This window comes from Stigmatopora nigra, chromosome 10, assembly GCF_051989575.1.
Source record: "Stigmatopora nigra isolate UIUO_SnigA chromosome 10, RoL_Snig_1.1, whole genome shotgun sequence".
NCBI lineage: Eukaryota > Metazoa > Chordata > Actinopteri > Syngnathiformes > Syngnathidae > Stigmatopora > Stigmatopora nigra.
This window is the reverse complement of record NC_135517.1, coordinates 9,082,667-9,345,000: the sequence shown is the minus strand read 5'-3', so window position 1 is coordinate 9,345,000 and position 262,334 is coordinate 9,082,667. Positions and strand designations below refer to the sequence as shown.

General features: G+C 38.9%; 19 protein-coding genes and 2 long non-coding RNA genes across 40 annotated transcripts in view; 7 read left to right on the top strand and 14 right to left on the bottom strand.

The window, feature by feature from the left end:
* Nucleotides 1-1,531, bottom strand: part of cd8b (cd8 beta) — a 2,380-nt gene extending 849 nt beyond the window's left edge. Inside the window, exons 1-2 of the mRNA XM_077726955.1 lie at nt 1,345-1,531; nt 587-940 (exon numbers count right to left, since the gene is read on the bottom strand). Of these exons, the coding sequence (XP_077583081.1) occupies nt 587-940; nt 1,345-1,417 (427 nt within the window). The 5' untranslated portion in view covers nt 1,418-1,531. The remainder of the gene's footprint in view (nt 1-586; nt 941-1,344) is intronic.
* A 1,559-nt stretch (nt 1,532-3,090) lies between these two features.
* Nucleotides 3,091-7,239, bottom strand: zmat1 (zinc finger matrin-type 1). The gene is made up of 7 exons (XM_077726953.1): nt 7,081-7,239; nt 5,363-5,469; nt 5,201-5,284; nt 4,939-5,074; nt 4,562-4,816; nt 4,347-4,437; nt 3,091-4,099 (listed from the first exon to the last, which is right to left on the bottom strand). The coding sequence occupies exons 1-7, from the start codon at nt 7,217-7,219 to the stop codon at nt 3,196-3,198; spliced, it is 1,716 nt and encodes a 571-aa protein (XP_077583079.1). The 5' UTR covers nt 7,220-7,239; the 3' UTR covers nt 3,091-3,195.
* A 726-nt stretch (nt 7,240-7,965) lies between these two features.
* gnrh2 (gonadotropin-releasing hormone 2) lies at nt 7,966-9,044 on the bottom strand. 3 transcript variants are annotated; one of them, XM_077726230.1, is made up of 4 exons: nt 8,785-9,044; nt 8,410-8,558; nt 8,224-8,307; nt 7,966-8,106 (listed from the first exon to the last, which is right to left on the bottom strand). In XM_077726230.1, exons 2-4 carry the CDS (start codon nt 8,542-8,544, stop codon nt 8,068-8,070), a joined length of 258 nt encoding a protein of 85 aa, XP_077582356.1. In that variant the 5' UTR covers nt 8,545-8,558; nt 8,785-9,044; the 3' UTR covers nt 7,966-8,067. The 3 variants fall into 3 exon arrangements, with proteins under 3 accessions (XP_077582356.1, XP_077582358.1, XP_077582357.1); XM_077726232.1 differs by lacking the exon at nt 8,785-9,044 and adding an exon at nt 8,677-8,759; XM_077726231.1 differs by lacking the exon at nt 8,785-9,044 and adding an exon at nt 8,670-8,750.
* A 4,042-nt stretch (nt 9,045-13,086) lies between these two features.
* Nucleotides 13,087-27,216, bottom strand: ptpra (protein tyrosine phosphatase receptor type A). Its single transcript, XM_077726128.1, has 23 exons — nt 27,042-27,216; nt 26,771-26,912; nt 22,652-22,698; nt 22,356-22,437; nt 21,700-22,083; nt 18,283-18,382; nt 18,116-18,189; nt 17,561-17,697; nt 17,016-17,106; nt 16,845-16,921; nt 16,700-16,736; nt 16,520-16,617; nt 16,128-16,247; nt 15,858-16,024; nt 15,646-15,781; nt 15,335-15,484; nt 15,129-15,222; nt 14,976-15,052; nt 14,747-14,881; nt 14,533-14,658; nt 14,132-14,283; nt 13,797-13,932; nt 13,087-13,358 (listed from the first exon to the last, which is right to left on the bottom strand). The coding sequence occupies exons 4-23, from the start codon at nt 22,429-22,431 to the stop codon at nt 13,284-13,286; spliced, it is 2,442 nt and encodes an 813-aa protein (XP_077582254.1). The 5' UTR covers nt 22,432-22,437; nt 22,652-22,698; nt 26,771-26,912; nt 27,042-27,216; the 3' UTR covers nt 13,087-13,283.
* A 355-nt stretch (nt 27,217-27,571) lies between these two features.
* Nucleotides 27,572-33,179, bottom strand: idh3b (isocitrate dehydrogenase (NAD(+)) 3 non-catalytic subunit beta). 2 transcript variants are annotated; one of them, XM_077727022.1, is made up of 11 exons: nt 33,095-33,179; nt 32,355-32,528; nt 31,902-32,022; nt 31,416-31,476; nt 31,196-31,328; nt 30,811-30,944; nt 30,624-30,726; nt 30,257-30,403; nt 30,016-30,110; nt 29,851-29,911; nt 27,572-27,959 (listed from the first exon to the last, which is right to left on the bottom strand). In XM_077727022.1, exons 1-11 carry the CDS (start codon nt 33,134-33,136, stop codon nt 27,882-27,884), a joined length of 1,149 nt encoding a protein of 382 aa, XP_077583148.1. In that variant the 5' UTR covers nt 33,137-33,179; the 3' UTR covers nt 27,572-27,881. The 2 variants fall into 2 exon arrangements, with proteins under 2 accessions (XP_077583148.1, XP_077583147.1); XM_077727021.1 differs by lacking the exon at nt 27,572-27,959 and adding an exon at nt 28,463-29,002.
* Nucleotides 33,180-34,618: 1,439 nt separating this feature from the next.
* Nucleotides 34,619-41,530, top strand: wdr1 (WD repeat domain 1). Of its 2 annotated transcripts, none has more exons than XM_077727034.1 (15): nt 34,619-34,756; nt 35,654-35,775; nt 36,153-36,243; nt 36,332-36,479; nt 36,586-36,766; nt 37,009-37,086; nt 37,205-37,285; nt 37,754-37,987; nt 38,397-38,486; nt 38,765-38,919; nt 39,135-39,219; nt 39,320-39,430; nt 39,855-40,028; nt 40,151-40,295; nt 40,777-41,530. In XM_077727034.1, the coding sequence occupies exons 1-15, from the start codon at nt 34,741-34,743 to the stop codon at nt 40,881-40,883; spliced, it is 1,818 nt and encodes a 605-aa protein (XP_077583160.1). In that variant the 5' UTR covers nt 34,619-34,740; the 3' UTR covers nt 40,884-41,530. The 2 variants fall into 2 exon arrangements, with proteins under 2 accessions (XP_077583160.1, XP_077583161.1); XM_077727035.1 differs by having other exon boundaries at nt 38,397-38,489; nt 38,768-38,919.
* A 290-nt stretch (nt 41,531-41,820) lies between these two features.
* slc2a9l2 (solute carrier family 2 member 9, like 2) lies at nt 41,821-76,427 on the top strand. Of its 4 annotated transcripts, XM_077726269.1 has the most exons (14): nt 41,821-41,941; nt 42,342-42,447; nt 45,533-45,615; nt 46,706-46,807; nt 48,283-48,443; nt 49,501-49,625; nt 51,081-51,226; nt 58,071-58,203; nt 58,983-59,170; nt 59,442-59,552; nt 62,082-62,183; nt 62,408-62,483; nt 67,798-67,925; nt 76,009-76,427. In XM_077726269.1, the coding sequence occupies exons 3-14, from the start codon at nt 45,553-45,555 to the stop codon at nt 76,246-76,248; spliced, it is 1,575 nt and encodes a 524-aa protein (XP_077582395.1). In that variant the 5' UTR covers nt 41,821-41,941; nt 42,342-42,447; nt 45,533-45,552; the 3' UTR covers nt 76,249-76,427. The 4 variants fall into 4 exon arrangements, with proteins under 4 accessions (XP_077582395.1, XP_077582396.1, XP_077582397.1 ...); XM_077726270.1 differs by lacking the exon at nt 41,821-41,941 and having other exon boundaries at nt 42,219-42,447; XM_077726271.1 differs by lacking the exons at nt 41,821-41,941; nt 42,342-42,447 and adding an exon at nt 44,038-44,062.
* Nucleotides 76,428-95,586: 19,159 nt separating this feature from the next.
* drd5a (dopamine receptor D5a) lies at nt 95,587-98,726 on the bottom strand. Its single transcript, XM_077727135.1, has one exon. It carries the CDS (start codon nt 98,275-98,277, stop codon nt 96,901-96,903), a length of 1,377 nt encoding a protein of 458 aa, XP_077583261.1. The 5' UTR covers nt 98,278-98,726; the 3' UTR covers nt 95,587-96,900.
* A 3,309-nt stretch (nt 98,727-102,035) lies between these two features.
* Nucleotides 102,036-106,310, bottom strand: otop1 (otopetrin 1). Its single transcript, XM_077726919.1, has 6 exons — nt 105,926-106,310; nt 105,506-105,642; nt 105,219-105,277; nt 104,966-105,096; nt 103,138-104,048; nt 102,036-102,206 (listed from the first exon to the last, which is right to left on the bottom strand). The coding sequence occupies exons 1-6, from the start codon at nt 106,308-106,310 to the stop codon at nt 102,036-102,038; spliced, it is 1,794 nt and encodes a 597-aa protein (XP_077583045.1).
* A 1,925-nt stretch (nt 106,311-108,235) lies between these two features.
* On the bottom strand, nt 108,236-110,746 carry tmem128 (transmembrane protein 128). Its single transcript, XM_077726703.1, has 5 exons — nt 110,578-110,746; nt 109,295-109,427; nt 109,012-109,173; nt 108,756-108,863; nt 108,236-108,678 (listed from the first exon to the last, which is right to left on the bottom strand). Exons 1-4 carry the CDS (start codon nt 110,675-110,677, stop codon nt 108,764-108,766), a joined length of 495 nt encoding a protein of 164 aa, XP_077582829.1. The 5' UTR covers nt 110,678-110,746; the 3' UTR covers nt 108,236-108,678; nt 108,756-108,763.
* Nucleotides 110,747-111,500: 754 nt separating this feature from the next.
* Nucleotides 111,501-114,768, bottom strand: lyar (Ly1 antibody reactive homolog (mouse)). 2 transcript variants are annotated; one of them, XM_077726951.1, is made up of 10 exons: nt 114,306-114,768; nt 114,114-114,228; nt 113,930-114,037; nt 113,717-113,800; nt 113,356-113,635; nt 112,935-113,213; nt 112,517-112,795; nt 112,313-112,372; nt 111,864-111,949; nt 111,501-111,757 (listed from the first exon to the last, which is right to left on the bottom strand). In XM_077726951.1, exons 1-10 carry the CDS (start codon nt 114,428-114,430, stop codon nt 111,620-111,622), a joined length of 1,554 nt encoding a protein of 517 aa, XP_077583077.1. In that variant the 5' UTR covers nt 114,431-114,768; the 3' UTR covers nt 111,501-111,619. The 2 variants fall into 2 exon arrangements, with proteins under 2 accessions (XP_077583077.1, XP_077583078.1); XM_077726952.1 differs by lacking the exon at nt 112,935-113,213.
* Nucleotides 114,629-118,750, top strand: zbtb49 (zinc finger and BTB domain containing 49). 3 transcript variants are annotated; one of them, XM_077726949.1, is made up of 8 exons: nt 114,629-114,986; nt 115,268-115,453; nt 115,767-116,866; nt 116,943-116,989; nt 117,076-117,149; nt 117,226-117,308; nt 117,424-117,585; nt 117,976-118,750. In XM_077726949.1, the coding sequence occupies exons 2-8, from the start codon at nt 115,302-115,304 to the stop codon at nt 118,707-118,709; spliced, it is 2,352 nt and encodes a 783-aa protein (XP_077583075.1). In that variant the 5' UTR covers nt 114,629-114,986; nt 115,268-115,301; the 3' UTR covers nt 118,710-118,750. The 3 variants fall into 3 exon arrangements, with proteins under 3 accessions (XP_077583075.1, XP_077583073.1, XP_077583076.1); XM_077726947.1 differs by having other exon boundaries at nt 114,631-114,947; XM_077726950.1 differs by having other exon boundaries at nt 114,636-114,947; nt 117,994-118,750.
* Nucleotides 118,751-119,233: 483 nt separating this feature from the next.
* Nucleotides 119,234-133,664, top strand: synpra (synaptoporin a). Of its 6 annotated transcripts, XM_077725551.1 has the most exons (10): nt 119,234-119,403; nt 128,659-128,715; nt 128,785-128,841; nt 128,923-128,963; nt 129,313-129,448; nt 129,557-129,622; nt 131,434-131,558; nt 132,046-132,244; nt 132,414-132,605; nt 132,685-133,664. In XM_077725551.1, the coding sequence occupies exons 5-10, from the start codon at nt 129,431-129,433 to the stop codon at nt 132,934-132,936; spliced, it is 852 nt and encodes a 283-aa protein (XP_077581677.1). In that variant the 5' UTR covers nt 119,234-119,403; nt 128,659-128,715; nt 128,785-128,841; nt 128,923-128,963; nt 129,313-129,430; the 3' UTR covers nt 132,937-133,664. The 6 variants fall into 6 exon arrangements, with proteins under 6 accessions (XP_077581677.1, XP_077581676.1, XP_077581675.1 ...); XM_077725550.1 differs by having other exon boundaries at nt 128,659-128,676; nt 128,785-128,963; XM_077725549.1 differs by lacking the exons at nt 128,659-128,715; nt 128,785-128,841; nt 128,923-128,963 and adding an exon at nt 119,754-119,942.
* Nucleotides 133,665-133,848: 184 nt separating this feature from the next.
* thoc7 (THO complex 7) lies at nt 133,849-135,556 on the bottom strand. The gene is made up of 8 exons (XM_077725554.1): nt 135,454-135,556; nt 135,134-135,254; nt 134,784-134,911; nt 134,636-134,722; nt 134,495-134,552; nt 134,305-134,371; nt 134,157-134,226; nt 133,849-134,002 (listed from the first exon to the last, which is right to left on the bottom strand). Exons 1-8 carry the CDS (start codon nt 135,473-135,475, stop codon nt 133,941-133,943), a joined length of 615 nt encoding a protein of 204 aa, XP_077581680.1. The 5' UTR covers nt 135,476-135,556; the 3' UTR covers nt 133,849-133,940.
* Nucleotides 135,557-136,229: 673 nt separating this feature from the next.
* On the top strand, nt 136,230-153,977 carry atxn7 (ataxin 7). Its single transcript, XM_077725546.1, has 13 exons — nt 136,230-136,395; nt 137,216-137,315; nt 140,184-140,438; nt 140,594-140,662; nt 144,299-144,403; nt 146,259-146,550; nt 146,882-147,225; nt 147,382-147,464; nt 147,922-148,196; nt 148,373-148,562; nt 148,649-148,770; nt 149,042-150,161; nt 150,431-153,977. Exons 3-13 carry the CDS (start codon nt 140,192-140,194, stop codon nt 150,446-150,448), a joined length of 2,865 nt encoding a protein of 954 aa, XP_077581672.1. The 5' UTR covers nt 136,230-136,395; nt 137,216-137,315; nt 140,184-140,191; the 3' UTR covers nt 150,449-153,977.
* A 44-nt stretch (nt 153,978-154,021) lies between these two features.
* Nucleotides 154,022-156,743, bottom strand: psmd6 (proteasome 26S subunit, non-ATPase 6). Its single transcript, XM_077725547.1, has 8 exons — nt 156,468-156,743; nt 155,733-155,938; nt 155,458-155,603; nt 155,151-155,370; nt 154,943-155,051; nt 154,621-154,789; nt 154,340-154,417; nt 154,022-154,248 (listed from the first exon to the last, which is right to left on the bottom strand). Exons 1-8 carry the CDS (start codon nt 156,610-156,612, stop codon nt 154,152-154,154), a joined length of 1,170 nt encoding a protein of 389 aa, XP_077581673.1. The 5' UTR covers nt 156,613-156,743; the 3' UTR covers nt 154,022-154,151.
* Nucleotides 156,744-157,307: 564 nt separating this feature from the next.
* Nucleotides 157,308-161,771, top strand: slc2a9l1 (solute carrier family 2 member 9, like 1). Its single transcript, XM_077726668.1, has 12 exons — nt 157,308-157,473; nt 158,182-158,277; nt 158,358-158,518; nt 158,600-158,724; nt 158,855-158,984; nt 159,681-159,829; nt 159,983-160,170; nt 160,260-160,370; nt 160,629-160,730; nt 160,841-160,916; nt 161,005-161,132; nt 161,245-161,771. The coding sequence occupies exons 1-12, from the start codon at nt 157,450-157,452 to the stop codon at nt 161,428-161,430; spliced, it is 1,476 nt and encodes a 491-aa protein (XP_077582794.1). The 5' UTR covers nt 157,308-157,449; the 3' UTR covers nt 161,431-161,771.
* A 1,617-nt stretch (nt 161,772-163,388) lies between these two features.
* LOC144203232 (uncharacterized) lies at nt 163,389-166,285 on the top strand. Of its 2 annotated transcripts, XR_013327633.1 has the most exons (7): nt 163,389-163,581; nt 163,761-163,849; nt 165,238-165,281; nt 165,582-165,668; nt 165,732-165,819; nt 165,896-166,041; nt 166,118-166,285. It is a non-coding gene; the product is annotated as an uncharacterized LOC144203232 (long non-coding RNA). The 2 variants fall into 2 exon arrangements; XR_013327632.1 differs by lacking the exon at nt 165,732-165,819 and having other exon boundaries at nt 163,391-163,581.
* Nucleotides 166,286-167,350: 1,065 nt separating this feature from the next.
* LOC144203320 (uncharacterized) lies at nt 167,351-168,805 on the bottom strand. The gene is made up of 3 exons (XR_013327664.1): nt 168,691-168,805; nt 167,568-167,645; nt 167,351-167,478 (listed from the first exon to the last, which is right to left on the bottom strand). It is a non-coding gene; the product is annotated as an uncharacterized LOC144203320 (long non-coding RNA).
* Nucleotides 168,806-173,538: 4,733 nt separating this feature from the next.
* Nucleotides 173,539-232,095, bottom strand: prickle2b (prickle homolog 2b). Of its 4 annotated transcripts, XM_077725870.1 has the most exons (11): nt 231,856-231,933; nt 229,910-229,949; nt 226,434-226,563; nt 225,993-226,078; nt 183,026-183,209; nt 179,943-180,056; nt 179,420-179,557; nt 177,334-177,537; nt 176,483-176,669; nt 175,113-175,988; nt 173,539-175,036 (listed from the first exon to the last, which is right to left on the bottom strand). In XM_077725870.1, exons 2-11 carry the CDS (start codon nt 229,924-229,926, stop codon nt 174,093-174,095), a joined length of 2,880 nt encoding a protein of 959 aa, XP_077581996.1. In that variant the 5' UTR covers nt 229,927-229,949; nt 231,856-231,933; the 3' UTR covers nt 173,539-174,092. The 4 variants fall into 4 exon arrangements, with proteins under 4 accessions (XP_077581996.1, XP_077581995.1, XP_077581998.1 ...); XM_077725869.1 differs by lacking the exon at nt 229,910-229,949 and having other exon boundaries at nt 231,856-232,095; XM_077725872.1 differs by lacking the exons at nt 225,993-226,078; nt 226,434-226,563; nt 229,910-229,949; nt 231,856-231,933 and adding an exon at nt 209,835-210,033.
* On the bottom strand, nt 229,301-261,264 carry adamts9 (ADAM metallopeptidase with thrombospondin type 1 motif, 9). Its single transcript, XM_077725873.1, has 39 exons — nt 260,886-261,264; nt 260,308-260,693; nt 258,195-258,357; nt 255,395-255,729; nt 254,715-254,798; nt 254,505-254,629; nt 254,367-254,407; nt 254,159-254,264; nt 253,403-253,549; nt 252,750-252,891; nt 252,177-252,281; nt 251,798-251,943; nt 251,145-251,326; nt 250,915-251,051; nt 250,280-250,397; nt 250,035-250,130; nt 248,652-248,818; nt 248,288-248,417; nt 247,571-247,697; nt 247,252-247,462; nt 247,007-247,171; nt 246,659-246,820; nt 246,396-246,515; nt 244,665-244,772; nt 244,415-244,582; nt 242,914-243,162; nt 242,188-242,349; nt 241,771-241,947; nt 237,310-237,480; nt 236,210-236,386; nt 235,033-235,203; nt 234,692-234,886; nt 234,304-234,433; nt 233,921-234,015; nt 233,398-233,492; nt 233,160-233,293; nt 232,604-232,695; nt 231,856-231,960; nt 229,301-229,949 (listed from the first exon to the last, which is right to left on the bottom strand). Exons 1-39 carry the CDS (start codon nt 260,980-260,982, stop codon nt 229,860-229,862), a joined length of 5,811 nt encoding a protein of 1,936 aa, XP_077581999.1. The 5' UTR covers nt 260,983-261,264; the 3' UTR covers nt 229,301-229,859.
* Between the last annotated feature and the right edge of the window lie 1,070 nt (nt 261,265-262,334).

Here is a 262,334-nt window from a genome sequence, read left to right as displayed (position 1 = left end):
ATTGGTATATGTATATATGTATGTGTATATGTGTGTGTATGTATATATATATATATATATATATATATATATATATATATATATATATATATATATATATATATATATATATATATATATATATATATATATATATATATATATATATATATATATATATATATATATATATATATATATATATATATATATATATATATATATATATATATATATATATATATATATATATATATATATATATATATATATATATATATATATATATATATATATATATATATATATATATATATATATATATATATATATATATATATATATATATATATATATATATATATATATATATATATATATATATATATATATATATATATATATATATATATATATATATATATATATATATAATACATCAACAGAAAATACCATAAAATAGAAAAATTTAGATGAAAGTCTTAAATAATTTCTACAATAAAAACAGTCCTGGCCATCAGAAGTTTGAATATGTTCTCAGGATGAAATCACATTTCCGCACATGTAAAACATTTTAACATCAAGGATAATTTTTCACAATACAAACCTCCAGGTACAAGAACAACACCAGCCAGCCACACTTGTTCCTCTTTCGTGTCCATCAGAAGACAAGAATAAGTTCCAATGTCCTCTTTTGTCACATTCATGATTTGTAGTGTGAACGTGTCCATTTTTGTTCTGCTGAACATGAAGTGAGTGGCATCCACATCGTTGCTGTAAATCGTACGGTTGGCAATGTTCCACCTGCCCAAATATTGAACTTTATTATGGCTGGGGAGCGTGCGGAACCAGAAGACCGTCTGGCAGAAGATGCTCTTCGGGCATGTGCACTCGATAAACTCAGTAGTGAGGAGCTGGGTGTAGACGACGCTTGCATTTTGTTCCATTGTCTGGCCCAAACCTATAGTGAGAGGGGAAAAATGACTTGTGCGTTAACCAGGCTAGATTTTGCACAAAATTTACACTGACGCACAATTTTTTAGGCCTTTTGGTAACCCAATCAAACACAAGACAGGCTCCTTGTTTGAGACTCATGCCAGATTTACAAAATCTGCTATTAAAGGACGAATTTTGGACTTTCTCAGCTCAATTTTTAAAATATACAACCTGCAAATAAAATGAAAACAACATGAAATAACCTTGAATCTCCACTATTCTTATTCTGACTGATGGTTGCAATTATACAATTGATGATAAGGAATCATAGTACACAGATAAAATGAGATTATCTTCGTCAAAAAAGGTTTCCGAATGGGATTGTATGTAAACAAAGGTAAGCATGCATAACCAGTGACATAAACTCACCCAACGACCAAAGGAATGGTGTGAGCAGAGTCCACAAAAGTGGGCTTGCGTTAAGAGCAGGGGTTTGTAGCATCGTTGATCTCGTCGTGTGGGGACTGCTAGGGAGTGCTGATCATTTCATTTTATGACAATAGGCGGGTTCAATGTAAATCATCATGGTAACGCCAATGCCGAATGTGACACACATTTCATACTGTACTATGCTGTATAAAACACACTAGCCCATGTACTTCGCTCACTAACCATATAGTCAGTGATTTTCTAAATGTATTTGCTCAATAAGAGGGACAGTTATTTGTTCATTGGAATACTGCACAAGTACCATTGCAAACAAATATTATTATTAAAAAGTCAATATTAATAATGCATCAGCCTTTTATCAATGTACATCTTGTGGTTATTTGTGCAATATGATTGTTTTTGTTAAATCCTTTTAAAGTCAGCTTTTAGTAAATCTCATGAGCGTATTCCACACATTACATTGCATATTATGTCGAATACTTGTTTATTTATGAAGTATTGATGATTTATTTTTATTATTTATTGTTTATTTTTATTGTTGCACACCCCTACGTATGTGTTGTCGACTATTTATTTATGTATTACCTATTTATTTGCTTGTTTGTTATTTATGGACTTTGTAGTGGAGCTTTAAATCTTATTATACTTGTAGAATGACAATAAAAAAGCATTCAATTCCGATAGGCAGAAGATTCAAAAACGTTGATGAAAAAGAACTACGCTAAGAGTGGGATATCAAAACAAAAAAAGAAAAATAACAACAATGTCATGTTTCGATAAAGCAACTGTGAGCGACGAGACATTCAAGTTGAATTTCAACAAAGCAAGTGTTTGCACTTCTATGGTCACAGGTGCATAACCTCGAGCTCAACGGAGGCCAGCCTATAAACCCAATTTAAAATAATGACCTAAAATATCCAAACAGGCTAAGACATCTGGATGACAAACTTTTTTTTTTGGTCTTCCTTCACACAAAAGAGCTGTGGAATAAATGCTGCTACCAAAGCAAATGCATGTTGTTGATTTTTTTTTTCTTTCTAAAACAGCATTTCTAAGTAGCTTGCAATCATGATTTTATTCCAATTAATCTATTAGAGATTTGTTTTGAATCCATTTAAAGAAGCCAATATCAATGTACAAGAGTGTGTGCATGTGTCGGTGGTCTCTGAAGCGAGAAAATGTGGACCTCCTAAAAAGGATTCTATGAAAAAAATGCTCTTGATGCTTTGGTTAGCGGGTTATTTTCACATCACTCCACTATTAAGTGTTTGTCAGATTTGGAATCTGCCATTAAACTACATTTTACAACAAAATTAGGTGATGTTTAGCTTTTTCCTGATGGTATAATGCATCAAAAGGTTTGGCTGTAATCTTTTTTTTTTTTTAATTAAAATGGCATCAATATTAATTCAGGCAATTATAATATAAAAAGAACAAAATGCATGATAAACAAACTGACAACATAACATTCGTGGAAACAAGTTTTGTAGCTCGTAGCTGGTAAAAAGCAACAACAAAAAGTGGCCACTCATGCTGCTCAAGGAGTATAAAGCCCAATATTCAATTATAATCTGTCATATTCTTTTCAATAATATTTTAATTGTACGAGGGAACATTCACACCATCATCAAATAAAAGTGAAAATTGATTAAACGCTATCAAATATTATATTGGGTGTGAAACACTTTGAAACATAAGGCAATAAATCAAGTGGACTCATTGATGTCTTAATTCACTCAATCTTTACATTTGAAAATATATGAGTAGCAATGCTCTTGACCGATCCTAAAACGGTTTAATAAATAAATATTTTCAATCCACTTTCTGGATTTAAAAGCCAAGAATGGAATCATCCCACAACTTTTCCTCTTCCGTCCTATTATCTAATATTTTTGCTTTCTTCTTATCTTTCCTGCTTTTAAAATGGTCTTGCTCTGCCTGCCTTTCATCCGGCTGCACAACATTTTCTTCTGTCTCTTGTCTGCTTTCCAGCAAGTCTACTGGCTTAGCATCATCACCCTCAAATTCTCTCTTTTCTTGCGGTCTCTGCCTGCTGTGATATTTTCGCTTTTTTTCCCTCTCTCCCCCCATTTCCTCGTTATCATCTTTCCTACTCGCCTCCGGGCGATCATCTCTCGCCCTGTTTTGTTGCCTGTGTCTCGTCTTGTCCGAGTTTGTCGTTCTTGATCGTCTGCCTCTTTCCCTGCGGTATTTTTTGCTCCTCCTCTTCTCTCTCTGCTTGCGTTTCGCCTCATCGCCATCACTCGTCTCGCTGCTAGTGTAAGAAGAAAAGGACGAGGTGGAACGCGAGGAGGAGCTCGAGCACTTTCTACGTCTCTTCGTCGATCGAGCAGTCGACTGCGCAGATGGCTTCGAGTACGGGGAATAAGTTTGGTAGCGTTCCCAATAGTCTGAAAACCAGGGATTGCCCATATACGGAGGTTGGAAAGTCTCTAAACTAAACTGAGGGGCATGATGGGGCAGGTCAGGTTCGTGCGTTAGGGAAAAGTTGTCCATATTCTGGGGATGTTGGTGTGTAATTTGCTCTTCCTCCAGATTGGATATTGTTTCTACTTGGTCACCTTCATACTGCGTTTCATCCTTGCATGGAATCGAGCCGATCTTAGGGTCGATGCCACGAGCTTTTTGGACTTCGATGTAATTTGCAAGTTGATCAGCAAACGTGTTAAATGATTTCTTTTTGGATTTGCACACTTCAAAGACTTTCTTTTCCCTGGTGAACAAACAAAACATCGTTTTTGTTGTTGCCTTTTTTTATCATTTATTTTAAAATAGCTTGATATTATCATGAACGAATGAAATCCTTGCAGCTAAAAAAAATACCAGGTATGATATCTGTGTTCGGCTGCAGTATCTACCAATGACCGAGTCGCCAATTATTATTGTTTTGATATTAAGGTATAATATGAATTAACCAAAAGACGATATGGTGCATGTTATGAATTGTACAGCAAGCTTACCTTAAGTAATGCTTGTTCCCTTGCATGTGGGATGTGTACCTCTCCACAGAGTTGAAGTGCAGATTACATATGGCGCACGACAGAGGGTCTCCTGCCCAAAACAAATCAGGCGGTATTGAAATCTATAGCACACATTGCTTCCAACCATCTTAGATATTCCATGATTTGGTTGATTTTTGCAGTGTATGGCATTATCTTTCTTTATCCGTGGTTACCTTTGTGAAGTTCTTTAAGCTTTTCCATCATCTGCTTTCTGGCTTTGTTCCTTTGGTGCTTGCGGCTATTATAGTGTTGCGCTGGGGTTTGGCCATTATTGAAGGACACCACACACAAGGCACAGAACTTTTTGGGGTCCAAGATAACTGGATTTGAATTCGTGGCCAAGTCTGTACAGTCCCCCGATCCTGACAACGAATCTTCAGCGGCACGGTCACCCGATGGCTTGGGTGTAGTAGTGACCTCTGTTGAATCTAAGGGAAATCAATTGAAAATGATTGCCAATTGGCATCATTACTTCTGCATTGGTGTTAAATTGACAATTGGCATCGCTAATGCATTACTAATGCCTTTGCTCTAAGTAAGGTAGGCTTACCCATTTTAGAAAGACTTTGTTTTCGGAGATTTTTGTGGTGGACTTTGCCCTCGTAATGTGACTTTGCCACCACAGTGGAGCTGAAGACCATGCTGCAGAGTTCGCAGAAACGATTCTTGTCATTTGGCATGCAGTGCTGGAAAAAAATGGGCGACAATTTTTGTTCTGTACTGTAAATAAAAAAGTTTTAAAAAAGGAAAATCCGCTTCTATCAATCAAAGCAATACGGTCCCCCTATACGAAATGCATAAAATGTGCTTACCACTAATCCAGAAGGCTTTTCGTTCTTCATTTCATCCCTCTTGCTTTGCAGGTATATTCTCAACTTCTGGGCATGTTTTTTCCCCTGAAAAGGAAATGGGTGAGAGGTATTATCATGAGGATTCACAAGGTTATTAATCTTCCAAAAAATTATGAGCCAAACCTCATAATGTGACAGCCGCTGAGACTCAAACAATAGCTTAGCATTACACACATGGCACAGTTGGTCAGTCAGGAGACCTTTAAGGAGTTCTTCATCACTCACATTTTCTGAATGGCAAAACATAGTGGTTCAAGAAGAGCATCGTGGGGAGATTGCAAGAAAATAAAGCAGCATAACACCCACGCTGTCAATGGTTTTGAGATATTCAACTGAATAAACTAAATGTCTCGAAACATTTGACTGTGGATGTAGATTCATGAACAGACCCTTGAAAACCATTATTCATACTATAACACTACATTTCATTCAGTTTTTGTCCAGTTACTCAATCTAGTACAAGTAAAACACTATATATATAGTACTTGAAATAATCATTGAATGTTGTATAGTTGTGACTTTACAGTTAAGTACTGCAGTACAGGTAAATTGGATTTGACATCAGGCCAATACATTTGCAGGCAATTACTTAGAATTTTTCATTTTTAGGTGAAGTAGAATTAGAATTGCATATTATTATGGAGGCTTGCAATTTTGTGAAAAATACCTTTTTTGTATAAAACATCTGCCATATTTAATGAATATTTGGGTCAGCCAACTGTGCTACTTTTGTTTTTCAGCTTGGAGATTTTTGGACAAACAAAAACATTATTTGCTTTAAAAAAATAAACTTAATGTGCAAAGTTAAGAGTCTAAGACACTGGTTGAAACTTGAAACAGAAAATACAATTTTAATATGAACTATACAATTACACACTATTGTACTAAAATAAAACAACACTATTTGCTTATAAATAAATCATTTAGTACTACTCAAACAGAATTACATATTTTAAATTTGAAGAATAAGTGACTGTACAAATCAGTCTTAGTATCTTTTACTGTCTGAGGTGCATGGAAGAACAAATTGCTGACTTTTCAAAAATGAAAATTGATTAAATAAGTCTGCTAGAACACTGATCATTATTTTAGGATTTGGACATCTGTTTTTTTAAGGTAGGCACTTGATGTAAAAATAATTACATGAAAAAAGGAATTATTTAATATGACGAGTGTCTATACGTATAGACAATAAGGACCACGCCCCCCCCCCCATCCCCGCGTACTGTTATGACAGTAGCATCAACATTTAAATACCAGCAAACTATAACATCACGCAAAAAAATCTTAGCCTATTCACGTACAAACACTTAATCGTATTAAAATGTATTTGTTTGCACACTGAAAATGCAGGATCCTCTTTATTAAAAAACAAACAAACCCTAAATGTTAGTTTTGCATTAAATGGTAACCCGATATGATCCTTACGCTAACTAATTGCAAGTGATAAGACAGTGAAAACAGGAACAAAAACTGCCTGCTAATATTAAATCAAAAACCTTGAAATAACTGTTAAGATCGACATATTTGAATCATGCTAGCCAGGTAAACGGCCAACTGCTGTTAGTTGGGGAGATGGCCTGCTCTCCTGTAACATAACTCTTTAAAAAAACACGATCCATCCCAACCTAAATCTTTTTAACTATACGCAATGATAGGAGTTGCCTTCAAGCTTAGTCTTGTTCGGTGATTGCACTTTTATTTCCCCGTTTCGGTCAGAAAAATGACATTAGCACTTCGGGTTAAGATGCTATGGATAGCCACATAGCAAGAAAGCTACCGTCCTGCGTCGGTTGGAACGACAGGCGACTTGTAATTCCCCCGTTTTAGACAAAACTCACCTCCGATCTGGCTACTATCACTTTTAATGTTTACTACTTTATCGGGTGTAGTGGCAGAAGTTGCAAAAGGGGCGTTTGTAATGTTTTTTGGAACGCCAGACTCCACACGGTGTGGAGTTCTGCCGTTCAGCAGATCCATTTTTAGCCCCACCTGATGCGCACGCGTGTTGTTGGTATTAAAGCCCTGCTGGCTTTTCCATACATCACAAGGTTCGCGGGGGGTGCTGGAGCCTATCCCAGCTAACTATGGGCACTTGGCAGCAAAAATCTGTAATCAGACAATGAAGGCAGGAATTCAGTGAAATCACAAAAGTATTTATTACAAATAAAATGATAAAGTTTGCATGCAGCAGTTAATAAATCCTCAATTCACTAAGTTAAAAAAATGGGCACAGTGCTACAGAGTTAACAAAAATAGATGTTAGAAGCAAATATAAACTGAGTACTAGGTATAAATGAAGATTTTATTTGTTACCATAAGGACAATGGATTTGAGTATTACAATTTCACCGGATTTAAAAAAAAAGTAAAAAGAGGAGAAACTAAACCACATCATATGAAAACTAAAATAATCTTCATTTTTGTTGAGAAATGAAATAAAGTTTATTGCACACTTAATCGATTTTTAATTCACAAGTTGACATATTTTTTCGGGCCTACACTATACATTTTACCTGTGTTTAATCAGAGAGTGGAAACTTGCAATTTTTTATGAGTTATAGATAATTATCGTTTTGTTTATTGATGAAATGTGAAATTGAGTAATTGTCATTTCAAAGGGTTAACGTGTTTTCTTAGTTGGAAATTAATCAATCATTTGCCATGATGCTGAAGAAATATCCTAGATAAGAATAGGAGAAAAAACAAAAACAAAATATTTTGAACAAGTTAAATGAACACTCAATGCCACAAATCCTCAATGGAATCATATTTTAACTGAAAATGAACACACTGAATCAAACTGGAATAAACTAACTAGAAAAGTTGCTACTTTCTCTTCTCAAGTTCTCTGGTTAAGATGTCCAACTGTAAAAGGAGACATATATTCAACCACAACACACTATACTATTAATTAAAAGCATCATATTTCATAATTCCTTTCCTCAAAATAAAAACTATTTCATGTTTGATATTTGCACTTACAAGAATTTCCTTTAGAACACTCCTCCGCTGTGGTCTAGAGTAGGTGCATTCACCTCTTCCACATTGGGCGATCTCCTCTGACATCTGAAAAATACATACACATAAGCTATACAGTATCAGTAAAGGCTACGTTTAAAAAAAAAAAAAGGGGGTATGGAAAAAGAATGATAATAGAAAGCGTCTAACCTCTGATGTATCAAAAGAGTCTAGGTCCCGCTTGCCTCCAGGATACCAACCATGAGACCAGTGCTGGCCATTGGACAGCTCAGCTCCGATACAAAGCAGCAGTCCAACCAGTAAAGCCAGCCGTGATACATTCATGATTGTTATTTTATCTAGAAGAAAAAAATTGAACACAAATCAAATATGTTTCTCCCTTTATGTAGTGAAAAAATCTCATCAATTCATATTTAAAAATGTGAAAAGAGATACAAATCATGGAATACCACAAATTTCTCACTCCCGATTTGGTACTTTATGGAATACATTTGTTTTATAAATTTGCAAAGTCAAATGGATAAATGACAAAAACACAGTAAAAAGATAAAAGGCGCTTCTTACCTTAGGCTTCCAATATCTTTGACTTGATTTCGTCCAAAGGGCCTCAAAGTGTTTTGGGTTGTCTTTGACTTGTCACTTAGTACTTTTCAAAGCTTTACTGAGGAAAAATGTGTCGAGTGCTACTGTATATATGTAGCCTGTATTCCAATGCCCCCACCCTCAGTTTGGCTCTCCATATATATCCAAATATGACCCCATTTCCTTTTCACTCAAATTGAAGAAATGATCATTTTTTGGGGGCCACAAGGTGACAATGACATGACTAATTCCATTATCTTTTGCAAACAGTAGTGACACCCACAAAGCAAGATTACTACACATAAATTGTTGGTTCATTCTAATTAATAAAAATGACATGAAACAAAAAACAATCTGAATGTGCACTTTGTTTTTAAAGACAGTTCAGCTAAAAGTTTTTTTTTTTTTTTTTAATATCATTTATAACTTAGCATCCAGTTTTAATATATCATCATCCGCGTGTAGGTCAGGGCTTTAGATGAAGACTAATTTCAGCTGATCAAACATGGTATCATCCTACCCTGGGCACATACAATTTTCTTTTTTTGTTTAAATTTCCTGTTCAAATTTGTAAATGTGAAGATGGCACCAGGAATCATATTCTTAGGTCACCCACTCCACTAATTATAGGATTTTTCAGGCTGTAGTTTTACATGATAAACGCAGTATGATTCTAACTTTTGTTGTTGTTGTTCCAGGATTAGAAAAAGGAACGCCTTTAAGTCCTCTATGCTGTAAATTTTTACACCCTTTTCATACCTTCTTAGAATCTGGCATCCACATTTGTGGACATCACATTTTTGGTCATTAAAGACTACACATTTTGGACTATAAGGGCGTGGCGTCCATTTATGATGTGGATATTATTTTTCTCAGAAACTACATCCTGTAAAAAGATAATTCTTTAATTTTACACTCATCAAGTCCCAATTAGCCTAAATATCGAAGATAAAATAAAAATGCATGCCTTGTTTTATAATTATAGTGTCTGAGATTCCTGTTATGGGGCTTTCATGTTTAGATTTGAGTGGGAAAGCATTTTTTATCAACAAATACTTGGTGATTAAAGGTCTACAGGCCCTTTAAGACTATAAAGTATATTGTATATATAACTACTATAGGTCTGATCAACATTTGCACCGCCATTCTTTATTCAGATATGAACTTAATGAGCATCAGGTGACATGATAGACAAAAGAAAAATCTCAAGCACTTTATTAGTTTCAAACAGTATTTTGCTTAGAAAGGCCTTCTGGCATTATATAATTATATATAATTTTATATACACATATATTCAAATATTGAATAACAAAAACACTAAAAACCAACATAGGCAAATAAAAAGTTGGGTTATCTTAAGACAATTATACCAAATTAGAAATGGCAGACAAGACATTTCAAAAATGGTCCCATTCACTATACATTTTTTTTCTTATAAAAGAGAAAAATTAGGTGGGCAGGGTAATAAAATAAAAGCAAAGCAGCACACAGGAATTCATATAAATAACCTTACATTATGTACAAAAGTAGGGGGGCTAATTCTAATTGGAGCAACGGGAAGATGATAAAAGATGAGTGAGGAAAAAAAGGCATAAGCGAGTGCATTTGAACACCAAGACATTAAAGAGGAGCTAAGAGGAAAATAAGACTCCCATCCATGAATTGGTTTCCCTTGGTACTGTTATGCATGACACCGATAACTTCCTTTGCTATTTTTGGTTTATTTCCAAAAATATTGGAAGTACTTTGCACCTAAAAAGTGGTAACTTTTTCTCTAAGCAACTTGCCGATTGAACTTTTCTGAAAACTAGAAAAGGAAAAACTAAGATGACCCGAGTCCACGGAATTTTCCCAGAAGCATTGTTCACAACGTGCTTACACAAATAGAAAATATGCTATTTTAGATCTGAACATACCATTGGAGAATTGGTCATTTTTTTTCTTCTTAAATTGCTATTAGGTGAGGCACTTAAAAAATGTGGTTTCTCCGTTTGGCACGGTGTCATATTGAAATGCAGTGAGAATGTGTTTTAAACACAGTAACAAGGACATTGAATTAGAGACTGACAAGACACAATAATCAAACAGATACGTGTCCAATTCTTGGACTGATGACCCTTCCTTACCCCCCCAAAAAATCTCAAAAAGAAGGTAAATTACTTAATGGGTCATTTTACTACACAAATACAATGTCAGTGGCTGGTCATTTGTTTGCTACTTTAAATCAATAATACATGAATTAAACGCCTTTGGAGTTGAAAAGGAATTTGAACCTCCCCAGTTTGAAATATTAAATTCTCCATTAAGGTTTATTTCTTTGACTGGTGCAAATAAAACTAATTCATTCTATCAACATCTCAAACTTGTCCTGGCACCCTAAGAAATATGCTACAAGTATAACTGTGATTGTTTTATACACTTAAAGCGTAACATCATTGTGATGCAAATAATGTTCAAGTGTGGATCTGTTCTCTCACTTTTTTTTTTTTTTTTGAGATGGGTCACGTTGAAAAACATTTTGATCACTAAAGAAACTCCCTTGAGGATTTTTACCCCATTGAAAGGTTTTGTAGTAAGTGGTTTCTGAAATATAAAAAGGGGAATGTATGGGAAAAAAAATCTTATTCGTAATTTAACTCAAATGCTCAATTAAACACTTTCGGAATCCTTATCTATTCACACAAGATCATTTTAGTACCAATTCAAAGCTTTGTTTGCTTTAAAAAAAAAATCTGTTGAATTTTAGGGTTCTTGTTCAGTCTCAGCACATATCAAAGTGTCGAAATTCTTCGGTGTTGAGAATAAGCATAGTAATGCTGAACATAGTAAATCTCTCTGTGAACTGACATCATTCATTTATCATTACATTCATCAGGAGGGGAAAGCCTCAAGTGTTATGTTAGTGGTAGTTCAAGAGCGTGTCTCATTAAACTGCCAATTTTGAAGGAAAAAAACTAAAACATGGCACAGAGAGTAAAAGAAAGAAAATAAATAGCATTTCTTGCGAATGACAGCATGTGAATTCAATTGACATTCCTTAACAAACATGTTTCTGGTGGGACTGAATGGACATTCTTTTCAATAAAGACAGACAACACAGCATTGTGATGTCTCGCTGATATAAAAAATGGCTCAAAGAAAAAGAAAGGCTCATTTCGTACTTGTGGACTAAAGTACTAGAACAGCAGGCTGTGGCACCTACAGAGATTAAAAAACTGAATAATATACAGCCTAAGATTGGGGCTATTTTTTTTAGCATTTTTTCCACTCTTCTGCAAAGGCTTTTGAAAGAGTGTGGACATTTCTGCAAAAGTCTGCCTTCCTGGAGTACTAATTTCTCCAACTGTGTGTTGTTGGGTTTAGGCTAGAGTTCTGTAGCAAACATGTTCTTCCAGAATTTGCTGGAATAGCACAAAAATAAATAGTATTCTGCAGAAGCTAAGGGGCCAATTTTTGCAAATGTTGAGCCTGAATATGTTTGTCTATACTATAGTGATCTCCAGAGGATTAAAAAAAACAACTATGACAAATAAATACCTCTAATTCAGTTCAGCAAAGTTAACCCCAAGTGCCTAAATGATTGTACCCCCTGGCTGAAAAAAAAAAACCCAAATGACAGGTAACATGTGTCTGTTTACACATGCATGACATTCTACCAGCATGGATTATGAACAGAAACACTATGATAAATCCACCAGACTGTTTGTGATTTGTATTAGATGATTCATAGATGAAAGGCGCAAAGTAGTGTGAGATTTATATTATCAGTTAATTCTGATTGAGAGCACATTGAACAGTGTGTAGCTTTTTGCCAAAATCTTAATAGCTTGAACCTTTGCCACCATGGCACTATAATGGACCTTTAGCAAAACCAAAAGTTGTTACATTTCTTCAGTCCTTAAAACAGTATAAAAATGTAATATTTTACATAACCTTCCAAAGCATTAGTATATATAAAGTAGGAGAGAGAGAGAGCAATAAAATACTTTACAGGTGCCACCCAAAAATGCATCTGAACTCAAAACTGTGCCCAAAGTAACATGACTTGAACAATGCAACAGTTAGTGTATGGAAGCAAATGGGGTGCCGTATCAACAAGACCAATGTTACAAAATACTCAGGAAGGTATCTCCTTTCTCTCTGTGCAACTGCCTTTCTCTTACATCCAGACTATGTAATCTTGGATCCCTTTTCCTGCAGGCAGTTCTTACCATTTGCAGAGGAATACTGGGTGTGTGTGTGTGTGTGTGTGTGTGTGTGTGTGTGTGTGTGTGTGTGTGTGTGTGTGTGTGTGTGTGTGTGTGTGTGTGTGTGTGTGTGTGTGTGTGTGACATGTCATCTAGAAAAAGGAAAACAAACCCGTAGATGGAAGTATGCAGCATTTCTGCATGGTCATGTTCGTGTGTGTTCTGGTGCATGCACGTGATGTTAGTATTATGTGCAGCCATCCATCCATCCATCACTCTATCAATGGTGGGCCTTCATTTGAAATTGGCGTAGTCAGAAAAGGCATCGATATACTCCTGGACAACTTTGTAGCAGAACTCGTACTGCTCCTGCAAAGTAAGTTGGTGAACATCACATACCATCAGTATCACAGTTGATGTCTATGTTAAAAATCTGAAATTCACAGCCTCCCTAAAAAGGTTCACAAGTGCTTCTCGATGCCACAAGATGGCAGCCAAGCACTACTTTTGTGCTTGGAATTGCTGAAATATTTTGTGATATTTGTAATAAGGGATGTTTATGTAAAATTCCAATTTCCATTTAAACAGAAATAAGAAGTGAATCTGACCTACTTTTTCCAATTATGTGAAGTCTATTATTCGGAGTCTAGTGTTTTGTTCAATCCTCACTAAATAAAATCAAGTTAAAAGCAATGTAAAATTATAACATATACAAAACCAAGGAATTTTCCATCGAAAATACAATAGTGTACTTTCTATTTTGTGGAAAAACTAAATAAGAAGAAAAAAAATTGTAATCCCTCTTACCAGTGTCTGCACCATGTGGGGTCTCTGCAATCTGAGGCTCTTGACGGTCTGGAAAACATCCAGAATACCTTCGGCCTTCACCCTCTCTAAGACTGTACTCAATGCACAAAATGTTCCTGTCCGGCCTGCACCGGCACTGCAGACAAGGAAAAGGAAGTATGTAAGAAGGCCTGTAAGCTATGTCTCCGGCATTATGCATTCCACCACATTCTAATTATCAACTGACTTTTGTATCTGCAGGAGATGCACATTATTATTATTATTATTTTTTTTTTGTGGGGCGAGGCAATAAAAAAAAACTGCTCATCCATATTTTTGTGTCTTGTTCTTCTTACCTGCAGTGGACAGTGATAGGGTGGTTGCCCGACTGCTGTTGCTGTTTCTGCACTGCAGCTATTATATTGATCATACCCTTTCCATCAGTGGGGATGCCCACTTCTGGCCATCCATGGAAATGAAAGAGTCGCACTGCTCGAGCTTTGTTCTCCTGGGAGAAGGGATATGTAGATATGATTATTGGAGTGGTAGATGAAGTACTGTGTATTGTTGACAGTTGGTAAAATAGCTAATACTACAAAATAGGTGATGTTTCTTTAGTTTCATGTCAAATTTCAGGATAAACCAGCTAAAAGGTGAAATTCATTTGCCTCTTAAAGTTTCAAATGCACTTTTTGTCTTTTTGTGATTACGGTAAAATCTGTGTTCAGATCATCTGTCATTGGCCAGTTGTATTTACCCTGTTGTTGGTAACCAGGAGTTCACGCACTGTATAGCTTTCACTTTCTTCCTCCCTTTTGATTTCAATGGAGATGTCCCCGTAAGTCACCACTCCATCGCTGGGCCAATATTGAGCACACTTTTCCTGCACCGATAAAAACATGCATACATACTTTCAGAATGACCCTTCATCATTACAATCATGAATACTCCACAAGGATAGTTCCACCCACCTGCCCCCTTTCCTCCAGCTCAGTGAGCATGACTATTGAACAGCTTCTCCATTCCCAGATCATCCTCCAGAAGTCCTCAATGGTATGTTGCAAGGGGCCTTGGCTCGCCATGTACGAATCTTTCTGACGATAGCCCTGAAAAGAATGAGTGAATGAGAAAGTAAACGTGTGAAGGACATTTTCAACCAGACCAGAACGCTGCATGGAAGAAGACACTATTTGTACTCACATCAATGAAAGAGGCATTGACATAGTCAGTGTTCTCCTCCCCTCGTTTGACTGGGATGATGACTCTGTTGAACTCGTCTTTGAAAAGAAGAGCACATAACTATGTTTGTAATCATCATCGGCTATGAGGCATTCTACTAACTGCTTGACTCACATGGAATGATCTGTAGTACTCTGTTCTTCTTCATGTTGGCAGGCAGATTGCCAGTTCTCATTTTGTCATTCTGGATTTTAATGGATGTGAGTTTCTAGAAGGTAAAATTCATTGTTGATCAAAAAAAACATACAATTTGAATGTAGCTTGCTGCCTCAAGAGGGTAAAAAAACATGAGCTTTAGATGAAAACAAATATAAACCGACCTTGAATTCGGCTTCCAAACCACTGCAGCCTGCTCCTGGTGAAGGCGCATAGAGTTTGGCCAGGTGAGATTCCAGAGAGGTCACCTCCAGCTCAGTGTCACCATACAAATAGTGCTCTAACAAAGCTTGGAAGATGAAAACGTATTGCATCTGTAAGAGTTAAAAAAACCAAATTTAAGTTCAAGGTGGAATAAAAATGCAGCTAAAAACACAATTGACAACAAGTGTGCGCATAATGAAGATGCAATTAAAAGCCTGTTAAAAAGTCTATATACCTTGTTGGAATTATTTTGATCGTGATTGAGACTTACATCAGTTTGGACCATCTGACATCGCTGGGCTCTAATTCTGGTGACAAAGCCAAACAGGTCTACCTTCCTCTCAGTGTTCATCATGTCCAACATGGCATCTATCACAATGAATGTACCCGTTCTTCCTACTCCCGCACTACAACAAAGTGAAAACAACCGAAATTGTAGAGCATGGTGACAAACTCAGACAGCTTTATTAGCAAGACACTTACCTGCAGTGGACCAAAATCGGGCCAGCATATTGAGGATTGTACGTTTTGACTTTCTTGAGGAACTTCAGCATTCCAATGGGGGTGAAGGGAACACCAAAATCTGGCCAGCTGGTAAAGTGGAACTGAGTGACAAGCCTTTGAGGTTTTTTTCCAGATACATCTCCAACCTGAGACACAACACAGATTCAGTCAATTTTACAAAATCACTACAGAATCAGCATGACTTCTGGATTCCTCAGACTCTAAAATTCTTATTCTGAAGTTCCTTACTTGTTGAATGCAAAACTTGCGGATGGTGTAATCTACAAGAACCATCGTGTCTTCCACAGAAACACGAATGTTCCCATATGTCCAACAGCCCTGGTCCGGCCAGTACTGGGCACATTTACACTGAAACACAGATGCAAAATTACTACAAGCATACGGCAAGAGTTCGTGCATTTAAAAATAAAAAGGGGCGGGGGGTAACAAACTAAAGTGCACATTAACAAAAAGGAATGGGCCAGACTAATGAAGATTTTTGTTAACAAGTTGAGCCACATGTTAAAGAATTGGACTTGACACTATACTGTATTGCAGTATATTGTAGTGCAAATCAAGTACTGTCTTTACAAAAAAGGAAACATATCAGTTGTGAACTAAAAACCAAACTGCTCTGCTACCTCTTTCCTCTCCTTCAGATTGGTCACCATCACAATGGTAGCCGTGTTTTGCTCCCAGATCATCCGCCAATAGTCGTTTACCGTTTCCTCCTTTGGTCCTGGGAGATATGAAGGAAAGACCAAGGAGTTAAAATTACATTTGCGTGTTCTCAAAATAGTAGTAGTAGTTACAATTGTTACCTTGAGCTGCTACAAACTTATTTTTCTCCTGGTAACCCTAAAAATAAAGAGAGAAGGAATGAAATACCAAACACTATATATTATTACTCTATGTATCATTATAATATAAACAAATGTGAGAAATGTATGCAATTGTTGCACTAACATTTATGAAGGATGCATTGATGAAGTCCGAGTCTGGTACTCCTTCCAGAGATGAGAGATGCACCCTGGAGTGATCATCTAAGCGAAAAAGAGAAAAGGTTTTAACGATTTATTTCTACAAAAGGTAGCAAGGTCAAACAGTCGATGTAGCCAAGTTCATTGGTTTACTTACACGGCAGGATGTTGACATATCGGTTCTTTTCTTTATTCTCATCCTTGGATGCTGCGTCACACGTTGCCTGAATGGGGCAAACTGGCAAAGCCTGAACACAAAAGAAAAAAAAATAAACAATAGCAAGTTAGATAAAAGAAGACAGGCAAGATTAAATTGATGATTACATTTTTTTTCTAGTCTTTAAATTTAGCCGGATAATTTATGCACATACTAAACCTATGTATGTACCTGCATGTATATTTTTGTATGCCGATTTAAGCACTGTCTATATGAAAAGTATATGTCTGTCTGTATGTGATCATGTTGCATCAATCCGGGAAAAAACTGAAATTATGAATTTCAAATTAAAAGATTAAGGACTGGGAATTATGCATTGTAGTGGTTTTGGATGGTAAAACATGTCACAAATATCTTCAATCATACTACTACTCCATACTTCATCCTCAGTTAGAATGATAGGATTTAGAACTAAACTAGTAATCCTGTTGTAATTCGGTATAAGATTTCAGGGTAAAGGAATCGGAAGGGATAATTAGTCGTACATTAAATTCTTCTCTGAATAGCTTGTTGTCATCAGCCATACGACGATTCATTTCTTCCTCAAGCTTGTCGACAGGAAGGGGTGGGTATTTCCTGTTTGTGCTGGGTGAACGGGCCAATAGTGGCACACTCTGGAGTTCTGCATCGGCAGGGAGGAAGCAAACGAGACAGGAGTGAGGAGAAGTGGGAAGGAAAGGGAGGATTGACACAGGTTTGCGAGGGATACGGACAGGGTGAGAACAGAATCAAGATGTCTTAAAATCCAGAAACCCAAAGTGCTGTATTACTTCATGTCTAACATCACCACCAGAGGGCAATGCGACTTAACAGTGGTAAAATGATCAAATCACAGACAACAGAGGGCCTCTGCCATGAGTCGATAAAATGTTATCAGTCCAGAGTGCAAGATCAATCGAGTGTTATCCAAAGCAAAGCAGGCTATCAAGTTGGATAAATCCATGATACATATCAACTGATATGCCTCTCAAAAAAATGTACTGTCTGTCTGGTGATATATCAGACGTAAAGATTTTACAGATTACAAAAGCAATTTTTACCTGTATCATCTGATCTTCCATTTGTCAACCGGAAGGAGTTGGAGTGGCTTCCTGCTTGCTTGTATTTCTTAAATCTGTCAATTAGGAATAAAATGGAAATGCATTTGGTCTTTGATAAATCTGATTGTTTACTTTTACTTTCTGATTGTCTATTGCATTTCACAAACCTGAGCATGTAGAGGATGATAATGATAAAGATGATGACCAACAAAGAAGATAGGGCCACCATCACCGCTATGATTGGCATGTCATCAGAAGGGTTGTTGTCTTGGTAAGGGACAAAAAGAGGAGAATGTTTAAGACCATTAGTATATACAGTAATACCTTGACATACAACGTATTAAGTTCGTATCTCCTAGTATTAGTACTGTAGTATGACGATAATGTGTGAATACTAATGCTTTATACTAATAACATAGCTGAAGTTTTAGTATAAGTTTTAGACAAAAGTCCAATGAGAACAAAACTACTTGATTGAATTGAATCAGTGCAGTACTTTGTAGAATAGTTTGCACAGCAGAAAATGTATAATTTATTATTGTTCATTATTTGACCATTGAGTAACCTGTCAATGATTTTCACAATTTATGAAAATTGAGTAATGTAACCAACTAGTAGGTAAAAATACATTTCATTAATATAGGTTACTGCAAATGACCTTTTATAATCAGTCTCTTTCACTTAAGCCAGCCCATTATGTCACTATATCTGTTAACTGATTTCCAGTTTTGAATAAACAAATTCAAACAACTCCTAAAAACAAGCTTCTGGCTGACCTTTTTAACCAAGTTTGAGATGAAGTTGTTTTATTTCAATACAACTTCAAATTATAGCTTTTAATTCGATTAGTATACATATTTCCTACGTCAAAATGACACAGATTTATAGCGGAAATAAAACAAACAGAGGCAAGCAAGTGATTTCTAGACTGTTCCTTTCCATAATGGTTATCTGTGTTAATATTTAATTAGCTTTCTAAAGAAAAAAAACTCAAGTGGAACAGTGGTGTCTCCTAGAGTAGATAAATTGCACTTTAACAAAGGGTCAACTCCTTGCCTTGGTGACTAGTCACAAGCAAAGTGATGGCAGACAGAGGATGACTGTCTAATGTAATAAAACATTTAGGACGTTTGCTGTGAATTCTGCATGAATTATTCAGAGCGTAAATGTTAAATGATCTCTGCATGTCAGAAGTATAGGAAGCATTTCCCTGAGTAGAGATTTGTCCAGTGAGAGGGGGACTGATTATAAAGATAACTCATATACAATTCAACACCAACAATACACTTTACTTCGACTTATTTTTTTCTACTACTAAAAATTCTTGTATATTTCCATTGGATGAACAAGTAACCTCACCATCATTATGTCCGATACAACCTTTTTACTGGCCAACACCACCAACAAGGAGTTTGTGTAAAAGAAATTATTGGCTGCTTTTTTGCATAGTGGCCGCCGAATAAGACAAACTAAGCCACAAAGAATTCTCTAGGAGAATTCTCCAGGCAAATGTATGGTACTGCTGACAATGCGCAGACCAAATTGTCAACTCAATATTCAAGAAAGGTCTACGGACCCGACGCGGGACAGATAATGCAACCATTTGACCCAGCTATGTAGCATTTTAACGCACAATTCCCGTCTCTTTTCAATGTCATTCAATGACAATGTGCATAGTGAGGAAAAGAAAAGCACAGCAGGCATCATGTGGACCTGACACAGCCTTTAGGCATTTAATAGGCTCTGCAAATATTCCACAATAGGCTCTCAGACAGCTAGAGAGTGACAATGGAGAAGCTATAGAACACCTATCAACCCAAAGTCATCGCGCAGTTGACATGCCATTTAGTGCATGCTGAAAATCAACATGGATGAAAGTGGAAAGTATTTTTTTCACTGCTATACAGATGTTAAGAGACGCATCAAAGCGTCATCGGGAGAAATTCTCGTGTGTGGAAAGAACCAACTCTTCAAAAACAGTTTGGTTATTGAGATGGAACATGTTCAGATTCTTGTGGATGATTGGTTAAATGGAAGCCTGGTCGGCAGGATATTTCTGGAACTTCTCCAATGCCTTTAAGTGCAAGATCTAAAATATTAACGGTCGACTCTTGACCAGAATGCTTAGTTGGCTTTTCTTTTGCCGCTTCTTTCACCGCCTTCCCTAAAGTTCTAAGGAAAGATGGAGGTACGAGTGTTGCAGATAAATGACCCACCAAATGGGCATAACATATCGAAAGAAGACTCAGCAGCAATTTTGCTAGTATCCGAGTATTAAGATAAAAAGAAATGCTAGCCAGACAGCAAGTACTTTTGGAAATTAGTACATAAATAGTAGCCATAATGAGGAAGGAACAATGTACTTGATAGAAATACACATCATGTCTGTATCACTTGGAACAATGGCAGTGACTATGACTATTGTCCTTATTTTCTTTTCATCCATTAATATCACGTTAGGAGGACATAGCCTACAACGCGGTAAAGTGCTTTTCCACTGGATAAAAATGAGTCACTTCCTCTTAAGTCACATGAGAACATATCCTATTATCTTGCGTCTTCATGGAACTCTGGTCTATTGAGGCATACTCTCATGGGATATTAGTGTCTTGATCTATAGAACTTGTGAATGACCAATGTATCAACTTTGTCAACTCCTTCACAGTTATGAGTGAGCTGAAGCCTATTTTAAGATCACTTTGTTACAAGGAGCGGAATACACGGTCGACTGCGAATCAACTGACCATGGGTACAACGAGCAACTACTACTACTTTTAGATTTATCTATCATGACTCTTATTGGCTGCATAGGAAGCCAAAGTAGTCTACGTTCCTGACAAAAATATTTTATTGAGTCCAAGTGTAAGAGACTGCAGTGATGAGAATGTTGAGCTTTGCTTTCGCTTGGATGTAAAAAAACATTTTAAAATGCATGGCAAATATCTGAGGCTTAATGTTGTTTAGACTTTATGAAATATTGTTAAGAACATTATTACATTTTATTAAGAAATGTATTAGCATTAGGTAAAATAATAAAACAAAATATAATTACTGCAATTTTTAATAACCAACATTACATTCCGATGTGAAGAAATATTGGATAAAATACTTGTGACATCTTCACAATGATAGTTTTTCGCTAACTCCAATAGCTCCAGTATTGGGGAAAAATAAAACCGTGATCAGTAGAACACAGTTATATTTATAACATAAGGATTGATAGTATTTTTATATTTGAGTGCCATGCATGTTGATGATTGAACCTTAAGTTTGTCCCTTCAACGTAGTTGTAGCTGTTGCACATAAATCTAAACTGATGTGATGTACTTTCTAAAGGGCAGACAATGCAGACATACAATTGCTTCCCGTCTCCTCATTATTATCATACAAGAACAGACAACTCTCTGAGCAGCTTACGGCGTATTGTTTTCAGATTCAACAACCATAACGTGTCTGCTAGTTTCTATTATTATGTTCAACTGGCTGCTTCTGAAATACTTTAGTTCGTTCACTTCAAATGAATATCACCAATATCACAGACCGCTTGGCGTTTATACGAAAACAAATAATCTATTAGTACTCACCTTTGGGGCTGGCTTCTGAGGTGAAATCCATTTCCACTTCAGTGGTAGTCTCCATCTCCATTGTAAAGTCATCATCTTCAATATATGTTTCGGGAGTGGGGGTGTCTGGAATAGATGTTGTAGTCTCATTTCCATTGCCCAGCGAGGAGGCAGGAGAGGGAGTCTCTGGCCTTTGCGTTGGCAGAGGGCCATCAGTTGGAACTTGAGGCGGGAGAGGAGGAATTGTAGTTGTTGTCGCTGCTGCTGGAGTTGGCGATGTTGTCGGGGTGACCCGAAGTGATGATGTTGTGGGTGGGACTGTGGGGGACAGTGTGGGTGCGACTGTGAAGTTGAAGACAGGTGCGGTGTGGGGTGATGATGATTTTGCTGTAATATTTGGTGCATCTAAAAAAAAAAAAAGCGTGAGTAAAATGCAATGCAGCCTATCCCAACAATTAAAACATTTTTATTATGACGGCAAAACCAGTTTAGAGTTGTGTTGATTTTAATGATCAAATTGTATGGCTTCAAAAGGTTGTTGAAAGGTTTGACGTGTCAAAAAGTGTGAAACAAAACAGAGTAAATGAGAAAGCCTGGACGGATTTGTAAAAGCATAATATAACCCGTGTGTTTGTATTTTCCTGTAAATTAAATGGAATGTGTATAAATGCACTTACCTGTAACCAGGGCATGATCCTGGGTTGAGACGCCAACAGCTAGACTTAGTAGTAGGAGCAAGGGACACACACCCATTCTGCCCTATGGCAAAAAGAGAAAAGAAGTGAATTCATCATTTTGATTCTCTGATTTTTTTTTTTTAGTTCTTTTATTTCTAATTCCAGAGACATTTGCACTTTCAATACTAAGCATGTTGTACGTAGCTGCACATACTGAAATAGTTGAATAATTCTAATGTTTCAAAATGTTTTTGTTGGTAAAACTAAATCCAAGTAAAACATTTGCCAGTGTTTACCTGAAGAAGCGAAGTTGAGATCAGTCACTCATTCGTACAGCAGTTTTCTACAATACAAAGAGGAAGAGTGTTATGCAGAGAATATATTGTACTTTTACAAATACTTGTTCTCCAAAAGGAAACTGGAAAATGACATTCAGCAAGTCTTGTTTCCATATATAACCATCATCATAAATGGAAAAAAATCTGCCTATTAGTCACAGACAAACATAAATGCCACAAGGGATGGAGAATCTCTTAGATCTCCACAAATATCATTAACAGCACTTACTTAGGACTCAAGTCTCTTATTTAGTGCAACCAATTGAATCCCTGAAACTTAAGTGTCACTCTAAAGTTGCTTCACATTTATCAAAAATAAATAATTGCTCATGGCGGCTTCTCTAGTTCTAGGCATGTTGTGTCTTGACAAATTGTTGTTCAAATATTTGTATTGATGATCTCAAACCAACAAAGGAATATATAGGCTATTTTTTGACCTAAATACAAGGAAGATAGCGTTGTTGTCACATTAATATTGTATTAGTGAAACTGTGCCTGAACTAGTATTTAGGTGTTTATGCAGCCGAAATGGGTGATAACAACAAGGATTTGGAGAAAGCATGGCTCCTGCTGGTTGGTAGGGCATGCAATGTGTAATCCTGAATCCTAACGGAGACTGTGGTCTCTCTGACAGAGCTGTGATAATCACTGGTTCTAATCTCATGATTTTGATCCTGGAATAATCCAGTCCATCTGCTTGTTTACAGATACTTGAGTATAGAGTGAGCCAAAGACTGCACAGCATCCTGCACAAATCTGATGCTTTAAATTGAGTATTATTGTCTTTGTGGGTAGAGAACATATTAATGGTTCAAAATAAATGCTACTACTTTACTATTGCACAGTGAACGCGTGTGTCCAGTGCAGACTAAATTTCCCCCGTTCTTAAAATTCCTATTCAGTTACAAACTGTGTGACAATAGGTTAACTCAGATGAGAAAGCCTTGCAGAAACTAAGTGCACAACATCGGTTGGAATGAATCCAACACTGTCAATAATTACTTCCAAACATCATCCACCCACATTTATCATTTCTAATAGGTTCTGCAGCCATTTGAAGACCCAAAAGCTACAGTCTTCTGGTCAGGAGTTAATAAGCTCCATAGTGTAAAATCACTCCCCTGGACTTTTTGCAAGGCATTCCACTCAACTAGTAGTTGCAGTATAAGAAAATGGTGGTCTGTCTCTGTCCATTCATTGAATATTAATACAGTTTCTATGTCTTGAGCATTGGCGGGCGGCGTGTCTGGGCGAGCAGCAGTACTGTGAATGGCTCTCTTCACAGGAGGCAGCAGTGAGCCTAACTCAGGGATGCTCAGACTCTTTCTTTGAAACAGACCACAGATTATATGTCCCCGGTGCCACATACAACAGCCGCAATCCTCTGGACTTCCCTGGCTGAGGAAGACAACTTCATGCTGGTCTGGTTTGTGTTCTTATTGGCTTCATTCATCATCTAGTGGCTTGTTGGGCAGTCGGGGATAAGCACAAAGCGGCTATTTGGGCTAATTTTAACACCATGGGTGGCCTTTCTTGTTCGTTTTGAAGTCCAAATAGATCATTTGCTCAAATCAGATTCCAAGGGATTGCTCTACTTCATTGTTGAGTTTCTTAAGGCACACGCCAGGAGCATTTAAAAGCTTTCCCACATTGAACACAGAGAGGAAGTGGAAGTGGAAGGCTTGGCCGCAAAAGCCACGATGACCCTTAATGTTGTGTGGGACAAAATGACTATATGAAGGTCAATGACAGGTTTTAGTCTAGTTTGGTGATGATCAATTGTAATGGGTATTTGCGTTCTGGTGTGACCAACCTTATATGATAAACATTTACACAGTGAACTGGCATGTATTCTTGGAATCCAGGACGGTTGATTGTTTTTTTTCTAATTGGAAGCGTGCTTATTAAAACAAAATCCTTGTAATATATATCGCCCAAAGTCCACTGGGATAGGCTCCGGCCAACCCTTACAAGGATGCGCGGTACGGATGCTGAATGAATGAAAATGAAAATCATCGACTATCAGATTGTATGTGGTTTATGAGTGCCTAATAAAACTGAATTTGAAGTTCGCACTTTCAAGATATGTTCACGGCAGCACTTCATGTGGCATAATTTATTTGTATGTTTTCATTAAAGACATCATGCAATTGCAAAGCTTGCAGCCATGGAAGCATGTAAGAGTCAAGTGATTGATTATATGTGAGTGCTTATAAAAAAGATATATTATTTCATCCACCATGAGTGCTTGAACGAACCATGTTATTTCTGGTTTCCAAATGTAGTGAAAGTTGCAATCAATATGCCATATCTGGTTGGGCAAATTCCCATGACACACAAAACCCAAATAACTCCTAAAAATATATACCAAGTGTTTTGCCGTGTTCTTTGGCTTAAATAGAAATATGGTACTAAACGATGAAAAGGTTTCCCATAAAACATACGCTATGCAATTAAATTACCTTTATATCAGGTATAACTAAAATGTAATAAACATCTAAACATGGTCCGTTCTGACAAATGGCTCTTGATTTCCTGTATTGCACAATCAAGCCTACAAAATATCGGAGCCAGTTAAAATGAAGTTCCACAGAGCTTCAGAATTATCTGGATGGAGCTGTATTTGTCTTTTCTGGGGTAACAGCACAGTGGCCTTTCATGGAAAAGTCTGTACACGTAGAGGTGGAAACAAAAATACAGCTGTTGTCCCACCCAAAATGTCCAACTCTTGACATTGTGCCAAAATATACTGCTGGTTCCTTTTTTTTTTTTTTTTAAAAAGCTTCCAATACTCAAGGTATTTATTAATTATCTATTATGCATGTACTAAGACAAATGTGAAAAGAATGGTGAGATGGTCACATGAGATGCAGTAGAGATAAATAAAACCTTTTCTATAAATAGCTTGAAAAAGGTATGGACAGCAGAAGGGATATTAAGCGGGCACATTTAGGCACGAATACAACAAAGCACAATAACACATACACACAGATGGTTCTACATATGGCATTGACGGTGAACATGTCCAAGCCTCACAATTGGGATGTAGGGTACATTGCCAGGAGGAATAAAACAAAACACCTTTGGGTTTTGCACGAGAAATGATTCAGGACAGGTCCATCACACCCATCTAAAATATCATTCTAAACCTTGCAACATCCAATGGTACAAATTGGGGCTTTGCCTGTGTCATTCATGGGAAATAATGATGAAAATCAAACCATGAGGAAATGAAATTATAATTTGAAAGTCAAAAGAAGGCATGCTGATGTGGATGTGGTGCTTCTCAGAGAAAGCATCCACATGCAATGAATCAAACAGTAAAAATGCCATAGGGGTTTTGTCAGTTTTTAGAGTCCACGTTCCTCCATGCATCTTCAGTCCTCATCACACATCTCTTTAAACAACACATGGAAGCACTCAAAAGACATAGTCAATACCTTACATGCAGGAGCAACATTTACAATTTGGAAGAAAGTAACAGTGCTATTAAATATAAGAATCCTTATCCATAAAAAGAGGAAGCCACTGAAAAAAACTTTGGGAGCGGTTCTAGAGCGGAATTCAGGTCCCACAGGGGACTCTTGTGATTTGACAGAATTCATATGCCAATGTTGGTTGGGGTGACTTTATTCCTGTTGCGCATGGCTATTTTTTGGGTACCTAAACATGTTGATAAACACGTTGGGGATCAAGAAAGTGGACATTTGGTGAAACACAACACCCGATCTCGAAACGGTTTTGTTGTGGTTCCAGGTCGACAAATCACTTGTGGTTCTAAAAGATCATCTGTAGATCTTTCATTCCGATCCCCCCACCCTTTACTAATATTTCCCTCCCTGCCTCCGAGCTACTCGTCTAGCATTAACAAAGAGGTTGATCAACTTCGGCTCTAAGCAAAAATACAGCAAGTCTTCCCAGGGGTACATTTGCAAAGTATGGTACCTGTGAGACGGGGACAAAGTCGGTAAAATAAAATAAAAAAGCTAGGTGAAAAGAGCAACAACAATAAGGAAAAAGCAAGAAGAAAATCCGACAGAGGAACGTGTGTGATCGGGCTTGGAAAACAAAACTCACCAAGTCTCCAGTAACGCCCAGAGGAAACTCGGAAAAGGGCGAAGGAGAGGAGGAATGTGGGCCCGCTCTGTCGTCCACGCTGTCGGCCCCGGCCCGAGTCTCCACACCCCTGGAGCCGAGAGTGAGATCGGGGTGGGGAGACCTGGTGATATTAGAGGAGGGAGGCTCGATTTGAGACACGCCGCCGACACTTCGCTGTCAATTTGCCTGCTAAATCTCCCCACCCCCCAAAGGAGTCGCAATCCAAAATTTAAAAAAATCGTCAACCCGCCTTGTCTTATCGGATCTCCAAAGAGTATCTTCAGGGCATATTTGGGGCTTGAATTCCACGGTTGGTCCGCTCAATACGGGCGCGTCAGCCGAAAATTCTAGACCGCCATGTTGTGTGTCTGTGTACGAGGAAGAATGGGAACCAGCGGCGTTCTCCCAAGCCAGGCCCCCGTCTATTCTCCACCTCATGTTCTGCAAACCACAGCGACATCCAGCGACGTTTAACGGCTTTTCAGCACATCTGCCGCATCCAATTGCACCGAGGTCATCTAAGTCAACCAAACTGTAGCACAGGCGGTCCTTTCTAACCCTATGCCCAGAGCAGACCTCCCCCATAGGTCTAAACTTAATATTTTGTTATTTATGTTTATAATTTATGTGGTTAGCACATCGGTCTCACAGCTCTGGGGTCCTGGGTTCAAATCCAGGTCGATCCACCTGTGGGGAGTCTGCCCTGGCCTGTGTGGGTTTTCTCAGGGTACTCTGGTTTCCTCTACAAACTGAAATACACAAGGATTCTGACACCAGGGGTCTTATTTCATCTACTTTTATTTTTCACTTCACAATAAATAGGTTATATAACCTACTATCCGATGGAATAAATAATTCAAAATGTTTAAAGACATTTAGTAATGTTGTCCAGAGATTTAGGACATTCAAGCAGGAATGACAGCAAGAAAGCCTCAAATAAAAATCTGTCTTGTTGGATAGTAGCCCATTAAAGTTGTGCATTTGAGTCCCTTATCTATGACAGTAGTATGAGCCTGTGCAGTGGAGAGTTGAGGCCCATTTAAAAAAGCACGTGTCTTTGTAGCTGACAGATTAGTCAATGAGCAAATGATTAGGCAGCCAAGTTACCGATGACAGCTCTGGTGAACTCGTCGCTTGTGGCGTAACCCCCCAGGTCTCCGGTACGCACCTGTTGCAAAAACAAAGAGAGTGTGTTACAATATGCACAGCTGCAGAAGCACATGTCAATGTGCGGCAGTCAGGCCAACAGCCTTTTAAACAACAGAGCACAGTAAAAGCTGTTTATGAGGATTTCCTTTCTGTTTAGTGACTGTTATAAATAGCTAGACATTTTCCAAAACAAGAAGAGTATTTTTTTTTAGCAATGTACGTTTATCAATAACATGGTAAATGTTATTTAATTTTCTGTGAGTATATGCACAATACAATTACATGCATATTACAAAATCAACATCACAAGATTTGAATTATTTTTAAATATACATTTGAAACTGTATTTCAATTTTAAATAATCTAAATGAAATTTGCATATTAACTCCACTGGAAAATAAAATGTCATGCCTTTTATCAAACTGTTGTCACTAGACAAAAAACAATGCAGCTCAAACATAATCACTTGAAGTAATAAATGTGCTTTAAAACACAGTAAAATAAGAGCTGACCAACTCAAAATGCTGTCTTTTGTCTTTATTTATTTTTAATTAATTCCAGTAATAAAACTAAAAGATTCTCAGGCTGTGCCTTGTCACAAACTAAAACAAATACCTAAGCAGAATATATTAGAACAGCAACAGGAGGTAAAATTGTGGCTGATTGACAAACTGTGAATCACTGAACAGGGGCCAGAGTTACTGTGGGCGTGATACTAATAGCTGTAAATATGTGTGAGGTGAAAAGCAGCAAATGTCTTCCATGGAGCGGCAGTGTAGTTTTTAATTCCTTAAAAAAGGAGTCTGATCAATGTGTAGTTAACCAACAGTCCCACAAACGTGCTGTTTGAGGGACACATGTACAGGATTAAAAAAAACTTTCCGACTGTCATGTTATATGTGAAACAAGAAAAATATTCTTTCATATCAGTCAAATGTCCATTAAAAGAATAAAAAATCAGGGATGAGTGCATATCTAAATAGGTCGGTAGCTGAGGTTTTCCAGAACAGCACGCACAAAGTCGCCCGTGGTACTGTAACCGCCAAGGTCTCGTGTCCGTACCTGAGACATGCAAACACACATGGAGTGGATAACAATGTTAAAGAGAGGGTGTGTGTAAAAGAGAAGAAGAAAACCATGTTGTGCTGGGCTTTTCTCAGTTACCAGCTCTGATTAGCTCTGTGAGGCTCGACTGAACTCAGGTATCAACAACTGATTTTCCACTTCAAAAATAGTCCAGCAGGAAATTATGAAAACCTGCAGCATTATGCAACAGGTCTTAAAAATAAAGAGTCACCTATATTTTTGCCATGAAGCTATTAACCATGTTCAAGAGATTTTTTCAGTAGGGTATTAGCCTCGGTCAATGAAATCCCACCAAAAAAGCCTAAGCCATAGATATTGATGGGCACACTGAGCCAGATAAAAGTAAGAGTAGTTGCAAGCTACTTTCACAAAAGGAATGTTGCCATTAGTATGCACACCCAAGTGGATTCCATTGGAGTTGAAAAGGAGCATTAGAAAACAAGATAGTCTGACCTCTTCCAAGATGCCATCTGGCACAAGCTGAACCATGAGAAAATGTTAGAGATGTGCAACAGTGCAGTCTGAACCATTTCAAGAGGGGAAAGAGACTAGAAAGTACAGAGGACGAACTAAAGAAGTGTGCTCCAATATTTTCCCAATCAACCAAAGTTTTTGGGTCAGTACACACAAACGCTGACAGCCGCAAGGTCTGATGTTATGCCCGATAATCATGTAGCATTGGTATTATATTGTTTTTCACCTCCATGCTGCTTTTGTTAATGGAATTAGTGGCGTGTTTTCGGTCATGCACAGTTTATCGACACCCTCAATGCTGCAAGGAGCAGGGGGTAACCCCAGGAAGAAATTAGCTCATGCATACTCACCTTCCCCTGTTTGATGACCCTTTTGACAGCATCAGACACCATTTGGGAGTGATAATCTAGGCTGTAATAAAGAGAGGCGGCGTGAGCATATGCATGTAAGGATACGCTTCCAAATGCATACTACAATGGGGAAAATCCTAATTATAAATTCAGCTGATAGCTTACTTGAGGTGTCGGAGCATGTTGGCAGAACTTAGCAGCATGGCTGTGGGGTTTGCAATGTTTCTTCCTACTGCTTGAGCAAAGGGATGGCGTGCACCCTAAAAGAGAACCCCCCCCAAAAAAATAATACAATAATTTCCTTAAAAAAAAAAGCATCAGACGGGGATAAATGGTTAACACATTTAACAAAGAACTAGCAAGTTATTGTTCATCTATTTCATTTGAAACAAACAGAAGAAGATACCGTCTCAAATACAGCATATTCTGCACTGTAGCTTTCACCAGGGACAACACCTGCCCCTCCGACCAGTCCCGCTGCCAGGTTGTCAATGATGTTGCCGTACAGGTTTGGCATTACCAGTACATCAAATTGGTATGGGTTCTGGACCAACTGCAGCAGGGAAAAAGAAAACAAAACATAACTTCAGATGAATCACTAATCAGCAGATTTGAATGTTTCAAGGATTCCAAACAAAGAAATATGATGCGATCCATAAAATATTGTTTCACAACATAAAGGGGCAAATTAAAACACAAATACTACTTTAGAAACCTTGACACACGAGATAAAGCTTCATGCACTTTCATAAAAATGTTGGGTTTGCATTTACCTGCATGCAACAGTTATCGATGATTATGTTCTCATATTTTATTTTTGGGTATAGCTCGGCAACTTCTGCACAGCTCTGCAGAAAAAGGCCATCAGCTAACTTCCTGTATTTGGACAAAGTGATTAGGACAAGTGTTGCTATGATATGAAAATATATTCAAAGGAAGGCATACAATAGGTATCCTCACATGATATTGGCCTTGTGAACAGCAGTGACCTTGCTTCGTCCTTTCTTGGTAGCATAATCAAAGGCAAATTTGGCAATGCGCCTTGACTTTACTCTGGTTATGATTTTCAGACATTCCACCACACCGGTCACACTCTGCAAGGCAAAAAAAAACATTGAAAATTAGCATCATTATCATTGTCTATAACTACTGGTAAGCAACATTAAGATACTCAAAGAGCAATTTTGGAGGCACAGGTCTTACACCACTTTAATGTTTTAATTCTTAATGCAGTCTATGAAAAAAGAATCAAATCTGCTAGTGACAAGCGAACCCATAATATTATTTTTTCAACTGTAGTGGACCATTTTGGGTTAGCCGCCTTAATGACAGCAGTCATGTTTACCTCATGCTCCAAGGAGCTGTACTCCCCCTCTGTCTGTTCTCGGATGATAACCAGGTCCAAATTGTTGTGGCGCGTGCTATAGCCTGGAAGGCTATTCACATGAACCACATTGGCAAATAGGTCAAGTTTACGCCTGAAAAACAATGAGGTGCAGAATTTGTAAATAAAAATAATTGAAGAGGAATTAACAACAAAGATGTTGATTTTGTGTAACTTGTACCTCAGTCTCATTTCATATGAAGCCAACTCCCCTTTGAATTCCATGGGTGTGTGGATCTTTCCTGAATCATTAAAAAGACACAAAGTTGTAATTGCTGCAAGCATCCCTTGACAAAAAGCAAAGTTTAAAGGAGAACATTCTTATTTCAAATAAAAATCAATATTATCAGAACTCCTTATGGCTGCTTCGCCTGACATAAACAAGCTGTGACAACTTCTCATAAAATGATACAATGATTTTTGACACTTCAAACCTGTCCCTCAATTATATGCCAGTGTGTTAATGTGCACACACACACACACACACACACACACACACACACACACACACACACACACTTTCTATTAATTTTGCAAATTCAACTGATAAATAAAAGTGTGACTTTCCAGGGAAAACATAATATTTTCTGGGTATTCAACCCAAAACTTTTGAATGGTAGTTAGTCTAGTAGTCTGGAAAACTAAACAATGGGTAATGGGCAACTACCTTTAATTGCTACTTTGTTGGTCTTCATAGAACCCAATACTTGATCCAGCTTGTCCTCACTGGCCATGTTCTGGACTTCGCTCAAATGGAACTCTTCAAATTCCACAGGTACATCTCCTGCCTTTGGTGGGGAAACATGAGAACAGTATAAGTGCAAGAGGCAGTAGAGGAAAATCTTTTTTAAGGACCATTATGGATTAAGTTGAATAAAATATAAATCCATACTTTTAGAAATATAATTTGAAATGAAAATTATGTTTAAAAGCCCGGTTTGTGCAGAGCCGAGAGCAACTACACGACATAAAGCAAACAAGAGATATGGAGAACTGTAAGTAAACTTATTTTGACCAATATATTTTGTTTATTATGGATTTTGGACCTTCATTTAATGGAAACAAGAATTTCATGATCTACAGAATCTGATAGATTTGTGATAATAAGGAAAGTAAGTACTTTGAACACATCCTTCACAGCAGACATCAACTCAGGTCCAACACCATCTCCTGGAACCATCGTGACCTTAAAGGTTGCATCGGCACGTGCAGGTGGCACTTCCGAATTAAAGCGAACAGCAGATATGCTCAATGGACGAGAAGCAAACTGCTGCCAATGAGCGCCACTCACACCCTGGAGACAGACAAAAAAAATACCATAATAGGATCGGATGATATAAAGTCATGCTAAACATTATCTTGGATGTAGCACACAGCATGTGAAGAGCAGTTCCCCATTACCATTCCCCGGGCCTGTGTGGGTTTCATCGGGGTACTCCAGCTTCCTTCCACATTCCAAAAAATATGCATGGTAGGCTGATCGGACACTCTAAATTTCCCCTAGCTATGGGTGTGTGTGTGTGTGTGTGTGTGTGTGTGTGTGTGTGTGTGTGTGTGTGTGTGTGTGTGTGTGTGTGTGTGTGTGTGTGGTTGTCTGTCTCCTTGTGCCATGCGATTCAGGGTGTCCCCTGCCTCTGGCCCGGAGACAGCTGGGATGGGCTCCAGCACCCCCCGCGACACTAATGAGGGTAAACCGGTTCAGAAAATGAGATGAAATGGCGTTAGAATTACACCGAATTGGAGCTATGACAATAAGCTTGGCTTGGATAATAATAAGTATAGATACATTTAGCTTCATTAGTGGCGTCGTACACTTAGAGTTCTCTGAGTTCTTTAAAATATACATATATATGCACTCACCTTGATCAATGTTACCAATCCGCTCCTCATGACAGCCGCCATAGTGATTTCGGAAACAAATTTCTTCTTCGTGTTTTGAAGATGATTACACTGCACTAGCGCCATCAAGTGGATATGGGAAGTCCTTCAATGTTTTGCTTATGTTGTTCAACGTTAAAAAGATGAAAAAAGGTCTCCACTGGCACTTTATTTTAATTATTAAGCCTAGTGCTAATGGAAACATTGTATTATGCCACAAATACAATACTAAAACAGCTACTTAGAGGGTTAATTCAAACGGAACATTCAAAATTAAGACAGATCACATATTTGCTTGATACATAACACAGTTTATCAGGTATAGCTTTTTAAAATAATGATATCTGCAAGATCACGGTCGCAATGTTTGGTCATAGAAGAATAGTGACTGTTTGCATCCCTTTTTATCAATGTCTGGATGAATATTTATTTATTTTTGCAAAATGATATTGCATTTGCATAGCACTATGCCATTGCATGACATAGACCCACTTTAAATAGGTCAGGGGATTCCCAGTCCTATTTCAGGCCAATGACAGTGTCTGTTGGCAAACAAGATAATTCCTTTGGCACAATGCGGAGTGCCATAGTGTTTTATGCGATGCTGGTCTTGGGGGCACTGGTGGTTCAATTTGTGAATGTGAAGACTTTGAGCTTAGGGTCAAAGGTCACACTCCCTTAGCTACCAAACACTATGAATGATTGAAATTGTATTTGAAATGCTGTCTGCAACATCTTAGATATTTTTTTCACATTAGGCTGCAGCCTGCATGATATCATCCAATCTTAACTCATTTTCTTTTGTTGTTGAGGTTCAAGTGGCCTCGGCATATTTGTTGAGGCATGCAAATTTGCTTCTCACTGAATTATTTTCAATGTGGTGATCATTAGAGTCACTTTCCTACCTAACTTCTATTTTATCCACTCATATTCTGAACCAACACCACCCATTCACTCACACTCATAGCTGAGGGAAATTTAAAGTCTGCAAACAGCCTACCCTACATGTTTTGGGATGTGGGAGGAAACTGGAGTACCTGGAGAAAACCCGAACAAGCCCAGAGACAACATGCAAATTCCACACAGTGAGAACCCACCTGCGATCTAACCCTTGACCTCAGACCTGCGAGGCCGACATCATTTTTCATTGTATGTACATTTTTGTCTACTTATTTATGTGTGCACTTTATGGTGAATCTTTAAATCTCACGTGCTCATATAATGACAATAAAGGCATTCAAATCAATTCAGTCCCATCAATTAATCAATCAATCAATCAAATCAGTAGAAATCGGCTTCTGAAAACATTATTGTTAAAGTGATATAAAACGTGGCGCGGCACAAAACCTTATTAGACAGTGAGGTGAATGATAATTGTGCCTTATGACAATCATTTGGAGTTATGAGAGCAATTTAGGAAGCAAATCGCTTGGCGTCTCCTCGCTGGATGACAATGGCAGCGTGGTATGGAGTTTACCATATATGGGCAAAGCCAAGCGACGTGAGGGCGCTACCTGTTTCCGGGTTTGCGTGACCAGGGAGCGCTCAACCCAGCCGCGACTTTGCTGTCTCCACCAATTCATTGATTTGTGTCAAGTGCAACGTGAAACCGGCGATCGAGAGCAACGATGTCGTACGAATTGAGTGAGTATATTCGCGAAGGAGTCCGGCAGAAAATGCAATCAAAGTCTTTGTGTGTTTTTCCTGTCTGACGCCTGTCAGCTGGTTAGCACAAAGCTAGCTCGCCTCGCCCACAGCTGAATGGATGATTTTGACACATCGTTTCTTGTGATCCAGATACCTTCTGATCATTATTTTATTGCTTAGAAAATCCTTTTGGAAATTATTGGTATCATTGAGGTTCCGTTAACGAGCTTGTTGTTTTGTGAGCTAGCGTGTGTTAATGTACTGTCGGATTGTTATGACATGCCTAGACAGGCGAGATCTTACTTCTTCCTCAACCAAGTCCGGGAAACTTCCCATGACGTGTTTACCTGCAACGCCTTCCTTATCAGCTCTTTTTTTGTAAACACCAAGCAAAAAACAACTATCAAATTATTATTTTGGATTTTAAATGACCAGATTGCAATGGAAGAGCTACACATTAGGGTTGCAAAATGTATCCAAGTATCGATCTTTAAGTGTCTAGATACGATATTTGATGGGAAGGGTTAATTCGCAGCCTTAATGAAATGTGATTTTTTTTTTTCATTCATCTAACATTTGATTCTGTTTCACAACTACTAAATATTTATTTAAATGGTACTGTTTGTTTTGTTCATTTACTACTTATTTTTAAACAATATATTTGGGGTAAGTACAGTGCTGAATATTTAAGAATTAATTCTATTGGCAGTGTATTGTTTTTGTTATATTATTACTAATTCTCCACATTGCAGTGATAAATTGCATAGTTCAATGTATTTTATTCTTTCTATTGTGTCCGACTTAAAAATTCTTGGCTTTCCAAGTGCCACCATAATGATGTGCTTACCCTAAATTAAAACAATAATAACAAAACAAAATCATATCTACTTTCAGGACATGTTTTTGCCAGTCTCCCACAGATGGAAAGAGGAGTTACCAAAGTGATAAGTGGTGATCCCAAAGGCAACAACTTTCTCTATACCAACGGGAAGTGTGTCATCATCCGGAATATTCATGTAAATCTTTAACTACAATTATCAACTGACAATAAGAGAAATACTATTTAGTCACAAATCTAAAATCCAGCAAGTGAAAATGTGGTGCACAGATGCTTTGCATGTGTAACTTGATGACACCTGCGTGTATCATGTCAGCAAAACTAGAAGTTTGGTATGGATTAACTTCCACTAAGATCTCGAAATAGGTTATTTATAAAGCACCAAGTGCTGTAATAGGCTAAAAGCAGTAACGAATAGCGGACATGCCCACATGTGTCATTAATCAACCCTTTTATAATTGTTTATTTTATATTTTAAATCGATACACAAAGGAGATGCAATTTCACCAATGAAAATCTACTGATATCATGTTTCTTCCCTTTTTCCTTTTGCAGAACCCATCCATTGCAGACATATACACCGAACATGCTCACACAGTTACAGTTGCTAAGTACGCACCCAGTGGATACTACATTGCATCTGGAGGTAAGAATCCATGAAGAAAAATGTAATTTTGTCAAGGTTGTAATGTCTTTACTACCATAAAATCACTTGGGATTGCTATACTTTTTAGATGCTTCGGGAAAGCTGCGAATTTGGGACACTACGCAAAAGGAGCATCTGCTCAAATACGAGTATCACCCAATATCGGGCAAAGTTAAGGACATTGCCTGGACAGAGGATAGCAAAAGGCTTGCTGTTGTTGGGGACGGAAGAGAGAAGTGAGCACGTGGCTTAGTTTATAAATGTAGAAATTAAGATCAGCACTTTTTTTCATCATTTCAGAGCTTTTAATGTAATAAAACTTGTTTGCGTTTCACTCTGAAGGTTTGGGTCTGTGTTCCTGTGGGACACTGGCTCCTCAGTAGGAAGTGTTTCTGGCCACTCCAAATTAATCAACAGCGTAGACCTTCGCCATCAACGTCCCTACCGGATGATCACTGGCGGTGATGACTGTACTGGTTGTTTCTCTGAGGGCCCTCCCTTCAAGTTCAAGTTTACCATTCGTGTGAGTAAAGATCTTTCTGTTTTTGCTAGGTAATGTCGTCTTTGGAAATTAGATTGAGGTTGTCATAAATGGGTGGTGATGGAGAAGAAATCAACTACATTTTAGATCACTTTTCAGTCTTGTGCTTTACATAAGTATGCAAAATGCTCATTTTTTGGAGTGTTTGATCATTTTGGTGTTAAACTGCACTGAGTGAAATGTTGAAAAATCTGATTTAGTTTTAACTTGCGTTCTTTTAACAGAATCACAGTCGGTTTGTCAACTACGTTCGGTTTTCTCCTGATGGAAGTCACTTTGCCACTGCTGGTGCTGATGGAAAGGTAAGCACTGATGTCAAAGATTCCTATGAATTGAAGAAAATCACAAGACTATTAAAATGAACTGCTTATTGCAAATCATTTATTTGAAAATTGTGTATAATTAATTTCTTTTCCTCAGATTTTCATTCATGAGGGAGTTAATGGCGAGCTTGTCACCTCCCTGGGAGGAGATGTTGCTCACAAAGGGGGAATATATGCTGTAAGTCTGAATTTTTTTTCTACTTTAAGAAGCAATATTTTCACCGTTTTCAAATTAGGGCTCTGGCAAAGTATTATTTTGATTCTCCGTTAATCACCAATCGTTTTGGTGATCAGACATTTAAACAAATTATATATAGGTTGCATTTATTGCATTATTCCGGATAGTGATGCAGACTCTTTCGGTCTGGTTAAAAAGCAGCGAATTGGTGACAATTAAAGGAGGAATTTTATCACAAATGTGGCTTTACAAATGCCCAACTTTCATAACTGTCCTATTCCTATTCTCATCAACATGTTAAATATAGAGGGTACATTTTGGATTGGTGGGGGAGAATCACATCTTCTGATGTGGGGGCAGCAAAAAGGTTTCCCTTGCTTCAAGTCCTTGAAACCTGCTGAATGTGACACATTGTATGGTGGATTACTCATGCTAAAAAGACCACCCCCACTTTTTTATGTTCCCTAGCTAAGCTGGAGCCCAGACAGCTCCCAGTTGATTTCTGCTTCAGGGGACAAGACCGTCAAGCTCTGGGATGTTGGTACCCGTACTGCAGTCACAACTTTCAACATGGGCACCGAAGTCGCGGATCAGCAGCTGGGCTGTCTGTGGCAGAATGATCACCTTCTCAGCATCTCCTTGTCAGGCTACATCAACTACTTGGACAAGAACAATCCAGACCGGCCCATACGCACAGTCAAGGTCAGCCTAACAGAAGTTTTATTTTTTCCTCCTCTTTACTATTTCAAGTGTTGCTACTATTGTGTGAATGCACCCTTAAAATTACAGTTTCGAGGCCTGTACGCTTATGTCAGTAACTCAATTTAAATGTGTCTTTAATGATCAGACTGATCATTATCTCAAGGCAATATTGTTTCACATGACACTGGGTTATTGAATTGTCTTTTTTTTAAAACTGGTCTCAAAATAAAGTGGATGACTAAGGAGTGTTAAGTTTTTGGTCATCAGAATTTCTTATCAAATGAAACTAAATGGCGAAAAAAGAAGTATTGTGATGTTAATATTGTTTTCCTCTTGGGTGGTGGCTTTATTTATATGGCTGAAATTGGATTAAAACACATAAGCTTTTATTTTTAATTTTTTTATACAGGGCCACAGCAAATCCATCCAGTGTGTGACAGTGCACAGAAGTGATGGACGACCCTACATCTACACGGCAAGTCATGATGGACACATTAATATCCTTCTTAACAAATTATAATCAGTTTCTTCATAAGTCTTTTCTGTTTACTCTTAATCAATTTATCAATCAACAAATGCCAAGATTAACATTACTGCGGCTTTACTTGTCCTTTTCTTAAAACACCTGTCGTTAATTGGAGAATACGGTGTGGGGGTTAAATATTATTGCAACAAAATATGGCATAATGTTTTAACTTTCCTTATTAGTTTTGTGTTTTGCTCGCCAAGGCAACATTACATTTCTGTCATCAGTTTGACTTAACATCCATTTCACATTACTGGGATGCAGAAACTGGGGAGAATGATTGTTTCTCAGGTAAGGGCCACAGCAACCAGGTGAGCAAAATGGTGGTCAATGAGGCCAACGAGGTGGTGACGTGCAGCATGGATGACACGGCGCGTTACACCAATATCAACAAGCACGAATACAGGTAAAGTCCACGTTTACACATCTTTATGTTAATGTATTCATTATGTCACTATATAATGGGATCATCTTTGTTTAGCTAACTTTTGCATTTGTTTGTTGGTTGGGTGGTAAAACGTCAAAAAGATGATGGCAGGTTGTGAAGATGCGAGGAACAGTGACAATCTGTTTTTATTCTTTTGATAATATAATAATTATTCTGTGATTTTTGATTTTCAGTGCCTCCGATGTGGTCAAAATGGATTACCAGCCAAAAAGCATCTCGACTGCAGAGGGGCTGACACTGGTTGTTTGCATTGGGCAGGTAATCTATTTCTTTTCTAATCAATTCTGAAGTCATATTGAGTTTTAATTTAAGTGTTACTCATGCTCATCTCATTGGAATATTTTCTTTCTTTTTCAAGGTTGTGTTACTAAAAGACAAAATGAAAGTCTTTGCACTAGAAAACCTTGACTATGAACCTGAAGTTGGAGTTCTCAACCCTGCAGGAAATACTGCTGCTGTTGGGGGAAGTGTAAGTGCTCATCTAATAGCAGATATGATTTTGCCCCTTGAGCAGCAACAAAAAAAAGATTTTTAAATACTAGAAATAGGAAAAATTATTAAGAAAGAAGACTAACACGTTTAGCTAAGAAGAATTGTGTACAACAAAAGTGTTATGCACCATGAGCTAATTCACTAGTGCTATATATAGGCATCATTCTTCAGCCTTAATTGAATATATGACAACTGCTTGTAGTGTAGATAATGCTTGGTGCTAAAATGTTCCACCTTTTCATGCTTGGTTGCACCACTGGCCTTAAAAGTACATTCGCATGGAGTGAAAATACTCTTATACAGCCTTTCAATTTTAAAACAAATTCCTTCCAGCGCACAAAGCAGAAATAGAAATGATGAATGACTCTTATTCCGCACAACCTGTTTCTTCTCTTCTACAGGATGGGACAATCCGTCTTTACTCGGTCCAAGGCGATACTCTGAAAGATGAGGGAAAAGCCATAGAAGTTAAAGGGGCCATCACAGACATGGCTTATTCTAATGATGGCGCCTATTTGGCTGTCATAGATGACAAGAAAGTGGCCACCGCCTTTAGTGTCATAGACGGCTACTCGGTAAGAATTTTGCTGTCTAGCTGGCTATAATATTGTCTCAATCATTAAATGCCTACATGTTTCAAAGTTTAATTAAATCCCCCCCCCCATACCTGTTTTTTATTTATTTATTTTTACCCTAGGTCAAAAATGAATACTATGGACACCATGCAAGACCTGTTACCTTAGCCTGGTCACCTGATAATGAGCACTTTGCAACTGGTGGAATGGATATGATGGTTTATATCTGGACTATTGGCGATCCTGATAAAAGGATTAAGTTGCCAGGTGAGCAAAAAAGCGACGTTTATATAAACTCATTTCATTTATGCCTGAGAATTACCTTGATTCTAGACTCTTGACTGGGAATAAATTGAAAACACTAGCGTGGCCACTAGTATTAATGCTGACGTTAGGTATCTGGATAAAATATTTGATTGCAAAAGTATTGATACACAGCCCAACTGATTGCTGTTTTGCCTCCCCCTTTCACGGACCCTGTTTTATTATTCTGATTTTTACACTATCGCAGGTCAGAAGAAATTGTGATTTTTATAGGGAGAAATGTGCACTACACTTGATAATAATGAAGGATATTTTTGTGTTTTCCTCCTTAATAACAAATAATCCATTTAATTTGTTTTTTTATGTGGTATTGAAAATGCTAAGAAGTTTTTTTTTTTAAATTATCTATATCATTGAAAAGTTTAGTATATCAGAAAGGAAGCTGAAATTGTAATAATACCATTTTATTTTTTATGGTTTTCAGACTGCCATAAATTGCACCATGTTAGCGGCTTGTCCTGGATTGATGCAAATAATCTTGTTACCACTTCCCATGATGCTAGCATCAAGCAGTGGACAATTGCATATTGAGACACAGGCTGACAAATCCCCACGTCCCCAAGGACAAGGACTACTGTAGAGTTCACCCCCCCCCCCCTCCATGCAATCTCAATGGTGTATTTTGCTGTCTGAATTGAAAATGGGAACGATATAAAGAAAACAAAGCTCCAAATTAAAATGATCAAAATATATCTCCTTGTGCAAATATGTACAACCTTCAGCATGTACTTTATCTCATTTGGTGTATGGGCAATGCTCAACATTCCACAAATAATTGGGCTAAGTGTGCCCTTCCTTGATGGATAAACCAAAAGTTTTGTTGCAACACTAATGTGTTCAAGAGACATTTTCATCTTTTGGTTACATTCCGGAATTAACAAAAAACCCTCACTACAGTTGCATTTCAACTTGAGCTTTTAAAAAGGGTGGGAGAACAATTGGTGGGTGCAGCTTTTTTCTTTCTAGTGCCAGTTTTTGCGATTCATAGCTGCACTTTCTTGGGTTTGGAGAAATTATAGCCACAGAAAATAAGTATCCAATCAGAATTTAGTTCCTTCATTCTAGGAAGTTTCAAAGCATTTGTTGGGGTCCCGCTATTTTTTTCCCCGCTATCACCATTTTCATTGTCTTGTCTATGCATTTGTTAATATTGCTGAAAATAAAAATTTTGCATTTTCTCCCTGATTCACTGTGTGAGATACAACATTATCTTTTAATGCATATTGCATTTTTCTCAGTCATTTGAAGGAAAGTCCAAAGTTGACATTACGTATTCCTTTAAACATTTGTCATCTTAATTTACTGTGATTTACTTTTGGACCTTGTCACCTTGATGTTTTATTTGCATTATAGCTGCATGGACACTTTGCACGTGTGTACGCCAAAGCAAGCTAAGGACAGACTTTTGATGAGAATTTTATTTGCCCAATCTTTTACAGCGTGGTTTACGGGAGTCTAGAGTCGTGAGGTCAGTACCAGAGGTCGAGGCGAAAGTAAAGAGGGACCAGTCAAAGGCGGGATCCTGGCAAGGGCAGGTGTCCGATCATTAAAAGCAGTCGCAAGAACTCCATGCGAGAAAACTTTAAGAGGTAAACTGTAAAGACGATACGGCAAGATGGTGGATACCCAGCTGTCTTAAATAGGTCAATAATCTTTATGGCCGACAGTTGTCGATGATCCACTAGTCTGGCCTGTAATTGGAATGAGGACAATCCACCCCCACACCCAGTTTGGGGCCTGCCGTTAGCTTTTGTTCATCTCATATAAGCGTTTATTATCTTAATGCTGTGAATGCATTTTTGGCCATGAGCAACTGCCCTTAAAAAGGCTTCTGAATGTGGCCTAACATCATTTTTGTGCTAAATCTCTTTTTAGTCTTTAGTCCAAAAATCAGACATTCTTGCATATCCAATTGTACTTGCAGAGAAGACAACCACTTGAATTTTGTCTTTTGCCTAAATTTGTAACCCCCCTCCTCAATTTTGTCAGGAAATTGAATTAGTCGACTTGTTCTCATGTGATGGAGTTGGGATCGTTTTCCCTGTGGCTTGCCAACAGCTAGTCCAGTTGAGACATCTTCACGATAAGGAGTCTGGTGAGTTTTTTTTCTTCTCAATTATACATAATCATAGAGATCACAAATGTATTTACTATATTACTGGCTCTCCAATGTGGTCAGATTCACCATAAAGTACCTTTGCAGAAAATTATGATTACTCTGCATTGCAGCTAATGTAGTAATTCTGTAGAATTATCTTATACTTCTTGTCTCCAAACATTTGCTACAACATTACATCCAATAATAATTTAACCACATTAATGCAGGTTATAGTTTTTTTTTATATAAAAAAAAATAAATGTAATGGACTTTAAATGGATCCTGCAAAAGAAAGCATTGCCTTCAAACTGCAAAAATACTCCCACTGTGGCAAAAGTCTACTTATGAAATATAATATGGAAGCTATGGAACTGTTTTACCACTCCTTTTCCACACAGGGGGAAATCTAATACTTGAGTTTCTATCATGCATGGCTTCAGAATGGAGGCCTCTTAAGTTTGATGACGGTTACATTATTTGATCATAATTAGTATCATCTTACAGAACTCACATTTATGTAAAAAAACATCGTTAAATAGCACACCTCATACATATATACCTCAACCCTGTGATGATCTAAAAAGATATAATTCATGCATTCTTGTCATAGTATTGGGTAGACATGGGTGAACTTAAATGCAATAAAGCAGTCATTGATGAGAGGAAAAACAGCCGCAGGAGGGATCTTTTTATGGTGGTGAAGACTGTTTTTCGGTGTTCGTAATAGGTACACTAATAACAGAAACTCTTCCCGTTGAACTTGAATCTCTCACCAGGAATGGTTGCTATTGCTTACTTGGAAACTCTTCAACATCTCATGTAAAGTTTTGTTATTAGAAATCCCTGTACACAGATTGATTGATCAACTGATAGGCAATCCTTTTATTTCCCCCTGAAGACTTTAAAAAAAATGTTTGAAAGAGGTAATTGTGTCGCTTGCATATATAAAGCTCTTAGAATTGCAAAAAAGTGGAACATGGATTGCCTGGAGCGAATCATCTGCTGTTTTGTGGCAGGAACAGTTGCAACTTGTATATGAAAAACATTTTTCCAGGTTACAATTGGAATAATATTAGTCATGTAGTAGTTATTTTAAATGAGCTTGTCTTAGAAAAAGAGAATTAACTGAACGTTTTTTGAAGATGAAATTGCTTAAATTGGTCACGTTTCACGTTTCCCTCACATCTGTTATCCATACGGACATCTTTTACAGCTGTGTTTCACTCCTCCCTTCTCAGATGAGCTATATCACGTGCACTCAACATGTGTATTACTAGATCCGTTGCAAAAGTGAACTTTGCAAATATTCTGATGAGATTAAACAATGTTTTTCAAATATGGGGATATCATTTGGACAACAAATGACAATATCCTTATGTTTCTCAATTTTAAAGTTGACAAAATATGGGATTAGCAAACTATTTGCGCTTTATATCGGTGATTCCAAACTGTTATTGATACAATAAAAAAGTGTTCCAAAGCTACAGGAAATAAGCATTCATTGGCCCCAGCCAAACTCATGAAAGTTAATAATTGCTGGGACGTTGTAGCTGGTAGCTACTGACAATGAGTGAGTCAGTAGAAAATCTGCAAGGCTTGGAGATACACGTGCGTGAGTAGGCATGCATCGTAGGCCAACAATGGCTATAGATATAGAATTAGAAGTAAATCTTTATTCATCTTTATTCCACAGTCATAAGTTTGCTATATGATGTAATTTGAAATTTTGAATCGTATGACCATAACTGTTAAGATAAGAGCCATCTGCACGTAAGGGTTTGTGAAACCATTTTCTTTGGTTGTGCTGTGTGATTTTTGTTATTCGATATTTTAAGGGGGTGGACTGGTGCCCAAAGTTTGCTGGGATAGGCTCCAGCACCCCCCATTGTGAGGATAAGCAATTCAGAAAGTGAATGATATTTTATGAGTTTGGATGGAAACAGATATTGTTATTTTTTTGCTTGTGTTGTTTTTTTGCACCGCTCTCTTGATACAGCTGGAGAAGAACTAACTATACACATGAAAAAGGTTTTCTGAACTTAATGATATGAGGGGCATTTCGTCCTTTTTGTCCAGGATCTCAATTCATTTGACATTTTTTATGAACTGTTTATTCCCATCTTCATATTGAAAGTGGTAATTGTGTTTATACATTCCGACCACGAGGTGGCAGAATCAGTATTTGGTTTCATATTGCTCTACAGTAAACAAAAATCTGGGGACCCCCACACCCCCCTAATGGAAAATAGAACCAATGGCTTGATCAGGCAGGCAACTAAAATCTGATATTTCTTACTCCTCTAGCTAATTGAGCCATCCTGACTTAGGCTGCCCTATGTGACATTTGTGCTTCTGTGGGCTTTAAGTGGGTACAATTAATTTCTCCCTCATTTCCAAAACATAGCAGTTGAAGACTCAACATTTCCCTTTTGGATAAATTAGATTGCAAAAATGAATGAGTTTCACCTGTGCCCCATCGGTTTCATTCAAATTCTGAACCGGGTTGTGGGAGTTGCTGGAGCCTATCTCAGCTGACTTTGGGCACCAGGCAGGGGACACCCTGAATCGGTGGCCAGCCAATCGCAGGATACAAGAAGACAAACAACCAATACCTCATAGCTAGGGGCGATTTAGAGTGTTCAACTAGTCTACCCTGCACGTTTTTGGGGCGTGGGAGGAAACCGGAGTACCCGGAGAAAACCCACGCAAGCCCAGGGAGCACATGCAAACTCTAAACAGTAAGGACTGACCTAGAATTGGACCCTCGGCCCCATAACTGTGAGGCCGACGCCCTACCACTTGGTGGACGGGCTGCATCTTTTGAAAATTTTAATATGAAAGATATGATAATGGTAATTTAAAAAAGGCTGCATTCATTTATCCAAGGATATTCACTCAAGACTGTAGAGTATTGTAATTTATGATCGTTTGTCTCTGTTTTATGAGTAAAGCTGTTGACCTACAATTTTCCAACTTCCTCATCCTGGTTGTGAAATATAACTTTTTCTTCTTTGTGTATAATGTATAAGCAGGATGTGTCCAATGCCCATATATGAACTTATAGTCTATGTCTTTCATACAGAGGGTTCTTGAACTACAAAAATGGACAAGTCACAGAAGACTGTGCCATCTGAAAATAGCAACTCTGTCAAAAACCCTGCAAAGGTTAGTGTATGGCTTTACAACTTCAGCTATGTTTAGCTACAGTCATTCAGCCAGTCATGTTTAGATAGAAAAAGGTACAAAGGTTATTGTAGAGATTGCTTCTACAAGTTTTTCGATTTAAAGCCAGTATTTTATTAACAGTGCACTTCCACTTTTTCTGCCTGGAACTGCGCTGGATTTAAAACTGTGTGCTCTGACTGCACACAGTGCAATATTTTGATAACTTAAAAAAAGCAGAGTTCAGTCACCAAACTAAATCCTGTATTATTTGAGTAGAAATCTGTACATCAAACTGTCTTACTCCCACAAAGTATTTTATTATCTCAGTTTACATTCAGGTATTCTTAATCTGAATTTGTATGCTTCTCACTGATTATCAATCCAAAATTGTAAAAATTTTAAAAGCTGGAATGCTACACAAATCAGGTACTCTAAATGAAAGTGAAATAAATTACCCACTTATGTTAGTTTTCAATTTTTTATTCGCTTTCACGCTATTTCTTTTGTTGTAAAAATAAGACACATATCGGCAACTTTACCATCAACCTATGCCAAGTGTTTTTTTTGTCCTTTCATATGCCACCTTCTGAGAGTGTTTTATAGATATCGATTTTAATACCTTGTGCTGCTATCTTACTACTATTTACTGTTTTACGGTTAGTGCTGTGAAGCCAAAGGAGTGTTATAAGAATAACACGTGATGACTGTTGCAACAGTAAACTTATAAAGGAGCCAGTATAGAAAAAAACCCTGAAAAACTTTAAATTCACAACATGTTAATAAGCCTTTGAATGTAATCTCATTCTGCTGTCAAAATGCAGTAGAGAAAGAAAAACACTCAAATGTCCCAAAACAAAATACTGTATTGTTTTTCAACAAGTATATTGTATTCTTTGTTTATTCTCGTGTGTTTTGATTAAACCAGTTTCTGGCCTGAAGGATACTTTATTAGAATTTGTACTATGCAATGTATTGATGTTTATTGTACTTCTCATGCAATCTTACAAACTCGAGTATTAATCACCCCACTTTCATAACTGCATTTTTTCTTTAATGGACACTGACAGGCAGTTTTGTGTGCTCTTAACAGCAACGTGTTACACCCTGCCTCCTGGCCGCTGCTTTCTTTGGTTCCTTGGGGTCATCTTTCCTTTACGGCTACAACCTTTCCGTCGTCAATTCTCCAGCACCGGTAAGCCAAACAACCCCTAAATAGGCAAATGAGCAATCTGCTTGTATTTCACTCACTATTTTCCGAACCCTGCCAATTACTAAAGATAACTACATTATTTATTGGACTCTGAGTCACACTTTTTTCATAGTTTGGACAAAGCCAGGGTTTAATATTCAAGTGCGATTCAATTTTTTTCAAGTTTGTAAAATAAATATACCAAGACGCAAAATCATAATATCCTTGCGGTGAGGCTACATGTGGAGTATCATAGAATCATACCCTAAAAGAAAAAAAAGTGTATTTCATAATCCCTACTGAAGATAAGATTAGACTATTAGACATGTCCACTTCGGCTGATAAATGAAATTTGGGCCTCGATTATTCTCACATCCTCTCATTGAAAACAAGTACATATATTAAAGTCTGTTATGAGTCTCATTGTCTGTCCAACTGAACGTGCTTTGATTATATCCTACTCTGGAGACAGAGAGGGATTGTCATGCAGTGACAGGAGGTGTAGGAAGTCATAAATGAGTTAAATGTTTTATGACTGTCAAAGCCAAGTGATTGTGACGTATGCCAGCGGGGGGGGGGGGATCTATTAACAAAAGAAGAAAAAAAACGGAGGAGTGCACTGGACACTCCTGTTTTTGTAATTACGCATATCCTCAGGTAGTCTGTGAAGTTTGGGGGACATTCTTTGGTTAATGTCTTGAGGACGGGGAGAGTCACAGGTCCAAACCCTGCCTTCAATTGAAAATATGTAAATTAGGATTACTGGCTTAAGGGGCTAGTTCCATCATGAGCGTTGTCAAGGTCTCTCTCACCGCCCGGCACCCCAAGACTATTCACTCAGGCATGATTATACTATTATAATGGCATTAAGGGGGGAAAATGAGAGTCTCTCATGGGAAAATAGCCATATGCTGCGTCTTTGACTTTGCTATTTTCCATGCTCTGTCAGGAAAATATAATGTCAAGCATTAAATAATGGTCCAATCATTTACAATAAAAACCAACAACTTGATCATGTGGACCACTTATTTCCACATGTTACAACATTCCAATTATAAATAGTGTTTTTAAAATTGAATATCTTATAACTCAACCATGCTCATATATTTTTTATCCTGACATACCCTGTCTATATTAAAAATATTTTTTTTTTGGTTTGGCTTAATGTGACTATGTTCCCTCCTCAATGTAAAATATGTTCTTTGCATCAAAAATGGTTGTGAGTCACCAGTACCGGTGCTTAATAGATGGCGATAAGTTAAGATAAAACACATTGAGAGGATGACAAATGAGAATTTGCAATGTCAAAATGTGTGTCTACTTTCTGTTTTTTTTGTAGCTGAGGAGGATAATTTATAAAAAGATAATGAGGTGGAAAACTGGTTAGCTCTAATGTCTTGAATTGGTACTAAAACAGCCACCAGGCGGTAATCTCTAACACTATTCCAAAAGTTTTTTCCCCCATGTGTTTGTTGCAGTACATCAAAGCATTTTACAATCAGACATGGTTGGAGAGATACAATGAACCTGTCAGCGCAGAGACAGTCACGTTCCTTTGGTCTATCACTGTCTCCATATTTGCCATTGGGGGCCTTTTTGGAACACTCGGTGTCTCTTGGCTTATAAAAGCATTGGGAAGGTGAGATTTGAATTTGGTGTGTTGATGATGCGCTTTACCATCTATGTTGTTCAATCAAAAGCCTCCATTAGGCCTACTTGACCTAAAGAACAAACAGCGTGGGAACTTGTGCATTTCACACCCATGGCTAGATGGATACAAATTAAATGTAAATATAAATAAATAAAATGTCATGATTCTTAAGTTTCTTGGACAAGATCATTTCATGGCCCGGAAATAATTTATATATTAAAAATACTATTATCAAGAGGTGAAAAGTGTTTCATTTGGATAGTACGAGAAGACCTTATGTAAAGTTTTATTTCAAGTTATTTTAGGGTAAGATCATTTACCCTTAAATACCACAAATTAAATCCTGTGATCCATACCGCTCACATGAAAACTTTAAAATGTATTATTCATCTTCCATTTCCTTTTTCTTAGACAGAAACCAGAGAATGCAAATCCACTATTTTCCCCCCTTTAAAAAATGTCTCAAAAAGGTTCAAAGCTATTGGATCAGGAAAGTGAGATGAATGTATAATAATCAATGAAAACTAAGTAAATCAATCAGTGAATAACTCTTTTTTTTTTTTAAAAGAGGAACTGGTCATTCCTTTTCATATGTTCCTGAATTACCTTGCGGCCATTAGGAGAATAAGTGCTTCAGAAAATGAATTATTATTCCTGAATTATTAAAACAATTAAAAACATATACACTTCTCTAGAAAGGCATAATACACCCTTAACTGGTCGCCGGTCCGTCACAGGGAACCCAGCAATCCTACAGCATTTATTTTATTTTGCAGCTTGAAAGATAGCATAAATATCACATGAATGGTGTTGCATGTACAGCATAAAAAGAAGCAGCTGGCTCGGCATAGCGAAGAAATACTTTATGGTGCCATTCAACCATTAGTCAAGGCGGGTTATTTTTTCCAAATTCTTAGCATGATTCACTAAATCATTGCATTCAGACACATGTGAATTTCATTTTGTTTTTGTTACTAATAATCTACATTCATGCTGTAGTTAGAGTACTGAAAGCTCTCCCTAACCAAGATCTATTTTAAAACAGAAAAGGAACCTTGTTACTAAATAACATCTTTGCTGTGGCTGCTGCATTACTGCTCACCTTTGGAGAGAAAGCACGGTCCTTTGAGATGCTCATCATTGGCCGCTTCGTTATGGGAGTGGACTCTGGTAAGTGGGGCGGTCGCTCGATGGCTCGGGTTCAAACTCGCGTATTAAGAATACATCTCCGAGTACAGTCATTTAGATAAAGAAAACAATTTTATTTTTAATGGTCTTCTTGTAGCACCCTCAAATTGTGGTTTAGCTTGAGAGTGTGAACATATTTTGTAATGTAATTATGGTCCTGTCAAACATCTTGTGAGATGAAAAGAGCCAAGGGACATATGCAATAGTTGTTGTGTTGATTTAGTACCGAGAGGTGGCCTCGTCAACCTCTAGATTTGAAATTACCTGTGTGTGTGTGTATTTGATGGGTGTGCAATGCCTGTGAAATTAGAGCTTCCTTCCAAGCATCACGTCTTGTGCTGTAATGAGAAAAACTGCTACCTTCATTAAGTGTTTGAAAGAGGTGATTAAAAATAAGCTCAAGGAAAGCAGAGTAGGGAATTAGGGTTACTTTTACATACAACTCTCAGAAACGTTAGTCAGATACATATGTAGTACACAAATACATGACTTTGGAAGTGTGCGCTATTATAATAACTGATTTTTTGTTTTGTTTCTGATTTGTCAACACATAAATAAAGACAAAAATAGCAAACTGAGTTCAATCTACAGTATACTGTACAAAAAACATGTTAGCCAAACTTTACTTTTCCAGTTAATTGATTTCACTTTTATTTTTAGTTTTCCATCAAAATGTTCAAAAGAGAGTTAATGCTAATAAAATTGTGAGTAAGCAAAAGTTTTATTTTATAACTAAAATCCAATATATGTATGGAGACTACAGTTTTTTTTAATGTTTACAATGATAAATTATGCAGTGTGATAAGTAAATGGCTACAGTAATAGAGAATCAGCCCTTAGTTTTCCCAAGTTAATGTAAGATATGAAATGTTATGCCACCTGATGATATGGAGCAGGGCTCGGGAACCTTTTTGAGGAAGAGAGCCATAAACAATTCATATTTTCAAACACTATTCCTTGAGAGCCATACTCAGAATTTTAAAGTGAAAATACATGAAAATGTGAGCATTTATTATTCATTTCACCACTTTGAAAGTAAAAAAAAAAGTCTGAATTCTTTTGAGAACATTATTTCACTGTTGCTAATCAATGAGTATCAATGAGAGAATGCATGCAGAATAGTCTAATGAAGAAAAATTATTATTTAAAAAGGCAGAGAGCTATATACACCCATCAAAAGAGCCACATATGGCTCCCGAGCCATATGTTCCCTACCCCTGATATAGAGGTTCACTTCCCTGACTTTGGTGCAGATGGGTCTCTCCGTCTGCACTACGGCTAACTGGCGACCTCTAGGGTGTAATTTGCCTTACGCGCAAAGTCGGCCGAGATAGGCTCCAGTGACCCCTGCAACCTTTACGAGGATGCGCGGTATGGTTGATGAATAAGTGATAGATAATGTTGAGTGATTTATTCACAATATCCTTTTTCTCATAGGTATAGCGCTCAGTGCGCTGCCAATGTATCTTGGAGAGATTTCCCCGAGAAGAATCCGAGGTTCCATCGGTCAGTTCAACTCTATTCTTATCTGTCTTGGAGTGTTTGTTGGTCAGGTGCTGGGCCTACCTGAGCTGCTGGGTCAAGTAAGTTACAGCTTTTTCATCACTCTATCACCTTTACACATTGTCTAAGATTTTGGAGGAGAGCAAAAAGAAGAATATTTAAATCCTTGAGTTTATTATTAATGTTTAATACATTTCAAAACGCTTGAGACAATTTTAGCCTGTTATAAATACGCCACACACGACCGGAAACAGCCCTATTTTATGTGTAAAATTAGCTAGACTTCCTTAGGTGGTGCTTTGAATTGAATTTAAATTGCGTGGTGTTTAACGTTCTTATTAATATATTTGACAACAGGAGCCCATTTTAAAATCAGACAAAAGGCATAAATATTGATTAAAAATAAAACCATTACTACAAAGGTTTGTTCCCCAAATGATGTACAAAGGTGCTCAAACGTGTTGCCACTTCCCTGTTAATTAGAGAGTCTTGCTGAGGGGAAGCAGTTGATCAATACCTTATCTTGCACCTCAATATTTTGTAAAACAAGCTTCTGATAAGGGCAGGCAGGTGGATAAATGATTGAGGGGATCTCGGTTCATACCCAGCCCGGTCCACCTGTATGGGGTTTGCATGTTCTCCTCAGGCCTGTGTGGGTTGTCTCTGGGTACTCCAGTTTTCTCCCACATTCCAAAAAACATGCATGGTAGGCTGATTGGACACTCTAAATTGCCCCTAGGAATGAGTGTGAGCGTGAGTGATTGTTTGTTTGTCTTCTTTTGATTCAGGGTGTCCCCAACCCCTGGCCCAAAGTCAGCTGGGATAGGCGCCAGCACCCCCACGACCTCAGTGAGGATAAAATGGTTCAAAAAATGAGAGAATAGAAGCTTCTGATAAAAACAAATCACTTTCAATGAACCTTCTTTATGTGTTAGAGGGTATTTTGCTCAACTTTTCTGAAGCCAAATACTTTTGTTGTTTAAGGTCTGCTCTCTTCAAACAGCATGCTTTAGCTCCTTTCACAGATATTCAATAGGGCATATGGATCAGAGCACACAAGTATACTGCAGGATACTCAAAGGTTTCACTTTTAGCTGATAGGGGTGTTTTTAGATGTGTATTTTCACACAGTTAAGAAGTTGCTGATTACTGGAGCGGTGACTTTGGTAATTAAATGGATGGAAGGGAGGAAATCTTTGTTGGTTTATTCCATAACCTAATCTTGGTATTTCATTTCATTTTTCTTATTAGCTTATCTGAAAGGGAAGGCATTATTCCAAAAGTAGTTCGCAATAATCAAGTTAAATTAATATTATGGTACTTGGATTACATTACACACTGTTTTAAAGGCTCAGGTTTTCTCGATTGCATCAAGTTTTATGAAAAGAATAACATAGTCTTCTTTATGTTGATTGCATATATGTTGCATATATGATTGTTCCATTATTATTCAAATATCCATTGTATGTCAATATAATGCATATGAAAGTACCTGCCATGACTGCAATTGTTAATGTTTTTACAAAATATATAAGCAGTTAAAAAGAAAACAAGTATCATTCCTTTCCTATTGGTATTTGTATAGTAATATTGATTGAGCATCAAAATTATATTAGCCTTTTCATGAGGGTAACTAATTGACGAGACAATTTAGATAAAAAATTATACACAATGTATTTTGACATTGAATACAAGTCGATAGTTTCATTTTCCTTATTTAGAGCAATCTGACCTGCTTTACCTGTTGATTTAATGTAAGCAATTCTGTTTTGCTCATAAAGGTTTAACAAATCGTGACTCATTGTTTAATAATGTGTCAACGAAACATAAATTTCTGGAGTGAATGTTTGTGCTTCTGATAACCCTCGCATGATCTGCAAAGTTGGAAGTTGGGGATTGGATTTATATGGAGAGTAAATAATGAATGGATGGTTAATCTTGAGTGTTATGGCTTCACTTTTGCGGTAGCTGCAGGTTGTTTGCTTTCAGCTTGACATTCAAGCTTGAGATCACCTCAGTGGGGGGTAGAGAAAAATCCTTTGCTTGTAAATATATATAGCCATCCCCATTTTCTAAAAGAGTATGAATTATTAAAGCCTACATTTATTTGACAAGCCTATTATTATTATTATTACTTGTGTTTACAGTGAGCATGGCATTTATTTCGTTTATTTTGAGTGTGCCTGATATGGGCAGGAATTCTTATCTATCGATTGTCTGGCTGAGTCATGAATTGCCAGAAGTAGGTGCAGTAATTCTTCAATCTTTTCCTCTAAGGGAAAGATGGACCCTTTTAGGGGTGACTTTTTTGCTAGAGCCATAAGAAACCCCCCCAAAAAAGTGAGGATCCATGTTTATGATGATGTATGAAAAGAGGGCCACTATGACACATTTGTTTTCCAGCTAAGATTGTTTTCTACCATATGACCTTGTCATTTGACAAACATATTTATGAGATGCAATGATCAGATTAAGTGAAAAGTGCAGGTTCCCCTGATAAAATCTTGCAAAAACTGATTTGCGTTGCAGTTTGAATTCTCCTGCATTGATTTGGAAAAAGCTCCTAAGCTTTCATAGCTCGATTGTCTCACGATGGCCTCTGCTGCTGATGAGTGCCAATGTTTAGGATAAAGATATTGACAAGAGATTATATATTCTTTGTAAAATGAGTTGGGTAACAATTAATAAAAAAGTTTACTCTTGTTTGTTAGTTTAATGAAGCAAATAGACATGATTCTGGGTCAGCATCTGGACTCATAAACTCAATTATTCCCTGAGCATATTGGATGGACTATTTGGAATCCTTTTGAACGATTGTGTGTCTCTCTTTTTAACACCATAATCTGTCTTCTATTAAACAATCAAACATTATGTAGTATTTCCTTTTGAGTATCTTCCTCTTATAATGGCAGGACGCCTCTAAATGTGATCAGCTATTTTGACCTCACAGTTTTCATCCACCATAACTTAAAATGATTCAATTTTTTTTTAAATAATCCCCTTTCCCACCTGAAAATATCAATGTTAGAGGGAAAAAAACATTTTTTTGCTTGTTTAAATGGAATAGGGGTTATTTAATTAATGAGGAGACAGTCATTTATTCATCTTAGAGTTGGATTGACAGTTATCTGATACTGGGTTCTTCTGTATCAATATTTGGCAGAGGCCTGAACCCTTTGAACATGTTTATATCGCACTGACATTTAATCATGAGCACGACACGAGCTCATTTGCAATTCATAAATGCAGTATTGCTCTGTATCATTTCCAATTTTGACCACAATGTTGACTTAAGCCGCAAATGTATTCATCTGACCTATTTGGTACCCTTTAGGTGTGTCTGTTTTCCGGTTATATGGCAGGAGCATGGAGAATGAATAATGAGTGATACATTAAGATATTGCCATCACAGCATTTAACAAGCTTTGGTTATGAGACTTAAAACATTATTGTTTATCGTGGAGGATAGCAATTGTGAAGTTGTCAGTTCTGAAGGGTGTGAAAAGTAATGAGATTGGCCAATGCCATACTACTCTGCACATTGTCTCATGTTTATTCCAACATTGCACTAGTGATAGGCCTTCAAAACAATCTGTCACTGAGCTGTGCTGTATTGAGCGCACCAACATTTGTAATTTCCGCAAGTGGGTTCAAGTCATATATATGCCTTCATAGACAATGACTCTATTGTCTTTTATAGTGCCTTCCAAAATCTACCATAACGATCTTTAATGGGTTGTTCGGCGCTTCTAGGAATCCAATTGTGCTTGTACCGATTGTCTGTTAAGCATAAATCAATACCAAGTAGTGTGGCTTTCATACTAAATTTGACATCTGTGCTCAGACACTTCAAAATGACATTTTTCTTTTGTTTTCAGATAACCTCAATGTTTATTTTGTATTTTTTTTTATTGCTGCTGAAGAGTACTTGGTTTGAGTTGGAGTTCTGTTTGTGCAAAGTTGTGGTTAGATTACATATATTAAGCTAGAATTGAACACTGTCAATGTGTCCTTTAGCAAGGCACCGAAGCTCACAATTCTTGTTTCATCGCTCCATGTAACTGATCAGGTTTTTTCTTTTTTTTCAATTTTTAGGAGTGCAATTTATAGAGCAAATTTTAAACAAAATTTCCTCAAGGATGGCCCTTATGAGGAATTATATTTAAAAATAATAATAGCAAAATTGCATTAAAATAGATTACATTTGGAGATGAGCGATGTATCTTGTCAGTGGTCTGATGTGTTGACTCAGTTGTCCGTGTTTTATCGACAGTTGCTGTCTGAATTGATATATATTATTGTTTACTGTCAGTTGAGGTATGTTTTTCTGTGTGTGGATGTAATTGCAATGGTGGCTTCCATCACATCACAGCAACTGTTGTAATAATTTACTGCTGTGTTTGCACACACTTTTTAGTGTCAGTTAAGACGGCACATCTTCCATCAGTGCCAGTAAAAAAAAAGGTTTTTAGAGGAGGTGACCTTCATGGTCACCACTTCCAGGTAAAAGGATGATGGGCTTTTCTGCTGTTTTTTTTAAACAGGCACAGTTAAATTTCAGACCACAAAAATGTCTGCATTGGAGCTATTAAAAAGAGGAACTTAAGTTGTCAATTTCCTTCCTTTATCATTACTTTATTTTGGATTTGACTTGAAACTGAAGTTATTTGTTTTTGAGTCTTAATAGTTTTTCAATATTTCTTTTTCCCGATAGCGCATAAGCAATTTACTGTGTGTTTTACACCAACGCACACATGGGCAGTCTATGAAAATCATCTGAGGACACTATTATTGAGTAAATAGCATCATGTTGAGCAAATTACCAAAAGGATAATCTAAAAAAAAGTGCTACTGACGAATAGAAAAAAAAGAGTGATATAAAAAGTAAAGAAGAAAAGATTCATGGCACAATTATAGAGACAACAAAAGCCAAGGAACGTGTATTACTCATTAGGTATGTCAGTTAAATCTATTGTTTCAATAATCTACAAAGCAGAAATTACATGAGAACTACTAAAAGAGTGAGCCAGTTTGGGAAAAGAAAATCAAAGTAGGACATTAGATTTTCATAATTACTAAATTTTAATTCACACTGTAATCCATTATGCATTAGCCTGCAATTTGCTGCACAGCAGGCGAGTGACTGAAAATTAAAAGATTATCAATCAATAGGAACAAATGAAACAATTCGTTTAAAGGTATTCTTTTCTTGCCTCAGTATTTTTTTTTCGTTATGTAAGACTGACTTGTCTCAGGTAGACTAAATGCAAAGCACAACGTTTTCCTCTTTAAAATTTCTCAAGAGGTTACCAACTACACAGTCTTTTGGATTTACTTTTAGAATATGCCATTAAAAAAAGCTTCCTCTACCGCTTTATTTCTTACTTTGTGACCAAGGCCAAATAAGCGAAAGTAAAGCATAAGCCTCCTAGTCTCTCAGGTCTATTATCGAAAGCTGATTAAAACGTGGCGCGCAGTCACATATCATTGAAGATTTCTCTTTTTCAGCATTTACTTTAAAAGATGCCATTATCACTTAAGCTTTGATACTGCCAACTGAGGCGAAAAGACAGTTTTTTTCATTAACATTTTTCCGTATCTGCAAATTCTGAGAGAATTTAAATGTTTTAGTATTTGATTTTACAACTCATACATGTTTGAATATAAATTGTGTCGAGATTGATCATCAGTACAACAGTCAATAATGCAATACTTTGGAAAAAGACAGTACTTGCTCAATACCGGGGTCTCCAAATCAGTCGTAAAAGGTTTTTGTTCCGACCGATGTGGCTCATACAGATTAACCACGGAGGTTTCAGCTAAAACAACTGATTACACAAGTAAGATATATATATTAAAAAATGTGTCACCTTGTTTGGTTGGAATGCAATCCTACACCCCAGGCTAAAACTGTCATTAATTAGACCGTAAGGAGAGAAGAACATGTGCCAACCTTGTAAAATGCAGAGGAGGGACAGAGAGAGAAAAATAATTACTACTGATAATGAGCTCCTATTCCCTTGTGCTATTATTACTGACTGACCAGTGTCAATATCAAGGCATGGGGGCTTTATGTAAACACTGGGGTTCCATTGTGATACCTCAAATACACACACTAACACCCAGCATTAGAAATCCCATTGATTTTCTCCAGGTATTCTGATTTCTTGACTCATTCCAACATAATTGGAGACGTCCGTGTCCGTGGGTATGACTGTCTATTACTGCTTGATAGTCTGTACCTGCCTGTATGTGTCTATTGCAATACACAAGGATGTACCCAGTGTGATGTTGAAAATATATTATCTGGGTTGGCTCAAAGGTTGTTTATTTCTCTATGGTTCCTTACAAAGGAAATGTTTCATCTCCATGCTCATGCAATGTACCTACCAGGCTGTATAGTAGTGTATAGTAGTAGTACTCTATATACATCCTTATAGCCTTATAAGCCTTATTAAGAATGGAGCTGTATTTCATTGTTAGCCTTTTAAACCAGGTGTCCACTTCCTGGTTGTGTGACATTGTGGTATCTGGAATAAGGATCCGATTTGGTCCAGTATTTACGAAGTAATAAGTGCAATTGAAATACTTTGGGAAGGCTTCATTTTCCTTCACAAGCCGAGTTGCCTCGATCTTATCGACATTTATTTCAACATCACAGGCAGATATATGATGTATATTGTTTCAAATCCTATGATGAATTTTGATTAATGATCTTAATCAATATGCATTGATTGGATCTATCCATCTCGCCACTGCGTCTTCTTCTTCTGGGGGGGAGACATATAATATGAGTGTGTGTTCATATTGTAGATAAACAATAATGTTTTAGAAGAATTTGCTCATGAGAACTGTTGCTGTTAATACACAGAAACATGTGATTTCATTTCATTGAAACCATTGTTGGCCTGTTTTTGACTGCAGGAATCTAGATGGAACTACTTATTTTCCTTCCTGGCATTACCTGCAGTCCTGCAGCTCTGCGTTATGCCTTTCCTCCCAGAGAGCCCTCGATACCTACTGATTGAGAGGAGGGATGAGGCTGCAGCAGAGAAAGGTAATGAACACACAACACAACACTCTGCTTTCATCAATCTGGAGACTAGAATTTATTCTTTTCTAATTTTATTTTTGTTTAGTTTTTTTAATATTAAGCATATTGCTGGGTTTTATCAGCCTTACCTTTCATGTCCCTATGCTGCACTCTGTGTGCTTGACACTGAAGTAGACCCAGAACTCAGGAAGATCAAAGATCTATAGCTACAAGTTGACTCGCAACTAAGCAGACCATTAATTAGGCAATCTTGATGTCTGGAATGTTTATGAATAGGATTTTTTTTTTTTTTTAAAGACGCAGATTCAATAAGGTTTGTATAGATTTGTAGTTTTGTGCTGTTTTCTTTTTTTTACCATCTGCTTTGAGTCTCATTTTGTTTGAATAAATTCACAATGGTTTTTATGCCCTTGGGTTACATGCCTTGAGCTCCGTCATCAAGGAGTTTTTAAGATCATGAATACTAAAATGAAGAAAATATTGCAGTGGTGCCTCCAAATTAATTCAAAGTTCGAAGAAAAAAGCTTATATTCCAGCATACTAAAAAGCGAAACTAACAATGCTTTTAAACAGTTGAAGTTTTAAGAACATTAACATTCTTTTTAATTATCAGCAGAATCTATTATATCTTTGTAATCATTATTATTTCTTTTTCTTCTTGTTAAAAACTACAATAGATATGATTTCTTTGCCTGTCAATAAAGAGTTGATTGTGCATATTGGACAATAATCGAAACAGTATGAGAAATTAACTTATGTGTTGATTTGTGCATTTATCCCAGCATTTCAGAGATTCCTTGGAAAAAAGGATGTTTCTGTTGAGCTGGAAGAGGTCCATGCAGAGGGACGAGCTCAGGAAACACTCCGTACAGTCTCCATTTTACAGTTACTGAAAAGTAAGGCAGTTCGCTGGCAGCTCATCACCGTCATTGTCACTATGGCCAGCTATCAGCTCTGTGGACTCAACGCTGTAAGCTTCATTTTCTTGCCGATTTCTAACGATTGAACAATCACTGCCAGCCTCCCAGACAAATTGGGTTATTTAATGGAAAGAGGGTAGATATTTTTTTTCCTACCTGATTCCAATCATTTATTCAAACAACAAAAGAGAGATGATTTTATGCTGGCCTTTGCATCCTTTGATTATTATTATTTATTAATTGGCCCTTGGTGAAAAGAGTTTGGATACCACTGTCTAAAGATATGACATGATTGACTAGGTCTTAATGTTCTTTTTACAGATTTGGTACTATACTAATGGGATCCTACTGGAAGCAGGTTTTCCTGAGAATATTATCCCGTACATTACCCTAAGCACAGGAGGCATCGAGACTTTTTCTGCCATCATCTCTGTGAGTATTTCCACTTGAAATTTCCCAAACACACCTAGATGTTGTGTTTATTGTTCGTCCTCCTGTTTTAAATGACTTTGACATCATTTAATAATGTCTGTCATACTATGAGAGTAAATTGTATCGATTGTGTACATCACCAAGGGTCTGCAAACTATTACAAAATGGGCTGCAATGGATGTAAGTTTTCATTCCAACTGAACAAGAAGAAAACTCTTCAAGGCTAGCGAGCTAAAAAAAAAATCTGACAAAAGATCTAGTGAAGGAAGGCTTGAAGGCCTTAGTTTCTATTGTCTGATGTGGATGCAGAAAGAGTGCTTTTAGGTCCATTCAGTGATGTTGTGGCTTGGAAAGTTTAGTTTATTATGTCTTAAAGGCTATTTGAATGTGATTTGGTCCCATTTTTTTTTCTTAATAAGAATAGAATGCTGTTACCAGCAGCTCCTCCATCTATCCCGTTGAGTACTGTCCAAGCACATAGGGCTATGATGCCAATTAAGGCACAACAACAGCAAGTGCCCCACAGCTCTGAAACGCCAAGAGCGATGACACTACCTTCACGGTGCTGTTACAAGCTTGGGTTGCCGACATACGTGGTATGCTCAGGCGCCGGTGTTTTCTGACAAAGAATGTCACAGCTGGAACAGCAAAAACAATCCACAATTGGTCAACATGAGTGACAACATGGTATTCTGTCTGCCCCATAAAAACATTGGAAGAAAAATGATCAAAATGAGTGCATCAAAAATGTGCAAATCTTTTGTTTGGGACATTGCATTCAATTGAGATGTTCAGCTATCTATCACGTTGTACTCTCTACATAGCACATAACATTTTTTACTTTTCTGCGCCTGGTATAGCCTTGCAACATTTCCATAAGGAAGCACAGTGAATTTTTTTTAGCTCCAGTAACTTCCAAATGCATTGTATTGATTTTTCTGCTGACAATAGAACAGAGTTCGCCACGGTTGGATTTCATTTTATTATTATTGTCTTGTTTCTTAAAATTATTTTCGCTCATATACAATCTCTGCCCTGCCCTGCAGTTTCTTTTTTCCTTTGTTTCTCATCTCTGTTCTTTTACTGTTCCATCCCATGGGTATGTTCTCAACTATCAATACATCTTTCTAACTATACTTTTGCTGATTTCTTTTATTAAAGTGGATGTTCTGACAGATGGGAGCTGACGGTTTGAACTTTATTTTCTGATGGACTTTCGCTGAAGGGAAGAACATTTAAAAAAAGCCCTGATTGTTATTTATATATATACATTCATTTAATTCTCTCCATACTCCATCCTGTGTCCAAGCCCCAACGTGTCCTTTCATTTTGTTTATGGTTAATTGTCGCCTGCGTGACCGCAAAGGCAAACAAAGCACATTTTCGCACTCTACACCTCTCCTTAGGGTTTATCTGTGGATGGTGCCAAAAACCGCAGTGCATGAAGGGCCAGTGGTGCCTCAAGCTGTGGCTACTTGTCTTTAATGGCTTGTCTACTTCTTGATGTGATGAATAATGACGAGACATTTTAGTCCTGTCAACCATGAATCCTACAGTCACAGCTTTGACCTCTGTGGCTTCTGCCAAAGAAGTGCACATTAGTTGTGCTGTGAAAGATGGCTTATTTTATTCAGTGTTATCGGCATAACCTCATAAACTTTAGAATTCAGTACAAAGATACCAGTCTAGTAATTGGACATTGTGGAATGCGTCCGTTTTTTAAAAATATATCTTGTCTTTAAGGTTTACATACTATGATGTGGAACCCAGGACTGAATGCTATTCAATCGCAGTGCACATTAATATAAACTAACCTTTTCATACACTTTCTGTCCTATGGAAAACTAGAGGTACAATTATCCTAATATTCATGATTTAGGAATGTGGAAGAAATTAGAAGTTAGAGTTACAACATACACACACACGCACAAGCTCAAGGAAAATACAAAACTGTGACCTATGAGGCAATGCTTTCAACTTTTGTTCATCTTTAATAGGCAGGATGTATTACCAAGTAGCACGTTGGTTGAATATATACAAATAATAACCTCATATATATGCTTAGAATCAGTATTTTTTTTTCATGTCACACGCAGGTGTGTTTTTGTGAATGGTTGCAGACATGTCTGGGAGAGATATTCTGTGTCATGCCCACAGAATCAATTCTAATGTTTATGATTGCCCTAAAAGTCGCACACTAACACGCTTCCCATTCTCTTTCCCCACGTCTCTGATCAGCTGGTGGCTTTACACGCAATAACGTACAAACAGCAATTGCCCTTTTCTCAGCCTCACTGAATTGGTGAGGTCACACCTGCAAGCATCTCAAATAACTTGATTCCCACACCACTTGCCTACAAGGCAACCTTAACAATAAGTAATGCATGGAACCAAGGTCTCCTCTTTTTCTCGTCAATGACGGAATGTGGCGTCTTTTGTTTTTTTTCCTCAAGACTTTTTGGCATACCAGACAAATCATTTACATACAAAAGAACTTTGGCTTAGAAATGCTCTTTGTATTCTCTCCAGGGTTTAGTGATTGAAAGAATTGGTCGGAAACCTCTGCTTATTTTTGGATTCATTGCCATGGCTCTGTTCTTCAGTCTACTGACCATATTCCTCCATTTTCAAGTAAGATCATTTATTAAAACCGCCTTCTTTCTGCAGTAGTGCTCTTATGATACTTTTTTTTGTGATTCAGTAAAATTGTTAGTACATATTTGAACATCTGTTGTGCTGGTTTCAAGAAATACAGTTGAAGAAAAGATGTGCATGCTGCACAGGCTGTACTTTTTAGGCATTGTGTTTTGCAGAAGGATTTTGAGTTTTCACTCTCTCTCTCTCTTTCTTCCTAGAGTGTAGTGTCATGGATGCCTTACCTCAGTTATGTCTGCATACTGGGAGTGATTGCTTCCTTCTGCTCCGGACCAGGTAATACTTTAGTTTTATTACCTCTTCTTTCTTAAAAGGGGTTCAAGTGTACAGATTTTCTGACAAAAGTCCGATTAAACCTCAGAGGAACTGGAACAAGTGAGCAGCCACACACACTAATATGCACAGCTCAACTTGGCATTGTAAGATCTTCATGCCTTGGATTGGTGTAATTCACTAAAGCAGAGACAGCTTGTGTCTCATATTTATATCAGAGATTCAAAGCACGGAAGGAATTAGGCCCTCTACTCCTTTTGATCATAATTTTCACGCAGGGGACGATCCAATTAATGCTTTGAGCTTTGAAAAGCCACATTAAGCCTCAATTGCCTCATTCTATAGTGGAAAGACTGGCAGAAATATTATCGTAATCACACCAAGATACGAACAGAATGAAATGTGTTATTAACCATTATTCATATATACACACATGCAGGCATACATGGATACATGCATACATGGATACATGCATACATGCATACATGCATACATATACACACATAAATGTTGATAAAGGTGTCAGAATTTTGTCAGAATGTTTGGAACGTGAAGACCTTATTAGAAGACGGAATGTACTGGCGTCCATGGTAGTCCATATTCCTCCTTTAAGTACCTGGACCCAGCAGGGAAAATATTCGAAATGAGAGGACATTTATATTGCGGCACAGGCGCTGCCTTATCATATTGCAGTAACGTTTTCTTTGTCTTTTGAGTGCCATTTTACCCGCAAGAGTCAAAGAAAAGGCTGATTTATTGGAATATTTTAATATTGCCCTATTAAACAACCAGATGAACTATAGGAATTTGTCTTTGTCAAATTAGAAAGCCCCCTCAGACCAGAAGGATTGTGGCGTTTATTGTCTGCTTGTGATAATGGCTAGGCCCCACTCGCCTAAAGATAGTATTATTTCTTAGAACGTGCAAGTGGCTACTGGCAAGCGCTTTTGGCAGCAGGCAAATGAACAATCTGTCTGTATGCGACGCCTCGTAGCAAAAACAGCAAAGAGACATTTTGCCTCTGAGCAACAATTTTGGATAAACATGCCCTCGGAGACTGAGAATCTACACAAACAACTTAAATAGAGCATATACTTTTTTGTAGTTAATTTCATGGTTGGTGAGTCTTGAAAGCTCTTAGACAATATGGTGAATATTATTTGGACGGTGGACCATCGAGTTATGACATTAATCCGTTCTGGAGTTGGGATTGCAAGGCGGAATTGTCGTAAGGTGGCCAATATAAATTATTATTCTAGTTATAGATTTACAGTTTGCAATATGGACAAGAGATTCTGAACTGAGCTATTGAAGACTGAAAAATATATATAATAATGCTAGTTTTGGGAGGGCTATTGCTCCCTAATTGGTTTTACATTTGTAACATTATATTTGATCAGATTTGAGAAGCACAATCTTTGGTTTGAGTCCAAATGTATAACATTTTAAGTCTTTGACTTTGGCGATTGAGCTGTAAATGCTATGAATTTTTAAAATTCCTTGTAAAAGTGTAACGGAACGCAGCAAGGAAATGAAGGTCAGGAAATATGTTTTATAATAAGCAGTGCATTTATTCCTAGCAATTTAATGGAGTGTGCCACATACAGATGTTAGTGTTCCCTCGGTGACAGTGTTTTAGTGTGGTGCAGCTTGAAAAAGGTTAGTTAATTGGGTCCTCTCGTTGCTGGGGGCTGCAGTTGGACCTTATTATATAGGTCCTCAGTGCCAGTCATTTGTTTCTATAGTGAGGGCTGAAAAAGGTTTGGAGGTCAAACCTTGGGACATTAAGTTCTTGTGTCACCATAATGTAATTTATACATCCGTACTTTCTGGTTTAATACTAAACGCTAGCACACTAATTCAATGACGGGGATAGATGTAAGTGACTGTGAGTTGAAATGTATTGTACGTCTATTGCAGTCATTGGCATTAAAACGATTATTTATGAAAATTTTGGGCTGTTTCTCCGTCACCTGGCTCCCATTTGATTTTTTCCGAAGGCTTGTTGGCGGCCACAGCAGGTCCATAACAGAGACAAAGTCTTTCCTTTCCGTAAATTTTCTTTCTTTTGTGTCACTTGTCACAAATAGAGATTGTGAAGAGAAGAAAGTTGTTGTTTTTTTTGAATAATTTTTTTAGTCTTTTCATTTGAGGGAATGACCTTTCAGCAAATGACATTTTCTTCCTTTTTTGTCACCAAAGGCTGAGAGTCTAGAAGTTCGGCATTCTTTCTCTAACGTTTGTGAAGTATTGACTCATCTGAAAGCAGAGAATGTCATCATCTGCAACTCTTCAGAGCTCCATGTATTTAATATAGAAATACCTCAATTCTGCAAGTTGGCAAATAATGTACATCATTGGGATAAAGAAAAAAAACTATACAAAGAGAAGAGCAGAGAACTAAAATGGAAAACCATTTCACGTCTGAAACATTGAATTTGTTCTATTTGCTCTTAACATGCCCATGAAGCTTGGGATTTTCCACATTTGATCAGATTTACACAGCAGTCAGGAGCAATATTACATATTCTCCGTATTCTTGGTATGCTCTTTGAGATCATACCACAATATCAAATTATTTAACGTCAGGACTGACTGGACCACACCAAAAGGCGCATTTATGTAATACTTAGTAAATAAGCAATTAAGAAAAGGCTGTCCAAAACTGAAATGTTGCCATTATATTTGAAATCATTTTAATAGAATCGCCGTTTATCAGCTTCGTGAGGCAAATCGATCACATATTTTATGTGGAATAGGCTATTTGGTGACCATGAATAGAAACCAAGTTACTCTTGCATCAGTGACAGTTTTCAAAGGGATTGAGATAAAGTAGTCACAAGACATAATCCCACATGCCATTAATGATTCTTCAAGTGGGAGGTGGAAGCAGCAGGAAGATAAAGAGATAAAATAAAAGCACTTTCCAGCTAAAAAAAAAAAAAAAATCACAGAGAGAATAATTTGGTTTTGAAAACGTATTAACCATTTGTAGCCATTGTGAGACTAATTATAAATGAATGTCTAATATTGTCTTTCATGGCTGGAAAATCAAAATGACTCAAGGTAAGCCGCTGATTCTTGCGGTTTTATTGAATGAGACACTAGATTCTCGAGGGTTCTCAAACCCATGTGATGATATCCTATAGACGTTGATGTCGGTTTTTGATGCAGTGTTGCCTGAGGGATCGATGGCCTCGGTCATTCAATGTTTGTTTTCACCCTTGCCGCTTATATGCAGTGATTTCCCCAGATTCTCAAAAACTTGAAATCCCTGAATTCCTTGCAATTATATATGTTCTGTTTTAGGAAATGTTCCATTATTTTCCCAAGTGATTTTTCACAAAGAGGTGAAGCTCGTCCTTTATCTGCCAATGAATGACTGAGCAATTCAAGAAAGCTCCTTTAAAACCTACCCACTCATGAAAGCTATCTGTTCCCAATTAGACTCTTTGCCTATGGGATGTTTGTTCCAAAAAGCTATTTCATAATCATTCCTTAACTTTCTCTGTGTTCAATACTTGTTCGAGTTGTTTTGGAATGTGTTACAGCCATCATTTCTGAGTTAATGATTTCTAAAAGTGTATCTGTTTGAACACAAAATTCCTAGTCTTTGGAATTTATTCAATTAAATCTTTCTTGAACACTGATTTGCAAATCATTGTATTGTCCAGATTTGATAGAAAACACCCACATTTCAGGGTTGCAGTATTTAGCTTGACTGGAGAACTCATACTTGAACACCAATCATAACTTCAGCATAAAAGATATTGCAATTTCTGTTTGAAATGTTTTGTATAGTTCTTTCATTTTTATGTTCAAATATTTCATCTGATGAAGCTCAACAAGAGACTTTTTTGGACTGATTTTGCCTTTTTCCCAGGCTGCTTCACCCTGAAAATTTACAGCCATTTATAGTCAAGGTCACCTCTGAGATGTCCTTTTTAATTCCAATTTCATTGGTACTTCGGTCTCAGTGTGCTCTTCAGAAAATACTCACCGACACATCATAAGGCTTATTTTCACAAAGTTTGAAGAAAGATCATTGACCCTATTGAACGGCACAGCCGTCACCGTCAGTGTAACATGGTGCTTCAAGCCTGATATTTTTATTCAATAGTCCATTAAAAGGTTAACCGATGGCACTTCACCTTCCCATGTACGTATTGCAATCTAATATTTCTTTATACTATTCATGATGTGTTGTTAAGGCTCTAACCAGTTAAGTGTCTTCTGGGGTTATAGGTCCATTTTCATTCCTTTTGACTGACTGAATAAATGGTAAACATCACACTTGACACTTACCCGCATTGCTGTTTACCACAAATTTCTGGTTTAAATGGCTGTGCTGGTGCTGTTGGCTGTCACAGCTAGCCAATCTTTATTGACCGTTGCCAGGCAACACAGACACACCTGGAACATTTCCCATAGAAAAAATATCAGGAAATGTGTTCCATTAAACGAGCATTAATAAATGTGTGGGTAAAATGGATTGTGTTCTTTTGAATGGATAGCTCTTATACATTTTTTGCAGAGATGAACAAAACGTTTAGCTGACAGTTTATTTGTCCAAATACTGGTCAGTGTTGAAAAAAGTTAAATAAATGACCGTGATTCTAATGGTAATATTACTTTATGTTTCATACCCAATTATGTGGAGTTGGTTTTCTGCATTTTTTTTAATGATTCACAGCTTTATAAATAAACCCAGGAGTCGATTTTCAGTCAGTTTACTGTAAAAATGTGCCCATGTTTATGGAAGTATGGTGAATCTCCTTGCTCTAAGGCATTAGGAAATATGGCTCTTAACCTCTGATGGGTCAGGCAACCCAAATATCTGCAACATTATGATCAATATCATACTCAAGGCAGTAAACAGACCCGACTCATCGCTACTTTTTGCACATTTGAGCTCTCCAAAACAAACTATAGTGCTTTTGTAGATCATATTTAAAAGGGTTTGTAAGGATGGACGGGGGGTATGGAATCTCTAATGCTTTTTTTACTGCCCTCCTTGGACCTGAACATGCTTGCTTAGTGAGATCCAGTAGATTTTTTTCAAAGGAGAAATTGATTTGAACTCTTTCAGAGCGTCTTACTTGAGTTTTTTTTTTTAACTCGATAACTGCTTTCTCATCATGTAAGCTCGAGGGTCTAACATACAATATCCAATTCGATCGCTGAGTCAAACAGAGTTTGAGATGATAAATACATACATTTCAATCATATTCCTTTCCCCTGCACATGGCTTCATAGAATCTTAACTGTAGGTTTGTAGATAACAGGTGTCAATCTCTCTTTCTTATTTTTTTTTTAGGAGGCATCCCGTTTATCCTGACTGGTGAACTTTTTGAACAGTCCTATAGGTCTTCTGCATTCATGATTGCAGGCATTGTGAACTGGTTATCCAACTTTGCAGTGGGGCTCCTATTTCCATTTATACAGGTAAATCACTTCTTTTCTATATTCAATGATCATATTTAATCTGGTTTAAAAAGATTAATTATTGTTGTTTTTTTCTGTTGTGGTCAAACAAATCCTCAATCTTGATGGATTCCATAGACCAGTTCATAAAATGACACGAATAAAATTGTTTGATGATATATTTCTATCATAAAAATGCTTGGAACATGTTTTGCGTACATGATCTTTCACATTAGACATGTGGAATTTTGGTATGAATCCATCGCCATCGTGTATCACGTACAATAACACTCCTCATTAGTCTATCTTTATATATCTGGGTCATTTAACTCACAATTGGTGCATTTTCCCTAAATTATCAGGATGAAAGCTTTCTTTGTTTTACACAGAAATCCACAGATGCTATTTAATAGGGCCAAAAATACAATTTAACACATGCATAAACAGCATCTTTATTGGATGTAAATCCAATGGTAATACATTGCATTTTATGTGACTCTCATTACATAAGCTGTATTGCAACTTTATGGAACCTTTATATCACTCAAGTATGTAAATTCTGACACTTCAAAGCTGAACTGTTTCAGTTATGGTGAAGTCTTTTGAGAGAAAGGCTGAATTTCAAATGGGATCGAATATAATAGATTTCAATTGTCATGGAGGCCTCGAAGAGTGGAAAGCATGTATAATTGAATGTTCTTATTGTGGGAATCAAGTGTTCGGACTTGCAATTTCTGGCAACTGCAAACTGCAAGGTCAGTGTCATTCATGTACGTGCCTATTGTCCTTCACGCCAACTTGTTAGCCTATTCTTACTTAGTCCCCAGGCAATTGATGCCTGTTTGCATTGTACTGATGTATGTGGCGGAAACTGAAAGAGGACAAGTCACAGCTATATATTTCATATATACATAGGTATGATATGATAGCATCAACAGTCTAAAGCAGTGTTTTTTTTTACCTTGTTGGAGCTACAGAATCCCACGTTTCATATGCGCATTCACCGAACCCTACTTACATTTGTAAAATAAAATGGGATTTTTTTGAAGACATGTAGTTAATACATGAGAATCCATATCGTAGATATTCGTCCAACCCATTTGTTATTTTACTTGACATAGTATAGGTTCAAATAAATCATCTCATCTCATTTTTGGAACCGCTTTAGCCTCACTGCGGGGGGTGCTGGAGCCTATCCCAGCTGACTCTGGGCTAGAAGCAGGGGACACCCTGAATTGGTGGCCAGCCAATCGCAGGGCACAAGGAGACAAACAACCATTCATGATCACAATCATACCTAGGGGCAATTTAGAGTGTTCAATCAGCGTACCATGCATGTCTTTTTAATGTAGGAGGAAACCAAAGTACCCAGAGATAACCCATCCAAAAACTCCAGGATCTAACGATCAATTCAATTGCTACTTTGAATTGTAATATCATAAGTAGTTTTACAAAATCTGAGTTCAATTCCCATCAGACTTGAATCAAGAAAGTACCGTATTGGTCCACTCAGTCAAGAAAGTTGGAGAAGTCTTAACCCAAGTTTGAATCTACTGAAAATACTTAGGAGTTAATAAAGTGCTCTCTTACTCTTTACCACTTGTGTTGGTTGCTAGGCGACAAGATGTGTGTTTCATGAAACAAGGCATGTGTTGCCAGACGTAGATTTAACCTATTTGATTCCCTCTTCAACACTTAGATTGCTCACTTCAGATAAACAATGGCTAAGATGAAAGGGACTGAATGGACACACAGGAACTTAAGCAAGAGAAGTTATCCCTAACAAAAAGTATATCTGCAAAATAATTATAAAAAGGCACTTAATGATGCCTTAGAATTTATATTTTTTTCATTAAAGGAGAAAGCAGCAGGAGCTTGAGTGGTTAGCACGTCGGGCTCACAGCTCTGGGGTCCTGGGTACAAATCCAGGTCGGTACACCTGTGTGGAGTTTGCATGATCGCCCCAGGCATGTGTGGAAAAGTTGAGGTGTATTGTGTTTTTATAAATCTGCCCTGTTTGCTCTGCGCAACAGAGGCAACATTTCTCATCAAAGAGCCATTTCCTTTTAACCGGCCAACATCTAAAACGTCCGGGAATCCCGTTGGGGTGCAGATCCCCGGTAAATGTTTCTCCCACCCCAGCATATAGAACTTTGAACTTTTAATTCTTCTTCTCAACTGACTGATTCCCACGAACAAAGAGATGTAATATTTTTATATTGTTGTGGAAACTGCACTAAATTATGCTATATAAATTACACCTCCTTATTCATTTTAATTAAAAATCGCAGCTACTCATATAGATCTTATCTTTTCTTTTTAGTGAAGTGATTCATTGAAATGTAAATGCTTTCTCTTATCGCATATTAGGCTGAACAAGCTGATCAGGAGGGCCAGCTCTGTTCTGGGCTGTCTTTTGGACTCTGTGGAGGAAGTGGGAGAGCGGAGGATGCTGCCCAGGATGAGGTCCATCATGGACAGCACCTCCCACCCCCTGCACGAGTCGGTGGAGTCCCTTCAAAGCTCTTTTAGCAATAGACTGCGGTTCCCTCACTGCAGGAAGGAGCACTTCCGCAGATCCTTCCTCCCATCAGCTGTCAGGCTCTTTAACCAAAAAATGGCTGTAGGTTAGGACCTACTGAATTCTCATATAGTATACATGTGCTTCTATATATATATATATACATGTATGTATATATATTTCAGCAACACGGTTACTTATTTATATATTTATTCATGTATTTATTTATTAACATACTATTAACTACCTATTTGTGTAAAATGCCTTTCCTATTTCTGCATCCTCACCCTCTTGCTACAGCAACAATGAAATTTCCCGAATACGGGATGAATAAAGTTATCCAATCCAATATTATATTAGATCAGTAATTAAATGTAGTACATAATGTAAAATCTTCTGCGTCTCTTGATTCAAATAGAAAATGATTGTCAGCAAGGGTTTTATGTTTGATTGTTTACTACTACATGGTTCTTGTTGGATTTCCTATAAATATTAGGTTATCTGTTGGCGGAAAGATCTAATTTGTTTGTTTGATCTACTTGGTTTCATTCTTGGCTGTTGCCGTGTCAAGTTTTGCGTTTTGGTTTGGTATCATTCTGGTTTGTTCCCCGGTGTTTCTTATTCTTGTGCTAACTAATTCAGGTCACCTGTCGACGCCTGTTGCTACTGTGTTTGTGAACAAACACACCCCTTGGTCTCTTCTGTCTTTCATGCTTAGCTGAGTGTATCTCATCTTGTTACCTGTCTATTTAAACTCCCAGTTTTTGTTTCACTCTGCCTGGTCCATTATCAATGTTACATCTATCTTTGTTTCCTGTGACCCCATCCTGCCATATTCTTGTTTTCTGATCTTTACATCTGCCTGCAAATTGATATGAAATGTACTTTATGCCTGCTGACTTCTTAGTTTAAAAGATTAACTGTAAGCAAAGCAACTATGATAGAGTACTCAAAAATGGCAACAATGTGGACATATTAATATTGAGCAAAACACTGAGGGAAGTATTGCTTTTCTGGATGCTGCACTATCAGTATATAAATTGGGGGTAGCAATTTCAAAGAGCTTTGACTGCCTTCAATGTGGAAAAGCACTATGCAGTCCATTCACAATTTTACCGTTAACTGAGTGTGTCAGCTTTAAATCAACAATCATCCAGTCAAGGCTCCATCATATCTTGATATGATTTAAGGCCTGTACGAGCGGGCACAAGTGTTTTGATGTAGTATACCTTACTGATAAATGACAGGCCTCAGTCTATGTTGAACAACATATGTTTCTAATGTATAGCAGTGTGTGTCTTAGGAGCAGAAGATAGTAAAGAGATGACACTCCTGCAGGGGTTGTGAAGGTGTAGACAGATGGATTATGTTCTGTTCCTTCAGGCAGGTGTTTTTCTCCATTTTCTTTTTTTTTTAAATTGGCGGTAGAGCTGCATATTTCCTTTATTGTTGAGCTTACCTTTTTTTAAAGGCACTACTTGGCCCACAGTCACAACATCCCCACTTTACCTCCTGTAGACCATGCTGATACTTAAGTAGTTAAGTTTTTCTACTCGCTCAAGTGCATATCTTACTTTATTTCTGAATATGTGTTGAAGGTCGGTAAAGGCTTTAGGCTTTATTTGCGATTTTATCCTTTTATTAAAGCTGTCACAAACTGTAAATGCATGCCTTCAAGGACGCTAGGGTGCACTATATTTACGTCAAAAGTAATTAATAATAATAACTCAAAGCTGTCAGAGAACGTAAGGCTGCTTAAAAGAAAATTGCATGGATAAAAACAAAAGGACAAAACACGTTAATTTTAATATTCTGAATGGAAAATAATAATGTATGTATATTCACACCAATATTAAACCATTGCAGGAATATGCCTTGCTCAAAGTTTTGTTTTGATAGTAATCTTACATTCCCAAAAGTCAGAAATCTGCAAAACCAACAAACTTCAGCTTCAAGTAATGGGAAAATAAGTCTTTATGGTCAAAAAGGTGAAATTGTGTTACGCATTGCCAGGCCACCAATTGCCCTTCTATGTACGCGTGATTACATTCACTTTATATGATAGCCCAATTGACGAAAAGAAGAAATTGCGTCTGGAACATAAAGCTTGAAGGATGAATGCCAAGAGCCCCCCCTCCCAAAATATAGAGAAAAAAAACCCTCTTAAAATCCCCATTGTAAGTCAGTCACACCATGAAATTTATGGGGCGTTAAGTTGACTTGTATTATTGTATGCTTTGCTATGCATTTTAAGTTAGAAGCCTGTAAAGTTAAAGTGTTATAAATGAAAAATTTGTTTGGAAAAATTAGATGGACATTTTTGAAGAACTAAAGTATAAGTCTACCGCTTTGTCTTCCGGAAAATATTCAAATTGACCCATTAAGTTGTTTATTTACAGTTTATCTGTTTCTTGCTGAATAATTCCTGGCCCAATTTTGCGGCGTTTGACTCCATTTGAACCAATAATATGGCTCGTTACCTTTCAGGGTGCATCTTGGATGTTCTATCAGCAGTCCACAAGAGACACTGTTGGCAGACAGACTTGCGTATGGTGGTCGTGATGTAGCTGTGATCACACCGTTGTTGACGGGCCATGTGTTGCACCTTCCACCACCAGGTTGCATCTAACACACTTTCATGTCTATTTTTGTCAGTGATAGGTGGAAAACTGACATAATTACTGTAATGCGCCAATAACTACGATGGATTCTTTACTCTGACGGATATTTACGGAAATGTTGACATCATTGTGCATTGAGACAGATAATTCAACCGTTTGAGATGTAGTAGGGCCTTACACGATGGCATTGGGGGACAAGCGGGAGGGAAAATATGAAGAATGTTTGGCAGAAGTGCTTTAGGTGTGAGGGAGTGGTTCAAGGTTATTTTAGGCCAAGCAGTTTGTCAAAGTTGGCAATGTCAGAGACACAGATCATATCTGAAACCGCAGCTGACCTCTGATGTGACACCTGAATCAGCATTTGTTTCACCCCACAAGTTCAGTGCTGAACTCTATGCAGAAACCGATCAAGCAATTTATTAATATAATTGTCTTTTATTCTCTTTGAATCCCTCGATCACTTCCTACTCATGTAAGTATCATAATCGAAATGCCCAAATATCAACACAGATGAACAATGATAAACCCTCGTAAATCCATATTTCTACACAATTTGGAGCATTGGCGCTAGAAATAATCTCCCTGACAGTTTCACTTTTCAAAATAATTTTTCAAAAAGACGTTGATTATTTCAAACTAAGTTGATGTTTTCAATTTATCAGACAGTGTAATCTGAAAAAAAACAGCAAACAATATCGCATTGAATACAGTAAATGTACTTCTCCATTTACTATTTTGACCCTTAGTATTTCAAAGTTGCTGCAGAGGCCATTAAGACAATGTATTTCCCTATCCTCATGCTACAAAACAGCACATCCCAATTGGGACCAGTAGGATACGCTAGCATCACTATCATCACACAGCTGCCAGATGTGAAAGCAAACAGCTTGCCGGGCACAAACAACTAAAAGAATCCCCTCCCAAACACAAACACTAAGTGTGATGAGACCAATCTTAACATGGAAGACAGGTTTGGTTTTCCATATGTTGCATCCCTCCAAGCTCACTAAGATTTATTGTTGTATTCACATTAAGGGCTTGGGAGTATTTCTTAAAAATTTATAAAAGAACATTAGCAATATATTGTTAAAGACAGACCTATTAAACGTTTGTGTTTTCTAATGATCTGAAATGTGAATACATAATATTTCAACATCTTTAATGTGGACATAGCAATATTTTCTTATATAAAAAAAGATAAACAGAGCTAATACAAAATATTTGAATAATTAAATTTGAACAAACACCTATTTTCATTTTTCAAACAGATAAACAATACAAGTTTAATTAGCAGTTCATACAATGAAGGCAACTTCATTACTTGAGCATTTTATAGCCTCATTACAGACACAATTACATTGTGGCTGTATAAACAAATATCCTTGTTATTTTGTATTACGGTAGAATAATTCACTGTCATACTTATCTTAGACAATATAGTACAATATTTGAAAAAAAATCCTAATGCTTGCCATGTAATATATGGCCTCCGATACATACATAACGGTGATTCTTAGTGACTGCATCCCCCCATTACCAACCTCTAAGGATGTGACAGAAAGGAAATAATTGATAAAACTCCTAAAGAGCCCAGTGTGTATATTTTCAGTGATTCGCTTGTCATTTTTTTTTGCAGTTCAGCCTTTAAGGCACCAAAGCGCCATCATTCAGTAGTCCTCCGCCGGGATGCTGCAAATCCATAAAAACCCCTCGCACATGCATATAATCCCCCACAGTGACAGCGTACATCTCAATCACAGATTATAACTAAGTGCTGCCCCTGAAAGCAAATAGTTTAACTGCCCACAATAGGCATTTATAAGAGCAGAATGTGTTTGTATCTGCCCTGTCTTTTCTAAGAACCTCCCTTGTGTCCTATGCTGAGCCAGCAGGGCTTTACCATTCTATCCTGTCAGGTTTCTTCATGTCGTTCCGTCTCGTCCTTTACATGCTGTCCTCGACCGTTGGGTTCTACACTCACCTCTGCTTTGCAATTCTATACCCTGCTCTTTGTGTGTGTTGCTCTTCACACAGTAATGGCTACATACCTCCAACTTCATCTACCCCAACCCAGTTAACCCAATACAGTAGTCAATTCTCACTATACGTGGCTGGTGAAATCCCTTCATTGCTTTACTGGTGACACGATGACACACAAAGAGGAGATAAGGTTTTCATACTTGGAAATGAATGACTCATCGCTTACAACAGCTAGAAGAGAGAGGCAGTGTTTTTTGTTTTTTTTGTCTAAATTTGCAGATGATGATTACGTCATAGAATCCAAATGAAAAAGTGGGTCAGGCCCTTTGCACGATGTTGTTTATCGGGCTTTTATGAAATTCGCCTACCATACGGAGACTGTGTCAGAGGCTAACAGCCAGTGTGACATAACAGCCCAAGCACTAAGTAGTTCTTCATGGCGGTCATGGCTATTTGGACTGGCCATTACTTCTAGTGGGTGCTAGGTGCGTGCATGGTTCTGTGGTTATGATGGGCCCTGCAAGCTGACTAACAAACAAAGAGCACTTTTTAATCATTGGAAAAATACTGCCCTTAAATAAGCACTCAGGGCACAGTTTTTATGTTTACTATATGCCAAATTCATCTCACTTAAAAAGCTTAGCTTCAATTTTTGAATTGAATTTCACACAAGCCTCGGTGCTCGAGCGGTTTGTTGTGTAAATGTCAAGGTTTGATAATTCATGAGCTGAAGCCAGATGTCCAAAGTTTTTGCATCCAAACTCATATCATCTCTGGAAAAATTAAATTATGCAAGGGCCAACTTGACATTCTTACACTTTAACTTTTAAACAGAGGACTAGAATCATGTTGGGGAAAAAATGTATTTTGATAAACGGCCCCCAAGTTTGGACAGTGATGGGCTGTGATATATATTTCTTTTTGCTTTCATTTCACTCCATTCAGTATTTTTTTTAACTTCTTTTTTTCTCAATTTTTGTAGGAGTCTCTGGATTCATTTGCATTTATGGTATTTGTGGGCTTCTGTGTGGTGGCATCAATCTACCTCTTTTTCATCCTTCCTGAAACCAAAGGCAAAACATTCATGGAAATAAGTCAAACTTTTGCCAAGATGAATAAAGTCCCCATCCCCTCTGTGAGCCATGAAATGAAACATGTTCTGTGTTCTGATGGGGAGAACACAAAGGAGGAACATGCCTTTAAAATGGAGAGTACCTTTTAAATCAGTTTGTGTTGTTGTGGCCACTTGTGCAACAGGGTACCCGAACAACACAATTATTTGTACATATATATAAATATATATTTATCTTTGATAATTTGTTGTGCTAAATTAAATTTTTAATATTGTTTTTTATAGATTCGTAGCTTTCTATCCTGTACATTGCAAATATGTGTGATGCATTAACTCTGACAAAAATAAATAACATTTGTGAAATTGTTTTTTGTGAGTAAATTGGACAGTGTTATTTCCTCAAAGTAATTGTTTTGCTTTTTGCCCTAAATCTGTGTTTTCACTATTTCCTAGTATTTTTCCATAAGTTTATTTGGGGAAATTGAAAATTTTCTCTCATCTCATTTTACGAACTGCTTTATTCTCAATAGGCAAGCGGGTGGTGCTGGAGCCTTACCCAGCTGACATCGGGCCAAAATCCCTGCAAAGACCATTACTAACTTTAACTATAAGGCAAATGCTTCTACCGTATCCTTGGGTTATAATTGTATTACTTTATAGTGTGTGCATACAACAGGTTGCTGCAAGTTTATGATCCATTTTCAGGTTTTTGGCATCACTCAATAAACTTCACAGAACATTTGTGGCTGCCAACAGAAGCTCTTAAACACTCTTACAGTAATTTTCCTTCTTGTGTTTAACAGTGTTTCCCAGAGTGTTCAAGACATAAAGTGGAAAGAGGAGGACGTGCTTCAATGCATTTTCCCTTTGATTCATTTCTTGCATTATATTCTATGACAAGCCTTCAAACAGCACAGATTTATAGGCGGATGGTCAACAATATAACCTGTCTTCTTCCACCATACCATTAAATGGACTATCTTGGATGTTCACATAAAGAATGCAGCCCTGCCATGTAGTGAACATCCATGTTTCAATGAGCAGTCCTATTCTTCTTCTTCTTCTTCTTCTTCTTCTTCTTCTTCAGAGAGCGCCATCTCAAGGTTTGAAAAGCCTCATTGTTGCATGACATCTTGCCACGGCATAAGTAGGGCTTTTCATACTAATGAGCAACTCAACCTAGTGGGCATGCTCTCGGGGAAATTAAATACTATAAGAGTCAAGCCACATCGCAGTAATCATATCATCCAAACTTAACTCGGAAACACTTTCCTCTGTCAACCTAAAAACTAGTGATCATTTCCACACAGTCACCAGAGTGCAAATTTACACTTTGTATCATAAAATAATTTTTGGGGAATATTGGCAGAATCAATTCTGTGTCACTTTTTTTTAATACACTTTAAATTTTAGATATAATTATTAATATAATTCCTAACCTATGTGGCATACACTGGACTGCATTTGATAAATATTTGTGGACACTACCTATTTTGCAGTTATTAAATGTATATCGTTAGAAACACATTGGTCATTCTATTAAATATGACCTATACTTAACACAATAACCGTCATCACACGGACAGTTTAAAAATGGATAAAACAAGAATATTGTAACTACGGCCATAGAACTTTATTGAAATGATCAAGTTACCCCAAAATAGGTTATCAGTGACTTCTATAAATTAACAAATATTAGTATAAAGCATTTGATTTCTACTGGTATGCTAATTTTAGAGAAAATCGAGTTTAATCTGAAAATATTTCATTCGTTTTTTGTTTTTTTTGCTGTCCAAACAAGCAAAAACAGGAGTTAAAAGTGAAATACCCAGCTTATTGTCACTTGCAATCATTGATGTTGCAAAAAAATCCGTCCTATAGAATATTTAAAGGAGGGAGCTGCCATAATCATCATTATCGCTCTATGAGATGAAGAGCAGCTGTGAGCATCTCAGGCAAGTGCAGTAGTAATGTGATGTGTGACTCACTTAGTATGCAACACACAGAACCCCGCATTCTAATTTCTGCCTGGCAAGGTTTTGGGGTTGGAATACATTGAGCTGAGCACCTCAAATAAGGAAGGGTTAGTTTGAGTGGCACATCGTTGCATATCAGTATCTGCTTGTTTGCCCATATGAGTGGAATGGCATTTTTATAAATGCAACCCTATGGGAGCCACAAGCCAATGCAAACTTTGAGCCAGTCCCATACGTGTATATAAGGTTTGCATCATGAAGGAGGTTAAGACTTTTTTTTTACAAATTACAAAATATCCTTTGTTACGAGGCAAACTCTCATTGGAACAATTAGAAGTCCTTAGACTTACTTGACATGTCGTCTCCCTTTACATTCTCGATGAAGAGACTGGTAGACTTTTGTCCAGGGACCGAAATACGGTTTTAGCTCAAGGGAATCACCTTTTCCACCTCCAAATGCCTCCCTTCTCCTTCCTCTGTCCTCAGACACTTGGCGGCTCTCCAACTCGCATAACAAGCTGCAAAAATTTTGAAAGCCTGCATCTTAGAGAAGACTTTCACTTCACTTCCCGGTTTAAAACCCTAAGTGGCCCATCTTTGAATGTCGTAGGAAATCCCCCTGACATGAATATTTGACTTGCTGTCAATTTAAATAGGAGACTTTTACTGGCATTGACTGTATGGATCAGTTGACATTGAAGTCAGATTGGCACATTACAGATACAAGATGAGGGTATTTATATGTCTCAATCATCTTATCATGATGTCAAATGGCCAAAATAACAATTAATGCTCCTTAAGAAAGAAAAGCGTGTGATGAGAATTCAAAACAACAAACAAATCCACTAATGTAAAAGGGAAAGAAAAAAGGGCACTCAGTGTGTTTTTCTATTTTTGAACCAACCATCTCCTCATTCCTCAGGGGACACACACTAACACACACACACACACACACACACACACACACACACACACAAGCACACAAACACTGCAGACTTTCTCAGTAATCATAAAACACAATTAAACAAATGAAGGTATTAAGAAACCAAAATAAGGATAGTAATATTCATTCCCATTCAACATCGTTTGTCCCTTGTCAGGGTCGAGGAGTGCTGGAGCTTATCCCACCGCACCGTAGACCGGTCACAAATCCTACAGAGACAAACAACTTTTCACAATGACACCGCCCCCGAGAGGATATCGATCTCATGCTGCTTTTTGGCGAAGTCAGTCAGTCAGTAAACATTCCAATAAAAACCAAGAGTGATGGAAGAAAACTAGTGCATTCATTCTAATTAAAACCTGCAGACATGCCATTTAATGAACAATTTTATCATTAAAAAATAATGACATCCTTTAAATGACGGCCTCCTGTACAGATGCTTTCTTGAAATCTGCAGTTAAGATTACTCATTAGCTACTGCAGCATCTCATTTGGGATTTTACCATTACCTGCTCATGCTCTCTTCCTCACTGTGCTGTTGTCACTTGCTCATATTTGCAACTATACGCTTAGAAATGTCCATGAAAACAACATTCATATACTCCAAATAAAATTTCATGATGTATAGCATTATTCATCAAATTTAAAGTAAGACCTTTTATGAAAAAGAGCTGTACTTGCTTGTGGTGTTCCAAAGACAATGACACATGATTGGGGGCACTCTAGACATCCAAAGACTCTCCACATTATAATACAAGCAATTAAAATGATAAATGTCCATAATGTGGCTCTTTTGTGATCAATGATAAACATATGTCTGATTCAAGAGTTTTTTTTATCCAAGCATTTTCCTCACATGACACATTTGCTGACAATGACCAGCGATATTGACTCACGATTGCCACTCCAACCTTTTCCTCATTCTTTAATAGATCAAGACGTCAGTTATGACCTTTATCCCAGGTCGATATATATCCTACCAGCCTCTACGTTAATAATTTACAATGATGTATTGTATGTATTGAGAGCCTTTATTGTTTTTTAACAATTAATTCATCACCATAACAACAAACTATTCTCTGTATATCTCTCTTCTCCTTACTTGGGCCGTGTATTTCCTGGATGCTATCTTACCTAATGCTGGCTGACATGCCAGGGAAATGCAGGTGGCCAGCAAATCGGAAGGCAAACAGACAAGGAACAGTTGTGAGTCTTTTTTTTTTTTTTTTTGGTCAATCTTTTGAAACAGCAGTCAGTCTCGACAAAATCGGTACTAAATTTCTTTATGTCAACAGTCAACAGTCACATTGACATTCAGCTCTATTTTGTATTCAAAGCAACGAGCTAAGAGATATGTACTCAACATGTTTATTCAATATAAGGCTTTATTTTCTATTTTATTTGGGATGTGACTCATTTTTTTGTAAAGGTTTTAAAGCAGCAGTCAGTCTCGACACGATCGGTTCTACATTACTCTAAGTCAACAGTCAATGGTGAGTCACATCATTTAAATTGAAAGCTGGGTGTCGTATCTCTGAGGCACGGATACCTTCCAGGAAGAATCTAGTATTTCAGCCACTTGTTCACATGAAATGTTCCCTTGCCTTCTTCACAAACTGAATGACTTCATCATGTATTATAGTCAATTCAATTAAATTGCATATACTACTTAGTTGTTGTTCATATAAGTTGTTATCTCTGTTTTTAGACGAGTTTCTCACCCAAAATATTACTGCATGTTTTAACTGAGAAATATTTTCTTCTCTTAGCTAATCTGGGTCCTCTCAATGCAACACAGGGGTGCCGTGGTTTTACTCTCAGCCCATCTCAGGCGTACAACGTACACAATCTCTAAAGGTTATAGACAGAAATGTAGACAAAAAGCAGCTTTGGTAGGGTTTAACCCTCAATGCTGCAATTGTGACATTTTAAAATGTGAATCACTGTTCTAACAACCCCCTGTGGGATTTTAAATCTCATTTAATGATTCCCAACCAGGGCGCTATAGCGCATCAAGCATGGTATGGATAGCTGCGCACTTTCACTTGATTTGTCTTAAAATTGGTCTTATATAATGTATGCATGTATGTATATACATAAATACATACAATGATAGGAAAATAATTCAATATCATCATTCTATTCCTTTAGATGAAAGAAACAGGAATAAACTCATTGACATTCCTACAAATGAATAAATCATGGCTTCTAATGGGTATGTTATTTTTAGGGATTAATCAAACACTGCCAAATTTCACATTCAGTGAGTAAATCTTTTGGTAAATTGTCCAAGGATTTTTATTTTAGTTTTCATATCTTCTGGCATTTTTTGTTTTGTAGCGTGCCATGAGAAATTTCTAATATTAAATAAGGTCCTTCCTTGATGAATAATAAATAAACAGGAACGTACATAAGATAGATCAGGTAGAGAAATGTATTATTTTTATTATTCTGACAGTAAACACAAAATAATTCCAGTAGGGAATGAAAAAGTATTTTATCTTTCTGGTGCTAAAGAAGAGTTTAGGAATGACTCACCAAATATGACAAATATACAATAAAGTAAACGTCTCTCATTCCATTTTCTAGCTCCCACTGTTCTACCCTCTTGATCAAAAGTTAATAAATGAGTCCATTAAGCTTCACCTTGCTCTCTCAAGGTTCTGTGGAATTACAATAATATTTATCATTATTATTATTCCGCTGCAATTTTCTCATCACTAGGCAAATATCCTTTTTTTTCTACAATCACAATAGAAAATCTTTTGAATTATACTTTCAGTGAGCTACCAGTCCCGAGTTTTAGGTTACATGGTCATACATTTTTTTGTATTACTGCATCAAATACATATTTGAAATACTGTCAGGAAAAATATTTAAAAAAAATCCACCTGTCTTGAGAATAAAATGGAATGTTTGGGATAATTTCCAAGCCTGTCAACATTATGTATACCATAATCCTATAGGCACCCTGGAGAATATGCTCCTTACAAGCCATTCATATTATAATCCTAAACTTATATGTCCCATGTTGCAAGGACTTGGTGTGTAGATGGGGGTTGATCCCGTGTAATTACTGAGAGAGCCCCTAGTCAGATGGTGTGCACCAAGCCAATAATGTTAATGAGATATAAATAGAGTTTTTGAAAACCGTGCTTGCCGATTTAGCTTTCATCCACAAATTTGAAGCTTCCTTAATATGTTGGGTATATTCTTAAATATAGTCTATTGAAACACACAGTGAACTCGCACACAATTTCATCCGCAGTGGAGACAGAGTCAAAGGCTTAGCAAATGAGCATCTATTTGTGGAATGGTTAGGAATATAATGTTGCCCACTTGCACACTAACCTTCTGTTTTGTAGCTTGGGATAATAAGCAGCTGTACAGATGGTGCACTAGGCATACTGTCATCTGAAACTTTTTCAAGAGAAGAGACAAAAACAACAAAAGAGAGCTGTGACCTACATGCACTTGTCTCATTTAAAATTAACAGATGCTCTAGGTATAAGCTTCAATTTAGCAGCAGGACCAAAAATATAATAACATTTTTCTCTTTTCCCCCCCAGACAATTTTGGATAACTATTACTCCCAAAGCAAAAAAAAGAACCCCAACAGACATAGCTGAATGATTTCTCCAAATACATAAAACTGTTGGCTGAATATAAAAAAAAGTCAGTTTTCTTCCTATTTCCTCTTTAAATTAGATTACAGTACTGTACTTTGCATACTTCAGAACAGTACTGCTACCCATTCCGGCTCATATGACAAGGCCAATACCTTTGAGTAGTAAACTGCACACTTGGTTGATTGGAAATACATCAGTGGTTATTTGCCACGGCCTTGTGCAAAATTCTCAATTTCCGAACTCCTGCAAGTTCCACACCGCATGTCAAGATGTTACAAGATTCATTTACAACCTCATAATGTGTTGGGAGTATTGCGGAGGAGCAAGAATGCAATCCAGCACTCATTAACCCCACCTGCACCTTTAGGGAATGGCATGAACACATGCTCTATTAAATGTTGTCTGTGTCTTGTGCAGGGAAAGGTATAATGGAAAGTGGTTTTCACCACACTGGGACACACGTTGCCGATATGAGGTCATTTTCAGAGGAAATTGTGACCTTGTGATACCTGGAACACTTTCATTACAAAAAAAGATGAATGCCATTCAACCTTTTTGGTTCAGGCTGTTGCAGCAAACAATTGTGTTTCTCATAGCATTTTGGTCATGTGGACATTTTGCATGGTAAAAAGTCAAGATTAAATGTGGGAGGAAAATCAGAGTACCAGGTGGACATGGCCTGGATTTGAACTCAGGACCCCAGAGCAGTGAGGCCGGCGCATTAACCACAAACGCCAGCAAGCTCTGTTATGCATTTCTTTGTTGTCATGATTGGTACTCTCGTGTGGAAGCAAATGATACAAATGAAATAATTAAAACAGCATTTTTATTCAAATTGCTGCTCAAACTGCCACTGAGGGTGCTGTTGTTCTGACTTCCATGTGGGTTCAATTCCCACTCTTAGGCAGAGTGAGTGCGAATGACTATGATCGCCCAAAGTCAGCTGGGATAGGCTCTAGCACCCCATGACCCAGATGAGGATGAGCAATGTTGAAAATGAATGATTGAAAGGATGCTCATGCTTTTAAGGAAATGTCTCAAATAAACAACTTTTGCCTTAATGATTCTATGACCTTAAGTTGATTTTTTTTAAACATTTTATAAAAAATTATAATCAGTTGCTGAACAATAAATCTGTTAAGGGAAATGAGTTGATGACCGAGCCATTTGGGCCCTACTTTGAAACACATACACAGGCTGAGAGGATACCCCCCCCCCCAACCTTCCACCCCAATACACCCACACAAACAAACACACACCAAGAAGTGCTACTCGATACGTGGCAAGGTTGCTGCTCTTGTCACAAGCAGAGCCATTTTCCGACAAGATGACAGCAGCTTACAAAAACAGCACTTTACAATGGTTAAAACTGTTGAATATTGGCCCTGCTACATAAAAGCACTTTTGGCAAAGGGTATCCTAAAAATATGGGATTATGAGAACACTCATTTCAAATGCACATCAATAACATCATGATATTTACTTATTTGTGAGTAAAAGGTGTTGGTGTGAATGGAACTGCCTTTGCTCCCATTTCTAGTCACTGACTAGTGACAATTCAAGGGTGTACACCAAAATGTATTCAGCTGAAATTCAGTTCAGCCAAAAGTCAGTCAGATAGTTTGGGCAATTTTCTGTGCAGGCACCAGTGGATGCCATAAAAAACAGAGGCTGCCTTTTGCAGCAATAAACAGGCTTCCTCACATATCCTTGTAGAGCTAATACATATCTATGTCGGAATGGAAATTGTTCGTTACTCGAGGATTACATGTTGAACGATCGGATGTTTGTGAGGAGAATGATGACAGAAAAAATAATGTTAAAACAAAAAAATGGCAGATTCCTGGAGGCTGACATTTTGGCACAAATTTGATTTCAAATACTACTGCCTCTGCGCCAAATTTAATTTACAGACTGTCAGCCGAGATGTCAGTACAGCAGAGTTACCTGCGGCTTATAAATGTTGTGCTCCAAGGCAATTAAAAATGGTATTGGATGCCAGAGCGGAAGTTTGAATTTGACAGTTTTAGCCAAGACGCCGATTGGCTTTGCCATGTTAATCATTTAATCATACTGATATTGCACACGGTTATAATATAACCTGCTCACATTGTGTACAAAAATCTCCATATAGCTTGCTTATATATAATATAAGTATTATGCATGTGAAACTTTTCATTTGGGAAATGTTGACATCTCTCTCTTGGGTGCAATGCCCAAGTGACCAAATAGCTGGAACAAGTCGTTAAGGGAAAAAATAGAAAAAATCTGCCCTTGCCTGACAGCAAATAAAGACACGAAAATGCCTGAAGCATTCTGAGGATCTGTCGGATTGATGTACTATAAAGAGGGAGGGAAAAAAATATGATCCAAACTGATAATTGTCTGGCCACTGCACTTTCCAGCATGTATACATACAACAAACAGACCTATTTTTTCCCCTACACCATCTAAGATAGGTACTATTCTTTAGAGGGAATATTGCTTTAGACCTAGAAGCTTCATGTGTGTGTGTGTGTGTGTGTGTGTGTGTGTGTGTGTGTGTGTGTGTGTGTGTGTGTGTGTGTGTGTGTGTGTGTGTGTGTGTGTGTGTGTGTGTGTGTGTGTGTGTGTGTGTGTGTGTGTGTGTGTGTGTGTGTGTGTGTGTGTGTGTGCATGACAGATTATGAATCGGGGATTTAGGCCACTGATTTCTGTGTTATAACCTAAAACCACCTGTCTGCATGAAACACAGTCTGATGATTTTAAGTAACAACACAAAAATAAGTCTTATGCAACTGGATTTGAAAATTGCTCTTTTTCTAATACCCAAGAGGCAAAACAGCTTCAAATAATCAACACAGGGGTTTAACTCTGAGACTCGTTTTTTTTAAGTAGTCTTATTCTGGTAATTTTGGAATAATAGCCTTGGGTTACTTTTTTTAAAAATAAATATTTAGATGCTCTGCAACATAGATAGGAAATAATCCTTCTTTAAAGTGTGCCAGACTTTTCAGGAAAAGGAAAGAAAGCTCATTACAAGCATGCAAAAGGACTTCCACAGTGGGTCAATAAAATATTAGCACTTTTTAATGAAAATGATCATTCATTTGATCCCTTCACAGTCAAAATGGAGACCCTTACTACTTTCTGTGGCAATACCTGAAGGAGAGTCTAACATGAACTGGATTTCCTTCACGGGTACTTCAGTGGATAATCCCACGGTGAACGAATAACCCATTGCCTGCCCCCTTCTCCTGATCTTTCTCCTGCAGACTACCTCCTCCGGGGGTACCTGACAGCAACAACCGGTAGCCGACCATTGAGGCTTTGAAGACCAACATCCGTCAGGAAGTTCTTAGAATCTCTCATGAGTGGCAATGTCATCACAAACTTTAATGTTTGTGTCGCAGATGTAATCCTTACAGCAATCACATTTTATTGAGAGTAATAAAAATGCATGATATCTAGTTGTCTCTAAAGGCAGTTACTCCAAGTCTATTTCTTTTCTTTTGGTTTTTTTTTATCATTGTTTGGCAGCAAAATGTCTGAATTTTCAATACTGAGTCACTGAGTGACTAGTGGATTAATTTTCTTTAATCTAAGATTCAGGTTCTAAGACATCCGAAAATGATCATCATTTTTATGGCTACAACAAACAGCAAATAGCATGATTTACCCTTGAAACAACATGTCGTGAAGAATCCCTTGAGGGCAATTGGGACATCCCTATCAATGATGAGCCCATATCCAAGAAACGACTGAAAATTGCCTTGGATTTAAGCAGCTTGGTCACAATGCCAGTGTGACAGGGTGAAGTGATTGATGTTAGACATGAGTGCAGGAGTTAAGTTAAAAAGGGACTCATGCCGCTAGTGTGACAGGGTTAATTAGTTGATGTTATATATGAGTGCAGGTGTTAAGTTGAAAGGGGACTCATGCCGCTAGCATGCGAAAAACAAGGGGCGATGACGTAATGACTAACCAATGGTCATAGACCTTGGTAGGGTATAATAACGGGCTATTCAGACAGTTATCCAAGTTGGTTTTGGAAAGACAACAAAGAGCCTGTCTGATTATTTCACCCGTCTGTTAAAGGTATGTTGCTTTGTTTTGTATAACGACTGAGTGTGAGATGTGCAAGAGGCAATAGTAACATGTCAGAGAGAACGTAATGCTTAAGTGATGCTTGTTTACTTTTATGTGTGTGCGCGAATGTGCGCGTCTCGGGTGCATTGTTTACAGCAAGCTACCTTCGGCCGCTGATTGTTTACTTCTTTATGTGTGCGCGTAAATGTGCGAGGCTCGGGTATTGTTTACAGCAAGCTACCTTCGGCCGCTGATTATTTACTTTTTCATGTGTGCGAGTAAATGTGCGAGTCTCGGGTATTGTTTAAAGCGAGCTACCTTCGACCGTGGGTTGTTGACTTTTTTTTTATGTGTGTGCGCGAATGTGCGCGTCTCGGGCGCATTGTCTACAGCAGGCTACTTTCGGCCGCCGTTATAACAGTAGCATAATAGTATGCAGTAAATGACGGCCGGAACAAAAAGTAACAAGTTACAATACTCATAAGTTATAATCGTTTATGCAGCAAGTACATTGCTTTGGATTATAACGGGTTGTTAATATGTTACTATGTATATATTTGAGTGTTATTGTATATTATGTTTTGTGTGAATTGCTTAAATAACTAAAGTTGGTTTTGGAAAGACAACAAAGAGCCTGTCTGATTATTTCACCCGTCTGTTAAAGGCGAAACAATACCACCTTCTACCCGTGAAAGAAAATCACGGGTACAACATTTTTGGAGGCACCGCTGGGATTTGCTGCTTTGATGTCCAGTATTCACAACCTGAGTACTGAATGCTGAGCCCGCAAAACCTAAACCACAACCAGGATCAAGACAGTGAGAAGAGGTGTTGCTGTTAAAAGGAACGTGAAGTTGGCAGAGTACTCGTCATCTGAGGCCAGTAGAGATCATCAGAGAGACGGTAAAAACGTGCCAGTTCAGTGTTCACTTTTCATCATAAACCAAACTCCTACCGTGTTGAGAAAATGGAAATGGAACGGGAGCAAGTACGCATAGAGGTAGAAGAAATGTTGTACAAGCTAACAGTTAATGACCTGTTAGAAATATGTGATTTCCTTAACATAGGGAAAACGAAACGCATATCAGTATGCCAATTGTTGTGTCACATCGATAACCACCTGGAAAGGAACGAACTCAAAGACGAGGACAAAGGTATGTCTGAGTTGTTAAAATTAAAAGAGGGGATAAGGATGTTGTATGAAGACAGAAGACTGGGGTGGCAGAGACTTTTTGGGGCAAAGCAGGCAATAAATAGTGAACACTTGGCCTCTCTTGAGCGCGAAAAAATTCTCAAGAGGGACCTTGAAGCCATGAAACAAGAACAAGCTAGGCATAATGAAGAGAGCGATAAGCAAAGAAGAGATTTGTTGGAGCAGCTCTCTGCGAGAAATGAAGCTATAGAAATTTACAAAGCTGAGAGAGAAAAGCTGCGGTGCGAAAATGTAGAGTTGAAGAACCAGCTTGACAAAACAGTTGGCTGTTTAGCAAAGGCAGCAGCAGATGTGGAAGCAAAAGAATTGAAGCTTTCATCTTATGAAGAGGAAATAGCCCGACAGAAAAAACTCTTGGCGCTAGAAAACTTGCATACTGATGAAATCGTTCAATCTAAAGATCACATCATCCAAAAACTGGAAGAGGACATATTGCAACAGAGAGAAGCCTTTCAGAAAAAGATTGACCATCTTGAACTTCAGTTTGAACAAGCTGAGCAGCAGAAAACTGATGAGATTAGCGTACTGCAAGAAGAGAAAATGGCTCTGGAGAAACAGGTGGACATGTTTGTTGTGGAGAAGGAGAAACTTTTCCAGACCAAGCAAGCAACAGAAAGAGAGATTATGGCATCTCTCCAGAGGGAGGGAGAACTGAAAGAGGAGGTTGAATTACTGAAGCTGGAAAAAGTTACATTCTTGAAAGTAAGGGAACAAGAACAGGCGAATGAGAGAATAAAGATAGAATCAACTAGAGCTTTGACCCAATATGGTAGAGATACTGACAAGTCTCCCCTTGAATGTCAAAAATCTAGTGAATCAATTCCTACTCAACAGACAAAGACGAGTAGATTCCCAAAGGTTAAACCAAAACCAGACAACCTGACACCAAGAGGAGGACCTGGGAAACTCCGTGACTTCTGGGAAGATGCAGTTCACACAGTGGTGAAGCAAATGGGATCTGGCCTACTAATTTATGAAGTTAGGCCAGGAAGAGGTAAAGATCGTTCCAGAATTCTGTACAGAAATCTACTAATGTCTTGTGAACATTTGCCCGTTGAGATAACACCAGAAGAAGGGAAAATCGGCACGAGGACGCCGAGAAAGAAACAGCAGCCGGCATCTCATCAGGAGTCAGACGAAGAAAGCGATGACGAAGATGACTCCCACTATGAGCTACGCCAGCTAAATGAGAGAGGTGCCCAGGAGATGGAGCCGGAGCGCGGGCCACTGCCTGTGGACCAAACACACGAAGTGAGGGGCCCTGCTTCCGGACCAGTACAAGTGGAAGAGGACCATCAGCTGGAGGACCTGCCTGGTGAGGGAGCAAACCCTCCTCTTGAAGGTCTTAGTGATGAGCAGTTCTCAGAGACTTCCCCGCCAACCGCCGTGACGGAACCTGGGGCGCTGACTGATGAACGGCCGAGAAGGGAGAGACACCCACCACGACGTACGACCTATGACCATCTTGGAATCCCCTCCTGTTATAGTACACAGTCACCGCAGGAGCGGCTAACTGTTTAGCCTGCACCAGGAGTGGCCCCATGGTTAGTACACCTGCATCCATATTACCTGCAGCCACCTTTTTTGTTTGGACTCCAACAAGCTTGGACTGTCATGGACTGTTATGGACTGTCATGGACTGTTATGGACTGTTATGGACTGTTATGGACTGTGATTACTGTGCCATCCAGTAAAACGTGGACCGTACGAGTTGTGGATTATATTTGAACTATGGCCGTGTCGCCTGGACTGTAATGAGCATCGGCTCACCAAAGTGGAAATGTTTGGGAGCATATTAATGTCGGGACGACATTTGTTTTTGTGGGGGAGAGTGTGACAGGGTGAAGTGATTGATGTTAGACATGAGTGCAGGAGTTAAGTTAAAAAGGGACTCATGCCGCTAGTGTGACAGGGTTAATTAGTTGATGTTATATATGAGTGCAGGTGTTAAGTTGAAAGGGGACTCATGCCGCTAGCATGCGAAAAACAAGGGGCGATGACGTAATGACTAACCAATGGTCATAGACCTTGGTAGGGTATAATAACGGGCTATTCAGACAGTTATCCAAGTTGGTTTTGGAAAGACAACAAAGAGCCTGTCTGATTATTTCACCCGTCTGTTAAAGGTATGTTGCTTTGTTTTGTATAACGACTGAGTGTGAGATGTGCAAGAGGCAATAGTAACATGTCAGAGAGAACGTAATGCTTAAGTGATGCTTGTTTACTTTTATGTGTGTGCGCGAATGTGCGCGTCTCGGGTGCATTGTTTACAGCGAGCTACCTTCGGCCGCTGATTGTTTACTTCTTTATGTGTGCGCGTAAATGTGCGAGGCTCGGGTATTGTTTACAGCAAGCTACCTTCGGCCGCTGATTATTTACTTTTTCATGTGTGCGAGTAAATGTGCGAGTCTCGGGTATTGTTTAAAGCGAGCTACCTTCGACCGTGGGTTGTTGACTTTTTTTTTATGTGTGTGCGCGAATGTGCGCGTCTCGGGCGCATTGTCTACAGCAGGCTACTTTCGGCCGCCGTTATAACAGTAGCATAATAGTATGCAGTAAATGACGGCCGGAACAAAAAGTAACAAGTTACAATACTCATAAGTTATAATCGTTTATGCAGCAAGTACATTGCTTTGGATTATAACGGGTTGTTAATATGTTACTATGTATATATTTGAGTGTTATTGTATATTATGTTTTGTGTGAATTGCTTAAATAACTAAAGTTGGTTTTGGAAAGACAACAAAGAGCCTGTCTGATTATTTCACCCGTCTGTTAAAGGCGAAACAATACCACCTTCTACCCGTGAAAGAAAATCACGGGTACAACACCAGAAATAGTCAGCCAGTGATATATCTACTCCAGATGCTACCTCCAAGTGTGAAAGCCACCTGGCGACTTGTCGAGACATAAGGAAACAACCGCTTTCACAAGCAAAGGTGATGAAAATAAATATGTCAGTTGATTTGTAGCGTTTGCCACGTCTGCTTTACATTAAAATGGACACAAATGGGATAGGATTCAGCTTACTTGCCACCATAATGAGGACAAGTGCAATAGGGAGCATATAAAAGGAAAGAAATATAATGACTGTATATACCAGGGATGGCTAAGTCCAGTCTGTTTTCCATTGCTCCTTCCTCTACTACACATGAATCCAATGATCAACTCATTAGCAAGCTGGCCAAAAGCTTCATACTTATCCCGCTTACTGGATTCAGGTGTGTTGGTGGAAGGAAACATGGAAAACAGACTGGATTGGGGATCTCGAGGACTGGAGTTGGCCACCCCTAGTATATACGTTTATGCAATTACAACAAAGGGAAAACTGAAGCAGACCAACCGTGAACAAACTAGTTCTAAAAATCTGTTGATCAGTAGCAGTACTGAGGATAAAAGTTCCCCAGAGAGGATGGCATTTTGCATATGGATATCCGACAACTGTAAAATGATAATGCTGCTCGTATTAAGTAGGCAGTATATCACATATTTCAGTTTTGGTGATGTTTTTTTTTACAAGAGTTCACACTGTAATTGTGTTCATTCATTTGGATACCCTGCTATTATTCTTGCTTTTCATATCTTGTTAACGGGAAGCAATATTCCAAAACAGCCGTGTGTTTTTTTGCAATTCTTATTGCAGGTTACCAACACTTTTTTTCAGACACTTTATATTTTTACTTCAAGAAAGTTTTCTTACAGATACATATTAAATCTGAATCGTTTTTGACACAAATCTGATTCCGTAAAAACAGATTATATACAAATCACCATCTAATGGCATAGGAATGAAGGAAACTTATCAAACACATCTCAAAGATGGCTGTAAACCACAAAAAAAAACAAATAAGCCTTTGAAAATACCAGCGTATTAAGCTACTATGTCTGGCTCCAGATGAGAGATTTAATGTTATGATTGAAAGATTCATTCAGGCATGCTAATTCCAAATGATCCTGTCAACTACCGACACCATGCGAAATTGGTGTGTCATGTTCACAGACAATAAAGATTGGATTGGACTTTATCAACCCAGTGTAAATGATAAAAAGACAATCAGAGTGGCAATTACACAAATTGGTATGCATGAACGAATCTTGATATAATGATCTGAGCACTTGACATCTTAAACTGTATCAGTGATGCAATTAAATAGTATGGTTACATTTGCCATGCATCTCATTTGTTAAACTCCAACTCACTTGGTTATGACTCAAAATTCCCAATTTGTGGGGGATTTTTCCCATTGCCAATCCTAGAAATCTTGGATATTAAATACAAATGTTTATATACATATTTCCTCTTTGACAAATTTACATGGCCTTTGTGCATTTTTTTTAGGCTATGTTAGATTGCAATTATTATGACATTTTTCATGTAAGCTTTTTTCTTATAGGGACGAGAAGATTGGTTATATTGGTATTGTTCAGTTGCCAGTTATAATACTAATAACTAAATGGCATCACAAAATCTGGTATTCTAGTGGGATATAGTATTTTGACAAATGATGCCTCTTATTAAAAAAAGGTTTTCAATTGTGAGAACATTCATTTAAACTCATCCCCCCCCAAAGGCTTTTCTGTATCAGTGCTTATATGCCAGATTTGTCTCAAGTTTTAGTTGTTAATCTCTTTTAAATGAAAACTCAAAACATTTTATTAAATTCAAATAAAAAACAATAAAAAATGTGCAACACTTTACATTCTGAACAGAGACCTCCCTGCCGGCCTTGTTGGCTTCAAAGCCACTGCAGTTGTACAAGTGGACTGTGATGCTTCAGGCATTCAACTGCACCAGTTCACGCCTGGCTGCGACGATGTTTTGGCAGACTTATTCTCTCTTCCATTTTCAGGTTCGGTCTGTATCCACTGGTCCAGCAGACCACATGAACTAAGCTTGTTCTTGACAGCTCCAATGCGGGTCAACGCCCAACCAGGATTAACCACCTTCCGCCTAGCCGAGAGCTGAGGCTGACATGCCTGCAAATTCAAGGAGAGTGAAATTACTGCTCGCCTTGAACATGGGGGGCTGGCATTGACGTGAATCCCTTGGACAATGACTGAATGTCAGTTTTTTTCTTTTTTTACTGTATGCTATGGACTTGTGTGGGAAAAAAATAACCCAGGGGGCTGAATGTGTTTAACGTTGTTTGGAAAATTCTAAAGAATTTTGTCAGTCAGCCTACTTAACTTTTTCCTTATTAGTACTACGAGTAATCCATTTTATTCCTGTTGTTAACATATATTCATTTACGTCACCGATTTGTTAAACCAGACAGAGGTCAACTCTTATTCACAAAGGTCTTCCATGATTAATGTCTATATTGATAATGGTTCATTCAACCTACTGGCACTCATGCCATAATTATTGTCATCTTTCATAAACCATTCTCATCACCTTTCTGACAGGTGTTATTTATGTCACAAAAAAGGAAATCTACTGTGTATGATTGCTGCAGTTATTACTAAATATCAGCTTCCAATATATGAATAATATTAACTTGTAAAAGCTATAGAGATAGCCTATAATAATTCAGTCTAAGTGGAACAAATGTCCTTAACTCCCTGCTTAGCCACAATTAGTCATCACAGCCAGATTGTCAATCAACAACTCATTTAAAAAGTATCATTTCTATCAAGGTTATGGATTTTTTTTCTGCTGCAAGTGTATAGGTGGTCACATGCTTATTAGCAGTGACCTAGACCTCTTTATTTGCAGAGTTCTCATACTCAGCAAGACTAGAGAATATTTCAACCATCTGTCAGTAGCAAGGGTATGGTTAGGGAGGGGGAAGGGCATTTTGTGGGAATCTTAGAGAATGGCCTTTATACAACTTTTGATGGTCCATTTTCTATTTCTGTCGTAAGCCTTGGATAGAATAGGACCGGACAGAATAGGATAGAAACACATTTTCATTATTTCATTCCTTTTTTTTGGCTTTGTCAGACTGAATACAGCACACCACCAAAAATATATACAATTTCCATTTATTCTCTACCATTTGAGAATAAATGGTGAACTATTTTTGGTGGTGTGCTGTGCGGGCTGACAGGTTGTGTTAAGTGTAATACAAATGCTATTTCCTTTCAGTCTTAATAAGTTTGGGCAACACTCACATCGCCAAGTGCACGAACCCTGTGATCGTGATGTGAATTAAATTAACTGTTAACAAGCACAAATAGAGAAGAATTTTCCTGTGTATCGTGTCATAACGCAGGCTAGTCAGGATTATACTATAATCAGAATTTATGAGTACCATGTCTTAAGAAACAAGGGTTTTACAACGTAAGGAATTGTACTCGCCACAGAAGCTTTCATCCCGTATTCCCATACCATTCCATCTATAAATATAAAAGAAGACAAATACAAGACATAAGGTCTTCCCAAGTCAGTCATGAAAGTCAAAGTTTTCACTCAATAAGCCCCCATGCAGGACCAGAAATGCTCAAAGAGATGTCAATCACCATTGGTACCCAACTCCTTGGAGATTTCAAGGGGTAAAGGAAGGCAAAATCTGAGGTGATAGAAAACATTAGATAGGGCATGCCAGGAATGGCCAAGCATACATTGAAAGCAGCTCTCTCAGAGCTTTTCGGCAAAAGAATGTGTTTTAAATGCATTTGTACAGAGGTGTGTGTGTGTGTGTGTGTGTGTGTGTCGTGCAAGTATTGTTTGTGCAGAGTTGTTTTTGATGAATGCGACCTGACATGTGGTGTAACCCCCAAAGCCAACCTCTATTCCTCCCCAGCCCTCCTGTCATGACTGAATAACGATGTCAAGACACCCTTATATTTTTACTACAAGGACACAGACAATATATATTGTATGTACGTATGTATATTTATACAGTATATATGAGAAGAGTGCCCTGCGATTGGCTGGCCCCCAAATTCAAGGTGTCCCCCCCGCCCATAGTTAGCTGGGATAGGATTCAGCACCTCCCGCCCCCCATGAGCCTCATGGCAGGTAGAGTAAAGAATGTTTACTTCAACTAAATGTCATTGTTAAGTAATGGCATTTCTATTGCCGTTAACATCGCAAGTGTAAATACATACCTTACATTACTAAACAGTAATCAGAATCCCATGATTTATAGCCAGATTAACACTTAGTACTTTTCAAATGTGTTAAACGCGACTTAATATCAAAATTGTTTCTCAAGGGATCAGCAACATGGCGGAGGTGGAAAACGGTACATCCCCTCAGTGGCTCCAATTAAACCAAACAAGCTCCTAACGTGACTATTTAATCAATTTTTCATTGCAGCAACTTGGTTCTCTGATTAGAGGAAATATAATTGTGTGAATTTCCTTGAAATATTATAGTCAAAAATATTAATGTGAAAGCAGTGGCATCAAGGCTCACGGCCCATATTCCTCCTTCTGTGTAAAACATTTAAACTCTGAGTTCCAAAATAACATTCATATTGCAATTAAAGTATCACATGAAATAGAAACAAGAGTCTTAATTATTCTGACCAATGTCAATTTGGCAGAAAATTATTGCTTGGCAAATATAGCTTGTCTGTGCCAAATGATTTAGTCGTACTTACAGTATGTAGACAGTAATGTCAATATACACCAGACGGTAATGCATTTCATTGTGTTGTTAAACATACACATGGACGGCACCTCTCTGTTCAGCATTTTATTAGGCAAATAATGACACCATTCACTGTTTAAAGGACAGTAAGTAATATAATACATTCAGGTCACCTATGTAATACACTGAAGGAGAAGTGTACTCATCTATTCCGGCATTTTTGACAAATGATGCACTAGCGCTGGGGACTCCCTCGTTTTCCATCTGTTTGATTAATTTATTAGCGCTTTGAAATCTTTGGTTATTTAGGACAGTCTGTTCAAATGGACATCCAAATGTAACACTTGTTTTGACAGTGTCCTAAAAATACAAAATTTATTCGCTGAAGTGACAGCTACCACTGATTTAGCTGCTACGTTGTTTTATTTTTTTGTACACTATTATATATTGTCAAGCTTTTTGTGCAATTGGATAATACAATTAACTATCAACGGTTGCCACCAAACTGCATAAAAATCCCCGTAGGAGTCACTTGGAGAGGGTAGAGGTAAACACTTTAATACTGCATTTTGACATCATGTAAAACCATATACAACAACAATTCATTCTTTGAATGAGCTATAAGGCGCTGAAATGACTGCATTTGGGTTAAACTGTCTGGTTTGCACTTTCTGTAAGGCCATTTTCACACTCATAGTAAAGACAAGTCAGAGCTACAAAATAGAATTAAGCAGCGGAGGAGGGTACGTACTAGGATAGGGATGTCAAATACGATTCTTATATTTCAATGAATACAGATTGTCAGAAAAGTCAGAAAAACTAATCAATCGCCCAATTTATTCTGAATCAATTTTATCAATTTTCATGTTCTTGTTTCGAAGAGTAGTTCTAATCTGATGGGTGAAATGAATGAGACAAAAGTTGTAGAAATCACCACTTCCAACAACATTGAACCTCTGAACAAATTAACACAAACATTACTTTTTTAATGGAAATAAACACTAATTTTCTTGTCCTTTTTTCCCCCAGAACAACAAAATCCCAGCAAACTTGGTAGCAGGGTGGCTGGTTGGTGGCAGACACAGGTATTGCCTCAAGTTCCCGTGAGTAGGTCACACAGAAGTACACACACACACACACATTACACTCAAGGGGTGGGGAGTAGTATATCACTGTAGCTTTAGGACTACAGTGACTTGTCGTTGGAATGAAGTATACTCTTGACAGCTTTGGAAAACATCTTAAAAGCTTGGAAAGGGAACCAGAATGAAAAAAAAACCAGCCCCATGAGAATTTTAGGGACAGAAAAGGATAGTATTGTTGACAGCGTGGACCTGACCTGCGAGGAGGAGAACAGACCAACAAAGTGGTTACTAGTACATCCAATTACGGACAGCGGGTTCTGTTGGTGGGTGTTATCGTGGCGGCTGGGGTTAATGTAATCCATTGGGCATGAATGGGGACATCCTGTCGAGACTGATAACAGCCTCACAGTCCTCCAAATCGCACACCGAGTTGGTGGCGTTGTCATTGTTAACAGTAAGCTGCGAGAGCCTGTCAAAAGTCTCCTCGCATTCCACTACATTGGGTATCATGTTGACATAGGCGCTGGCCATCTCCTTGTGGAACATAGTATCCTGGTTATAGGACACTAACTCATTGCTGATGTTGACAGTTTCCACGGGGGTGTTGGAGCAAAAGTAGCGGCAGCCCAACAAGCTGGCAAAGGCTTTCCTAAACTCGGCGTTGAAGGCGTAAATGATGGGGTTCAAGGATGAGTTGGTCCAGCCGAACCACACAAACACATCGAAGGTGGTCTCGCTGACGCAGGGCAGACCCGCATGCTGGTCAGTGGGCGGCTTGTCGCAGAAAGGAACCATGCAGTTGAGGACAAAGAAGGGCAGCCAGCAGCACACAAAGACCCCCATAATCACAGAGAGTGTCTTGAAGACTTTGGTTTCCCGCTTGATAGACGTCTTTAAAGTGTTGTGGTGTTGGCACTCTATTCTGTTTGACCTGCAACTTTGCGCGTGTTCCGCAGCTCTCTCCAGAGAAGCTATTCTCCTAATTTGGATTTGAGCAATCCGGTATATTCGGGTGTATGTCACAATCATAATTGCTACGGGGATGTAGAAACTAATTAACGAGGAGGAGATGGCGTATTCCCTGCTCAGACTGGAGTCACAGTTTTCCTCAATCCAGCGACCTGTGGAGGAATTGCTAGCCCCAGCCGAGACACCCCCGCTGGCTTTGTGCCAGTTGAGCTGGACCGGTATGAATGAAATGAGCACTGACAACGTCCAAGTGACGCTAATCATGACAAACGCCACTCTCGGAGTCATTTTCCTCTCGTAGCGAAAGGGACTGGAGATGGCCCAGTATCTGTCCACACTGATGATGCAAAGGTTGAGGATGGAGGCGGTGGAGCACATGATATCAAACGCCACCCAGATGTTACAGAAAGTGCCAAATGGCCAGTATCCCGCTACCTCAGCCACAGCCTTCCAGGGCATCACTAGCACGGCCACAAACAGATCCGACAGAGCCAAGGACACGATGAAGACGTTGGTCACTTTTGTCCGCAGGTGGTGGGAGCGCAGCACCGCGGCGCACACCAGGATGTTCCCCATGAGCGTCCACAGGATCAGGAGGAAGAGCAAACACCCGGTCAGGGCGCGCAAAACCACGCCGTCTCTCTCGCCGTCGCCGGTCACCTGTGACTCGGTGCCGTTCCACATGGTCTCCCCGCGCGGTGGAGGCGCGGGGTCGGTCCCCTGCACCGACGACAGGTACTTCTCAGGCTTCTCCATGCGCCCGTTCAAGAGGCGCCGCCGCGCGCAGCCTTCGCGGAAGGACGGCCGCGCTCATTAAAACCGCATCGTGGACATGGTGGATGGTCGACGCGCGGTGGGGGTGATGGGGACGCGCCTCCGAAGTGAGTTGCTGGAACTCGGCACGCATCGGCGAGCTCATGCTGCAGCCCCGGTCCTCTCACCCACTCACACAGCGTGAGAGTGAACGGAGGGATTCCCATGCACAATCAGTGCAACTACTGTCAGGTGCATCACGCCTCCTTTAGGCGTAGAGTTACGCACTGCGTTAGAAAGAAAAGGGGGGTGTGGAAAAAGCAACTTTGCCAGGAGATGTGTCCTACCCCGACAAAGGCCGGGAAATGTTCCCCCTGCGCAGAAACCACCAAAAAGGCGGTGGGGAACTGTCCATGGTGCTGAATTCGATATTGGACATGTTACGATTCAAAAGTTTAATTAGGCTGCGCATATTAGATGTCTGGACGATGGCTCTTTGTTCTTGGTGATTTCTCGCGAGGAAATAGCCTTCTAACAATGTTTATTCAATCCTTTTCAACATTGCTTATCCTTGTCAGAGTCGTGGGGTGCTGGAACCTATCCCAACAGACGTTGGGGGGAAAGGCCGACTACATATAGACTACACCCCAGAGTGGTCGTCAGGCGTAGGGCACACAGAGGGACAGACAAAAAAATCGTACAAACAATCTCAACGCCACCGAGTGGGAATTGATCCCACGATTGCCCACACCGAAGTCAGGCAAAAGAACCACTGCACCGCCGAGCGACATTCTCACAATGTGAAGTAGAGAATTAATAATTAATAAGAACAATGGGAACAAGGATTGAGCCCGAGTGAGCCCTACAGCTGGGCAGTCTAATGAAAATCAAAATAGTGGCCTGCAGCCATGTCTTGAGAACCACAGTACAAAATATGATTTATTGCATGGAGATCTCACACAGGAAGACAATCTCCAAATGATTTTGTACAAAATTCAAAAGTTTGCTTTTGCTCATGGAAAGATTTTCTACATCTTTGAGGTAAAAGTCCTCTCTAAACCATATAAAATAAAACAATCCTTTAGCTTCTGGACAATACCTGACAGAAATGCAGAGCTGGGTGCTCATGGTTTGTCTTTCTGTGCCCAGATTTGGAAAACTTTAAAATATAAGTGGCAACTACAAGGATTCTGACAGTCAGTCCAGCCGACTCACCTCCTTTACGCACTGCATTAGAGCTGGGATGTGAGTAAGCCACAATATTCCTGACAGGCTGAACAATGTTTTGTTCTTTCACTGCAGCGGAAGCATTTCGGAACTACTTGGATTTTTTCGTATCTTGGATTGTTTCCCCCCTTAGGCTTTTTGTAATCTGATTTTTTCTTATGTAGAAGCATTCATAAGTAGAGAGGTACCACATGGTGTTGAACTTGATTATGAATTTACCCCCAATCATCAATAAAACACCATAATGGTTCAAAAGGATTTCTTTTTTACTGGCCAGAGTTTAAACAAGCCAAGGCCAGCATGGTTTGTTTATCTTTGTTTGCATGGGGTGCCTGCAGGTGAGTCACATTCACACCAATGGTGAACGCTGAGAGAGGACACGCGATGAATGAACCTCTGCGTCAAATACTACGTGCGTCTGCGCCAAGGCAGAGACCAAGTTACGGCTTGGCCCGCATCACGGTTATTTTTAGACGCGTCTGTGTGCCTGTCAAATCGGTCTGACACTACGTCAAAATAATCCCCCGGTCACCCAGTGCCAAATTCTCTAGAGTAACCTAATCTCGGATGCAATGTCAAGAGGCAGCACACACACGCACGCCATGAGGCTAACCACTGAAATTGTGAATGATAGAGGTGGGGAATGGGTCACTGAAATAAATTACATACGTCTGAAATGTTACATTGGATCAGAAAGCTCCAGCCTTTGTAGGGGAATGCAGCAATTCAAATTGTCCTGGTTTTCTTTCAATTATAATAATATAATAAAATACTTTTTAAGATATATTTAAAGATGGCCCAGTGGGTGAGTGGTTAGCGTGTCAACCTCATAGTTCTTGGGTCCTGGGTTAAAATCCAGGTCTGTTCAACGGTGTGGAGTTTGCATGATTTCCATCTTCAGCACCCCCAATCACCCTAATGAGGATAAAGTCGTTCCTAAAATGAACAAATGAATGATTGTGTACATAGTTCGATATAACATAAAAATACATATATGGACACAAAATAATACCTTCCATTTGGTAATAAAATGACATTTTTAGTAGAAAATATATACCTACATTGTATATAGACTGGGCTGTTGCATTGCAAAGAAATTATCATGTTTGTATAATGTATTTGGTTGTGGCTTTATAGAACGTTTTGACCAAAATCCCAATGATACATGTCAAAAGCCAAACACATAATGACAACTATTTTATCACGGTGTTCTGATTTCATGTACTCAATTTTATTAGTGTACAGCCCTAGTTTTGAGTGAATTCAACGTCAACTATAGTAGTTGCATTGCGAATACATGGTGACACCATGTGGCCGAATTACGACAGTGCAAGACGAGTTGGTAACTGATACAACACATTGGAAAGCCAGTATGGCATAATGAATTTAAAAAAAGATCGTTTATTTTGTCACTACTGTACACAAAATTTCATTTGAGCACCAGTTCATGTGATTTTCACAAAAAAATCATGTCCCAGTCAATGACAGAATGATGATACTGATCCTAAATATATACAAAGATGTTATACATGGTATATTTTCACTGGAAAAGACACAAATGTATGTTTATGTTGGCACATGATGAGATGGTGGTATGTTGCACCACATTGAGAACTTTCACTGTACATCAAATTATTGCAAAGGCATTTTAGCCTATCAGACCATCATTGTTTACATTGACTAATATTTGAGGATACAATATGAATGAATGCAGCATGTTCAAATTTCACCCTTAAAATAAAACATAATGACACCTTTGTTCCGCCAGCATGTTGAATATGAATTCTAAACCTAAACACGTTGAGGAAGTTTAAAAAAAACAAAAAAAAACTGCAGTTGTATTTCAACAGATTTTTTTTGGATAAAATATAAATTTAGCATTGGAATGCAAATTTGGGGCAGCCAAATGGTGAGTGGTTAGCACGTCAGGCTCACAGTGGGGGACCTGGGTTCAAATCTAGGTGGGTCCAACTGTGTAAAGTTTGCATGTTCTCCCTTGGCCTGCGTAGGTTTTCTCCGGGTACTCTGGTTTCCTCCCACATTCCAAAGGCATGCATGCAAGGCTGATTGGACACTAAATTGCCCCTAGGTATGAGTGTGAGCGTGATTGGTTGTTTGTCTCCTTGTGCCCTGCGATTGGCTGGCCACCAATTCAGGGTGTCCCCCGCCTGGTGCCTGAAGGCAGCTGGGATAGGCTCCAACACCCCCCGTGACCCTAGTGAAGATAAATCGGTGCAGAAAATGAGATGAGATGAGAATGGTAATCTAGCTCTCCATTGAAACCAAATGTAAAAACTGATGCACGATTTTGAGAACTCTTCTTCCAAGACAAAAATATTTTGTGGGCCATTTGCACATGAATGTATAAAATGCAGTGCTATTTTGAGATTTCTTGTGGGAATCAAGAATTAATGTTGAAGACGGAATGTTGTCTTGGGCACCATGGCTTACTTTCAAGTTTGGTGAGTGTTTGAGCCGTGAAACTCTTGAGTAGTCAGAATTGGCCAGTCTTATTTTATATTGTTGCGCTTTTGTCAGACGCGACGGAAGACCTCGAATAGAGAAGCAACTGAGTGCATGCGATAAAAAAGGTTTAAAGGAACCGCAAAGTTGAGTGTGGTAGTCCATATGCTGAAACCGAATGCCTCCTGCTCCAAACCGTTTTCATACTGAGGTCGACAACCAAAAGCAGGGAGGATCCAAAGCTGGGAAGAACATAGATTGTTAGTATCAGGGCCTCATTACTGAATATTCATAAGGATTAAGACATAAAGTTTCTTTATCCTCTATAATGTCCCCAACCACAATTGGAACAAATAAGACTGCTTAGCCTTGTGTAATACGATTCAAAATATGTACTCTTTCCTGGAAGTAAAAGAACACTGTATGCTGTAGCATTTTTTTAAGAACAGTAAGGCGCATCTATAGTTTGCCAATGAGCTGGAAAACAAAGAAACCCTTTCATTGAGATAGAGCTCAACATAAGAAAACTGATATCTTGCCTCAGTTAGATAGCATCAAAATTCACCATAAGCATGTTTACTCATCTATTCTTCCAGAACATGATTCCCCTTGCTGTGTCAAAATGTCAGTTCATGGATAAAATTGGTTTTAGGGCTGGTGGGAAAAGTCAGTAAGTCTACACTTTCTTCTTTTAAAAACTATTTATCAATCGCAAAAACTTCAGGTGTGAACATCACGTAAAGATTAACATTGCCTTTTTATGTTTTTACTGGGAAAATGCACTCCACCAATTTTGTTATACGCAGCTGTGTAATGGCAATTAAGGCTTTTGATTTGACATGGCAGAACCACCTTGTTCTAGCACTTTTTTTTCCATCTGTTTGGCCTTGGTAAATTCACCCTTTATCTTTTTAAAAATTGCTTTTACTCCATTATCTGCCAAAAATTGCCAACTATTTGTGTTGATGTGCTAAGGAAAAAGAAATAGTATGACTATTACTATGCTGACTAGTGAAATTTTGTGGTACCATGTTGACAAGAAATTATTTTGATGCAATTTGTGGCATAAAGGTGATCATATTCGATTGGTGCTGGAAATTGTGGGGTTTCATGGTTCATATATTTTGCCATATTTAAATGAAAGATCATCGTAAAATGACATTGATTGCTTACCGAGATGTTGCACATAATCAGGAAGACAGAAATGTTCTTCAGGATTTGCCTCTTGAAGTTTGGAGTGTCGGCCACTTGGTTTCCAAAGGGCGTTGGCACCTCAGATGATGGTTCCCTCGGACATTTGTACACCTTTCCACTCTCTTCCTGCTCATTTTCCATGGCGACACAAGCCCTGTCGGGTGTGTCATAAGCTCGGTTGAAGATGCCATTGTAAGATGGGGCCAGAGAGGAAGTCACTGAGAAGATTTCAGGCGAAGCTACTAATTCGGGGTCACCCCGCCCGGCGTTTTCCTGCCGGCGGTACAGAGATTCTATGATAAAGAGATTCTGGATGCACTTCTCCAATACAACGAGCAGAGAATAGATTAAATTGGTCCATCGGTAAGGGGGGCTGCTGGTGGCTCCCAGCACGGCCACGATGCTGCACCAGGACATGAACCATGAGCCGATAGATGATCCAAAAAGCAGCTCTGTATCCAGCTGCCTGGAGGGGTTCTTTGAAACATCTGGTGCTATGTGATCTGCCCGATATATAAGCAAACCTGAAGCACAGGCAGAACACATAAACACCAGCATGACGATCCCGTAAATGTAGAACATGGAAATTGCTGAGCGCCGTGTTTGAACTGAACCCTCCACGTGGGTTATGTAAACCACCAGAATGCCAATGGTGCTGGCAAGGGCAACTAGGCCCAGAATGGGGCCTAGGGTCAAACCTTGGGTTTTGGTAGCCAAGCGTTTCTGGTTAGAAGAAAAGTCCATTGTCCTCCCAATGTTCTTCCACATGACAAAGAGCATAGCCGAGACAAAGATGTGGTACTCGATGTTGAAGGGATAGAGATAGTAGAGGCTGCTGGAGAACATGGAGCAAGTGCTAGTGGTGCAGTTACACTGAGGCTCATTGTGAACTGCAAATACAAAGAAAATGGTTGGTTTTAGGATGACTAAACTGTCAACTACCACTAATAATAATAATTTATAATGAGCACAGATGAGTGCTTGTGACAGGTGGCAATTGGTGTCATAACCCAAACATTGAAATCAATGTCCACTTTGCATCAAAAGTGACATTGATTTACTTTTACATCATTTCATAGTCCTTCATATTGATAACAGATGTCATGTCAAGATTATGAGCTGTCCTATGACATTGTGGCAAGACCCATTCAAACAACGTGTATTTCTTTCTATATGTATCAAAGTTCCCCTGCCATCAAGTTTGTTTAATTTTATATTTCTAAATTTATAATCAGGCTTTACCTTGATCAAGTTAACAAGACCATTTTAGGCTGAAAGTCCCTCAAAAGATCACCTTCACAAACTTAGCCATGTAGCCTCAACCGCCCCATACCCTCACCCCCCTCCCAAGGGTCACCACGACAGAGCTGCCCTCTTTAATTAAAAAGGGAACAACAGTCAGGGGTGCAGCCAGCCTCACAGTCGGCCGGATATGAGGAGGAGTACCTGAAGCCCACAACCCTCAGCTTAGATGTATCAGTTACTGTAATTGCAGCACCCTTGAGAGTAAGCAGCCTGGGATAAAGCCGTGTGAGGTCAAGAAGGGGGTTGCCAAGCAGGGTGGCAATGGCTCAAGTGTGTAGTAAAGGCAGGGGAGGAAACCTCAGTACGACACAGTGCATGGCCTGAAACCTAATCGAGAAATGTTTGACACGAATAAGACCTGCCGGGCCGGCGAGTTCACCTGGCTTCCTCTAGTAAACCCTTCTCATCTTGTTTTTTTCTTAGAACCAATGAAATGTGCTCTCAATTCAACTATTGTACTTAATTTCCATGTACCGTCCAACAATCGATCCTTGGTCCTTACCTATAGTGAGGTTTTCATATCCCAGAGCAGAGAGCCTTCTCTTATGGTTGTTCAAGAAGTGCTCGGCTTCTGACATCACGCCACTGGACCAGAGGAGAAGGTTGGTAAAGACTGCGTGGATTACACCAAACCTGAGATGGCAAAGTATTTAAAAGCAAGGTTTGTGAAAAGTGCATGAATTTTATTAATGAGAATTTAAAAGACGATTCCACAGTCACGTGACAGCCAATTCAGTAAAAAAAAAAAAACATACCTCTCTAATGTTTCAAAGCTTTTAATGACATCCTTGATGTGAAACCAAAGAAAGTGCACCTGTAAAGAAAAACGTAATTCACTTCAGCTGAAAAGAAGCCCGATGAATACCAGAACAATCATAGGAATACATAACTAATATTTAATTCAATTGCACAACATGAACAAACCTCTGAAGATATTGACACACAAGCTCACATGGCCTTCACTTAAAAAAGGCACATTATGGTACCACCTAAACTAGATGATTGCGTGCCACTTATCACTTTAATTATCTTTTAAACTTACCTGTGAGATAGTGTGACTTGCATGGATGACGGGGTAAACCCCAAGAATAGCCGACACACAGCCTTGATATCCAACATAATATCCAATTCGGAACACGTCCATAATCATGGAGAGGAGTGCAAGAAGAGTCAAACCTCCTGATGAGAAGATCAAAATGAAATCATGCTTCATGCAATATTCAATTGTTTGGTGTTATCCTCCCTGGATGTTGAAATACGTGGCAAGTATATGTCACTTGACACAATACAAACGTGACATTTTTTCAGAGGTAGCCAGCCATAAAATAAGAAAATGATCAGTAAAATTGTTCAGAATGCCAGAAAAAAGGCCGCATTCTGACTGTAAGTCCAAAATTTAGTATTGTGAGCAGTTTCATTCATGCAAGTATTGAGCATTGCAACATCCTAAGGTGGAACTCACCTCTGATCCAGCATGTGGTGGCATGGACGTCCTTCTCTGTGCGTGTGTTCTTATGCCTGCGTCTCACTATCATGTACCACAACATCCAGACAAGCTGGAGTATCATGAGGCAGGTGAGAAATGACAAAAGGTGATCTTCCTTGACAGATGGGTTGTGGTGGGCCAGGGCGAGCATAAGTGCCGCTCCAATCAGCAACACGTTGGTCCCGTATTGTCCGCTCAGAATCTCGGCGTTCTTTCTCGGGTAATCCTCTGCCAAATTCAGCTTCAGCTTTGTCCAAATAGTTTTTTCGTTCTCGGAGCTGGACGACGACGACGAGCTGTTGCAGTATTTATTCAGGCACATAACATCCAAGCTGTTGTGCTCGACCATTGTGGGAGACATGACTCTATTTTGTGTGGGGGAGTCAGGAGAATAAGAGCTGGCTATCAGGTGTAGCCTTGTGTTGTAAGAGTGTACAAATACTTGATTGTACTGAAGTACAATTTTCACATATGCGTACTTCACTTCCACTCCACTACATTTTACAAGTAAAATGTGTACTTTTTCCTATCCATCATCTTCTCTCATGACTACAGAAAATCACTAGAGAAAACTGCTGCTGGTACCAAGCGAGCGATGCACCACACAATAATAAAATTGAAGATAGAAACACCTAATGCTGACTATGCTGCTCGTACAACATCTCAGCAGAAGATGCTGAACAAGATGAGCACATTTATCAGAACGTTGTTTAGGCATATGGGGAAGGTGCTGCAAGCCAGGCTAATGTGTGCAAACTACCATCCGTCCACATGCTGATAAAGTAAAGGAAATAAATTAAAAAAAATGTAAGTACATCTGAAGATGGGGTTTTCTATTTCAGTAGACTACAACGTTGTGTCTTATACTTCATAAACATGCATTCTAAATAACACCCCACAAGTTAACTTTAACTCCGACCCAAGTAGTGCTTTTACTAGTATATTGATTTTAAGCAGGCTACATTATTTAAAAAAATACATTAAAAAATAAATATAAAAGCGCTCCTCTTTATGCGTCGGTGCGCACTTGAGTTGCCAAACAAGAAACAAAAACAAAACAAAAAATACAAAAACTAAACTAAAAAAAGACAAAAACAAAACAAAGATACAAAAACAAAACAAAAATACAAAAACAAAAAAAAGGCACCTTGCATGAAAAAGGCACATTTAGTAGAAATCAAAAAATATCAACTGTAGATTTTCCATCTCACAATTCGTTCTCATAAACATGGATTTATCCCCCGTCGAATTCAATTAAGTATGTCCCTGCTATTGTGCGACATTCTTCCCATGTGGCGTTCAGGTGTTTCACGCCGTACTTTGAAAGCAGTGAAGTCCGAGTAAAAGTTCCACAAAAGGCATCTAAATGGCTGCAAGTCGTGCAGCTCCGGTTGCACGCGAGTTTGTGATGCTCGTGATGGCAGATCGCAAAGCTTTCAAAGTTGGGGGGGAGGTTGGGTGGGGGATCAGATGGACAAAAGTATACGTGTGAGAGGATATCCGAGGGGATAAGCTATTTGACCTGAAGGGCGGTGTGTTAAACTTTGATTAAAGAGGGATGAATTTATTTGTGAGCAGTAGAGGGGTGCTCCTTTTTAATCAGTCTTGTATTTTTACTGTCTAAAATAGGAGAGCATGCATCATTAATTAATTATGCATAGATCCAGCTCCTGTAAATTGTGTAGTCCCATTTCTGTCACCTATATTAGTAGTTGTAAATGGATTATACACAAATGGTAAAGTTAGACAAAAAGGTGTTAGTGTTTTTGCTAATGTTTGCCGCATTCTCGTCTTAAATCTCTCTGCATAGAATAAAAAGGGAAAAAATATCAACGACAACACGTGGTTTTGTTTTTTGATTGATTGATTATCTAATCATTGTCAATTGTCGCTTTCAACAGGGAAAACATGACGACATCCACCATTGTCCCCAATATGTTGATTACATTTTAAATTGATTAGATTATCTTTTATTTGCAAACTGTCAAGTTCGATTTCACACATAACAAAGCGGATGCATAACAATAGACAGGAAAACTATAAATTACTCATTGATGACTGTATGTTTACTTGTGTAGAACTATTAATAATTGTGGTACCCAGTTCAGTACCATCAAGTTGTTCCCAGAGGAAGTATCATCATTCATTTAGTGCCGTTGAGTTTACGAGAATCTTGAGCCTTGTATATCCAATCGTATTGCGAGAACTGCAGAGGTTTCGACCCCTAATTAGAACAGGAACTGTAACTAGTTTTATAGCTCAGGCTAATAAAGAAGAATCAATGGATTTTTTTCCAAGTATAAAAATTTATTCATCTTTATTAAAGAAACAAAAGACTTCCTTAGAGCATCGACATTCTCCAAAAATAAACTGTATGTTGTTAAAAATGTGGTCTTGTTCAACAGTATCTTGAAACTTCATGCATCTTTGTATTCAGTAAAGTATGTTCAGTATTTAAAAAAACAAAAACAAAGCAAAAACAGTTAGCAAAATAATAATCATCAAGAATGCAATGTAACAATAAGCCTATTTCACAAAATGACGGGAATTAAATTACTTCCAGCATAATTTAATTCAAACCAAAGTAAACGCTTTAACAGGAGTATTATCAATAAGAGGGTGTCACTTTACTCAGCAGATGCATTAAACCAGGTGAAATAGTGAAATAGGCCTATTGCTGGATGCTGCCATCAAGTAGGATGAATGTTGGAGTGGTTCTTCATCATCACCTAGGTGCATAATGTGAGATTTAAAAAGAAGAAGAAAAAAAAGCTAATAACTAAGTTGGAACATAAGTAATTCTTACTTTAAAACTCATCCAAGAAGAGAAATCAGCATGACCACACCCATGAACTGCGTGAAGAGGATGAGCGGAGTGAAGAAGGACCAGACAGGCCAAAGAGCAATGTTGAAACTGGAAAGAAATGATATGTAATATGTATTACAAGTTAAAACCTAAACTACAACGTGTCTGGTAGAAATGAGTGATCACTCAACCAAGCACAGAGAATTGTAATTCTATGCAATTTTACATTTTATTCGACTATTGTTGACAGATGTACCTGCATGATGCAGCAATAAAAGCAGCAGTGGTAATGGGAGGGATTGTAGGGTACTCTTGGTCATAGTGCACAATTCCTTTAAACCACTCCAGGTAGCCAATACAAAATGTGGCGAGACACAGGCAAATTCCAAGGAGCAGCAGGCCCACATTAAACCACCAACTGAAATCACATTTTCAACATTAACAAAAATAAAACTTTAAAATATACTAAAATCATGAATAGAGCAGGGAATTATTTTTTTCTTATGCAGGGATTATTTAATTATTCAGCACTAATTCACCTTTTTATAGCATCATTTCCAATGATGTGGCGAAAAAAGTCTGCATAATGGGTAACAGCAATAGCTGCCAAAATCCAGAAAACAGAATGCTTATTAATTCGAGGGAGCGGCTTGATATCTTTTCCTTCTGGACCTGAAACACAAATATGTAAAAGTCAACCTCTCTCCTCGATTAAATTATTCTTACAATATAACCCCAAAAATATATGCTATTTCCAAGGAGCCCAATTTGTAATGTAGAAAATGTGAAATCTTATTATTTTACTGCAATGGAAAGGCCGGCTCTTTTCGGACACTGGCTAATTGGGTTAAACATATCATATGCCACTTCTGGCAGGTGAAGACATAAGCATGCTGGTCCACTTGTTCACAATGAACTCAGTGGCCTGCAATGTAAGTTGGTGTCAATGACCCTTTTCAGTCACTTCCACCGGTAGAATGTAAGACATACTGATACTATTATACCAGGGTTTAAGAAAAAAAATCCCTTAAAACATGCATACGTACACACTGTACAGACATGCTGAAGACAGCGAACTGATCAGTTATAGTGCTTCTATGGCGACGAAAGCGTTTACAACTAATGTACTAACAGTACTATTCAGAAAACTTCCTTGATTTGGAATAGTTTAATAGTGGCAACTGGCAAGATCATGAGTCTACTGTGTGTAGAGGTCAGCTTTTGAAAGTGTGTTCTTGTTTTAATTCTTAGTACACCGTGATACTGTTATGACTTGGCCCCCAACAGTCCTTAAGAATTGTCACTTGTCTCACTTGGTTGCTTTGCTTTTTGGACACCCCTGGTTTATACACTTATAGTAAGAATGACCACTGCATCGAAAAGGGATCCTTCGGGCGTGGTTTCAGTGAATGTTTTCTCAGTCAAAACAATCAAGAATTGCTGGATTTCAGCCAGGGAAGCTCTCAAAGACAACATTGTTCACTCGTAGCCTTAGAAAAGCTCATGTAACCCAAGCAAAACAACAATCAACTTTTGCAATGTTGTAAAACTTTGCTGGCTAAATTCTGACAGCCATGTCTTACAGCTGATGGGCTACATTGGAAAAAAAGACAAACAAACAAAATAAAAAACCCAAAACAAACAAATACGCATTTAAAAGGTGCGCGAAGATCACGATTGTGATGAAATAATGACCCGATCGCACCATTTAACCCAGAATACACCTGAAATGTAGTTAGTTGTACTAGTCAGTATACACCTAGGAAATACGAAACAGTAAAAATAAGGAGGATCTCAACTCAAATTAAATGTGAACACTTACACTTATCTTGTTCAGCCAACGAGGCTTCAGCTTGCATTAATAGCTCTGCATCTTTTTTGAAACGGTTTCTCAGTGTTGCGAATTCACTTTCATTCAACATAATGAAAAGCTAATAAAAACGAACCACAGCATTAAAACGCACTTCCTCTAGTTGTAGTCGCATTTTATGACGTCACACAAGCGACTGGTGTAGTTTTTTGGTGATAGCACTGAACTGCCCCGGAAATGTGTGAACAGTATTGCAAATAGATGAAATTGGATATATAGTTTCGACATCACAGGGTCCAAAATAAGTATAAGGGAATACACCTCCAGAAAGTTTATGGTCACACTATTAATCCAAGAATCCGATTTTGATAATCCAAACAAAAATTGGTTTAAACATTTAAAATCAATACTATACAATGTCCCATTTCAGGACACTACACTACCAAAGTACAGGCAGACTTGGTAACAGTTTCACTAATACCCAAAGTATGCAATCTACAATTGCAGTTTAGGAGCAGAGCAAAGAAAGTGCATCTGTGTTAAACCTGGGATTAGAAATGCTTCATAAAGCCTATTTCCTACTTTTGCTACCTGTGTGTATCCTGCACATTCTAGCAATGAAAAATCAGGCCGCATCAAAAATTCACCTTAGGCTACCATCATCTTCTATGGCGCTTCTGTTTGGCTAGCCTGATGAACTTCATAGCAGATGCTGAGGAATGTGCATTAACTTTGTCCTGTGTAAGAGTCAAATTTACCTCAGGTGCGCCTCTCTAATTCCCCTTCCCCCACAAAATCCAATCCTACAGGTAAAGTACCATTTCCCTGCCTTGGAATGTTGAAAAACGCCACCAACTCTCAGATTTGTCATTTTCTGCATGAATGAAATACTGGCAATGTGTTGACGACAGCTTCAGTAAGGACTACAAGACTACTAAAATAACAAACAGTTTAATACTGAAGATCCAGTATCTTTGTAAAGAAAAATGAATAAATCACATCCTGTAATAATTTTGAACATTAAAATGACATGCCATAGAGACTATGTGCTAGTTCATATTACAAGACTAACTGTGTCCTCCGAAACTTTAAATTTGGGATTGTTATTGATTTTCTTGTTGAAAAGTTCAAGGGCCTCCTCCTTTGTCTTGCAATTCCCATCGTCAGCGGAAGAGAAATAGGCTGCAATAACCTGAAAAATGAATTCAAATTTTGCATTATACACAAAACATTATCAGAGCAAATTATGGTCAGAGGGCAATCAATGGTAAATACTTTACACCTAGATCAATATTCACCTTTTTCTTGAGTTTCTTCACTCCCAATTCTTGTTTTGGTGAACTTCTCAATACTGCCTTGATAGTTTCTTTCCATTTGAAGATACCTATGAAGTATTCGAATACACTTATTAGCACTGGTGATGCAAGGATTCTGTACGACAATGACAATACTACTCAATTTTCTGAGGTCCACAATTAATACGCGTTATAGCTTGCTGTTGTTAAAAGATAAATTGTGTCACGAAAATACTAGCACCGTCTAATCATGCATAAAGGTAACCCCACCTTCTAATGTACCTTATATATGGAAAAAGTTTTAAAATGTCATTCATTGAAGGTGCACCTTATAATACGGTGTACATTGTAGTACAGAAAATAAGGTACAATATAACTGTCACAAAAAGTCCTCCTTGTCATATATATACACATACACACACACGACGTCTTGTGTCAAATAAAGAACATACCTTTGGAAGCTGCTAAAGGATCACTCTGCTCAGATAAAGTGGCCTCCTCTGTTTGGGCAGCTGGGGGGGAAAAATCAAGCAAGAAAGAACTCAATTGATTGATACAAAGTTGCTAATATAAAGAAACTGTACATATTGGTAGTTTCCTCCACATATAACACCATGTGTACATTGAATTTATGTATTCCAGTATGTATGACTTACTTTTTACTTTCTTGCTGGGCACTTGCTCATGGTTCTCATTTACAGTTTCTTCACATTCACGTAATCTCTTTTTTTCCTTCTTTTTCTTTTTGGCCACTGGTTCTTCCTCAACTATAGGCATTTCTGTCTTTTTTGACTCTGAATGAACTTCCCCATTTACCTGTTGATGGGCTTCTTGTTTTTTTGACTTCTTTTGCTTCTTGTTTGAATGCCCATTCTGCTTTTCGTTATCACTATCAATTTCACTTGGAATACTTGGAACTTTGTTTTTCTGCTCAGCTGGGGAAAAAAATAAAGCAAGAACTCAATTGATTGATACAAAGTGGCTAATGTAAAGCAACAGTACATATTAGTAGTTTCCTACACATATAACACTATGTGTACATTGAATTGATGTAGCCCATTATGCATGACTTACTTTTTATTTTCTTGCTGGGCATTTGCTCATGGTTCTCGTTTTCAGTTTCTTCACGATCACGTGATTTCTTTTTTTCCTTCTTTTTCTTTTTGGCCACTGGTTCTTCCTCAACTATAGGCATTTCTGTCTTTTTTGATTCTGAATGAACTTCCCCATTTACCTGTTGATGGGCTTCTTGTTTTTTTGACTTCTTTTGCTTCTTGTTTGAATGCCCATTCTGCTTTTCATTATCACTATTCATTTCACTTGGAATACTTGGAACTTTGTTTTTCCGCTCAGCTGTGGAAAAATAATCAAGCAAAAACTCAATTGATTGAAAAAAAGTTGCTAATATAAAGCAACAGTATATGTTAGTAGTTTCCTACACATATAACACTGCATTTGTACATTGAATTTATGTAGCCCCTTATGCGTGACTTACTTTTTATTTTGTTGCTGGGCATTTGCTCATGGTTCTCGTTTTCAGTTTCTTCACGATCACGTGATTTCTTTTTTTCCTTCTTTTTCTTTTTGGCCACTGGTTCTTCCTCAACTATTGGCCTTTCTGTCTTTTTTGATTCTGAATGAACTTCCCCATTTACCTGTTGATGGGCTTCTTGTTTTCTTAACTTTTTTTGCTTCTTGTCTGAATGCTCCTTCTGCTTTTTATTATCGCTATTAATTTCATTTGGAGTACTTGGAGCTTCGGGTGCAGAAGCGGGCTATGAAATTATAAAGTAATTAGTATTGAGAGAAAATATCTTCAAGAAAACTTGCAAACTATGGCATTTACCGTCACTTACAATCTCAGACGTTGAGGTGAGGATGGTCCATATTTCTTCTTGTAGACTTGAGTCGTTAACCCGTAGACTATGATCAAGCCATTTCTGATGGAACATTTCACAGCAATTAGATCCCACTGGCAAAGTCCTGATACTCAGGACAACTATTCACACAAAGGTATTCAAATGAAGCATCCCATCTTTTGACATATAAATTCCAATAATTGTACCCACCTGAAATTTTGACTTTGTTCTTGGAACATTGTCAAAGACAATGACATCCCTAAGCACATTTTTCACCTTCCGATTGACTCCTGGGTCGTTGAAGGCTTCTTTGATTTTCTGAAACAACAGATGATCCTTGAGTGAATATATCTATTACCAAACAATAACATTCAGCGCAGAGGTTGACTTTCACCTGGATCCATTTATCCTGTTTCCCACATGTTTTCTTTTCTTTTGCCTCATAGCCTTTTCCTCCATACTTCTGGTCTTCGCTGATGCATTGGAAATGCAATTTATACTCCTCACCGCTTTAAAACACCACAGCAAGAACATTAACGAGTATTTCGCAATGAAAAGCCAAGTGTAAATAAACACTAATGTTTACCGGAACTCTTTTCCACAGTCAATGCAAGACAGAAAAACCTGGCGGCTCCGGCACTTGAACACGTGGTTTTCCACATGGGCTTTCTTCAAGGACTCGCCACAAGAATTGCATGTAAAAAACACCATCCTAAACGACTCCCTTGTCTGCGTACACGTAGATTAAATTTCGAGTACTACAATATACTCTCTTCCTAGTTAATGGCTGGTAACGTCGATTGTATATGCACTGATGGGAACAAGTCTTAGCCAAAAAGGTATATCACGTTACTTACAACAAAACGTTGTAATCAACTACATTCAAAACGCATGAAATAACCCGCGGCGGATTATAAAAGTAAAAAGTGTTACCATAGTCCGCCAAATCTAACTGTATACCTTTACATACTCTTAAACATGCTGCAATCTAGAATTGCGAACATTTCAAACGTCCGTAAGTGTACACGTAATACGAAAATAGGTTCCGACCTTTCGGACCCCGGGATTTCTCAATTTGAACCGGCGGTGTCATCAACAATCGCCATAACCATCACTGGGTGCATTATATGTTTAATTCTAATGTAAAACGAAAAAAGACAGACGTTTTATTTATAAAGAAGCAAGAATTACGAACCTAAGGATGAACCGAGGAAACGTTGGTTGAGTGGTGAGTTAAATATCATAAAAGAGGAAAACTCCCTCAAATGTATGTTGATTTTTAATCCAAAAATAGCGAAAAAATATTGAGTTAGCTTTTCAGTCTTGTCAGATATAATTAAATTTGTGGTGTATTGCATATCAAATTAAATTGGTGGCTAAGATCTGTAGTTAGCATGCTAGCTTTTTCTATCTATGTGTGTAGAAGAATACAAGCTGTTATTACAGTCATGTCTGATGCCAATGCAATAGGGGTTTAATATATGTATTATACATTAGAGTAATACAAGTCCTTGACTTAACAATGTATGTTTTCTTTACTTCCGCTAGTTTTATGAGCAAGTGGTTCTACAGATGAGTGAGCATGGACACACAATCCAGCCACAGCTCCTACTTGCTCCAGCAGCTCCAAGAGCAGAGGATTCAGGGAATGCTGTGCGATTGCATGTTGGTGGTCAAAGGGGTCTGCTTCAAAGCCCACAAAAATGTGCTGGCAGCCTTCAGCTCCTATTTCAGGTATGTCGCGTTCATTGCTTTAGTGCTATATGCATCAGAAAGTTAGTTGTGCAAGGAAATTATATGGCAGTCGTGCCAAATATTTGCAAGATATTTAACAAAAAAATAGTAGTAGGAGGAGAAGTAACTATACTATACAGCAGTTTTGTTGTTGTTAAAAAAAAACGTTTGCCTCTTCTATAAGTGCCTGTACTTTCTTATGTAGTATACGTGATTATTTTTGTCCATGTGCAATACTTAACAACACAGGCCTACTTAAGATATGAGTAAAGTGCAGATTGCTTGTAATAATTTTCCTTCTTTATTTCTTCAGATCTTTATTCCAGAATTCCCCCAGTCAGAAAAATGAAGTCTTCAATTTGGTTATCCAGGATGTGAGTGGCATTGGCCAAATATTAGACTACATGTACACCTCCCATCTTGACATCAATCAAGATAATGTACAGGCACTCCTTGACATCGCTCAGTGTTTGCAAGTTCCAAACGTCTTAACCATGTGTAACACATTCCTCAAGCCTTGCCCCCCACCAGTGGAAATCCCATCATTTTCTCTACCAGCCATGTTGACATCGGATCATGACTGCCTCCTCGGAAGCAGCCTGCCTAATGATGTGGACCTCCAATGCCCCACTGAAGTACCAAGACCTAGTTTCATGGAGCAAACAAAACGAATGCCTCTACCTGTGACTAACAGCACCCCAAGTGACTCTGGTAGCAGCTCCCTGCCACCAATAGAAAAACAGTTAATACACGCTTACAAGCTTCGCAATTTCAACAGTAAGCAGTACTTCAAACAAAGTGCAATTCAGGCCTCAAATCGAGGACCAGGCCCTTCAGTTGTTGTGGAGGAGTCACAGTGTGAGCTCGGACTCAATCAGCCTGGCAACAACTCGCATTTATCCTCAGGAACTGCAGTTCAGGCCACCCCCCCTTCCACATCCTTGGCAGCTGACAAAAGCCACGTTTCTGCACTGACACCCTCAGATAGTTTAAACACCCCCAGCTCTGAGCACGCAGACACCATGCTCAATGTCCCAATGCGCCCAAAGAAAACAGTGTATCTAAAGAAATACAACTACCTACGTTCGCAAAAGGCTTTAGAAGAAATGTTTGCAGAATCAGTCAGCGAGCCCCTCCTCATCTGCCCCAAAAGCACTCATCAAGAAGATTCTGCCGTCCATATTTCCACTCAAGAATCTCCTGTTGAAAACCTCATTACTGTCAGGGAAGACCCACCTAAAACACTACCAGATGCTGAAATTCTCAGGCCGCCACCCACAAACCAAGAGGAGCAAAGACTGCAGACTGTACCCGAAGCACTACTGCCAACGGGCCATAAATATTCCTGCAATGTGTGTGGGAAAATCTTCAAACACCCAAGCAACCTGGAGATGCACAAACGCTCACATACCGGTAATGCAATGCCTCTAAGCAACTTAATACAGTGTTATAATTCTAACAGTATTTTATTGTTATAACCATTCTGCAGGTGAGAAACCCTTTGAATGTAACATTTGCGGGAAGAATTTTTCACAGGTATTTTAAAATCCTCAAATTGCAAATTGCAGTTAGCCCTCTTCATTTACTTGTTTTAATAAATTTCCTTTTTTTTATGCTCCGAGGCTGGAAATTTACAGACACACCTGCGGCGGCATTCTGGAGAGAAACCCTACATCTGTGAATTGTGTGGCAAATGGTAAATAGCGTCATACAAACACTTTTTTCACATCATTTATTACATGTATGATGTGAAATTGCCTACCTCTACCTAGCTTCACTGCATCTGGGGATGTCCACCGTCACAAGGTGGTGCACACGGGAGAAAAGCCACATCTATGTGACATATGCGGTCGAGGTAGGTCATACCTCTGAACTTCTCCAATTGGCATCATTTCCACAGGAGCAGATTGAATGGGAATACTTTGTACTTAGTTATATGGTGTAATTTATTCTTCTTTAATGTTTGTAAGGATTCAACAACTTGAGCAATCTCAAAGAACACAAAAGGACACACGCCACAGACAAGACTTTTACTTGTGACCTGTGTGGAAAATCGTTCAACACACACAGGAAACTCTTGAAGCACAAAGCCTGCCACGGTGGGGAGAAACCACACAGTTGTGCCACCTGTGGTAAGTGGATATATTTTTTGAATCAATATTTGCAGACAGGTGTGCATGCGCAGAATACACACAAAAATTTGTTCCGCTTTGGCATAATTAAACCAGCAAACTACAGTGCAAAAAGAGGGACACGTCCAAGTATTAGGTACAAAATGAAAACAATAGTAGTGACCCTTTTACAAAAGATATCAAATCAATGCTCAATTAGATTTAAGTTATTTTGTTAATGCTTCAAAATTATTGGTCTCCAGTTTAATGTCCATGTAATAGTCCACCCATTCATTACTTCTGCTTGGGTGCTAGACAAGGCAGGATTAGTGAGGGATTCATGAACGTAAAGATTGATCTCAAATAAATGCTCAAACAGAATTCTCTGCTGTCTTGTGACTGTGTCATAAGTCTTCTCCACCCGTGCAGGGAAATGTTTCGTCGGCTCAGGAGACTTGCAGCGTCATGTCCGCTCTCACACTGGAGAAAAACCCTACCGTTGCAGCACCTGTGGAAAAAGCTTCACTCGTTCAGCCATGTTGCGGAAACACAGTAGCATGCACTGCAAGGGTGCAACAGCTGATGGCGCCATAACGGACAGTTCTGAGCAGCCACTGAGCTCAGAGGCAGGCCTCTCGCTGAGCAAAGCTGTGTGCCAGACTGATGTCATAAATGAACAGACTTATTCTGCTCTGATGCCTCACGGGGCACCCGAGAAGCCATCACCACATCTTGTTTCACCCCCAGCACCCCATGTTGAAAGTCCACCTCTAGGTATACAACTTAGTCCAGCATCTACCCCAACCTCCCTTCCTGAGCTACGATCCCTCGTACCGCACCATCTCCTTGCTTCGTCCCATCAGGAGAGGAGCACTGCACTACCTGGCTCGGATCAAATGAAGCTACCCAAAGCACATGTTTCACCAGAGGTTGAATACGGACCCTATGACGAGAATGGACCAATGGGAAGTGAGATGGGAAGAGGTTTGTTAGGTAAACCTTATCTGCCTGTTCAAGAGAACTACTGTCCTAGTCGGTCTAATAGTGGCTTGCATAGGTCCAGTGAAGGCAATTTCATATCAAGTGTAACCTTGTGGGGCATTGCAATGAAAACCTTGCAAAATGATAATGAAATGGATCAATAACAGTTTACAAATAAATGACAATCATTTTAGGTGATCACAAATATATGTTGGCTTTATTTTATTTACTAATAGTACTTCTAAAACATGCCTAACATTCAACCAATCTAGGCAGTTTATAAAGACTCAAACAACATAGTAGTCACTTGTTAGTCAATAAAGCCAGTATTATTGCAGTGCTTAAGTACTAGCTACAATGTACATTACATCCATCACTGGTGCAGGTGAGGGGCAATTCAAGCTGTTCTGTACCCAGTTCTTTTTACAGTAATTGTGTACCATTGTAATAGGTTTCATGAAAGTCAAATATTTACATATTACCTGGCACTACAAAAATATTTTGAGGATTTTTGTTTTGTTTTATGACTAGTATTGTAGGGACAGAAAACCAGCATGTGCATTTCATGACAGAAATTATAACACTGTACTATATGGGGTATTGTACTTTATACCAAAGACCACGCCCATTTTATACACAGACATGCAGTGAAGGATGTCATGTTATTTTGCTACTCATCGGATTGTCCATTGTTTTGTATAGCTGCTTGACTAAAGTAGACTGAAGGAAAACCTGTGCTTGCTCACTCGGAAGCAATTGAGCGTTGGAGAAGCCAGTGCGCGCGCGCACTAAAAAGGAAACGGAAGCCAAACGCGGAAAATCAACTTCCAAAGCGTTTCATTTTACATCATTTCCATGGTAAGTAATGACTTATTCATTCTAGGGGACATAATTTTCCTATTAATACTTTTCAGTCTCATTTAAATGCTTTGGTGTATTTGCTTTTCTCTAAAGAACACGCTCTGATGAAAATAAAGTGGCACCTGTTAACCAGTTCAAATTTGAGCATCACTTACCCACATTTAGGCTTACGACACGCTAGTTTATGCTTCATAGTGATATTGTTATTTTTCAAGGATCAGATTTTGTCCAAATCTATTACACATGGTAACCTACGTGCGAATTCAAACAATTAAATGCGTATTAAAAGGATGTCGTACTGTTGTAACATGATTATTAACAGCACTTCATTTCTTCTGTTCTTCCAGTGACATGTACATCCTCGGAATAAATCATTTTTCCATCCTCAGGTCTGATCTTATTGTTAGGCTGGCTGCCCCTGAGTGAATGAACATTAGGTTCCATATATCTGTGTGTAGGGGAAAATGGGTGAAACGAAAGAGCTCTCTGAATTTCAGCGTGGAACTGTCATAGGATGCCATCTTTGTGACAAGCCTGTGAGTGAAATATCTTCTCTCCTGGATATTCCAGAATCAATGGTAGTGGATGTTATTGAAAAGTGGAAGCAATTGGGACCATCAACAACTCAAAGAAAAGGTGGCCGGCGACGTAAAGTTACATCAGGGGAATAGCATCGTTTGTTAGGGATGCTTCGACCTGCATAGACATTCAGAAGTCTTTTATTATTAATATAAATAAAAATAAATCATTACATGCCTTCCACAACCGATTGGTTTCACATCATTGACTCAAATAATCTTAAGATCCATAATTTATTTGAAACATTCTGTTAGACTTTAAAATATTTTACCTGACTCCAATTCCTTAACTCTGTAGTCTCCAGTCTAACAATGGAGCGTGTTCAGCATCGGAGGAGACAAACCAGGTTTGAGCGAGTATATCCACAGATGATTTATTCCATTCAAATTGATTCATACAGAGCTCCGGGTCTCCCTCCCATAGAATAAGCCCGCTGAGTGTTTATGTCCCAAAGCGGAGGATGGAAAAGACATTGTCCAAACCCGCGTTTGCCCAGTTATAGTCCAACAAAAATGCATATTCATTCGCTGATTAATAATGAGATGTGGGCTGGTCCAGGGCTGCTGTGAAGGGGGGGGTTTCTCTGGGCTCCACATCTTCCAGCCTTGAATCCACATCATCCAGACCTCTGTCTCCGCTGGTCCTATAAAGTCCCGACCCTCTGCCCTGCTCTTTGTTCCTCTGCCCTTTGAAGTCCTCCATCTGGTCTCTTATCAGTGTGAATCCCACCTTGAAATAAGAATCTCAGGAAGAGCCTTTTGTTAACATTGTAGTCGAGGAGTCTCGGACCCATCCTTCTGTTCATATTGTAATTGAGTTGGGAACCAGTGGCGACTCTAACACAAGACCGCCACAACAAAAGGAATGAGTAAAATGTGATATCAAAATGAAACAGCTATACTAAAAAGAATGAGTAAAATATGATATCAAAATGAAACAGCTATACTAAAAAGAATGAGTAAAATATGTCAGATTCTTCATTCCCTCTCTTGGTCTCCTAAAAGAGACCACATCAACAACACCACACAGGTTAGTGTCAGATGAAATGTAAAACTATATTAGTATAAAAACAAAGAAGCACTACATTAGTATATCCATGAACACGTGCCCAGCGGGGGGTCCAGAGGGGTCAGTTTGGCGCAACTGAACATACTGACCTCTAGGGCCTGGTCCCACTGCTTTATCGATCAGTCGAGTGACTAGAGTACGAGCTAAGGGGAAGATACAACAGCTACAGAGAATAAGCAGAGTAATGAGCACTCCAGCAGATATGAGGATGTTGCCTATCAAACCTTTCCAGGCACCAAAATAATCCATCCATTGGTCCCAGATTGAGGTGTCCACACCTGACTGATCGGCCATCTTATTAGTCAGGGTTCGGAGGCCTTCTAAAGCTTTGGTGAGACGTCCATTTGGAGCAGTGTTATTAGGAATGAAAGTACAACAGGCATCACCAAAGATAGCACACACACCACCCTTCTCAGCCAATAACATGTCTAATGCTATACGATCTTGGAAGGCCATGAGGGATGTTGCCGCTAGCTGGTCACGTACCGCCTCTAACGACTCAACCGTGTAATTGCCAAGTCGCTGGACATTGTAATGAATATAATTGATGCGATCAACATTTTTGTTGTGAGTTACCCAAATTAGAATACTTTTGAATCCCGCTGAAACCTGATTAGCAAGTTTATACTCATTAGGAACGCCACGGGGGACGCCTATGGCGTCAATATAGGTGGGATCGGAGTTACCCATCCAGGTGTGTGGTGCTCTCTTTTGGCGATGCAAGACCTCGATGTTTTTACCCGATCAATCGAGTAACTAGAATGCATCTCATCTGCCTAACTGCAGATTTAAGTGTGACGTCTAGACCCAGTGAATTCAGGATGTCAGGATACCACACATCTTCTTCATAGTAGTTCTCCAGCTTGTCCTTTTCATACCAATTTACTCTCCTCTGTGATAGGAGTATGTCACCATCTTGTATTCCAACTCGAGTCTCTGTGGGTGGGGCGTTCAGACACGCCCAGGCAGTCACTGACAGTGCAGTCACTGTGATGTGAGTGGCAACAGCTTTCACTGCGGCCAATGTGCAGAGGTGCAAAGTCTATGGAAGCTCAAGGTTAAGTGAGGCGTGCTCGTGGCAGGTGAGTAGACTGATGAGTTTTTATGGACAAGGGTTTTGATACCGTCCAACTTCCAGTCTACTCAGAGTCACCTGTGTCTCGAACTACCTCGACCTGGCATTGGTGAATCCACTTTGACATTTCAACAATCTTTGCAGCAGTGGAGGTTGGTCAGTTGGGCCACGAATGGGTCTTCCCATTGTGGAGAGAACCAGGACTTCCTTTTTATGACTGGGATCAGCATCCAGTCACCTGGCTTCACCACCTCCTGCAAAGTAGACAAAAAGGGATCACGGCAGCTTGCCCGTTCTTTGGACAAGTTTCTCCAAACATGTTACCATCCATTCTGTGATTAGGTCTGCCTTGCCCTTAGCCTTTTGTCATGTTTCACCTTCCCATAAAGGATGTTGAAATGGTCTTCCATGAACGTCTGTTTGCTCTACCAGTCCCATACTCTTTTGGACGTTGTCCTCGTTTGGGCCTGAGGTTACCTTGCACACCATGACTGCAACAAATCAAACAGATGCAACAAATTTAACAGATCCTACAAAACAATTAAAAGCAGGTATTTAGACCTCTGGGACATGGAACACACTGTACCATGTCCATCATCAACCTCTGGGACATGGAACACACTGTACCATGTCCATCATCCCCCCTGTTGAGACATGGTTCAATCCATGGCTCAATTTTGGAATAATTTTGGGAGGCACGCTAGGCCTTTAGCTGTGTACAGGTCTTCTGCAGACTGTTCTGTGTTCTTTCTGTATAGATGCATTTCTACCTTATGTGATGCAATGTTTTGCATATTAATTAATACTGTTTTCGACTCAGTTTTTGTTGTTGTGAATACTGTGCAGTAAGTGTTTTCGCTGCTGCTTTAGCTGCTGTCGTCTTTAGCGCATGCTCAACACCTGCATACGGCCACTTGGTTGGGCTTAATTCTCAAATGAACAAAAATCACAACAATCTTACTTATTCAATCACTTTGTTTGCGAAAATCTAAATGTCTTATCACTCAAAAATAGATATACTAGCTGTTATTCTATTGTGATCGCTGCTTTCTTGTTTAGATCAAAAACTATATCTGATTTTTCCTTTCCTGCAATTACATCAATTAACTAATCATGCTAAAAATAGGGAAAATACAAAAAGCGAACCAGGCTGCTTTCTCCTCAGGAAAACAGCTTTCCCGGTCTCTGCAACAGTTACATTCACATCAATTAATATCCAGAAACAAATGTAAACATTTTTCATTCTGAAAAGAATTGAACCCACTAAACTGTAACCACCCCCTGTTTATCAGGGTTAATATTTTCTAGCATAATTTTCCTTTAGGGCAATTAAAATTCATTACTTATAAATCGCATACTAATCAAGTCCCAATTCAATTAACAATGTGTATCGCGTTGTATATTAAACTCAATTGTTTGAAATTCAAAATATCCCAAACTAGTAGTCTTTTTTTAATCAAATGTAACATTCCATTTTCTTTGGAGTTTGCCAATCATCTCCTTTAAAATTTTCTTAATCATCATTTTCCAATAGTCTGGCATAAAATCAAAATTTAGTTACATATCTATCCATTGTAATCTCTTTTTCTCTCTAATTGTTTACTTTTAAAAATCTGTAAGAAGGTTTGTTCTCAATTGAAACGCTTTCACTTTTTATGGAGACAATCAAAACAATATAAAAGTTCCTTATGGTTTATGGCATTGCTCCTCGAGCAATAATCTTTCCAATCAATATTGGATGCTTTCCATTACGTCTGATCGCGTCAATAAGCTTATCTTACCTGTCTCCTCAAACGTTTCAACTGAGAGAACCTCCTTACAGTGCAAAGATGTATCTGCATCCTCCTTTCAGCTATTTTCATGTCTGCTGTTTGGTCAGCAAGAGTTGTACGGACGTTCTCATTTTGGGTTGCTCGTGCGTCTTCTCCATGTTTCCTGTTGAAAAACACAGTCTTCTTCTGCTAACTCAAAATTAGTGCATTTCTTTAAAGTTTTTCTTTTATGCGGATTGCTAGATTAGTCTAATCATTCAGCTCCAATCATGTAGTGAATAATGGCGTTTGGTGTGGTAACGAAATATGAAACATTTTGTCAATACAGTCAATTAATCCATTAACACAATTTGGATGCCATTATCCCTATAAATCAATGGTACTTTGGAATGTCATATGATGCACTGTTTTTGTTTTTCTCAGTGGTTCAAAATTTCGCATTGCAGATTTGTTCCTCCAGTCCAATGCATTATCATCAAAAAATTTCTTTGGACTAAACAATTTTCCTTGATTTTTCATCGCCATCCAAAAAAAAACCTATTGGCGATTTCAGAAATTGATTTCAAATTTCCAATCCTTCGCTGCCATCCCTGAAAAGGGCTTATTGGCAGCTAACCACCTTTTGCTGTCCTATCAGCACTAATCGATCTCAAAAGAACTAGGTTAATAGTCATTAATATGACTCACACTAAAGCATATTTCATCTAGTGATGGAAAAACAATGAATTATATTTCGTGCACTAAACATGATTCATCTTATTCCATCCTATAGAAATCATGCTTATCCTAAATTAATTATTTTATCTCAACTTTTATCTAAACTTTACCTAATAATTTGGATCAATGCCATTTCTGCATTGTAAACTTCTCGTTTGATATCATTAATAATTTGGATCAATGCCATTTCTGCTTTGTCTTCATTTAATAATTTGGATGATTCTTAATACTTAAATCTGAATCACAAATCACTCTCATATTGCTAAATTAGCTATGAGGATAGCTAAACTGCGCTAGCAGAATTCCTATCCGCTCCAAGAAGGCGGTTATATTTAAAATAAGAGCCATTTTCTGGGCTCACTATTACCATAATTAAAATTGAGGAAAAATAACCTTTCACTAAGAATTTCCTTATATAAATTTCAGTGTTTAATAAAGGACCCATAATTTGTGACTAATATATCATAACATTATCAACTATCTGTCTCTCTCTCTCTACATCTCTCTGTCTCTATCTTTCTCTCTGTTAACTTTCTCTCTCTACCTGTCTCTCTCAGTCCCCCACCCCTCCCCGCTTTGTGCAGGGGGTGGGGGCCTTGGGCTGGTGGGGGCTCTCTCTCTATGGCCCCACTGTGGGGTGTTTTATCGGCCCCCGCCTTCACCTTCTTAGCTGTGACTTCACGCTCTACTTTCTGCAAAGCAATGGACAAGTTATTCATATTCCATTCATGCTTTTGACCTACAATATGTACATTTCCTTTTAAAGTACAAAATTGTTTCACCAACTCGCGTCTTATTTTTGGGTTGTTTTTTAACTTGAACACCACTCAGAACCTGTGCTTCCACATCTGCATACAAAAATTGTCAATTCATTCCATTCTCCACATTCTCCCGCACTCTCACATCCTTCCATTTTCACCATTTACAAAATTGTCAATTCATTCCATTCTCCACATTCTCCCGCACTCTCACATCCTTCCATTTTCACCATTTACAAAATTGTCAATTCATTCCATTCTCCACATTCTCCCGCACTCTCACATCCTTCCATTTTCACCATTTACAAAATTGTCAATTCATTCCATTCTCCACATTCTCCCGCACTCTCACATCCTTCCATTTTCACCAATTCAATCTAGATCAAGTCTCCGGATAAATTTAGAATTTTAGTATGTTCAATTCTAGGAATTAGAAATATTACTATTGTTACTTTTTTTTTTTTTTTTTTTTTTTTTTTTTTTTGAATCAATTCTAGGAATCAAACATCTGTGGCCCCAGTTGTTTCCCTGCTGAAGACTTTAAAATAACTCCTGCATACAACTCTTTCCGGAATCTCTTGTTCCTTTGTTTCCTTATTCTCACGTTCGCCGACGTGTTTAACTTTTCCTTATTCTCACGTTCGCCGACGTGTTTAACTTTTCATACGACGTTTTCTCTATTTCAAAACGACCGTCCTGGGATCGTCATCAATTCCGACTCTAGGTATATTACAACCTTTTCGAAATCTCCTATTCCCAAACCCCCTTTCTATGGCATCTTCTCCATAATTTAAAAATCCAATAGCAGAATTTTAACGTTTCAGTAATAGGTATTCTGCTTACCTTTCAGTTGATCAGGCGCCTGTTGGAGAAGTCCCAAGAGAAAGGTCTCACGCTCGCCGGCGTGCCCTCACGTTCGCCGACGTGGTTAAATTTTCCTTATTCTCACGCTCGCCGGCGTGCCCTCACGTTCGCCGACGTGGTTAAATTTTCCTTATTCTCACGCTCGCCGGCGTGTCCTCACGTTCGCCGACGTGGTTAAATTTTCCTTATTCTCACGCTCGCCGGCGTGTCCTCACGTTCGCCGACGTGGTTAAATTTTCCTTATTCTCACGCTCGCCGGCGTGTCCTCACGTTCGCCGACGTGGTTAAATTTTCCTTATTCTCACGTTCGCCGACGTGTTTAACTTTTCTTTATTCTCACGTTCGCCGACGTGTTCTCACGTTCGCCGACGTGCTTCGATAACCGCGACTCCACGTTCGCCGACGTGTTTTAGAGTCCGCGGCTGGCCTTAACCCATATGTCTACGCAGTTTCCTCCCTGGTTCACGGACGGAGTTATCGGCCTTAACCCCTAAACTGTCTACGCAACCGACTCACGGACAGGGTCACCAAAACTGTTAGACTTTAAAATATTTTACCTGACTCCAATTCCTTAACTCTGTAGTCTCCAGTCTAACAATGGAGCGTGTTCAGCATCGGAGGAGACAAACCAGGTTTGAGCGAGTATATCCACAGATGATTTATTCCATTCAAATTGATTCATACAGAGCTCCGGGTCTCCCTCCCATAGAATAAGCCCGCTGAGTGTTTATGTCCCAAAGCGGAGGATGGAAAAGACATTGTCCAAACCCGCGTTTGCCCAGTTATAGTCCAACAAAAATGCATATTCATTCGCTGATTAATAATGAGATGTGGGCTGGTCCAGGGCTGCTGTGAAGGGGGGGGTTTCTCTGGGCTCCACATCTTCCAGCCTTGAATCCACATCATCCAGACCTCTGTCTCCGCTGGTCCTATAAAGTCCCGACCCTCTGCCCTGCTCTTTGTTCCTCTGCCCTTTGAAGTCCTCCATCTGGTCTCTTATCAGTGTGAATCCCACCTTGAAATAAGAATCTCAGGAAGAGCCTTTTGTTAACATTGTAGTCGAGGAGTCTCGGACCCATCCTTCTGTTCATATTGTAATTGAGTTGGGAACCAGTGGCGACTCTAACACAAGACCGCCACAACAAAAGGAATGAGTAAAATGTGATATCAAAATGAAACAGCTATACTAAAAAGAATGAGTAAAATATGATATCAAAATGAAACAGCTATACTAAAAAGAATGAGTAAAATATGTCAGATTCTTCAATTCTCACAAATGTAAATCATTCCTTGCAAATATGATTTGTCATTGGGGATCTACAGTTGCCACTTTTTTTTTTTCCATTAATGCAAGCAACAATTTCTTGGACTTAAATTGGAGTAAACCTTTCTTGGATTATTATGACTTGTATCAAAGATTGTTTAAACACTATCTTTTCATCAACATGGCTTCCGATTTAATCAAATATAACACTAGGCTTGCAGGTTGGTGCCATTTCATGTTACTGTATTGTCATGTAAGGGCATATCCAATGTTGCCTAAGTGACAGTAAATATTGTCTTCATGTTTCTCCCTCTTCCCAACTTGCTCTCTTTCTCCCCCTCCCCATTTTCAGTTTATCCATCAGGCTACAGTTAATCCTCATTATGTACGCTTCTTAACTGGTGCAGGATGACACCAGTGCTACTGGCATTTAGTACAGATTGTTTTTTTTACCAAAGCACCACCACATTTTGATATCTATCATGGTTTTATTTAAAATAATGCAAATGCTGACATATATAGTTCATTAACATTGGAGTGTGACAATTGCAAATGAATGATAGTTTTCCATTAAATATTTGGGTTCTTATCGCTTTAAAATGTGTATTATGGCAATGTTTTCCTTTGTTTTAATTTAGAATTAGCTTTGCTTTAAATCTGCATCATGATCACTTGATATAGAGATGCTTTGACATCACCTCCAACTGAGCATTAATGGCTGCCAGTTTGTTGAGTGTCACATTGTTGGATGCGATGGCTAAGTGGCTGACCCAGTCTTTTCACTGTAATTCCTCAGCGAGTTTCAAAATGAAATCGGATTTGGCAGAAAAGAATGATGATTGTTCATAATCAGTTGCTCTGCATTTTCTCCCAGCTCTCATTCTCAAATGAGTGCATTCAGTTCCACTTGAGCCTCAATTGAAAGAAATAAATGGTGTTATTTGAACTGCCATCCGCGCATTTTTGCACGCATTTCACGCTCATTGATCATTGTGTCAAAGCTGACTGCAATTTTCACAGATGATATGATAAACTGTGTTTTGTCATTTCCTGTGGATTCCATCATTGAAATATCACTAGGTCATCACTGTGTTCACATTTTGATGTATTCAAAGTGTTGTGAAGAATATTTAATACAGACAATTTCCCCCCCAGACTGGGACGCTCTCCTGGGTACATTTAACTACATGCCATCCATCCTACAAATCTTCAGTAAGACATAAAATTTTAAAGCTATGCGGGTTGCGTGTGTACTTTAAACATTGATATGTGTTTGTACAGTTTTCTCAGGCATAAAGGATATCATACAGTTTCCTCCCTGTGCACATCAATTTAATGGTGAATGTACTTAGCCAATCAGATGCAATGACTCTCTGATGCTTAGACAACCCTCCAGGCAGTGTTTGTGTGTGTGCACAGGATGGAGAATGGAGGAAGGAACACTTGAAAATGGAACAATGGTGAAGATGTGTTTAAATTAGCATTGCTATCACAATGTTTTTGAATGTTTATATATATATATATATATATATATATATATATATATATATATATATATATATATATATATATATATATATATATATATATATATATATATATATATATATATATATATATATATATATATATATATATATATATATATATATATATATATATATATATATATATATATATATTATCGTTGCAATTTTTCAATGTTATTTTTTGTCTGGTGTTCACATTAGTTTGGTTATCAAGCTTATTATTGGAAATGAGAGTCACAAGAGCTCAACAAGAATGGGAGGGTGATTCGGTTTCTTTCAGATGCAGTCGGAATGTGCGAGCCAAAAGACCCTTTGATGCCATCTCACACTGGATGGTGTCTCCGTTTTCTCTTTGTTTACATCCAATTTAACGACTAGGACGAGGAGACACAGCTAGAATGGATGCTGCAAATCAGGTCAGTAAATAGCACAATACTTGGGATGTCTACATTTAGTCGTATTATTGCTTGCTAGATTAAATAGGTTAAAAAAAAGAAATGTTTTGGTATTTTTTGTATTTGCAGTTAACATCTGTAGGTACATTCCAGGTGCTGAAACTGCCTCTTGGGTTTATTCGTGTTTTGGAATGGGTAAGTAGAAAACATTTTAAAGAATTGTTTATCCCATGTGCTAACTTAATTAAGCATTGTTGTGTTATATAATGGGGATTAAAATGCGACACAGGGACATCGCACCACTGGCCGCAATTCTCACAGTCACATTATGAGTTTCAGCTCAACAATTTCCTATTATTAATAAGTGATTTTCATCAAATAGTTGCATTTTTTAACATGTGGCTCAAGTTTCTCCATGTAGGGGTGAGAACAAAATCTTAATTGAGATTTTTATTTTTGTGGGCATCAGAACTGAGACAGGGAAAGAGAGTGAGAGAGAGAGAGTTAGTGTGATAGATGAATCTGGGCTATGTGGGACAAAAAAGCATTCCCCGTGCATGAAGGGATCAGCTGCAACTAAATTAGTCCTCATTTTGTTCTGTGTTGCTGTTTTATAAAGATAAGACAAACTTTCTCATGAAGCAGTGTGCCAGTTTCTCCCTTATTTACCGCAATTAATACAGTGGGCTTTACTATTTAGATTACGATAAATTACATCTATGGTTTGAATGTGAATAGTTCTGACCATGTCCAGTTGAATTAAATCATAAAACAAATTTACTGCAATAAATAATATAGTAGTTTCGCCGCAGTTAACTAAACTGCATCCTTGTGTGTACTGTACTCATGTGTAGAATCAAATATTAAGGTGTGCACACGTACCCAATATTCCCAATTAAATATGGTGATATCTCAATATTAAACGTGCCTTGATATTGTCACTGTCTTGACCTTGTATGAATTAATGTGTTGTGTGGAAAATTTAGTTATGGGCCCTGTGATCGGAGTTTTTCACGAAGATGAAAATCTGTTCATAACAACCTTCTTGTAAATTACAATTACTAAATACAAAGTAATCTAATTCCATGTACGTAAGGAAAAAGGGAAAAAACAGATGATTATTCTTCATTTTTGTAGGTGAGCATCTTTTTCTTGCTTTTTCATATCTCTCTCTCTCTCTTTCTCTTCCTCTCTCACTCTCTTTCTCTCTCTCTCTCTTTCTCTTCCTCTCTCACTCTCTCTCACTCACTCTCTCTCTGCCACTCTCACTCTTCCTACGTCCCGAGGAGCCCAGCTGGGAGAGGCAGATAAACACACAGTGCACAAGGCTTAGCAAACACCCTCCTGCTACAATGCCATGCTTTTGCAGTTCAAAGGCTCCTGCCTAAAATGAGAAGGGCTAAACCCAACCGATAAATCATGGGTAGATGAGACAGCTGCAAGAGTGTGGAGGTGGGTGGCTCACAGAAGGAGAGAGATCATTATCATGGGTTGTTGGTAGCACTTAAGTCAGCGCGATTAGGAATCTCCTCCCCTGGCCACTTCTATTTGAGATTGGCTTAGCCAATTCTTGAACATACAGGGCAATTATTTTAACAGGATCTCTGAAGTTCACCTGAACCATGCAGGGAAATAACATTTCCACATCCAGAATCCTCCATTTATTTATGCAATTATTAAACTTGTACATATTGTAAGTAGAGAAACATGATTTAGTTGAGAAGGATTGGATCCTATGAACACAAACACTAGATTTTCCTTTGTCCTTTAGTCAATCTGTTTGTTTTTGGCTATTCCGAACCCATCCGTCACTATAAGTGAAATGTTTCCTCACTCTCTAGTGTCCACTTTAATTTAATTTAGGAAATAGTACTTATGTTACATATTCATTTCATTTGGTTGCATTCTGGACTTGTGGTTACCAAATCTACCTTACAGATCTGAGGCCTGGTTTCTGGTCATCAGAGTGAGGCCACTTTCAATAATTGTAACCACCCTCTTTTTAGCTCTTTGCCATATTTGCCTTTGCAACATGTGGGGGCTACTCAGGGCAGCTTCGGATTAGTGTGGACTGCATGGAGAAGGCCAGCAGTAACCTCAGCATTGCCATTGACTTTGCTTATCCTTTTAGGTGAGACCCTTTTTAAATTGTTTTTTCTACTGCCTTGTTTTACACAAAAGTATGAACATGATCCAGCATCCTTGTTTTAGTTTCTTTACCGTTACCCAAATTAGCCTTAGGTACAAATGTATACAATTACCCTTGTTTGACACATCAAAGAAGCATAGTCTAAATCCAATGCATTTGTATTAAATGCCATATGATCTTTAAAAACTCTGTATTGAATTGATTTCAATATTAACCTAATGACTCTATTTAATTCAAACACATTTTGATTTTCAACTTTTAATATTACAATTATATTGAAATAAAAATACCACAGTGTGTGATAAAATTAGACTTAATGCGTTTTAGATTAGATTAAAATGCATTCATCCTGTAAATGGAAAATGCACTTGCTTAATAATAGTTCTTTTTGCATGAAACTTAATGTTGAAAGACGTATTGCTCAAAAGCAAAAGTTGATCGCATGTGACCACTGTGTATTTTGGTTCAGGTTGCACCAAGTATTTTTTGAAGCACCCATGTGTGAGGGCATGATGAGGGAGCGTCTTTTTCTCATTGGAGACTATTCATCCTCGGCTGAGTTCTTCGTGACGATTGCAGTATTTGCATTCCTCTACTCTCTCGTTGCCACTGTTGTCTACATCTTCTTTCGTGACAAGTACCATGAAAACATCAAGGGACCTCTGATTGTGAGTATCTTCTGTCGTTTTAATGTATTGTGTCGTTTGGTGCTTCGGTAACCATGTATCGCTGTGGATGTCTAGGTTTGCAATTTAGCAACTGATGCAGTTATTAGGCTTGCTGAATAATGTTTTCTTTGTGTTTTTTGTTGTTGTTGTGTGTCTTATGACCATTTAGGATTTTGTTGTGACTGTTGTGTTCTCCTTCATGTGGCTCGTCAGCTCTTCTGCTTGGGCCAAAGCTTTGTCTGATGTCAAAATAGCTACAGATCCTGATGAGGTTCTGGTCCTTATCCCTGCTTGTAAGGATCTAACAAACAAATGTGGACTTCTGCAAGAACCACGCTGGTCTGGACTCAACACTTCAGTGGTGGGTAAACAAACTTGTTAGAAATAGACAATAAAATATAGATCCAGGTTCACACTTATTTTGCACTGGTCCTCTACAGGTGTTTGGGTTCCTTAACTTTGTTCTCTGGGCCGGAAACATCTGGTTTGTCTTCAAGGAGACTAATTGGCACAAGGGTGCTGCTAGGTTCGCGGCCGGGGTCTCTGAGAAGCAGATCAGCACCTTTACCCAGCAACCCAATCGCCAGGAAAGCTTTGATCAGTCTGAGAGCTACACAACACAATGTGAGCTAAACCAGGCCTCTCAGTATAGTCAGGTTGGAGGTCCCTCCTCCTACATCAATCCAATCTAGTTTGCCTTTTTACACGAGAAAAGGTACTTCTATTAACAGGTAATGACAATGGGGAAAATTGAATAATCAAGTGGGGTTGGAAATGTTTAAGTGAGGACACTTAAACATCATCATCAGGTATATTTTTCAGTGATGGATTTCATTTGGGGAGGGAGTTTCATTTTGGGAGTTAATTCAAAGTGTTATATTCATTCTTGTTTGGATCGTCTCTCTGTGCTTGGTAATGTTTGGAAATGGGTGTGTTTTTATTATACATTTTTAAATGTTTTGTGCATGATGTGTCTACATTTTATTTATTTTAGTTTGGGCCATGTAGGATAACGTAAAACTTGGAAGTCAAGTTACGTCCTGACTTTTAGTAAACACTTAAAGTAGATAATTTTCTTATGCTTATGTAAAAATAATTTTCCATTATTTCCACAAGTGCGACAACTTGTTGTGAATGTTTATCATGTGTGTGGCATTTTTTACTAAAACATATGGTTATCTCTGTGAAAGCATGCAAAGACATCCTCTGACATATCAAAAGCCCAGCAAAAAAATAATTATTGTAAGTGAAATATTTATAGTTACTGAATTTTTATTCCAGTCTGACAATCAAGTTTTTTTTTTAATATTTAAGTGATCCTCAAGGAAGCTTTTAAGTTGATGTTTGTGCCAAGAATTATTACAAGTGCAACCTTATTGTATGTATATGCATGTGGCAATAATGCAGGCCATACCCCTTGTCAAGTAGTCTTACAGTTTCTCATTTTCATGACAACTCAAACTGTATATTACAGAAATCAAAACGCACCCTCTGCTGGCTGCTTATTATTAGAATAGGCTGTATTTTTTTTCCTTTTTTCAAATTATTTCAGAATCTATTCTAAACCAAATACAAGTAGGCACTGATTTAAATTTCAAAGTGAATAAGGTAAAAGACGTATTTTTTGCATTTATTCAAAAATACTGAATAAAAACATACAAAATTGTTTTTCATTGTAAACACAACAAACGAGTTTTCATTCGGTGCTCTCTTGTGGGCTCTGCTGATTGCTTTCATCGATGTCTAATTTCTCATCGTCTATGGAGAAAGAGAGATAGTGAAATGATTAGAAAAGATCAGCTTGAACATTCTGTCATTAGGTTGGTAAACAGTAACAATGATATAGGTAAAGTTTTAAGCCGTGGTGTTGAAAATGAGGTAATTTACTCATTTTAAGTCCTTGTTTACTTACTTTCAAGGGTCTGTTGTAATTCCTGTATGGTACTGAGGAGCACATGGAACTGTTTCTTCCGTAGTTCCAGCTGTAATCAAAATCATATTAATTTTATCCAATTTAAATAATACATTGTTTCATGTTTTCTTTTTAAAGAGCATATTACCTTTGCATCCACATTCTCCTTTATTGTAGACAATTGCTGGAGTTCTTTGTCTAATGCTTCCAATTGTCTGTAAACACAATATAATTACAGTATTGTTAAAGCCATAAATACTATTAAACTTGGAGCAAAGGTTGCTCAAAGTCTGATAATACTTGGACAAGTTGGGTGTAGATGATAGTAATGAACTTACTTGAGAGTTTCATGTCGATTAGGGTGATGCTGAATAACCTTTGCAAGAGCATCATATTCTGCCAGAGGAAGGATGATCAAAAATGTTGTTAGGCACCAAACACTGTCGAACAATGATTAAAAAAATGCTGAATATTCTTACCTTGGCGGTTCTTTCTTACTCTCTTTGCTCTCAGGATTTCTTTTTTGCATTCTGTTATCTTCTGATGAGCTGAAGTTATGTTTTGTTCTGTATTGGACAGAGAGGTAAGTACATTTGGGTGGAAAACAGAGCCAGTAGTAGTAATTACCTATATTTGTGTATATTTTCCCATAATTCTCCATTTCTCTCAGGTTCATATCATAGACCATCTGGGTTTTTCCCAGTGAGAATTCACATTGGGCCAATGTACCTAGCATCCTCTGGTACTGTGTAAAACTGTAAAGAAAACAAAGACAAATGTTATCACCTATTCTCCTTTCTTACACCAAGTGTCAGGTTAATAAAAGCTATATATTGATCAAAATATTTTACACTAGTCTTTCTCAGAATGTGGTAAGCTGGCACATGCCATTGATAATGGTTGATGACTTGTTTTCAAATATTTTGATGCAACGAGGGGCATTTCATTGTAAAGACCCATTGATCAAGTTTCCTTGCCTTTCGTCCGGTGCCCCCGAAGAGTTGCACCACTTGGTAACGGTTTTTAACAACAAATTGATTCTCCGATCATCCCCCGCTCCGTCACCGTCGATAAGGAGACGTTTTCGAATGACTTCGTCTGCAAAAGAACCAGAAAAAGCTGCAATGAACATGACCATGGAGCTAGATGCTAGCCGGCTACCCATGCATTTCGAAATGCTGCTTTGATCAACGTTTACCAGGCAAAAACATTCATCGGCTCTTAAGCAACGACTGAAGTTGATTATTTTTTCACAAATTAACTGTAATTTAAGTAAAGAATATTGCAGAAATCTTACCATCGGTGACAGAGCCCATCATGCTTCTGTTTGTAATGTTCTTCTTCTAGCTCGTTACTGTAGACTAGAAAAATACATCTTTTGTGTGCTTGCCGCCTACTGGCTGAAAAGTATAGAACATTTTGTACAATCACAATGTCGTAAAATAGAATATAACACACACATCACACTTCTGAAAAGAGCTCTTCGACGTTGAACGAAACAGCAGAGGGGTAAAGAAAAACTTTCTTGCAGACTCTTTAAATGGAAATATTGTCTTCATTATGTAATTCTCTATCGGCCCTTCAGAATGATCTAAGAGAAACAACTGTCATCTGAATGGAGAGAGGGTTTTATCAGTAAGATTCCCAAGAATATGTTTCTGTTTACTTATGAAGACACAATGCCTTTATACTGTACATACGTTTTCTTACCAAAGCAAAAATAGTCACTTTTCCAACAAATTGTTAAAAGATTGTTTTATTCTGTCAAAATTAACACTGCACACATACACAATAAAGTCAGATTTAAAAATTACTATCCTCAAGTCAGGTATACTTCCAAGTAGAAGCAATTACTAGAGTAACTAGACTGTACTTTGTTACTTTCGACCTCTGGAAATAATTAACTGACCTAGGAAGTCTAGATCAGTATATTTTTCTTTTTTTAAGCGCCCCGCTGACCCATTTGTATCACGAATTGATAGTGTACAAATCCGCTTGAATGAAAATAGAGCCACTGTACGTGAGCTATTTACAGGGGCGCGCTAGACGAAGGCTCAGTGACGTCACCTTCCCAGAATGCAGTCTGGTAAACAGACATGGAAGCACCTGGCGAAGACCTCCACAGAGGCTGAGCCGCGCACTCGCTCTTTCTCGCCGTGTCCTGCCCCCTCTTCTCCTCGCATCCTGTTGATTTTAATCGGCCTGCCGTTTGTTTTCACCTACGGCACCCAGAGGATCGGTAAGGGCAAACTTGCCGCGGCTCAGCGACGACTGCTGATGACTTGTGCTGTGCTGTCAGGCTCCTGGCAGCTCGCTCGCTAAATGCTAGTTATGGCTGGCTACGGGCTTTAGCTAGCAGGGCGACGTAGCCACCAAAATGCTCTCTGATAAGCGTTTAGAGCAGCTAAATAACACTAGAATGGATGCGAGTTACTCTTAACTACGCGGCTCCTGTCAGATGAACGCGTCAGGTTTTCTACTTTTACTCAGAGAGGCAGCGATCGTGCTATTTCGCATGACTATCTCACCCTTTTTAAATTGACCAATGATCGTTGTTGTGTTGGGGGGGAGGAAGGAGGGGTTGGAGACGCAAAACTTGTTTTTTGGCTTAGGGCTGCTGGTTCAAGTTCACGTAGTTGACAAGGAGAGACGTTTCTTTTACAATTGATTATTTGCTTATCAGTGTGATTAATTAGGACACTTTTCAAAAGTTCATTTTAGGCTTAGCGTATTTACATTCATTGTAAGGGAGGTGTGTGAGAATGCAGCAAACGAACGTTACTTTCTTGTGGTGATCTTAACATGTAAATTGCTTTGGCATACACTTGATCTATTTTTTTTACTGGTTTGCCTTGTCTCAGGTAGAGTTGTTTTTGGGGCAACAACTCAAGTTGTTTAGGAAACAAACAGGAAATGCAGTTATAACCAAGTTCAAAATTGTGATTATAGAGAGGATTGCAGGAATGCTTCATTTTGTCTGCAGATTTGTAATTGACAATAAAAGAAATAACATTATACAAAGAACTTTCTCACTAGTCAATGCTCATCTGTATTTTCAGATTTTTTTCTTCAGTTTGAGTGGCAGCCAGCGAGAATCCAAACTGATGTGGATCACCTGACTGAGTTGTAAATAAGTTACCTTTTTCTTTATTTGCCAAGGTAATTAATGTCTTACTTCTTTATCGTCTTTTTGTCCATTGATTTAATAAGGCTGGCTATATTGCAAAGAACTGATTTATTAGGATTATTACAGTGGTGTACCTAATAGGTAAAACATTCTACTCCGTTTATAAAAGCTGCAGCAAATATCCACAGTAAATGTCAAATACTATATAACACAAACCTGAGGAGTCTCAGCTCTCAAGTTAATTAAACTTTGCATATGTATACTTTTGGGATTTAGATTGGCTGAAGAGTAAGCCATGACTTACTAAATCAGATTGTTCTATTGATATTACTAGTTTTAAAAACAAATGTACTATTACTAGTTTATAGTAATGGTCCTCATTATGTTTGTTTGTGTCGTATGGAGCACATTAACTCTATTGCACGTTTTATTGTTTCACTGAAAGGTTGTAAGCTATATTTTTACCTAAATTTTGATTTCTTCCTCAGATCATCCTAATTTATAATGCATGAAGGACATCTTTATACAGGATTATAAATGTAGTTTTATTATTGTGCTGCCTCTGAGATGCCAGGCTTTGATCATTCCTTATTAACAAATACATTGGCCAAACAGTTCAAAAGACTTGACATATATAGTGTTTAAATGTTTAAATCCACTTCCACTAATAATGTGACATGCAAGGGTCTATGTAGAGGTTGCAGAGTGAAATTATATTTTTGTGCTGCAATTTACAGAACATTTCTTGAAAAGTCTTGATTACAAAAAAAGTTTTGAGTGCACAAGAACAATTTAAGTTGGCATAGTTTGACAATTATCCTTGCCTTGACACCCATCAACTTTTTATGAAACGGTTTACAAAACAGCCCTTTCGAGAATCTCTATCACAAGTTTCTCCCTACAATATTGTCACCTGAAATTAGGGAAACGGGTAACGTTTTTTGTTTACTTCAAAATAGGAGTGTGGGGGCTGTTATCTATTCAGGGACCTGATGTGCTTATGCTGCAGAGCTTTAAAAAGCAATTATTGAATATAAACAGAACATGGCATAGTTTCAATAAGGTTCTGCAATGTCGCAAGATTCCTTTCCATCCAGTGTTGCATTAATTTAAGATGTTGATGAATCTAGAGTTGGACAGCTGGACAAAGCTTTCTGCAACACACCCCAAAGATATTAAATGGGGTTAATGTCTGGACTCTGGGGGCCAATCCATTTGTAATAAGGATGCCTCGTGCTCTTTAAACCAGTCTTTCATCATTTGAGCTCGATGCATCCTGGCATGGTCATATTGGAAGGAAAAAACATCTAATGGTGGAATAACCTTAGTCATCCACTATATTCAGGAATAGTTAGTTAACCTTATTCAATGAGCACATATTGTACTACAGCACCCACAGATCATAAAATTGAGATGTTAGTAGTATTTAATTGCTCTGCTTTGTGACAACCATGGAGGTATTTACAGAAAATTATCTTAAAACTTAAGTGTTTTCGTTTCTAAATGAAATTTGTTGTCATGAACGTGTTTTGCACTGGTCACTTCCTTTTTGTTCCAGAGCTCCATACTGTATTTAAGGCAGCCTGCACATCAGATTATTTATTTTTTCGTCCGTCTGTCAGTCATTTTTCACTTTTCCTTACTTACTTGTTTGATATGTTGCATGGAAATGTACATGAATGGCTAAATTCCAAAAACCTATTATAACTTTTCTACCCTTACCCTTTTCAATTCAAACCATCGACGACAGAAGCACAAACAAGGAATTTGATTACAATGAGAAATTGGACCACCCATCTTCTATGGGAAGTCTTTTTTATTCTTCAGGCAAATTAATTTATTCATTATGTGGGACTTTTTAATGGTACATGTTAAATGATGAAATGCACCGAAAAGCTGACGTTGCATCGATGCTGGAACTTGAAGAATCTTGCACTCCAGAAACATTGCTTCTTTCCTTGTGGTTGTTCTAAATATAGTGTCCCTTTGATGGGGTATTGTCATGTTCTCGGAATGTTCTTAAAGTCATCATTTTAAAATATAAACAGTTGCAAAGATTTAGGCAGCACATTTAATGTTTATCGGTTTAGTCCATGGTTAGATCAGTGTTCATTATTTTTTGAGAAACCATTCACATGCTCACTCGTGTAATATAGATACTGTAAATGGCATTGATTATTAACTCATTCTCTGCTAGGCCATGTAACAGTAAGTCTTCTTGTAGTGAGTAGAGGGGAATTGATATTAAGAACAGCCATTGACGGCAATAGACGTCTAATCCATTTCACCTGGAAGCATGTGGAAGTGATGGATTGACAATCATTAATGACAACTGAAGAGTTAAATCTCAATGTCTTCCATTGGCACTGATGGACTCCCAATGTATCTATATTAGAAGACAGTTGGCAATCAATTTAATAACTCATTTATAATCATCAGTAGCCAAAAAGTAGCTTTTCTTTCCACAAAGAGACTAATGACCCCCTGCTCTGTATAACTTTATTATTTATTTTTATCACCCCTATTTGCTTACTTCCCCTACTAGTCATTTTATAAGGCTGCCAACATTTGCTTTGATATGGGAGGAACTCCCTAAAAAACTGATCATTGTTGGTAATGTCTTGTTACATTGCAAAAGATAGTATTTACCACTAAAAGTAATCGATTTTTTTAAACACTGAATTCAGGAGCCACTGCCTGTGTTCATACATTCCCAGAGGCTTGGGATTTTTCCCCCTTTTCTTTCTTAAACCCCTTGCAGGTGGCCTCACGCTGTTTTCTATGTATTTTTTTCCTCTTGTTTATTTGGGGTGAGTCGGGAAACGTGACTAGGCGATGCCGATCGCGAGGAAAGTCCTCTATGTGCCGAGCTGACTCTTATGTCGTTCGTTACATTGTAGCGGAAAGAATGTCGGAAAGGGCCGAGGATGACGTCAGGGGGGAGCAGCGCCGAGCAGCCAGGCAGCAGCTGAAGCAGCAGCAGCAGCCGCCGCTGCCACCGCCGCCGCAGCAGCAGCAGCAACCGATCCATCGGGGAGAAGGATCCACAGCAATGGCGACTGTTGCGGAGCGGAGATCCTTACCGAGTCCCGAAATAATGGTGGGACAGCCTTGGAGCAGCTGGGTCGATGCCGCCAAACTCCACGGCAACGACGGTGAGTCCTCTCGCGTACGCGCCCGATGTTGTACGCTGAAGCGAGGCGGTTGGTGGGCTTCTTTCCGGCCGTTCGCAGGCGCTTGTCGGCCGACTATGAAGGAAGCATAGCGGTGGCAACGTGCAACTATTTGTCTAAAATGCACCCATTCTTAGGTGCTGATTTGGAGGAAAGTTTCAAGGACTTGGGGAAAAATCGTGAAGCCATGCGTCTGTGCAGAGAAGGTGAGTTGTTGTTGTTGTTTTTTTTTTTTTTTGCCAGTGCCAAATGTGTACAGTACTGTTTGGGTTATGTTGTTTTGACGCGCAAACTGGTTTAAACTCCGCTCAAAATGCCTCTTAAAACAGATCAGCTGACTTGATTTGTGAAACATGACTGTTATTTATGTACTGCATGTGTGCACCTTTCTGTCCACCTCAACGTTGCTCCTTATCAGACATTTAAAAAACCTTGAAAGTTTTCAAAGAATTTAACAAGAAAATGCTGATAAATGATAGTTCGTTGTGTGCTTTGATTGGAGTTCATTTGAGAATCCAAAGCACCGAAATGAGAACGCTTTTAGCATTTATTTTATTTTGTATTTACCATTGGCACCTTGTCATATAGTTCATTTCAGTTTGAACTATTTTCCATTTATGATTAAACTTATCTGACTTTCATTTGAGCACTTACTATCACATGGGAAACAAATCTTAGGTATTATTTGATGCATTTCTATTTGGGCTTTTTAGCTCCCAATCTCCCAGCTGCTAATGGTGGTATCATTGTGGTTTCATAAATGTCACAAACTGAAAAAAAAACATTTACAGAACTGATGTCAAACTAAAATTTACAACAGGTCAAAATTAAAAGCTCTGACATAGTTGTGGACCAGACCCGCTGCTTACCAGGAACCTTTAAAATAGAAAGGATCTCTCCCTTTGCACAGAAAAGCAAATGTGAAAAGAAAAATAAATTTGACATCAATTCAATACACTCATTTTTACCCTTTTTTTCCCCTCGCCATACACTTTCTTTTTATATTCTTGTGTTAGTTCTGTTGGCACTGGACACATGACAATGTATATTGTTTTGCATTGATGCAGTCTCACCTGTCCAGAGAGCTCCTGTTTTCCATCCTTTATTTGGCTATTTTGGGAAGGATGTGTGTAATTTGGGTAAGAAGAGTGATCTCATGTTTGTTAATGACGGCTACGAAAAGAAAGGAGGGTGCTTCACAGTTCTTCACGGTTGCACCTGTCACACCTGAAAAGCTTTCATGGACTTGTAAGATTATTAGTTCATGTATTTGATATGATATTGTGGGCCAAATATAGTTACACTGTGGGCTAGGTGTAGTCCGTGGCTCTGGGTTTGAAATATATTTCCTGCACACTCGTATACCGCGCTTCTTTTTTTCATCTTCATTATTGTCTGTGGATTGCAAGCAATTATCAAGTAAAAATAATAGTTACCAATTAGTCAGCTATTTTTATTTTGGCCGTTAAATCCGTTGGTGTCATCATTGTCTGTCCATCTTATTTCGTGCTGCTATGAAAGTGTTGATTACTGGCTCCTTGTTATGGCACTTATCTTGTGTTCTCCTTTCATGGGTCAACAATGTGGCCTGTGTGGAGAGCAGAAACCCTTTTGCACAATTCAAGTAGCACATATACATGCAGCTAACAAACGGTGATACCATTTTTATCATACTGTACGTGACATTGCACACGCAATTGTGAAGAAACGGCTTAATACTGAAACAATTCCAGGAATTATATTATTTCATCTTATTTAAGTAGCTACCGAGAAAGGCCATTATATATCCATGACTGTTTTACTTCTAAACTTTCAACCATGAATAACATGTGTCATTAGACTGATCAATTCTGGCTATGTGTCACTGTCTTGATAGAACTATATCTTTGTGTGTGCGTGCAGGCGTGTGTGTTTTACAAGTGGCTCTCCCACTCTCTGCCATGACTCACACCAGATTGTCATGCAACCAATGCCACGCGATAGAGCAGATTATTCCCACACTGAGTTTTTCCCCCCTAAATGCACAGCAAATAATTACTTTACTTTAATACTGATACCTTGTGAATGTCACAGGGCAGTATCAGTTGTAGGCTTACATTCATCCAGTGTTTGCCCTTAAGGGATCCACCTAGAGAACATTAATCACTGACATGGATGAAGATGCTGAAATTAACTGGACTGTAATTTTCTTCACTGTTCAAAATTCTCTGCTGCTCACCATCATTCTTTACTCTTTCTTGAGCACATCCCCTCTGCTCTCTCTATCTTGTTGTTTGTTACCCAGGCCTGCTTCTCCTTTTTTCGTTCTCCATCTTTGTATCACAATTGATTTCTAGGCTTTTTTTCCTTTCTTCTCTTTGCTTTTTTTCTCTCTGCATCTTTGTATTTATTTATTACTTTAAACTTTGCAATTTAACAAGGTATGTACATAGTAAATAAATGTAGGCCATTATTTTATTTTTATTGTAGGTTTTATGTTTGTTCTTTTTTTCTTTTTTTTTTTTAAACAGTACAGCCAGTGCATAAATCTGTTGGATTAGACTACTGTGCAGATTTGGCTTGAATGCTTTTGCGATTGAGCCAGCCGTTTCTATAGCATTCCAAGTGAGCAACTCTGGCTATTTGGAAATGAGTTGTATTCGATCTTGCCATTACTCCACTCTAAATTTACTGAATGGATGTGTAGATCATAATCATTGGGGTGTTGTTTTGCCAAAGAATCATTATCCCCACCCAAAAAAATATTGCGTAAAAAATATTTGATTGAATAAGGTACAATTAGGCTTAATTATGCCATTTGTACCCCCCTGTGAGTTCTTTTAGAGGGGGGGGCTTTTTTTTTTATCCACAGCCACTTCAGCTGTTACCAAAGTCACTCTTCAATTGAAGGAGATATTAAGCAAATTGTTTTCATGCAATTCACAAGCTCAAAGTGGGCTCAGGTCTGTTGACTCACCCATAAATGAATGCCACTCACTACCCTGAGAGGCATCCCACCAGGTAGACTGTTATATGTTCATTAAGTAATGGTCCTCATTAGTTTCAGCCCCGGTCTATTATGTTTTGAGGGCTCTTCACAGCCTTTGAGTGGTATATATTAGAGAGACTCTACCCTTGTATTCGCTCGCTTGCTATCCCACCCACCACAATATCTTAAGCCTTCAGCAATCTTTTAATTATGATTCTTAGATCAGAATAATTTTGCCTATCTTAGCTCATGAGATTTAGATCAATTGTTAGTGTTATTAGAGGATCTTTTCATTGGTTGTAAACCTGCTGTATTTTTAGAGCTCCAAGTCAATAAAATGAGTTGTCAATTACTAATATGTACTAATACGTAAATAATGTTTGCCAATAACTCACCGCAAAATTCTGTTTGAATTCAGCACACTATTACAGAAATAGGAAATCAATTATGTATTAAAGAGAGACAAATGAAAGCTGGATTCTAAGACAAAATCATTTGTCATCAACTATCAAAAGACTAGATGTCAAAGTTATTTGACAGTCTGAAAACTTTGGATCACTACATCAGCCTTCTGTTGTACTGCAGGCAACTGATTGATCCTTATTCATATTTCCACGTTTTACTCTTCAGGGTGCTGCAAGTATTCCCTTTTTTTCCCCCTATCCCACCTTTATACCCTTATTTAAATGTATGTGATTATAGTCACCCGCTTTGTGTATATAGGCTGTGAATGGGGCTTATTGCATTGCAAATCAGTTGTTTTTCTTGTATAAATATTGAGTTATGTCTTAATATTCATTTTCTGTACTACACATTATGTCTTCTGTTATCTTTGACTTATATCTTAACAAGAAAATGTTCCCCCTGTGCCTAGATATGCCTATATTTGGCCAGTATCCCGCACAAGATGACTTCTACCTGGTGATGTGCAGCCACTGCAGTCAAGTAGTCAAGCCCCAAGCCTTCCAAGAACATTATGGTAAGTCTTGCAGACAAGTATTCTATCTAGAACAACACATCTCTTTATTCTGAGACAGCCTTCCTTGAGGCCCATGGGTGTTTTAAATGTGTGATAGTGATGTTTTATTAGCAATACCTAACATAGAAGTAGTACACTGTAAATAATAATAAAAAAAGAAAGAAGTTGGCAGGGAGATTACTTGTGTTGGAGAAGTCTGGTATTTATTTTCTCTTGCAAGCTTCTTGGTTTCTCAACATAGAAAACAGAGATGGCATGGCCAATGTTAATAATTTGCTTAACACTCTGCTTGGTGTGCATGCTTATATGCCTGCTTGTGTGAGGGCATGCATGTCTCCAAATCAAAACAATCCAAAAAGGAGACGTTGGCCATTATGGGATTTTCGAAGGCGGCTTCCAGATAAAAAAAAAAAAACAACAAAAACAAAACAAAGAAATATAGAAAATTCTGCCAGTTGCCCATTCCAAAGGCAATTTTGTAATACATTTGTTATACTATCCAATGTACTTTTAAGCACACTGATTATGATTATATTTTTATGTATATTTATGAGGTACAGCAACAGAGTTCGGGTAGAGTTTTGTTTTGTATTTTTTGACTTACGTTAAAAAATAAAGGATAAAGCTAACCTTTCGATGTGGAAAAAAGAGGAAAACTTCCGGTTCTTTGGGGCCTTGTTTGGTAATCTTTGAATGTGACTAGTGGGATGTTTTCCTCTCCGTATTATTTCTGGTCTGTTTCTAGAGAGACCTGAGTGTGTGGGGTTTCCTGGGAAGTTAGTGTGCTGTGACTGTGGCCAGGCTAGAACAAGGAGACAGAGAATGGGTTGGGGGAGGAGCATGATGGGGGGTGACAAGAGCGGAAGAAAGCCATTATTCAGCCGCTACAAAGTTGGTGGGTAGCTTGTTTCTGGATGTGACTGTGTTAATGTGTTCTGATTTTTTTCTTTCGTAATACCACCTAATTACCAAAGAGCAATGTGCTCAATGTGATTGCATACATGCATCATCCTAAGTGATGGAATGAACATCTTTGGGAGCAATAGTTTGTGATAATATTTTTTTCTCTGTCTAACTTGCCGTTTACTATTTGGTATACTAATATCTTCACCATTTGTGCTGTCACTGTGCCTTTCATCATGTTTTCTGGAAAACTCAGGCATGACAATGAAGCTCTTGACCTATTGGTTCTTTCTATTTTAAGGCTGAGTTTGCATAGATCACAAATGCTGCTGAGAATTGTCAGAACAAGCTTTTTAGGTCCTTTTGCAGCCAGCTTTTCTACTTGACTGGACAGTCTTGTAGCGAAATAGATCTTTATATCATTATTTGTTGAGGAAAAATCTGCAATCTCTGCACCAGTTAGCACTCATTATATGTTGGATTTATTTATACAGAATTGATCCTTAAAAGATAAATGTTAGTGTCAGTTATAATAATATGATATAAAACACTCTTGATTATTTTTGACCACCATTGCTGTTGATGTCAAAATGCACTCTTGGTAGTGATGTATTTCAGTTTCAATGCCAGGCTTCCAGATCCTATTGTGCCTGTTTAGCGACATAAATGTGGCATTTGTTCAGTAATTTCAATTTAAGTCCAAGTGAAACTTGAAACTGAGTTTGTACGTTTTCCCTATGCCTAAAAGTCTTCATGTTTTTGAGAAAACAACTAATTACTCAGACAATCACCCCTGCAGACAATTTAGTTGTCATTTAACCTAAGATGGACAGCTCTGTATGAGGGAGCTGGAGTACACAATACCAAGAAGGATGACACCATATAAAAAGACTGTTAATGACTGTTAGAGTGATGGTATTTTATATCTTAGTGCTTTGTGCTGTTCATCCAGAGAGAAGACACAATTCTGCCATCAAGTCAGCATCCTCTTCGCCATTCCCTTTGTCGGGAAGGAATCGGAGTAGTAGCAGTGGGCTTGGGCCTGTAATTGCCTCAGCGTCCCTCACTGGAGTGACAAGTGGAGGGATTGTTAATCGGACCGCTACTTCTGGATCTAACTTCTCTTCCTCTGCAACACCCTCCTCCACCAATCCCAAGTTACTTAAACCAGCCAAAGACAAGGTGTCGGGAATCCAACGAAGACCTCAGTTTCCCCCATTTCGGATGCTCCAGCCAGACAAGATGTAAGTATGATGCCTCTCTGGACAGATACAATTTGTTACGAAAAATTGTTTGACTATAGGTTTTTTTTTTCCCTAAACATTTGACCAATTCCAAAGTATTACATATTGCAGCTAATGCAACATAAACTGGTATCAAGTATGCCGCGGATATGTCTGATATATCAACAACACTGTTAAATGAATAATGGACCACTACATTTTTGTTTTGTCCTTCCAGCTCCACCCATATGTGCACATTTGTCTCTTATCATACCTTTTTCACTGGCTCTGTGTTTCTAACTCTCAGCTTCCTCCTTGCTGCCCTCTTCATTTCTGTAACCTTCTCTTCCAGCCTCACCCCGGCTGTCAAGGTGGAGAAGATGCATCTGAATGTGGACTCGTCAGCTAAACTGGTCCAGGTCCCCCCTGCTCCCACCACCACGACCACCACCTCATCATCCTCCACATCCTCCTCTAGCATCACTGTGAGCTCCACCACCACCACCATCACCACCTCCTCATCTTCAGCCCTTAAACCAGGCCTTAACTGTCCCTCCATACCAAAGCCTCCCTTATTGGCTCCTGGCCAGATTCCCAATGGCAAAGGTCACTTGTCAGTCCTTTCGGACAAGAAGCAGGACAGCAGCAACAGCACTAGTGCCAGTAGCAGACGCCACATTACCAAGAAAGTAACAGGTCAGCTGGGAGAAGGGATAGTTGTACACATTTGTACAGTTTTCGTTTTTGTTGTTCTTTCTCATTCACACCTGAAACATTTTTATAAAACGGTTACCCTGCACCCCACCGGTTACATCACCTATTTTTCTTCTTCCATTCCCTCCTCCTATTCAGAGCGTGAGTTCAATCCAGATATTCATTGTGGAGTTGTGGATATGACAGCTCGGAAAACCTGCACAAGATCGCTCACATGCAAGGTAACTATGCTTCTCCTCTTATGTGCTGTTTGCTTAGCTTGTCAAGTTGTATCAATTTGATAATATTCAAGACTCACAGGATGTTCTACCGTTGGCTGAATTTTTGGGGATGTTAGGAAATGAGAGCTAGTGATAAAATGAAAAATAATAATTGACTGCTTTGATTTCATTTTCTCACTCTTCACATTACTTTGTCTAAAATATATATATTTTTAACTTGTTTCTTTTTTTAGCTTTGTTCTTGATCAAGATATTTGGGGAATATAAATTCTATTTAATTTTTAGCCATATTGTCTCGTCCTATTACTGCATGTATTTGAAACATATGCCAAAATCTCAATGCTATTGGGTTGTGTTTTGAATTTTGAGGAGATAAAATATATGAAATGAACTTCAAACTAAAACCTGAAAATGTTTTCTCTAACCACAGTTGTGACCATTCTTTTTGCCACATTAGACACATTCCTTGAGCCAGCGGAGGGCAGTGCTAGGGCGGAGGAAACGCTTTGATACATTGCTGGCAGAGCACAAGAATAGAACAAAAGAACGGGAGAGAGAACTCCACCAAACCCATTCCCAACAACCTCCCCCTCTCAGGGACCCACACCCCTCCATCCATCTCCCTACTTCTTATGATGTCCATCCGGTGTCTCATGGCAACGGACCCGCCCCAGACGGCAGCAAGATTTTGCCATCCAACAAACCTAAATTTCACAGCCCTGTACTTCCACGGTCAGTAATGGCTAACCCAAGACCTCTTTTCTTTATGCAATGTCAGGTCTTGGCTTTTTTCTAAGTTAAATGACACTAAATATAGGAATTTAATCGCTAACACAACAATAACAATAAATCCTTGTTTGTGTATGTAGAAAAAATGAAAATTATTTGGTCCTCTTTTCATCCAACAGATTAAATAATGCACATGGGGCTAGTACTGCTGCAGACCCCGCAATAGTCCATGAACCACCACACCAGCCCCAAATTACCCCTGATGGGTTTTCTCGAGCGTCAAGTGACGAGGGAGAGAATGAGGAGCGGGAGGAGAACGCTGACAAACTGCACTGTCACTATTCAGGTTATCACCCTCGACCTTTAGCTGTAAGTGTACACTTAAATGTTCTTAAATTCATAATTGTCAATTGAGCAAACTGATCAGTGGAAACTGATGAATACTCTTGTTTCAGTACTGTACTTTTGGAAGTCGACTGTTTGGGAGAGGTTGTTACTCCTTTGACAGACGATGGGACAAAATGCGATGTGCCCTCTCTACAATGATGGACAAGCACGTTAACTCACAGATGTGGAGGTAAGTACCCAGATGTGTGATGGGATAAAGCTGACAATCTATTTGTAGAATAAAGATACCACCATCTTCATTGGCTGTAGATACTTGCCAAATGTGGAAAATATTTACACCCGATCCTTTGGTCCTTTTTGTTGCTTTTCTAATACTACGGGTTGCAGTTGTTTAACTCAGAGTAAATTTTACTTCCCTTTTTGTTGTAAGACTTTGAATGTTGAGACGTTATACCACCTTGGAAACAATGGCACAAGTACATCTCTGATTTTTGTTCCAGGAAAATTCCCCTGGCTTCAGAGAATAGCTCTTCCTTCGCAGCACTCCATAGGACAAGCACAAATTCTCCCGGTAGCACCCCATCAGGCTTCCTGGGCCCCGCTGTCACCATGCCCCTGACTCCCTATAGCCAATCCTTCGAGGGCAAGCCCGTGCTCTCCTACGGGACTACCTTAAATGCCCGCAGCTCCCCGCAGGGTGGGCCGGAGCACCCGGCCTACGGCACCACACAGGCCCGACAAGTGTCTTCGTCGCCGCAGATGCCTTCAGCCCACTTGTCTTCATCCGCCTCTCCTTTAGCTCCTCCGCTCGCCTCAGGCCGGGCGCTTAAGTCCCGTCCCTCCAGCAGCAGTGCGACCAAGTCATCCTCTTTCAGGCCCAAGGAGATCTCCACCGGATCCTCCACCCCCACCACCCCCACCTTTGTTAGCATGGGCAGTAGCAGTAGCAGCACCAGCCTCAGCTCGGGAAAGAAGAGGAAGAACAGTTCTCTCCTCTCGTCATCCCATAGCTCCTCAGAACCTGCTAATGCCAACTATTCTCCCTCATCTTCTTTCAAAAAGAACTGTGCAAATGCCGGCAGCTCAGGAAGCACCTACCACCACAGCTCGCTAGGTTCTTCATCCTCGTCGTTATCCTCCTCGAACAGTGGAGTACACAGTGTGGGCCTCAACTGTGGTCCCAGCGTGCGCACGAACTCGCTCAGTCTCAAGGCTGAATCTTCCGCAGGGTCCGCGGGCGGCTCCTCGGGCCCGCCGACGCGAGGTCCGCCCTCGGGGAGCCCTGCCGAGTCCATCAAGCGTATGAGTGTGGTGATGAACAGTAGCGACTCCACCCTTTCCCTTGGGCCTTTTGTCCATCACCAGTCTTCAATGGACCATCATACCAGCTTTAGTCACCACTCCTCAGATGGGCGACTGGAAGGCAAAAAGCGCAAAAGCTCCACTGCCTCCAGTGGTATTAATAGTGCTACTGGGGGAGGTGGACTCGGTGGAAGTGGGGGTCCTGGACCGGGTAGACCCAAGGTGTCAAAGTCGCCTGGCATTAACAACATCCACGGGAAGCACGGACGGAACATTCCAGGGACGCCGGGGATAACAAACAACTCCCATTTACACCAGGTGGGTAGTGTCTTGTTGATCGATCTGGCGCAAAGGCGTTTTAGCAACAAGGGTGGTAACTTTAGTTGTTTGTGTACATCGATGACCGAAGCACTGAATATAGGCGCCATACCTTAAATTCAACAAAAGTTTTGTCTCTTAATGTGTGACCACTTTCAATATCGATGGCATGCAAAAGCTAAATATTACTACTATCTCTGTGGTTACTTTAAATACTGTCCACACATTGATTTCTGCTTGACACATTTCCATGCGTCTCCTTCATGCAGCCAAAGGCTCGTCCCTGACAGTGGTCTCAGCCCGCAGAGTCTGTGGATGCAGCATGATGATGGGGAAATAGTCAGGAGTAATCTACTCTGGACTGTAAGAGGCCTTCTAAAACGAAAACCCACACTACCCTCAGTTCACCAAAATCCTCAGGTTGGAGATGATCTGGACTGCCTAGCGAAGTCAAATGTCCATACTATTTCTCCAAAAGCCATTTCTGTTGGAGGGTGGCGGACAAGTGGTGCTCAACGGAGGTTCCCCGCGAGCTGATCGGGCCGCGGGCATCCATCCGCAAGCACGGTATTGTCCCATTATTCTGAGTGGTCTTCCAGAGGGTCGCGCCATGGGAGAAAGGAGAGCGACAGCCATGAGTCCCCAGGGTGCACTTTGCTTCTTAGGTCAAGGGCTCTTGTGAGCTCTGTGGCCACAAGCTGAGCAATTGGGGAGACAACGAGCCAATCTCTTCCTTGTGTGCGTGTTTGTATGTATGTGCGTACTTTTCAGTGTGTAAGCAAGCCATTTGAGCATTTACTCAACATTCTACATGTACGCTCAATTGTCCATGTTCTCATATGTGCTTATTCATTACCGCTAAAGTAATTTATCACACATTTGGAAATGGAAATGCTCTACATTTTTGCATACAATGCATTAAATGACTATGGCACCTTGGCAGAACAACTAGAATTTCAGAGAATTGCTCTACATTAATAAATACAAGTTGATCATGTAACTTGTCCTGCTAGTTCTGCTTTAGTAGTAGGAGTATAAATGTGCCTTAGTCTTTCTGCTAGGCTGCAAAATGTGACAGTGTTTCCATTTCCGTGCTCTATAAACTAACTTTGGTTACCAGGACAAAGAAAGCTATACTGTTTATAACTTTTCTAACTACACCAGCAACAAAATTAGTGTCTTATCAGTGATATTTTTCACATAGGACAGTTCGACACAGTTGACATCGATGTGTTGGTTAAACAACTAATGACAAAAATTCTACTGGTTAACAGCCGTTTTTTAATATTTAAAATGTTTCCATTACTTTAACACTATGCGTTAGTTTTGGGGCAAAAACGGCTACAAAAACTCCAACAATTAGATTTTGCTGTGTAATTAACTAAAAACATACTAGTACATGGACATTTCAACGTACCAGTAAGAGGAGAAAGAATGTTCAAATGGTTTTCCCATTTTTGTATGTGTGTGAAAGAAGACTGAGTATTTTACTTGTGTAAGCTTCTGCTGGACTACTAGAATTTGTGACTCAATTTCACCCCCAGCGCCTGATCTCAGAAGCCTTGGAAGGAGAAGAGGAGGAGCAGCTAACGGGCTCGCTTCTCCCGAAGACACTCGATCACCTTGTTTCATGCTTCTTCAATCGGATTCTGCTTACTCATTTGCGGGCGACGTGCGGTAGCTTGAGAAGGGCCGGTTTTATTTCAGTGCCCCAAAGAATTATGCAAGTGTTACCTTATTCTGACTTTCTTCTGAGCTTTTACACTGTATTACAAAGAATCTTCGTATATGTGGTTGGGAAGGGTTGCATTTTCAAATGTGAAAGGGTCACCTGACGTGCCCTCTCGCTTGAGTCTTTGTCCATTGAGACGGATTTGAACCAATTTTCAGAAACTTTTTATTGCGCAGAATGATAGCCACAGTAGACCTCCTCCCCAACTGTGAACAGCACTAAATAACTGCAGGCGATTTTTATTTGATGACTACGTAGGCTTGCCAAAAGCTGCTACTTTTTGCATTTTACCAACTTTTACTTGGGTCAGCAAAGTGGTTGAAGGTGCATTGCCTGTGTGGTTGTCAAAAAAATCTGTGCAAATTGTATTATGACAACGCAAGCTTTTCTGATAAATATCACAATTACTTTGGGGAGATCCGATGTGAATTGTAAGGTTTTTTTTTTTCCTATATAGAGAATCAGGTATGGTACGTCTTAACTGGAGCGAACTTTATGCATGTCAGCCGTCTTCTGTGGGTGTTCTGTCTCTTGTGTGTTAAGCAAGACCCAAACCCCCGATATTGAGTTGTGATGCCTATGTGCATTACTTGGGTAAGAAGTCTTATTCTTTGGATTCCTTGAGTGAAAAGTACAGCCTGTAATCAGGCAAAACTCTGCAATCCCAGTGGGATGTTGGCTTCTTTTGAGCAGTCTTTAAGTAGGGTTTGTGGTGTAAGATTCATGCAGATGGCTTCACAGGACATATTTTAACATTTGGCAATGCCAGTTGATTCTTGGAAACCTCCACTGATGTCAGTCAAGAGTGGAAAGTAGATTTTCAAACAACTTTGGCCTCCGTGCCCCCCCCCCCCCCACCCCCTCATAGCTTATGTAGTTAAAGAACAAAAGATATTTTGTTATGGAATTGTACATAAATGAAACGTGTATTTTTGCACAAGCATTTTTTGTACACGCAGGAATTTTTGGGTACCGTTTTGAAGAGTCGTTATTTATTTAGGAAGCCAGAATTTGATTATTTCAAGTGTTTCACTGCCAAGTCTATATAAAATGCAATACACAGATACATATTTGTGTAGAAGCCTCTCATGAATCATGTACTGAGGTCTCTTAAGGGACAGAGGTGAAGGGTTTTTTCCACTGTAGCAAGTGTCTGTCAGCGAATACCTTTATTCACGTTTCAAGGTCTCAAATCACATGTGCTTTTACAACACATATTTTGTTGCCTATGAATCAACACAACTAATGTACCTGTGTGACCCAATCAGCCTGTGACGGACAGGCTCGTGTCCAGTCGGCTGTGCCGCCCGCCAGTCATACACTTGATCTTAGAACACTTTCCTTCCTTGGTTGCTGTTTTAGAAAGCAGAAGGGGACGACTAACGGCCATTGCTTGCATTGTCATTGCCAAACCAGTAATTTGAATCACAACTTTTCAAAGAAATATCAAATTAAGAAAGTGCCTGAATTTGTTTCACCCTGACTCTTGGAAGACAGTGTTGTCAGGTTTTTTTATTTTTTACCTTACTTGAATGTTCTTAAGTGTCGAAATCTGCCTATGAACCCTAAACGTGGTACAAAACCTGAGCTTGCCAGCTGCCCAGTATCAAGCCGTAGTAGTGTGTTTGTGTTCAGTGAGACTGACAATGCGCTAATATTTCCTGTCATTTGTTTGTGTGGCTCAAGCCAGTATGGTTTACTGGGCGTTGTACATTACAACATTCAATCTGGTTCTTTGTTTACCTTTAAACTCCACTGACATCTCAACTGAAGTTTCCATCATGTGGAAATACGAGGAATTTATTTTTATTTTTTTAAATAGAACCATAGACTCGGAATGTGAACGGAAGAGTACAGCTAATGTCTGGGGTGGAAGAACCACCCTTCCCACGGCAAGAAGCCTGTAGATTTTTTTTTAAAAAATGAGCATCAAATCATTTTCAGCTAGACTTTATGTATTGGCTGCTATGTAATTCATGAACAAAACATAGGTTAGAAGTAATATTTAAAGAAGAAAAGATTGTATAGTATATTTGTTTTGTAACAACTTCTGTAAATAAAATAATTTATACTATTTATACAAATTCATGTCTGTGCTGGCTCTTTCCTAATAATGCCAAAGCAACAATTGTAAACAGTCAAACATTTTATTATTATGTACACAAATGAATTTGTCAAACAAACACAAGGTGTAAGAAAAGCCAAGATGAAGATCCATCCATCCACCTTGCTGACCTCACAAAATGTGGCCAACGTGTTTACATGTTGATAACTCTAGATAATTTCTGAACTCTGTTAAGTAGCAGATCCCCCTTTTTAATGGTCTCCTGGTACTGCCAATTTTTACTATCAGGTCTGTCAAGGTGGAGAAAGAAACACAAAGATTAAGATTTTTTGTTGAAGTTATAGGCCGACAATGGTTTGTTATGATGAAAAGTGACCTCACCTGTTGGTTTCTACAATCTCATTGACTTTATCAATTTTGCAGTGGAGACGTCCAGCGGCGATGAATCGGGACAGCTCCCTGAGATAAAAGATGGGTACTAGTTCAAGAAAATTGCACCTTTCCTACAAATGTGTTGCACTGAACATAGCACTTAGCAGCAGGACAGGTAAGCACGATTTTTTCCCCATTTGGAACATTAAGCATAGTTCATTCCGTATTTGTGATTAACCAATTCCTTTCTCTGAAAAACCCTTTTAGGAGAAGGACCTCATTACACTTACTGGTCGATGAACTCTGTGCTGACCCCGAAGGCCTCGGCCATGTAGCCCAGTGTGAGCGAGCGGTAGGACTCCAGCAGCTGACTGTAGGCCTGGATCCTCATCTCCCTCACGTAGTAGCGGTAGTGTGGAGCAAAAAGCCAGTCCTTCTTCATCTCCTGCTCCACTGTTGCTGTGGAACACAAAAAAAAAGACAGACCCAAGGTGAGCATCGGTGAGTAATAAAATGGAGTGCATGCTTAATACCTAAAGAAAATAGAATACTGTCAACCTCCTTATATATTGTTTTGCAAGTGCAATCATTTCAAAATTGAAACGTGCTTACCAAGAGACTGAAAGAAAACAGAGTAGCGGCACTCATAGAGGGAGAACAGATACTGCCGAACAGTTGGCAGACTATGCAGGACTTCCAAGATCTCGGCCCCTTTTATGACCTGAAAAAAAAGATATTACTTTGATACAGCCACTACTATTTACACATATATATTTTTGATTAGATTTGGCAACTTGTTTTGAGAGGGCTTTTCTTGTACCTTTTCCCGAAGGTCAGGGCGCTTGAGGGCAATCATGCACACGTAAACTGTGTAGGTGACAAAAGTCTTATAATCCATGAGCTCGTACGACGTGAAGGTAGAGACTGTGTCCAGAAAGAGCTCGGCGGCTTGTTTGAAATCCCTGATTGCCACGCAGTACAGACCCTGATAGACCTTCAGTCGATTTCTCCTGTCCCAGTCACCCCCTTCTTCAATTAGGCTGCATGTCAAATTGGGTAACAAGTAGGGGCAGTTAGCGGCTTGCATCGTACATATAAACATTTTTGGCATGTCTGAGCAGTATTACCTTTTGGCTTTCTCAGAGTTGCGTGTGATGAGATCACTGTCCATGTAAAATAGGCCAATCCTCAACAGGTAGAAGACGATGTCTAGCCTGTGACCTAGTGCCACTGTTTTGTCGTAGGTCTTCCTGAATGCTGTCAAGGCACTCTCCTGAGGAATTACCACATAACATTAGCTAAAACAACTGTTCTGTAACACTGGGAATGTATCCCTTGTGTGATAACCAGTGATTCAGTTCTGATGATGAAGTTAAAGGACAATGTAAGAAAGTGGCGTTACCTTATCACCAATCCTGATCAAGTATTCAGCTCTGGCCATCATGGCATCTCTGATCTCGCTCTCCCCGAGGCTCTTCTCGGCGTCCTCCAGTACGTCGTCGAGCCGCTTAAGCTCCTCTTCATTTGCCTTCTTCATCTTGCTCTGCAGGTCACTGTCAAGTTGCCACTTGAGTTCCTTGCACAAGGTTTCATAGTAGGGGGCCATATCTGGGGCACAGACATCAGTCAGGAAACGTATATATGCAGTTAATGCACTTCATCAAAAGATATAGGATAATTAAATTATTATAAGGACTCACAATTTGATTGTGCATGAAATTTAGTGCGTTATATATATATATATATATATATATATATATATATATATATATATATATATATATATATATATATATATATATATATATATATATATATATATATATATATATATATATATATATATATATATATATATATATATATATATATATATATATATAACACAAAGAGCTACTATTTTGTTAAACGCAAATACACCTAATAAAAATTTTAATTTTTTATTAAGCCTGTATAAGAACTCATCGCTTGCCGAGAGTGCAATTAACAGCTAAGGTTGGCACATTAGCTTTAACCAGATATTTAGAGAGATCAAGGACTTAATCTCACACAAGCATTTTTTTCTCGTGATTGTTATTCCAATAACCTAGTCCTAACACCATAACCTAGTCCATAAAACGGTAAACGGCTAACTCACTGTTAGCTTTGATAGCTTCCATGAGCTCCGTCTTCACTTTAGCATCTTGTCGATGACCGTCCATTGTGAGCAAAAACTTCAGCTGAGCTATCCTCAGATCGGGGTTCTTAGGGAGACCCTCTTCCTCAAGATTCTCAAGCGGCATGTTTTGATCCAAGTGTTTTCGCGTATGAGATAAGTACCGGGAAGCAAAAATTGGCGTATGTGTGCTAGTCAACGATGACTACGGCAAACAACGTATTGTTGCTTCCGCCCGAGCCTCGCTCAACGAGAAAATACAAGACATGTCCTTGGTATGATAACTACCAAAACTACAGTGTACTGCCACCTGCTGGAAGAACAAAAATACAACAACTCGTAACACCCACTGTTTTCCTGTAGTACTTTTAAGACATGTGATGTACACAAAAAGATACCTTTTCCACACAAAAATTAATTGAATGATTGTAGTTTAGGGAAAGAATGTGGATTTTGCATGTTTCATGTGGGTACTTTTATTTTTTTTTTAAATCTGGTTTAAAAATCTGAACAGAAATACATAAACACTTACAATTTAAACCCCCTTATTGTCCTTAGATTTCTATGTTGATGCTGTTGTTAATTTATGATAGAAAATGCCAATATATCCATGTAAGCAATTGATAACATGAGATGAGAGGGCCAAGAGGGTGCTGCATTTTGTTCCAACCAATGCAGCGTTTTAAATGTGCAAAAATAATGAGTTGAGATTTAAGTACTAATACATCTCCCTGAAAAACAAGTTATTCATTTTAATTATAAAGAAATAGTCAATGATTTAAGATACTTACAAAGCTCTCGAGAAAGTTACATCAGCCTTCATGTAACATCTGTCAGTGTGCATGTGTTTTTTTTTCAGTTAGAAATTATAAGAAGTTAATGATAAGCAACCTTTGCTATTTAACGGGATCCCTTGCAAATGCTTGTACTCTGTCTGTGAACGTGTATACAAACGGAGGACCCAATGGAAACCTTGTTACAGCAGCTGGTAGGCCTTAGCTGAGTTTGCTTCTTCTGTCATTTGTTTTAGATAGATATTTAACCATTTGAATTGTATATCAATGGAGATTAGAGTTCATGGTTTTATTTAATGTTACTAGTGTTGCTATACAACCCTGAATTTAACAATAAGTTTAGGGTTCTATACAGTCTATACTAAATGCATAACCCAAAAGCACCGACTCGAGTGTGACTCACTACGTTACTTTTTGCGTAGTCATTCCAAATGGCATTACCTATTTTTTGTAGTTGAACCATTACATAAACAGACTAGCTGTCTGTGTTGTCTAAAATGTGTGTATGACATGCTATGTAATATCTTTTAAAAAATTCTAAATATTTTATCTAGTTTATTAAATGTATTGTGGGCTACCCAAAATGTTTGAACACATAGTGAAACCTAATTCTCAAATCAGTGGGAGTTGAAAGGGTTCTCAGAATTATAGTTCAAGGTCATTTTAATTTAATATTTGGAATACAATATAGGATAAAGACATGGCTATCTGACATGAAGATGAACATATAAGTTTATAATGCATTTGGTTAAGAATGTCTAAAGTCCTATTCATTCCAAATAAGTTGCAGGAACGGGTGATTGCTCGCTTACTTGATGAATGACATATTTTAAAAATTCCCTAAACTACATATATGAAAACATCAATAGCATTTGCTTTATTTCTCTGCTTCTTCTTTCTAGACACGTGGGAAAGCTCTTTTTCTCATCTTTATTTTGGGAATCGGAGGAAGCTTTCAATCTGGATACCACGTCACTAGCCTGAGTTCCCCTTCTCCGGTGAGACCTGTCGTTTACGCTTTATTAGTTTATTTTACAGGACACTGAAAATGTGCGACCTCACTAAATTCTTTGTGTAGTTCATCCGGCGCTTCATCAACATCACCTTGTATGAAAGATCTGCAGCGCCACCACCTGCACACACAGTCACCATCATCTGGTCTCTCATCGTTTCCATGTACGCCGTGGGGGGGCTATTTGGTGCTGTCAGTGTCAAGTGCTTCTCAGGACTACTGGGAAGGTGAGTGCTCTCAACTCAGCGGCGACTTTTGAGCAAATCCACTTGAATCTCACACTTATTGACGGGTGTGATCTTTGACAGAAAAAAGGCGGTCACCTGCAACAGCTTTATCGCCATTGTTGCAGCTGGGATCATGCTGACAAGTAAATGGGCCAAGTCTTACGAGATGATCATTGTGGCAAGAATGCTTGCGGGCTACTCAGCAGGTATGATTGCCATCATCAATTTGACAGCTAAGTGCTCATGTCTACCATGTTCATGTAGTGTATTGTAAAAGGACACTGAATTTTTACAGTGATGTATACAGTATTTAGATGATTTCCTTTTTTTTTGCAGGTCTGGGAGCAAATATCCATCTGATGTACCTTGGGGAGATTTCACCCAGAGAGATACGAGGCGTTGTCACCATGTCTTCAGCCACATTTATTGCCATTGGAAAACTGTCAGCGCAGTTTTTTGGCCTAAGGTAAGAATTTACTAGTTGATTTTTGAAGATTTAATTCTGTCATTCAGTCAGTTTTATTTTATAAGTAAATAATTGCGCGTTCCAATCCAAACCACTGTTGTTGCTTAGAAATTATGAATTTGAAAACTACGGTTTTAAATGTCTCTTCATCTCATATTATTTAAATCATTTATTCTTAGATTTTTTTTACTATGTTTAGAAAAATTAAAATAGTCATAACAATATGGGCAGAATTGAGTAAGTTATTTTTCCCTATTCCCTTTTAGGCATAATTTGGAAATGATTTTTTTCTCTGCATTGTGGACCCTTATTAGTTTCTGCTAACTTTTTTTCAAGCTGAAGGATAAAAAAAACACTGGTCTTTGATTATTCTTATGAACATAAACATTTCTCCTATAAAGTCTATTTTACTTATGTTATTTTCCATCATGCTTTTTATCACAGGGAGTTTTATATTGTAAATGTTAATGTACCTTTCTGTTTTGACCTTATTTAGTCAATTATGATATTTATATCCTTAAAAAAAAGGAATTGTGGAAGGGAGGGTAATCATCCACTGGATTTGAATGGATAAAAGTTAATGCGCATGTGAAGATTTTGCCATGTAGTTTAAGGCTTTACTTCTAAACACCCCGCAAACAAATATGGACAACTTGAAAAATTCCTTTACATTTGAATTTGTCTTCTTTATCACAGCGAGATCCTTGGCCAACAAGAGCTATGGAACGTGGTCCTTTGTCTGCCAGCGTGTCTTTCCGTGGTCCAGGTGATAGTCATGCCTTACCTTCCCGAAGCACCCAGATATCTCTTTATCGAAAAACGAGATGATGAAGCGTGCAAACAGGGTGAGTCAATCTCATACACAGTCTAGTAACTCCCTCAAATGGAAGATGGATTAGAATAGGCCAATGATAGTACTATTTTTTTTACCATGCAGATTTCTTATAGTGAAACGAAGCAAGCAGCCTCAACCATAATGTGTCAATTCTTGACTACAGCCATGCAGAGTCTGTGGGGCCAAGGTGACTACAAACAGGAGATGGCCGAAATGTTGACAGAGCAGGCAACTATGGATGCGACACCTGTAAAAAGTCCTTGGCGGCTCCTTGGGGATAAATCGGCGCGTTGGCAGCTCATCACTATGTCCACCATCAGCTGCTGCAACCAGTTATCAGGCACGGCCATGGTGAGGACGTCACACAAACATAAATATGTAAATATGATGTCATATTCCGATCTCACGAAAAATGCTATATCCTATCTTTTCTATTTTAGATCAGCACATTTGCCTTTGACATCTTTCAGAAAGCAGGGATCCCCGAAGATCAAATTCGTTACATCACTTTGGGTCTTGGCATCACAGGAATTCTCACTTCCATACCTTGTGTGAGTACCAATTCTTCACATGATCCTGAGCTCCTTTTCTTTTATTGAGATGTTATTATTATTATAATTTATGTCTACATGTATGCTTAATAGCCCTATTGTATTAGAACATCATACAATAGAAATAGGATACTTAACTATAGAATACAGGAAGTGTAAGGCTGAATTGTTTAAAGGAAGTTTTTCATTACATCGTACAAGTGTTTCAAACAGCCTTTGAAAGTGGAAAATATTATTTTCTTTTCTTTGTGTCCTCAGGGTCTTTTGATTGAGCGCGTAGGAAGGAGGCCACTCTTCTGGATGGGTTATGGTATCATGACAGCTTGTTGGCTGTTAGTGACAGTTGTGCTCAACTTGAAGGTGAAAAACAAATTCTGGCATGATTGCAGACGCTTCATCATTTTCTTGTCAAATGTCAACTCAAGAAAAACGCCTAAATATGTACTCATTAGAACAATTTTGTCTCCAAGGCTTGTCAATCGTGGGCTCCGTATGCCACCGCCGTATTGATTATACTCTTCATCATCTTCTTCAGTGGAGGGCCAGGTATCATTACAACTTTCAATATGAATGGAAATCTGTCCATTGGTATTTCTCTACTCAATATATGAATTTGATGGTTTTTAACACAAAGGGGGAGCGTCAGGTACTCTCAACAGTGAGATCTTTGTTCAGTCCAATCGAGTGTCTGCCTTCGTCATTTTCGGGGTTCAGCGCTGGTCCGTCTTTGCCGTGATGGGCCTGCTCTTTCCCATACTTATTGTGAGTACATTCATGAGATGACGTGATATGCAATGACACAACCAGGTACTCTGGTTTCCTGCCACATTCCAAAGATAAGTATGGTAGGTTGATCTGTTTCTTTTTCTTCCAGGACACACTTGACTCTTACTGCTTTGTGTTCTTCGCCTGCTCCTGTCTACTGGGTTGTATTTTCGTCTTTTTCTTCCTGCCTGAAACTAAAGGCAAGACTCTGATTCAAATCTCAAATGAATTCAAATCCATCACCCTCTGTGGAAACTCGGGCCCGGAAGAAAGACGAATGGAGACCAGGTTATAGGCCCTGCTGGTATTGTTTTGGTGCTGATGTTCAAATGAACATGTAAATGATGGTGCAGACTTTTTGATGCTGTGATGGAGTACACTGTCCATTAATTAAATTATATAGAAAAAAAGGGAGCATGATGAAAAAAGGCCAGAAAAGTGAATGTGATGCTCAAACTATAAGGAAATAAATAGACTAGAAGCAGGTCATGTAAATGCATTACATCATACGTTGTAAAGAATTTGGGCTGTCTGCAAAAGCCCACCAAGTCATCTAGGATAAGGCTCATCCCCTCAACTTGTGAGGGAGGATAAGTGGAACGGAAAATGAATGAATGGAATACTATAAAAACCACAGGAGGGTGCTGTTTATCGTTCTTTCCAATGGTTCTAATAGTTGTTGTTTTTTCCTCCTCAAGATGACGCCATCACATGGAAGCCAGTGGCAGTAGCTCTGTCCACTCTTATGTGTTTTTTTTTGTGTTTTACAGCCCCTCTATCTTTTTTAAATTACATTTTAATATTTCTTAATACATTCCTTTTTATTTGACTTTGTACTTTTAACTTTAATGATGAGTGATGAGTATCTCAATACTTAAGTCCTTTTTTTCTGTTTTTGTTTCATATGTACTGTTAACAGATGTAGTTTTTATATGTATCATAATTTGACAGATGGGCCAGGTCAGCACAAGCTGACCTGGCCCATCTGTCAAATTTTTAAAGTCAATGTGGCCCCCGGATCGAACAGTTTGCCCACCCCTGGGTTAGTGCATCAGCCTGTCACCAATAGTGTCCAGGTTCAAATCATGGCCTCACCTCACTCCCATTTGGGAGGCTGAGGTTCATATCCCAGTTGTGAAACATTTTCCCATAGTTGTTTCTATCTATTTGTAGTCAAGACCTTCCAATAAGGACAAAATAAGTGTGGCCAATTTGTGGTGTAGAGGTTAACTCACCTGATGTGAAAGAGCCTTATGAAACAATGTTGTTTTTTACGAGAAAAAAGCCTTATCATACTAATAGTTGTAACAGACAAAACAATAAATACTACTGCTTGCTTTTGGGAACATGTGGTCCAGTGAATAAGTCATTGGCCCCCCACCTCTGTGGACCTGGGTTCAAATCCCGGTGCAGACAAAGATTTTCCCAATGTTATTCAGTTAAAAGAATAAGTTCTATCGCTAAGTGTCTAACTAAATAAGTATGGATGAGACATTTAGTCAAAAAAATGACTAAGTGTTTCACCCATTTCCTTGGATAAAACGTACAAGTGCTACAACTTTCTCTCATGGGGTGGTGGCCCAGTGGTTAAGTCATCAGTCTGCCACATCTGAGGACCTGGATTTGATTCCCGGTGCAGGCAAAGATTTTCCCACAATTGTTCAGGTAAAAGAATAAGTATTAATGCTTAAGTGTCTAACTAAATGAATATTCAGTGGTGGATGAAACATTTAGTCAAAAAAATGACTAAGTGTTTACACCCATTTCCTTGGATAAAACGTTAATGCTTAAGTGTCTAACTAAATGAATATTCAGTGGTGGATGAAACATTTAGTCAAAAAAATGACTAAGTGTTTACACCCATTTCCTTGGATAAAACGTTAATGCTTAAGTGTCTAACTAAATGAATATTCAGTGGTGGATGAAACATTTAGTCAAAAAAATGACTAAGTGTTTACACCCATTTCCTTGGATAAAACGTTAATGCTTAAGTGTCTAACTAAATGAATATTCAGTGGTGGATGAAACATTTAGTCAAAAAAATGACTAAGTGTTTACACCCATTTCCTTGGATAAAACGTTAATGCTTAAGTGTCTAACTAAATGAATATTCAGTGGTGGATGAAACATTTAGTCAAAAAAATGACTAAGTGTTTACACCCATTTCCTTGGATAAAACGTTTCAACACCTATGCCGAAGGCAGTTCGGAATATAACCTTTTACATACACACACACACTGACTAATGCACGTTATTATGAAAACAATTTCTATTTTGTGTTTTTCTATGTTTAATGGGCGTGGCCGAGGTGAGAGTTCAAATAGTCGATGTCATCCAGCAAAATGGCGATTGAGACTGCACGGGCGTGTACTGCAGAGCTGCTCAGAGCTGACGATTTGACGAAGAATGGCTGTCAAACTTCTCACTAGACGTTGCTGCACATGTTGTATGTCGTCGTTTGGGGATTTCGAAGCCCCGGTTCTCATCTTAAGAGTGATCGTTGACGGTAGCATGCTCCGTTAGCGTGATGCAGCCATGAGGGCAAAATGTTTGCAAACAAATTGGCTGCATTGCGTTACCGATCGCTCTTTGTTTTAAAACTAATCATTCCTTTGTGTGTTTCAGTCCCTCAACGAGCACCACTGACTACTGGGAAACATCAAGAATGTGGCCGAAACGACCAGAAAGGATCAACTCGTCGACGCCATAACCAAGTGGGTCATTTTTAAATAGTTCCGATTTTCCCCGTTTAACATTTAGACGTCAGCTTTCAGTATTTAAGGATTTGCGCAATTGGCTCGTTTTTCGTCCAATTTTGAATGAAATCACTAAATGACTTTGCGTTTTTTTTAATTGCAAAAATCTGGATTAGTCACCCACACAAATGCATTAGTGGATGCGAAAGGAATTAACAGTAATCCCTCGATTATCGCGGTTAATGTGGACCGTGATAAATGGAAAAACCGCAAAGTAGGGTCAACCCAATTGAATTTAATTTAAAAAATACTATAGTGGCAAGTGGGGTAGCTTCCGCTTGAGTTTCAGTGTGGCTTTTCACATTTTTTCTGATTTTAAAAAAGTAATATGCCATGTAGTGGCACTAGGCACTTAAATAAATAATATAATTTTAGCCCCTTAGCTTTCTTTAAGACCTCAGGGTTAAACAGTAATCCCGCGATTATCGTGGTTAATGTAGAAAAGACATGGCTGCTATAAAGGAAAAATTTAAATTAGGGTCATCCCTATTGAATTTAATTTAAAAAAAACATACTATAGTGGCAAGTGAAGAGTAGCTTCTGCTTGAGTTTCCATGTGGCTTTTCACATTTTTCTGAATTTAAAAAAGTAGTCTGCCATGCAGTGGCACTGAGCACTTAAATACATTATATTTAATTTTAGCCCCTTAACTTTCTCAAAGACCTCTAGGCTAAACGGTAATCCCTTAATTATCATGGTTAATGTAGACCAGACATGTTGCGATAAAGGAAAAATTTAAGGTAGGTTTATGCATATTGAATTTAATTTTTAAAATAAATACTATAATGGCAAATAGAGAAGTAGCTTTTGCTTGTGAGTTTCAATGTGGCTTTTCACATTTTTCTGAATTTAAATAAATAATCTGCCATGTAGTGGAACCGCTAATATTTGATGGATTAAAACAATCATGTACTTTTACCCCATTAACTTTCTTAAAGACCTCAGGGCTTGGATCTTTTAACTTTTAGTTTTAAATGTGGTTTTGACAAAATATAAGTGAGGGATTTATTCAACCATAGTGCAGGGGTCATTTTTGACTTGCCTATGGTAAAATAACTTTTTTTTCTTGGTGTAAGAAGAGAAAAACAAGCATTTTAAATGATTGACTGAAAAACTCAAGGCAAAAGTATTTAGCCCCAAATGTTTTATTTTTTTCAAAATAAAAGATTTCCCCAATTCTGGTAAAACCTTCCTTGCGAATGTATTTTTACAAAAATGCATAGATTGATTCTGGTGTAACATCCAGCACTGATCTATGCATTTTTTCAAGATAAAAGTTGAGACCTTGCAAATGTTTTTTTTTTTTTACTTAACTTTGTATATTGACCCTTTTTTTTTGTTTCCAGAATTCCACCCAAGTCGAGATGGACTACACCACTCCCTGATTCTGGTAAAATCTCACTTGCAAATGGTTAAGTTAAAAAACATTCGCAAGGTCTTGCCTTTTATTTTGAAAAAAAAATGTAGATTAATTCTGGTGTAACATCCAGCACTGATCTATGCATTTTTTTCAAGATAAAAGGTAAGCCCTTGTGAATATATTTTTTACTCAACCATTTGTAAGGTCTTGCCTTTTATTTTGAAAAAAATGCACAGATTGGTGTTGGTTTAATAGCCAGCACTGATCTATGCATTTTTCAAAATAAAAGTTGTCCTAAACTTCATGTATTGACCCATTCTTGTTTTACAGAATTCCACCATTGAACAGATAGTCTCAGATGCCTTAATTTTTTCTCTGCTGGATTGTGAACCAGTCTGACAATTTTCAAAATAAAAGGTAAGCCCTTCTCATTGGTTTTTTAACTAACTTTGTGCCTTAACCCTTTTTTTTGTTTTCCAGAATTCCACCAGGGGGTGGAGAAGATTTGATTTTTTACGATGCTAGACCACCAACGGGAACCAATCTACAAACTTTTTCAAAATAAAAGGTGAGCCCTTCTCATTGTTTTTTGAACTAACTGTGTACTAACCCCCCTTTTTCAATTTTCGAATCTTCTCCACCAGAGGGTGGAGAAGATTCGATTTTTTACGATGCTGGACCACCAACGGGAACCAATCTACAAACTTTTTCAAAATAAAAGCTGGAGCTTTTATTTTCTGGATTTCCTGCTGGTGACAGGAAGAACTACTTCATTTTTTCAAAATAAAAGGTGAGCCCTTCTCATTGTTTTTTGAACTAACTGTGTACTAACCCCCCTTTTTCAATTTTCGAATCTTCTCCACCAGAGGGTGGAGAAGATTCGATTTTTTACGATGCTGGACCACCAACGGGAACCAATCTACAAACTTTTTCAAAATAAAAGCTGGAGCTTCTATTTCCTGTATTTCCTGCTGGTGACTGGAGGAATTACTTTATTTTGTTCAAGTTTTTCAAAATAAAAGCTTTTAAATGTATGCATGTGTTTTGTCTTTAACAAAAGATGCAAGTCACAATCAAAGTTAAAATATTTTATTTACAAATAAACATTTTAAATTTGGAAAAAACACTTAGAAAAATTAAATAAAAAAAATAATGAACAAAAAAAAGGGCAATAAACACTTAGAAAAAAAAAAGGGCAATAAACACTTAGAAAAAAAAATGAACAAAAAAAAGGGCAATAAACACTTAGAAAAAAATGAACAAAAAAAAAGGGCAATAAACACTTAGAAAAAAAATGAACAAAAGAAAAGGGCAATAAACACTTATATATATTTTTTTTAAAAGCTGGGGGAATAAACACTTAGGCAAAAAAATTGAAAAAAAAGATGGTGGAATCTATGTAGGTAAAAAAGCTGGGGGAATGAATATAAAAATTAGAACAAAAAAGCTGGGAGAATAAATTGAATATCCAAAAATTGGGGGTATATATTTTCTTTAAAAGCTGGGGGCATAAATAATATTTTTCAAAAAGTTGGAGCAATAAACATTTAGATTTTGTTTTTAAAAAAAGCTGGAGAAATAAACTTTTAAAAGAAAGTTTGAGCAGTTAGAATATATTTTTAAAAAGCTGGAGAAATAATATATTTAGGATTTAATTTTTTCCATAGCTGAAGGAATAAACCATATTTTAAAAGAAAGTTGAAGCAGTTAACATTTAGAATATATTTTTAAAAAGCTGGAGAAATTATATATTTAGGATTTAATTTTTTTTTTAAAACCAAGGGGAATTTAACATTTTTTTCATAGCTGAAGGAATAAACCATATTTTAAAAGAAAGTTGGAGCAGTTAACACTTAGAATATTTTTTTTATAAAGCTGGAGAAACAATATATATTTAGGATTTTTTTAAACCGAGGGGAGTAAACACTAGTCTTGTACTTGGGAAATTGACTTAAGAAAAATCTACTTCAACAAATGAAGTTTCTAATCTTTAATAATATCCTTGTGGACTTTACCTATATAAGAGGTCACAACACCAACTTATGTTCAGTGAAACCTCACCATAAAGATCAGATATCACATCATGGAGTTCCACAAGATTATAATATTTAAAGCTTTTATTTAGTTTGGATGAAGACTTGGATACTTTGCAATAAACAAATACGTTAACCTTTGAGAAGCCTGCCAGTCATCTCTGAAGTGCAGATAAGTCACAAGTGACATGGACCTGATGTGTACAAAGAAGAAAACAAAACTTAATATAGAGAATTAAGATTCACCAAAAAGGCTTAATGTTTTCTTTGGAATTCACTTTACCTTGATCTGGCCCAATCTCCTCTCCTTTAACCTTGAGGGCGTGTGTTCTGGACACTCTGGAAGAGCTGCATCCGGATGCTAAAAAGAGAGAACTTGATTTAACCAAACTAGTTGGGAGTTGCAAAACTATTATTGCAAAATTGAGAAATCTTACAACAAACTTAAATAATATACAATCAAGATAATGAATGAAAATAAGTTAGTGACTGCTACGTGCTATTCTTTTCCCTTTTCAGACAAGGCGATTAAATATACACAGTAGCAATAACAGTTAAAAGAAAGTTGACGTAACCATTTTTGTATCAATATTTTTTATAGTGTGAAATCAGAAAAATTACACATTGGAAATGGCACTCGTGGTGGAATCTATCTTTACATCCAACATTAGTTGTACCACTGGATGTAATTTAGGAGAGAGCATCCACCCATCAAACTAACTATACTCATGTTGATAAATCTGACAAAAAACTTATTAATATACGATCAAGCTAATAAATGAAAATAAGTTAGTGCACCCTGTTGTGCTTTTCTTTTCCCTTTATCAGACAAGGTGATTAAATATACACAGTAGCAATAACAGTTAGAAGAAAGTAGACATAACTATTTTTGCATCAATAATGTTTAGAGTGAAATCAGAACAATTAAAAATTGAGGCGTTTAGTACAGATTAAGGCGATTAAATATACACAGTAGCGATAACAGTTAAGAAAGTTGACATAACTATTTTGCATCAATAATGTTAAGTCTGAAATCGGTTTACATACAACACAAGTCGTGCCACTGGATGTCATCTAACCATCAAACTAACTATACTTACATTGACATCTCGACTTTGTTTGATTAGATTAAAAGTATTTCTACACGACGGAATAATGGACAGAAAACGGACAATACGATTAAAGCCAAATGAAAAGTGTCGTCGTGTCACTCATGCTAAAATAGCTAGTCAGATGCGGCACACATCTGGAGAGGAAAAGGATCTCAAACTTCAATTGTCGACGGTGTGTTGAAGCTGGCATTAAAGTAACAGATTAACCGGCGTTTTGGGCTCAATCGATTACTAATAAGTCTCACGATGGCGTGATAAAACGCACTTATGACCGTAAAACGCAAGAGAACTTACCTCGTTCGGATACATGTGTCTCGACCGCCGGAATAGAAATGGCTTCCTGAAAGAATGAGGTACCGCGCATGTGCCAAATTTAAACAGCTGGTTGGCCTACGCACAATAGCTGTTCTTTTTTGTTGCAGCTAACAACTACTGCCCTCCTGTGGCGTGGCGTAATTTTGCAATTACCACGCTCATACAGTATAGTGAGGATCTTGCTGCTCATCTATGGAATTCCCCTATACATCAATAAAAATACCAATCAAAAATACTTACATCTAAAACTCCCTGATAACCAAAGCTTTATCAGGATGATAAAATCAATTTTTCCTATGCAGGAAAGAAAAACAAGTTATCTGGTGGTGGTTTAGATATAATTTATTAAAAAAGAAACCCAACAATAACTCTGTGTTCTTTTTTTTTTTTTTTTTTTTACATAATGATCAAGGATTTTTATTATCGTAGACTCTTTCATCAGTTTCAGGTTAATTACAGAAAATGTTTATAGTACAGCGTTGTTCAATGTCTCCTCATTGCTTTAATAATAATAATAACTTCCTTAGGAGTGCTGGTCACATATCTGTACAATATGATTCTATTTCTTTTCTATTTAGTCTGTACAATTTTGTGAAGTCATTTAAAAAGGCTGTCAGCAATTCGGCAGTTTGGAATATAACCTTTTATGACTAAGTGTTTAATATAAATGTAAAAGTTTTTTCTCTTTTTTTTTTTTTCTTGTTCCACCTTCTAGACTACTTGGTTCAGTGTTCAGCCGACGGCACAGGAATCAAACCCAGGTCTCCCACACGGGAGTCCTGTGATCTAACCTCTGCGCCACCCAAGTGACTACACTCTTCCTTGTAACCATTTGAGTCTCTTGACAAGAAGTCGACAGAAACAACTAAGTGAAAAAGTGTCCAAACCGGGAATTGAACCCAGGTCTCCCACACGGGAGTCAGGTGAGTGAACCACTAGACTAGAGTCTAGAGTCTAGACTCTGGTGGTTCACTCACCTAGGGCCTATCATACATATACAGCATTCTCATAATTTGCATTGACTTATTTTTGCAAAAGGAGGATCTACTAAATATAATGTAATTATTCAGTTGGCCGACCAAAACGTAAGCACGTGGATTGTTGTGTAAATATGCTTCATATTCTCCTATTCCAATTCTCAAATGTTACTATCTACAAAGTAATATGATTACGTGAAATTTCTCATCCATAAAGCTAATTTATAAAAGAAAGTGTTGAAAATGGTCAGGATAAGTGATGATATCAAAGTCTAACTGCACAAGCAGAATTCTAGTTGAAAATCAATCTACATTTGCACTGATGTTTCAATTTGTGTAGATATCTTATTTAAAACCAGATCGTATACTCATGTTGATACTAGTTTATGTCATGAAAACCTCTCACACTGTAGTCCTCACAAGTAGAAAATGACTGTCAGACAGCAGTGGAGAATGGGAAGACTGGCAGAAAAGACTTTAATTGAGGCGATTTCATCAGAAGGTGTAGAAAGAGAACGTCTGTACAACCATTAGGGGAGAACAATGGGTGAATATGCTTGTCACATGATTAATAAAAATGAATGCATCGATGCGGAAACATGTTATCGTATTGAAGAATTATTAGTTAAGGTTAAAAGTCTATTGTAGCTTTTCCTGCATCAGCTGGGATCAATTGAGCACACCTTTCATCCACAAATGTACAATTTTTTTTCTACCACTTTTTTCATTTATTTATTACAATTTTTCAACTTTATCCATCACTTTCCATGAGCTGGAGACACTTTACCCCTTGTTAAAACAAGTCCAGTAAGTGACTATTGTGAAGATCCTGAAGGAGTCGTCAGAGTTGAGTCAAGGAAGGAGGCAAGAACAGAGGAAAAAGGGAAAGGACAGGTTTGAAGAAAGAGGGAAGGGGGGGAAGAACAGGTGGCTGCCCCTCCCTCGGGGGCTTGCTTCTGCATGAGGAGAATATAAACTATGTGAAATGATTATTATTCTGATGTTCATTCGCTCCTCTTTTTTTGCCATCTTCTCTACTCCACATCCCCAGCGTCGTCATCGTCTCCATCCATTAGCAAAGCAGCGTATTTACTGGCTGAGCTGAATTTCTGCAAAAGACAAGCAAATCAGACATTTTCAGCATGTTGCATTTGTCCAAATAATTCAGGTTCATTATTCTATTGCCTGCTTGTTGTGATGGTTTTGGTCTGGACTAAAATGTGGAGGAAGAGGAGGAGCCCAAGAGCTTTGGGAATAGCCTTAAGTAACTAAAACACCTGCCAGGGTACGGACCCAGTGATGGACTTACGGGGGTTGGGTTTTCGTTGCATTTCTTTGGCTCGGGCGGTGGTCTGGCATCTCGGTCTCTTCTGTTATCCTTTCTATAGTCAGAATGAACCCGTAGGTTAACATTCATCAGCGGGACTCACAAAACTTGCCAAGAACACTCAATTATGAAAAAGCTTTAACACTACAGGAGCACTATAAACTATCCACTTGGATCACCTACACTCTGCAATCAGAGATGGTCACCAATGGACAGCGCTTTTCTTTAACTCGTGTGACTGCATGCTAATACTGATTAGGTGAAACCACAAAAATGTCAATTGTTTTATAAATATGTTGTCTGAAAACAAGGCAGGTTCCCAGAAAGTCAGGACACTTAGAAATGATAAAAACAAAAATAATGCAATGTTGATGAAGTGCCAAATTGTAATATTTTATTTGGAAGAGAAAAATAAAAAGACTACGACATATACACACACACATATACACATACACGTATACACATATACACATATACACATATACACATACACACATACATATACACATACACATACACATACACATACATATACACATACACACATACATATACACGTACACACACATATACACATACACACATACATATACACATACACGTATACACATATACACATACACACACACACACACAGATACACATACACACATACATATGCACATATACATATACACATATACACATACACACATACATACATACACACACATATACACATATACACATACACACACACATATACACATATACACATACACATACACACATACACGTATACACATATACACATACACGTATACACATATACACATACACACATATACACATACACACATACACACACACACAGATACACATACACACATACATATGCACATATACATATACACATATACACACACATACACACATACATACACACATACATACATACACACACACATATACACATACACACACACACACACATATACACATATACACATACACACACACATATATGTGTGTGTGTGTATATATATATGTATATATACATACATATATATACATACATACATATACATATATAATTTTTTCCTTAAATCTTTGGAAATGAGGGTTAGGGTTATACCATAAGAATTTCCAACAGCATAAAATACATGTTTGGACAGCTGTTCTTCAATGTAGCGTTACTAAAAATGTTTTCATCCCTTAAAAGTTGAAGTCAGGTGAAGTAAACTCACTAACGTGCCCCTCGTGCCAACAACAGCATTAAAGTGCTCCGCTGTCTCTAATCATGAGATAAGTGCTAAAACACCTTGTACAAAACATGTGTGTGTGTGCCCTAATGTGGCAGTCGTAATCCCCAGTGACCACATGGAGGTCAGACGCAATCCAATTTACAGTATGACACTTCACTACATTTATATGCAACCAGACACTAAAAATAACATTACTATTGAAAGTTTTTCTGGAGAGCAATCGGTAGTGATTGACTTGGGATGTTTTTGAAAAGAAACAGAAATCGGAAGAGCACAAATGACAATTTTGACGAACATGTTTTTTCTTTAATCAAAGAAAAAACACTTGGGAAATGGTATCACACATCTTTCAGTTAAGGAAGAGCCACAAATGAGCAAGACAAGTCTATCGTGGACGCAAAAGAAGCCCGATTAGATCTCCAATCATCGAGGACAGACTCCATTTCACCCATGACCCTTAAACCACATGGAAAAGGTGGGTGTTGAAACGTGTGCAATATATTAAAAGGACCCCACAAGCTTGACGTCACCAATGCGCTTGTGGAGGTTTTGAAGCCTCAAGTTTGGCATATTGGCCCTTATCATCTGGATGTCTTGGGACCACATAAGACCACAATGGAATGAAAGGGTGGAGCTGCGGCAGAGCACTTATATCTGTGGTCGTAAATTGTCAATCACGCAGCAGTTTTGCCCTAAAGAACACCCTGTTTCCTGCATAAATAGTATTTATAAAACAATTAGGCTATGAGGATGAGCCAGAACACGCGTACACAACGTTTAACACTATTCAGACCTTGTTCCACCATTGTTGTGGATGGGTGTCAAATAGTTCTGCAAACATAAACAGCATACTAAGATCATTTTTTGTTTTTGTTTTAATTTTAAAACAAGATGTTACACATGTGAACATATTGTTAGCTTTTAGCAGAATAGGCGAGGCTTGTTTAGCGGCTTTAAAGTAATTTGCAACTGTAGAGTGAGAGATAGAAAGAGTTCTGACCCCCAAAAAAGTTCAATTCTTCAGTAAAATTGCGTTCCCCATCTATGCAAATTCTAACACAAAATCCCAGTGGGCAGAAGTTCCCATTCTTAAGTGCTGATGCAATAAACCCGAGAGTCAAAATATATGCGCCTTTATCTCGCATATATGTATGACTAAAGCATCTCTACTCCACATCACTATTCATGTATTCAACAAACACATGGAGAAAAGCTGAACAGACATGTACTTGTTCTACACGCTCTTTAGAGACGAACGCAAAGTGTCAACCAAATGGCACGCTGAAATACTAATCCTTTATTCTAAAAGCAGAACCAGCTCAGCCAGGTCACACATGCATAAGCTGTTTTTTCTTATTATCTACTGTATATCTACATATCATATACAGATATATTTAATACAGCCATACCAAATATAAAAAATATGCTAGGCCTCATTTACAACCATATTTACACAGGCTTCCTTAATTTAAGTGAAATTATTAGTTTGTTTAACTATGTACATGCTGTGAACCAAATACAAAAGCACAGCCTAATCTATAATCAAATTATGAAAAGATAAAAAGTACCAAACAGGCAAGACGCATGAAAATAAAAATTGCACAGCAGCTATTGTGAGAAAGAAAATAAAAAGATCTAAAAGGATGATGGATTGGATAAAACTGCATGCGAAAAATGAATGAAAAACACATGCAAATACTGCTGTGTTTTCACTGTTTGACCGACTGCAGTTTGCTACCGAGTATTGATTCACAACTCTATAAAGAAACTTTGCCCATCTGTTCTTCAGATGGAGCATATCAGCTAAGACAAGCTGGAGTGGACATCAAAATGTCACGAAATAATGCAATTCTTGCTTTTTCGTCGTTTGTGCGTGCTCAACTGTGCACTTCGATTGGTTACTCCCATCCCCGTACTGTACTTGTGGACAAGCTCCTGATTGCTAAGATAGCGCATCTGGAGGGGCCTGGGTATGGGCTCGCCAAGGAAGTAACCTTCGTCTTCGGATTCCGAAGACGAAGAACAGGTGGAGCACCAGTCGTCGTCATAGTCATCCCAGGTGTACTGATTCAAACCTGTGCGCCGGCCGGCTGTGGGATTCTGGAGCGTGAGGTCGGATGTGGTTCTGGGGCACGGTCTGAACATTTGAGGCGGATATCTCCCTCCTCCGCCTCCAAACTGGTCCCTAGCGCTCCTTGGTGGGGGGAAGCGATCGTAATCCTCTCGAACGGAAAGTTGCGGTCGTTCGTGAGATTTCGCCCGGTGCTCCGCCACCAAGTTGAGAGCGTTCTCTGAACGCGAACGTCGAGATCTTCTGGAGCGGTGGTGATGGTGGTGTCTGCGTCTCTGGGGAGTTTCCTCAGGGGCGTCAATTCTAACACTCGCTCCTCTCGCGTTGCGGCCGCCACTGCCGCTCACTCTTTGTTCACTTATGGGTGGCAGGCGAGCAGCGTTGGCGCTGCTTGGCAAACACATCCGGTCTTCCTCCTGGTAGGTGAATCCAGATGGTACACGAGTCACATTTCTGCCCACCCCAATCCCAGAGGGATCGCAGTACTGCAACTGGCCCTGTGAGGACCTGGAGGGATTTATTTCCATGTACGGTTGACCACCGTTGACACTATGAAGAGAGTCAGAGCTCCGGAATTGAACGGAGGAGTTAAGAGTATCCATGTTGCTTTTCTCCGAGATGTTCATTCCAGAATCTTTGCTCAGATCGGGCATGGAGAAATGAGCCAGGTGTTCCTGTCGCTTTCCACCTCCTTCAGCAGAGTTGCCTGTGAGGGATGAGGATTAAAATGTTAAGGTCAATTCAATGTCAAGAGCTAAAATGACGAGCATGTCAGCACCCACCTGTCGCGTTGGATAAGGCCAAGGACTCCATGGATCCTCTGGGTGTCTGCTCCAGAGGCGTCAGTTGCTCAGTGAAGTTAAGTGCGTTGATGGGGTTCCTGCTTCTGGCCACTTGGGGGGCTGGTGGAGGGGCTCTGTCTCTCTCCTTCTGAAAGCCATGCAAGCTGATAGAGCGCTTATCAGTGGAGAAGCCACTGTTATGCTGGGTGAGCTGAGAAAACTCAGTGAAACTCTTCTGGGTCCTTAGCTTCGGGGGATAGTAATCATCTGGAGCCGGCTGTTGAAACCACATCTCGTTCAGAGAGTGACCCTTCAGAGCAGAGATTGGTGGTCTCTTTAGACCACTGTCCTCTGTGACCCTAGGCTCCTGCTCTTGATTGTTCTGCCCTATGCAGGGAGGGTTACAAGATGTTCTCACATTGCACTGGCTGAGGAGCTGCAGAGGAGTTGTGTTCACCCCCAATGCAGGTGGGGATTCAAATTTGTAGCCGTCCATGACTTGATTGCGGTTCTGCCAGGTCGGTGGCTCACGTGTTAAACTTGGGGTCTGGCTGGAGAGACTGAGAAGGTCCATTTGTAAAGACAACGGGTCCACCTCGCCAGATAACAGCTCTGCCTTCCCCCCACTGCCACTCTTTGCCGCCTTAGAGCTACGCCTGGACTCTCTGGTGGAGCGAGCGCTTTGAAAGGCTGAATCTGAGGAGTCCGAACCATTGGGCTCCTCGCCCAAGCTGCAAGAGCGGGAGCAGAAGATTTGCCCTTGCTTGGGCAGGAAGGGTCGACCTAACAAGGAGCGTTTGCAGCGAGCGCAACAAAAGCAACCATCAGAGGCGTGCCAGTGCTGTCCATCATACGTCATTTGGCCTTGGTCAATGCCTGCGGGGAGAACACATAGGTCAAGACAACTAGTTACAAGTGTTGATCAAAAAGGCTGCACTCTAAAAGGAAATTTTAATGTGAGAAAAGTGGCACGAAATGCATTGTTGAGGAAAAACAACAAGGGACTAATTAAAACAGCACTCTGAGGCAATTTGAAGTGGAACTTTAGCAGTGATGAACAAATGAAACATTTTTCATTGTGATAAATTTGTCTTAGCAGCCAAAAAGTGAGTCAATATATTATTTGTTGGGTAATGGCTGCCAGCTGTTTCTCCAGGAAGGGTTTTGTCATAGTTTCAAGTTTGCCCATTACATTTGTCAGATGAGAGAATTTGTTTTGAATTCTCTTGAATTTAGTGCTGGCTTTGGTCTCCCGTTACATGGACCTCATTATTCAAAGTTGCGGGTCTTATGGCCTTGCAATTTCTTTCCCTGCAGTTTGAGGGCAAAAGGCTTGACGCAATGGGTGTACGACAGTGCTGTGTACCAACCAATGTGTTCTCCGCAGGAATCGCAGTACTCGGCGTAGAGGGATTCAAAGCAGGAGCAGCAGTATGGTCTTCCTTCCTTCATAATGTAACGCTGGCCACCCAGTACAGTCTCACACTCAAAACAGCAAAAGTGCTTCATGTGCCAGTGACGGCCTTCCGCTTCAGTGCACTCGTCTGCCAAGATGATCTGAAAAGTAGCAGATGAGATCTGTTCAATACAAGTTCTACAGGGTTAAAAACACAGTAGCAATGTGATTGACTGACCAGGTTTTTAACCCAGCACCCCAGAGCTGTGAGGCCAACGCACTAACCACTCGCTCCGCCTTGGATAATATATTTGTGATTAAATTCAATGGAACAACTACGAGTTCCAGACGTCTGCCTCTTGTTATTTAGCAATTACAACAATGGCAAAAAGAGAGGAATACTGATAAGAGGTTAAAGTACTTGAAACACAGTTTTATGGTTGATTTTTTTAAAATATGATTGATGATAAAAACCAACATGGATAATCATGTGATGTTAAATTATCCCTTTTATCAGCACATATTTTAAGACAGATGTTTTAACGAGGGAGAGAAATAGTGTCCTCATTTAGAGAGGGACATTTATGATAATTGTCAGCAGATTTATTAGAGCTAAGGAAAATGTATCAAGTTTAAAAGTGTGTGTGCGTGAGTTTGTAAAACCAGTGAGCATCATATGACAGCAGTTTAGTGCATACTTAAGCAATGTGCAATGTGCAGTGTGTGTGTGTGTGTGTGTGTGTGTGTGTGTGTGTGCGTGTTAATCATGGTGAAGTGTCAGCACATGATTATCCGCATGCAGACTTGCTCATGACTGGCGTCTACCTCATCACAAGCTGTGCAGCGCGGTTTCAGCCTCTCCGCATGGTGACGGCCGCAGTAGATCTTCCCATCTTGGTAGAAGTAGATGAGGTCCACCAGAAGCTCGTTGCACATACTGCACACGAAGCAAGCCGGATGCCAACACAAGGCGTGGCTGGCGCGGGGAGCAAACACCGCAATATCGCCGCCATTTATTTGGCCGCCACACTGAAAACAGATGGATAAGATACAGTTTAACCCCAATTTATTTACGGCGCGTGCACATGTTACACATGAAACAGTTGTGTGTGTGAATGTTTTTTTTTAATTCTGCCCTCAGAAAAAAATACTATCAAAGTCCTCAGTACAAGACAGTGTAGTTTGACATATGTTTAAATGAATAAGTGAATGTTCCTCATTATTTCTGGCATCCGATGGTTAGATGAGCTAAATTTCGAGTCTGATGAAATCTTGGCTGCTAAAACAGTTTTGACATTTAAATCACTTGAAAAATCAATGTGTCAATCAATGTAGTAATTTTTCAACAAAAAACATTTTTTCCAACCATAAAAATGATGAATGGGAGGAGAGCATTCAATATGGGACCTCTAGGATCCAGCCAGTCCTCTGAGAATAACATTCAAAGATCAAGGGTTCTTTGCAATAGACCCATTTGTCCTTAATGTGATAGAATCCCTCTCCAATTATGATGCTAGTTGAGCAGCACTACACAGTCAAAGATCATGTTCATCTGCAAACCAATCCTTTTTACAGAGGTGAAAGGTTGGTGATATGTGAACTTTTCCTGACAGAGCCAATACACAATCCTTTCTCTTAATTGAATTCCCCTTTTCAAAGCCCTTTATTCTTTTATGTATTTGTCATGAAAAGTCAATTGAGAAAGGGTGTGCACACATGTGACCTTCAACAGTAGAGGAATTTGAGTGAAATAGAAATGATAAATGGATGGATTGGAGAGAGATCCACACAGGCAGGAGTCAAGATAGATGACGGACGGATAAGAGATAGTTATAATCAGTTCGTCTAACACAAACTAGACTGACAGCGGTCTGGAGTCAGTCAGGAAGGACGGGCTTCAATCAATACACACTCAACAGTCTTATCCTTCATGTACGTGCTCTGTGTGCCTATTCCAATGTCTGATAAGCTAAATGTGAAACAAAAGCGGTCAACCAAATTGTTTATCGAATGCTCCAATTGGCCAGGCACGCTTCCGCTGAATGATTCACGTATATCACAATAATTGGCTGTTTTTTTGTTTCTGGATGAGCATTACACGGTTGATGTGACAATTATTGATTTGATGAATCACACCTCATCACATCGTGGATAAAAATCAGATGCACATATCTAGTAATGAAAGTCAGTGAGAAGAGATTAGATGTAGCCTGATTAGTGTCATAATGTATTATATGTATTAGTGACAAATTAGTTAATTAGGAAGGCAACCATGAATTAGACAGAATAGAGGAGAGAGGCAGACTTCCGCCAATGTGGCCTAATTCAAAGTAATTTGCAGATAATCCCATGATCTATTTTTCAGTTATTTTGAACACAAATGAATACTATATGCATTAAATCTAAAGTGGGATGTAAATTACCAAGAGCTCTTTGTCTATGTATTGCAGTTAGTTCTCATTTAGATATATTTTATGGCCAATAATTAGAGAATAATTTGGGATGTCAGATGTTCTTGTTTTATTGATAAACTTCCAAGTTACTGTGTTTGCAGCATGTGTTTCTCGTGAAACATCCATCACAAATGTTGATCTCACCATCAAAATGCCATCCGTTTTAGAATTCCATAACGTGACATTCAAAAGGCCAAGTTCAAGACATGTAACATATATCTCAGGCCCTTCTGTGTGTCATACTGTACATCACTTCATATTCTCAGCACCTTCAAACTGTGAGGTGTCTGCTCCTTATGTCTGTCCCATAAATCACTGAATTGGTCATGCCACATTTTTGACCTTTCTTTGCTCCGTCAACCAGAAAGTATATTTAAAAGTGTGATGACTGGTTGCAGCCACAGTAACATCAACATTCAATTCATGTTGTAATCATGTTTTTTTTTAAAGATTTCTACCTGTTCACAGATGGCACCCGTCATGGTGACTGGGAAAGGGCGGACGTTGCCACGGCCAAGGTTTTCCCGTTTGCGTTGGTTACTGAAGAGTTTCAGCTCCCGCTTCTCCTCGTCATCCAAACTGTTGCAGTAACGCACCTGAACATGCAAAATAAAATCATCCAGTATTAAATTGACCTCTTTTAAAGTCATGAAATATAACCCAAAACTTTTCAAGAAGAGTTTCCTTCTTTTAAATGACATTGATAAGACAAAAAAAACGAATCCGATTATTCTTCTCTCACAAGTCTGCAAAACCAATTTAGTACAATAATTCAAATGCGATAAGACAATTTTCAATTATAATTCTGCTTAACATACTTATTGAACATTTACCAGGCACCAAAGCAAACAAGAGTTTCCCAAGCTACATTTTTACTAATGGAATTTCTGTGCCTTTGCCCCGAAGGAGGGAGGATGGGGGAGATGGATGGATGGATACGACTGGAAGGTAATGGGGGAAGGGCTCAATTCGGACCCTCACCTCGTTGTCGTGGGGCGGTAGCTGATGGAGGAGCTGTTTGATTCGGTATTTTTCTCCCGGACTATTAACGTAGGGCACCTTGTCCTCAGGAAGGGAGCTGTAGTACTGGTGGACCTGACAGAGACACATGAGAGAATGGATTTGGATGTTGGAAGCAGTATAAAATAAATATTAGGTAGGAGGACAGCTGCGTTCAGTTCCACCATTAGTTACTGTAAATCTTTCCCCCCTTTTGTCTGTGTGTTAAATCTACCTGGGGCCCCCTATTTAAGGGGCAGATTTTCTCATCCTAATAAAAATTCTGTTTTGTAAAATGGTCAGCTCTATCGGACACATTTTTTTTTGGCAATTACATGGTTGGTTGCATTGAATTGCAACCAATTTTCTTTTCTTTTTTTTCTTTTAGTTCCATGGAGGCCTGAAATAATTTTGATTTAAGATCAGAAGAGGACTCACGCACACACGGGTAAAACACACACACACACAGGTGGAATCACTTTGATTTATGGTCCATAAGAAAAGACTTAATGAAACCTTGCCTTTCTGTTTCTTCATATGGACAAGGGAATGTATTACCGAGCTGTCACATGTGCCTTCACCCACACACGTGGATAAGAGGTGATTAACACATATGCATGTAGAAATGTGTGAGCTCAAGAACGAGGTGTACAAAAACAGGATTAATGTTAATCTGTCCTTTCCAAATTACCAAGACATTCTTTGCATTGCGAAGGCAGACAATGAATGTCATCTCCAAGTTATTTATGGTAGTCTTGCTATTGCACTGGAACAGGGGGGTCGAGGTATGATGGAGGTCGGGCACTCCAACATGAATGTAAGGGGATGTGTGTGTGTGTGTGTGTGTGTGTGTGGGGTGGGGGGGGGGGGGGCGTCATGAGAATGACAGAATTGAAAACAGCCTTGAGGTAAAAGATAACTTACAGGGGAACTAAAAGTAAAATACTGTAAGGATGAGTGTACAGTAAACAGATCATATTACAGTAGGAACATTTTCTTTGACTAAGACTTATGAAGCAAAGCATTGGAATTAGAATGTGATCAATAACATTGACTCTGTCAGGGCAATTTTAACAACCCATCTGTCAGTTGAATAGATCTACAAACGAGGGGCTATCAGCCTTTCATTGGCAATAACACATTCTCTTGTCACGTGAATGTATTCTGACCACATTTGTTCCTATACTTTCAAACAATCATGTGTCTTTGTGCTGTTAACAGGGAATCCCTTCCCCGTAAAGGCAAGACCGGGCACTTCATTTAGAGTTCCATAAGCATGTTTATTTTTCAGAAAGATTAATAGCAGGTCATTCTTGTCAGAAACATAACCAAATTCCTTTTCTTTGCTTTTGTTGGCATGGCCTTTTGTTGCAGATGGCTGAAAGAGGTGTGTCCAGCATCAATCAAGATATGAAGTGCTTTTACAGTACAAATACAATGAGTTCACATGCCAAGTGCTTCCAAAAATAACAGTTACATTTGGGAGGTGAAAAGCCCACTGCCCTAAAGATACGATTGGAAGACTGTGCTTGTGATAATTAATAACTGTAACCAAATGCAGATTAAATTAAACAATGGAGAGCATTTCCAATCTGTGTCGAAAGGGATCCTTTGAATGGTTAATGGGATTACAGCTGTAGAGTGACAGCTTTAGCTGGTATGTGTTGAAGATATGGGTCAGAAAGATGGAGAAGAGACTATTCGGCCCCAGTGGTGACAATCTCTAAGCAAGCCATTACATAGTAGACTTAGTGGAGACAAATTCTATTATTGAACAAAGGAAATTGGTAAAGAAAAAAATATGAGTGTGTGTAGTACATCCATTCAAGTACAATTAGAGGGTGTAAATTAATTCATTAAGCCTAGAGTTAATTAAAAAAAAAACAACAACAACAATCACGTTCTTTGAATATGCCTTGTGAGCAATTGAATCAATGATTGCTTCAGTTAGCTAGAGTCACCAATATGCCCAATTAAAAACAGCATTGGGGTTTATGGTACCATTGAGCAGTGCTTCACACAAATTGCTCTTAAAGACAAAGATGAATCACATTAGCGCTGGCTGTAAAAGGAGGGGGATTCCTGGAAAATGTAAGAATAGCCGTCAATAGATCTAGACTAGATGACCGTGACTGGCATTACTGTCTCTAAAGAACAGAAGACAAGTGTTTTTGTCCAGCAGATCTGATTTACATTTCACATTTGTGATTTTTAAAAAATCTTTATATCTAAAATTGTTATTTCTGTAACCATAGCAGAACAAAATAACTTGAATGATAAGCAAATGTATACTTAATTTTAGCTTGTGACTCTTATGATCTCTGTGCAGAGGACACCCAAATATTATACATGAGTGCCATTGTTGATTACTTTATTGTTATAGTATTACATGAGTACTATTCTCACCAAATAGTAGTGAAATGTGTTGAAATCATTCCACAGCTGATATTCTACTTTGGCTTGACTGCTGCTGAACTCACATTAGTACCCAAGAAATGAACCTAATTGACTTTAAGATCGGACATTTGACCCATGAGGGGGATGAAATATAGCCTCAAATGGTAAAAACAGAGCGTCTCTATTGACCAGTTCATCACTCTTAGCTCATCGACAAAAAGAAATTGGCTCATAAACACTTTGTTCAGGCTATAAACCAAAAAGACAGTCTACATTCACAATTCAATGAATTAACAGGCCTACTTGATGTGTTTGTGTATCTCACAAGCTTAGCTAAGCTTCTGAAAGGCTGATGAAACTTACTGTAAACATGTTTGCAGGTGGAATGAACTGGGAGATTAATGTGACTGCAGGACAAGTTGCAATCCTTGTTCTCCTTTTAGTCCACAGGCATCGCAAGTAAAACTGAGGAGCTCTTATAAAGTGGAATCTTAGAGCAAGTGGTCTAAAATTGTTGTAGTGAAATGTATTAATACACAAAGGTGTGACGGATTGTGACTAGTCTAGTCAAAAGATTTGACCAGAAACGCCTATATGAACGCTGTGAAAAATTTACAGGTAGTAATACTAGGTAGTACCCATGATGTATGTGTTCTGATGTATTGTACCTGTTCTGGCTTGAGTCCTGGTGGCACCCAAGCATACTCCTCTAGGGCACATCCAGAGTCATCGTCCGAAGTTGAGTTCCTCTGGAAGTCGTACATCAGCTTGGTGACCGTCTTCTCCATTTCCACAGGCATGGCGGTCACTGCATGATCCTCCCGGCGACACTTACAATGCACACAGATTTTCCTAGCAATAAGAAACAAAGAATGAAGAAGTTAAATGATGGCGTTGGTCTAAATTCAAACATGCCGCTGATGTTGGATATTTAGAATAAGAACTGTTTATTTCTCTTCAATTTCTCCAGCTCAGATTAGTGGAAACATTTTTCATTCGAGCTCAGCAATTCAGAGAGAATGCCAAGAGTGTGGAAACATATTCTTTCATAAATTACCATTAGGATGATATCATCAGAACAAAGTAGAAACATTATAGTTTATGTGAAGGCCCATAAAAACCTGACTTAAATCACCTAAAAAGTAAGGAGGGAAAGGAATATTCTTACAGCCCAGAAATATCCATGTGTGAAAAAGAAATCTAATCATCCCACCTACTTGGTCCTAAGCACAGTAAATCCCTGTTGATAATTCCGTAAATACTCTGACTTTTTCTCAAAACCAGATGGGGTCTTTACTCATGAAGGGTGTAAAGTCGTCTTGGGTCAAAAGGTCAAGGCCTCCCACAGCATATCTCACAATAAAAATGTTGAGTCCACGAATACAATGCTTAACATCCCTCTGAGGAACCGACAACAATAAGTAAAGTTGAATTGTAAACATGATCAACACATGCATGCATTAATATGACGTAAAAATGCATTATAAAAACAAGATTGATGCATCACCTGGTCATTTGTGCTACCATGACAGAATTTTGTTCCAAGTTTCAGTAGAAATGGGGGGGAAAAAGCAGCCGTTTAAAATGACTAACATCATTAATAAGTGAAGAAAAACTGCTGTCTTTATATAGGTTTCATTTAGTCCTAAATAGGACTGAGCCCACTGACTGACCTGTGGATTAAATCAATAAAAGTAACGCAATAAGGCCACCTTCACTGCAAGACTTTGCAAAGGGGAAACAAGGTCCATAATTGTACACCCAGATTGCCTTTGTCCTTGAAAGCCCCTAAGAAGCTAAAAACAGGTAGACAATCTCATTACCTTCCCAGACGGAGGCCCCCTCGTCTGACGGAATCTCGTCACGGAGGAGCTTAAAGACCCTCTGCGTGCTGTTTGACACATTGACAGCTTGGCTGGTCAAAGACGTGCCTAAAGCCATAGACGGTACATTATTCACAGCTAAGTATACCGCAGCCATTTATTAAAAGTGCCAAAGTTGCTGTATATTTTTGACAAAACACAGCTGTGTGTTTTGCATATCTCAGATAGATCGTAATGATAAAGCTTTACGTTTTGAATGATCACTGCTGTCTGCTACAAAACCTCTCGGGGGGATAGGTCACAACTTGTCATGTGGCATGTGAGGCAGACACAAAATGGGATGAGTTCATCACCAGTTGTGATCTCTTCCCTACTATTACTACTGTCATCTCTAGTTTTCTGCAGCCCTGTGATTGAGGTGCACAACTGAGCATAAGCCACAAACTCCACCAGACATAAGTAAACCACAAAATGGCCCACTGTGTCTTCCATCAATATTTGTGGGAGTGACAGAAAAATCCAAAGTCAAGTAAAGTGAAAACTTGCAAAGCAAAGAAGCCATTTTCTGTCATAGAGGCCACATGCTTTCATTTAAACAGCAATGCAACATTCTAATTTAACACAGTTCTCGGACATAGAAAATCCTAGACATCTCTTTATAATATAGAGTGATTCAAAAGGCACACTAATGCACCAAATGTCAGGATGTTAAAAAAACTAGTCACTCAGTCTGGGAGCATGTCAAATGGTCAGCTGTTTCTATTTCTGCTCTGGGGTCTTGGGCATATACAAGTAGCCTTAGAGAACTTGAAGTAGAGCATTTGACACTGCGTTCATTCTTTGGGAACTAATCAATGTCGAACCTATGGGTTTGACCTTGAAGAGCCATTAAAAAACTGCAAGTGACATGTAGTATACACTACTATAGTATGTAAAATAAACTTGCATTTAAAAATATAACGCAGCTTGCAAGGATCCACTACACCATTGGGTGGCTACATTTCTAGGTATATATATATATATATATATATACACACATTCATCATTTATATATAAACAGATCCAGAAAAGTAAACAAAACAAGGTTGCTTTTTTTCTTTTCTTTCTCGGCAAAAAGAGGTTTTGTAACTAAAAACGACATTAAACAAGTTCAAAATAAAGTCCAATCACCGAGCTCCCTCTATTGGCTTTCTCAGAATCTACAAGTCACAATAAGTCCGTAATTAATAAATGTAATTAATCAGCTCTGAGGGGAAAAAAAAGGAAGAAATAGGGCTCAGAGGATCAACAATGTGTGTACGTACTGAGAATATAACAACATTCCATTCTGATAAGTCAGTGACTAACAGAAGAGTCGCAAATTTAGAGTTCTCCCTTAAGAAAAAGAAAAAACAACAACGTGAGAGTTTGAGACCTCCCTTATCCAGTCTAAAATACTTGCTTCACAGCTAATCAAATTGTTTGACTGTCAATAATGTGAAATGAGGAGCCATAAGTTGCCTACGACTGCTTTGTCTACATCAGGGATGGGCGAAATTATTCAATATAGTGACGTGGTGGGTGCAGGTTTTTGTTCCAAGAGGACATCTTTTCACTAATCTGATTCGCTACAAATGCAATCCGTTGATTGAATTCAGATAGAAATCAGAATGTTCCATCAGATTCCAATACCCCATTAACGAAAGGGCAGTTTTAGCCATAACACCAATTAATTGTTTCAATAACCCCCCTAACCTTGTGACAAAACATACAAATTCCTCAAAATGAAAAGAGAACAAACTTTAAGTTGAACTGTGAGCGTATCTAATCACATCAGGAGAAGCGTGACCTTAACAGCTACGCCCTTCTCCCACCACCAAATCCCGCCTCCAAGTCCAGATGTTTGATAACCATTCTTCAGTGCATTACCAGGCAAACATCTCACCATGAGTCCTGGCAGAAATCCTGTCAGCCTCTTGAGGGAGGTAGCACCCCCACTTCACACCCGCCCCCTTTGTATCCTCATGATTTACAACAGGCTTCACACACATACTGGGATTTCCCCTCCGTTGTAACGTGATACTAGAGCTTCCTCTTGTAATCTACTCGATTTCAATTAACAATGTTTTGGAGGACTTGCTAATAACACACACAAGAACATCCCTGACGCCTCATAAATGACGTGAGTCAGGTCAAGTGCAGGAAGTCAAAGGGGCTCTTTTCACTTTTAAATATGAATGAAAGTATTCATCTCCTGGGAAGAAGTCAAAACACGGCCGTTATAATTCATGCAGTGCGCATGACATCCAGCAAGTTAATGAATTTTCATGAAACAAGGCAGAGCAACGGATTTGAGCAACGTATCTTACAAATTTTATCCAGGAGTGTTAAATGTGCAATTGGAAACTTTCCCTTTGGAACTCTCCATTGTCATTCATGTGTATTTATAAAGGACGAGATAGGGGGTAGGGGGGGACAAGATCATTCACAAGAGGGAGCCATTGTAGGGTTTGCCTGTTTTTCAAACAAACTATCTTCTCACAAGCACCCAAGTGAAAAGGAACAGGAGGAGGAACTGTTATAAAAAAAATAGACAAGACTGCAACAACTGTGGCTCAGTCAGTCCTCTACTTATCATTAACCGATCACTATACTCAGTTAAAATGAAAGGGAGAGATATCTCTGAGCCCATTATCAGTTTGGATGATCATTCAGTGACAAATAATGGATATTACAGTATAGAAACAGCATCAAAGTCATGTAGATACCATGCTGTTGATAACAAGTCCAGATAATAATCACCCGAGCAAAATTGAGGTTTACATAGGAGGGAATACTGCAACAGAAAGAGTTGAGTGAATGTAAATGGCTATTTATTTTTATATATATTTATATTAGTGCTGAATAATAATTGTCATTCCTTTTTATCTATGAAAAGTGTACTCTAAGGGATATCATGGTGCTAAATCTAGGAAAATAGGCCCTGACCTATTTAGCTGGAGCTTTCAAAAGTGCCTACTCTAGCGCTGTTAACTGAGTCTTATTTCACATTGAGCAGGTCCAATAGCTGTTTTTTCCATATCGTGCTTAGATAATCAGATGAAAATTGCAGACCTAACTGGCAGCTCCGTACGAAAGCAAGAGCCCAATGACAAGAGAATGCAGAATGGATACAAATCGTGGCCAAGTCTTTTCACGTCGCTCTGCTTTTGCTTCCGCTGGAAAATTGCTAGAAGGAAAGCAAATCGTTCCTGTTTAATTCCCATTCTTTTCGTGAAGCATGACATCTATGTTCACTCTTTTTTTTGTAATGTAAATGACTTAAGTACAAATACTACAAAGCATTTGCTTGCCTTTAGATTTCTATGAACTTTATAGCGATTAGGATTTGGTCACACTGAAACACGATTGGAGGTGTTCCTGACAAAAGTCAGGCTTTGACAAAGACGTTTTCCATTGCCGGCCAATTAGTTCAAGCCAGATGCAATGTGTTCCTGAGGCAAGTAGTCATTATGCCACCATCCACCTGTCATAACTCATTATTGAGAAACAACGTCCTGTCCTCTTATTAGTCTAGCCCCAAAACAAGAGTCTAAACAAGATGATGGAAGCATTTACGATCCTTTGACTCTAAACCAAAACAGCCAGCCAGCTTTACTCATTTCAGATGGAAAGCTCATTAGACTGGTCAAAAGAGAAACAAATCTGTTACTAATGACCAGAATGGCGTCAATAAGGTCAATGTAGATGGAGCAAAAATAGCTGTCACATTTTTATTTTTAACAACATTAACATTTGTTTTTACTAAGGATGGACTTTTACACAAAAAAAACAGTATGAACCTGCAAGAGCTTACACCATGTAAGATAAAGTTGAAGCTGAAGTCAGGTGATGGTGAATGTATATATAGTCAAATATTGGCACCACAGCTCTTATCATGGCATTTAGACACATAAATGTCTGCAGGGATTGCTGCTCATGCATTCTTAATCATTATTAGCCCAAATTTTAACACCATTAAATCATTCATCCTCCATAGTGCCCATCCTCGAAAGTGGTGTGGGGTTTGTCTTCGGGCAAACTACGGCCCGCGGGCCACATCCGGCCCGTTAAGGTTTTTAATCGGGCCCGCCGATGTTGTCCAAATAATGTTTTTTTCCCCCAAAATGGCGCAGTCACGTGGAAGCCATTGGCAGTAGCTCTGTCTACTCTTATTAGTTTTTTGTATTTTACAGCCCCTCTATCTTTTTTTAAAATATATTTTAACATATCTTAATACATTCCTTTTTACTTTACTTTGTACTTTATACTTTTTACGTTAATGATGAGTATGTTAATACTTTAGTCCTTTTTTTTCTGTTTGTTTCATATGTACTGTTAACGGATGCACTTTTTTTTATATGTATCGTATCTTGTGCTGACCTGGCCCATATGTCAAATTTTTAAAGTCATTGTGGCCCCCTGGACCGAAAAGTTTGCCCACCCCTGCCCTAGACTGGTCGCCAGTCAGTCGTAGGGCACACAGAGAAATTGTCCCAACATGAAGCACACATTTATGATCTGCAACAATAAATACTTTAAACTACAGCATCCATTCACTTTCCTGTCTCTTTGTTATAAGTACATGTACACATTTGACAAGCTCCATCTAACACAGTTGGAGGAACACAAGGGTTGCTTCTTATGGGCTTTTCAGAAAAATAACATTTGAAGGCATTTACCAAAGTGTTTAAAAATCTTTCTGCAAAACAGCTGGAGGAATAAAAAAACTGCAAGCTCCTTAATTAACTAGTCATTTAAGGATTCTTAATTACATGTTAGGCGTGAATGAGCAGTGGAATCTTTTTTTTGTTGTTGTTGCTTTTGCCAAGTGCAATGAGATCCATTTTGAAGTGGAATTTAAACTGAATCATAAATTCCAATGGCTATTAAAAAATGCATGCACACGGAAATATTCATCACGGACGTAAATCAAGTGAGGAAAGATAAACATGTTCTCCAAATCACATGGCAAAAGGAAAGAATATATCTTATTCAAAAAAAATAGTTACGTCACAGATAGGCTACATTACATGAGCCAAATTTACCATTGAGACCAAGCTGGATGACTTATTCACTGAGTGCCAACTTACTGGATAAAGTGAGAACACTTGAGGTAGGAACAGAGGGAGTCATAGAAGCAGCTTCCAGGGAAACCTCACACCACAACGGGGCTTCAGACTCCCTTTAATCATCTGCCAGAAAGAGATACCTCAAACAGAAGCCATTGGACGTGGGGTCCTAAAGTAATGAAACACTACCTCACCAAAATATCCCAATTTTATCATCAATAAGACAGAAAAAGCAAAGACTGAATTAAACTCAGTGACAATCCACCTGGAAAAATAGTGATCTGACAGTTAATCCGTTAACTGCCATTGACGGAGCTAGACGTCCAATTAATGTTGACTGGGAATGATTGATGCCAGCCCTCCCAGTCCAAAAGTCCTTTTATAGGCTGCAAGCACGTGAAAACACATTTTGCGACTCCTATGTATTCACGTGCAAATCCTGAAATTCCAACAAGCGAATTTAGTCTTATTGCGTCCTTTTAAGACCGACACTTGCGTACAAAACAGAAAAAAATGGCAAAGTATGCTTTACGTGTCGGCGTCGATAAAGACAATGCCCAGTTGTAATTTTAATCCGTTTGTGTTCTTGTTTACCCAGCAAGCATCTCTAGCCCATATGGCACTGAAGCCGCACAACAAAAGACGATGTGGCTGGACGCGCACGGTACTTTGAGCAGGGGCGCTCCAGGGGGATGGGGCGAGGAGGGGAGGGGGATACAAATCAGTGAAAACACGTCTACTAAAGAAAAACGTAAGCAGTTATACTAGTGAAACCATTTTCTTTTAAAATCCATCAAATCTTCTTAGAAGATCCAAGGACTAATATGGGTATCTGGTGAGGAAAAATTAGAATTAGAAAACAGAAATTCTGATCATAATGCAGTTGTAGACCCAGTCCAGATTCCCCGAATTTGACGGGGATCACAGTCAGAATCCCAGTCGATCACAGTCCAAACAAATGCCAAATTGACGCCCCAAAAAAAGTGCTTACCTTGTCACAAAGTGCGACTCGTGGAAGCCCGTATCCAGACCTCGTCACTACAATCTTTGCAAAAAACGCCTGCCACATCGCATCGCATCAACAACTCGCTGCGTGTTGCCACTACATCTATCTACTCTGTGCAAAAAAGAATAAAAAACAAACAAACTAAAACGCCCAAAACCTTTTCGTCGGCAATCAGTGAACACATTCGCCACAGGACATTCAGCAAGAAGCCAACTTGGAGCGCGTGAAAAAGTCCCACATTGTAGAGAGCAGTAAATCCAGAAAATTGCGTCAATTCCGATAATTATTTCCCACTCCGGAGAAATACAGTTAGATTGTCCTCAGTTTGGTTTAAAAACCTCGGTGGATGTCACGCATTCTCTCCGTACGTGTATCACAGACACGGGATTGGAGTCCCCCTTTCTGCAGCCCTTTAACCTGAAGCGTAACTCAAGATAAACACATTGGCTCTACTGCTTCCCGTTTAAACCTTCACAATAAACGTGCAAGTGAAAGTTTATCACGAAAAAAGTCTCAATTTGTCTTTCCATTTAAATACACTCATCTCACAGTCGTTTTAGTCTATATTTTAGTTCTTGTATTGAGTTATAAATATCCACCCACGCATTTATTTGTTTTCTCCAGAAGATTAAGTATAATGAGATTTAAAGTTTCACCCTGAAGTGCACAAATAACAACAAACAAACACAAATAATAATCAGTAAATAATTATAATACTTCCTTTCCAACTTCCAAAAACATGCAAGGTCACATTAACTATATAATATAACATTTCCACCATCAATTTAAGTGTGAACATGAATTTATCTGTACTACTTTATGATCCCTTGGGATTATCTGGTGACTCAGTAGATAGAATAGACTTCAGGTCAGCTAAAACCTAAAAGAAAACAAGTAGAATGAAATTTGGATATTATACGTAATGGAAACCTATATTTTATGACATTTACGCCCAAAGTCTCGCTCACACGGTTTCTATTAGTTTACTTTACTTTTTCCTCCTGGCAAATATCCCAATGTGATGTCAGCAAATCCATGTTCCAACTCATGTGTAATTAGCAGGGTAAGCAGTGGTCCTCTAACATAATTTGCATGCGAATCAAACTATTGCCCTGAATCAACTGGCCCAAGGCAAGAGGAAAGAGGGTTTGACTAGTGGTCAGGGTATCCACAGGGTGCTGGCCTGCATGGGGGAATGAGCAGGCCAGTTCCCGTCAACAAAACAGGACTGTTTAACATAAGAAACAGACATAAGCTGGAACAAGGACAAAAAGCTTACAGAGCAATGGAAATGCACAGACTGAAAAACAATTGCAAATCCACAGTTTAGGACAAAATACAGTTTGGGTTTTTATGTTTGAAGAAGAGTACAACGCATGCTGATTTTTCCAAAGGCACAATCCCCCACATAGAAAAGGAAAATGTCTCTGGCATAAAACTCATCTATACAGGGAATATTATGTAAAGGATTTGATTGACAAAATGAAGGATTATTTCAAATGCAGCAATAAAAAAATAAAATTATATTGTCAGTGTCAGCAGTAGAGAGATGAGACACTGATGTCTGTTTTTGTTGTTGTTGCTGTGGACAGTTTCTTGCCTCCTACTTTCCTAGCATTACACTACAATTGTAAGATTTCTGCCCTGGATTCCTCTCTCACATGTGGCTGGCAATACTTCCTAAGCTCTTACCCTCACCTCATAATTGTGGCCCCTTTAAAAATACTGCAACATCAATTACAGCTTAGGCAAAACTCCAGCCCTCTCCTCAAGACTAAGAAGCTCAAAGTGCCAGGGTCCTTTGCCTGAAGCAACCACAGAGTTGGTCAGCTTGCTTGGGGTCAGTTATTTTGCCAATGAGTACTTCCATTTTCCCACATAAACTGTTGCCTTCGTTGGAGAAAGCATTGGGAAATTTTGCAAAAAGAAAGAATAAAACCGCAGGGTTAGTCTTGAGAGACATACCACAGATAGCAATGCCTGTGAGGACTCCTGGCAAGCTTGAGGAGCCTCTGCCTGGTAATTTTAGACAGCCTGCCAAAGAGCTTCGCTCCCTTCTGAAGCTAACAAAAGCATAATAGGATAGATCAAAGCGCAGAATGGACAATATCGTAAATCTGCAAGACCATGAAAATACAAGATATCTGTAGTGCCTCAAGGCAGCTGACATTATTTAAGAAAGTGTACATGTACAGTCTGAAAACAGATAAATCAGTAATTTTATCTTGATATTAGATGAGGCCATTCCTTCTCTGACTTTAATAAACATGCTATTGTCTGAAACACCAAGCTCTTCTTCTTTCATGTGGCAATACTGATGGCTATCAATATAGAATCAACACAAGCCAGCTGGGGCCAACAATAACAGCTGATCGCTCACAAATGTTGAAGGATGAAAGTAGCATTCTTTCTGACGGATTTAGCTTTTCTTGCAATGCCAATAATTCTTTTTTACAATGGAACATACTCTGGTATATGCACTTCTTTGAATTTGGTCTAAGTCTGGGTGGAACTTTGGTCTATCAGATAAGTTGAGGCGTTGATTGGAATGTAATGTATCACCAGATGAGCCACTTAACATTCCAAAGCAAACTGAAATGTCCAAAGCAATTGAGGAGGAAAAAAAAGGGTTTCTTGAGAGTGTAATGGTCCTCATTTGAACCCAAGGTAGAGAAAACATTTACGTATAGTTGCTTGAATCATCGTTCCACCCAGTACAATACAATACATATATTCATAAAGCTGTACCAGTGATGAAAACATCCCCTTGGAAATATAATATAAAATAACGAGGTAACCAATGACACTGACATTGAAAAGTGACCCTTAATTGACTATTATGAATTCATGGGAAGCCCTTTTCCGTACTAAAAATTGGGGACACAGAATTGTAATTGTAACTGAGAATTGGCTTTCTGGAAGTTGGCTGCAATGATATGAAAATAGCCAGCTTAATGTCATCCCTCTGCCGTGACCTATCCGTACTGTCTTTCAACTTGGCTCCAAGGAAAGCAGAATTATTGGAGCAGTGGACGCTGGTACAGCTGTAAAATCTTTTATAGTCATGTTCGGAGCAGATAAGTGACCATTATTCAAACCATAGCGAACATTAACTGGATTAATTCTACATGGCCGAAAGGGTGAAACGCTATTCATCAAAAGAGAGGGAAATAACAAGGAAATAAGAGCGGTTCATGGGGTTGGTTAAAATTCAAACCAGAAACTTGGTGCCGAGGCCTGCACAAGTCATTAAGTCACACACAATTCAAGGGAAAAGGGGAAGTGAGGGAAAAAAGTCATCTGTACAGTATAGTTTCTAACATTGGGAGCCAGGATACGGAGGTGACCTTGTGGCATATTTACACACGGGGACTTGATCCATTTCTAGACCTTTTAGTGGGAAGAACATGTATGGAAAATAAAAATCCCTTGGGCCTCCACCTCAGTATATCCATCAGAACACCAACATCCTATGGTGACTGTTCCCATTAATTGGACAGAATCAATGCACAATTTAGAAAAAGGTTGATCAGGCTTAAGTGTAAAACATAAGATAGTTCAAATATGTTTGAAAAAAATACTAAAAACCGTTCCTTCTGGTCATTGAAAGATGTATCCACTCTTTTCCTTCATAAAGCTACTTGTCTCTGAAATAATAAATGATCACTGGCATGCTGAGCTCCCACACTTATCAACACTTTGTGACTCAGTTCACTCAGTCAGCCTCTTCAGACATTCCATATCCTCACCTTGTCTTCACTACAGGCGTAGGCGTGAATAATCCATGATTCACAAATTCCATCCGCTGCACCAAATTTGAATTTTAGATGAAATAAGAGTCTATTCCATCTAAATTATGAGAAACTACTTCAACTTTTATTTGATGTTCTACCTCTGATTGATTTTGTGTCATTTTTATAAGGTTCCTAAGAGAATTTGGGATGTAACATAACATTTGTTTCTTTATGCTTGCCTGTGCAATCAACCGGATTCAAACTCTAATATTTGAATCTTCACTCTGATTGGCTTTTGGCGAGTTTCATGTGCAAATATTTCAACTGGTGTTGAATTCCAGTTGTCAACATTTTCTTTCTTTCCACATTGTCTGATTACAGTTGCCATAAAACCATATGGTTTAGAGACTGTTATCGTTTAAAAACAACAATGCTTTTTCAATCGCTCATTGGTGTTGATAAGTAATGTGCAGAAACTTCCTTTCTATTTGAAAGGACATGTTTTAAAAATAATGTATCCTGCAAACTTGGCATGTGCATGTTTTCAGGTCAGTGGAAAGTTAATTATTTGCTGTCAAGATTTGAGTTTTCTAAATGGCTCCTTATCAGATTATTATTCTGGCAAGAAGCTTGTATTATTATAAATCAATTAGGAAGCTTGGACTAGACTTGTACAGAATCACAAATAAGCATGCAATGGACATGTTCTAAATTTGTATTTATTTCTTTAATTTATATTTAGTGTAGGTTAGGTTTGCTTGGATGTTGGGTGCACCGCCAGGCTTCATCGTGATTCTCTGGCTAAAATAAATAACCTTCTCGTGGGCTGACTATGTTTATATGCAGCAGAGTTCTCGAGAAAGGAAGTCAATGAGTTGGTACTCTAAAGGAAAGACATTATCTCGGATAGAATCAAAGAACAGACTAAATAAAGTAGATGTGAATCTCAACAAAATAATTATGTGAAAAAACAATATCCAATTTAGGATTAGGATTTCACACTGAGAGGAGTTTTTGGATTCACATATCTAAAAGGCGACCACTGATGAATATTGATCAGGTTTTCAGGACGTAGGCAAAAGCTCTAGTGGTCAGTCAATAAAGCTCCAGGTTTGCCATCTTTATCGAGCCATGCCTCAAATTTGTCACAGTGAGCAAATCACAATTTCTCTTTCAATCTATAACCTCCACGGGTCCCTGAAGACCCCATGAGGCGGAGACTGTGTCTGCTCCATTGATGTTCACAGAAAGCGAGAAATCGGCTTGTTTCCGCTCACACTGTTTGGATAAACAAAATTGCCAGATGACAGAGGTTTAACACCAAAACTGATTGGATTAATCACTTCGGGGTGAAATCAGCAACAAATTTAGCAGCTGCAAAGCTTGGATTTTTTAAACGTGGCCTTTCATTCAAAGTCTACTACCCTGAATGACAAATACAACACTTTTCTGACATTAACAATGGCTTTCAATGCACAACTCTGATCATTTTGATTAAAAAAAACGGTGCTATTTGTAGCAAAATTCAACAAGTTGAGGTCTGTTTCTTTTACATTTATAGCTAAAAGTCCTTCACCCAATCACTCCTGAAATGGGTGGCTTCTTATGCTACAATCCATCTCTACCAATCAGTGCTCTAAGTTCCCTTTTTAAGGCATGGCGCTTTCGGAGGCACTGAAAGAGACGGCAGACGAGAAATAGTAAATCACTTCAGTCCAATGCTGTTTACAGACTCCACTGGCTGCTTGGGCTGCTGTATATTTGAACTGTGAACCTCCATGTGCAAATGTGTATGAAAGGGAAAGTGTGTCCGAAAAAGAGAAAGAGAGAATGTGTATTGGAGTGCGTACACGAGAGAGAGAGAGAGAGAGAGAGAGAGGGTCCACACAAAACCCAGTGTCTCACCCTGTAGTTTCCTTCACACATTTCACAGGGTATTCATTTGCCCCACGGGCTCCTGGCGCTCTCTAGTTCTCCCAGTCACAAACAGGCCTCTGTGTAGGCCAGTCAGGGCCATAGCACTAAAAAACAGACTTCTTCCAACCCTTGCGGCTCTCCCGACACAATAACGCCCTTCTTTTGACCCTCACATGATGTCACACTCATACATGCAAACAATAAGGCTGATCTAAAGTCAAGTCCAAGAACATATGGCACTTTAGTCTGTGTTGATGAACATTGGCAATGCAAACCGGCTGTGAGGTCAGCCACACACAGACGCACAAATACCCACCACACACATAGTGTGGAAACAGTGAGGTCAGTGTGAGATCAGCTAAAATATTTACGGCACGGTTTAAAGACATGAAGACTGGAGCATCATAGAAGCCACCGTTTACAGATGGAGATTATGGGCAGAGAAAGAGGAATAGAAAAAGCCTGCCATGTATTTAGACATGTGGATGACCACATACTGAGCATATAAACACACCCATATGCACAGAAGATAAGAACCAGAATGTACTGTTTACACACATGCCAAGACATACATATGCAGAAAAAACACTGCTCATTACTTGTAAAAATGCAACTCTGCAAGTTCATTAACTCAAGTCGAAAATAGTAATAATAACATTTTCAGTATACATCAACCTGAAAGGGTTGTTTGTATCCTTGTGGCCTGCGATTGGCTGGCCACCAATTCAGGGTGTCCCCTGCCTCTGGCCCGAAGTCAGTTGGGATAGGCTCCAGCACCCCCCGTAACCCTTGTGGCAGTTCAGAAAACGAGATAAGACTGTTGAGGAATGTTGATATGCCCAAGATTACGCCACAGACTTCCTTCCCGGGTTTTAAACCTTCACTTGTCATAAGGCCAAGCTTGTGACAATGTTTTCCCCTCAAAAATGAAAGAGCAGTAATGTAGTTTGGGTTAAGGGAATGATATGTTGACTCATGCTAGTTGAAAATGCGCAGTCTCTTGACATGACAAGCATATTTTATCAATGACATTTCAAACATGGCACAGGTTATTTTAATTCAGCCTGCCTTTCAAACTACACTATGCAGCGGCCGGGCCATACTTAAAAACACATTTATTTTTAGCCCGATAGATACAGCCAGAAACAGTGCAAAGAAACAATGATGTGTATTCGTGTGTATGTGCCAAGGCATAATATGTGTAGGCTTAATGAGCAAATTCAAGCAAATGTAAAGTTATGCCAGTCCCTTTTTTCTAAGCTACCGTTTTTGGAAACCCGTCAACTATGGGTAACATAACACAGACTGACGCACTAATCTGTGAAACAGCACTGCTGATACCCGCCATGGCTAATCTCATCACACTGCTGCCCGAGTATGTGTGGTGCTTGTTCTGTCTCCTCTCTCGTGTCTGGGACAGCACACCAGTGACTAAAGTAAACTCTCGACAGTGCGGCCTGTGTGAGTGTGTATGTGCATGACAAGACTGTGCCAGAAGTAGGACTGATGGTTGAGTGACAATCAGATTTCCGTTGCTTTCACTCAACCCACCAGAGAGGGGGGAAGGGTTTGGGGACTTGAGTAGATGAAAACAGATCATAAAAGTAACATCAATGCCTGATAGTGTCTGCAAGAGAGGAAACATAAAAAAGGGGGTGTGAAAATCAGCATGGCTTTTGAGAGAAAGAGCAATAAGACAGGAAAAAGAACCGAGTGGGTGTGAGCGCATTAATTTCAAGCTCATTCATCTAACGCAAGCCAGTGTTAAAATGATAATAAGTCCTTTTAAATTATTCATTTTTTGCATACTGTATTGTCCATCTAAATGTCACATTAAGGTGCATATTGATTTCATATAAAAAAAAAACAGCTGATCCCAATAAAATGTAACTTAACCTTAGATATTTGATTGATGCCGCAGATGGATCAGTATGGCTTGGGACACTAAGTCCCAAATAAACATAAATTTTGTTAACTGCTTTTTTTTAAATCTCTAAAGAGAGATATGGAAGAACTGTAATAGATAGTATGTTTTTGATGACACAGCAAACATTTCAGGGTGTACTAGACAGTATTGACCACAATTTTTGAATCTTTCACATCTGGGATATATTTAACAGCCATGTGCAATGTATTACATATTTTTTTGTCAAAGTCAAGTTCGAATCTGTAATCTGTTGATGGGAGTTGATTCTAACTAACCATTTTCTGGTCTGTTGTTGCGCCACTATCATAAGCAAGAAGACAAAAAACAACAACTGACAATGATAGAATAGGTGTCTTATAGTTTGAGAAACATAGTGTAGACTTTGAGAAGCAGGCCAACAAGGTCAAAGCAGCTATCCCATGAGTTGGCTGCATTATGCTGCTTCAACCCCAAGCAGTAATTGGCTTTTTTAGAGCACAGGAGTGAAATTTGTCACTTTCTTGGTCGGGAGGGTGGGTAAACTTTAGAGATCCTGTGTCGACTGCACACTGATCGTCAACTTGAAGAATCCGGGATAACTTAGCAGTTAGACCTTTAACTCTTTAAAAGTAATGTTAACTAGGGGAATTAAACTGGGTTAAATTAAAGCTTCCAGCATTTAAATATTACCATCCGAATAGGCCGCTGCCCACCTTTGGTAAAAATGCCCCTTATTCCCACTTGAACAGATCATGTAAGTGTAAGGATAAATCTAAATATCTTGAAAAAAACATTTAAACATGATCCAACAAATATAATGCATTGGGAAAAACAAGCGTTAGGAATCAAGGGTATGTTTTATTTGAAAAAGCATCAAATAAAACTTATCCTTATTTTCAAAAAATGTTTCTGTATGATAACCCCACCATCAATGTCCATTAATGATAAAAACATGGCTTTGATTATAGATTTTAGATGGGAGAAAAATTTAAATTAAGTGAAACAAGAATCTAATCAACACAGCTACCAAAGTGGTAAAAAGTACTCACTTAAACACCATACAAGCCTGATCTCAAGTACAACACAGCACCCAACTCGTGACTCTTTTGATTTTTTTGCCAAATGGTTTTCTGGGCAGAGTGTTAACCATGCGGGTGGTAGTGCAGCTACCGGCGAAGCAGCCACTTGTTAGATCTGTCGGATTAGACTGCCACATGTCTGCCTGGACTCACTTTTAGTTTTAATGTCACGACCAATGTATGGGGGCAATACCCATGTATGTGCGGAAACACCTTACCTTCACAGTCAAATAAACATTACACAATTTTCAGAGTTCATACACATTTGTGCCTAACTTTTACACATGAAATTATGTAATGTAATAAATAACATGCTCTGCTCTTTTGAACAGACAACGTATTACGTTACCAGCACGCAAAGCATTAATATCATATTAACGATATGTTCACTTAAGTACTAAAGTGTAAAAGTGAAAAAGGGACAGTGCTGTTAAACTAGTAGAGCACTCATTTGTACCCAAGTGAACTTAAGTAGGCACACATGCAGTGAAGGGAATTAAAAAATAAAAAACAAAAAACGAGCTGAGTAAGGGTTGAGATGACACAAGCACCCATTGCACAATATGAGGGTTTTTTTCTTTTCTTTTTACACAATAAGTTGTAGAATGGCTTTAAGTACGAAGAAGAGCACATATTTTCCGTGTCTTGCGAAGGACAAAAGTGTGTTTGTGTGTGCTTGCATGAGCTCTGAACTGTATTAAACTCAATTAATTAATAGCCCAAATCTGTTTCCCATCATGACGTATGCATGCTTGTGGGTGGGGGTCCTCAGCCACATGTATCGCTGCCCGGGGGTGCGGTTTGCTGTGATTACATCAGATGGAGCACTATTTTAAGGAGCCTCCCAAACAATCTCCCATGATGCACAGAGACAACCACACGCAGTGAAAAACACACAGGCGGCATCCAGGAAGCAAGTTTGTGCTAATGGGATGTTTAGAGTGAGTGAGTGCGTGCATAAAGATAGAGGGACAGTGTAATGAAAAAGTAACAAGTTAGAGGTCATTGTCCAGCCTCAGAGAGCATGCAACACCCTTTCCTCATTACCTATATCACACACCCGCACACAGTTTTTTTTTTTACGATTGAGGTCTTTTACACAACAGCCACCAGCTTGGATGAAATGATGGACGAATAAAGGAACAGATGGGGACGTGGACAGAGGTGGTGGTCAGGACAGGAGGAGAAAACCAAACTTTCTCTCTCACTAACATTGACTCAGTGCAAACACTGGAGGCTTTTTGACTTTGTGGTGGGGGTTGGGGTTCACACCAGTGGCCTTTTTTACACTTCAATGTCAGCAGCAGTGGCGCTAGTATATATGTTCGTGGTGAGGCAAAAAAACAATTAAAACAATGACTAAAGTGAGAAAATAAGAATGTTGACTAGAGAAAAGACAATATTTCCGGATTGGACAGTGGGAGTGTGAAGATAAGAACCTTCCGAGGGCTTATCTTATCTTTAGTGGGTTTTTTTTATCTTTCCGAACACTGAGTGAAGGTGTGAAAACCAGGGATTTTTTAGACAGGAGGTATCAATTAACCTACATATACACACAGAACTATGCTTTATAACAATTGTTTAGATTTGTTTGGACACCATCAATTCAATAAGTAGCTGTTGCAAAAATGCATTAATTCATACTAAAAAAAAAAAAAAATTTAACTCTTGGAAGAGATTTAAAAGTACATTTTAGTATTCTTATTCATAATATCCAGGTGAAAATAATGTTCAGTTGACTAAGTACTACATTTACATTATATACTTGAAGAACATCTTAGCGGCAGCAATATATTTTTCAAAAGGAACTTTTTTTTCTCCAATTGGTCAACTATAATGCATTTAGTAATGAATGTACAAAGCAATTTCAACTACGAAGTCGTATGTGTATGTGACGGCCTTCTTTGCCCCAAGTCAACAGGGTCTAAGCATTTATGAGCTAATTACCGCCTGACCAGGACTGGAAAGCTGGTGATAAGCCCCGTCTTAGGCCCTCTCATTAATGTTACATGCTCCACTGGGGTTAAATACACACACACTGGGCTATGTGCACAGAGATTGACAGCCAAAAGTGCATGCACAGCCACACACAGAGTCATGTCTGTCCTCCAAAACAACAGAAGCAGCACTATTCATAATTAAGAAGCCTTCAAAACGGATGCCTCCGATTGGTAAGGCTGGGAATTCTTATTAACTAATCTAAACAGATGCCGAATGTGAAAGCTTTGCATCATGTGACTCTGCTGATAGTCACCAGAATCATCACTGTTTAATATGGATGATATCAACTATTCACATCTTGCTTCTCAAGGATAGAGGTAGTCATAATGATGACGAAGGACTTGAGGATGTTCAACAGATACAAGCATCTTGTCTCACTAATTTGCTCCTTCAGACAGTCATTTCCGCTCCATGTTTTCCTCTTTAGATTCTTTTGTATTTGATCAGAGCAGATGTTAAACACCCCCCTCTGATACCTTTCGTTCAGAGACTTCACAAATCCAACACAGTCAGGAACCTCATACATGTGCATCTATGCAGCTTCTTGTATGTTTCTTTTTGCACAGTTATGGCAGCAGGAAACATGGATCAAAAATGGTCAAAACATACTAATCCCCTAACCGTTGGTGGGTAAATTATATAAAGACTGAAAAATGTTAAAAAACCTGGAGGAGGCGGATACATGGCATGGAAAAGCACAGTTTGTAAAAATAGAGAAGTCAAAGGACAGCTTGTAGGCTGCCTTGCTGGGAAGACAGTTTGTTTGGAACAAAACCAATCTTCGCCAGAAGTGTGACACTAAAGTGCATACTACACACACTCACAAAAAATGAACATGGCAGGCAAATTCCTACCAACAATGTATGACCATGTATTGCACCTATTCACATGTCTATTCTAGAAATTGAAATTCTTCCACCCAAATGTACATTGTAGGATGCCTATCTGCAATTAACGTATTTTCCGCACTATAAGGCACACTGGATTATAAAATGCAGTCGTATTAGGAGTGGTGGTGGTATGGTAGTAGTGCTAGGGAGGTGTGCTGTACACCCACTAGATAGAGCTGTAAAAATAGTAATAGTAAAAGAGAAAATTCAAGTCTTTTACTTGAGCCGAAATCTGTGGAAAATACGGTACACAAACATATGTTGTAATGTGTATTGTGCTTAAAGCAGTAGAGCAGCCATTAAGCAAGTGATAATTAACAAGGGGTAAACTGTTGAGCATTGTTTCGCTAAATCATAAAGCTGCATTCTTATCAGCGTTCAGCCTTCTTGTTTCTCATAAAGAAAGTGCAGAAATTGGCAGTTTTCTTTTATATATGAAGCGGCTCCATCAGCAGAAGAACTTGCCAAAAATCATTAGACATGATGTATATGCAATAAAAACACCACCGTGGGTGAAGTACAATACACTTCCAAATAGGACATGCACACTTTTTTTTACGATTTAGTTCTCATGCATACACACACACAAGCACTGTCAGTGCCTTGCTTTAGGGCTTGCCTGAGAGCTTTTTGGTAAACGACTCCTCAATTCAGCATGTCTATCCTGTTGCACTGGACTCCTTAAATTAACCCCCAAATTGCTTGGGTGTGTGGGTTTGTCACAGAAGAAAAGCAGTGCAGGCCTTATTGTGGTTTAACAGCATTCCATGGAAAAACAAACCAAAACTGACTTCATTTTCCTCAGATTTCAAAGCTTAATGGCCCTTTATTTTGCTGTTGCTGTCGTCTCTCTTTTGATGAGTAATACATCTGAAAGGATTTTTAAAGAATGAGAATATTTGTTCATTGTAGTGGTCGTTAGGGAAGTTATATTATGGTTCATGCAATGCAATTCAATGTTTTTAAACTTCTGCCTTACTGCAATTTTAACATGTTGGCAGGGCTTTGGTGGTGAATGAGAGTTCCTCCATTGTGTTGTGAGCTGTTGTGTTACAACCTGAAACATTATCTGGTTTTCCCTTTACTGTAAATGAGAGGAATCTTTTGTGTCTCAAGGTAATTGAATCTTGTGCTATATGCTGTTTGCAAAATTCACTTCTTATAAGCACTCATTCAAATTCCACAATGCTGAACAGGCCAATCAGTTTAATATCCTGTGCTCATGCTTTTAGTGGTCTTTTATCAAGAAGCATAGTAGACACCACCAGGCTTTCATTTAAATTTGGACAGTTATGCATGTCAGTTGTGAACTTGTTTTGGCCTTTAAGCTTTGCTGAGACACACCCCTTCCCAGAAGATCTGAAGCTGTACACTTGAGAAGAATAACTGGTGTGCTTATGTTTTTCAGACCATGACCAATACTTCAATTTTGTTAATTATCCATAAGCTAAAACTCCATGTTTGCAAGATCACAATTATGCATGAAGAGAGGCCAAGCAATTTCAACTAAACCACTGCAAGGACTCAATTGAGACTCCACAGTCATCTGGGGAAAACAAATGTATGCCATTGTTTGTTGATGTGGATTTCTTGTGCTATAAGTGGTGATGCTACTTGTGGGGAAAGCGGAGACAGGATGAGGTTAAATTATGTAAAATTATAGTGTAAACTGTTGTTATCATAGGGGACTGATACTGGTGGCTTCCACAGAACCTTAGCTGACACATTCACACCAATTAGTGACACTTATGAGGACGCAACACTTTTCTTTTTTTTTTTAGGATGTTGCTGGTAATAAATAATGCTGTGTTCAGTATTGAGTCATCACATGTTCCGCTTCCACATTAAGGACAGTTAATGTGAAAATACAAAGAGAAACTACTGCTAAAGTAACTATAATTTTAAAAGGAAAATACCCTATGTTTTCCTAACAGTTGAATTTTGAACATTTTTCCAGCTAGTAGTGGTATCGAGATGCATGTAAGACACAAGGCGCTCTAAATTGTTTGTGATTTTACACAGATGTTCCTGCATTGAACCATCACTAACAATAGTGTTTGGATTTTTCATAAGAGTTGCGTCTTTGCGGTTTGGCCTCCACACCACTCGTGAATTTCTCGACCATCCAGATGTCTACACTTTAAAGAATGAGTCATAAGTTGCTTAGAAGACTGCCGATTTGCAGGTCACGGTCCAGCCACTCACAAACAGACAGAGTAAATGAAAAATCAACACAAAAGTCTTGCTAAAGGTACTGAGCCATGTCAACCCACCAAAACAGTTAAAAGCACCTTGGCTGAGTCACTGAAATTAAATAGATGAATGCCAACATTTCAAACAACAATCCCTTATTTGGACATGCAAGTTAGTTTATATACCAAAAACATTTAATAAATTATTATTTTCACAAAAGACAGAAAAAAAACATGCAGCCACAACATTAAGCAATATTACTGGAATATATTATGTATATAGCCTTTGCAATGATTTACAATTATTCCTGAAGCTTAGCTCTAATGGTTTTCAGAGCTTCATCACAAAATCTAACGAGAAAATGAACTACTTTTGCTCCCTGAAAGAGTTAATTGACATTGTTTGGGTGTTGTGGCCGATGTGGAGGTGTTGAATGTGTTTGCTGATGTGCTCAGAGTTAAGTACTGAGCTTGTAGATGTGCTATGACTGGATGCTTACAGCACAAAAGACCCTCTTTCCACTGAACAATAGTATTCTATCCAGACTGAGGATGTATTGTTACAAAGTGTTAGGCGGACAATCAAGTCTACTGGTGACAGCGGTGAAAAGCGCAGAACGTACTGTTTTCAGCGAGGGAAGAATCTATCATCTGACATTACTTACGAAACATGAATATTTGGGTGGACAACCACAGCGGATTTGCAAGGGATGAATAATGGTTTAACATTGGTGGGAGTTTGGGTCATTCCTGTGCAAAAATATTGAGAAATTCAAGTAAATATCAACACCAAGACTCTCAGTGTCTGAGTTTCGTTGGCATGATTGAGCATGTCCTCTGGCTGTGTTAAGTTTGCGCTTATTCAGCCAGAGGCAGATTCATTATTGGCTCATTCATCACCTGCGGGACAGTTTGGCACACAAAATGTAGGGACTTCCTCTTTAGACTCTTCACTCAGCATCTCTAACGCTTTCGCTGCACTACTATCTCCCTCCAATCACATATCTTACCTTTGTTGTTTGATTAATATCATTATTTTGAAGTTCATGTTAAAGAAAAAAAACATAATTCATTCTAGATGACTCCCTCCCATCCTAAATGTATAAAATTTAAAATGAATTATGATTCCCTCTATCCTTCCTCCTACGAATGAGCCAGAGCTTTGGCCTTAGTTTTAACATTTTCTTTTGGCTGATCCAGAGACATGTAAAAATGCTGCAACGTTTGTGAATATCACGATGCAAAGCAACTGAAAGCTCAGTAGCCTCATTTTATTTTGCCTTTCAATGTTTTCTCCTTTTTCCAAGGTCTAAAAATGTGTAATTTGCATACCTAAATGATTTGAGCAATCACTTCAATTTCAATCACGTCACAGAACAAGTTCCACTACTTTTCTCTACCTTTTTAATTTGCGCTGGTTTGTGTGTCTGGTTGTGTGTATGTGGACTGCATGAGTGGGGAGTCCTTCCTGTGGTTTCTTTCAGCTGGCATTCAGCCTAATTAAAGCTTTTATAGCCCCAAAAAGCTGTAGCGTATTACAGTGAACGCCCATTGCGCTGTACTTATGGAAACTTGGCATTATAAACAAGGGTAAAATGGAGGTAAAAACAGTCTAATTTCTTTCATGTTACAAAAGAGATCCAGCAACATATTTGAGGGTGAAAAAGCAGATAGCTCACAAAGCAAGATTCCCAGCTGAAATTATGACTCCAAAACCTGTCTTTTCTGTAATGTCACCACTTGACAAAAAAGACAGATATTTCAAAGGGGAAAAAAGGTTTGTAATGTAAATTTAATTTGAAACATTCAATGAAACCCCCAAATTGCTGGTCAAATTGATGACAAAAGCCCACAAAAATTTCCAGAAACATAAGGACCATCATTTATTAAAAGAAAAAAGCTATTTTTTCACTTCATAATTACCCACAATCAAGGCACTAATGACTTTTGTGGGTCCTGTAACTTCCTCCATTCACAGTGAAACTAAAAATAGCTACTATGTAGAGTGGCATATGCAGCAGATGGGTCAAAACAATAAGCCAGAAAACGTTTACACCCTCTAAACTTTTCCACAGAAGTGACTGATCAATCATGAGGGAAAACATAAGAGGCGAGGAAGCAAATCAAATGAGCTTTTGCACTAATGCAAAGGCTCAGCTGCACATTTTCTGATTAACCTTCACAAGAGAATTCTGGCCGCTCCACAGCCCATGAATTTCCAATCCATCTTCTCCTGTGTTATAAATGGTAGTGGACCAGAGGCACTCGCAGCCACATGAATGCAATTCGGGCCACTTTCACAACAAAGTCAAATGATGGTGAAAGCAGATAGTATGTGAAAACAACATCTGGGCTGTATTTGATTACTGGAAGATTCTACGTCGGAGGGAGAAAAAAAAACATATACGTAGTGGAAAGTGAAAGGCCAAAAGCAAGTTTGAACATATTTCTGTCCTATTCTGTGTGTATAGGCGATGCTTTATCAAGAACTAAAATGACTCAGGGGTGATGCTGTTGAATATACAGACTGGCCCAAGGCTAATTCCCTCCCTTGTCAGCGGAAAAGCAAAAGGCAAAATTTAGTACAAGAAGGTACTGAAGCTTCTAGCACCACCTTATTAAGACATATAGTATGAACCATGCAGACATTTATAATCGCTGACTTTGCCTTTTAAAAAAACAGGCTTGCTTACCAAACATCTTTACCAAAGTGCCATTTTTGCACAATTTTAACTTTGCCAGTAAGTATATTTTATTAATTTCATGTTTTTTATTCCTTGGAGAACTACATCTTTGGTTTAGGTTGTAAAAGGGAATAAAATTATTGCTTCCATAATAGGATAGTCCCATCTAGCACATGTAAAAGATTTTTTTAGACAAGATTCTTGTACAAAAGACATGACCTTCACATGTGTGCCAGATTAGTCAAAATGAGAAAAAGTGAATAATGAATATCTGTCAGGTTTTCATGGAATGCAGCATAATGCATTTTTTCTCTCTGACCCTTTTGCTTTCTCCCAATTCAGTGGCCTCAATCCTCTTATTCCCAAACCACTCCATATCTGCCTTCCTGCCTCTCCATCTTCCCTTCTCTCACTCCTCCTCTCTAATCACTCCCATCGCTCTCTTGTGAAGAGGGGGAAGCAGCATCTCATGTTTGACAGACAGGGCCTGAGTGCAGACATCTCCCTGTGCTCAGTCTTATCACTGGCCAAACTTAGCAACATTTGAGTGGTAAAGGACTTTCACTGGAGGCACTTTTTGCCTCGGGTAGTCTCTGAAGGTCAATGTTTGTGTTGTATAGTAGCTGTGCGTGTGGGTGTGTGGTTGGGGTGGACATGTGACAAACCGCAACTGATAAAACTATGAAATTGAAAGTCTATCAATGTGCTTAAACCCACGTGATCTATGTATAAAAGACAGTTATTCTAATTTTTCCCCACTAAGCATATATGATTAATGCATTATCGTTTGTTTTTTAAAGTTTGGATCTAAATTTCAATTAATAGGATCGCTCCTATTAATTGAACTTTAGTTTCGCTTTATGTCGATCTGCCATGTCTGAAGATTTTCCCTCGTCAAATGAAGTTAAGTCAGAAATTCCTTTTAGACGTCAATACAGACAGAGGGACAGAATGACTGCAGCAGGGAGGGGCCACCAATTGGTTCAATAAAAAGTGTGTCCCGTCTGAATGAATTAAGACATCCATGTCATTGGCAGCATAAATGTATCCCTTTTTGGACATTCACACGATGAGACATCTTTTGAATTAAGGTCAATACAGATCAATGCAGGTCAAAGTTTATGGACAACTTGTCAGTGTTCGTCAGCTGCCGGGAAGGAATTGGTATTGGGGGTGGGTGCTTTAAGAAGACTACTCACTTACCAAATCAATTGCCACACTCTCAGCCTAAGGAGCAACATAAAGATCCACTTGCATGCATTGTCAGTATCTATCGCTCCACTTTTTATCCCCCTCTCAGTCTGGCTTCAAACACTTAGCCTCTTCCTACTTGAGTACGCTCAGCAGAATTTAGTCTCTTTCCCTGGAGGGATATACAAGAAAGGGAGTTTTGTACTGAGGTCTGCAAGGAAGTTTTAATAAGATGACATGGTAGGTCTTCCAATAACTGTCGACAAAACCTTTTGTCAAGTAATTTAACATATGATTTCATTTTCCAGCTCTCAAAAACACTGTCAGCATTCACGTAACACATTGAGGTAATGTTAAACAGTAAATGCGGAGGCCATTCATTGTAGTCTTTGTGGGTAAACTTTCAGCCCAGGTGCAGCAGAGCTGCAGGAGTCATGGGGCGCAGGAAGAGCAGGATGCTGCAGCACATGGTCTATACAAAACTCATTTTTTTCCTTAGCTCTTGATAATCTTTTACCAGTCTCTCACACAGGGGTGCCATCAACAAAGCTGGCAACATGTCTGTGTGGAATGCAATATGGACATTTACAAACAGCCAGTCAACAGAGACTGCTGAGCCAGCACTGCATCTCACACATGTACAATACTCTTAAACTTAACACATCTGAAATGATCTGTGGCACAACTCACACAATGCAGCACACCTATTTTGGCCCGGAAATGTGTTACAACATAAAAGTGGACAGGCAAGCATGTGTTGATATAGACCAGGGGACGCCAACTGGTGGAATGCGAATAGATGATAGGACACCATCTTGGAAAAGTGTCATCCAGATTCCCTTATCATTGTAAGAAAATGTACAGTATGCTTTTTGACGTCCATTAGTTGCTGTGCGATGCACTTTTAAGGTGAAACACAACTCATTGCAATAAAATGTTTGAGTAAGAGTACACAAGCTGATTCTGTTTTCTGAGAGGAGGTGAGATATTTGTATCCACTGAATCAACTGTGCACATTTTTCTTTCGGATGTGAAATGTCAATATTTGCACGACACGAATGAATACTGTACTTAAGTAATGTTTAGCCAAGAATTTTGAAAGAATTGTGCAAATAATGCCTGAATAGTTATTCTATAAATTTGACAGTTTTTGTTCTTTTATATATATGATTGTCTGGACACCTCCTTGACCCATTTTCGGACCCTGGGCCACTTGGCTGATCAAGTTACTGGACCTCTTGTTAATTTAGTTGGTGACCCCTGATCTTTAACCACGCAGCAGCTCCTATTGCAACTTGCCAATTAGCAAGGAGAGCAGGAAGAATAGATTGGATGGCGACTAATATAAAAAAAAAGGAGTGGTGGCATGTGTCACAGCTGTGAGGTGCATTGAGTTTGGGGAGCTCTAAGCCCACTTGAATCACAACAGCTGAGGTGACTGTCTTTTCCTCTTGTCTTTCCTGCCTCCACTTGAAGAATTCTATGCAGCTCGGAGACTATGAAAATCTGTCAAAGTTTATTTGAGCCGTCTCCTTTTTTTTCAGATTTCTTCCATTAAAAGCACTCTTCCTAAGCCATTACACAAGTAACCAAAATACAGGATTTAAATGGCACTCAAAGTTGTCAGTTTGATGCTATTCCTTTAGAAAAATCACACAAGATATCTGAGAAACTTAGGAGTAACCACGTTTATATCCCAAAAATAACCTGTTCTTGAGAAAGTCAACAATCCAGTTAGTGTCTATATTTTCAAGATGTCAACACTGACATAGAAAAATGAAATCAATCACTAAGGTAATTTACAATCCAAGGTTAAGGTGCCAACATGTTCCATTTATACCACCCAGGGGAAAAGTCTTGGCACCCTACCCAAGACAACTCCCCACTAATCATAGATTCAGCAGCCACTGAGCACAAATCAGCAGCTAAACAAAAAATAAGGCAAATGTTTGAAAGTTACTCACCACTTCCCACTCCCCTTCCCGACTGTGCACGGAATGAGGACAAGAGGGGGCAGAGAGCACAGCGGCAGTGCAGCAGCCTGAAGCAAACACTTTCAGCGGCTTTCCCTAATTGAAAAAGTCTGTTTTCGTGTCTCGGAACAACGAGTGTGAGAGAGAGGAGAGTGGAAAGAAACGATTGCCGTGGGCCGAGGTGAAGGGGAGAAGAGCAATCCCGCAGCAGGGGTGAGAGCACGAAGGGACCAGAAGGAAGTGAGGGAACAACAAGACTTTTAGACAGATGAATGCAATCAGTGGTGACCACCAGGCTGGTTGCTGAGAGGGCAAACAGCTCACAACATGCCCCCCGCACCCCTCCCTCCAGGCTGCCAACTGTAGTCAGCATGTTTGCCTTAAAGCCCCATAAAATGTTTTGGCAAGTTTCATTACGCACAGAGTACGTAAAGCATCATTTACAGTTTGGAAAGGTTAAATAATCTTGCACGTGTTAGTATAGTTCTTGTAATGACAAACTTGGAATTCTAAAATGGAGCTTTTTTTTTAAAGGAGGCAGTCATTTGAGGACAATAAGGAAGCCTGAAAATGGCTTAATTTTGCTGGGAAGTTTATGTTTCATAGGTAGAAATGGTAAGTCAGCTATCGCAGGAAAACACCTGTATGGCCTTGAAAATAACTTGTTGGCACCAAGTTGAAATTTGATTACAGATACTGTAAGTAAGACCCTCTAGAATAAGACTAGCACTACCAGGCTTGTTGTACAGTTTTCCTAAAAAAATGATTTCATGAGAAACATTGTTCAGATTTCATCCATAATCACAGTGTGTGTCAAACAGAAACTGATCGTAAATGTTGTGGACAAGAACACAGCAAATGTGGTTGTGGCTCTCCAGAGTGATTTAACCATAATCATCCAATGTTAGTTATTTTTGAAATTTAGACACACCACATTAATGCCTGTGTTTTTTCCCCAAAACATTGACTTATGCAGGGTTATATTATTTCCGGATATATTCCGTATAGTTTGTTTGAGGTGAAGTATACAACAGTTATAGTAAATGTTGGATGATGGAAAAAAGGATTGTTTTTGTGTAGTATTCCCTCAATAGCAGTCAATCAGTCTTCTCTCCTGCCTTCAGAGCCACCGGGTCAACGGTCTATGGAAACATCTGCTATAGCACTCCTAAAACCCGGTAGAATTATTCAGAGGGTAGCAGAAACCTTAAAGCAGGGCAATTCACAATCGACCTTGTGATGAGTCTCTAGGTGCTTAATCTCAAATAAACCTTGCTTCAAAAGAACTAACTCAACTTAGCTCTTACTGACAGTCATGTGTCATTTAAATAAAAACAGAGAAGTGGAAAGGGGGTTAAATCCCTGCATGGTAGGTACAAAGCTGAGATTTCTGGCACCATTCATTGCAGTGGTGTGGTCCGAGTACGGGCCTCACATCCTAGTCAGAGCACGGCTTTCACAAGCATTTGGCAGCCAGAGTTGAGCATTTTGGAAGATTTGTGGAAGTCGAGAGGGACTGCAAACCATTAAAGAAGATTCAATCCAAGCCTCACCACAAAGGCATGCAGATCTTAAATACAAATACGTTTAAGTGTTACCGTTCTTTATCTCAACAATTTCAAATAATGACGTCGTTGAAATTGAAAAGGAATTTACATCTGCAGATTGGTGTGAAGTTCCAGCCTTCTTACATGAGACGACAATTATAGCAGCACCACTGACTGACTATTCACAGCCAAGTGCTTACAGATTAATCATTACACTTGTAACCCAATCTAATGTTTTGCCAAAGTCGCCAAACTACTTCAAAAAAATGACAGTCACCAAACACAGCATAATTTTTTAGACAAATGGTCACAACTGAGTTCGGAAAGACAAATGAGAAAATACTAATTTCTATAATAGAGCACACGTAAAAGACAATGTTTACCTGTTTTTCTTATTGGTATTTATTTTCCGGGGGCCTAACATAGAATAAGAGTCATCATGATAAGGCTTGATAAAGAAGCATTGGCATTGTTGACTTAAAATTCTCACACAATTCTTTGCTCTAGTGTATATTAAGATAATATAATACTACCCACAATACATTTTCCACGACTGTTTTTGTGAAAAATATAACTGCAGCACTGTACTGTTTTTGTGTAAAATATAACTGCACCATTGTACTGTTTTTGTGTAAAATATAACTGCAGCATTGTACTGTTTTTGTGTAAAATATAACTGCAGCACTGAATCCTCCATTGAGCGTGAAATGGTGAGAATCATCCAATTTTGCCAGGGCCAACATTGGTTGAGCGTAAAATAAAAAGAAATACATAAAAAAAATGCCTCACCTCGCTGCATTTACGCAAAAGGCCTTCATACATTACGTTTTGACCAGTCAACTTAATGTGAAAAATAAATAAATTAGGCAATTTGTCACTGTTGAAAATGCAGACGTGTGAAGAGGAGCTTAGCAGCATCCAGGAAGAGAGGAGAACTAAAATTGTCCGTTCGCTCTTTACACGCAAAGAGGATATCCTGTACTCAACACCCTGTTCCAGTTAAGAAAGGAGATGCTATCAATCAATCACACAGACCGTGACCAGCCAAGCGTGAGCTTTCTCAAGAAGATAACTGTCAAAATAACCTCATAACAGCACAAGATTTAACATCATAATTTAAAAGTCAGCATAATTTTTGAAATACATGCCATTCTTAACGATTTTTATCATTCCAAATTTGATTGGTTTGACTCCAACCTCAGCTCAGGCTAACTTTGCAGTAAGGTAACTCTAATTTTGATTGGTCTGATCGAGACAATCCATGTGTGGTGTAGTTTATTCATAAATATGTGAAATAATGGGAACCTGCTGCCCATTTCACAATACAGACTTGTAATTTCCATTGACAACTGCTAAAAAAGGCCCAGAATCATCTTCTTCTTTGAGTTGTCAATGCTGATTATCCTGGCTGCTTTTCTATTTCTGACTGCTCAAAAGGTGATGAGAGGACTGTTTAGGCCAACTACCATAAGTCAAGCTTCAGCCAAGAGTGATGCAACAAAAACCAGAAGTCTGCAAGGTGGAACATCAAGAAAGACAGCATTCACACACAATCAAAAATACGCTCGTTTCCGGACTTGCAGACGAGCATCTGCATCTGGTTTTCAGGTGGGGCATTAACGGCACCACATCTTTGAAAAAAAAAAGATAGACAAATGGTATCTTGCCCTCAGACACAAACAAATAGATATGCCTTGACCTGGTTGCCTTGTTTGGATTATCTATGTGTGGGGCCATTGTGTGTGTGAGTGTGTGCGTGTGCGTGTGTGTCCAAGCATGTGTGTGTGTTAGTTATGCACACAGTCACCACATTCTAAAACAGCATCTAAGGGATGTAAGCATCCCTTAGACTGTTATTCATTAACTCACCAGTCACCACACACTCTTAAACAGATTTTTTCCCCTAACTTAAAAGGATTGCATGTCCGCCATGTGGATACAGTGTGCTCACCTGCTTCTGGGATTGGGTGATTTTGCTTCTTTTGAGTGGCCGCAGCATCACTAAGCTGAGGTTATGATTTAAAAAGAAGTCTCTCGCTTCTTCAAACCAAGAAGAAGCGACCTTATCTCCTCATTTTAAATGTGTATTCAAATTGTAACATTGATGAAGTGTTTCCAAAATTGGCAGGTGGTCCCCTGATTGGTTTTAGAGCAGCCAAAGCTTTTGTGTGTCCTCAAACACACATGCATGCACGTACACACATTCGGGTTCTCCGGGGAACTGCTCTGCAAACACGTAGGCACAATAAATCAGTGGCTATTGCTTCAATTGACAGCTCCAAAAAGACTCTCCCTCTGTTTGATGAGGTTTTTACCAACGCACGTTCTGCCTTCGCCGCCTTTTTGGTTTTGGTTGGTTTGTTCGTCTTTTTATTCCATCACTACTGACCGTTTGGAAAACATCCTTTTTTCTGTTCCCCCTTTCATCTTGGTTTAGCTCATCCACTCTAAAAAGCCATGTTCTTTAAAAAAATGCCTTTGTGTAAACCAGGTACAGAAGACACACGGCCCATTACAGAAATCCTTTGATTCTAATGCAATCAGACAACACAAAGTGCTTGCTTCCTTTGGGGCAACGGCGGTGTTTGGGGAAGCCAATTGCACAAGGACTCATGCATATTTCATTGACAATGATACAATTTTTGCGCTATGAATAATGTAGACAGTGTTTAAGGATGAACACTGGGGGCAGGGAAGACTCAAATTGGGGGAATGAAATGGATAATGAGTTAGCCCCGGCCAACAGACAATCAACCTGCATACAAATAACCAGCAGCAACACTAAAAACTTTGCCTCAGAGCTATTTATCCAAACAAATAAAAGAGAAGGATGCACTATACTTTATACTATTTTATTCCAAAGTCGATGCCGTGCTGTAAAAGATGAGTCAACTCACTGTCATGTGCATCTCATTGAATGGAAAAGTGGCTAAACTGACTATAACATTTACTCCATGACAACATTTGATGCAGCAATAAAATCAGATGAATATTTACTAACTTCTGGATGAATAATTCAATATAAGAGCCACGACTATTTATGATTGTCTCCTGAGGGTTTATGATGCATTTGATTGTGACCAAATCAATGCACAACTGAAGTGGAAAAAGAAGCTATTTTAATATATAAACTCAACTCAACTTGTATTATTATTAATACTTAAGTATTGTGGTGTGGAAGGTTACTATTCAAAACTCTTTTAAAGAGGGTCAGTCTGTTCAAGGAGGAAATCCTTTTTTTTAGTGTCAAATTCCTCAAGAATACAAAAGGAAATGTAAATGTCATTAAGAACATTTAAGTGGTAAATGAGAGGAAGAAGAGTGAAGTTAGTCCGTCCATCAGACGGAAACAAGGCAATAAGCTCTTCTGGCAGAAGGCTGTCACTTTAACAATTGGGTGGATGCTTCTCTTTACAGCTGCACTTTGCCTTTATATCTCAATGTGTGATTTTCTCACACTCAGACTTCCATGTCTGACTTCATTCCTCCTTTTTACCTATTTACTAACATTAATGTCCTGATAACACAGGAACACATTTAAATAGTAGCCATAATTCCTTTTGTTTTGAGCTCATTACTTTTATACTGTTTTACCAAGATATCCTCACATCCTAAGCTTTCCAAAAGCTAAACGAATCAAAAAAGAAATATAGAAAATACATAAAAAGGGCGAATGTGTTCCCATGTATTCCAACGGATCCTGAGAATCCATTTCCGGTGAAGCAGCTGCCATATATCACGTTGTCTCTGAGGAAGCCACACTCTAATACAGGATGGGAGGGACACGGGAGGAACAAAGGAGTGATCAGGGACCTTTAGAAATGCAGCTCAATGTCACACTCCCTGTGCTTTTACATCAGCAAACACTCCATCAAAAAAAATAAAATGTAGGCATTGATTTTTTTCTTATTTCTAAACCCACAATTGAGGCCCCTTTCTTTTTCTGCTGTCTCTTAAATGTTCTCAGAAAAATCTATTTGTGGTGACTGTACAAATGTATCCATCTAGAGCCAACACTATGGGCTTTTTTTGCTTCAGGCTAAAAGGTCATAAAGGCTGTCAGGGGGACTCATTATGATTTGTTGGTGCTGAATAGGCTCCATCAGTTACAACGGAAAGTAAATGGACCGCGTTTACACTGTCGTTGCCCTTGCCGACATGTCATTTATAGTGTTTCAGCACACTTGGACATGAACATTTACTGAGTAATGGCAATGAGAACAGATTAAGGTATATGGATGATGGAAAAAAATCTTTGTGTAAAGAAACATCAACTTAACAAGACAAAGCCCTGTGGTGTCGTAATGGCACTTTGCAAGAAGTATTGCGTTTGTTGTTTTAGGAATACTACAAGGACCACAAATGATTGTTTCAAATTTAGTCTGACATACTGAAATGTAATGGACCTGCTAACACTATTTACTGTTTTGATTTGTCAAAGTGACTAATGTAGAAGGTCATTAGGGCAAAAAAACTTGTTACACAGTACATTACGGAGTTGTGACTGAATGTGTTTAGACAAGTTTCCAAATAAGTCAAAAAGCATTAAAAGTTATTCATAAAAAATACAAAAAAGATAGGACTTATAACAATAAAGACTAAGGACTGAATAGAGAGTACAGAACAAAAGGCAGGAGTATGTGTATTAGTCAATGTACGACAATGATTAGGATTCTCCTCATTCTCTCTCCCCTTGGAGTCTCGCATTCACTCCCCCATCGTTTCCTCCCATCCACTCTTTTATCTTCCCCTCTGTCACTCTCTTCATCCTCCCCTGCCTGTCTGTGGTGGTGTCTTGTCTGTGTCCAGGATTGCTCTTCATGGTTCATAGCTTCTCTCTTCCTAAGTGATTCCCTTGTGGCTCGAGTGGAGATATAAAAAAAAGTGTGTGCGCGTGAGTGTGAGTAGGCGGGAGTCTCATTAAATAAGGATCATTGGCTATCTTTCAAGTATGCCAAATTTACCCAAAGCCAAGCTTTGGGACAGATCTAAAACAAAAGAAAATCAAATTTAACACCCGTTTTGAATAGTCAGGTTTGGTGGGTCAAAATTCAATTTGGTATGTATAGAGAAGTGACTTTGAATGATATCTAAGATCAAATATCATTTAAAACAATATTTTGTACCTTAATAGAAATTACACGATGTGGTCCATTTAATTTAATACTTAATATTTTGGACAATTACAATTCCAACATTTAAGAGAACAGCTACAGTGAGTGAAAAGTTTCCCCCCCCCCTCTATTTATTTCTAGCTTCTTCACCCCAACCCCGCCCAAATCCCAGTTGAAATAATTACTCACTAGTCACATTAGTTTTTTTGAGGAGAAAATAATCCTTTGATCATCTACTCCTTGCAAAGTCTTGACTATAATAAGGACTCATGTATGATTTTTGGCCAAGTCTTGCATGTTATTGTAGAAGAACTATAATCTTCAAAAGTCCTCCATAAAAAAACTTATTGGCCTACATTGATAATGACAACACTCACCTAACTTGAATTGCTAATTTTTACCTAGCTGAAGTTGCCTCATCCCCAAATGTTTAGATTTCTTGCATTAACATCTCATTAAAAGAAAAAGTTAGATGTTTTTTTTTTCCCAACAGCATGAAAATGTAAGCCAATGCACAAGTTACATTAAAGTGAAGATACCGACCCCAGAAAAGTCAAACTTCAAAGAGTCGTCGCATGGAAAAACAATCTTTCCTTCTGGTGGTACGATAGGTAAACATCTTTATACGAAAAATCTCAGCAGCCACCTGGAAACCCGGCAGATATTCTCACTTTTCAACACTCCCTCCATTCTTGCAGAACTGGAAGGAAACAGTCCTCCAGGGTTTAACCCACTGAAATGTTCTGCCTCCACACAACGTCTCAAAGTCAACCACTGATGAATTGTGCTCTCCTCTTTAGTGTCTCCAAGTCAGAACTCATTTCCTCTATATCAAAGTCCAACCACTAAGTGCTGCTCAGGTTGGACAAAACTTTAACTTCTCAGGTAGCTGAATCCAAGATGATGTTCTAATAAAGCCAACACTGTGTGTGTGGCTTTGGCAAAGAAATGGCAGACATCTCTACGAACTGTGACGTTTCCCACTTAAAAGTTTTTTCCTACTGTAACCAGGAAACCATAAACCGCTCTGAGCTCCAAACGGACCTAACAGCAAATGAATCCTTTGCGACTCATTACCCCCAATCATGCAGATAAATGTTAGTAGGTGAAGACAGGCAACCAGAACTTTCTATTCATAAAGACACTATCACAAGAAGAGGCAGAGAATAGTTTATATTAGTGGCTTCATAAAAAAAAAGAGATGGAATAAAGACTTGGCAAGTTAAGCTGAATGCATCAGTGAGAAAGTGTGGGTTGAGCAATAAACTAAACATACTGAATACATTCATGGTTGTGTATGTGTGGGTGTGCGTGAACCATATGGAGAATACATCAGATAAAACACAAATCATTGAGTCAGCCAGCAGTGTTGAGTTGGATTGGCCTTGGATGCTTTTCCTGCCCTAGATGGAGTTCAAGTGGAAGGCAGTATGGTTTACATACATTTTGGCCCATGTGTCAGCAAGGGTTCAAGCCAGGTTTGATCACTGACACTTTCCCATATTTTCAATGTCATTTCTAAATAATACACCACAGATCAAAACACACTATAAAGAAATGTTTTTTTTTTTTTTATAGAATCACAAATACCTGTAGGTAACCAATGAATTAGAGAAAGAAAAGTCAATCTTGTTGCTAGAACAAGTGCCATCAAAATATTGTGAATATAATATACGACAAAACGAAATAGTCTTTTTGAAAGTGGACCACAGAACTTGCTGCCTTTAATGTCAGGGTTACCTCTGGACTGAAATAAGTCCCACATGTGCACCTCTGACAGGAGTACGACCTTATTAACCCTAAACTAGCTCTACACTGGCCCTTGCTAATGACCCCACCGAATGCCCCCACCTTTTCTTGTCTGGCCCTCACGGGTTGACTGTCATGATTTGCACACACAAACATACACCAAACATTATTGGGCACACACACATAAACAACCCATGGAGTCAGGGTGTGTGACAATAAGGAGGAGGTCAAATAACAGATGGCAGACAGAGGATTAATGCAAGAGTCAACTTCTACTAGTTGGCAACGAATCCCCCCCTCACCTCTCAACCACCCATTTGTAAAAGAAACTGATAAATTATTTATACTATATGTATTAATGTAATGGAAAGTAGAAGTACTATCATTCACACATCAGTGACAAGAAGTGTGTTCGAATATTGAAACTGATCCCACTCCAGAAATGGCATGAATTCATACATAAAGATCTTCCTTAAATCATATCATACAATATATTGTGGGGGTTTGACAACTAAACTCTGCACACTTGAGGATGTGGGGGCTGGGAGTTGGTCCATTGGTGGTCCTCATGCTCGAGTAACTATACCAAAGCCAAAAATGATCCTTCTGTGGATCCTTCCAAGCTGCTCCAAAGACTTTTGAGGCCATAAGCAACACCATGGAATTTCCAGCTCAGTGCTTACCAAAGTCTTAGGATTAGATGTGAGTGAACAAGAGCACAATCATGAAGTATTGAAAAAAGACCAACGTGCTACCCTCACCTTCCACATACACTTTTACAGTTCACCTTTAAGTTAATTTCGGGTCTATCTTCATGATAACAATTACCACTTGAATAAATAATCAGGTAATTTACAGGGATCAAATGTTGACACAGTTAACTTTGGAGCAGACGATTGAAAGCTTGCATTTTTGCTCTCCAGACTCGCTGTCAAAATACGAGGCCAATCCACAACACAATTGAAAACGGCAACAATTGCAATCATCTAAAAGGTCAAGGCACTTCTAGTTTGGTAGAAAAGCTAAAGGAAAGAAAATAAATATAAAAATAGTTCACGTTTATAACATTTAGTCTCACACAAGTTTCCCTCAATAGCTACCAAGCATGACCATAGTCTTCATTTGTTTTTACATACTGTACTGAATTGGTTCCAGATCATATGCGTGTTGGTTATTAATTGGCTCTACTCCACATCTTGCATGGTGGTAATTTGTGAAGAACAGATTGGATATGAACTGGGGCACACTTTATGGTTCAGGTGTCAAGCTGTTAAATATTGCAGGTTTTGACTCCACTGGGACATGGCTTAGCACGTGTAGCAACATGCACACAAATACACACACACACCCATATGGTTTTGCTTGGGCACCTGCTTCTAAAGACTTAAACAATGAATCTCTTGCATTTAACACCTGTTTCCACTCACTGAAACAAACACAAAGTACATATGCCACCTGTGCGCATCTCTCCTATAGACCCCATAATGAAAATGATGATTTACATCACAAGGCTTTCGGTGTCATGGCAATGACTTACAAGAGTCTTGATTGGCTGAGTACCTTCCAGAATACAAGTGGCGCATCAATTCCCTCAGCTATGGAAGAACCGACTAAAGCTGGCCTTTAAGGGGGATCTAGGAAGATGAAAAAGTCCCTAAAACACATAAAAAGACAACCAGATGGGCACTTAAAAATATGAGAGCTTGAAAGCAAACAGCGTGAGATCCAGATCCCCACATGACAGGAGATTAGGATATGTACTGTGCTCAGTGATCCCTTCTTCTGTTTCATCAACAGATTTGGGGGACAAACAATTTACATTTCCCAGAGTGTGCCGGCACAACGCTCATTAGATATCCATTTAGAGTCTGACATTAAAACAGAGACATAATAATGAATAATGGGTCTGGTTTAAGCAGATAAACAAACTCAATGATAAATGAAAGGGTAGGATGGGAATAATTTCTTCAAGCCCCAATGAGAAACAAATGACAGCCAAAGGCCACTTGTAAATATTGAGATGTTTGATCTAAGATTTGGTGGGGGAGCAATGATGATTAAATGTGCTTGTGTGTATAGTATCAATGTGTGTGTTTTTCTGGGTAAAAGCTTCAAATTTGAGTATGTCAATAATAATAAAATGGTGAAGGTTGTTTTATTGGCCAAATGTGACTTGATTAGAGCAAATAGTAAATATATTGTATAGCATAAACCAATGTTCTAATGAACAAATCAGGGAGTCAATGTGTAGCATATTGTTCCTTTATATACTGTATGGCAATGGAATTTACCTGGTTTGTCACAAATATGTTGAATACATATCATTGCACACTGAAAAACATGATCTAATCAGAGTTCATTGGTGGCATTTATGTTCCCTGCTCAGAAGAAAGGGGGCAATACCCCAGATCATTTCTTTCTGCAACTTTTCATTCTCTTTGCACTCAGATCTCTTGACAAAAAAAGGCATTTCAGGCCCATCATCTCATCTATGAAACGCAGATGTCTCTCTTAAAACCTCTGCTTTTAACACAAACATATACACACATCTCAGAGAAGCACAAGTGCATCACAGCTCATTCTACCTACTGAATTCAGGTGTAACTCATATCTATTTTATAAGCACTGATGTTTTGAAAAACCAACAAATATCCAAATCAGGATCATAAATCTCTTCTGGTGGTTGGTTGTTGACATTAATAAATGTACTTATCTAGACAGGAAATTCAAGCTCGCGACTCAGTCTGATAAACATGAAAAAGTAATAACGGAATGATAATTATAATTTATGTGGCTGAGCATCTAAATGAAGCCGAGCAGGTGTTCAAACAAAAAGAAATCTCTGCCAAAGTAGTGATGAATGATTTTTGCTCCCTTCTGTGTAAAAGATGTGCCTGAATTGAGGGTGGAAACTGAACGCTAAATTATTATGCAGCTGTAAAAACCAATGCTATCCAGCAAACAGCATGCACAACCTCATGGGGCGGAAACGCCAAGTTTGACTTTCTGATTTGATTCTCTTTAGCACATTGGAGTTGACGGCCATCATGCAATAAATGCTACCTTGCTGTGTAAATGTCAGCAATGAGAGTAGAACTCTTCATTCGTAACGACAGTTCAAAGGCAATTTATTCTACTAAACCTTCATGTAGGCATGGATAAGCACGAGGGCAAAATCTGACTGAATTAGCTTTGCAAGTTAAAAGAGAATTACAGGGCGTCAACTATGTATTGTAAAGTGACAATCATTTTTGGGGGTGGGGGGGGGAGAACTGGAATAACTAATGAAAGTCATGCTTTAGTCAAAAAAAAAAGAATGCTATTTTCAAATATGTAATTAATTGGGTCAGAGTGTGCTTTAAATAAACATGAGGACCGAGTGTCTGTCATTGAAAAATGAAATATTCTTGTTTGTTATTTTCTTTTGATTATACAGCACTTGATGAAATGAGAATGTGATGAAATTTAATGCAGTTGCTTCCATTGGGCTTTGCATTATAGATTATGCTTGTTTATCTGTGAATAAACTAAATGTAACTGTTTTTCTTGCAGAAGCTTTAGTGGCAAAAGCTACCTGGAAGAGACTTAGTGGGTTTGGATTCTGTGTTTCCCTTCACATGCAATTGATGTTCACCTGCCTTGTTGGGGCCTGGTTGTCTCAAGTAAACTTGACAATTTCAGGTTGCAAATGTAATACAACTTTGCCTCCTGCTGGTCATTACGAGGTAGTCAGACTGATGTATGTAGTTCAAAGAAAACTAAGTTTAAAAAAAGACTTTCAACAAGCCTAACAAGCATATTTTGGAGCGTGGGGGAAAAAGTAGAGTACCCAAAGAAAACCCACACAAGCACACCACTTGGCCACATTATTCACACAATAATGTAATGTTTTGGTAATGCTGAAATGTAACAGTATATACATACTTTAGTATTTACTATTTAACTTATTTACACAAATGAAGCAAAATAACATTTTTAATTAATTTAATGAATTTTAAAATACTTGTTTAAGCAACAAATAGGAAGATCTGATTATCAGAGCACGGATTCAAATAATAATAATGATATTGTAAGTGATCAGATGAACACAGAGTAACACAACCCTGAGGGTATCTTGTTACAAATTAGCAGCACACAAAGCAGATAAGATGACATTACCCCCTGTTGCGTTATACAACACAGAGAGATACAGCTTAGCAAGTTGACACCATTGTTGTGCGGAGGACACCTAGTATACATTCAATCAACTCACAAGCAAACACTAAACTCTACATCCAATATACGTATGTATATACAATTTCTTCTGGCAGAGACGAATCAAAATGGATCACAATAACCTTTTTTGTAATTGAAGTTTTGGGATAAACAAAAATAAGATGGCAGTTTATTTTGTTAAGACCTTTTATCTATCTCCAAGAAACTGTGAGTTGTTATGGGCTTCCTCTCCTATGATCATGTATACTAGCGCATGATGAGAAAATAATCTGTGCACATGTCATGATCACAATACAGTGCGCCCTCTGGAATCCCAATCGTCTTAATTGATTGGAATTCAGAAGCAGAGTGTCTAAAGTGTGTCACAGAAGGTATGAGCAAATCTTGTTTCCATGGCAGCCATGGATCATGCATCCACATTACAAATTAGACTTCTGTCTTCCCCTGGGTATTGTGCAAAGATAAAGTTGAAGAAAGCAACTCATGAGAGAAAGCAAAGAGGACAGGACAGTGTAACAGGAAACCAGGAGAGATTCACTCCAATGCTGACTTGGATTCCAAAGGTCAAAGTATGATTTAGGGTTTTAGAACTCCCCTGTTTGTTTTACTTACTACACCAGTCATAAATCGAATGATTCCTGCCTAAATCACTTGAAGGGGGGTGAAAAAACACATTTTCAGAATAGAGCTACTCTTAAGAACAAAGCTTACCATTTACACAACAAAACACATCGTTCAAAAAGGCATTATTCTCCTGAGCCATAGATGTGCTGCCATGCGCTGCAGATGTGCTACAAGAGAAGTCCTGGGATGAGACAGCAGGGCACAGAGTGTTTTTGTCCCAAACACAGAAAGAAACTTAGCAGCAAAAAGGCTTATCCCCTCCTTGCCAACAGACACACAACTTTAGCAGTAAATCTCTGTGTATCTTTTGTATGGCGCCGATCACCAGTGGCTTCTTGCGCCTTCTTAGCCACCACCCCACCTTCTCAAACTGGGTCTTCTTTTTCTGCACCCAAATAGCTCCAAACCATTCATATGTCTTGGCTCCCTGACAGTTTTATTTGCCAGGCCATCTTGTTAACACAGTGAATAGCGGGACGAGTTGTGTTATGCAAATTATGCTTGGGTTACCGAGGGGACAGACGTCAAAAGCCATTCAGGGTTGGGTTAAAGCTCAACCTGAAACCTCTATGCTCTTCTGCGCCCATCCTTTTTCCTCCAGCACCTCATTTAAGCATTTTAAGCCTTTTCATCTAAGGCGATGTTGCATACAGGGCTAAACTTTGTCTCAGGGCAGTCGGCTCGGGTTCACGCAAACACAAACACGCAGAATATGAGAGTAAATGCACTTTAAATAAAATAAATACATTGCATTGCAGGGGGAAGGAAGTGATAGATGCAAATGGGAATTTCCATTTTGTTAAACTATTCTTTGTAGTCAGTGACTCCTACAGGACAGTTGAAGATTTGAATGCTCTACAAGATAAAGATATAAAACCATTGGGCAAGCAAACGAGCGACATGTGAGAGCACACTATCACATAGCATGTTTGCCGATACGCTCATGGTAATAAACCTGGTAATGAGTCTCATTAGCTAGGGCAAGCGTTAATAATGCAAAGAGTGTGCTATTCATGGAAAAAAATAAAACACCACCAGGCAGCCGGGTAACGGCAAACCTGCTTATTATTCCGTTTTTTTTTTTTAAGTACGTGACAACATTTTAAGTCCTTCATTGGAGTACAAATATACCAAATACTAGATTAATACGTATAATCTTTTTTTCTAATTATGAATCCATAAGTCAACAGGGAGTGTTATGGTTTTCTATCCAAAATATGGTCTGCTATCCTTTTAATGTCACTTGGAGCACTTCCATAGCACCTTGAATTCTTCAAACTAACACGTTAATGCATTAAAACTTATTCCTTATTCCTTTTTGTCCTATTTGTTGCAACTCTAATAAAGGAAACTCCAGCTGTGCAAAATGAGACCTTATAAATGCCAGCCAGTTGATTCAGCGACATTCCTTTGGTGACCAGGAAATAGTTGTTACAGGATTCAGATTCTTCGTACAATGGAATGTGGGGACGAAAACTCCTTTTTTAATAAGTATAACAAGACACCTCATTGTTTTGAGGCCTGTGTTTAAATAAGTGTTGATAATTTTAAACATACAACAACTCTTTGTTGAGTTGACTGAATGGGAAATACCTCAACACACATGGTCAACTCTTGATAACAGATAAGCCTGACCCCTGTTGAAACAACACTAGAGAGGAAACACTCCCTGGAGTATACAGTACATTCTAGTTTCTATTCTAGCCCCTTTGTAGGAATAATTGTCCAGTGAATCCCGAGAGATTGTCGTCAGAATTTCCATGCTATTTTAAGTAGTCACAGTCCATACAATTTGTTCACCTTTGTCAGATGACCAAATAGACTAACACAATCAACAACAATATGTGAGCTGTCTCTGCAACTTCTCTGTCTTAACCTCATTTGGATTACATTAAGCCCACCACATTCCAAAACAACACACACGCATACTAGAACCTTTTAAAGAATTCTTTGCAATGCAACAAAGTTTTTTTTTTTTTAGTCTTGGACAAAAACTTGTTGGAGCAGTAAACCAACTGGCCAGCCTCCAAATGTCTCTGTCCAAAGACAGCAATGATCCTTGTTTGCTGGAGGGGAAAGAAGTTTATTTTATGGTGAGCCAGCAAAGACAAGCAATTAAAGGGTGCATTCCTAAGCCTGTTGTTGCTCCTACAACCGTTTACTTTAAAGCAAAGCAAGAAACCGACCGCCCAATTCTATTGTGGATTTCACAAAGCCATAGCTGCGACCATATTCATCAGTTTGGAGTTGGCACCACTTGGCTGTTTTTGTTCAGTGGTAAGAAGACAAAACAATCGCACAATATACAGCCTTGGGAAGTCACTTTTTCGGGCTGAGCCGCATTGTTGACGTCACTTTAACTCAGCACTCCAGACCAGTTCATTGTTTTAATTCCAACTCCTAGTTGGAATTTATAACAAGTACTCAGGTGTTATTTACAAAGATGTACTTTAGCTGACATCCGAAAGGCTCACAACATCTCCCTTCTTCCCACAACATTTCGTGAGTGCCTGCATTCTTGGCAGATAATGGGAATCAGATAATGGGAATCAGCTGATACTCATCGACTTTACAGTCAATACGGTTCTTTGCGGTATACATAGCCCAAGTAGAACAAGACCCACATACACTGATCTGAAAAACCTGTACATTTTTTACAGTGTTCAATACACAATCTTCAAGTAAATGCAAGCTTTTCCAATCTATGTCATAAAGAAGCATGAATGATAATGTCATATTTAAAAGCTCAACCACCCACCTGGTTGGAAGGGTGACTTTGATATGTGTTATTCTATTGATCTCTGACTTGACCGAGTGCAGCAGTAGTCCCTCATGTTGCCATTGAAATTTTGCACCACCAATTTGATGAAATGCATGATAAATGCAGATGAGATAATTACCTCCATTTGTGTAGGGTGAAGCCAGGACACTGCTCTTCAGAACTGCAACAAGTATTTCGCCTTTGTGGGCCACAAGCAGGCTTTATCTTAGGAAAAAAAATACAAAAAGATAAAGTGGTCACAAATGGTCACCAACATCACAGTCCAACATATACAAACTAAGCAAAATGACAGAAAATGCTCACAATGTATCTTATGAAATATACTTGAACTAACTTTTCTAGACAGATGGACAAACAGATCTAAAAGTGGTAAAAGTAGGACCACCAAAACACTTCTATTTAGGAGCGTGTGACTGACAGCAAATGCAATTTGATACTATTATCCATGGCAACGTGACACAAAAATTGATGATGCATTTAAAATAAATCAAGTTTCTTGCTCAACAGTGAGTTCTTTCATTCCAGAGAAATGCAATGGAGGAAAAATTTGTCAACATACCGGTCTGTTAGAATCTCTCTCCTTCAAGTTGTGAGCAAACATGTCAAACTGCTTCCAGCAGGAAAAGTCAGGCTCACAAAAGGCGAATGCCGCACAGGGAAAACTAGTCGAGGTCCCTCCTCGCTGAAGACTTATCAAAGATGATAGGAGGTGGGAGGAAAAAAAAGAGAAAAATAGCTGTCAAGGAACAGCCTGCATTGAAACTAGTTTGAATGTTCCTGGTTGCAGCTCCACCCTGCCTGCATACAGCCAATCAGAAGTGATGCCAATAATTGGGGGCTGATATTCACAGGTGTTTTCATGAAAAGAAAAATGATGGCATTCTTCTGACTGCATGCCACTCACTACTCTTAGAGAGCATATTTGAATAGATTCTCAAGTGACATCCGGCAAAGGGAAATCTAAAAGTGAAGAATCATTGTTATTTCAAAAGTCTTATATGGAGCTGAATCAATGCTAGAGTTATTTAATTAAAAATATCAATATAAAAAAAAGATAATGGGACAAAAAGATAAGAGAATGCAAGAAAAAAAATCCAATACAAAAAAGAGATTCCTAAAAAGTGTTTTCCAATCATGTGACAGTTCCAATTCAATCCAGAGTCATTAAAATTTGAAAATAAACATATTAATCCAGCAACTTTTCAGAACAAATCCAAAGGTTTGCATGCCCTCCAATATGAAAAAAAATGACCTCAGTGTTTGTGTCCAGTAAGTCCATTTTGTACGTATCTTTTATTCATATTTTTGGACCACATCTGGCTCGAGGTGCTCTTCTGAACTTAGCAAGTCCCTTGAATGACCATGCATAAGAAAAACAGTAATAGCAATAGCAATCTTATAATTGCTGCCTGCCTAGTATTTCTCGGAGTCAAAAATACAAAATTACAGCGGGTGGATTATAAAACAAATGTGGCCAGTCCCTTCAAATTAAATTACAGAGACTTGACTGGAAATGCTTCTTTATGTTTATTCAAGATCCAGGGTCAAGCTTCACTCGCTCATTCTGTCTAAAATTGGAGATGGCTGCTATGGCATTTAAATCCGGAATTTCGATCTGGATTATAAAACTTGCAACATCTCCGTGACCAATTTGCATGTTTTTTTTGGGGGGCTAAATTAGGATTTGAAGACTTCTCTCAACACAAGTAGAAGTGAACTTGTCAGATTTCCAAAATAGGATAGATTTAAATTATATAACCCAGCATTAGCAATAAATAAGATGTGGATTTCAACGTTTAGCACAATTACAACAAAGGTCAATAGAGTCTGAGCATGCCAGTCTCATTAAAATCAGCCAAGGCAGTATCCCATTCTACCTAACAGTGTCAAATGTCTCACAGGCAAAGTTCATAAAAGTCTGTCAGCACTTATTAAAGTTCAAAGAACAGCAGTCTGCCAGTTATCCAGTTAGACACTAAGAACTTTAAAGTGTTGGGAACATCTCGTGCAGACTTCAGTAGTTCAGCTCTAATCCTTGTGAGAAGGTCCACCCCAAAAGAAAACTAGTCACAAGGAAGTCACCTTTTGATCAGCACATTTCTTTTTTTCCTCCAAATGTCATATTGTAGACTTTTTCCACTGGGGCTTAACAGACAATGTTGGTTACAGTAGCCCCTCTTAACTGTATCCATTCTCTCTATCTTACCACTATGTGCACTCAAAATCAGTTTGGAAAAATATCAAACCCTAATGACAAGACTGTTTTTTCAATTTAAGATTGCAATAGTTTCAAGCAATTATGGCACATTTAGAGTGTTATTTTGAAAGACCTTCGTATTGATGTAAAACAAAATAAGCTTTTCCTTGCTTGAAGGTGATGACATTTTATTTCCATGTGACATTTTTCCCTTTGCTTCCTTACCAACAAGAATTATTCTCAGGTTTTTAAAAAATACTATGACAATAAATATTTGGCTACAGCATTGAAAATAATGTATAATCCGACTTCATATGGTGCATATTCATAAAATAAGGTAAAAGAAATATCAACACCTCAAACAAAGTCGAAATGACCCATTAGAACAAGTAAAGTGATACATTTACAGACACCTGATTAACATCTGTCAATTTCATTAAAAAAAGATGATAAATAGATTTCAACATTACAATAATCCCTTTGATTTTGGTTTTGTTTCCTGAGAGCCTGCTGGCCAGAAGTAAATTTTAACAATAAGAAGTGCACTAAAATGTAAGTGTCCCATGTTCTTAGATATGATGCAGACTTGTATTCTGGCAGCTTTGGAAGGTAAAAGCTTCAGTAAAACGGTGCTACATTATCCCAGTGAGAGGTATTGACTTGAAAAAATCATAAACGCAAGGCCGTCTGATTTGTTCGTTATGGACAATATGAGAGTGGCAATAGTTAAGAACACTGGAACAGCATGAGATCATGTCAGACACACACAAAAAGGTACAATAAAGTACAGAAGGTAACGGTTAACATAGTTCCCATGGCCAGATCTCGCAATGCTTCAACTACTTGTGAGGTCTCTCAGAGGACGGCTCTATGGAGAACATCTGCGGGGTATCTACTGGTTTTATATGCCGTAGGTGAAATCTTTCTTTCAGGCAACACCAGAGACGATAACCTGTGTGTTCTCTCAAGGTACTTTGTCATGCTACTTGAAGTTGATGCCAAAAAAAGGGGAAATTTGTTGCAGATTGTCTCTGGAAATGTCCAATCCAGCAGCTCCTAACATTCCTTCTGTTATGCTTAACATATGATTTTCACTTCGTCGTATAATAATAATAATAATAATAATAATAATAATAATAATAATAATAATAATAATAATAATAATAATAATAATAATAATAATAATAATAATAATAATAATAATAATAATAATAATAATAATAATAATAATAATAATAATAATTGAAAAGGCATAAAAGGTTAAACAAAGTAACCAAATCCAACTGTTATTCAAATGAGACAATCTAATTAAATTTTGCACTCATACATTGATGGAAATTTCCAGGATGACCCTTTTTTTTACATGGAAAGATTTTTGTTGCGTGGTGGAGGAAACCCTAAAGTGGAAAGATTCCCACTACATAAGCACCATACTGACAAACAAACAGAACAATGGCTGCCACGAGGTTTTAGAAATGGTGAAGCTGAATTTTAACCTCCTAAGGTCCAGACTCTTGTAAGGCTTGCATTTTTATTTTCTCTTTGATATTTAGGCCAATTGGGACCTGGCGAGTGTAAAACCAAAGAATTATGTTTTTACATGATGTAATTTCTGAGAAAAATGATGTCCAGTGGACACCAGGTCCTCGTAGTCCAAAATGTAACATTGTAGGGTTGTGGCAACCAAAAATGTGATGTTCACACATGTGTACGCCAGATCCTAGGAGGTTAAACAGAATAGTATCATGTATAATGCATATGTGCAGAAATCTGACCCTTGTGTGGGATCTAGGCCACTGTAACGTGCAGAAAGGAAGCTGAAGCTGGGGTACATTTACCACAGTAGCCTCCACATGTTCCCGAGACTCTGCTGCTATCCTGTGGACACAAATGGAACAGCGCATTCCAAAAGTTATAATCCTACTTGGTCAAATACACTAGTATTATTTGTTGTGGTGGTAGTTTGTAGTGTTCTTTATAAAGACCTTAAACATAGCACTTTGTTAGTTGTTGTTTTATTTATTTATGATTATTTCTTTTCTTGTATTCATTCATTTTATGTACGGCTTATCCTCACAAGGGTCACGTAGGGTGCTGGAGCCTATCCCAGTTTCGGGTACCAGGTGAGGGATACCCTGAATTAGTGGCCAGCACAATGAAACAGACAACCATTCACACTCACAATCATACCCAGGGGCAATTTGGAGTGTTCAATAAGCCTACATGCATGTTTTGGGAATGAGGGAGGAAATAGGAGTACCTGGAGAAAACACACACAAGCCCAGGGAGAACATGCAAACTCCAAACAGAAAGGACCAACCTGGGATTCAACCCCCGACCCCAGAGCTGTGAGGCCATCACGCTAACCACTCCACCTCTTTTCACATATTATGAAGGCCGATTTTTTTACAGGTTTTTCAACAGACACGAAGTCCATTTGCATTGACCACAATTACAAACTTAATCACAAAAGTTGGCAAGCCCAAGGCTTTGGAATGTCTGCACCTACTCCAGATACAATAGGGCTTTTTTTGTTTTAATGTATTTATATATTTAAACTGCCTGCAGAAACCAGATTAAAAGTGAAATTGACTATGGATATTAAACTGTGAACATGTCTTGGCATCTCTGCTGCCTCTGGCCCAAAGTCTTGCCAAGAACTCGATTCCCAAGTTTGATCTTTATGTGAAAAGCAAAAGGTGGGTGGGCACTTGACAAACCACCAGCCTAATAAGGTTCGTTTCTCTGCTCGTTTATGAAGACAGACTCCTGGAATACAGAACCTATAAAGGAGTATAGTCTATTAAAAAAGTTACAAGGATTTTAGAATCCAAAATGTATTGTTTTGGATTAAAAAAGGACACAATGATTTATAATCAGACACATAAAGTTAAAACTTCATAGAAACCTTTTTTTAGCAATATAATATTCATTCATTAATTCATTTTCTGAAATGCTTTATCCTCACTCGGCCGTGGGAGGTGCTGAGCCTTCGGGCCAGAGGCGGGGCACACCCTGAATCAGTGGCCAGCCAATCGCAGGGCACAAAACCGCCAACCATTCACTTTCACACTCATACCTAGTGGCAATTTAGAATGTCCAATCAGCCTACCATGCATGTTTTTGGAATGTGGGAGGAAACGGAGTACCCAGCAAAAACCCACGCAGGCCCAGAGAAAACATGCAAACTCCACACAGGTGGACCGACCTGGATTTGAACCCAGGACCCCAGAGCTGCGACGCCGACGTGCTAACCACACAAGGCACTGGGCCACCTCCAATATAACATATATATGGTCAAATTAAATGATACAGCAAATCCCTCTTTGATTCTTTATGAACCCTGTCAGTTGAGAAAACAACAACAATATAAAATTTTATGAACATCACATATTGTATTGAGTTTAATGGGTTGTATTTTATTCTTCAAAACCTTGCCAAAGATTTTCCTCCCACAGATTGAATAGTGAGTGCATGCACAGCTGTGCATAATCAACTGGTGATTTACACTCCTAATCTAAACTGTTCATGTGTATCAAACCCACCAAAAGGAATTCCAGTGGAGGACAAACTTAGTTCTGCAGGCAAACTACAGTTTTGATTAGCCCAAAACAAATCATGAAAATATTATGGAATATTCCCCCCACTAGAGACTTAAAAATCTACCTGCATTCAGTCTCTAAAACAGTGCCTCTGCCACTATCTTAAGGTCAAGACCAAGGTCGATGAGAAAATGGGAAAAGAAAGTAAATGCAACTTTAAATTGTCAATCTGCATTTCTTACCAGTGATTTTCTGATGTCAGCCACAGCATAATTGCCTCGAGTGATCCACACACTGTCTGGAGATAATTTAAAGCCTGTTCCTGAGAGATTGATACTGAAGCGCCCCTAGTTTAACAATAAGAAAAGAATATCACATAGTGTGTTTAAAAATGCATGACAAGTGAAATTAAAGTATGCCCGATTGACAATATCAAACAACAAGAGAAAAGGATTAGTATTTAGTCCAAATAATGTATTTTGTGTTCTTCTAGTTTTGGCATTGTACAGATCATGCATCTGTTGTAAATCCTTCTGCCATCTGGTGGAAACGAATCTTTCTGCAAGTGTCAATTAAAAAGCATCCACAAATAAAACAAAACAAACAGAATAAAGACAATAGGCCTATATATATAAATTAATCAAGATTTTTCAAGAATAATAATGGTGTCCATTGCTGGTGGGAAATACATAAAATTGACAAATTGGTGTATAGAAAAAAAATCAAATCAATTATATATGTATGAGACGTGGTATGTTGATATACCTTCATTCCTAAAAGCATGCAATCCATCCTGACATCCATTTTTTAATACCGCTTGCCCTTATTTAAGGCTGTGGGTGAGATGGAATCTATTCCAGCTGATTTAGGTGAGTGATGGGTACACCTTGGACCGGTCGCCATGCAGCAAATTGCAGTAACGTGAACAGGACATGCATTAATGGTGATAGAAATTTGGGTACATTTGAAAACATTTGATTTTGTTCTCACCTGTGGACATTTAGAGGCGCTGTAGCAATCCCCTGCTGTGGCAAATGGAATCTTCTCACCTTCCAAAGTCAACGCAAACTGCCAATCTGTAGCTTTATGGTTGAGAAGAAAAACATTACAAAGGGCTATCCGATTCAAAAACATACCTGGATATACATTTAAATCACCATTGCATCCTCTAATCCTCCCAAATTTGATTATCTCAAAGATTAAACTGAGGTCATTCATTTTAAACTGAACATTTGGTCAGCACTTCTGTTTTTTTAGGGTGTGCAATATCAGCAAAAGAGGATCTTGGCCACCCTGGTCTTGTAATTGTGTAAATGAAGACTAAAGACATCTTGAGTCCATTAACCCATCATAAGCATGGCTGTAATTAAATGGCAGGGGATGTTCTTATTTGAGAGTACGGCAGGATGCTTTAAAGTTTACATCACATATAGTGAGAGTGATGGTATACATTCCCATAATTATCTCAGGATGTTGTTTTGTTTGTGGTACCCTAATTAAGAACTGCGAAGCTGTATATACGCTACACGTGAATGGGTGACTCAACTGATGATGTTCATTTTACTCAAGTCCAGGCGGACTTTAGAGAAGGCGCTGAAGCCCGCAGATGAATAGTCCCGCCGGCAGTCACAGTGTTCTCTTCTGGAGCCATTGAATGGACACTGGGAGGGGTCATTGAGCCTGGAATCACAAACAAAAAACAGAGATCTGTTTTACATTTGCAGACTTGCTTTCTCTCTCTTTCTCTCTTCCTTTCTCTGCGTCACTGGGAGCTGAATGTTTACCTGAAGCCAAAGATCTCAGAAAAATTTTCCCTCTCTCCTGTTGTCAAGGTGATATACTCCTGCGGATTCTCTGTCTGCATTCCAGCACAGTAGATCTGAGGATAAAAATGAAAAGTGGGGAAAGGATGAGGACCATGTTAGTGAAGAGTAAAAGAAACTGTAAAAGGCCAGCAAAGGAATGCTCATGACAAGTCAAAAAAATATTGGACATTTTTTAGCTGTTGACCCCAAACCACATTAACAATAACTATGTGACTACAACAACACTAATGTCAAGTTTATGTTTATTTTTCTACCTTTAGTTTTCATATTATGGGATGTACAGTATGATCGATAGGTATCTGTGCAATTGCGTTTTCATGCAATTGATAAAGCAGAACATTTTGAAATTCGGAATAATATATTAGAGAGATTTGTTGATTTCATTTTATTTTACTTTTATTTTTATTTGAAGTACATTATAAACTTTCTGGGATTCTTTTTCAAAACTCATATATTTGAAGACTAAAAAATAGACTTTTACCTTAACATTACTCCCTTGAATATTCAATAAGAGTTCTCCATCTGGGACCATGCCTTTCAGGTTTTGGGCATCTTGGCAGCTTGTCGGCAAATTGCCTTTTGGGAAGAAAAAAAAATGTTGCAACTTTACAGTAGGTAAACACAACATTTTCTGACATAACCAAATATTGGATAGGTCCTTTTGTTAGTATTAAATGAATAAATAAGTATAAAAACTACAGTAATAATTACCGAACAAAAGTACCCACAGGTACTCTCTTAATGAGGGCAACATTAGAAATACAGATTCAGAAATCATGGTGAGAAAATGTGTATTTAAACTTACACTGTGTGAAATATTTCATCAAATTTTGGCTCTGCCATAAAAAATAAAAAACAACTTACAGCTCAGGTTTGTGCAGACTTTTCTGGCTTCTGGCATCACATCCATTGAGCATTTTTTGCTTAGCTGCCCATCTGCTGTCACACATTGCACAACCCTCTCCATCACTCCATCACCACAACTCGCCGAGCACTAGAAAGGAGAAGTGTTAAAATGAGCTAAATCAAAATCCTTTTTGTCACTTTAAGATCTTTCATCTGGTTCATGCCAGTGCAGTGCAGTAAAGTGCTGGCATTAGGAATCTGATTTACATAGTGGTGTAAAAGACTACTTTGCTGTTAAGTTATTTTTCATTCCTTAATTCATTTTATGATCTGCTTTATCCTCATTAAGGTCACAGGGGGTGCTGGAGTCTATCCCAGGAGACTACTGTTTCTAGGGTTTACTCACTTCTCCCCACATTCCAACACTCCACTCCTGCAGAGGAGGACAAGGCTCAAGATGACAAGGCCTATGTCTCTGAGGGGGGGTCCCTGGACACTTGGAAAGAGAATGATGACCGTACTCATAGTTATTCTTTCGGGTGTGCATCTCACTGCAGGAGATCCGACGCTGGCGGTAGCCCTGACCACAGCTGGCGGAGCACTGGGAAATCAAATAAATGACGGACATGGAAAAAATGCAAGAAATGGAACAATGAGAATTTGTAATGTGAATCGTTTTTGTGTAAGACATGATTAGAAAATGATGGATTTACTCTGATTGATGATGAATTCTTGTTTAAGGCTCACCTCAGTCCATTTTCCAGTGATCCAGACAAATTCACATGCTTGGACATTGCAGCTTTCTATATTTGGAGGTCTAATTTGGTTGGCACAGTACATTTCATGGACTTCCTGCTTGAGGTGGTCAATACATTGTAAGTCTCGACTTCTGTGGCCCAATCCACATGATTTACTGCACTATAATGAGAAGAAAAACATAATGTTGTGTTAAGAAAAAAACGAACAAGCAACTGGAAGCATTTTATAATCATCTTTTAAGATGTATTGCACACATGATCATCATGCATTTTTTTCTAAATACTACAAACAATGTGACTTTGATTTGAACAACAGCTAAAATTTTTGAGAAGAACCAAAACTACTAAGAACACGATGAAGCTATAACATTCCACACTCTATCCTTATCATGCATTATATTACATATGGAATGGATTGAAGGCGCAGTCCAAACATTACGCAAGAGAGTCTTGCGTCACAAGCGGCAGCAGCTGATTCCAGCTGGGCTTCATCGATTCATGTGCAGAACTCATGTCAAACAAGGGAAATACCTGGAAATGTTATTGTGCTGGGCAGCTGTTCTTAGGAATGCAACATTGAGCCTAAGGGTACTACTACTACTACGGTAAAACTTACGATAGATTACCCCTGGAAAGGTAAGAGGATATTCTCAAAATATTTATGATTTGTACATTATTAGGGGATTTGGTGATGCAGACTCAAAACCATTGGTTAATAGAAAGAGCCCATACTGGTGCAACTTTCTTTACAATACAAAAAGTTTAGTTAGATGTGCTCACCATTTTTAACATGAAAAAATGTTCCCCACACTGATAAAACCTGTCAAACCGCACACAACAAATTCACCTGAGAATTTTCACTTGATCACATGACTATTTTAGCATTGGTTTAGTCCCTTAATACTCCAGCTGTCAACCCACAATGCACAAATGATTCACTCCACTACAAAAATAATGTTTAAACAATATACTTATCCCAAAAGATGACCAAAAACAAATACTTTGTAAAAAAAAATCATCTGATTCCCATCACTGTGTGAGGCAAGGAGTAGCCTCTTTTTTTTTTCAGTGAGTCCTGCAGAGAAAGCCTGCAGCTTAAACTCATTCTGGCTAAGATTCAATAGCTGACATAAAACACATTTCCACTGAGAAAGCCCAATTCCTACCACTTGCCAGTCTCCCTCTTTCCAGCGGTACTGCAAAGGACACTCAGCGAGCCGGCAGCTTTGACTGGACGCCGGGCGGGAGCGCTCAGGGCAGTCGGTCTGAAGTGCTCGTCTCCAGTTGCCAACTTGGCAGGTGACCTCTCGCCTCTGGACACCGTCGCCGCAGGATGCTGAACACTGGAAAAAGGACAGGTACCGCTTGTTAACAACAACACATTTAAAAATGAAAAAACAACAACAAAATAACCACAAACTTAACTGTCTGCAGGGAGAATATGTGAGTTTTTTTCAAAAGATCTGGCTGGATTTGTGTTGAATTCACCTATGCTGGAATTAAAATTTTAAAAAAAATAGCATAGTTTCTATTTGTACTGCATCATTTGTCATTTTTCTACTTGTGACCTGCTCCAGCACCCCCTACGGACTTTGAGAGGATAAGCTGTTCGGATGGATGCACCAATGATTTTTGTTTCTGTCTCTTTCCAAAGAGATACTATTAATTATTGTAAACCACAATCAGTATAATTTTAGTTCAGTATGTGTAGAACAACAGGTTCCAATAGGAATTTTTCAGTTATTTCATGTGTATTAGTGACATATGGCCTTTCAGCTGTTGAATGAAAATGCAGTCTGTTTAACCATGTGTTATCATGCTTCGGGGACGATGGAGTATCATTTCCTCCTGGCCCATTCCTGTTCTGCAGCTGTTTTGTAAAGACGCACATCCTTTTTGTTGTATGAGGTACAGATGTGTTGCTGGTTTTGAAACTTGACCAAGAGGGGAAATTCAGAAGAGAAAGTACACACGCAAGGGTTTGGGAAAAAAATAGACAAACAGTTGAATGCAAAGGTGTTTTTTTTTTTAACTTAAAAGGCCGTCAAAGTTAGAACATGCATGTTTATTTTATGTCTAAATCGTTCTATCATCCAAAAAAGACAGATGAAGAGTAGAATCAAGGAAATTGGCAGTTATTTTTGGTAGGTTAACCAAATCTTTGGCTCAGTTGAAACAGATTCAAGTGAGAAACATTAATAAAAAAATATAACAAGGCTCATATTATGACAATGTTGTGCTATATGAGTGCATTAAAGAAGCCTACCTCCTCCCATCTGCCAGTCTTCCACTTGGGACAGCGGCCACCTCGGCAGCGCCTCCGCTTGTTGGGTTTGGGGTTCAAGTGCTGGCAGTTCTCATCTTCAATTGATCGGCCTAAGCTGCTCAAACAGCGCACGTTGCGGGACTTGAAGCCTCTTCCACAAGAGGCAGAGCACTGCAAGTCAGTAAAAACATTAGAATTTAATGAAAAAAAATCTATATATATACACAGTCACTGAGTTTATACAATTTGTTCCTTTGTGAAATTATGATCAATGTATGACGGAAAGGCAAGAATAAGAAATAAACATTACTGAGCACTGAGTACTGCAGAGGAAACAGTAATCCACAACTTTCACTTCCTTCTATTCAAACAATAACTGTTTAACATCAGTTAAACTCAAATGGAATTGCAGTGTTTCCAAGTAAAAGTTACAGAGATGAAATTGTGACAATGTAATGTGCAGCTAATGTTCAACATTTGATGAATTTGCATCATCCCTACATAGTGTTAGAAGACCCAATTGCAAGAGGCGCCAGATCAACCCGGCAGAAATGTATTTCACTTCCAGGTTCACCGAGTCACTGAAAGCCTAACTTGTTGTGACAAGCAGAGACTCATACACACACACACACACTGCAGTGTTGCCGAGGGCTGGGAAGGAGGTGTGGAGAGGGGCTGGACTGAGCTCAGATAATCACAGGGAGGGGGGGAGGGCACGTAGTAGAATATTTTGGGGATGGATAAGAAGTGACAGCCTAAGGGTTGAATGGGTACGTGGCCCAGCGTGCAGTGCTGTCTCGTGCAGCAAGATAATGTACTGGACAGGAATTCCAAGTGACCTTTTGCCTCACTCAGACCTCATTCATCAATGGAGGGGCTAATAATATCGAGGTTTTTTTTTTGGGAGTGATTTGGGTGACAATTCAGGTATCCCTCCATAGCTCATAATAATGGTGATGCAGGTGATCATTTTGTGTCTGATTATAAGTGACCTGTTACACAAAAACAAAAGAAAAGGCCGACAAAATTTGTTTCTTTTATAATATAGAAAGTGTTTTTTTTTTTTTTAAACAAAGCAGATTTTTTTGCTTAATCTAGCTTAATTCGTTGTAATTATTTTTTAAAGGGCTTTCTTGCAGTTGTAGTCAAATCATATGCCCTGAGAATACCCTGGGACTGGCAAACACTGGGGCAAATTGAAACATCATGTGTGATAACTGTAAATGAACAGCCTTTTGCAGGCTTTATTAGCTTCTCTGGTTTCTGTAATTACATACACGGCACACCACACGCACAGTGCACGTGTGAGCTGTATGTATATGAACTGACAAACAGACAAACTGCAGTGAGATCATCTCATGCTATTTTGTAAAAGCAAAGGGGGGTTCATCCTTTTTTTGTGCTGGCCATGCATGAAAGGTCAGCATAGTTTAAACAGACCATATTAAAATCCTAAGTCGCATGCTCTCCTTTCACCTAAATGCAGCTCTAATTTCCCAGAAAGCTGTCTATGCTTAGGGGAAGGGGCCCCTCAGTCCGGATCAAACGTGATCCTTGACCCTGCCAATACACCATCGTATTGTCTTGCTGACGGCCCGCTCCATTCGAGTCACTGTCACTGGCGTCCACATTTGTACACTGTCATCAAGCCACATTAGACCAAAGGGTTAGGGAGATGTGAGAGGCGGGAAAAGGATAACGGCAGGCTCATAGCAGAGCGCACGTTTCCAGTCACCCCTAAAAGCAGTGAAGTGAATGAGCACAGTAAATAAGCCAGCAGGTTTACTCGTGGCATTGTCAAGCAGGGTAAGGCTTTACCTTGATGGAAAGAGCTTTGAACCCCCCGCCATAGACGGTAAAAAACATGACCACTCAGAGAGGTCAGCAGAGGCCCTGATCGCATAAAATAACAGTGAGATTGCTCAGTGATTTGTGCATATTCATTCAGGAAAAACATGCCATTCAGTAGACTGCTGGGGGAGAACCGGCAAGTTCTTTGACCAGCATTTCTTTTGAAAGCTTCTGTCCGAAGCTATACATGGACGATGAAATAATAGCACACCCCTGCATGCATGCCCTGTCAAGCATAACCAAGTTTAAAAGGAAATCATTAAAGTGGCCAGCATAGAATATCTGTTTGGTGGAAGTTTCATAGGATTTTCTATTGGTGTCGGCATGCAATGGGAAATAACCACAAATAATGGTGAAAAAGCTGTAAAACATGACCTCTACTTCACTTTAATTCTAAAATGTGAAAGTGAACGGAAATCCAAAGAATCCATAAAAAATTAAATATTGACATATAATAATGAACAATAAATACAAGTAATTACATAAATATACAGAAAACGCTCCAAGAAAAACGGACTAATATTGGTATTTTTGAATAAGCCACAAACCAGATGCTTATTTCAAGAGCCTGTGTAAGGTGAGAGTGAAACAGCAAACAAGTTCATCAATTAAAACCATATATATAACGCAGAATTAGAGTGGAAAATTTGAGTGACACATGCTAATATCTGGGTTCGACTTCCACCAAATTGTTAATTTGCAAATCATGCATGTGGGAATCATTACATGCAACAGCTCTCATTAGCAGATGATGTGCAGTATAAAATGTAGCCACTGCTGTGATAACAGGCCCTTAAAATAAGGTGTGTGGTCAGTTGAGACATTTATGACCAGGAGCAGAAAACTGGGTGGGCTGTAGGCAAAAACCTGCCCCTAACCACAGATTGGATCACCTCTCAATGTCCGTAAAGGTGGGAAATGACAAAAAGCGGGATCTGTGTTTAGGACCATCACCTGCACTGATTAACCTCAACCAAGTCAGGCTGCATCTTAGCCAGCCAAAAAAAACCCTGCATTGTGAGGCAGAGAAAGATGGAGAAGGGGGCTATCCTAACAGAGATTGAGGTAGACACACTAGGTTGGCTCTTAGTTGAGAGCTCCGGATACAAAACAATCTAAAGTCCCCCTGTGGTCACACGTATCATGTATTTCAAAAAACACATTTTAATAGGCCTTGTTGGAGTGACATTGAACGACAAGTCAACATAATGACACTGTGCACCTCTTCAATCATAGATTCATCCACAAAAAGTGCTGACTTCATGAAATGAAAAGCCGGCTTAAAGAGAGCTATCCATTGCAAATGTGATAGTTCATTTATGATACTTTGATTTTAAATCTCCCTTGTTTGGCCAGCACCACAGTCGGTTATTTATAATACTTGAATGGCAAACTGAGTTTGTGTATGTTTCTGAGTGAGGTATTGTTGAGCATAGCAGTTTTAGCAAGTCCAAGTAATGTACAGAGCAAACATTGACATGGATTCTTCCAGAGCACCTTTTAAAAAAGCAGAGCATGGAATTTTACAGACCTTACAGACGCTTGGTCATACTATGGAAAGACGACTCAAAAACCCCTTCGCAATACTGATAATATAATGTCTATATATCCAATGAGACACTTTATTTCACAGTGCTAGTACTGCAGCCGCTACTAATACTTCCTATGGCATTTGACATTTTAAAAGAAAGCAAAACTAGGATTTTAAAAAAATAAAGAAACTTATCTTTAAAGAAACTAATCTTTGACGGTACCACACCTTTGTTTAGGGAAGGCTAAAATACGAGTAAAAAATTGTGAGCGGAAAAAATACAGTACAAAACTGAAAAATAAAGTGTCAACATCATCTAACTGAAAATTACCATTTTAAATATGAACACCTAATAAAAAGTATAATATAATACAAAGCACAGATTAAGTCCCATGCATGTTGGTTCCTTAAATGCACAGATTTGAACATCCAAATGTCGAATGAAGCACAGAATATTGGGGCATTCTTTGGATTAAAAAAAAAAAAACAAGGCATTATACTTTATATTCCTGATATACAAAAACATTCATCAGTATTTGCACATGGAGAACAACTGGCGATGTTCGAATACAAAGAGCTAAGACAAAATAAATCATTTTTTTAAAATTATGCTATGTACAAATGATGAACAGCAAAAAAATATCTCAATAAATTATGTTTCCAAAACAATATTTTACAAAACTATCTGATTGTGATACAAAGTGATCCTGATGTCTTTCAATACTGACACACAGGCCAACTACTGTTTCATAGAAAAAAAGGTTCTTCTGGTCACAGCTGTCACTGAAGCATTTTTTTTTGTGATGTAGTGTCTCTGGCAAATTGGAGGACAGGATATCTTTGCCATGTAAGTGCAACAGAGATTGATTTTAACGAATGTCTTGAAGAAATGTTGCAGGCACCAGTGCCGGAGCGGGAGGTGCAGGGGATTTAAAGTCTTAGAAGTATACAGTTTATATTCCCCAATGCGTAAGCACCACAGAAACCGCATTTAGTATGAGTGTGACTGAGTAACACTATTGGCACAATGTGAGGTTAAAAAAAAGAAGATATAGATTATTCTTTTTTTACGAGCGTACCGAGCTCCATGGGTCGGTGCTCCAGTGGGGGTTAGACGGGCACGGATGAATATTGCACTGCTCCCGATCCGGTGGCTTGTCGTGGATCTCGCAGCTCAGATCGTTGAAGCGCTCGCCATTTGGACGTTGACATACCACCAGCCTGGTCTTTATCCCACCTCCGCATGGTTTGGTGCACTGACGACAGCATGAGGAGAGGTCACGTTAAAAAGCAGTTTCAAAAACAAAACAAAGCACTAATGCTATCCCGTGGGAATCACCAAGAATGTGAAATTGAGCTTCAGGTATTTTCTGATGTCCCTTTTCTCATGCAACCTTCACCAACAGTCAAAGTAATTATCCAAACATTAGCATCCCAAAGTTTGGTTTTCCCACTAGCCCTTTTAACACCAGTAAAGCTGTGTCTGTCTGCCTTACCTCTCCCCAGTTGCCATAGATCCACTGCGGACATGGCCCCGACTCACAGGATCGCTGCTCACTGGGCCGGCTGCGATCCTCACAGCTGTTGGCAGGGTAGCCGTTCTCATCCTGGCACACTACGACTCGCCGCTGAAAGCCTCCTGCACATGTGCTAGAGCACTGTTGTCAAAGAGAGAGAGACAGGGTACCCAATGTCAAATGGTTCTCACACATAGCGGCACAGTGTATATAAACTGGTGGAACCGGTGGACCCCCGTACGTATGATAAATAATGCTATACACTAAACCTACCTTTGAATCAGTTTGCAAAGGCCCTAGAAGTAAAACAATTTGATATTTGATCGCAATTAGGGGCAAAACTAATTCGAAACACTGCTGACGAACACACTCAAGTTAATGTTGTGATCCTTGCAATCTTAGGCCACAATGCGTACGTCGTCTTTCTTTAGCATGGCATATCATTGATAAAATCAAAATTTGAGTTCAGAGGATTAATGCATATGCATCCCATAGAATAGATTAAATTTTCTTCCAATCCGTCCGCGAATAGTAGCAATTTTAGTATGTCTTCAACATTAAGAAGAACAAACTTGGAGTGAGTGAGTGACATTATGCCCGCCATCAATAAAATTAAAGCTCTAAATCAAGGATGCAGTTCTCGAAAATGACATTCTGCTGAGGATTTAAACTGTATTTTCAGGAGCTTGTTAGCTCAACACTCACCGCGCCCCAAGGCCCAGTTCGCCATTGGTGGGATTGACTTTGGGGAATGATGTTCCTGCCATTGCTGTTTGGTGAGGATGGAAAAGGTCTGGAATCCCTGGAGTGGGTTGGGCATTGGGACATGGCACAGTCTTGCTCTGTGGTGGGCCGATCATCTGGGTCACACTCATTGGCGCTCACTTCTTGTTCACTGAAGTTGACACAGACCACTTGGCGTGTTGTCTTCCCTTGACCGCATGTTACTGAACACTGAAAACAGTCACAAATTTAAGCATTCGTTCATTCAATCATGCAACAAAAACAAACTAATAGCCAACTATATATACTAGGTTACTACATCTGCACCTTTACTACCATGGTTGACCATGGTTACTATGACTACCATGGGACAAGCTACAAACATGAGTTCACAATTGTCCTGCAGTGTATGGCAACCATCCCATTTTGTCTACCATGGCCTGAAATGGGGTTGCTGCAGCCCCTGGGAAATATTGTTTACATACTGTAGCTTTAGTGTGTGAACTGTTTCCCTCTAAGGGAGCCATTCACTATCTTTGACTCGGTGGTAAAATATGGGTTTCCACAAACATGTATTGCGTGCTTGTGTTTGGTCACCAGACCTTCATTCAACCAGCTTTGCCGACCATAAATGTGCTGATGGAAACTATCTGTACACTCACATTGCTCATCTAAAAAAAAGGCACAAAATGGGAAGCCTATAATTGCTACTTTGAAAAAAAAAATAATTTAATAAAAAGTGGGCTAGAAAAAAAAATGTCAATGCCGATGAACTGTCATAGGTGTGAATGTCATTGGGTATGATCAGATACAGATCTAACAGGAAATATCTCAAATGTTTGGTTGATTCACTGCTAAGCCTAACGTACACAGAACGGCGCGACTGAGCTAGTGGAATTGGATAACTGCAAACAAATTACAGCCGGCGACTGACCCTTGCATACCTACCATCCCGAATTCCTAAAAAAAATCTAATTCCTCGGCACTCCAGTTGGGCAAACAAAGCAATGCAGGCCACAATTTAATCAATGTCTTTCTTACACCAAGTTTATCACTTTTTCTCCAAAATCTTCATGTGATTAACCAGCAATCTTGACTAGCCATTGAAATATCTGCCCACATATCACGTCATTGAACCTGTAGCCAGTATGTCTTTCAATCTTTACATGTAAACTGGCTGCAAATGTTCTGGAACTATTGAAGACAAGTTTCAGAACCATATACACTGTGTGATTTGATTGGATTGGGCAGATGACTTGGCTTTATTCTCTGTCCATTGTTCACTTTGCTTCACATATTCAGTGCCAAAAAGAACTACACTGACTCCTTGCCAATTGTCTCCTTCTACATGTGTTCACATTCAAAAGTGGTTGCACATGGAGCCTTTGTTAAGTTATTTGTTGGTTGTCCTCTTTGGCATAAAACATGTTCTAAAATATCCTCCACGATTGATCAATGAACATGCTTAATCGAGTTTTCTTACCACAGTCCACTCCAACACTTTCCACTGTCCACATGCAGCAACAGAGCAAACTTCTCTGGCTGGAGGTTTTGGGAGCTGTGCACATGCCGAATCCTCTGCCACACCACCGTGACTGTCACGACAACTGACATAACGCATTCGGGTCCCTTTGCCACAGCTGGCGCTGCACTGTTAGGAAGAGGAAGAAATGTGGGAATAAATAAAACAAAAAGGGACAAATGGTTTAGATACATGGCTTAGGGTCACCAACCTGGGTCCACGAACCAAACCGCCACTGGGTTTTATGGCCTTGATGGGAAGGGAGCTTTGTCCCTGGGAGATTAGGTTGGTTATTTGGACACTGAGCTAGTTCACAGTCCTATGGAAGAACAAGGGTACAAACAAAATACCACTATTAAGACAGATCCTTTGATATTGAACATTCATGTCTAACGTATGCAGTTCTGTGTGCGGGTATTTGAGGGTGGTTATGTTTCCCATCAGCCCATACAAGCTTAGCAAAACAACATGAGCTGCATCTCCCTATCAGTTCAAACTATGGATTGTGGCAGTAAGCCACTCAGCATAAAGCCCTGATCCCTGTCATAACAGGTCATAGTGGAGTGGTATTCAGGGGCCCAATGCCCATCCTGGCGTGGTTCAAAGCTCCACCCCGTGTCCGCCCCTTAGTCACTAACCTTCCGCCCTTTCCGTTTTTTCCCTCCCATGCCCTGCTGTGCCCTCTGACCCTAGTCTTTAGGAATGAGAGCCCTAGTCAAATCTCACTGGCTCCACATTCCACAGTCATGGCTACATTCAAAGAGGCTCTAGGCACGAAATGCGCAGAACCAAATACATGGTTGGCCTTCCTTGACATGATCCTAACAGAGTGGAAACAATGCACACCACATACCTTGCATTTAAAATGCCATTCATTTATCTACATCTATGCTCCTATGTTTTATTCTGCTGTTGCGGAAACAGACTGACTTCATGGCTGGCTGGTTAAAATCACAAAGTGGGCTGACTATTTCAGGGTCACTACTCCTGCTAACCCAGGCACCAGAATGAAGAACTGCTGCATGTAAAATGAAAGGGTGGCAGGTGTTAACAGCTCACTTTGCATGCAAAGCCTTTAAAAACTGTTCTGGCTCATGATACAAGCACAAAACTTATATTCAACTCAAATTGAGTCTTGAATTATCACTCATTTGGGCTTTTTGCCGAGAAAGCGCACCTTATGGAAAAGGACTACCAATTTTGTCATACGCAGAGATGGGTATGATGACAATTAGGCTTTTTTGTCCAGCAAAATGTTTAGAGATTGTCTGAGTTCCATGCCCCTAAGGATAACTTCTCTAGCAATAGATCAGATGACCAAGGTCCCTGCCTTCTGGGACCATATGGTTTATGTGATTTCCGAGGTCTCTCTCAAAGGCGGTAAACCCATGGAAATTTGCAGGCGATGGTGCATTTCTAGTCGCCATTCTGCATGAAAGTGCTATTTTGAAAGAAAAAGGATCAGGGCTTGTGTCTATACACTTTGGAAGAATTTTAAATGATGTAAAATATAAATGATAATAATTACGCAGCTAATGTGATCTTGACAAACAAGACTTTGTATTGTTTCATACATATTGTAGGACAATTTTTAATAACATCATCCAAGAGAATTCTGTCTGTGAGATGTTTCACTATGTGGGACATTGAAGTATAATATTTTCCTGCCTTATCCTGTAGACTGCAGTAGATCAGACAGCTTTATTGAGACCAGGTGGCAACAATATGTTTTTGTCTGTACTAACTGACATATGTGCACAAATATGGAGGATATTTGCTTTTTGTTTAATAAGTATTTTAGGCAAAATAATTTAGAATTGGAGGAAAATACCGAGCATAGCTCAAACGATGAGAAGTTAGAGATTGTAGTTTACCTATGGTTTTAATCACATATTTAGCAAAAAGTGGCCAAGGATGCAAAACTATAATTGTCCATCATTACCTGGGTGTCAGTGGGCCGGGTGGCAGCATTACATTCAGTGTCTTCCATGACAGCACCATAAGAGCCAACCACACACTTCACAGCTCGCATCTGATACCCAACTCCACATGAGGTAGTGCACTGTGTTCAAAAGACAAAGTGGAAAAGCAAGATATTGGTAAAACAGGAGTCACAAAGTGATCTTCAGTCAAAAGCAAACTAGAAAAAAGCAGACTTTCATTAATGTCCATTTAAAAAAAGAAACAACATTCAATGGTCCTTACTTGTCCCCAAGGTCCAACCTGCCAAGAGGCACACTCTTGCTGGTGACAGATCTGGATTGACTCAGGCTTTGAAGAACCACAGAAGCGGTCATCTAGACGGTCCTCCCCAAACTGACACCACGTCTGGCGGTGCTTGTAGCCTTTTCCGCATGTTACGAGGCACTGAAAAGAAGATATATTCGTGAGTATGTTCCAGACATCTTCTTGATGTCAGGTAGGTTTTTACTTGTAAATTTGAGTGTTTAGTTGTATGTATAGGGATGAAAAAAAATCAGTGGCACACTGATTCATAGCCTTCATCTTTAATTAACCCTGTAAATGCCAAATGCCACAAAATATGGAACGAACCTCTGACCAGTCTCCAGTCTTCCATTGCGGACAGAGGAATTCATTGCAGGGTTGGACGGCCAACTTGTCCCGTTGACTGCACTTGCTCTCGTCGTCCTCAGCTTCTGCGGCCGTTCGACACACTGCCCCTCTTCGCTGGGTGCCCCCACCACAACTCTTGGAGCACTACATAACCGACAAATCACCAAGAGAAAACATACTGTGTAAACACAAATGTCTGATTCAGTTTGACATCGTAGTCTCACCTCTGACCAGGATGAGTACTCCCAGCCTCCGGGATTACAATCTCCATGACAAGCTTCCTTGTCATCGGGTTTGCGCTGCCCGCTACAGTAGCGATCGTCAACCTTTTGGGTCTTTCCATCTGTCAGGCTCATTTTGGCACAGTATATGTCCAGGGTGCGATATCCCTGACCACACTGAACTGTGCACTCACTCTTTCGTGAAACATGCCACCTTCAACATATACATAAGAATAAGTGTAAAATCAATTCTTGAGATATGAGCAAAGACATTTGGTAGACTTCACCTGTTGAAAAAATAGGACAAATTAATGACACACACCTGAGTTCGCATTCTGTGTTGCAGGGCTCAGGGATGACCGCAGGTCGCGCAACACCATGACACCTCTGATCCGACACCACCACCCTATCAGACTCTCTACTACAGAGAATCTTTCTCTTCTTCTCTCCTGGGAACACACCAGCAAAAAGGCCGGTCAGCTGGGTTTACAAAGAGACCGGAATGTATCAGAAATGTGGACTACCTATTCCAACTGACCTATACCAACAGTGAAGAAGTGCTTATACAACATATTCAATGTATATTTACACAAATGGCTGTATTCCAGCTGAGATATTTGACAGTTTGCCTTTTCCCCTCCTAGAATATTCATAAAACATCATAGGAGTTTCTAATCTCTCGGGTTTGTTATGGAATGTGAGTGTCAAAAGGATGATTTTGAGACTGACATTGTAGAACCCAAGAATTGAAGCAAATCATCATTATTCCCAGCCATTCATCTCTGCACACCAACATATTCATGTATAATCAACGCCATGGCACACACTGCAAGACGATTTGCAGCCTTTTTTTCCAGTAAAAAACACATCTTGGAAATAGCTTGCCAAGTTTAGCTATAGTAGTACCTTGCATTTTATTAGGCATATATAACAGACTGTTGCCTATATCAAGACCCTCTACTTCTTCCCATCTGTACTCCAACCACATCGTTTATCATTTAAAAATACATTCACTGACCGCCAACTCCATATCCTTTACCTTGGCACAGCCGGCTGCACTCTTGCCACGGACCATAGGCATCCCAGAAGAATTGCTGAGGTCTATCCTCAATGGGGATGTTGAAAGAGTATCTGACATCTGGGTTGTAAAGTTCACCCACAGACAGCACCTACCGTGAAGACGTACTTTGTAAAAAAAATGGCTGAATGCAAGATTTACAATTATGGAATCCTCCCAGAAGTTCATATAGTCATTTGTTAAATTAAATAGACCATCTCAAACAATGTCTCTGCATTTACCAAGTGGTCAACCACTAACGACAGATTTATAAAATGACAAACAAAAGGATAAGACAAAAAAGAAGAGGTTGTAACAATTCTTTGTAGAAAGGAATGAACTTTACCTGGATGATGATCTCTTCTTCAATCCGCTCAGTGCAATTAATCCTCTCAATAACATGGTCAGAGCCGGTATACTCAATGACAGCATTTCCTACTTTAATTTCCCTTTTGAACACGCTGACTACATATGCTCCATTAAGCAAGAACTCTCCACGGCTATTTGATATGGCTGTGGAGACACAAAAAGATGTGGTCACATGCCTTGACCTTTATGCGGCTAAAATAAAGGAACAGATTGAGTGCTGTGACACATGAGATCAAATTAGATTTTTTTGTTTCTTGAGCCAACCGCAGCAACGAAATTGAAAAGACAAGACCGCATAAAATGACCTTTATGTAAATAGAATTGGATTATGGAAATCAGAACTTTCTTAGAATGCTGACAACAGGAAAATAATGTTTAAAACATAGAAAAAGGACACCAAAGCCATCATCTGACAAACAAGTGACGTTAATAATGCCAGCCGAGTACAACACATAAAAGCTGATACACTTGAAATAGGTAAAAAGTAGATAAAAAAAGAAACCCCACTAGTTTTTGTAGCTGCGGAATATGTTCAATTTTTCTCCTCAGTCTGAGACTCAAGCAAAACCTCATTCATTTGCACACTGAGCATGTTTAGATTATTTAGCCCACTTCTAGTAAATATTGGCTATTACTAACGTATTTCACCACTACTAAACGTCAGAAAAATAACATTCTGACTTTATTAAGCAAGATTCTGAGACGCTCTTGATCAAACAGTGCATTTCACAATCAGATGGAAGTGGGTGCAATCTTCTCTTATATTCCTTAAAAAGCACCATCTATGTATGTCCAGTCCTGTTGATCCTTGCAGCCTCATCACTGCACTTAATAACCCTAATAAGTTTGTAGATTTTATTTCCTGCTTTCATTTTTGCCAACTTTTAATGCATGCCCTTTGTTAAGGCTATATATTTTGGACAGATCACACTGTAGGCTAAAATAAAGTGAAAATCACTGCATAGACTGAAAAAAACATTTGTTTGGATGGAATGAGCCCCAAATCTCCAACTAATAAACATCACCAGAAAGATGCATCCATACATATATACTGTAAACCCTCTGTTCTCATGACAGAGCTTTAGCCCAAAAGGTACATAACATTAGTTTTAGCATGCCTGTGCAAATAAGATCTGTTCAATAATTGCACAAATCCGCCTGCTGTGAATGAGGCTTAGTACTTTTCACTCCAGTAGAATTTAATGAAGTCCAAAATAGGGGCTGCAAACAAAGTTGAAAGTACTACAGTACCAAAATAAAATCCCACCACAAAACTAAATACATTATAAGGATATATAGTAACTCCCTGACAATATCAAAAGGGCATTGTTGCCTGTTCGAGAAAAATATGTTGTCTTACCGAGGTAGTTATCATCGTCCGGTTTCCCTGAGTAACTGTGTTGACGAATATCTATGTTTGTAGCACCACTGGGTATCCGTACGACTTCATTGTACCCTGTATGGGAATGTAGATTATTACACATAGAAGACCTAATTGTTTGTGCTAGAATGCAGTTACAAATGTGCTACTACAATATAAATGAAAGCTGTGTTGAATCTACTAAAAGAAATAAATGAATGAATAAATCCAAGATTGTGACTTACCGTAACGTACAATGTTGAAAGTGTTTGCCACAGTTTTGCAAGAAGAATTGTCACCACCACACACACCACACTTGTCTCTCCTTGCTTTTGAATTTAATACATGGTCACAGCCAGCTTGCTGTTCAGCAGTTTTATAAAAGGAAGAGACAAGGACAAATGTGAAATGACATGTGAAATGACTGTGTTATGAAAGATAAATCAGTTCTTTTCCATCATTAATATTACTGGGGAAGATAATAGGAGGTTAACTCATGATGAGACAGAGACAGGGTACTCCCTGGACTGTTCACCTGTCAATCATGAGCTTGACAGAAAGAAAAACAGTCATAATCATGTTTTTACGCCTACGGGCATTAGAGTCTCCTATTAGTTGGATGTTTTGAGAAGGAAAATCTACACAAGCTGGCAAACATGTGCAGCAGTATCCATATATAGAAGCCAAATTAAATTCCTATGAGAAAAGAGTGCAAATTTTTCTTCCACTGTATTGCCAAACAGCAAACGCCTATAGCATAATTTAGAAAACTGTTTTACATCAAGTATGTGTGCAGATGAGCTTGTAAAACCTCTTAGGTTTTCTTCAACTACATTGTATAATTTAGCCAGTAAGTGTAAGCAACCGCCATGAAACTCACCCTGCATAAGCCTTGAACACAAATATCATTGGTATCAGGTCCACACGGTGTTCCATCAGTGACCCGGTCCCTGAGCTGATAGTAGACCGTGCTGCCTGCTACCCTGCAGAACAGCTTACATCTGTCCTTCATCAGGACTACCCATAGAGACAAAAGGATAACAAATATGTCTTAGCTAATCAGATATCATAGTGGATTATAAAGGGATTTCAGCAGGATGCGTGACTTACTTCCACTGTATTTGGGCACCCAACGAACATTAGGAGGTAGACCGTTGATGTTGAAATGCCTGCCATCGAAACCAGCACACTGCTCCTCTCGGAAGTCCTTCTTCTGCTTGGAGCAGGGCTCAGAATTACAGGAACGGAACTTCATCCGGCGACCGACACAGTACATTCCTCCATTCCTGGGCCTATTGGAGACATGACATTTGACATTTGAGTGCAATCAAACAAATATCTCTCAAACTCCAAAAGCATTTATAGTTAGATTCAAATCAGAGCTTAAAAATAAAAATATTAGAAAAAAATGTCTCAAAAAATAAACTATTAGAAACATTTAAATAACAAAGGAACCCAATTCATATGTCAATTTTTTTTTTTATACCAACTCATCAAAACATGCCAAATCCATCAAGCGAGCATCATTTCTAAAAAGGCCTCAGTGTTCTAAAATGAAAGATTTTTTTACACCCCCTGCGTGTAAAAGTACAATTAGATTTGTGTATTTACCAGGAAACCACCTTGTAAAAATTGGCCATCCGAGAAAGCGTGCTACGGCAAGAATTCCCTTCGGGTAGATTGATCTATGGAACATTGACTTTGGCATCTAAGATGGAAACAAGGTATGGCGGGCATGCGTGACAACTAAGAGGAGTGCTCACACGGGTCGGTTGCATTCGCGCTCAGCAATCTTGATTCCTCCACCGCATGTCCGAGAACAGGTACCAAAAGGACTCCAGACTCCCCATGCGCCCTCCACAGGTTGGGCGTCGTGCTCGTTGGCGATACACAGTCCGTGTTTGCAATGCTGCGTTTGGAGAGGAACGTAAACAGGTTTGAGATAAATCGTGAAAAGAAAAAGAAATGGAGAAGAAAAAGATTCTTAAAAGGGAGAGGAAACAAGTGAGATGGAATTATGACAGCAACAACAGAACATACTATTGTTTTCTTGGAACAGAAAAAATAATCTGCTCAGACAATATTTGATGCTAATATATATATAAACTAATGACTGTTTGCCTTTATGTTTATATGCTTTACCTTTCCTGGGGAGCAATCAGTGCCATCAGCCCACGGCATGTGCTGAGTCCTGCACCCCCTCTGAGCGCCCTCCGGACTGGTGCACCACAGCCTTCGACACTGGGTCTGAACACATCAATATTACACATGACTAAAAATTCTCTCAGAAAGTATAACTCACAACTCTTTTTGCAAGGTGTTTTCTTACTAGTTCTCGTAGGGGCATTCAAACAAAATTAAATTTACTGACTGACTTCCAATCCTTTGAAATTGATCCCAAATATCATTCTTATGTATGCTGATTTTTTTTTAATCAAAACTGGATGCCTGGTTTAACAGTAAAACTCCAAGCAAGCGAGTTTTGACATAAATTTTAATAGAATTGATTGGCCATGAGCCACCTTGACTATTTATAACGTGCATAGTTTATATGCTTATTCACACAGTCAGATGTAGATAAGCAGTGTGCTATTCCAGTACTACGATTACATAATACAAACGACTACATGGGCTTCAGATTTAGCACAACCATACTGGAGCCAATGGTCATAACACAAACCAAGTCTACAACACCAATGTTCAGACTCCACTTACCATATAAGGGCACACCTGTGTTCCCGGCCCAAATATCAATTCACACTGTTTATTGACATTGTATATTCGTCCAGGCAGTTGCTGTGAGAGACTGTATGGCCTAGAAACGGGTTCATCCAGCAAGCACTCACCATAGCCTGTGCTATTAAGAAATGGAAATAAAATGTAAAAAATAAAGGGGGGGAAAACAGACACAAAAAAAACACACAATTTATTATTTTTCTGCACATGCAGTAAATAGTATTAAACCCTACTAGCATATATTGTTTACCAATTTCTAACTAGTATAAAGGTTTCTTTAAGTTTATAGATGTTTAAGGGTAAAGAGTAACCGTAAGACTGCTTTAAAGGATTTTGGACGCTTCTCTTTACCTATTCCAAAGTGTTCTTTCATCATTTTTGTATTGTTTACAAAAAACTGTCACGGTTGTGTTATCAGGCAAGTCAGTGTGTTTTCGGAACAGCACGGAAGGATTGCACTGCAATACACCGTGTCGTCCCCCAATCTCAAAGCATTTATTTAAACGTTCAAAAACATTTCTACTAAATGTAGACCATATGATTCTGACATGTTTACCCAAATAAGAATAAAATATGCAATCCATCCAAAACAATTTGAAAAACAAAAACATGAGGAAAAGAGTGTGACTTACTCAAGAAACTCTGTGATGTACTTCCTGCTACACTTGGACCACATCCAAGGATTTGTGTTGTAGTTAAGTGTGGGAGCCATCACATGTTGCTGAATCTTGACGCCATCCTCTTTGCATTTATTGCTGTCATCATGAGGCATGTTGAACCTGGAAGAGAGAAAGTGTGGTAGATTTTGTTATAAATAAAGAAATAAAAAGAAATGTGCACAAGAAATGAATGAAAGCACTTTTCCGGTGACCAAGTAAGGGGTTGACAGGTAAAGTCCCCAACTCAACCCCCATTTTTCAAGCCCATTTCTGAGCTGATAAACAGCCTTAGGTACCATTAAACAATGCTAATCTGTCGCTGTGCATGCTGTCACTACTTGATGCGGATAAAAATGGAATTCAACAATCCTACTATTTGTTACTGATTCGAAAGAGCATTTGCTAGAGATGATGAGGTCGGTAACAGTCTCCGGTAGGCCAACGGCCCCGCGCCTTGGCTGACTTAAGACTTTAAACAAAACAAGAGTTTGTACAGGCGAAGAAAGGTCATTGGTACAGTATACTTGAAAAAAGGGGGGAATGTGATCTGTTGCTCACAAAAGCAAAGTAAAATGCTTGAGGGAGAAAAAAGAAAGGAAGTCCAGCTGCTGCGTCCTTGATCTCCTCCTTCACACGTGACTTCCTAGAAAGTTGTTTGAAGTGCTACCAATGCAGCCGTATAAGAATGTTGACGAAACTCAATGGGCCTCTCTCACATGCTGTACTTACACGTGGCCAAGTTCATGAGCAATGGTGAACGCTGTGCTCAGGCCGTTGTCCTCGCTGATGCTGCAACTTCTGTATGGATCGCAAACTGTGCCCAACTCTGCTAGTCCTGAAAGATGACAAATTTGGATTGTTTAGCGACTAAACTTTCGTCACTTCAATAAGAACACCTGCACTTTGAGTCAGTGAAAGAGTCAGCTTCGGGACTTACCTAAAGTGTCACACTTGTCCCTTGCTCTGCAGATGTCTTGTCTACAGAAAAAAATGGAGAAAAAGTAGAAAAACGTGAGAAATCCTCATCAATGTTACATGCTGCAAGAAGAAAAAGAAATGAAATTCAGCTGTGCACCTTGTAATAAGGATTGCAGTGTCGTGGTGTGAGTGGTGGTTATCATCCAGGACATTTTGACCATGCTGCCAGATGCAAAAGTTCTTCAAGGTGGTTTGTGCGTTAAATGAAACTAGAGGACCATCCTATTTAAAAAAAAAAAAGGTGAAGTGAAGAACCGAAAATGTCAGGCATGTTCTAAGATACAACAAATGCTAAGGAAAAATTTACCAGCTCATTGTTTATAATGACTAACTTCACAATCACAATGTTAATAAGATTTCCAATGCTAGGGTCCTTGTAGATGGATGAAACCTGAAATAAAAAAGAACAACACTTTACTATTTACGATTGCTCTAAAATGAGAACGTGTTTGAGGATGGCCAGCAAGCATACACAAGCGATTTAGAATTATTTGAGAATAAGATCAATGCTATCTTGAACTTCTACTAAGAAAGCAGCCTTTGCCAAGACCAGTATATACTATATACACTAAGTTATTTGCACCTCCCCGTAGAAGACTGAGAGCCCTAAAGGCCTTTAAAAGTTGGTATTTGAACGAGAATATGCTCTCTATGTGACATACCCGAACATATTTTTTTTAAACATTCATCAAAGCTGCCAGACAAGCACTGCCTCGGACTGCCCTCTCTTCCCTTTGGCACTTTGAAAATTGTGTTTACAGGCTGCCTTTCCCCCCCCAGACCCCAAACCTTCACATGCTGTGGGATGGAGTAGTACTAGGTTCAAGAAAAGTCAATTTTACTGTTTACATAAATGTCTACAAACCCCTGATCAATGCTCATTCATTCATTTTCCATACTGCTTATTCTAGGTCTCAAATGACCAAATGGTTGGATGAGCGATAATGCAGCTCCTCCCCAAAGTGAAGAAATGAAAATCTGACTTACTATGGACATTAAGGTGAGGATGTAGTGCTGTAGGTTGCTGCCGTGATGTTCCACCATTTTATTGTCAGCCACCAACATGACTTCAACAAAGCGCGGGAAGGAGAGGAAGCGCTTTGCGCGCTTGTGGGGTCTTGAGTCATCACTGCTGCTTTCGTTTACAGGTTTTGCATTAACAGTGTTATTCTCTGAGATGTGCAAGGCTTCACTGGTCACATGGGCCCTTAGTAACTCCACATCCCTAAATATACCAGTCCTGGATAAATGCACTTTGTCGGAAGCCACCCCAGCTGTTGCCTTTTTTCTCAGCACGTGTCGCTTATGCCTGTGTTTGTGTCCTAGAAAGAACAGGCAGAGGGGAGGAAGGAGGAATGTGTAAATATGAAAGGATGCCAGGATGATAAGAGGAAAAACAATGACATGCCAATAAGGACTTTTAAAATAAAGGCACGAGTTCAAAGTATGAGTCAAGATTAAGACTTGCTGTCTTCTTCTTTTTTCTATTTCAGCTCAAACTGTGCTGAATGCAGACGGGTGTGTTTTTCTCCCCTTAGAGGAGGGCAAAGAGTTCAGCCTAGGTAAACCTAGCATGGAACCATAAAGAAAGTAACACAAAGTGACCTGCACACACCAAAAAATAAAAAAAAAAGACTAGCATTACTAAGAGAGAGTAAGTTACCATTCCCAGGAGTACTGGAAAATGTTTTTGGAATAATCAGAACATAACTGCAAGATTGCATATTTGAATCAGAAGTGGGTTATTTCTATACCACCAGAAAACTCAATGATTGCATTACGCTTAAGGATCTGATTCCAAGTCACATCTTTAAATAATTCACAATAAAACTAAGTGCAAAACAGCTTGAGCGCACGCAACCTCACTTGATGATATTAGAAACATCAGTACTTGTAACTATCCAAAACACAAAGCTCTTACAGTGACAGCAAACATCTGGCAGAGAAAAATGAAAATATTTAAACTAGCAGTAGATCCAGCTGTGGGGCTTCTTGGTGCTGATGGTATGTCACTTTCAAATGCAATGCAATGATAAAAAAACACAGTGTTAAGTTCACTGGACTTGAGTGACAGCTGAAGGTTTGCTTTAGAAGTCATGACCGCACCATTTATTCTTTCTTTTCAAGAGATTCCACCGTTTTAGCCACTTAACAATATTGAATTGTGCCAAATTTACAAGACATTTTTCACTTTACAGTGTTAGCATTGCTGATTTCTTTTAGGAAAGTTTGTTGACTGCAGGTTACATCTTAGCACTAACATAATGGACATGGACTTGCATCTCACAATTTGAACTCCACGCTGCACTGAGCCACCTTGAGAAAAGAGGGAGCTACCTGGATTGAATACTTTCTGATCAACCGATCCCTGCACGTGAAGCCAGGTTGCAACCTCTCATCTGCCCGAACCCTCAGCACCGGCTCACCCCAAGGCAACGTACCGAGTCCACTACTCTACTCGCTCTACACACATGACTGCTGACCCAAACACCCTAAGAACATCATTGTGAAATTAGACTCAGTGAGTGGTGCGCTCTCAACAACTTGGTGCTGACCGTCTCCCGACAAAACAATGCTGCTCTGTCGCCCCTGTATATTAACGCCCAATGTGTGGAGCAAGTAGACTTTTAAATTCCTAGGAGTCCACATCTCTGACGATCTCACTAGGGCAGCAAACACCACAGCACTCATCAAGAACTCGCAGCAAAGGTTACATTTCCGGAGAGTACTCAGAAAGGAGCAATTGAACACCAACCTGCAGAGGGTGATCAACACAGCCCAAAAGATCATCAATCACCCCCTACTCACACTTTCCAGCATCTACGCCTTACAAAGGCAGAGAGCATTATAAAACACAATATGCATCCCAGATTCCACCACTTCAACCTGCTGCCCTCTGGAAGGCGCTACAGAGCTATAACTGCCAAGACTAATTTAATCAAGGACAGTTTCTTCCCAAGATCTGTCACTCAATGTCATTATACTTTTATAATGGCAATACAAGCATTCAATTCAATTCAATCAGCGTCACTGTAGCAATGACACCAATAAACACACTACAATCATCCTCATTCTAAGAAAATGTGCTATTCCAATAGTTTGTGTGAGAGTAAAATATTTCCATATTGTTTATCGAATTCATTTGTTCTGATTATTTGACTCTTTATGTTGGCAGAGCGTTGTCTTCATGAACATTACATGTTCATGGTAGTGGGTCAACCCAACTTCCTTATCATAAAGTGAGAGGAAGCCCAAGAGTCAACAGGAAATTCAGACAGTAAACTAAGATTGGTTGATACAAGGGAGAACTTCTAAATGAGTCTTCCTGTCGAAGACAAGGAACACTCACACACGGCCGTATTATAGCTACAATTACTCCTCAAAAACTGTTTGAGGCAGTAAACCTTAATGAATATATTAAACTGCATAAGGCCATGGGGGAAATTTTTTCAATTCAATGCCCAGACGGAAGATCCACACGTCTGTCTAAGCCTTATTTGCGCTTCCTCAATTCCCAAACCAGATATGCTATAGATGTTATGATTATGCTGCAATCGCTACAATAACTCAGTTGGCTTAGTGACTATTACATAACCATTTCCTGAAGTGATTGTGGGGACTTTGGGAATGACGCAGCTGCTGACATCTCTGGGAACTCACTTAAAGGTCTGATGTGACCCACATACAGTACATGAGCACGTGCACACATCTCTGCGTCAGAATGCATGAATGAATGTGGGTAAGAACAGTTGAGGTGAACCCAACTTTGTCATGTTCTCTGCTTTACCTGAAATATCACAAGCTGAGCTCTCTCCAGATTGATCTTTTTCGGGTGTACTTTTCCTGTAAACAATATGAGGTTTTGTGTGTTCCTCTTCATAATGTTCTCCTTGATAGCTGTGAAGGGGCTCAACAAAATACTCCCCTTCTGGAGATCTGAAGGTACCAAACTGTGGAAAAAGAAAAAAAAGTAGTTAAATGCCTCCATCCTATCATAGTGCATACATACCATTTTACCAATGTTTATACATATGCGTGTCAGCGTTAAGCACAAGTTAGTAGTAAGGAGGGGAGAGGGGAAATTGGCTTCTGCCAATGTAAAGATTTTGTCTATAAATATAAGATACAGTACAGTATCAACTTCATAATATTTATATTAAGATTGCATGGAATGTGTTTGATTCATTCCCATGTTTTAGGGGAATTTGCATGCAAATAAGAATGGTTCCAAACCTCTGATGGCTATCAGAAAAGTACAGACTGTATATTGGTGTGCGTTCTTGGCAAGCAAAGCCAAAGGGCTATTCTATGCAGAGTACTTCACATGGCATTTAATGTGAGGGGATAACGCGGAGTCATGATAAAGTGCAAGCCAACACAAGCACTTTCCATGTGGTATTCACTGATGTGTGAACATCTTGATGCTTCACCAAGTGTTAACCAATTGTCTGTGACAAGCTCCAATCATCCATCCATCCATTTTTTGAGACCACTTTTTCTCATCAGTCACAAATGAGCTGGAGTCATTTTAAACATTTTAAACTGGGATTGGACCATGGTGATAATGGGACCATTTGGTGCGCTGTAGGAAATCACTCAATTTCATGTAGTTGCATCTGTCAGCTTCGTGTCTTGACAGTACAATTCAGTGTTCTTCCATAATACGCCAAAAGGAAGATAATGGACCTGAGGAATATCTTTTTTCAAATAGATATATCTATATATAATATTGTGGTGTGGCTCAAGATGTTTCTAATATGGGCCATGGTAGATTAAAAGGGTAAACACTTCTTGTACAGTACATGATAAGGCATGGATAGAGCTACATGTGGTTGGTTTGTACTTGTACTCCCATCAACAAATGCATATGTCTCCAAATGGTACTTTGATTGACCATGACCTCCTCAACAAATGTCAAAACGGTAAATAATGGTGGCCACAAGTGGTTTTCCATGTTCAAATAAAGTGCCCTCATAGCTTGGGCAATGAATAACAAACTGTCAGGAAATGCAGCTACTAAATCAATTCAAATGCTTGAAATTCTTCAGTTGGCAGCTGGGACTGAACTGGCCAATGTGTCCTACTTGCCACCTCATCTTGGTCTCTATGAATTGATCCTTTCATTCACGAGCTATTTTCTGAACCGCTTTTCCATCATAAGGGTTGCAGGGGGTGCTGGAGCCTATCCTAGCTGACCCATGTGGGGTATACTCTAAATTGGTAGCCACCCAATCGCAGGGCACAAGGAGACAGACCACCATTCACACTCACACTCAAGCAGCCTAATCTGCATGTTTTAGGACTGTGAGAGTAAAACAGAAGAACCCAGAGAAAACCCACAAAACCCAGGGAGAACATTCACATTCCACACAGTGAGGACCTACCAGGGATCGAACTCATAACCCCAGAACTGTGTTATATTCATTCATCCATTCATTTTCTGAAACACTTATCCTCACAAAGGTCACAGGGGGTGCTGGAGCCTATCCCAGCTAACTACAGGTGGGTGACACCCTGAATCCACTTAGAGAGTTACGTTTCTTCAAATAATGTTAGTGTCCGTACTCCAAACGGATTTGTGAACGTTTATGAGGGGATGAGGAACAGTGACATCAGTACTGCGCGTCCCAACGCTGCAGTGGCGTGCGTAAACCCGTCAGCGACCACCGGGAGACGCGAGTAGGGGCTCAAACCCAAGGCATGCAGAGTAAGAGCACTGTGCGTCGGACGTTAATAATGTGACGCACATGCGCAACCATTGGCTAACAACACACATTTTTTACCTCTCTTATATCAGCTCACAGGGAAAAAAACTTTATGTAATATGTTTTTTCTCATTGCGATCTAACTTGTGGGAGTTAGGCAGAGTTTTTAAGAAATGAAAAGTATTATAAACTCACCAGTCCGGAGCACAAACTGATGACTGCGGCGTGCTCAGAGTTGGCGTTTACTTGTCCTTTATAAAAGCAATGTCTTAACTCGGTGTCCTCTTCGTTCTCCTCCTTCCCGTCCGTCGCGTTATCCCTTCTGGGTTCTCCGAGTATCGTCACAGTGTACAGCGGCGCGATAAATCCCGATTCCAGCGTGAGATTGAGGTGATAATTCTGTCCGAAAGCAGAAATCCTGTAGTGGATATTCGGAGAGGCCCAGTGTTCCGTGGCGTTTTCACGATTGATGTCCAAACTTCGCCTTTTCCTCTTAAAGTGCAAGCTGCTTGGGAACTTGTCACCGGCTGCGTTCACTCGCACTGGCGTGACAATCTCATAGGCTCCGATCTCCTCTTTAACTTTACAGAGAAGCACAACATTTCGCAAGGTTACCCGCAGATGCTCCAAACATTGCAGAGCAAAGTGCGATCGACACTCAAACATTGTCTTACTCACTCATTCATTCACATAGCCCACATTGCGTGGTTAAAAAAACTATTACTTAAGTACCCGTGGAGAGAAACTTTTTAAAAAATATATTTATATTTTACCTGTGATGGGCTTCAGTAGCGATGTCCTCGTAGATGCGTCTGCGTTTAATAAATCAGGGAATAGCAGGAATCCCAAGCCCCAGAAGAGCACATGCATGATTGTCCACGTTCAGAAGAGAGCGGCAGCTTGTACTTTCTGCTATTCCTAATAATGAAAACAACAAGGACACTAATAATAAATACTAATATTCATCTAGCCTTCTGAACACTCTTGTATTTTCCTCCCATGGACCCCCTCCAGTCACACCCAATTCAATTTCTTCTGCTCTTCTCTTGTGTAGATGTTCTATGGCCGGCGAGGTACACTTCTGTTGGGACGTGAGAGCTCCGCAATTTCCCAAGCCAGCCAGCATGCATACTGCAAAGAGGGGTGGGTTGCTCTAAAAAGGTCTGCTCCACCACAGGGTGTGTGTGTGTGTTGTGTGTATGTGTGTGTAGGGGGTGTGTGTATGTGTGTGTAGGGGGTGTGTGTATGTGTGTGTAGGGGGTGTGTGTATGTGTGTGTAGCCTGCTGCAAGTCTGCACCAGTTCTCTCCCCCAACGAGGGCGGGCTCAGACAGCCTAGGTACACTTGTGCATAAGCCATTCCCGAGAACTGGACCAAAGGGTGGTAGTGCGTCTGAGAATGCCCCCCAACCCCCTGGATCCCACGTGTACTATAGTGTGCAGTGTGTGTTTTAATTTAACTACAGCCAGGGGTCCCCATGATCAAACTTGGACCAAAGGAATTCACACAAGAAATTCAAATAATGTGATAATAACGTACTTTCAATAGTTTGGGGTTAATCTGGTTTTAAAATGAGTGGAAACTTGCACAGCGGTGCAGAACAGTGACCGCGACTGTAAGGTGGGGGCCCCCCAAATAGAAAATACCTGCCCTCGGGCTACTGGGGACTTATCTTGGCATGGTGGGAGAATTAATAGTTGATGAGAGTGAGAAAATGCAAACTGGCAAGCAACAGGGCCATATACAGTCGTGGTTTGGGCTATTGGGTTGGTGCCGGAAAGGGGATTTGAAAGAGGATCTTGGTAATGGCTTTGTGACCTACTATATAACCTTCTCGGTGGAACAATGCTGCTTGTATGGATGCCTTGATAGTTCCTTTGTTATTTGGAGGATCAAAGAGTGGACACCCTGAATGAAACCACACAAACTCAACTACAACAAACACACACACACTGTGTTGTATTAACTGGTTCTTCCCATCAAAGGCCCAATGAATGAGTTCAATGTGCACAACTTCAGTATGTGAAATAACGTCTCAGTACTTTAAGAGATGGCGCAGACGAGCATGAACTATCGTGTTCAGCAATTGTCCAAAAAGCTGATTAATCTAATTATTTCCTGTCTTCATTGTGGGTTTGTTCTAAACACTATCATAGAGGGAAACATCATTTCAAGTGCAAGAAAGATAAATTACTAGCAGATTGCACTTATGGAACTGGTTG

What these genes read in the sequence shown, in the direction of transcription:
- wdr1 (XM_077727034.1), top strand. An exon ending in ATACTACATTGCATCTGGAG is followed by an intron (nt 36,244 to 36,331) that starts GTAAGAATCCAT and finishes TATACTTTTTAG; the next exon opens with ATGCTTCGGGAAAGCTGCGA. An exon ending in GTGTCATAGACGGCTACTCG is followed by an intron (nt 40,029 to 40,150) that starts GTAAGAATTTTG and finishes TTTTTACCCTAG; the next exon opens with GTCAAAAATGAATACTATGG.
- zmat1 (XM_077726953.1), bottom strand. Translation starts at nt 7,219, where the DNA reads ATGGATCTGCTGAACGGCAGAACTCCACACCGTGTGGAGTCTGGCGTT. An exon ending in TGATAGTAGCCAGATCGGAG is followed by an intron (nt 5,470 to 7,080) that starts GTGAGTTTTGTC and finishes TTTGCCATTCAG; the next exon opens with AAAATGTGAGTGATGAAGAA. An exon ending in ACAAAGTCTTTCTAAAATGG is followed by an intron (nt 4,817 to 4,938) that starts GTAAGCCTACCT and finishes GATTTCCCTTAG; the next exon opens with ATTCAACAGAGGTCACTACT.
- synpra (XM_077725553.1), top strand. An exon ending in TTATTCGTGTTTTGGAATGG is followed by an intron (nt 129,623 to 131,433) that starts GTAAGTAGAAAA and finishes CCCTCTTTTTAG; the next exon opens with CTCTTTGCCATATTTGCCTT. An exon ending in GACTTTGCTTATCCTTTTAG is followed by an intron (nt 131,559 to 132,045) that starts GTGAGACCCTTT and finishes ATTTTGGTTCAG; the next exon opens with GTTGCACCAAGTATTTTTTG.
- gnrh2 (XM_077726230.1), bottom strand. Translation starts at nt 8,544, where the DNA reads ATGAATGTATCACGGCTGGCTTTACTGGTTGGACTGCTGCTTTGTATC. An exon ending in ACTCTTTTGATACATCAGAG is followed by an intron (nt 8,308 to 8,409) that starts GTTAGACGCTTT and finishes TGTATTTTTCAG; the next exon opens with ATGTCAGAGGAGATCGCCCA. An exon ending in GTGTTCTAAAGGAAATTCTT is followed by an intron (nt 8,107 to 8,223) that starts GTAAGTGCAAAT and finishes CTCCTTTTACAG; the next exon opens with TTGGACATCTTAACCAGAGA.
- thoc7 (XM_077725554.1), bottom strand. Translation starts at nt 135,475, where the DNA reads ATGATGGGCTCTGTCACCGATG. An exon ending in GATGGGCTCTGTCACCGATG is followed by an intron (nt 135,255 to 135,453) that starts GTAAGATTTCTG and finishes GTTCTTTTGCAG; the next exon opens with ACGAAGTCATTCGAAAACGT. An exon ending in GAAAATATACACAAATATAG is followed by an intron (nt 134,723 to 134,783) that starts GTAATTACTACT and finishes TGTCCAATACAG; the next exon opens with AACAAAACATAACTTCAGCT.
- zbtb49 (XM_077726949.1), top strand. Translation starts at nt 115,302, where the DNA reads ATGGACACACAATCCAGCCACAGCTCCTACTTGCTCCAGCAGCTCCAA. An exon ending in TGTGAATTGTGTGGCAAATG is followed by an intron (nt 117,150 to 117,225) that starts GTAAATAGCGTC and finishes ACCTCTACCTAG; the next exon opens with CTTCACTGCATCTGGGGATG. An exon ending in ACACAGTTGTGCCACCTGTG is followed by an intron (nt 117,586 to 117,975) that starts GTAAGTGGATAT and finishes CTGTGTCATAAG; the next exon opens with TCTTCTCCACCCGTGCAGGG.
- ptpra (XM_077726128.1), bottom strand. Translation starts at nt 22,431, where the DNA reads ATGGGTGTGTGTCCCTTGCTCCTACTACTAAGTCTAGCTGTTGGCGTC. An exon ending in TGGAAGATCAGATGATACAG is followed by an intron (nt 17,698 to 18,115) that starts GTAAAAATTGCT and finishes CTGCCGATGCAG; the next exon opens with AACTCCAGAGTGTGCCACTA. An exon ending in TCAATGCCTCTTTCATTGAT is followed by an intron (nt 14,882 to 14,975) that starts GTGAGTACAAAT and finishes CATTCTTTTCAG; the next exon opens with GGCTATCGTCAGAAAGATTC.
- drd5a (XM_077727135.1), bottom strand. Translation starts at nt 98,277, where the DNA reads ATGGAGAAGCCTGAGAAGTACCTGTCGTCGGTGCAGGGGACCGACCCC.
- adamts9 (XM_077725873.1), bottom strand. Translation starts at nt 260,982, where the DNA reads ATGCATGTGCTCTTCTGGGGCTTGGGATTCCTGCTATTCCCTGATTTA. An exon ending in AAGAAGAGATCATCATCCAG is followed by an intron (nt 248,418 to 248,651) that starts GTAAAGTTCATT and finishes TCTTCACGGTAG; the next exon opens with GTGCTGTCTGTGGGTGAACT. An exon ending in AACACAGAATGCGAACTCAG is followed by an intron (nt 247,463 to 247,570) that starts GTGTGTGTCATT and finishes TATATGTTGAAG; the next exon opens with GTGGCATGTTTCACGAAAGA.
- tmem128 (XM_077726703.1), bottom strand. Translation starts at nt 110,677, where the DNA reads ATGTTGAATGAAAGTGAATTCGCAACACTGAGAAACCGTTTCAAAAAA. An exon ending in GGAAATGATGCTATAAAAAG is followed by an intron (nt 109,174 to 109,294) that starts GTGAATTAGTGC and finishes ATGTGATTTCAG; the next exon opens with TTGGTGGTTTAATGTGGGCC. An exon ending in TTTATTGCTGCATCATGCAG is followed by an intron (nt 108,864 to 109,011) that starts GTACATCTGTCA and finishes ATTTCTTTCCAG; the next exon opens with TTTCAACATTGCTCTTTGGC.
- lyar (XM_077726951.1), bottom strand. Translation starts at nt 114,430, where the DNA reads ATGGTGTTTTTTACATGCAATTCTTGTGGCGAGTCCTTGAAGAAAGCC. An exon ending in GCCCAGCAACAAAATAAAAA is followed by an intron (nt 113,214 to 113,355) that starts GTAAGTCACGCA and finishes ATTTTTCCACAG; the next exon opens with CTGAGCGGAAAAACAAAGTT. An exon ending in TCCTTTAGCAGCTTCCAAAG is followed by an intron (nt 111,950 to 112,312) that starts GTATGTTCTTTA and finishes AATACTTCATAG; the next exon opens with GTATCTTCAAATGGAAAGAA.
- psmd6 (XM_077725547.1), bottom strand. Translation starts at nt 156,612, where the DNA reads ATGCCGCTTGAGAATCTTGAGGAAGAGGGTCTCCCTAAGAACCCCGAT. An exon ending in AACTCTGAGAAAGCCAAAAG is followed by an intron (nt 155,371 to 155,457) that starts GTAATACTGCTC and finishes TTTGACATGCAG; the next exon opens with CCTAATTGAAGAAGGGGGTG. An exon ending in AGCACAGAGTTCATCGACCA is followed by an intron (nt 154,418 to 154,620) that starts GTAAGTGTAATG and finishes CTTTTATCTCAG; the next exon opens with GGAGCTGTCCCGATTCATCG.
- idh3b (XM_077727021.1), bottom strand. Translation starts at nt 33,136, where the DNA reads ATGGCGGCTGTCATGAGGAGCGGATTGGTAACATTGATCAAG. An exon ending in TCATATGAAATGAGACTGAG is followed by an intron (nt 31,329 to 31,415) that starts GTACAAGTTACA and finishes ATTGTTTTTCAG; the next exon opens with GCGTAAACTTGACCTATTTG. An exon ending in TCGATAACTGTTGCATGCAG is followed by an intron (nt 30,404 to 30,623) that starts GTAAATGCAAAC and finishes TCCCTGCTGCAG; the next exon opens with TTGGTCCAGAACCCATACCA.
- slc2a9l1 (XM_077726668.1), top strand. Translation starts at nt 157,450, where the DNA reads ATGGAAACCTTGTTACAGCAGCTG. An exon ending in GCGCAGTTTTTTGGCCTAAG is followed by an intron (nt 158,985 to 159,680) that starts GTAAGAATTTAC and finishes TCTTTATCACAG; the next exon opens with CGAGATCCTTGGCCAACAAG. An exon ending in TGCTCTTTCCCATACTTATT is followed by an intron (nt 161,133 to 161,244) that starts GTGAGTACATTC and finishes TTTTTCTTCCAG; the next exon opens with GACACACTTGACTCTTACTG.
- otop1 (XM_077726919.1), bottom strand. Translation starts at nt 106,310, where the DNA reads ATGTCTCCCACAATGGTCGAGCACAACAGCTTGGATGTTATGTGCCTG. An exon ending in CAAGTCACACTATCTCACAG is followed by an intron (nt 105,278 to 105,505) that starts GTAAGTTTAAAA and finishes TTTTCTTTACAG; the next exon opens with GTGCACTTTCTTTGGTTTCA. An exon ending in AGCTTTGAAACATTAGAGAG is followed by an intron (nt 105,097 to 105,218) that starts GTATGTTTTTTT and finishes TTGCCATCTCAG; the next exon opens with GTTTGGTGTAATCCACGCAG.
- prickle2b (XM_077725869.1), bottom strand. Translation starts at nt 231,884, where the DNA reads ATGCTGTGGCTGACATCAGAAAATCACTG. An exon ending in TACCGCCCCACGACAACGAG is followed by an intron (nt 179,558 to 179,942) that starts GTGAGGGTCCGA and finishes TTGCATGTTCAG; the next exon opens with GTGCGTTACTGCAACAGTTT. An exon ending in TTCCTGCGGAGAACACATTG is followed by an intron (nt 175,989 to 176,482) that starts GTTGGTACACAG and finishes TTCTCCCCGCAG; the next exon opens with GCATTGACCAAGGCCAAATG.
- slc2a9l2 (XM_077726269.1), top strand. Translation starts at nt 45,553, where the DNA reads ATGGACAAGTCACAGAAGACTGTGCCATCTGAAAATAGCAACTCTGTC. An exon ending in CTTATAAAAGCATTGGGAAG is followed by an intron (nt 48,444 to 49,500) that starts GTGAGATTTGAA and finishes ATTTTAAAACAG; the next exon opens with AAAAGGAACCTTGTTACTAA. An exon ending in TGAGGCTGCAGCAGAGAAAG is followed by an intron (nt 58,204 to 58,982) that starts GTAATGAACACA and finishes CATTTATCCCAG; the next exon opens with CATTTCAGAGATTCCTTGGA.
- atxn7 (XM_077725546.1), top strand. Translation starts at nt 140,192, where the DNA reads ATGTCGGAAAGGGCCGAGGATGACGTCAGGGGGGAGCAGCGCCGAGCA. An exon ending in CAAACTCCACGGCAACGACG is followed by an intron (nt 140,439 to 140,593) that starts GTGAGTCCTCTC and finishes ACCCATTCTTAG; the next exon opens with GTGCTGATTTGGAGGAAAGT. An exon ending in GTTAACTCACAGATGTGGAG is followed by an intron (nt 148,771 to 149,041) that starts GTAAGTACCCAG and finishes TTTTTGTTCCAG; the next exon opens with GAAAATTCCCCTGGCTTCAG.